The 253,240-nt window shown below is 49.3% G+C and overlaps 5 protein-coding genes and 1 long non-coding RNA gene across 14 annotated transcripts; 3 read left to right on the forward strand and 3 right to left on the reverse strand.

Annotated features, from left to right (window-relative positions):
* Window positions 1-54,957: 54,957 nt before the first annotated feature.
* Window positions 54,958-59,831, reverse strand: LOC109248774 (uncharacterized). The gene is made up of 3 exons (XR_002072250.2): window positions 59,414-59,831; window positions 57,420-57,546; window positions 54,958-56,462 (listed from the first exon to the last, which is right to left on the reverse strand). It is a non-coding gene; the product is annotated as an uncharacterized LOC109248774 (long non-coding RNA).
* On the forward strand, window positions 57,014-66,226 carry XIRP1 (xin actin binding repeat containing 1). 2 transcript variants are annotated; one of them, XM_019418755.2, is made up of 3 exons: window positions 57,014-57,148; window positions 60,064-63,388; window positions 63,804-63,916. In XM_019418755.2, the coding sequence occupies exons 2-3, from the start codon at window positions 60,065-60,067 to the stop codon at window positions 63,810-63,812; spliced, it is 3,333 nt and encodes a 1,110-aa protein (XP_019274300.2). In that variant the 5' UTR covers window positions 57,014-57,148; window position 60,064; the 3' UTR covers window positions 63,813-63,916. The 2 variants fall into 2 exon arrangements, with proteins under 2 accessions (XP_019274300.2, XP_053759939.1); XM_053903964.1 differs by having other exon boundaries at window positions 57,015-57,148; window positions 60,064-66,226.
* A 19,992-nt stretch (window positions 66,227-86,218) lies between these two features.
* CSRNP1 (cysteine and serine rich nuclear protein 1) lies at window positions 86,219-99,895 on the forward strand. Of its 5 annotated transcripts, none has more exons than XM_053903965.1 (5): window positions 86,219-86,241; window positions 93,769-94,019; window positions 96,551-96,810; window positions 97,322-97,636; window positions 97,720-99,895. In XM_053903965.1, the coding sequence occupies exons 1-5, from the start codon at window positions 86,231-86,233 to the stop codon at window positions 98,698-98,700; spliced, it is 1,818 nt and encodes a 605-aa protein (XP_053759940.1). In that variant the 5' UTR covers window positions 86,219-86,230; the 3' UTR covers window positions 98,701-99,895. The 5 variants fall into 5 exon arrangements, with proteins under 5 accessions (XP_053759940.1, XP_053759943.1, XP_053759942.1 ...); XM_053903968.1 differs by lacking the exon at window positions 86,219-86,241 and adding an exon at window positions 87,276-87,430; XM_053903967.1 differs by lacking the exon at window positions 86,219-86,241 and adding an exon at window positions 91,222-91,561.
* Window positions 99,896-101,477: 1,582 nt separating this feature from the next.
* On the reverse strand, window positions 101,478-137,545 carry TTC21A (tetratricopeptide repeat domain 21A). Of its 2 annotated transcripts, none has more exons than XM_053903970.1 (29): window positions 137,351-137,545; window positions 135,915-136,024; window positions 135,270-135,380; window positions 134,459-134,625; window positions 132,975-133,097; window positions 131,064-131,221; window positions 126,505-126,589; window positions 124,323-124,421; window positions 123,169-123,361; window positions 119,423-119,520; window positions 119,055-119,255; window positions 118,154-118,283; window positions 116,247-116,404; window positions 115,804-116,019; window positions 111,095-111,333; window positions 110,229-110,301; window positions 110,019-110,129; window positions 109,509-109,647; window positions 109,214-109,317; window positions 107,806-107,994; window positions 106,795-106,905; window positions 106,013-106,094; window positions 105,051-105,201; window positions 104,640-104,801; window positions 104,259-104,451; window positions 103,951-104,175; window positions 103,403-103,523; window positions 103,221-103,288; window positions 101,478-103,117 (listed from the first exon to the last, which is right to left on the reverse strand). In XM_053903970.1, exons 3-29 carry the CDS (start codon window positions 135,307-135,309, stop codon window positions 103,040-103,042), a joined length of 3,714 nt encoding a protein of 1,237 aa, XP_053759945.1. In that variant the 5' UTR covers window positions 135,310-135,380; window positions 135,915-136,024; window positions 137,351-137,545; the 3' UTR covers window positions 101,478-103,039. The 2 variants fall into 2 exon arrangements, with proteins under 2 accessions (XP_053759945.1, XP_053759944.1); XM_053903969.1 differs by having other exon boundaries at window positions 135,915-136,044; window positions 137,351-137,542.
* A 16-nt stretch (window positions 137,546-137,561) lies between these two features.
* GORASP1 (golgi reassembly stacking protein 1) lies at window positions 137,562-147,469 on the forward strand. The gene is given in 10 exon segments (XM_053903972.1): window positions 137,562-137,716; window positions 141,639-141,719; window positions 142,286-142,489; window positions 143,729-143,815; window positions 143,965-144,095; window positions 144,325-144,413; window positions 144,416-144,489; window positions 145,245-145,395; window positions 145,868-146,020; window positions 146,257-147,469. Coding segments are annotated over 10 exon segments (1,296 nt in total). The 5' UTR covers window positions 137,562-137,653; the 3' UTR covers window positions 146,520-147,469.
* A 911-nt stretch (window positions 147,470-148,380) lies between these two features.
* On the reverse strand, window positions 148,381-191,352 carry WDR48 (WD repeat domain 48). 3 transcript variants are annotated; one of them, XM_053903971.1, is made up of 20 exons: window positions 191,279-191,352; window positions 179,857-179,997; window positions 176,427-176,505; window positions 175,664-175,746; window positions 175,421-175,550; window positions 175,226-175,339; window positions 173,379-173,467; window positions 172,905-173,006; window positions 168,288-168,512; window positions 165,908-165,982; window positions 164,705-164,807; window positions 163,071-163,168; window positions 161,826-161,933; window positions 161,417-161,513; window positions 158,251-158,346; window positions 155,932-156,037; window positions 154,724-154,811; window positions 152,341-152,417; window positions 151,010-151,202; window positions 148,381-150,374 (listed from the first exon to the last, which is right to left on the reverse strand). In XM_053903971.1, the coding sequence occupies exons 1-20, from the start codon at window positions 191,324-191,326 to the stop codon at window positions 150,279-150,281; spliced, it is 2,148 nt and encodes a 715-aa protein (XP_053759946.1). In that variant the 5' UTR covers window positions 191,327-191,352; the 3' UTR covers window positions 148,381-150,278. The 3 variants fall into 3 exon arrangements, with proteins under 3 accessions (XP_053759946.1, XP_019274291.1, XP_019274289.1); XM_019418746.2 differs by lacking the exon at window positions 175,226-175,339; XM_019418744.2 differs by lacking the exon at window positions 175,226-175,339 and having other exon boundaries at window positions 161,360-161,513.
* Window positions 191,353-253,240: the final 61,888 nt, after the last annotated feature.

Below are 253,240 nucleotides of genomic sequence, written 5' to 3' on the forward strand. Positions count from 1 at the left end.
CTCCTCCCCGGGGCCACTCCAATCGGAGGCCACCGCCTGAGGGAGGACACGGGGCTCGCCTTCACAGGGGGCCCTTTTCTCTGTGTCATCTCTACAAAAGCCCCCCCCCCAGCCCTGATTGGTGGTCTTGCCCCACCCCCCCAACCCATCACCACTGCCATACTGTGGCTCCTGGGGCCGTGCATCCAGGGGTGAGTGGGGCAGAGACAGAGCCCCGGGTTGGGCACACACGTGTGTCTGCTTACACGCGCGCGCACACACACACACACGCACACACCCCTTCCAGGGACGGCAAAGCGGGGCAAGTTGGTACAAGGTAGTGCCGGTGGCTTTACAACCTGGAGGTGGGATTTTCTGTGTGCAGAGGAGGAAGAAGGCAGCCCCGTGAGAACCCAGGGGACCACTGAGGAGCTTGCAGCCAGCTGATGGCTTCAAAGAGCAGTGATCCTGGGGGCTCAGGAGGTCCTGTTGACAGACCGTCCAGCCGCCCTCACAGTCCGGACGAGCCAAGCAAGCACGCCCGCCCAAAAGACCTGCTCCCGGTGGGGGCCTGATGTCTCGGGAGACGCACCCTCCCTCTTCCGTTGCTGCCCCCCTTGTCCACTCATCGCTTCGCATCCCAGCTTCTGTTGCTTCCCTTTCTTCCAGGTCCTTCCAGCACCGACTCCAAGAAGAGCAGGACGTCCCTTCACCAAGGCGGACACAAGTTTGAATCTCAGCTGAGGCGGGACCTGTCGTCCGAGCCCTCCCAGGACCCAGACAGGAGCCGTTCGCCGGCCAGCAGGAAGCTGTCTTTTTGGGGTGACTGGCGTGTAGCTAAGGGAGCTGCTTCTGTGCAGAGGTATTTGCACCCGGCAACGCAAAAGAAGGAGAAGCAGGAGGCATCGGCCCCAGCCCTTCCCGGGAACTTTGCCAGACCCTTTGGGGAGCAAGACCGTCTCCCCGGATCCACGTGGAAGCCAGCAAGCCCGCAGCAGCTTGGGGGCTCCAGGGTGCACCGCACCCAGCTCCCAGGAGACACGGATGCCAGGCAAACGGGGGGTGCCGTCAAACACATACACTTGTCCCTGACAAGTGACCCGTGAGCTGCCCCTGTGACTCCAGAAAGGCACAGGGAGAGGCCATCCCCACCCAGGGGAGCCCCGGGCCCCAGACCACTGAGGGGTGGTGCTCACTGGGCCTCATATGCACCCTGGGGCGTCTGGGCCACAAGAACCACGTGACTCAGACTCAGTGCTCACCCGCGAACTTGTCTCAGACTCGGTTGCCCCAGGTGTGAAAGGGCACCAAGAGCAGATGACGGGCAAGTTCGAGTCTCAGCGTGGCCAAGTACTGGCCGCAAAACTCGAAGCGATTCACCGTATCTCTCTGTGCCTGGGTTTTCCAATAGATGTAACAATCGTTCCTAGTTGGGGTTTCTGCCACTTCAGGCCATCAGAGAGGCAGAGCCGGCCGGGGAGGGGCTGAGACGCACAGAGACACGTGCGGGGAAGTGGGGAGGCATGGGGAGCTTGGGGATTCCTTAGACCACCATGTAGATGTGTCCCCTGCTGGGCAGAGGGAGGACAGCTTGGACAAGGCCGCTGGGGTGTCAGGAGCCCAAGTCGCCACCAGAGGAGTCCCACGGCTCCCCAGGGTGGATCTGCCCCGGTGTTCCTACCACATTCATCCCTGGACAGGGTGCCACTCGGGGCCCGGCGGCCCGTTGCACCCCCAACCGTCGGAGGCCTGAGGGGGGTCTGGGGACGCCTTCCCACAGCACCGCCATCATGAGATTGTAAGGATTTGCTTTGTTCTGGCAGAAGGCGCTCAGCGTAGAGTTGGATCAGGCCTCCACAGCTGTCCCCAACCTCCAGCCCTCTGGGCCCCCTTTCCTTTTCCTTCTCCCTTTCTCTTTAAAGTCCCTTCCCAGGGACACCTGGGTGGCTCGGTCAGTTATGCGTCCGACTCTTGGTTTCGGCTCAGGTCATGATCTCCCGGTTTCATGACACTGAGTCCCGCGCTGGTCTCTGTGCTGACCGCATGGAGCCTGCTTGGGGTTCTGTCTCTCTCCCCCTCTCTCTGCCCTTCCTGTGCTCTCTAAATAAATAAATAAATAAGTAAATAAATAAATAAATAAATAAATGAAGTCCTTTCCCAGGTCTGCCCTCCAGCCACAATCCCCAGCCAGAAAGGCGGGCCACAGAGGGGCAGCGGGTGAGGAACCGCAGGAAGGGCTTGGGGCGGGCTAGTGAGAGGAGAGGAGGGTAGCACCTGCTGTCCCACATGCCCCCTCCTCCCCATGCACAGTGTGGTCCCAGCCGGAGGCCTCCTCGGGAACCGCGGGCCTGCTTCCTGCTTGCGGGCTGAGCTCCTGGGTCTCTCAGCCGGAGAGGCCCGGCCCTCACAGCTCAGACCCTCCGCTGAAGAGGGAGGGGAGCTGGGAGCCTTCCGTACCCTCGCTCTCCTGCTGGCGTGGCGCAGTTCTATTTTACTGCCCACTGCCTGCCGGCCACTAGTGCGAGGACATTGATGTCCACTGCCAGGAGGAAGCCGAGGAGGCCCACACTTCTCCTTTGGGGTATGAGTTGCAAAACTTCTCTTCAATCCCCAGCATTCGAAATCCTGTTTCTGCTTTCACAGCCATGTGCAAAATCCAAATAGTGTCTGTCTAAAAATCGACAGAAGGAGCTCCGACTTATCTGGAAAGGAATCCAAGGCCCTAGGAAGAGTCCTCTATTCCAGCTGGGACGCCTCTGGGTTTGATGGGACAGGAGAGGTGCCAGGAGGCCCTCTGCAGGATGACTCCCTCTCTTGTGTTTGCAAGTCAAGGAACCTGGCCAGGGTGCGGTAGTCTGGGAATCACGCACACCCAAAAGGGTGGCCTCGTGCCGTCCAGGGAAAGGCCAACATCCCAGGACAAACTGACTCACAGGAAGGAAGTATCTTTTGTGAGTGTGTGCCACACAGAGGCACCGAGCTAGGGAACCATGCCAAGGGCGCCTGCAGCCTCCAAAGCCCCTGGCCTGATTGTCACCCAACCACAGGGCAGCTCCCAAAGCCTGAGAACTCAGTCCCTCCGAGTCAGTCCCACCATTGCCCACCTGCAACAGGTAAGGAAGTTTGGGGTACAGCTTCAAGGTGACAAGATCAAGTGCATGATCTTCCCCTGAGCTCATGCTTCCATCCCCTGAGAACATCTGTGCCTGGTTCCTGCCCCGGCCCCCACGAGAGAGCCTCTCTGGCCGAGCTGATTGGAAGCCCTGCTCCCAGTGGAAGAGTGTGTGGCAATGCAGAGTAAGCATTCAGATTTCCAGGAAGAGGACGTTCAGGCACATATCTTCAGCGGAAAGGCTGGCCTCCTAGAACTTTCTAGCCAACCCACCTGCCACCCAGAACTGAATGTGATGGACTTTTACGTCATTCCACATCAAGGATCTCCCATTTCGTGGATTGGGGTTGGATGCCCGAAAGGCTGTATTGCAGGGACCTCGCCTGGAATGGCCCAGTCGTGAGGGTGACCTCTGTGCTCGATCTGGTGCACGTTCTGCCTGAAGGTGTTAAAGGTTATGCACCTGGACTGGCCCCTCCTCAAAGCCAAGCCACCAGCCGGTTGCCTTTTACCATGACTCTTCTCCCCAAAGCCATATCTGGAAGGCTTTATGGTGTCAGGGTGACAGGCAGGACCTCCAGAGGGACACAGCCTGGTGCGAATCCCAGCTGGGAGAATTTGAGCCAGCTTTTAACACATTTGGACCCAGTTTCGTCCTCTAAAATGAGAATGACAGCAACAGCTTACCTCAGAGTGTTGTAAGAAATTTTTTTAGTGTTTATTGTTTATTTCTGAAAGACAGAGATAGAGAGCCAGTGGGGGAGGGGCAGAGAGAGAGGGAGAGAGAATCCCAAGCAGGCTCCGCGCTGCCAGCACAGAGCCCGATGCAGGGTTCGAACCCACGAACCGTGAGATCGTGACCTGAGCCGAAACCAACAGTCGGTCGCACATCCGACTGAGTCACCAAGGCTGTAAGAATTTGTGGGGAATAAGCTTAGGAATCCCCCGGGGTTACACCAATGGGTTAAGAAGACACAAAGAAATACAAAGTCAATAAAATGTTCACACCCGAGTTTGGGTAAACCAGATTGGCACTCCAAGAATAGGGGGGTGCAAAGACACCCCGAGAATAGGGAGGCACAAAGGTGCCAAGAATAGGGAGGTAAAAAGGCACCCAAAATAGGGAGGGGGTGCTGAACCCCCAAAAATAGAGGCAAAGGCCTGAAATAGAAATGGCACAAAGGTGCCCAATACACAGGAATAACAAGATTAGATATTCAGGGTGAAAACACCCCAAATTTAGTCCTATAGCAGAAAGCTGTTTTCATGGGAGAATAGGGCCAGGTTAGGTAAATTGGTGGATTGGACTTTGGACGGCTGGGCTGCAGGCAAAGCAGCCCGGAGCGGAGATGGTTAACAAAAGAAAAGGTGCCTTATTAACCCTGAGGTTATTCCCCTGTCTGTCTCATCCCCTAGGCTGGCAAAGATAAACAGGCACGGCGCCTCCTGTCTGCTGTTAACAACCATCTACCCATCTGCCCGGCGCGTGGATTTTGTCTTATATTGACCCAAATCCCAAACACGGTACATCTTCAAAGCCCCCCTTTCCCCCTCACACCCACAAGTTGATGTTCCCAGTTTCTTTGTCTCTGTACACGCCCATCACGTTTGCAAGCCTTCTGATCTGAATAAATACCGGGCGAGGACCCTTATTCGGGGCTCTTGTCTTTTCCCGGACATTAGCCATCGCTCGCTTCAGTCCTGCGTCCGCTCTTTTGCTAGACAAGAGAGAACTTTAGACTCAGAGTCTATGACAAGAATGAAATGAACATTTGTGAAGTTTTCAGGCCCGGGCCTGGCACGTAGCTAACGTCTCCTGAATACCCTCTATGGTGTTGATGGTTATCTTTCTTGGACATGCCCCGCTAGCAGAAAGTGGCCTCGCTGGGATTCGAACGTAGGACCATCTTTTAGTTTAGAAAACTCCATTCCTTAAGGTTCAAAACTAAACAGCAGGAACTGAAAGGAGAGGCCACCTGCTGTCTCTGCTAACGGCCATGTAACCAGAGGTTTTTAAGTCACTGTGGCTTTTCCCTTACAGCCCAGCGTTGCCTGGGCCTCCCATGGGCTAAAAGCACTCAGCTCTCCTCCTCTCGGACAGAAATCATCATTCTAACCATGAGAATGGGAAGAGAATGTCAGAGGCACTCTGGGGAGACTCACTTCAAATTTTTTCATCTTTAGATTTCAAAAAAATTAAACCAGCCATTTTAAGCAGCCTGAAAACGGACTTCTAGAATATTTAACCAGATTAAGGATTAAGATTAAGAAAGGTGGGTTTTCTTTTGGGATGAGCACTGGGTGTTGTATGGAAACCAATCTGACAATAAATTTCATATATTGAAAAAAAAAAAAAAGAAAGGTGGGGATTTTTTTGTTCCCACTTTCCCCAACTTTTTACTTGGAAAAATTTGAAAGCTGAGAAGTCAACGAGTAATTATAACAAACACCATATAAACTTTATCTGGATTCACCAATTTTAATAATCTTCTACATTTGTTTGATCTCTTTTTATGGAGACATGCACACACAGAGAAAAAGAATACATTACAGACATCTTGATATTGAACTCCTAATTATGTCAGCATATATCTTCTAAGAGGAAGGACTCCTCCCACATAACCACAAAACCATTTTCACACCCAAGAAAAGTAACATAGCTTCAATAATTTAATTTAATATACAATATATAATAATATAGTCCATATTCAAATTTTCTCCAATTTCCCCCAAATTTTCTTTTACAGCTTTTTTTAGAAATCCAAAATCCAATCGAAATTCAGCATTATATTTCTGGTTGATGGTCATGTTTCTAGTCATTGTTAATCTAAGGCAGGAGTTGACAAACTTTTTTGTGAGGGGCCAGATAAGTATCTGTTTCAACTATTCACCTCAGCTCTTTGTAGCACAAAAGCAGCCATAGATTGATTATATGTACACAAATGGGTATCGATGTGTCCCAATAAAACTTTACTTACAAAGATAGGATGTGGGCCAGAGTTTGTCAAACCCTCATCTAAGACATTCCTCCCATCTTTTTTGTCAATAAAGACATTGATATTTTTGATGAATCTAAGCCTGTTGTCTTGTAGAATATCCCATGAACTAAGTTTGTCTGATTGTTTCTTCACGATTAGATAAGGTTAGAACGCTGGGCAGAAATCTAAGACAGATAAAACTGTGGACACCACACCAGGAGGCACACGAGGTCAATTTCTCCCATTATTGGGAAGATTAAGTTTGATCTCTTAGTGAAAGTGGCGTCTGTCCGATCTCTCCATTATAAAGGCACTTTTTCCCTCTTTGTAATTAAAAAGTAATTAAATTGAAGTAATTAAAAAGTGAGGAGAACCTTTAGAACCATGTGAATATTCTGTCTCAAAACTTTTCACCAAATCCTTTTAACATGGATGGTCCAGCCATTGATAATCCTTGCCTGGATCAACGATTCCATTGAAATTTGCAAAATTGTAATTTGCTAGTTCTAACGTTCCTCTACCTTTGCTTTCTGGCCTTGTAGTGGATGCGGTGGTTTGTTTTACTGGTTCCCCCTTCAGGACTGGGTGGCTCAGGGCTCTCTGCTAAGACCCTCCCCAAGAATCACCCACACTGGAAAGAAACTGCCTTCTCCAAGGTTAGTGCTGCTCCTTGAGGACGATCCTCATCTCTGATAATGCAGTGGGAGGGAATACAAAAGGTGCAAGCCCCTTGCCCCAACTTAGGACAACTCGGATGAGTCATCCCAACTCCAGAGCTCCCTACTGAAAACAGCTCCTGCTCAGCTGTGAAGACCTCACAGTTTACATCCCCAATCTGTCCAGTCCTGCTTTCCTATCTCCCAGCATGTTGATCCTGGAAGCCTTTCTGCACCCAAGTCTCCGTCCTCCAGTCTGAAAATACAAAATCCACCTTCCTGAAGGCATATTCGATCTGAAAAAAGAGGAATACTCATGCAGGGACTAATTAGAACGCCAATGCCAGCTTTAGTCTTAAGAGCATTTATAAAACTTTGTGAAATTGAGTGTGGCTTGTTCTACTCAAGGAGCAAAGAGACAGACGAGAAACTGATAACTTGCCCAGGACAGTCTAAGAGGATAATGACCCTAAAGCTAGATCCCCAAAGGACTGCATCCGTAGTAAAACCATGACTAATAGGGACATTAACTCTTAACCCAAGAAAGTGAAAGTCTTGATCCTTAGTGTGGAACAGAGAAAGGAACTATCTCCCTTATAATTTTTTAACCACATGCCATTACCTCACATGAAATTGAAGACCTGATTTACTCTTTCCCAGTGGTCAGCAAAACCTCAGATAATAACTTAATTTAAAGTGGTTTTGGAGGGGCACCTTGGTGGTTCAGTCAGCTGAGCATCTGACTTTTGGTTTCGGCTCAGGTCATGATCCCAGGGTCGTAGGATTGAGCCCCATGTCGGGCTTTGCACTGAGCATAGAGTCTGCTTAAGATTCTCTCTCTGTCCCTCTGCCCCTCCTCTGCTCGTGTTCTCTCTCTCTCTCTCTCTCTCTCTCTCTAAAATAAATGAAATGAAAAAAAAAATTAACTAAAAATTCGAAGGACAAGGTTAGCAGTAGAATAAATACAACTAAAGAGAGGATTAGAAAAGTAGAAGATAGAACTTAACCAAAATGCATGCCACAGAGACACAGAGCTTGAAAACATTAAGGAGAGATTTAAGAAAATAAGGATAATAAGATCATTTGAAACACTGGTTTGTGACTGAGGCTCACTTCTGCAGACCCCACTTACTTAAAGAAGGAGGGGCGCCTGGGTGGCTCAGTCGGTTAAGCGTCTTAGGCTCAGGTCATGATCTCACGGTTCGTGGGTTCGAGCCCCACGTCGGCCTCTAGGCTGGCAGCTCAGAGCCTGGAGCCTGCTTCAGATTCTGTGTCTCCTCTCTCTGTCTCTCCCCCAGTTTTTTTGTGTGCTCTCTCTCTCTCTCTCAGTAACAAATAAATAAACTTAAAAAAAAAATTTAAAAAGGAGAGTGCAAGAGGGATGAAACTTACTCTCCAGCCTCATCTGAAAGAGTAATACATTGTACAATTTTAAGCAGTGCGACCTGGTGTTTCATGTTTTTGTGCCTTTGCACGTGCCATCCTGTATGCCCAGAATTTTCCCCAGTTCTTATCTACCTAGTACACTTGCACTTATGCTAGAAGACCCAACTCAATGTTACCTTTCTCTGGGAAGTCTTCCCTGAAGGACAGATTGATGCCACTAATATACCTTTTCATGACTCTGTCTTTGAACTTATTGTACTATTTTGCAATAATTTGTTCACTTGGCCCAGATTGTGCCCATACAAAGGCAGAATATATTGCCCATACAAAGGTAATATATATTTTATTGATTTATACCAGTACTTAACAAGAACAGCAAATCTTTGTTGAAAGAATAAATGCCTGAATGGATCTTTAACGCATTAAGGGAAAATAACTGTCAACTATTTCTAAACCTAGATAAAAATATATTTCAAAATTTGGGTGGAAAAATTATGTTCAAAGAATTAAAAGAAAATTTGTTTTTAATGAATGAACCAATAAGGAATACCAACAGAGAAATAGAAACTACAAAAACAGAGACATGGATATTCTAAAATTGAAAATTACAGTGGGGAGCTGGGTGGCTCAGTTGGTTGAGTGTCTGACTCTTGATTTTGGCTCAGGTCATGATCTCACAGTTTGTGGAATTGAACCCTGTGTCAGGCTCTGCATTGACAGCTGGAGCCTGCCTGGGACTCTCTCTCTCTCTCTCTCTCTCTCTCTCTCTCTCTGTCCTGCCCCTGCTCTCTCTCTCTCTCAAAATAAATAAATAAACATTTTAAGAAAAGAGTATGAAAATTACAATAACTGAATTCTTAAAATTCATTTGATGACATTAACAGCAGGTTGGAGGTATCAGAAGAAAAAAACAGTGACTTTGAAGGCAAACCAATCGAAATTATCCAATCTGAGAGAGGAGAAGAAAATAACGAGGAAAAATGAGAGACTTCAGCAACCTATGTAATCTTATCAAATTGTTTAACATATATGTAAGTGGGCTCCAAATTAGTAAAGAGGGGTAACTGGGTGATTAAAAATTCAATCTAGAAAAAGGCAAAGAAAAAATAACAAGAAACATAACAGATATAAAAAATCTAAAAGCTTAAAATATGTTAACAAACATTAGTCAAAATGCCAGTAATTGTAATAAACCTTGTTTGGGGACACATACCTAAGTGGTTAAAAAAAAAAAAAAAAGAATAAAGCCAAACAAAGGAATGATTCATATAGAATTCAGGATGCCATTGCCTCTGGAATCAGAGCATACACAGGGGCTTCTGACATAAGGTAACATTTCCTCTCTCAGCCTGGGTAATGACCCCCCAGGTGTTCCTTGTACTGTCTTTCATAAACTCGAATATGTCTTTGTATACTCTTCTGCATGTAAGGTATGTTTCACAATTTTTAAAAGATCTTAAATTTTTTTTTTCTAAAATCAGCTCTGCACTCTTCTCCTTTCCTATCAGCCCAGGGATGTCTGAGTGAGAAAAAAAAAACGGGGGTGGGGGGACCACTCTTGTTCCTTTTTGTTTGTGTTTCTCCCCAAGACCTACGACAACATGGAAGTCTTTACCAAAAGGCACAGCTACGCCCTCTGGGGTTCCCAAGGTCAGGGCCAGGATCAATGGAGGAGGTTACCAGAAATCAACTCTCCAAACAACGTTTGTCACACGGGCAATAAAGACTTATGGAAGAAAATCTGGAACATTCCAGAAAGCTATAAAAAAGATCACCCTTGAGGCCACTTTCCAGAGATAAATATTTTACGGAGGTTTATTAACTATTACATACTTTCTTCTTGGTCATTTCATTTATGTGTTCAGCAAATACTTATTGTACATGCTCTGTGAGTCAAAACACAGTGGAAGGCCCTGGGGGTACAGTAATGAACAGGACAAGGTCACTTCCGTCATCACAGCTGACAAGCAGACAGATGACACATGTGAGCACCGAGACACCTAACCTGGCCTCGGAACAGAAGAGATCCATATAGCCTTCCCAAGAGAAGGGGACAACTAACCTGAGCAGCAAAAGGTACAAATAAGTTTTCTGAGGTGAAGATATGATGGAAGAGTGCCCCAGGTAAGAGAAACCGTTTGCATCGAGCTCTGGAGGAAAGAAGAAAGAAGAAATCAAGAAAAGAAACAGATCGGTGTACCTGGAAAGCAGATGGAGAGGGTGAGAGTTGGGGACAGCACCGGGCAAGGGGTTAGTGGCTTAGACAGACTTGGAAGGCAAGACCTTGGAAGAGGTCTTAGAGGACTCTGTAAGCCACAGTGAAGAAATGGGACTGCATCAGACAGGTAGCATGGGGCAACTAAAAAAGTTTAAGCGAGGTGATGATGCGAGAGTTAGAAAGATAACTCCGGCTGAAGGGCAGAGAGATAAGGAGCATATAAGGAAAGGGGCACGTTTGGAGATGATGATGATATTGTCTTGTGTATTTTGTGGCTATCTTCCCAGGAATTATTCCCCCTCCTCCTCTGTTTTATTTATTTATTTTTTTTATGTTTATTTATTTCTGAGACAGAGAGAGACAGAGCATGAACGGGCGAGGGGCAGAGAGAGAGGGAGACACAGAATCAGAAGCAGGCTCCAGGCTCTGAGCTGTCAGCACAGAGCCCGACGCGGGGCTCGAACTCACGGACCGCGAGATCATGACCTGAGCCGAAGTCGGACGCTTAACCGACTGAGCCACCCAGGCACCCCCAGATAGTCCTTTTAAAGACTAGGAATTTCCCAGCCACCTCTGCCTCCAAACACCTTTGTCCAAGCTATCCACATATCCCACCTAGAGGGGCTCTGTCAGCTTGGGACACTGCCATTGTCCCATTCATCTTGGCTCCCTGATGGTCTCTAGATGATTGTTACTTAGAGGGTAATAAACAAGGACAGCATGACAGAGAGGACAGGATGGAAGGATCAGAGAAGTAAAGGTACCCGCTTCTACTCATACCTTGGTCTTGTCTCAACAATACTTTTTTCTTTTCTTTTCTTTTCTTTTCTTTTCTTTTCTTTTCTTTTCTTTCCTTTCCTTTCCTTTCCTTTCCTTTTCTTTTCTTCTTCCTTTTCTTTTCTTTTCATTCTGAAGTAGACTTCACACCCTGAGATCAAGACCTGAGCTGAGATCAAGAGTGGGACGCTTAACCAACTGAGCCACCCAGCTGCCCCTCAACAATACTTACTTCTGATAGAATGCCATGAACACCAAATGAGTTAAATTAGGTTAGGTGAGAGCATGCATTAGCTTGAGACTTGTATTAGTCAGAATTCTCCATAGAAACAGGATCACTAGAATGTACATATTAGACATTAAATGGGTTTAATTTTTTTTAATTTTTTTTTCAATGTTTACTTATTTTTGAAAGACAGAGAGAGACAGAGTGTGAGTAGGGAAGGGGCAGAGAGAGAGGGAGACACAGAATCTGAAGCAGGATCCAGGCTCTGAGCCGTCAGCACAGAGCCCGATGCGGGGCTCCAACCCATGAACCGCGAGATCATGACCTGGGCCGAAGTCGGACGCCCAACCGACTGAGCCACCCAGGCGCCCCTATCCCATGGGTTTTATATGAGAGAGAGATTTATTTTAGGAACTGGCAAGTCTGAAATCTGCAGGGCAGTCCGGAGACAAAATTCTTTTTTCTCAGGGAACCTTAGTCTGCTCTCTTAAAGCCTTGAACTGATTGGATGAGGCCCACCTACATTTGGAGGGTAATCTGCTTTATTCAAAGTCTACTGGTTTACATGTTAATAACATGCAAAAAAAAAAAAATACCTCCCTTGGGCAACATCTAGCCCACCACCGTCAAAATGTTTTCTAATAATCTGCCAGCGGAAAGCTCCATTAGCTTCTTCCTCAATTTTGCTGAAAACACAAAAGACACCTCTTATCTGCCTCCCCTCTACAGACAGGAAGAAATTACAAAATCTCTCATACTCTTCCTTAACCCCTCAAGATGGTTATGGATTTTTATAAACAGATCCTTGCCTTCTACTCTCCTCCCAAGATCTGTCTTGAGACATCTGTGGTGCAAACAAGGTGATGTTATTAAAGCGGAGGACAGGACCCGTGGGCAGAAAGAGCTGCATTCTAAGTGTGGGGGGTGACCGTTTATATACTGGGGGGTTCGGGGAGATAAAGTCGAGAGGAAGTTTCTTAAAGAAGACTCACAAGATACTGGAGGCCTAGCTATTGTCAAGCTGAGGTCATTTTTCCCTCTGGCAAAGCATTAGCATTAAGACAGTCGGGAGTTCCTAGTGATTAAACTATTGATAAGATTTGATTAGATTGCCTTTTTTTTTTTTTGTAACCTACTAAGATATTTGTAAACTGATGGAGACTCAGGTCTTGTAAGACTGTGATGTCTATGAGTTAACCATTTGTTTTCTGTTCTTTCCTTCCCTCTTGGGCAGCCAGGAGTGCCTGAGGAACATCACACATGTCCCATTTGGTGGGGGGTGGGGGGGCAGCTTGTAGGGTGTCAGCTTGCCCTATGCTCCCTCATCACGATGACCCCTGTCCTCACTCCTTACCAGCCCTTGCTTTCCTTTCTGGGGTGAGCAACGTCTTTAATGCCCTGAGTCTACACGCCTGTAGTTGTCTGCTGAGAACATCCTTCCATGTTCCTGTTCTCTAATGCATTGGTCCCTGTGGGTGACTTTTTTCCTCAGTTATGGAACTTCACCCAGAAAGGTCCGGCCGCGGCCACGAGCTGAGCCGCAGCTCCAGTCCTTGCAGCCAGGAGGACACCTCACCCAGCCAGCCACAGCCACCCGGGAGGGGAGGGCACACAGCAACTCTGAAGTGTCCCCCCCCCAAGACCCGCCCCTGGCCATGGGGTGTGTTCTTCTCACTTCTCGGCTGAAGGAGACACCCACGAGTTGCTGGGGTCTTGGGAGGCACACAGCTCTTGGCAGGAAATAGAACCGCTCCCTTCTGCATGGGTCACGCTCCTGCCCCGAGACAAAGGCAAACCCAGAACGCAGGTGTCCCCCTCCTTGCAGGCGCTGCTCTGCCCATTCTCCAAATCCTGGATCACAGTTCCCAGCCTCCACCTGTGAACGGCCCTCCGTGGAGGAGAAAAAGCACTTGTCTTACGTAATCGTGCATACGCCTCCCACACAGTTTGACCGAGGCCTGGAGGCACAGCTAGCGAAAGGCTCTGTCCCAGTGACTCCGCCATCTGTGGGGGAAAACCAGCGCGACAAATGGCCTGATTACACCTGGTGTGGTGATGCTTGACGACGACGAAGCGGCAGAAGACAAGCGGACAGGCGGACAGGCGGACAGTGTGGGACAAGTGTGACACTTCTGAGGGCCCAAGAACAAAGGAAAAGGGAAAAACAAATGGTTAACCGATAGAGATCGCAGTAGTCCCGCAGGCCCCGAGTCTCCATCACCCCTCCAGGGCGGATGTGGGAAACAAAGGCAGATAGAACTAAGTTTCCTTATAACCTGCCGCTCGTTGGCAAATACGTGAGGCCCGCAGAGTAAAACGTTTCTCCAGGAACTCCTTACTGTCTGAATGCTAATGCTTTGCTAGAAGGGAAACCACCTTAGCTTGACCATAGCTAGGCCTGCAATGTCCTAGCAGTCTTCTTTAGCGTAGGACAATCTCACTGGAAACTTCCCCTGGACTTTACCTCCCCCCGACTCCGTAATATAAAACCAGTCTCTCCTCATGGGCCCCAGGTTGCCCTTCCCGCCCCCGGGTCCCGTCCCCACGCTTCAATAAAATCACCTTTTTGCAACGAAGACGTCTTCGAGGATTCTTTCAGGGCCGTCGGCTCCGGACCCCACCAACCCCACTATCATCCGCAAAAACCTCATCCCTGTTTACGTCGGAGTGAGCACAGGAGACCAGGCTTCCGGCCTCTCTGGGAAGGAGGCTGCAGAGCAGGAGGGAAAGAGGCACTGACCTTCAGGAGCTGGACCCTAGAGCTAAATTCAAGGCTGAATGGAAGTTGGGAAGGGAAATAAAGTGAGCATCTGAGCCCAGGGGAACGGGTTGTGCACAGTGGAAGGCTCTTGGCCTCTCCTATTGGCGAGGGTGGGAGGACAGAGGGTTAGGAAGGGATCCTGCACGGGACAACACCAAGAAGAATTAACAGAGGGGATAAGATGAATCCAAGTGGGCACAGGAGACAGAGTTTAGCGTAAGGACTAAAAATTATACGAGCCGGGGGATTATCAACCTCGTGTGAATCTTTTTCAGCTGATTTAAAAAAAAAACAAAAAAAAAACAGGCTGCACTCCCAGCACGGGGCTTGAACTCACAACCCCGAGATCAAGAGTCACACGTTCTACTAACTGAGCCAGCCTGGCGTCCCACAACCACATAGGAATCTTTTTGAGGAATCGTGGCGGCAGATCAACCCAAGTAGGGATAGATACCCAAAGCTTAAAGATAACAGGGTAGAATGCAGAAAAGGAAGATCTTTCCTCCTTCTTGCCCTTCCCTTCCCCCTCCACCGCCACCCAAAGGGGTGGGGCCTGTCAAAGGCTGTGTCGATTTCCAAAGAAGGAAAAGGAGTCTGATGGCTTGCGATTTTTAGGAAGCATCATGACCCAGGAGAGGAAGGGATCCGGGCAGTTTGGGGAGAGGATTTGGAAGGACCTTGGAAGGTAGGGCGAAAGTGATAGTGGGAAAACAGGTGAGGTGGGACCATCTACACCAGCCAAAGACACTTATTGGTCCACATGGTGATCATGAAGATCTGAGCAGTGAGGACCAGGAGAAATCAAACCAGGAGACGATTCCCACAACACACGGTTTCCATTCTATTGCTGGGGATCTGGAATAAAAACAAATAAACACCCGTGGTCCTCTGCACGTGTTCTCCAGGCAGAGACAGAAAAGCAGCCCATCCACACACACCTCACAATCTCCTGGCTCCAGCCCGCACTCCGGTACAGTTCAGTGCACCACCGACGTCCCTGCTCTCCCCACTATACCTGCTTCACCACCTTCTAGAAGCGAGCAACTTTTGGGGCGCCTGGGTGGCTCCGTCGGTTAAGCGTCCAACTTCAGCTCAGGTCACGATCTCTCAGTTCGTGAGTTCGAGCCCCGCGTCGGGCTCTGTGCTGACGGCTCAGAGCCTGGAGCCTGCTTCGGATTCTGTGTCTCCCTCTCTCTCTGCCCCTCCCCCCGCTCACGCCCTGTCTCCGTCTCAAAAATAAACGTTAAAAAAATTTTTTTTAGAAGTGAGCAACTTTTTCAGCGGTTGTCCACTGGATGTTTCAAAGTGCCTCCACTGTGTCCAGCAAGTGCTGAGGTTACACGGATGAAGCAGACACAGTCCACTTCCTAATGGGACAGACATTCGACAGCGGACAGAAAAGTATGGCAATAAGGAGAGAATCACCCACCCACGGAACAGAGAAGAGCCAAGTGGTCCACAAGGAAGGTACATCAGGTCTGGGACTGCTGCACAGAAAAGGAGGTCTTCTTCCTGTTTCTGGAACAGGACAAACTCACTTCAGACTGGTGGTGCCTCTCTTCCCCCAGAGTGGACCGCTTTCCCCCCAGATTTTATCTGGTTCATTCCCTGGCTTCATACAAGTCTGTGCTCAACGATCATCTGCTGAGAGAAATGGTCCGTGTAAGATAACATCCTTCACCACCACACTTCCTCCTTTTACCTTCTTGTATTATTCTTCCGCAGACCCAGCTACCTGCACAGGTGCCTGTGTTCTCTGCCTTCACATTTCTTACTCGATGAACTGTCCATGCTCCCCTTTGAGGCTAACCCTTGTGTACTAGGTGTCATGCCTCCCCCCTCCTCCAGGATACCTTACCAGCAATTATCCCCTCATTCCCTATGTCATTCATGGTTTCTCTACCGTTCCCACCACCATGCAGACATGTTGGTATTATTTCAAGTCTCAAGAAGATTTTTTAACCCCCCCTGAAACCCTCCCATTTCTAGGAAGATGGAGTAGACATACATTTATCTATGCTTTCCGCTAAGTACGATTAAAAAATCCCATTATATATAAGACAAATACAAGAAACTCTAAACGGCAAAAGAATAAGGCAGACTGCTTAGAGACCTCGGGGCCCAAGGGACGACATGGTGGTGAGTTCCCTAGGTTTGTTTTTTGCCTCGTATATCCTCACCAAGAGCTGAAAACACGGAAAACTCAAAATACCACTGGGCACGGACACGAAACCAAAACAACGCCAAGACAAGGCCCCTTTGTCTAACCTAAGGACCGGGAAAGAGGCAGCCTCACAAGACAGACACTTGTAAGTAATAACCACTCTACTCTAAGGCCACACCACAGAAAACACTCAGGCTCCACCAATACTCATGTCAGCCAATGGTGGGGGCACCCAGACTTTGACCTACCCTCCAACCCCCACACTGGGTGGTGTTAGCGGAGACCAAGTGGGAGCTGGACTGCTGCCCCCACCGAGAAGTAACCAGGCACCCCTCCCTTTCCCTACTGGGGCGGTATTGGTGGAGGTCTACTGGGGAGGCAGGACTTTGGCCATCGCTGGGCGATAATGAGGCTGCCACTCGCTGCGGTGTCACCAGAGTTCATGTAGGGAACAGTAACAAGGCCCTCCCACCCCCTGTGGCCAAAGAAATATCAGCGGAGGCCCGATGGGAGTCCGAACGCAACACACACGGCAAACGCAACGAAAGGTTTCCCTCCTTCGCTGCCAACAAAGGCCAACAAAGGTGCCAACAAAGGCCAAGTAGGGAGTCTGGACTTTCTGCCTCCGCGAGCTATAACACCACCCCTTCCCTTGCTTGTATGGTAGCAAGCGGAAGCTAGCTGAAATTGAAGGTTTAAATAGAGTCTCATAACATAGTACCCCAAATGTTCAGATTTCAATAAAAGATCATCTACCATATCAAACCCCGAAAGTCTCCAGCTAAATCAAAAGACGGTCAATAGCGCAACACCAAGACGTCAAGGATGAATTCTCGAACAAAGATGTTGAAGCCACTGTTATAAAAGGGCTGCAACAAGCGATTGCAAATGCGCTTGAAACAAATGAAGAAAAAAAAAAATAGAAGTTCTCAGCCAGGAAATATAAAGTCTTGGTAATTAAAAAGAACAAAATGGAAATTTTCCAACTGGAAAACATAATAACCAAAATTTAAAACAAAACAAAACAAAACAAAAACAAAACAGGGGCGCCAGGGTAGCTCAGTCAGTTGAGCATTTGACTCTTGATTTCAGTGCAGGTCATGATCCCGGGGTCGTGGGATCAAGCCCCACCCACATCAGGCTCTGTGCTGAGCATAGAGCCTGCTTAAGAATCTCTCTCACTCTCCCACTGCCTCTCTCTCCTGCTTGTTCTCTCTCTTTCTCTCTCTGAAATATAAATAAATAAATAAATAAACAGTGGATGAGCTCAGCATCAGAACGGAGTAAACAAAGTAAAGAATTCATGAACTTAACAATAGGACAATAGAGAGAAAATAGACAGAAAAAAAAAAAAAAAGACACTCAGGGACATGCAAGAGTAGAAGAGATCTAACGTTCACATCATCAAAGCCCTGGAAGGAAAGAAGAAAGACGGCCAGCCTGAAAAAGCACTTGAAGAAATAATGGCCCAAGACATAAACCTACAGAGTCAAGAAGCTGAGAAAACCCCAAATGGGAAAGAAAGCCCGAAGAAATTCACACCAAGACACAATAGTCACACTTCTGAAAACTCAAAACAAAGATAGGGTCTTGAAAAGGCAAAAGAAAGGTGACAATTCACAGATAAGAGCAAAAACAATTCAGCTGACAACAGATTTCTCATCAGAGACGGAAAGTCAGAAGGAAAACGCTGAAAGGAAAGAACGTTTGATTCAGAATCCTATGCCACTGAAAACATTATCCTTCTGAAATGAAGAGGAAATCAAGACATTGTCCAAGGAAGATAAACCTAAGAGAACATGTTGCCTGCAGACCTACCCTCAAGGACATTCTCGAAACAGAAAAGAAACAAGAAAAAAAGGAACTTGGGAGCAACAGCCGGACGGAAGAATGTGGTAAACAAAAATACGGGTAAATACGCTTTGCCTATCCTCTTGAGTTTTCTCTTTTTTGTGTCTTCTTGAGTTTTCTAAGTTATGTTTGCTAATAAAAACAAAATTATAACACCCCCCCCATGTGGTTCTCACTGTGTATGGAAGAAATATTTAAATGGGGGATAAAAAGGAAGGCAAAGTTGTCCCCTGTCACTCAAGCTGGTAAAATGTCATCAGTGCACTGTGATAAGTGACATATATATAAGGTAACACCAAAAGCTATTCCTAAAAAAGCTATTCAGAAAGATAACCTCAAAAACATTATAGATAAATCAAAATTGATTTCTAGAAAATGCTCAAACAACCCACAGGAAGACAGTAAAAAAAAAAAAAAAAAAAAAAAAAAAAAGCAGAAACAGAGAGAGAGAGAGAACAAGAGCTACAATAGCGGACCTAAGTCCTGACACATCAATAATTACATCAAATGAAGACAATCTAAATACATGAATTAAAATATAGAAATTGCAGGGGGATTTAAAAGCATACCTGAACGATATGCTACCTAGAAGAAACACACTTCATTTTTTTTAAGTTTACTTATTTATTTAGTGAGAGAGAGAGAGAACAGCACATGTGGGGGAGGGGCAGAGAGAGAGGAGGAGGGAGAGAGAGAGAATCCCAAGCAGGGTCCGCACCCACAGGGCAGAGCCCAGTGCGGGGCTCGAACCCACAAACCATGAGATCATGACCTGAGCCGAAGTCAGACACTTAACCTAGTGAGTCACCCAGGTGCCCCAAGAATTGCACTAACCAAATATAACCTAGGTGTCACATCTTCTGGAAACATTAACTCAGAATGGATCTCAAACCTAAATGTAAAACATAAAGCTGTAAAATAGTCAGAAAAAAAAAATATCTTCAGGATCAAGGGCTAGGCAAAGAGTTCTCAGACTTGACACCAAAAGTATAATCCATAAAGTAAAAAAATCAATATGCTGGGCATTATCAAATTATCAAATCTTGGCTCTGCAAAAGACTGCAAAGAGAATACGAAGTCAAGCCACAACAAAATCCAATGAGCTATTGATACAAGCAAGAAGCAGGATGTATCTCCGGAGAATTGTGCAGAGTGGAAAAAAAGCCAATCCCCAAAGGTCACATCGCTCCACGATTCCATTCATTTAACCTTCTTGAAATGACAAAATGGTAGAAATGGACTGGGGCGCCTGGGTGGCTCAGTCAGTTGAGCGCCGACTTCGGCTCAGGTCATGATCTCGTGGTCCGTGAGTTCGAGCCCCGCATCGGGCCCCTGTGCTGACAGCTCAGAGCCCGGAGCCTGTTTCAGATTCTGTGTCTCCCTCTCTCTGACCCTCCCCCATTCATGCTCTGTCTCTCTCTGTCTCAAAAATAAATAAACGTTAAAAAAAAAAAAATTAAAAAAAAAAAAAAGGATAACAGATTGGTGGTTGCCAGAGGTTAAGGATGGGGTAAGGCTCTTAAAGGCAACGCCGGGGATCTTCGTGGTGGTGAAAATGCTTTGTATCCTGAGGGTGGGCCAATGGCGACCATCTGGTGGAGATACTGTTCCCCGGGAGGTAAGATGTTACCATTAGGGGAAACTGGGGAAAGGGTACGTAGAGTCTTTCTGTGTTGTTCTTCACGACTGCATGTCAATCTGCTATTATCTCCAAAGAAAAGCTTTAATCAAAAAATAAAAAACATTGGGGCATCTGGGCGGCTCAGTAGGTTAGACGTCTGACTCTTGATCTCGGCTCAGGTCTTGATGTCAGGGTCGTGAGTTCAAGCCCTGCGTTGGGCTTCACGCTGGGCGTGAAGCGTACTGAAAATAAAATAATACGAAATAAAGTAATATTAAACTGACAGAAAAAATGATAAAGCATTAATTTTAAAAACACCTCTTCACACCACTTCCCCTTCCATACTACAACCCATCTCTAAAGCCCAAAGAACAGAGGGGGAGGGGACCAAGGGAGGTACACAGCCACGTAGGGAGGTCCTGGCGACTGAAGCCACTAAGGACCCAGGAGCAGAAAAGGGACCCCAGACTCGAACCTGGGATTCAGACAGATCCCTGTCTCACAGGAAGATGGAAACCCAATTACCTTGTGTTCTCCTTCTTTAAATAATAATAATAATAATAATAATAATAAAACAAATAAATGTTTTCTTTCCTGTTTCCTGACTCCATATTCTCTCCTTCCATCTCTCTTAAACGCACTCCAGGCAAACTTTTGCCCACATGGTTTCGCCAATATCACTCTGGCCAAGGTCATTTACTCCCCCCTTCAAGCTTCTTCTAGCCGCTCTAGGAATTAAATCACCACGAGTCTGATGAACAGGAAAAAAGAACAAAGTAGAACTGTGTGCACATGGAGGCCCAGTCATGAAATTGAGACCCCAAGAAATGACCCAGGCAGGCAGCTTTTATACTTTTCAGACAAAGAAACATGAGTGTAGAGAGGAATCGACAGGACACAGAAAACTTCTGTTTGGAAGTTTTAATTCTCGGGGGATTTTGAGGACAATCTGGGCTGGGGTAATAAATTAGTAAAAGTAACAAGGTTTGTTTCCATGGGCTTCTTCAGTCCTAAATTCTCTGTCTCTGATGATGAGCATGTCTCTCCACCTGCTGGTGAAGGGAGGGTACCTTTCACTCAGGAGATTTATTGACAAAACCGGGGTCAGGGTGTTCTTCCTGCACTTGCCGTTTCTTAAGTAGCTTTAATTCAAAATAGTCAATATGTAAAGATGGTCCATCTTGGGGTGGCCTGCCCTGGGCCCCCACAGGAGAGTTTGATAATAAATATAATAATAATAAACTGATGTAACATGGTACAAACAGCGGATACTCATTAGGTATGTCGCAGTGAGGCAGAGTAGTTGAGGTATTTCCGTACATCTGCCCTAAGGCTAAGTGCCCCCTAGCTTCCCCGACTCTTTCCAGGAACACCACCTGCCCCCAGCTCCTTGTGATCCTAGGGAGTTGATATGCAGCCCAGCAGGGGTCTCTAGGATCTATACGCTCAATCCCACACTCTGTATTTCTATACCTATAGTGTGGGTCGTTAAATATTTCGAATATCATCCCTGCTAGGAAGGTGGTAAGTGCCATAGAAGTGAAAAATAGAGCAAGGCAATGGGGTAAGAACTGTGATTGTTTACAAACGTTTGTTTATTTTGAGAGAGAGAGCGGAAGAGGGGGAGAGATTGAATCCCAAGCAGGCTCCACGCTGTCAGCGCAGAGCCCGACGTGGGGGCTTGATCCCAGGGACCGCGAGATCATGACCGGAGCCAAGACCAAAAGTCAGCTGCTTAACTGACTGAGCCACTCGGGTGCCCCAAGAACTGTGATTTTTAATTGAATGGTGGGAGGAAATCTCATCAATTTGAGAAGAGATCTGAAGGGAGGAAGGGAATGAGCCTTGCAGTTATCTGGGAGAAAAGCAGTCTAGGTACTGGAACGGCAAAGGAAGAAGGTAAAAGCAGAGAGGTAGTGGGGTACCAGATCCTAGTGGACCCTGTAGGTCATCGTCAGGGCCTTGAAACGGACTCTTCTGGGTGAGATGGGAGCCCTTGGAGAGTGCTTGGCAGAGGCAGGACGTGATCATAGATATAGATATGGATGTAGGCGTGGATGAGTTTAATGAGACAGAATTTATATACCGTATCACTGACTCAGTAAAGGGCACGGCTCACCGCTTCACAGGATATTCAGACTTGTGCAGCCATCACCACAGTGGGCTTTAGAACCCCTTCATCACCCCCCAAAAGCAAACCTTTCCCTTCAGATGTCACCCCCTAATCTTTTCACCACCCCTCACCCCAGACCTTAGGAACACCAATCTACTTTCTGTGTCTGTATATTTTCTTGTTCGGGACATTTCATATAAACGGGATCGCATAATATGTGCTCTTGTGTGACTGGTTTCCTTCACTTGCAGCGTAATGTTACGAGATTTATCCATGTTACAGCACGCGTCAGTCCTTCATTCCTTTGTAGGGCCAAATAATATTTCATTGCCTATGTATACTACACCTCGTTTATCCATTCATCTGTTATGGAGTTCACAGTTGTTTTCCACTTTTCGGCTATGATGCGTAATGGTGCTAGGAACACTCGTATGCAAGTTTTTACTTGGGCTCATGATTTTATTTCTCTTTGGTGTATACCTGGGAGCGGAATTGCTGGGTCAAATGGTAACCATGTTTAACTTTCTATGAAACCGCCAGACTATTTCCTAAAGTGGCTGCGTTTTACACACCCACCGGCAATGGAGGACGGTTGTTTCTTCACATTCTTGCTAACACTTCTTATTTTTAAAAAGTTTATTATTTATTTGAGAGAGAGAGAGAGAGAGAGAACGGGGGATGGGCAGAGAGAGAGGGAGAGAGAGTCCCAAGCAGGATCCACGCTGTCAGAGCAGAGGACGATATGGGGCTTGAACCCACGAACCATGAGATCACGACCCGAGCTGAAACCAAGAGCTAGATGCTCCACTGACTGAGCCACCCAAGCATCTCCTTCACCTATTTTTTAATTGGGCCATCTGTTTTTGTCTTGAGTTGTAAGTGTGATTTATATATCCTAGATTTGCAAATATTTTCTCCCATTCTGTGGATTGTCTTTTGGCTTTCTGGATAGTGTCATTTGAAGCACAGAAGTTTTTAATTTTGAAAGCGCAATTTATCTATCTTTTTCTTTCGTGGCTGATGCCTGTGGTGTCATAGCAAAGAATATGTTGCCAAATTCAAGGTCATGAAGATTTACAACTATGTTTTTAAAGAATTTTGCCTTTTTTTTTTTTTTTTTTTTTTTTTACTAAAGATTTCTGTGGAGAGGAACACCTATGAGTCTTAAACCAATTTTGGGAAGACTTGTCTTGGCAAGCAATAAAAAAAAAAACAGTTTTACCTTTTACACGTAAGTCTTTAATTCATTTTGATTTAATTTCTGTGCATGGTGCAAGGTAGAGGTCCTGGCTTCATTCCTTGACATGAGGCTATCCAGTTGTCCCAATACCGTACCGTTTGTGGAAAAGACTATTCCTTCCTCATTGAATGATCTTGGCATCCTTAATCAATGAACCTTAAGATACATGGATTTATTTCTGAATTCCCACTTCTCTTCCATATAGATCCTTCTGCCAGTCCCACATTGTCTTGATTAATGTTCCTTTGTCATTAGTTTTGAAATGGGAAAGCGAGAGTCCTCCAACTTTTTCTTTTTCAAGATTGTTTTAGTTATTCTAGGTCTCTTGAATTTGCACATGAACTTTAGGATCAATTGTCAATTTGCGCAAAGAAGCCAGTTGGGATCTTGACAGGGATTGCACTAAATCTATAGATGAATTTGGGGCATATTATGATCTTAATACTATTCAGTCTTCTGAATTATGAACATGGGATGTTTTCCACTTATGTTGATCTTCTGTATTTCTTTCAACTATGCTTTGTAGTTTTTCAGATTATAAATTTTCCATTTCCTCTGTTATATTTATTCCTAAGTGTTTACTTCTTGTTCATGCTACTATAACTGAAATTATTTTCTTAATTTCATCTTTGGATTGTTCACTACAAGTGCACAGAAATGCAATTGATTTTATAGCTGATCTAATTTTGGTGAACTCATTAATTAGTTCTCATAGTTTTTTAGTGGATTTCTCAGGATTTTCTAAATATAAGATCACGTCATCTGCAAATAGAGATCGTTTCGTTTCCTTTTCGATCTGAATGCCTTGTATTTCATCTCCTTGTCTGATTTATATTTTAACAAATCACTCCAGCTGCCCCGTTGGGAATACGCCACTTTAGGATGACAGAAGAGCAGAAGTCCAGGTGGGAAAAGATTGTGCGTGGGACCAGGTGGGAGCACAAGAGCGTCACAAAGTGGTTCGGGGCATTTCTCTTTTGTTCCTCTCTCTCTTATTTCTCTTATTTCTTGTCTTACGGACCATCTTGGTGATTTTTTTGTCTCAACCAACAACAAAGCCAGCACTAACTTTCTTAAAATCCTCCAGTGGTAAGACCCTTAGTAAGCAGTTCTGCATGAAGGAAGCAGACACCAGACAGGAGACAAGAGAAACCATAACTCACCAGGTTCCATTTTTGCAAGAACAGAGTCTACAAGACTGGTTGGACTGAAAGCCTATTTTTATGAAAGAGGGAACAGAGAAGCATCCATCCCCAGGTCTCAGAAATACTGCAACCCTCAGCAACCTGCTAAATATAGCCCAAGCCAGGAACTCTGTACCCAGATCTGGGGGGCCCTCCATACTCTGAGTACAGAGGATAATTCAGGCTTCTCCAGTGAGCAGCCATCCAAAAGATCAGATTCTTCATGTTGGGGAAACCAGTTTGACCTGTCTTCCTCAGGAACTTCTCCTTGGAGGTAACAATGCAGGAAAATTCTCCATAAGTCCCCCTCACTGAAACCCTTCGAACCAGATATGCTTGATCTGTCCCTCCTGGGAAGCAGGACCCTAAGAGTTTTAATCGGGGCTAGGCCTAGGGTGAGGCCAGGAGGCACCTGGGGCCCTGGCATGACTCTGAGAGTGAGGACCTCCTTAAATTGCACATCCTGGGTGTTTTGCTTGCCCTACTCCAGTGCCAACCCTAGTTCTCATACCAGCTCTGCCACTGACAGACCACGTGGACCAGGACAAATCCCTTGACCTCTCTGGGCCTCAGTTTACTCATCTAAGGAGCTGAAATGCTGAACTGAAATCAGTGTTTCTCGATAATGATCCACGAACCCAAATCGATCCTTAATTTTCAGATTCACAAGACCTTTACCAAATGGCCTCACTTCTTAAAATCTATAAATTGATTTTAAAACACACACACACACGCCTTCCTTATGAGAACCTAATGTATGACTATGCTCAGTGTCCTTCATATGACTAATCCTTCTTAAAGAAACTGCTTCATATTATCTACAGCCCTGTAGGGGTGTCCCCGGGAAACTAGTCTAACAATATGAGCATTGTAGAGACCCCATAGTCAATAATGGTGTGCAGTCCAGTGGCCAATTCAGACAGATTGAGGTTGGTGGCCATAGGGCACAGGTACAAGAAGAAGAAGCTGCTTGTAAGGAGGAGGAGACAGACAGAAACAATGATGAGTAAGTCCTGTGGCCTGTGAAAGATGAGAAACTGCTTGGCTCTTGAAAGATAGAGAGGATCCTCAGTTCCTGACTTTCTAGTTCTGGTGCCAGCATGATTCATGAGCTGTCCTTGCATTCTCGAGTCAAGTCCTTACACAAACCGCAGCCAGAGGAGTTGTGATTAAAGCAGAGGAAAGGACACACTCTTCAACAATATGATTGATTGCTCTGTTTTGGAAAAGATTCCTGCCTCATACTGTAAAGAAAAAATTCCAGAAGAATTAAAAAATAATGTTAAAAAGGAGAACTTTAAAAAAGCATGTTCTCAAACAAACCCATCTATATGCTGCGTACAAGAGACTTATTTTAGCCCTAAAGGCACAGGCAGAGTGAAAGTAAGGGGGAGAAATACTTATCATGCAAATGGGTGTTGAAAAAAAAAAAAAAAAACCAGAGAGGGGGCACGTGGGTGGCTCAGTTGGTTAAGCGTCTGACTTCGGCTCAGGTCATGATCTCACAGCTCGTGAGTTCAAGTCCCATGTCGGGCTCTGTGCTGACAGCTCAGAGCCTGGAGCCTGCTTTGGATTCTGTGTCTCCCTCTCTCTGCCCCTCCCCTGCTCACATTCTGTCTCTCTCTCTCTCTGTCTGTCTCTATCTCTCAAAAATAAACAGTAAAAAAAAAATTTTTTTTTTACAAAGCCAGAGTAACAATACTTGTGTCAGACAAACTTGACTTTAAACCAAAGATTGTAACATGAGAAGAAGGGCACTATATCATAATAATGAGGACAATCCAATAAGATCTACCAACTGTAAATATTTATGCATGCCTCCCCCAAAAGTTGATGTACCCAACATGGAAGCATCCAAATATATAAAACAATTAATAACAAACATCAAGGAACTCATTATTAATAATATAAAAATAGCAGGGGACTTTAACACCCCACTCACAACAATGGACAAATCATCTAACAGAAAATCAACAAGGAAACAATGGCTTTGAATGACACACTGGACCAGATGGACTTAACAGATATATTCAGAATATCCTAAAGCAGCAAAATTCACATTCTTTTCAGATGCACATGAACATTCTCCAAAATAGATCATGTACTGGGTCACAAATCAAGCCTCAACAAATACAAAAAGAGTGAGATCATACCCTGCATGTTTTCTGGCCACAACGCTATGAAACTAGAAGTCAACCACAAGAAAAAAATTTGGAAAGGCCACAAATACATGGATGCTAAACAACATGCTACTAAAAAATAAATGGCTCAATCAGGTAATCAAAAAAATTAAAAAATACATAGAAACAAATTAAAATGAAAACCCAGTGGTCCAAAACCTTTGGGATGTAGCAAAAGCGGTTGTAAGAGGGAAGTTTGTAGCAATATAGGTCTACCTCAAGAAGCAAGAAAAATCGCAAATAAACAGCCTAGCTTTACATGGAAAGGAGTTAGAAAAAGAAAAACAAATGAAGCCTGAAGCTGGAAGAAGGAAGGAAATAATGAATATTAGAGCAGAAATAAATGATATAAAAACTAAAAAATCAGTAGAACACATCAATGAAACCAGGAGCTGGTTCTTTAAAAAAATTGATAAAATTGACAACCCCCTAGCCAGACTTATCAAAAAGAAAAAAGAAAGGACCCAAATAAATAGAATCACAAATGAGAGAGGAGAAAGAACAACCAACACTACAGAAATGCAAAGAACCTGGAAGAAATGGATGAATTCCTAGAAACATAGAAACTACCAAAACTGAAAAAGGAAAATAGAAAACTTGAACAGACTGATACCCAGCAAAGAAACTGAATCAGTAATCAAAAATCTCCTAACACAGGCATCTGTGTGCCTCAGTCAGTTGAGTGTCTGACTCTTGACTTTGGCTCAGGCAGGTCATGATCCCAGGATCATGGGATCAAGCGCTGAGCCCACACACAAGGCATAACCTGCTTAAGATTCTCTCGCTCTCTCTCCCTCTCTCTCCCCTGCCTCTCTCCCCAACTCATGCTCTCTCTCACTCTCTCTAAAATAAAATTTTTAAAAATCTCCCAAAAAACGAAAATTCACAGGTGAAGTCTACCAAACATTTAGAGAAGAGCAAATACCTATTCTTCTCAAACTTTCAAAAAATAGAAATGGGAAGAAAACTCCCAAATTCATTCTCTGAGGCCAGCATTACCTTGATAACAAAACTAGACAAAGACTCCAATAAAAAAGGGAACTATAGGCCAATATCCCTGATAAACATGGATGCAAGAATTGTCAATAAAATACTAGCAAATCAAACCCAACAGTATATTAAAAGAATCACCCACCAAAGTCAAGTGGGATTTATTCCCGGGTTGCAAGGGTGCTTCAATATTTGCAAATCAATCAACACAATACACCACATTAGTAAAAGAAAGGATAAGAACCATATGATCCTTTCAATAGATGCAGAAAAAGCTTTTGACAAAGTACAACATCCAATCGTGATGAAAACCCTCAGCCAAGTAAGGTTAGAGGGAACATACGTCAACATCATAAAAAAGGCCATTTATGAAAAAACCCGCAGCTAATATCATCTTCAGTGGGGAAATGGTGAGGAGAAAAACAGGGATGGCCACCCTCACCACGGTTATTTAACACAGAATTGGAAGTCCTAGCCTCAGCAGACAACAAAAAGAAATAAAAGGCATCCAAATTGGCAAGAAAGAAGTCAAACTTTCATTATTTTTGGACGACACAATACCCTATGTAGAAAACTTGAAAGGCCCCACCAAAAAATTGCTAGAATTGAGACACGGAGTTGCAGGGTACGAAATCAATGTACAGAAATCTGTTGCATTTCTATACACCAATAATGAAGCAGCAGAAAGAGAAATCAAGAAATCGATCCCATTTACAACGACACCGAAACCCATAAGATACCTAGGAATAAACCTAACCAAAGAGGTAAAAGATCTGTACTCTGAAAACTTTAAAACATCAATGAAAGAAATTGAGGATGATGCAAAGAAATGGAAAAACATTCCATGCTCACGGATTGGGGGAACATATACTGTCAAATTGTCCATACTCCCCAAAGCAATCTACACATTTGATGCAATCCCTATCGAAACACCGCCAACATTTTTCACAGAGCTAGAACAAACAATCCTAAAAATGTATATTCCTTCCTTTCCTCCTTTCTATATAATTTAGTCTTCTCTTCCTTTCCCTTCCTTCTCCTTCTGTTGAGGTGATATTGACCACAGAGGTAGCAGCAGAGGGGCTTGGGAGCCAAGGAGGTGACCAACGTGGTAGAGATATTACTTACAAAGAGACTAAGTATATAAATAACCATATTGAAGAAAGTGAGAGACAGCTTCCTTGCTGATAGAGAAAAGATTTGCAGATAAGGAAAGGAGAAAGGCTAAAAATGATCTTGAGGTATTCGATTAGAATTGGAGATACCAATGCAAACTCATGGGCCTTTAAGATGATAGATAGATAGATAGATATAGAAATACTTATAGTGGTGTGTAAGGTACACACACAGGTATGTGTATATGCCTATATGTTCCCACTCTGTACACTGAGAAGGCCTATAATTGATGATTTCCTAGAATCATAAGCATCCAAGTATCCGGATTTCAGTTTCCAAATACTCTTCACTCCAGGACTTCTTGGAGAAACAGTGGATTCCAAGTCTTAGGTGGGGAATTCATAAGATGAGCTTGGAAAACTTTCTTGTGAGAAAGAAAAGAGTAACTAAAAAAAAAAAATATGGATACATATCCAAAGGACATAGAAGCTGATTCTGATGAGGCTCCCTTGCTGTCCAAATCTGGAATGATTTGATATAAAAATAATGATACCGATGAATTAAATCCATTGAATAAAATAAGAATCCACGATCCTACACTGATATAAATAAGCGAAGGAAAAGGGAAATCTCTTCCTTATAGTAGAATTGACAACTGATAAGTGCAGTAGAAATGATGGTAACAGAAAATGGCCACTTGACAACCGCCGACCACATGGGTGATTAATTCAGGCAAGAACCATCAATGGGTATCAATCAAATGAATGGAGGTTTAGTGAGATGAGGATATTGGCATAGTTTGAGAGTATCTTTTCACAAAGTATTTCTCAATCACAAAGAGGGAAACGATGATGCAATGTGGAGAAACCTAGCAGACACCAAACTGACCAGGGGATCAAGATTAATGTCGCCAGCGATAGACCAGGTCAATGTCAGGAGCCTCCTGATGTGATGCAGTGGGAAGGGAACGGCATCACTTCTGTATATTCCTCCCAAGAATGCATGTCTGAGTCCTGTCCTGAGGAGACCAGGTCGAGCTACATCCTGCAGATTGAAAGGCTGGTAGTCTTTAAAAGTGCAAGTTTGTGAGGACAGGGAGAGAAAACAGGAACCGTTCTAGATTGAAGAAGACAAAGGCATGTGATTATCAAGTGAAAAGCATGAACCAAACAGGAAAGAGACAGTGTTGAATAGTGGGTGAAATCTGAATGGTCCTTGAATAGGAGGTCAGTGTTGTCTCAATGCTGATTTCTGATTTCCTGAGTTGGGGGGTTGTGTGTCCTTGGTTTGGGAAGAGGTGCCCTGAAGATTCTGGGAGTTCAGGGCATTGTGTTACAAAGATATATATTTTTATAACTTCTATGTTTTGTATTTGAAATAATATGTAAGCGAATTATACGTGTATGACATTCATTTATCATGAGTATCCCCAAAGACAGATTATGTAATTTTGTCTTTCAGTCCTACTATAATTTTTTTTTTCAATTTAACAAATATTTCTAATTACCTAGAAATCTTACTTACGACTTTTCCCATAACCATCTGTCTTGTTTTACAAACAGAATATGTTCTCAATTCTTCCTTCAGTTCTGGACAGTGCCAATGGCCACAGGCCACAAGTACCTGACTATCAGCTTGCTCAAAATGGAACTCTCCATCTTTGGTTTTAAGCCTGTGGATCCCGCAGTCTCAGAGGCCACTGAAAACAACCGCCTTCTCTCTGAGTGGTGTGGGAAGCCACTGAAAGGTTTTGAGAAGAGAAGTGAGACGACAAAACTTGCTTCTCAGAAGAATCACCCTATATACATTGAGAATAGACTATAGGGATGCCATGGAAGAAGCAGAGCCCAGGTAGAAGTAGAATGAAAAATTATCCTGGCTTGCCCTGGGGCTGAGGGGGTTTCTTGAGACTGAACTTGCAATGAGAAAATCAGAAAAGTACCCGACAAACTAGAACGAAGTGGTTATTCTAGTTAAGATGTTATTCTAGAAGGTCCAGGTGTGAAATTATTGTAATATGGCCCAGGGGGAGGAGATTACAAGACGTCAGGTTCTGGATATAAAATGGGTTATAGTATATAATGCATAATGCATGAGATGTGTTATGTGAGAAGAGAGGATTCTCATGTTCTTAGGTAGAGTACTAGGAGACCTGATTACCATTTTCTTCTAGAGGAGGGGGGACTATGGGAGGAGCCATTTGGGAGGAGAGACGATGAGATCGGGAGCTCAGTGTTGGACTTGCTAAGCATGAGGTGTCTATTTGACATCTTAAAGCATATGTTAAATAGGCAGTTAAACGCACAAGTCTTGAGATTAGAGAAGTTAGGGCTGTAGATATTATATATAAATGGTCTTTACAAAGAAGTTCAAGGAGCTCCTGGGTGGCTCAGTTGGTTAAGTCTCCAACTTCAGCTCAGGTCATGATCTCACAGTTTGTGAGTTCAAGCCCCACATTGGGCTCTGTGCTGACAGCCCAGAGCCTGGAGCCTGCTTCAGATTCTGGGTCGCCCTCTCTTTCTGCCCCTCCCCTGTTCATGCCCTGTCTCTCAAAAATAAATAAATGTTAAAAAAAAAAAAAAAAAAGGAAGAAGAAGAAGAAGTTAATGAAGAGTGTAGATAAGAGTTCAAGGACTTAGCCCTGGAGATTCCAATATTAAGAGAGGATAAACCAGCAACAGAGAGAGAGGAGGTTCTGCCAGTGAGGTCGGAGGTCAACTGGGAGAATGGGGAGTGCTGGAAGCCAAGTGAAGACAGTGTTCAAAGGAGTGATTGCCTGAGCCCAACGTCAGATGGGACCTGAAGATCAACCAATGGATTTAGTTATAAGGACACCATTGTTGGGGCACCTGGGTGGCTCAGTTGGTTAAACATCTGACTCTTGGTTTCAGCTCAGGACATGATCTTGCGGTCTGTGAGTTGGAGCCCCGCGTCAAGCTTCCAGCTGACAGTGTGGAGCCTGCTTGGGATTCTCTCTCTCTCTCTCTCTCTCTCTCCCTCTCTGCCCTTCCCCTTCTCATGCCCCCCCCTTCTCAAAATAACTAAATAAACTTTAAAAATAAGTGTAAGGACACCACTGTTGATCTCAACAAGATTGATTTTGGTAGAATGATGGGGGCAAAATCTTTGATTAAAGAGGGAATGGGAGATAAGGAATCAGAGGCAACTAGTTTAGACAAGTTTTTCGAGTTTCCCTGCAAAGGGAGGATGAAAGAAAGGCAGTAGCTAGACGGGGGTTGCGGAGGATCGTTTGTTGTGTTTTAATATGTGGAAACACCTGCATGTTTGCATGCTGATGGGAATGATACCGTAGAGAGAGAGAAACGAGGAGGCAGGAGAGAGGGAGACAGTGGTGAATCTACGTCCCTACGATGGAAAGAGGGGATGGGATCTAGGGCATGGGGAAGCAGCTGGGCTCAACTGAGAGCAGGGACAATTACTCCATAGTAAGAGAAAGGCAGAAGGCAGGCACCGGACCAGGTATTTGGGTAGATGTGGTGTTGGGAGTTCATGGGAATTCTCTCCTGACTCTTCTAATTCTTAGGGAAATCAAGGTAATCATTTGCGGATGAGGATTTGGGAAGCCACACTGGAGGTCTGAAAAGAGAGGTAAAGTTATAAAATCATTGTCTAGAGGAAGAAAGTGAATAGAATAAGGAAAAGAAGGACAGTTACTGAATCGCACACTGGGCCACTTGAGCTTTGGGTAGTCATGAACTCAGGGAGCAGACAGCAGTTTAAGATTTCTGGTTCCCTGAATTATATCTGTTTTTTGTTTTTGTTTTCTGTTTGGTTCATCTTGGTCCTTCATGAGTTTGTTGATTTTACAGAGATGTCTGGCAGCTGGTGGTTACCCACTCATGGCTGGAATGAAGGGCTAGGTTAAATCACGTAGGTAGCTGGAGATACAGTCTTCATCAGATGGAAAGACCCTCCAAGTGCTGAATAGACCAAATGGAAGACCCACAACCAGACACAGATGGTCAGGTTTCAGAACTAGGAATTCAGACGCAATCTAAAAAGCTTCTGGAATGAAACTATATATTGTAACAGCAGTACATGTCACCTGCAAAGGACTATCAGACTCATCAGTAAGCTTGGGACCTAGAAGCCAAACCCCAAACCTTCAAAATTCTAGAATTCTAGACCCAGCTCAACTAACAACACAACGTGAGGGTAGCATAAACACACCTGTCATAGTACTCGGGATGTATGCCAACAAAATAAGGGAATAAACAAAGCAAGAAAAGGGCAAGAAATAATGAATCCATCTCAGGAGAGAGATGAAAGGAAATTCTAGGAGAGAGGTTTACTTTTAATTACCCCTGGTTGAATACTTTACCTTAGATTTGAACATCTGCCTTGTGCATTGATCATTCTTACAACTGTTAAAAAACAGAAGAAATAATAGACCCAAAGGTAGAGTCATTTGCCCTCAGGACAACAAACCAAGACTTAATTGTAGTTTCAACCTCTCCCAGCAGTGGAATTTTAAACCAATCAGTCTGGCATTTCCTGGTTAGCATTAGTGAGGTCATCTGCCAGGTAAGACCTCTGCCTTCCTCTAAGGGAGGCTAACCCTGCCTGAAATAATCCTTTTTTTCTTTTTCTTTCGCTAGTAACCTCCTTGTCTTGCCCTTCTTCCCAGAAAAGCCTTGCACTTTGTACAGCTCCTGGGAGAGCTTATTTATCAGGTGGGATACTGCTGTATTCTTGGATTGTTGGATAAAGCTGATGAGGTCTCAGGGTTACTCAGTTGAATTTTTTTTTTTCAGGGGAGAAAGTGATTTAATACCCACCAAACCCCCACCCTCAAGTAATCACATTCTGTGCTTTCACTGTTCCTTCCGATTCTGAATCCTTCGGGTTTTTTTCCTCTTATGAGAGGAATGTTAAAGTGGACTTCATTCAGGTCATTAAACATAAAAAACAAAAAAAAAGTTGGCCAAGGGCTCATTACTTGTTTGCCTTACTTTTTTATGTGTTTTATTTTGAGAGAGAGAGAGAGAACATTGAGCGTGACCTCAAGGCAGAGCTCGAACCCATGATCCGTGAGATCACGACCTGAGCCAAAGTCAGACACGTAACCGACTGAGCCCCCCAGGCGCTGTCTTACATTTTTACTGCCACGAAACTGTCCATATTTCCATGCGCCCCTTAAAACATACACTCACTGCCACTTCGAAAGTGAAGGATATAAACAAGGATCTATCACCTGATGCAGTGAACAGATTCTGCGAAGTGCCTTCTTGTTTTCCGGCTTGAAGTTTATCACATTTGGACCTCTGACGTTCCCCTCTCCTAGATTATAGCAAAGATCTGCTTATGTAGTTTATTTTTAAAATGTGCCATTGCCTATGCATCCAGAAGACTTTTAAAAACAGAACCGTAGAAAACATTTAATGTATCGGGCCTCTGGGGGACACGGGATGTACCACTGGCGTATTCCAACCGAACCATTAATTGCCTCATCAGCATGAACTGGTTTGTGTTCGTGACACTGCTGAGGAATCAGCTGTTGAGAAATGAGTTCCTTTCGTGTATCTACAAAAGCTTTCTTCGCTCCCTTAACTTTTTCATCATTCACAGTGTTTATCTTCTCCAGATGTCTGGTAACTGGCTTGGCTTTGCTTTTAGTCTTAGAGGGTTTTTCGTCTGGCTATATGAAATGCATCCTTCACTTCTGCCCTCTTCGCTTGTTCTCGGCCATTGTCTTCCATACCCTCAAGCAGCAATTCAAGCTCCGGGTGACCCTGAATTTTTCTTTGACAGATCTGATAACAGCGACAAGATCTGAGGGGGACTTCCGGCAGAGTTTGGGGGTCACTGAGAAACACAGACATGGGCCCCCTCAAGGCCTTTGAGTTCGCCATCTTTCTCGCCATTTCTGAGGGTCGTGGTGGGTAAGCTCCTCTCAGTTCTGAGCTCTGCCATCCACGTCAAGGTCCCGATGGAACTGGCTTTCCCTTGCAGGGCACATTGAGCTGGCAGAGGGTTCTTCCCTGTGCCAAGGGAGTGGGCACACAACTCTGCCCAGAACCAAGCTCCTAGCCTTTCAGATCTCAATCCCCAGGTTTCTGAGTGGAAAATTCCAGCGCTCGCCAATTAAGAATTGTTTGAGGTTCTGGTGGGAGTTAGTCTGGGTCCAACTGAAGAACCGGACTGGGTCCAGCAGGAGCCCTCAGGTGAATAAAACTTGTTTAAGTGGGGTTCCTTATATCTGAAGACTTAAGCGTGCGTGCCATCCTCTGACACTTGGGCTTACTTTGTGTTCGGGAACTACAGTCCCAGAAGCTGCAGTTATCTGGCAAAATGGCAAAATTTTACTAAAAGGAATGTAGTGTTGCAGCGGCCATGATGGGCTACATTCCAGTTAAACACGATCGCTCATTGAAGAAACGCACAAGGTGATCCCACGTTGAATAAACCAAATGGGATAGCTACTTTAACTGGTCCGCAGAAACTTGGCTTGAAGATCCCAAAATAACTTCACTAAAAGACTCATTATAGAAGGCTAATGACAAAGATGCAAGAGGTACCTAAAACGCAAGGTGCTGGGACTGGTGTGGTTCCTACTGCCCCCCAGGCCCTCCCTGAGTGCTCACATGTTACTAATTCTCTGTCTGAACTGCCTTCCTCCGCCCCTCCCATTACCTTTTCAAGAGATTAGACCGATACCTTTTCAAGTAAAATTGCCCAACATCACTGTCAAACCCGCCCAGGTATCATCATCATTCTTTGGTCAGAGACTGAACTCCAGGGCCAAGGTTACAGAATTTGCTCTACCTACGGAGGAAACTCAAAAGATTTTGCTCCCGGGGCGCCTGGGTGGCTCAGTCGGTTAAGCGACCGGCTCTCGATTTCCGCTCAGGTTATGATCTCACAGTTCGCGAGTTCAGGCCCCCCCATTGGGCTCCGTGCTGACAGCATGGAGCCTGCTTGGGATTCTGTCTCTCCTTCTCAGCCCCTGCACTTGCTCATGCTGTCTCTCTCTCTCAAAATAAATAAATAAACTTAAAAAAAAAAAAAGTTTTTTGCTCTCTCTCTCAAGATAAATAAATAAACATTTTAAAAAGAATGTGAGGGTGGGGGGCTGCCTGGGTGGCTCAGGTGGTAGAGTGACCGGCTCCTGATCTCGGCTCAGGTCTCGATCTCACGGTTCATGGGTTCAAGCCCCGCATCGGGGTCTGTGCTAACAGTGTGGAGCCTGCTTGGGATTCTCTCTCCCTCTCTCTGTCCCTCCCTTGCTTTTGCCACCCCCCCTCAAAATAAATAAGTAAATATTTAAAAAAAAAACAGTTTTTTGAAAAGTTTAGAGTCGTTATCCAGTCCCGTGGCCCCGGGCTGCCAGATCTTTGTCAGCTTGTGCACTTGGTGGCAGGAGCTGGGGAGAAGCAGATGGCAAAACCCCAGGAGTGATTAATGAGAGATCCTCAACCAGAAAGGGCCGGCCAAATAGAAACTGAAGTTTTACAAGCCATTCCTAGAGGCTTTCCTGCTCACCGCGATTGGTCTATTACACAAACATGCAGACAAAATAAAGATAAATCTGTGGCAGATTTTAAAGCTCGTTCGGGAGGCCTTTTTCTACGGCGTTTGGGGTTCCGTGCAATAAATAAACTCACCCGGCCTGCCCTAGCCGCTCTTCCTGTAAATGGATTATCTCCTAAAATCAGTGGCTGCAAATAAGGTGGGAAATCACTGCCTGAGTTCATGACCACCACAGCTGAGCGTTTTGAAAGGACCCTGAGCAAGATCACAAGCAAAAATCCACCAATAGCTACAGCAGCATCAAGGCCAAAATCTCGAAATAATACCTGGGGCCTCCCCCGTTGCCTCTACCCCACCCCCCACCCCACCCTGCTCCCCTGCCAGCCAGGGGTCCATCATCAGAAAAAAATGCTGGTCCAAAGAATAATGCCTCAGCTACAAGACAATGACTGGGGTTCTGGAAAAGAGACTGTCCTCGAAGGTCCTCTGTAAATTCTTCTCAAATGTGCTCACGTCTACCTTCAAAGGAAGGACCCCGTATGTGCTTCACCCACAGTTGACCGGCTCTGAGGGGATCCCCGGGAAACTATTACCAATGACTCCCCTAAACAGCCGAGGGGAACCTAAAATTAAAATTAATGGGCTGCCTTGTCAAATTCTTTTTTTTTTTTTAATTTTTTTTTTAACGTTTATTTATTTTTGAGACAGAGAGAGACAGAGCATGAACGGGGGAGGGTCAGAGAGAGGGAGGCACAGAATCGGAAACAGGCTCCAGGCTCTGAGCCGTCAGCACAGAGCCTGACGCGGGGCTCGAACTCACGGACCGCGAGATCATGACCGGAGCCAAAGTCAGACGCTTAACCGACTGAGCCACCCAGGTGCCCCTGCCTTGTCAAATTCTACTGAGCTATGCTTTCTAATTTAAACCCCGCCCTTATAAAACAACAAATCCCTCAGAGTGAAAAGGAAGTTTCCATGGTGGGGGTATCTCACAAAGTTCAGAGAGATTTTTGTATCACAACCAGTACAAATGGCTCTGGGACCTTTCACTCCACTGCGGTGCAGTCCCGGTCCCCAGGCAGAGATCTTCTGTCTAAATTAAAAGGGCTAATGTGTTTTGCCTCCCATGGAGACCTCGCCTTATAATTCCTGACCAATTTGAACCTGATCTTTTATGTTCCTCACGGTCTGTCCTTGACACAGAAGAGGAAGAATTCCAACAAAACTCCCCTAATTTAATTGAGGTGCCCAAAAATCTGTGACCTATCTCTTCTTCTTCTTTTTTTTTTTTGTTGTTGTTGTTTACATGTTTATTTATTTTTGAGAGACAGAGAGAGAGAGAGACAGAGTGTAAGCAGGGAAGGGGCAGACAGAGAGGGAGACAGAATCCGAAGCAGGCTCCAGGCTCTGAGCTGTTAGCACAGAGCCCAACGCGGGCCTCGAACCCACAAAAAGTGAGATCATGGCCTGAGCCAGAGTCGGACGCTTAACCGACTGAGCCACCCAGGCGCCCCCCAGAATTACATTTTCATGAGACAGATTAACAAGAGAAAAAAAGCCCAGAGTTTTATTATACGCCCACGGAGGCCCAGTAATGAATTTGAGACCCAAAGAAATAACTAAGGCAGACAGTTTTCACACATTTTAGACAAAGAGACAATAAACTTGTGAGGAATTGACAGGATAAAGAAAACAGGTGTTTGGCTGTTAGTTAGTAGGGAATTCCAAGCAGAAGTTAGGCTGAGGTAGTAGGTTAAGAAAAAAAAGTAACAAGATTTGTTTCTACAGTTTTCTTAGCTTTCAAGTTCCCGTCTCTGAGGATAAGGATGCCTTTTTACTTAGCACAGGGAGGGTAATTTTTACATAAGAGACTTGTTTCCTGCTTTTCAGAGGACAGAGGAGGGTCTGAGTGTTCTTGCACCGGCTGTTTCTTAAGTAACTTTTATTTTAAATAATCCATATGCCAGGGGCACCTGGGTGGCTCAGTCGGTTAAGCGTCTGACTTCGGCTCAGGTCATGATCTCACACTTCGTGGGTTCAAGACCTGCATTGGGCTCTCTGCTGTCAGCACAGAGCCCCCTTTGGATCCTCTGTCCCCCTCTCTCTCTCTCTGCCCATCCACTACTGGCTCGCTCTCTCTCTCTCTCTTTCTCAAAACAAATAATACAGAAACTTTAAAAAAGAAATTAAAATTATCCATGTGCCAAAGTGGCACATTTTAGGACAGCCTGATGTAGACCCCTACAAGTTCAAGATTTAAGTACTCCCTCTTGCTGTGGTCAGTTACCAAAGAGGCATCCATAAAAGATTCCATGTATTGCTGCAACTGTTAGTTGAAAAAGGACATAAAGTCTCTAGGGAAAAATTACAATTATTTCTAGACATGGCTTGTTACCTGGGTCATAGTCTAAGCCAGCTGTCTTTAAAAAGTATCAAAGTAATCCAGGAATTTTCTAGACCGACCACAAAGTCACAGCTTCGTAGATTCCTAGGCCTGGCTGGATCCTGTAGACTGTGGGGTTCTGTTTTTTCTATCAACTGCTGTACTCTATGAACTTACTAAAACGTCCATCCCTGAACCCCTTCCTTGCGAAGATAAACATGAGCAGGCTTTTTAAAAAAATTTTTTTAATCTTTATTTATTTTTGAGACAGAGAGAGACAGAGTACGAGCAGGGGAGAAACACAGAGAGAGGGAGACACAGAATTCAAAGCAGGTTCCAGGCTCCGAGCTGTCAGCACAGAGCCCGACGCGGGGCTCGAACTCACGAAACTGTGAGATCATGACCGGAGCAGAAATTGGACACTTAACCGACTGAGCCACCCAGGTGCCCCCATGAGCAGGCTTTTAAAAGGCTAAAACAAGCGTGTCTGGGTGGTGTAGTCGGTTGAGTGTCCAACTCTGGATCTCAGCTCAGGTCATGATCTCAGAGTTTGTGAGTTCGAGCCCCACATCAGGTTCTGTAGTGATGGTGTGGAGCCTGTGTGGGATTCTGTTTCTCCTTCTCTCTGCCCCTCCCCAACTTGTGCGGGTGCATGCTCTCTCTCAATAAATAAATAAACTTTTAAAAAAGCAAATAAAATAAAATAAAATAAAATAAAATAAAATAAAATAAAATAAAATAAAATGAAAGGTTACAATAAGCTTTGCAAGCACCACCTGCTTTTGAGCTACCGAAGGGTTCAAAACCTTTTCCTTTCCTTGTGCACGAAAGGGACGGTCACGCCCTGAACCTTAGCCAACGACATTTATTTGCAAACTTCACACACGGTCTGAAGTCTTCAAAGTTAAGAAGTGGGCCACAAGGACACCATCTTCTCGCTCTTGTTCTCTTACGTTCTGAAGCTGCTGTCCTCACAATTGAGGCTCATCTAGAAGGACGAAACCTGAGCACCAGGAAAACGCCCGGGCTGACTTTTCTGCAAAAGCACGAGCTACACACTCTTGTAAAGCTTGTGGCACATGTGCAGGAAGTCCATTCTGCTTCCGCAGAAAAATGACCCCTCTTTCCCAGACTCTCGCCACCCCGATGTCCTTGTAACATGGCAACAGTCCTCTCCGGAACCAGAGAAATTAAGTTGGGGAAACAGCAGCTGCATGTTAGATGAACGGTCAGGGCTTTGGGAGACCCAAGGTGGCTGCGTGGTTCTTCCCGGCTCCCTGGGAAGACCCCGTTTTTTTCGTTTTTGCATTTATTCGCCCCCTGTAGTGCATTTAAGACGACTCAACGTAGGCATACGCATCGGTGGGGACACTTCTACACAATGGCAGACATGGTCTATCGGCAATGTCTGGCCTGTCAGGTCCATGAGTCTGGAAAAAACTGTTTTTTGTCTCCAGGGGCCACAGACCTTTTCCCACTGAACCCCTGCAGCCAGACCCCATTCACTCGCCACTCAGCGTGGGTTATCGATACGTTCTTGTTACTGTCTGTTGTTTTCCCGACGGCTTGAAGACTTCCTCTGCCCTCACGCTGGCAGAAAAGCCGTTGGAGGATGAGGTTCCCACCTGGGGTGTACCTTTGCCAACCTGAAAGCAAAGAGCCACCGTCAGAGGCAAATGAGTGCTTCTTTGGGATCAAAGAATTGAAGTTCAAGAGGCACAGATTCCGGCAAATATCAGAAAAGTGTGCCATCTGTGGGATAAAAGCAACCGGTCAGCAAGTGTCTGACTCTTGCTTTCAGACCGGGTTGTGATCTTACGGTTCATGCGTGAGTTCGAGCTTTTCATCAGGCTCCTCCTCACTGACAGCGTGGAGCCTGCTTGGGATTCTCTCTCCCTCTTTCTCTCTGCCCCTCCCCCGCCCACTCATGTACTCTCTCTCTCTCATTCTCTCTCTCAAGAATAAGTAAATAAACTTAAAAAAAGAGAGAGACAGAGAGAGCCAGCTGCAGCGAATTCTTATGCAACATGTCTCTGAAGGCAAGGGAAATAAAAGCAAAAATGAACTATTGGGACCTCATCAAGATAAAAAGCTTCTGCACCGCAAAGGAAACAATCAGCAGAACTAAAAGGCAATCGACGGAATGGGAAAAGATACTCACAAACGACATCTCAGATAAAGGGTTAGTATCCCAAATCTATAAAGAACTTTCCAAACTCAACACCTGAAAGGCAAATAATCCAGTGAAGAAATGGGCAGAAGACATGGATAGAAACTTCCAAAGACATCCAGATGGCCAACAGACACGTGAAAAGATGCTCAACGTCACTCATCATCAGGGAAATACAAATCCAAACCACCATGAGATACCACCTCATGCCAGTCAGAGTGGCTAAAATGAACAAATCAGGAGATTATAGATGCTGGCGAGGATGTGGAGAAACGGGAACCCTCTTGCACTGTTGGTGGGAATGCAAACTGGTGCAGCCGCTCTGGAAAACAGTGTGGAGGTTCTTCAAAAAGTTAAAAATCGAATTACTCTACGACCCAGCAATAGCACTGCTAGGAATTTACCCAAGAGATACGGGAGTGCTGAGGCATAGGGGCACATGTCCCCTATGTTTATAGCAGCACCTTCAACAACAGCCAAATGATGGAAAGAGCCTAAATGTCCATCAACCGACGAATGGATAAAGAAGATATGGCTTATATATGCAATGGAATACTACTTGGCAATGAGAAAGAATGAAAGCCTGCCGTTTGCAACAACCTGGATGGAACTGGAGGGTACTACGCTAAGTGAAATAAATCAGTCAGAGAAAGACAGAGATCGTATGTTTTCACTCATATGTGGAATTTGAGAAAGTTAACAGAAGACCATGGGGGAAGGGAAGGGGAAAAATGCAGTTTCAAACGGAGAGGGAGGCAAACCATAAGAGATTCTTAAGCACAGAGAACAAACTGAGGGTTGATTGGGGGGTGGGGGTGGAGAGGGGAAAGTGGGTGATGGGCATTAAGGAGGGCACCTGTGGGGATGAGCACTGGGTGTTGTATGGAAGCAATGAACCACGGGAATCTACTCCTCAAGCCAAGAGCACACTTTACACGCTGTATGTTAGCCAACTTGACAATAAGCAATTAAAACAATTAAGAAATAAAGATATTATTTTAGCTCTAAAAAAATAAAATAACATAAAATAACATAACATAACATAACGTAACATAAAATAGAGAGAAAATGAAATTGTCAGTTGGTACTAACACATCGATGGGCTGTTAATTAGTATTTGTTAATTAGTATTAACAAATGAAAACGTTCTCAGCCTGCATTAGTTAGCGAGTCTGCGCTCAGAAAGTCCAAACCCAGGTTTCGTGATCGGGATGCCCGTTGCCCTGTTGACTTCTCAAACAATTGCTTGTAAAACAGTTGCCGCTCTGCCCTGTCCAAAGATTTCGGCCCAGTTTAAACAGACAGGAAAGGCGGTCTCTCCGTAATGGTCCCTCTGGCTCTGTTCTAAAATGGTTCCGGTCATGTCCATTTTTCACACCTTCCACCATCTCCAGTAACCAAGACGCCCATTCACAAGGCAAATCATACGAGCCTTAAGCACAGCTTTGCAAACGTCTTGGAATTATCACCATCCCTGTCACCCTCAGTCATCAGGCAAATGTCAAGGGAACAAATATGATCCTTGCACTTAAAATTTCTAAACTCACCAAAGCTGCTGGATGCCTCTGGCCTAAGATACTGCCTTTGTGCTTGCTGATTATTTCAGGCATGTTTACTTGTGATAGGAATCAATACCCGCAAGAGACCATTTCACTTCCATAAGTCCAAACGTCTTTCTAAAACCCCCCTCAGGTTTGATAATTTGCTAGAAGAATTCACTGAACGTTGTTATGGTTATGGTTTATTACAGGGAAAGGACACAGGGAAAGTCAGTCTAGAGAAGGGATGCATGGGGCAGAGGCCACACATGAAGCTTCTGGTTGTCCTCTCCTGTGGAGCCACAGGCAATGGCCTTCTCTCCTACCAGCCACAGACCGTGACAATACGCATAGGCTAATGCCCACCAGGGAAGTCACCCTAGCCTTTGGTGTCCAGAGTACTTATTGGAGCTTGGTCCCACACCACACAGGTTGCTGGCCTTCGGTCCCCGGCCCTTTCCAGATGTCAGCTAATACTGTAGACTCCAGTTCCTCTGGAGGTCGGAGCTGACAGCATGGCCCAAAGCCACCACCATAAGTCATATTGTCAGATTGTCCCTTGTCCAAAGCTCCCAGGCAAACAAAGACATTTCTACAGGCAGGACATCCTGGGGGACTGGAGATCCCTCCTAGGAGCTGAGGCAAAGGCCAGACCTCTCTTTGGGTGAGGTTACTCCTTCACTACGCACCTTACAGAGACCAGTGAGTGACTTTTCAGTGTGACCTTCCCTGTGACGTCTGCCCCAACACCCGCACCATCAGGCGTAAACTCTATTTTATCTGTTATGTTCATCTGCTGATTTTATCTGGTTGCTTATGGTTTCTACTCTCCATGAGGAATGTGAGCCTAATTCTCTCTGCTTTATTCACCCCCGTGTCATCTGCACCATCCAACACCAGAAGCACCAGAATAGTGGCTTGCCCACAGTGAGCCGTGCAATGAGCGTGAAATACACACTGAATTTTCAAGTCTTCATATTACAAAGAATGTAACATACCTCACTGATAATTTGTCATATTGGTTATATGTTGAAATGGTATTTGGGACATATTGGGTTGTATAAAATGTATCATTGCAGGGCGCCTGGGTGGCTCAGTCAGTTAAGCGTCCGACTTCGGCTCAGGTCATGATCTCACGGTCCGTGAGTTCGAGCCCCGCATCGGGCTCTGTGCCGATGGCTCGGACCCTGGAGCCTGCTTCAGATTCTGTGTCTCCCTCTCTCTCTGCCCCTCCCCTGCTCATGCTCTGTCTCTCTCTGTCTCAAAAATAAACGTTTAAAAAAATTTTTTTAAAAATGTATCATTGAAATTTATTTTGCCTGTTCCTGTTTTATAAACTCATTTAATGTGGCTACTAGAAAATTTAACATTACATATGTGGCTCAAATTTGAGGCTTGCAATATATATCAGCACTGAACTCGAAGAGATGTGAGCAAACTTTTTCTGTAAACGATCAAATAGTATTTTAGGCTTCGTGGGCCAGATGGTCTCTGTTCACCCCTGCTGTTGTAGCATGAAAGCAGCCATAGACAATACTGAAACAAATAGGTATGGCTGCGTTCCAATAAAACTTTATTTATAAAAACAAACAGCGTCACAATCTGGCCTACGGGCACAGTTTGTGAACCCCTGGTCTAGAGCACTGTTTAGCCCAGAGTAAATGTTCAGTAAATATTGAGCAAATGAATAGAAAGGAGGCTAATATGACAGAGCCTGGTGAGCCAAAGGGAGCCTGGTAAGCTCATGAGGAAGGTAATTAGTGGCCAGAGAATGTAGGGCCTACTGCACATGAATTTCATTGCATGCCACTGGAGGGTTTTAAGCAGGATAGTGATAAAATCTGAAAGCTGGCATAAAAGGTCACTGAGGGCCCCTGGGGGCTCAGTCAGTTAAGCGTCCGACTTCGGCTCAGGTCATTGTCTCACGGTTCTCGGGTCCGAGCCCCACATCAGGCTCTGTGCTAACTTTGTGTAGCCTGCTCAGGATACTCTCTTTCCCTCTCTCTCTGCCCCTCCCTCACTTGCACACATGCTCTCTCTCTCTCTCTCTCAAAATAAATAAATACACTTAAAATAATAACAATAAAAGGTCACTGGGATAGACGGCATCCGGACCTGCCCCCTTCACCCCTGCCAAAACTCATTCACCCAGCTGCTGAGAAGGTTGACCTGAGCTGAGCTGAAAGCCCTCAGGGGACTCTCTCTTTCCAAGGATTGCCTGGGGCTGGGAAAAACTACCTTGCCCAAGGCTGCACCCCCTTCCTGGAGTCAACGTACATGCAACACCACCGATGAAAGAACGTGAAAAGCTGGGCCCCCGCGCAGACAACACGGAAGGGCTACCCCAGCTTCAAACCTCTGCAGGATTGACAGCCGTGAGCCTTGTGCTGGCTGCATTGCAATTTGATGGTCTCCCCCCCGCCGCCCCTCCCAAGGAGTCTATCTCTTCCCATCCTTTCCCCACACCTCTTGGGCTCGTGGGCGCTCTCCAGAAGGCTTCCTGTATGCACATCTGCATCTCAGAGTCTGAGCCCCTGGGGAACCTGACTTGTAACAGATCATGCTGGGAGCAGCCTGAGAAAGCAAACGTGAAATGGGACTTTGGTGCTGCTTACCTTGCTGGTTGTAGGTACAGATGGCCCCTGAGGAGCTGTGGCAGTGCAATTGTCTGAACGGTCCCGGGGGCTGAGCTGCTGGATGGTGGATGGAGGGAGGGGATCTCCTGATGGGTGTGGAGTATTAGGCCTTTAGAGGTCCGGAGTAGTAACTCTAGCAACTATAATGCGATGGAAATTGATCCTGGCGGGAGCCTCTAAAGCGTGCCAAGGGTGAAAGCCAGAAGGTCTCCTTGGCAGACCTTGGGCTCTCATCTCCTGCATCCAGAGGGCAGAAAAGGCTCTAGAATAGTTTCCTATTGCTGGCTTAGAACAACACAAATTTACTCTTCTCCAGTTCTGAAGCTCAGAAGTCTGAAGAGAGTCTTTGGGGCTAGAATCAAGGTACCGTTGGGGCTTGTTCCTTCCACAGGCTCCGGAGGGAAGAATCCATTCCCTTGCCTTGTCTGCTTCTCAAGGTCACTGTGTATTCTTTGGCTTACGGCCCCACCCCTCCTGCCTTCAGAGCCCATCCGTCCAGCTTCTGCTTCTGTGCCCACATCTCCTTTTTCTGACTTGCAGCCTCTTCCCTTTCTTGTGATTAGATTGGGCCCATTGAAGTAATCCAGGATAGGGACGCCTGGGTGGCTCAGTCGGTTAAGCGTCTGACTTGGGTTCAGGTAATGGTCTCGCGGTTCATGAGTTCAAGTCCTGCATCGGACTCTCTGCTGTGAGCCCAGAGCCCGCTCAGGATCCTCTGTCTCCCTCTCTCTCTTCTTCTCCCCCGCTTGCATACACTCACTCTCTCTCTCTCTCAAAAGTAAATAAGCTTTTAAATAAATAAATAATCCAGGATAATCTCCCCATCTCAGAATCCTTAATATGCTCACATCTACAATGTCCCCCTTGCCACATAAGGTAACACATTCACAGGTTCCAGAGATTAGGAGGTGGACCATTATTCAGCCCACCACAAGGTTGGATGAGGGCGTGTGAGCAAAGAAAGGGTCAAGAATGATCTCAAGGTTTTGGAGTCTGAGCAACTGGAAGGATGAGTGGCTATAACCAGAGATGGAGAAGACAAGGAGCTGAGAGATTCGGCCAGACCTTCTTTGGAAGTGGAATCTTGCCACTTCTCCCGAAGGCTTCCTTGTGTTCAAAGATAATTTTGCGGGGGAGGGCGCCCGGGTGGCTCAGTCGGTTGAGCGTCCAACTTCAGTTCGGGTCATGGTCTCACAGTTTGTGAGTTCGGGCCCCACGTCGGGCTTTGTCCGAGCCCGCTTTAGATCCTCTGTCCCCTCCCCGCCCCCCACTCGTCCGCGCGCTCTCTCAAAAATAAATGAGCATTTTTATAAAAAGATAATTTTCAGGACACGGTAAGGTCTCATGACTCATGCAGCTGTCACAAATGAACACGTGTTGAAGGATGTTATTTTATTCGTGACGGAACCCAAGCAGACGGTATGACTGATTCAAAGGAAAACTCCAAACGGCACAAATTTACCAGGAGTGAAGGAAGTCCGACATGAATTACAAAAGGAACGAAAGGCGGGGAGGAAGTGGATTAAAATCACTACCAGCCAGGGCAGCAGTTATGTATCAGTAACTCACCTGTTAGGAAGGGTTTCAAGGTCGCTCCAACACAATGAACAGGGCTAGAATTTAGTGGCCCAGAAAGGCGTGTCGTTGGTGGTGCATAATTGTCTGTGAGATACATTCCCCCCTCCACATCTGATCCCTCTCTCAGAACTCAACAGGCAATTCCCAGGGAGGGCGGGTTAAGTTTCCGGCAGGAGGGGAATGGGGAGGTAGGCTCGAGGTCAGCGGGCAAAGATCTAACAAAGAACGGCTCAAAGAAACACAATAGTTGCACATTGTAACACAAACCTTTTGTGCTGTATTTCTCACGAACTTCTTAACTGGCTGCTCTTTGTTTACAGAGAAACTTCAGGGACTGAATATCTGGGTCCCCGCCCCAAATTCCTAGGCGAAAGCCCCACCCTCCCAGCCCGATGGCGTTTGGAGAGTAATTAGGGTTGGATGAGGTCATGAGAGTGGGGCCCCCGTTGACAGGATTAGTGTCCTTTTAAGAAGAGGAAGAGAGATTAGGACTCTCCTTACACACCACCCCCCCCCCCCCCAACTGCCATGTGGGGACCCAGCAAGCTAGTAAGAGGTCCTCACCAAAGAACCAAATCTGCAGGTATCTTGATTTTGGACGTCTCAGCCTCCAGAACTGTGATGGAAAAAAAAAAAAAAAAAAAAAGTCCTGTTCTCTAAGCCATCCATCCAGCCCATGGCATTTTGTCATGCCTGACTAATATAGAAGCTATTGCTTTTTTTTTTTTTTTTTGGTCCAGTCACTTTGTAATCAGCCACCTGGTGACATTCTACATTCCACACAAGTGCAATTAGACCAGACTGAACAAAAACAAACTTAATGCATCCACTCTCCTGGCCATGATCGCTTTGGAACCAAGAGCGCATTCCTTTTACGCAGCTGCTCCCGGGCAGCCCGACTGCCCTTCCTTGGCTGCGGCTAAACTGGAGGTACCATGGTTTCTATAAATAAGTACTAAATTTACCAGAATAATCTCTCATATGCTCTCTTTTCCTTCGTCTCTTCTAAGCCAGTTACCACGCATGAGCGGGAGAGAAGGAGTGAACTCTGCTGTGCAGGAACTTCGGCAGAGCAGAAGATACAACCCAGCACCGGACAGAAAATCTTAGACGCCCATCCCTACGTTTGCTGTCAAGAGTAGAATGTGTCGGGACAAAAACAATTTTCTGCTGGCAGAGGGTCAGTGCTGGGGCCTGTGCATTAACTAACAACAAGCAGATTAAGAGGAGAGAAGACATGGGGGCACCTGGATGGCTCAGAAGGTTCACCGTCTGACTTCGGCTCAGGTCATGGTCTCGTGGTTCATGAGTTCGAGCCCCGCATCAGGCTCTGTGCTGACAGCTCGGAGCCTGGAGCCTGCTTCGGATTCCGTGTCTCCCTCTCTCTCTCTGCCCCTCCCCCACATGTACTCTGTCTCTCTGTCTCTCAAAAATAAATAAATGTCAAAAAAAAAAGTTTTTTAAATCATCTTGATGCCATGGAGGTGCATTTTGAATGCCTCCAGATGCAAAACCGTTCACGTAACAAGACTTTTTCAAAGGGCATTTCCTAGCTCAGAGATTTTAGTCAAAGCTCCATAGGTAAGAAAAACGCAGCCAAGAGCCCCGTCCCTCCCCCACCCCCAGTCTGAAATGAAGTCCGAGACTTACAGAAAGTTGGCGACCAAATTGGCTTTTCACCTTTAGCCCGACACGTGCCACCAGGCAGAGGCTTGGGACTGGAAGTTAAACTGGAAAGAGGGTTTCTTGAAGCAAGACTTGTCCCTCCTCCTACCCTGGGTCCGATAGGGGGCCTTCAAGAGGGCGGCCGGGAGAACCCGGTCCCTGGGCTGCGTGCAAGCCCACTCAGGAGGACGTGCGTGCAGATGCAAAGAAGGGGTAAGCACTTGTCTTGAGGTCACGTCGCCCTGTTGAGGGAATGACCCACCCATGGGTGGTGTCTCCAGTGCACCCACAGGGCAGTCCGCAAGAGGAAGGGCCAGCATTTGGGCATCCGACGCTCCCGGGGGGCACCCCCAACGCTTTTCTTCTCCCTCCGTCTCCTTCCCGCACCGTGAGCCTGGAGTGACAGTGGTTGGGTAAAGGGTAAAGAGCACTGAGTCCGGAGAAGAAAGAGAAATAACTCACCACCGATCCCTCCCTGACTTCCCCACCTGAGTTTCTAAGCCGAGTCGGGACAGTCTTCCATAGTGCCGCCTTGCTCGCCTCCCTGCCGCCCCCCACATCTGCCCAGTTTGCCTTTGGTGTTCTGACCCCTCCAGGGTCCACGTTCAAGGGAAAAGGGCAGGAGAGAGATTGCTGTTCTGGTACTTTCCTAAAGCATTGATTCCTGAGCTTGGCAGATGTTCAAGGCCGGCTCTTTCTATCACGGGGTGTTTTGAAGGTTCTTTGGGGACTCCCCGAAACTCGACACCTCCTGCAGTTACTGACACGTGGATGTACTTGTCAGCTTGCTCTGGATAATTCCCATTTAGCCACTGGACCTAGAAGTTTACCCCACAAATATTCTCTCTTTGGGGTTCCCACTGGGCTCCTGGCAGCCCCCTTGGGTCAGCCATTCGAAGAGGTCTTTCTCCATCTCAAGGTACCCGGGACCCCGCTATTCTCAATCACCCCAGCCTCTTTTCTAGGTCCATCCGCCTGAGAGCAGACTTTTCTGCCGGGGCCCGCATGGCGAGGCCTGGGGAGTGGCCGTGGAGAGGGGAGTTTATGGAGGCCATGTGGGCCTGCAGTCTGGGGTGTCCTCACACAGCCACAGTCCCCTCGTGGTGCAGGACAGAACAGGGACAGGAGGCGAGGAAGGGTGAGGCCAGGGTCCGTTTATCTTGCTCCTGAGGCAAACGTTAGGGGAGGCGAGGGAGTGGAGGAGGCTGAGGTGTGCCGGGCAGCTCAGCAGGCAGAACCGGCAGGCCCTCCCAGCCTGAGTGGGAGAGAGCTTTGTGCGTCCTGAGGGCAGGCAAGGGAGGGAGGGAGAGAGCGCTGTGGGGCGGGGTTGGGGACACCCGTGGGGCTGCTTCACTCAGAGCCTTGGGAGGCCTGGCCGGCCTCCGTCTCATCCCAGGCGCAGAGGGAAGCCTTGCGGCGGTCTGAGCACGGGGACAGACCCCTCCCTTGCCGCTCTGTGACTGGGGGTGAGGGCACCAGAAGCAGGCACTCGAGGGAGAGTCGAGAGGCTAGTGTGGGAACGAACGGTGGGAAGTGGTGGCCTGGGCTGGAGCGAGGTCACCCCGGGACCGCCCCGGACCTGCCCCAGCTTCCTGCATGTTCTCAACAGCCACTCTGTCACCGGAGAGTCGCAATAACTCTGAGGAAAGGGAGGTTAGCCCTACACATTCTATACTTGGAGATGAGGTCAAAAGGTCCGGTGCCTGGAGCCAGATAACCTCGTCCTGCTTCAAGTTTTTAGCCAGTGGATTCTAGAGCTTTGGTGTGGTCCATTTGCCTGGCTGGACAGGAACTGTCACCACAGCACAGATCACTCCTGTCCTGTTTACCCTATATCCCCCACCCCGCCCCTTCCCTCCGCTCGCACTTGTCCTCTCTCTCTCTCTCTCAAAAATGAATAAACATTTTGGCAAAAGGAAAGAAAAGTCATAGAGTGTCCTTCCGCTAGCCTGGATGCAAGAGGATGGCATATAACTCCTTTCTAGCAGTCGGAGAAGAGTCAAAGTCTGATAAGGGAGACGTGGTGGGGCTGGGAGATATTAGAGTAGCGTCTTTGGAAAATGTGTTCAATGTGTCCCACGCACAAGCAAGGGACTTTTGGTACCTTTTGTTCAAGGAGGAAGGGATATATGTCACACTCTAGAAAGGTTGCCCTGTAACTTGCAGAAGATAAAGCTTTGAAGTTTTTTGAGGGTTGAGATAAGGCTTTGAAGTCAGAGGGTGAATTGATAGCTATGATGATAAATCACTTGTGTGTTTTATCTGCCTCATGTAGCCTCCATGAGGGGAGAGAGAGAGAAAATCTCCAGTGCTTGGCCAAGAGCTCAGCAAGCACCTAGCAGCAGGGCAAAGCATTCTCGCAGATTAAATCAATGAGATGATAAAATGCAGTCTTCCGAGAGAGACGATGTGTCACTTGGTGAGGTGCTGCCACCTTCTGGGCACTGGAGGCATTGCCGGCCATTTCCAAAGCTCCGGTTGTCCACCTGCCTTTGGAACTCTGCGCCTCTCTTGCCAGAGGTGTTTTCCTGACCCCGATTGGGTTTTTAACGACAACCCTGACTCCTATATTGGCTCCTACTTGACCAGCGAGAATTGGGAGGACCAGAGGACTTATGGGCCAGAAGCATTTGTCCCGGGTGCTTTCACGTGGCTTGGCTCGCGGCGGCTACTGGCCAACGTCCTCAAGGGCATCCTTGGTGAATCCGGCAGCCCCTTCCGGCTCCTTTCCTTACTCCTGGGAGCACCGAACACCGTTGCTCTCTTCCTTCCTTGAAATGCGTTTCTCCCTCAGCATCTTCCAAGACCAACTCCTCTCCTGGTTTCTGTCCTGCCTCCCTGGCTGCTGCCTCACTCTGCAGCGTCTCCCAGGTCTGTCCCCGAGCCTGCTGCTCCTCGCAGAGCCCTGGGGGAGCACTCCTGCATCCCCTCTGCACACAAATGGCTGCCAGGTCTCCTGTCACCAGCCCAGAGGTCCGGATCCCACTACCTGGCCCCTGAAGACCGGCTCTGCCCTCATCGTGTCCGAAGTCAGCCGGTCCCCCCTGTCTCCCTTTCACCCTGGCCTCCCCCCTGACTCCCATCGCCTCCCCGCTGCCCCCAGGCGGGACAGCTGTTGACCGCCCCTGAGGACCCTTCTCCTCACGGCCAAGTACACCGAACGGTTGTCGCTTTGCCTAGACGGCACACTTTTTAGCTCACTCAGGCACCTTTAAGTTCTTTCACATTTCGTCTGTTTTACTTCCTGAGCACCACGCTGACGCAGCCCCTTTGTCCCCTCTTCTCTGCCACCGCCAAAATCTCCGTCACTTGGAACTTGGGCTGCTGGGACCAGCTCTCATCACCCGCCTCCTGTGATCCAAACTGTCCCTTGAAATAGACCCTTCGCAATGGGGCCCAACCTCCTTGGCTGACACTCACCCCTTGGCCCACGCCCACCCCCCAAGACCACGCTCCGTTCCGCCATCCACCCTGCCCTCAACTCACACGGCACATATCACGCCCATCCACACCTGTGTCTGTGCCCGCTCTCTTCCCTCTGCCCGGAAGCCCTTCCCTCACCAGCCCATCCCCACTGTACAGACAGGAAAACTGAGGCTCAGAGAGCTGATACGACCTGTCCAAGGCTGCAGAGCTGGCAAGTGTGGAGCTGGGGTTCCAGAGGTGGGCTTTCTGAACCCACTCCTTCACTGCTCCGCGGAGCCCCGGCTCTCCCGCAAGCCTCCAGGTCCCCACGTGTGATTTGGGGGGTGATGAAAGACTGGGCTCTTCCTGCTGTGACTTCCCCTAGCCGGGATTTCTGGAGGCTGAGATGCTCTGAGGCTCCCTGCTGACCTGGGCTGTACTGAGCACAACTTCCTAGGACCCCCCCCCCCCCCCCCAGCCAGCCACACGGTGGAGAATGCTTAAGCCAGCCTCTGGGCAGACCCGGTGCCTGTTCCAGGTAGGCAGGCGTGGCCTCCTGCCCTCCCTCAAGTGCTCCAGTTTGCCCTCGATTACTTTTCTATTCCTGTGAGGCCAAATATCGCAAACTTTGTAGGATAAGTGACACCCTTTATTAGCTTACAGTTCTGTAGCCAAAACAGAAGTCCGGCACGGCAGAGTTGAGCTCTCTGCTCGGGGAATCGCAAGGCTGGAACGAGGCTGAGCCTCGCCTGGACACTGAAGAAAACTCCTCTTCCAAGTTCATTCAAGATGGTGACAGAATTCGGCTCCCATAATTACTGGACTGAGGTCCCCATCTCCTTGCTGTCGGCCAGGAGGCTCTCTCAGTTCTTTAAGGCACCACATTCCTTCTCAGATGGTCCCTCCATTTGCAAGTCGGGGAAGGTGTGTCAAATGTCCCCTTGCCTGCAGCCAGCTGAAGAAAACTTTCTGCGAAGAAGAGCCTTCCCTGATTAGGTCAGGCCCACCCAGATGCTCTCTTTATCATGATCTTAAGATCAACTGACTTGGGACTTTAATCACACATGCAAAATCCTTCACAGCAGTGGTTAGAGTAGTGTGTAATGAATCACCCGGGGACAGGAATCTTGGGGGGCCATATTTATTATTTAATGTTTATTTTTGACACCCAGAGAGAGCATGCATGAGTGGGGAGAGGGGTAGGGGCAAAGAAAGAGGGGAAGAGAGGATCTGAAGTGGGCTCCACGCTGACAGCGGAGAGCCCCATGCAGGGCTCGAACCCACAAAGTGTGAGATCATGACCTGAGCCGAAGTCGGATGCTTCACCGACTGAGCCACCCAGGCTCACCATTCCATCGTTAGAATTCTGCGAACTAAGGGACGCCTGGGTGGCTCAGTCGGTGAAGCATCCGACTTCGGCTCAGGTCACGATCTCACAGCTCATGAGTTCGAGCCCCGCGTCCGGCTCTGTGCTGACAGCTCAGAGCCTGGAGCCTGCTTCGGATTCTGTGTCTCTGTCTCTCTGTCCCTCCCCCCTCTCATGCTGCCTCTCTCTGTCTCTCAAAAATAAATAAACGTTAAGGAATTCTGCCAACTATATCCTATAAGACCTGCTCAAATTAATCTGTACTCAGCAGAGTTAGAAGGTGCCCAAATGGGTTATACTTGACCCCATGATTTCGGGGCCTCCATTAACAACACCCCTCTCTCCACCCTGGGCTCAGATTTTCCCAGCTCCCTGACTACACGTAGGCCATATCTTGTCCAAAGTCAGCCTGTCCCCTCCCCTGCCCTGTCCCCCATTCACCCTGGCCTCCCCCTGACTCCCATCGCCTACCCGCTGCCCCAAGCCGGACAGCTGTTGACCGCCCCTGAGGACCCTTCTCCTCACGGCCAAGTACACCGTGCTATTCCCCACTAACTTAGTCAGCTCAGGCCGCCAGAACAAAATACCACAGACTGAGTGGCTTACAGAACAGAAATTAATTTTGTCACAGTTCTGGAGGCTGGGCATCCAAGATCCAGGCAATGGCCAGTTTGGTTTCTCCTGAGGCCTCTCTCCATGGCTTGCTTGCAGATGGCCATTTTCTCACTGTGCCCTCACCGGGCCTTTCCTCTGTGCTCATGCATTTCTGGTGTCTCTTTCTCTTCTTACAGAGGACACTAGTCCTACTGGATCAGGACCCTGCCCGTTTGGCCTCATTTTACCTCAGTTACTTCTTTAAAGGTCCTGTCTCCAAATACGGTCACATTCTGAGGTCTGGGGGTTAAGGCTTCAGTAATGAATCTGAGGGGGACATAATTCAGCTTCTAACACCCCCCATCTCTTCCCGTCAAGTGCCTCCTTATTTGGGGGAGTCGGTTCATAGGCCGCCTCCTCCGTGAAGCCACCTGGGTACTCCCACTTGGAGTTTGCTTCTCCCTCCCTGGGCCCCTCAACACCAAGCTGGTACCTCTGCCCTCACCGGGTCCATTTCCCACCGCACTGTGGGTCCCACGACAGGTTCCGCGGCCAACGAGCTGCTGCATCCTGGGAATGGTCCGGAACGAAGATCCCGAACTAAGACGCTAGGGTGCAGAGAACCGAGGGACCGTTCGGAGGTCATATAAATAGGAAGCGACAAGCAGGCGATTTGATCCCAGCTGTGTGACACCAGATCCCACGCTCCCCAGACCACGCTCTGCTGCCTCTCACGCGGTAGCCGCATTCCTAGGGCAGGAGGGTGGCGACTCGCCCCTCAAGTCGGCCCTCCCTTGGGGCTGACCCCAGAGCAGAAAACCCCCATTCTGGGTTCTGACGGTTTTATCAAGAGGCTGAGCGGACCTGTCTCCTGAAGGTCTGGAACAGCCAGCCTGGGCTGCTTGGAGCCGTCCCTTGCACCACTGCGTGCTTCCCAGCTAGAGGGAGGCCACGGCCGCCAGCCGGTGCCTGGAAAGGCATTCGTCTTCAGACAGGGAGGACACACTGGGATCTGGGATCCGGAGAAGCTGGGGTGACAGGGAGCCAGGGGAAAGCTCAATGAGCTTACTCATTTATTGAGTTTCTAGTGTGCCAGGCACTGCTCTAAATGCACTGTGTGTGTGTGTGTGTGTGTGCGTGTGTGTGCGTGAGAGAGAGAAATGTGTATATTCTTCACAGCAACGCTTGGAGGCCTGCACGATGATTATCCCCACCTTGTAAATGACGACACTGAGGAACAGAAGGAGCAAGTAACTCGCCAAGGTCACACAGCTGGTGGGTGTCACGGGCAGGATTCGAACTCAGGCAGTCTGCCTTGTAATCATTCCTGGACGCCGCCCCTCCTGAAACTTGCCCCAAGTCGGCCACCAGCCACTCATCTGAGCCCTGCCACCGCGTGCCAGCTCTGCAGGGAGACCATGAACTTCCGACCAATCCCGCTTGGAGGGAGGGGCTGACGGAGGAGCAGCGGGGGCCCCGGAAGGAGGGACTGGCCCCTGAAAACAAGAGCCTGCCCTCTCCACCCTCCCCGCGAGGGCCCCTCCCCCTTGTGACGAAGATCAGTTAATCAGCACAGACATTCAACCTCCGTGTATTTATTTATTTCCAGCCTCATTCCCAGGATGGTTGGAGGAAGCCGCGCAGTGTGGCCACCAAAGATGCTCTGATAAATCGTGCCTTGATGGCCTTGTAATCGACACCTGATGATGTGGCTCAGTGGGATCATTACACATAGGGTGACCAGCTTGTGATGGTGTTCTTGGAGCCTCCCAGCTTTAAAACTGAAAGTTCTTGGGGTGCCTGGGTGGCTCAGTCAGTTAAGCGTCTGCCTTCAACTCAGGTCATGATCTTGTGGTTCGTGAGGTTGAGCCCTGCATCGGGCTGTCTGCTGTCAGCACAGAGCCTGCTTCAGATCCTCTGTCCCCCCTCTCTCTGCCCTTCCCCCCTTGTGTGCACACACTCTCTCTCTCTCTCTCAAAAATAAACATTTTTTAAAAAAGTAAATAAAATAAAACTGAAAGTCCTTTATTCTGGGAACCTCTCAGAGACAGACCCTCATTACACAGGACGCAGCGCACAAAGTCTCCTTGCTAGACTATGGATGTAGCTCGGAGCTTCCTAACAGCCAAGGCAAAGAGGGAAACACGCCCTGTTATGAGATTTTCAGTGTCAGTAGCAGTGCAAAAGAACTTTCCACAAGGACGTGTCCAGTATGTTTCTACGGAGCACTCAAAATCTGGCTCGCGTGTTGGAGTAACTGCATTTTTAATTTTACTTCATTTCACTCCATTTAAACATAAGAATCCCCCATGGCTAGTGGTGACTACATTGAAAAGCACGGTGTATTTGATAAGAACAAACCAGAGGCTCAGGAAAAGCCTGGGGAGCAGGCAGAGGGGTAGAAAAGGACAGGGGAAGCCAAAAGAGGGAGTGGATGTAAGAGAAGGGGTCCCCAGATGCCCCTCTCTCTGCCCCCAGGTTAGTGCAGCATGACTCACGCTGACTCAGTGGAAAAAGTGAGCAGTGCCTGGATCGCTCCCTGGCACCAGGGGGCATCCAGGATGTCAGAAGGAAGACCTTTTCTGCCAGGTAACAGAATGCACCTGCACGGCCTTAGACCCAGAGCCTGGGCAAAAGGCTCCCTTCATGTGTGCTCTGGATGGTCCCCCTGACACCCCTCACCTTCCTGGTCTAAATGTCAGGGTCTCCGGAGCCTGCTAAGCACCTTGGGTTCTGGGAGGCCAAGAAGAGGGAGGCATGACACGCCACCCCCCACCCCCACCCCCTCACCCCGCTCCAGTCTGTCTGTGACTGGGAAGCTGATGACTCCAGGGTCAGAAATAACCCCACAGTCAGCTCGCCGCGTGCAACCCCTCCCTTTCCCCTCCGTTCCCAGAAAGTCTGGGCCCTGAGTCAGAGGGAAGAGCCCAAAAGTAAACAAGGACCCAGATAATCTGCTATGAAAACCACAGAACCATCCCGCGGAATTCTTTGATAATTCAGGGACCCAGGGAAAAGTCGAAGCCTGGAAATTCAGATGTCTTTCCCCCAATCCAGCTGCACTCGGGACTGTGTAGACGGGTGCTGTGGGGCAGGAAGAGGAAGGAGAAGAGAGAGGAGATCCTTGGCACCGAGGGAATGGGGGAGAAGGAGAGCTGGGCTGACCCCTAGAAGTGTCCAGGCCAGGAGCAGAGGAGGAGAGGGCACAGGCCTGCCCGCAGGAGGCCTCCAGTCCCCTGCACAGTGGACACACACACATCAGCAATGGTCAGAGGCCAGTGTGGAGAAGGGGTGGGGGGGGGGGCAGCACATGGGATTAGGGGCCATCCAGGTGTCAGATGCCCCTCTTTATTCATTCCCTCAAAATAGTCTGGGACACCTGCACCCCACCCCAGAGCTGAGTCACTGACCCCAGTCCTCAGATGCAATTTGAATGAATGAAGCTGTCCCTACTCTTCTTCCCCTCCCAGCAGAAAGGACATGTAACTGATTCCCTGGGATGGAAGGGGAACTTCCACAAGCCCTAAAAATAACTAAGCCACTTCATACTCTGAACTTAGCCTCTCCCCCACCCCGCCCCCGCCCCCACCTGGCCCACCCCATCGCCAGCAAGATAAAGGCAGCGGCTAGGGCTGGCAGAGGACAGAGACCCGAGCCAGGGCAGTGAGACGGCATCAAACGAGGCCAGCAGAACAGGACAGGCCGTGAACAAGAAGCCGGACGGGAAAGACAGACCCCCAAGCACCCCCTCAGCCAAGTGGGATCTTCAGGTGAGTCTTTTCCCTGTCTCTCCATGGCAGGCTGGCTCTCTGGGCTGGGATCCCCTCTGGGATGGCTCTCAGGGTAGTGTATATCAGGGGTAGCTCTGGGCAGAGGAAGGAGGTCGTAGGTGAATTGGGGGGGGGGGGGAGATAGGGGGTCCTGATATAAAGATTCCAAAAGATTCCATGAGGAAATTAAAGGAGAATTAGCATGAGCCCCATGGCCCATCTCAGAGTGGCTGCCACAGGCCTGAGTCCCACAGAAGAGACAGGTTCTTACCAGTCTGGCATAATCCAGAAAGGCTTTCAGGAGGAGGTGGCCTGGAGTTGCGATTTTTAAAACACAGGTATGGAGCTCCTCAGGCTTCAGGGTTTCCTCTCAGGGGAGCCCCAGGCAGGCCCAAAGTCTGGAGGAAGGAGGGACCCAAGAGAGATGAGAGGACATGGGGGCTGGAGGGTAGGAAGTCGGCCCAATTCCGCCTAGTGAGGACAAACCCCATGCCCAGCTGTTGTGGGCGAAAGTCTTGGCATATCTGGCACCAGAATATCTTCCCAGGGCTGGCTTGAGCCCAGCTCCCCACATATCATGGCCTAAAGCCTGGGGTGGGAGGCCGACTTTGCCCCAGGCCATGGTCTTGCCCAGTAGGAAAGCCCTTGGGACAGATCTGGGGACACAAGGTGGGGAGACCAAATCTGAGCCTTCCCAGATGTTGAGGCCTGTGGAGGCGGCTGAGTCAAGGACAAGCAGACCTGGGAGAAAAGGTGGGGTCACCCTGAGAGGCTGGCCCAGCCCTAGGAGGCCAGGCTCTAGGGTTCAGGTCTGACCCTAAGTCTGATAGTCCGGTTCTGATTCCATCCACACCCCACGCCTGTCCCTGCCCCTTAGAAACTTAAGCCCCAGGAGTTTCAGTCCAGGCAGGGGCAGGGGTGAGAGGGCCAGGGGTCAGAAAACCTGCTTCAGATCTTGCCCTATGGAGCCCCTTGGAACAGCTCCTTCCTGTCTTCGGGCCTCAGTTTCTCCACCTAAACAATGAGGGGGTTAGGTTCCTTGACCTCTGAGTGTCCTTAGTTCTGACATCCCTGGACTGATGATTCTAACAATTTGAACCATAGCGGAGATTCTGCAGATTCCTGGGGTCGGCAGTGGGGCGGAATTGGTGACCTATACGTGCCATCTGCTCAGGCCGCACTGGTAGTGACAGGACAGGGAGGCATGGGTGGCCTTTTTTCCCATCAGAACTCAGAAACAAAAGGAACCACCCGGAGCGTGCCCTGAGACTCCGGCTACAGGTTTTGTTCGACGTTTCCCTCCTCGGGGCTCTGATGTCTGGTGGGCATGCCGGATGGCTACCTCAGGAGGAGGGTGACAGGCGGGTCTCAGGCCACCACGTCTTCTGAGGCAGCCACGAAGAGGATGTCCTGCCCCCCACCCGCTGCCTGTGTCCTTGCCCCTCCCCCCACCCCCAGGCCCCAGCCCTGGTCGTCCTGCAGGCCAGGGGCCTGATATCCGCTCAGGAGGAGGGGGCAGGATCAGGGAGCCCCGGGCAGAGAAGATGAGGTGGGTGACGGACCCCAGGGGCCCAGTGGCGAGCCTGAGCCTCCCGCCAGAGCCCAGGGCCATGCCGAGGCCAGGACCTCCGCTATATTTAGCACGAGTGTGGAGCTGAGCAGTGGGTCAGGGGCAGCGGGAGGGGGGACGTGCTTCTCATTCTTTCCCTACTGGCCTCTGAGGACTGTCAGTCCACCTGTCACAAGACAGATAAGACACACAGAGGACAGAGACCAGAGAAGGGCTGGAGGGGTGGGAGGCCGTGGGGAGGTGGGGGGGGGGGGCGCTAGGGGGAAGCAGTGCCTTGGGGGAAGCTGACTGATGTGAAAGGGGGAGAAAAAGAAGTACAGGAGTTTGGGGCCCGCTGTGTGCAGCTGGGCAAGAGTCTGTGTGAGCAAGGGCAGGCTGTCTCTGCAGTAAGCCCTCAGTCTGCTGCCCTCCCTCCCTGTGGGTGTCACCCCCATGCTCTCCTAAGGGTGCCTGCGGGGGAACAGAGGGACCACAGCCAGGAAGACAGCTTCGCGCCCCCTCCCCTCCTATTTCTTGGGAGCTAGGCCCCCAAAAGGGTCTAGGAGCACCGAACTCATTAGCAAAGCTCTGACTGTCTCTATGCCTCACTTTCCTCGTCTTTAATTGTGAGTGGCTGGGCTAGAAGACCCTCGAGATTGAGGTCCCCCTAAGCTCAGACCTTCTGAGTCTCGGGGTATGGCACAGAAAGCCCTTACCTGGGATTCAGGATCTGGCCCTGCGGAACCGTGAGGTATCTGGTGAACACCTGCGCCTCACGGAGCCCCCCCGGCCGCTTCTGCTGTAGCACAGGCCCCAGGCCCCAGGTGGGGCCTGGAAGGGCCGAGAGTGAATGGAGAGCCAAGAGGTTAAAGGCTGGGCAGGGCTCCCGTGAGAGTGGCGACTGCGCCCTCTGGTGTTGCGAAAGGGAATTTCTTCTCCCTGGGAAGGAGTCCCCAGTTTAGGGACCTGCCTGCCTCTCCCGGACTGGGACCCTGTAGGTCATGACGGATTCACCTGGCCGCTCACGCGGGGAAAAACGGACTAGGGTAAAGGAAGGCGAGGAGGGGGCGTGTCCAGTTTGCATCCCTTACAGGGCTACAGGACAGAGTTTCACGGCCACTAGGGCCCCGCCTGCTTCCTAGCAACCCGGGTAATTCTGGGAAAGCAGAAGCTTTGCCCGAAGTTCAAGCCTTGTCACACGCCAGCCGTGCAGGGGGTGGGGCGATACCCCGGTGAGGTCTGGAGAGGAGGGGGGGGGGTCCCTAAACACAGGTCAACGCAGGACTGCTCTGCCCCTTGGCCCCGCCCACTGTGACTTCTCCCAGCCCCCGGCCCTTTCCTCATCTCTGCCCCTTCTCCTCCGAAGGATGGTCAAAGCCCAGACGCAGGCAGCCCCCACGCCGGCCACTCCGATGGCAGCTGCAGAAGACCTGCCCCTCCCCGCACCCCCGGGCCCGGAGGATCTGCCGCCACCGCCCCCCAAGGAGTCCTTCTCCAAGTTCCACCAGCAGAGGCAAGCCAGCGAGCTCCGCCGCCTGTACAGGCACATCCACCCTGAGCTCCGCAAGAATCTGGCCGAGGCTGTGGCTGAGGACCTGGCCGAGGTCCTGGACTCTGAGGTGCCCACCGAGGGTGATGTCCAGTGTATGCGCTGGATCTTCGAGAACTGGCGGCTGGACGCCATTGGGGACCGTGAGAGGCCGCCTGCCAGGGAGCCCGTGTCGGGCGGGGACGTCCAGGGTACCTCCCGCAAATTTGAGGAAGGCTCCTTTGCCAACAGCACAGACCAGGAGCCTGCAGGACCCCCGCCATCCGGAGGGGACGTTCGTGCGGCCCGCCGGCTGTTTGAGACAAAGCCGCTGGATGAGCTGACCGGCCAGGCCGAGGCGCCGGAGGCCCCGGTGAGGGAGCCCGAAGCCAGCGGGGATGTCCAGGGTACCAGGATGCTCTTTGAGACGCGGCCGCTGGACCGCCTGGGCTCCCGCCCCTCCATCCAGGAGCAGAGCCCCCTGGAGCTGCGCTCAGAGATCCAGGAGCTGAAGGGCGATGTGAAAAAGACAGTGAAGCTGTTCCAGACAGAGCCGCTGTGTGCCATCCAGGACGCAGAGGGTGCCATCCACGAGGTCAAGGCTGCGTGCCGGGAGGAGATCCAAAGCAACGCGGTGAGGTCTGCCCGCTGGCTCTTCGAAACGCAGCCTCTGGACGCCATCAACAGGGACCCCAGCCAGGTGCGGGTAATCCGGGGGATCTCCCTGGAGGAGGGGGCCCGGCCTGACGTCAGCGCAACCCGCTGGATCTTTGAGACACAACCCCTGGACGCCATTCGGGAGATCTTGGTGGACGAGAAAGACTTCCAGCCATCCCCAGACCTTATGCCTCCTGGTCCAGACGTCCAGCAACAGAAGCATTTGTTTGAGACCCGAGCATTAGACACTCTCAAGGGGGACGAGGAGTCTGGGGCACGGCCCCCACCCAAAGAGGAAGTAGTCCCTGGCGATGTCCGCTCTACCCTGTGGCTATTTGAGATGAAGCCCCTGGACACTCCCAGAGACAAGGTCCAAGTGGGTCACCTGCAGCGAGTGGGTCCCCGGGAGCAGGAGGGGCTCACGTCTGAGCATCTATGCGGTGATGGCTCCTCGGCTCTGTCCCTCTCTCAGAGTGCTCCCCAGAGGGATGGGGTGAAGGGGGACGTGAAGGCCTTCAAGAACCTTTTTGAGACCCTTCCCCTGGACAGCATTGGGCAAGGTGAGCCTTCGGCCCATGGGAATGTGAGCAGAGCCGAAGGAATGGATTCTGCTGGGCAGTCCCAGGACATAGGGTCCCCGGTGTATGCCATGCAGGATGGCAAAGGCCACCTCCATGCCCTGACCTCTGTCAGCAGAGAGCAGATAGTTGGAGGCGACGTGCAGGGCTACAGGTGGATGTTTGAGACACAGCCCCTGGACCAGCTAGGCAGAAGCCCCAGTACCGTGGACGTGGTGCGGGGTATCACCCGGCAGGAAGTGGTGGCCGGAGATGTAGGCACGGCCCGGTGGCTCTTTGAGACCCAGCCCCTGGAGGTCATCCACCAGCGGGAACGGGAAGAACGCCAGGAAGAAGAAGGAAAGGGTCAGGCAGGTCCCCAGCCTGAGGCACTCCCAAAAGGTGATGTGCGGACCATCCGGTGGTTGTTTGAGACCTGCCCGATGAGTGAGTTGGCAGAGAAGCAGGGGTCAGAGGTCACAGACCCCACAACGGAGGCCGAGGCTCGGTCCTGCACCTGGATGTTTGCACCCCAACCCCTGGACAGGCCAGAAGGCTCCAGGGAGCGGCACCTGCAGGTCAGCCAGATGCAGGCTGGGGCCGGACAGACAGACAGGCATGTCTTTGAAACGGAGCCTCTGCAGGCCTCGGGCCGTCCCTGTGGAAGAGGGCCTGTGCGCTACTGCAGCCGCGTGGAGATCCCTTCGGGGCAAGTGTCTCGGCAGAAGGAGGTCTTCCAGGCCCTGGAGGCAGGCAAGGGGGAAGACCAGGGGCCCAGAGTACTCCCCGAGCCCATCCCTGTGGGCTCTGTGCACAAGTTCACCTGGCTCTTTGAGAACTGTCCCATGGGCTCCCTGGCGGCCGAGAGCGTCCGAGGGGGCAACCTCCGGGAGGAGCAGCCCACGGGCCCCTCAGGCAACAAGGCGCTGGAGAGGCAGGAGACTGCGGCTGAGGGCACCCTGAAGGCTTTGCACACTGTGCCTGGCATCCTGCACCATGGAGGCATCCTCATGGAGGCCCGGGGGCCAGGGGAGCTCTGCCTGGCCAGGTACGTGCTCCCAGGCCCAGGGCAGGGGGCACCCCACGTACGGAAGGAGGAGCTGGTGTCTGGCGAGCTTCCCAGGATTGTTCGCCAGGTGCTGCGCCGGCCAGATGTGGACCAGCAGGGGCTGCTCGTTCAGGAGGACCTGGCGGGCCGGCTGCATCTGAAGCCACTGAGGCTGCCAGCTCCGGGCGGCAGCGGGGATGTCAAAGACGTGGATCCCGAGTTCCAGCAGCTGCTGGCTTGTGGCCTGGGGGCCTCAGTCTCGAGGACCGGGCTGGTGATGCAGGAGACTGAGCAGGGGCTGGTCTCGCTGACCGCCTACTCCCTGCAGCCCCGGCTGACCGGCAGGGCCCCTGAGAGGGGCAGCGTGCAGCTGCTGGCCAGCTGCATCGACAAAGGAGACCTAAGCGGCCTGCACAGTCTGCGGTGGGAACCACCAGCTGATCCAGGTTCCGTGCCCCCCAGCGAGGGGACCCAGAAGCTGCCCCCAGCTGAGAACATCATCCATGTGCCCCCTCTGGACCCCAGCATGGCGATGGGGCATCTGAGAGGCCCGGGGAAGGCAGTCCCTCTGGCTGGGGAAGGGAAGCGGGAAGACAGCCACAGTGGACACAAAGGGATAGCAGCTGTGGGAGAGTCGGAAGCAACCACAGCTAGGCCTCTGGGGCCTGGGGCCCCAGACCTCCGGGCCGCCATGCAAAATCTGCAGCTGGCCACCGCCGAGGCCCAAAGCCTGCACCAGCACGTTCTGAGCAAGCACAAGCAAGCCTCCACCCCTGGAGCCACCTCCGCACCCTGTCAGGATGGTCAGCGGCAGGCATCGGCTGCGGCCACCGTGGCTGCCCAGAGCAACGCTGGGCCTAAGGCTGGAGGTGACCCCAGGATCCCAGCAGCCCCCAGAAAGGTCAGTGGGGAACAGGAAGCACTGCCCGGAGGGCTGCCGGGGGGGTGGGTGACTATTCAGGATGGCGTCTACACTGCTCACCCCGTGAGGACATTTGACCCATCAAGGGGTGTCCAGCCTTCCGAAAGAGAGCTCCCACAGAGGGGCAGGGACGCTGCCCCCTCGGCCCAGGCTCCAAGCCCACTCCAGGAAGGGCCAAGGCAGAGTCGGGGGCCTGGGTGGGAGGAGCCTGGGGGCTGCACACAGACGGCCTGGGGATCTCCAGAGAAGGCAACGGCAAGAGTCGGCCCAGGAGGCCTCCAAGCTGCAAAGGTTGCCTCTTCAGCCCACCACACTCTGGCCTCTGGGCCTCGGCCTGCAGGTGCCAGCCTGCACTCCCATAATGCCTCTGTTCCTCCTCCTCCTCTTCTCTCAGCTGCTGTGACAGGACCCGACTTCGCAGCCCAAGCCCGCCGCGATGAGGACTGTATCCAGCAGGACTCCGAGGCCCTGCGGGCCCCCCTTCTCCACTCCCACAGCAGCCCTGCCAGCCAGAGAAGCCATGGGGACGCACAGACAAAGACCCCAAACCCGGAGCCCAAAACGCCCCCGAGGAAGAAACCTCAGCTGCCTCCCAAACCCGCACACCTAAGCCAGATCCCCCCTCCCCAGTGGCTGCCCAAGCCCTCAGCTCTGTCTCCCAGCTCCTCCAGAGAAGCCAGGCAAGGAGACTACAAGCCAGGTGAGAGAGACGCAGCCATCGGCGGGCCAGCCCACGTCCCCACCGCCGCCAGCCAGGGATGCACGCGTCCGGCTGGAGGCTCCAGAGAACAGAGCCGGCCCAGCCCCCAACATGGCCCCGGCGCCACGGCTTCCAGATCCACCAAGAGCCAGGCTGCAGGCAGCAACGCCCAGAGCGCTGAGCCCCGCAAGCTCTCAGCTCTCCACGGTCACCCCACCTCCCCGCTGCAGGGTCCCAGCCCCGCAGGAGAGAGGCCCGAGGCAGATTCCCAGCAAGGGGCCTCTGAGAACGCGGGGCTTCTGCAGGGAAGCCAGCAAGAGCTCCAGGGTCTCCTGAGCCAGGTGCAAGCCCTGGAGAAGGAGGCGGCGAGCAGTGTGGACGTGCGGGCGCTGAGGAGGCTCTTTGAAACCGTGCCCCAGCTGGGAGTGGCTCCTCAGGCTCGTGCTGCCCCCCAAAAGCCTGAGGCCTCAGTGGTGCAGGCCTTTGGGGAACTGACAAAGGTCGGCACAGAGGTGGCCCGGCTGAGGGAACAGACCCTGGCCAGGCTGCTGGACATTGAGGAGGCTATACACAAGGCCTTGAGCTCCATGTCTGGCCTCCAGCCTGAGACAAACACCAAGGGCCGGTCGCAAGGACCCCTGGAGGACCACGGTGCCCGCGAGATCGGTAACATGGACAGGAGGAAAGCCGGACCTAACTGCTCAGGCCGGGAGGTCAGAGGGCAGACTGCAGTCAAGAACCAAACCCAGGATGCATGCCCAAACCCAGATGCTCTGGACTCTGAGGTCCAGAGTCAGGCCAAGGTCAGAAATCACGCAGAGGCCGGGGGTCAATCAGCCCCAATGGTTCCTTCCACCAGGAGGCCAGAGACATTGAGAGAAGACTCGGGCCTCCCTGGGGTTTTCCCTTCCAGCCGAGATTCATCTTGCTCCCCGACCTTCATCTCCACTGAGTCAGCCACAAGGAAGCTTCCAGAGGCTCCCAGCCCCAGGGCCACTCACCTGGCACAGGATGTGGGCCAGGCCCAGCTCCACCAGAAGGGTTTCCAAGACAAGGCTGGAAAGAAGGAGGTCACCCCGTGCTCTGGGCAGCCGGAGCCCGCCCCTGCCTCCTTAGGAAGCTCCCTGCCCGCTGGGCAGAGAAGAATTCTGGAGCTGCAGACTGGACCGGGCGGCCCCCAGTGCTATGGAGCCACAAGAACGGCTACCCAGCAGTACGAAGGGGTGGACCAGTGCAGGAACCCGGCCCTCCAGCCCTCCACCAGGGTCACGGAGGAGGCAGAGCTGCCCAGGGCCCCAGGACCCCACCTCGAGCTCCACGCTTCCCCCTTGCTCAGGCAGTTTCTGCACAGCCCAGCCAGGCTCAGCGGGGGCCTGGCAGAGGCTGGCAGGGTGCGTGCTCCCTGCGGCCACTCCCAGCCCGAAGCCCAGTGAGCCCCTGAGCCTCTACCATAGCCTCCGACCCGCACTGGGGGGCTTCCCTCCGGGGCCCCAGGACCGAGGCGGGTGCCGACCTCCTTGCACACCTGAGGCAGGACCGAGAAGAAAGGGCATCTTCGGAGACCTGTGGGAGGTTTCCGTTTCCTCCGCTCCATCAGTAGGCCCAATTCTTGCAAAGGGAAGAAAGGTTGGGAAGAGGCCCGCCAAGCGGCACGGACATGGGAGTGGCACGGGGGCCGGTCGCTGCTTCTGGAGGACGGAACATGGACAGACGCACCTGCTTCTCCCACAGGCCCGCCCGTCCGCATGAGTCTGCAGGCCTGACGCAGAGCCCCTGAGTGATCCTCCCCCCTCGGCCGTTCTTTCTTTTATTATGAGCCAAAATGTTCTCAGCCCTCTGCTCCTTGATTCTTGGAGAAGACAGGGCCAGCTGGGCAACAGGACCGGTTGCTGTTCAGGACTGGCCTGAGGGCTCCAGAAGGGCCCTGTTGCAGCCCTCTCGTCACTATCTCCCTCATTCAGCGTCTCATCCCGGCAGCCCAAAGATCACACACAAGAGGCTCAGCAATCAGCCGTGTCCGTAAAACCAAATGTACTGCCTCTCTGCCCCCACCACCCTTCACTCTGTACCCCAGACGGAAACGATACAGTCAGAATAAACGCAAGTTTTATTCTGTCGCCTGCGTGCGTCCATCTGACGGGTTTGCGCGTCTGGCCCAGAGTCTGGGTTCCCGCCGTGGGGGGAAAGCAGCCACGACCTCCGCATGCCCCATTTTCCTGGCAACAGCAGGGTTGGAAGGCTCTGAAAAGCCACCCCTTCTTCCACCATCTTGGCTGGGAAACAGAGGCCCCGCACACTTGCTCCCCTCCCCCCTTCCCCAGCCCATACATACACTGCTTCCCCTCTACCTCTGGTCTTTCTCGGACATCATCCTCGAGTGGAATCTGACCAGAATCCTGCTCCAGAGTGGGAAAGCAGCCCGGTCAGGCCTGGGAAGGAGGGAGGGTCTCACCGCAGGAGAACTCTAGTGGCCAAGATGGCTGGGCCCTCTCCCCTGCTCAGACCAGGTGCTGTGTGCAGAGCAGGGGCTCCTGGGAAGGGGAGTGCCTGGAGATTGGCCTGGAAAACCAGAATGACTTAGTGCAGGGCCCTTGGCACTCTTTCAAAAAGTACCGGGCGCCTGTTGCCCTCAGGTGAGGTCTTATGGGGTCATGCTCACAGGGAACTGACCCTGTAGAATGAGGAGACAGACCATGAATAGACAGGAAAAACCAGATCAGGAGTAAGGGCAATGCACCTGACTAGGCCACTCTCCCACTCTAGGGGAGGAGTCTTAAAATATGGTGATGTGACAATAACAGGTGATTGCCTTAGAGGACGTGGCCAAGGTAAACCTCTCTAAGGGGGAAAAACTCACCTGGGATCTAAATAACAAAGAGTCACATATGTGAAAATCCAGGGGCGGTGCACGCTAGGCAGAGGGAAGAGCACACACAAAAATCCAGAGATGGGGATAAGTTTAGTTCCTGAATTTCCTGGATACCCCTCCGTCCACCCGCCTCCCCCTACATCCTGCCCCCCACAAGGTTATGTGGGAACTTGTCCACACGTTGCTTCAGTTGAGCAGGTAGGCTCTTAGCCTCCCGCCAGCCCTGGATTCAGCCCTCTACACCTGTCACAGCTCCGGTATTACCTGCTCTTCTCATATGGTGAGTTCCCCTGGGGCAGCAGAGCTCTGAACCGGAAAGAGCCGGTCCCGTGGAAGACAGCGGTGTGTGGGAGCAATTAAGATAGCAGATCTACCCACTTGGGACTAAAATCTACATCCCTCTGGGTTCCTGGCCACATGTCCCTCTCCTCTGCCCTCTGTGCAGTCTCACTTGATGACAGCAGCTTACAGCAGGACCGTTCTCATTTTTCTCATCTGAAAAGTGGGTGTGATTACGGTACCTCGTCTTGTGACGATGAAGCAAATTATTATGTGTACAGGGCTTGGAGCTATGCCTAGCGTCTTGGAACTCAAAGATGTCCATTTGTAGTGTTATTGGTAACCATTAGTTTCAATGTATCTTTCTCAGCTCCAGGTGGAGGGCTGTCTTGTTCATCTCAGTATCACTGCTGCTTATCAAAAGTGCATAGAAGGCACGCTGTAGATGTCAAACAAGTGATGCAAAGACGAATGAAATGATGAAGTGAAGTCAGTGATTCGCCCAGCTAACATTTATCGAGCCCCTGCTTCGTGCCAGGTTCCATTCAGGATGCTGAGAATAGAGATGAACAAGGCAGAATTTATCCCTGACTTCATGGAACTTGGGCTTAAAGAGGGAAGACAATATATTAGAAGGAGATAATATCAGAAGAAGATAATGTCAGATATTGTGAAGGAAATAAAAACAAGGTCAGCCCACGAGAAGAGGAATGGCTGTTACTTTAGCTTGGGTGGTCAAGGGCAAGCATCTCTGCGGAGATAACCTTAATGACTTTGGAGCCGGGCCCAACGACTGGAGGTGGCAGCCTAAGGGGACGGGCGGGTGGGCGGTGAGCACGCCTGCGGCAGCGGGCACCTAGGAGAGTAGCGGCCTCTCGGCGAGGCCTCGCCCGCCCCGAGCCCGGCACACCTGCCGCCACACCTGCCGCCGAGCCCGAGGCTCCGCCTCTCCTCCTGGCCGGAGTGGGCGGGGCTAGAGGTGGGGCGGGACCGGAGGCCGAACGCGCGCAACCCAGAACCCGCCCCCGGAGCGGGGCGGGGCAGGCTGGGGGGCGGGGCGTCTTCCCACCCGCCGTCGCCAAGGTGATGATGACGTCACCCGGGCCGCCGGGTTCGGGACGTTCCGGCGGCCGCCGCCGTTGCCCGGAAACGCCGGGCAGGCGCGCAGCCAGAGGCCGGCTCCTCGCGGCAGACGCTGGACGCCAGGACGCGCCGTCCCGGCCGGCCCTCGCTCGGAGCCTCCCTCCGGGATTCCTGGCGGGTGCGGGTTCCGGTCCTCACCCAAGTCGCGGCCCCACCCGGGGCCGACCTGCGGGGCAGGGCGCCTCCTCCCTTCTCGTCACTGCCCTTCGCTGCCAGCACCCTGCCTTGGGCCACCTCATTTCCCCCTTTCCCGAGCCACTGCCGTAGTCCGCCAGGTGGTCCTCCTTGCTTCCCCCTGTCTGTCCTAACAATCTGTCATCCACCCGGAAGCCAAAACTCTTGAGAGTTTACCAGACAGAGTCGCTTTCCTGTAAATACCCTCCAGTGGCTTCCCAGCTCATCCAGTCTTAAATCTAAGTCTTCTCTGCCTTTAGGACCAAAATGACTGCCTCTCTGTCTTCCTGTCCCAACTCCTTTACCCCCACTCTCCTCCTTACCCACAGCTCCCTAGTTACAGGGCCTTCTTGACCTTCACAGAATCCTTACAAAACTGATTCCTGCCTCAGGGCCTTTGCACTTGCTGCACCCTCTGCCTTGAAGTCTCTTCTTTCAGCTCTTTAGTGGCTGGGCTCCTTCTCACTCAGATCGCATTCAGATGTTTCTCCAGAAAGGCCTTCTTGATCTAGCCCTCTCCTGCCCATTGCCCCTGCCCCGCCATCTAAAGAGGCCTTCCAAAAAGTTACCATGCTATTTTATGTTTGCATGAAGACCTGTCGATATGAAATCATCTTGCTCACGTATTCGCTTATTGTCAGTGTTCTCAATACTATTCCTGCATAGCAAGTCACCTCAACCTTAGTGGTTTAAACAACCATTTTGTAATACTCGTGAATCGGACAGAACACAGTGCGGATGGCTTGTCTCTGTACCGTGACGTATGGGCCGTCAGTTGAGAAGACTCGAAGGCTGGGGTAATTTAATAGCGAGTGCCTGGAAACATCTGAAAACTCATCCACTCGTGTCTGGCCGTTGACGCTGGCCATCGGCTGGGATGGCAGCCGGAACACATTTGCACGGCCTCTCCGTGTGGCCTGGGCTTCCTCCTGGCATGGCAGTCTCGGGGTAATTGGACTTTCTACATTTCACCTCAAGGCTCCAGAGGCATGCTTCCCAACTTAACAAGGCAGAAGCTGCATCACCTTGCGTGACCCAGCTTTGGAAATCACACGAAATCAACTCTGCTACATTTTGTTGGTTACAAATGAGTCACAAGTCTGCTTAGACTGAATGCAAGGCGTATTAGATACCGCCTTTTAATGAGGAAGAGGCAAAGTTCTAGAAGAACTTGTGGCCATTTTTGGAAGGTGCTATTTCCACATGGAGTTTTCCCCCACTGGAATATCATCTCCATGACAAACCACTTCTCATTTATTGTTGCAACCCCTGTGCCTGCCAGAATTGTACAAAAGCACTTTGTAGCTCCCTGATCCATGTTCCAGAGTGAATTAAATGAAGGTTTATCTTTCAAGGAGTCATTGGAGCCCAGATCTTCTTCCTGAAAGTGTATTTCCTGACCCAGCCCTTCCTTTTGGCCTGGTCTGCTGTGGAGGAAGCCCACAGCAGTTTGCACTGGAAGATGGGAGTCAAGTACAGTTGTTTGTTTCTTTGGGGGGGGGGGGGGGGTTGGTTATTGGAGATTGAGGAAGCCACATGAAGTTCTAGAAATGTTCTCCTGGAGAAGGTGTTGAAACCTCAGTCTGATTTTTCTCATTGTAAACTCTGGAAATGCCCAGGTGAGGACTGCAGTTTTGTCCTCTGGGCCACAGGGAGCAAGAAAGTGACCCAATGGAAATAGAGCTTTGGAGAGGTGCCTGGGGCAACAGAGAGGGGGCTGGAATGCCTCCTGGGAGCGATTGCAGAGATCTGGGCCAGAGGTGACACTGAAGCCACCCACTAGCCTCTAATGGTATGCACATTCTCCCTGCTTTGTTAGTGGTGAAGGACTTTCCTTCTGATCTTCCTGCAGTCCTGAGGCACGAACAGTTTCTCATCTTTATTTTCTTCTTTTACATGAGAATCAGCCCAGGCTTCTCCCTGCCCCACCCCCAAACATCAATCTGCTGGCTTCCCGAATCTCTCTTCTCCCGCCCTGCCATCTCCACTGTGGCTAAGACTGGGATGTCCTACTGCGGGAATAGCCAGCCCGGTGTCCTACCCAACTCCACTGCCACCTCCAAACCCGAGTCCTCGAGTCCAGCCCTGCCGTCCTGATCAGGGCTGATCAGCCGTCCGCTGAGGAGCGGACTCCTCACCAGATCTCCCATAAAATTCACATTCCTTAAGGTCATTCAAGGCTCTTCCTGTACAGCTGCTACCTGTGTTTATATCCTTTCTCCATCCGCTCCCCCACTGATATTCTGTCCAGGCTGTGTCACACAGCCCTGGTTGGGCCAGAGGCAGCTTACCCAGTGCACACAGCAGGCAGGGGGTCTGGGGCCCACAATAACGTTTAGGGACCCGTGAAAATGTTTTCACTTCTAAAATCAGATGGGAAACAAAGGACCGTTTTTTTGTTCTCTTTTGTTTATTTTTATTTTATTTTCTAATGTGTGTTTATTTTTGAGAGAGACAGAATGCGAGTGGGTTAGGGGCAGAGAGAGAGGGAGACACAGAATCCAGAGCCCGATGGCGGGGGGGGGGGGGGGGGGGGGGGGGGAGGGGGGGGGTGACGGTTGGCTTGAACCCACAAACGGTGACATATGACCCGAGCCCAAGTCGGATGCTTTTTAGGTGGAAGAAATGATCTCAATACTTAACATCACCGGATTCGTCTTTATACCACCACGGTTGTAAAATCTATTTTTAAATACTTATTTTATGGAGGAAGACTCAGCTCTGAGGCCACCTCTTCGAGGAAGGAAAAGCCATCAAGAGTGTCCCTCTTTGACCTCTCAACCTTACGCAGTTTTGTAGCTTGGAAAACCCGAGTGTAGCCTTTCGGTTTAGTGCATCTGTCTGCCGTTAGCACCTGCAAGTCAATGGCCACCCCATCCCCGGCCTCTCCTCCTTGGTACCTGCTCCCGGCCTGTAGCGGACCTGACTCAGAGGCTCAGACTGGGAGCCCCCGGGAGTGGCGATCGGGGCTGGGGTCCGCGTCCGGGGGAGGGCGCGCGCGGGTGCCGGGCTGCCGGCCGCGGGGACGGGGGCGGGGACTCGGCCACACGCCCCTGCCCGCCCCGCCCGTCCCTGATCGGAAGAAGGAAGCTGCCTCCGCGGGTCCCTCTCTTCTTCCCCAAAAGCTCGGCGCTCCTCCTTCCGTCGCGCCCCCTTCCTCCCGCCCTCGCGCCTCCCCCGTTAGATTTCGTACGAAAAAGGGCTGCGGAGAATTCCCAGAAGGTCCCGGATGTGAAGTCACCGGCGTGAGGTCACCGAGCCCGGTTCCAGGAATCAGAAGCTTGGGGGCTGGGGCGGGAAGGAAGCGCCGAAAACCCGGGAGCGAGCGGAGCCGGGGGCGCCGTGGGCGGGGCGCCTGGCTCGGCGGGTCCCACGCCGGCCTGCAGCCGACCCCCGGGGAGGTGCCCCGGGAAAGAGTGCTTCGCTGCTCCCTCGGGCGTAGGAATGCCGGCGAGACAGCAGTGTCCCGGGGTGGCAAGCAAGAGCAGAAAGGCTGATACTGCCTGAGATCAGAGCGGGTGGGGGAACAGGAGCGATACCCGCTGTTGGGGGAGGGGGCGGGGGGGGGGGGGTGGCGGTGTAGGTGGGGGGCGGGGCGCACGGGCACCGGCTGGGCCTTCCCGGATGGGGGAGCAACTCGACCAGATGAGCCGAACTTTATTTATTTTTTTAATTTTTGCTTTTTTTCAATATGTGAAATTTATTGGCAAATGGGCCTCCAATGAGCAGAATTTTAAAGGGAGCAACCTTTAACGTAAGAATGGCACGCGTAGGGATTTACTTGTCCTGCGGACTTGCTCGCAGAGATAAATGCTGAAGGCGGCTTTGGCTGCACGGCTTGCTGAGAGACCAGACGCGCCTGGGAGAGTCAGGCGTACCCGCAACCTACAAGCTTGAAGTTCCCATTTACCAGGGCGGGGGAGCCTGGGAGGAGCCAGGCTTTCGGGTGAGCCCGGGGAGGGATCAATGGCCTGAGCTGCTTGAGTGGGTCAGGAGTTCAGGGATGATAGAACTCCCAGAAGTTACTTGGAATCTGTAGCAGAGATGTTTCCAGAGGGAGACAGCTGGAGCACTTGGAGGGAGAGATTTGAGGAGGGTTTAACAAAAGGGCCCTTTACAGGAGGGTGGCAGAGTGTGGGGAAACCACCAGGACAAAGTACGACCCCTGGACGGGTACAGTGGGGACGTGACCATCCGTAGGTATGAGGGAGAAATGGGGAGGGTTGCCGGTACCTGGAGACAGAGTTCAATGGAGGGGACAGTATCCAGACGTAGGTGATTTCCTCCAAGGAAGGGGGTTTATTTTGGGGATACTCGTTTGGAGGCTGCACCCTGCCAGGAGTGGAGAACTTCGCGGAGGAGCGTAGGTAGTCCCTGGCAACGCTACACGGAAAACATACATCCTGACCTCACTCTCCTCCCTCTGAACTCATGTCTGTGTTGGCCAGTGGTCAAACCCCATGGAAAGGCAGACAGTTCATTCCCCGGGCGCAGAGCTGGGAGGAGAAGGGTGGAGAGAGGGTCTGGGGCAGCAAACGGGAAGCACAGAACCGGGCCCTGGGGTCCGTGGTGAGCACCGCTGGGCAAGGCCGTGGCTGGAGAAGGGGCTGCTTAGGGACAAAGGTTGCTGCCCCTGAGCCTTCTGACATGTAGAGATTGAGAGAGAAAATAGAACAGGAAAGGACCGTCCAAAGCTACATTGATTGAGACAGGGGAACCAAGAAGGCCATGCTCCTGGCCAAGTGGCACCAGTGTGTCACCAGAAAGAGGAAGGGAGAGAGTCCAGGAGCTGGGACATGCTCCCCAGGGGTCAAGTAGAATGAGGGGGTATATATGTGTGGGGTGTGTGTGTGTGTGTGTGTGTGAATAATGTACACAGACTGCTTCTAGAAAAAGACAAAAAGAAAAAGCCCTGTTAATACTGCCTCTAGTAGAGACCCAAGGTAGGCAGAGACAATGAGGCCCAGCTTTTTATTTTCTTCCATTTTGGATATTTTTAACAAAGTACATGTATGGCTTCTATCAAAGGGAAGGAAATACAATTTTATTTTATTTTTTTAAACAATCTCTCATGGCAGGAGAGAGATAATTTTACAGAAAGAGCAGATCCACAGTTCTCCAATAAACTGGAAGATGGTCTTGGGGTAGCCTTGGGATTTGAAGAGAACTGACCTGGCGTCTGGGAGGGTGTTATTGGAAGGATCCCCTCCCTGTCAGTCCAGCCACCACCTTTGGGAGCAGGGACCTCGGAAATGTGTTTGAACTATGTTCTGTTGGTGCTGTCGTCCCCTCAGTTACTTGCCCTAACCCCGCTCTGCACAATCCAAGACTTCAGGAGAACTTAATCCTTCCCGTTCTAGTGTCTTTTTAATAATTGTACATGTCATGCTTTAAGTATTTTCAATCTTGTAGGTTAAAAATAAACGAATAAATAAATAAATCCCCTGCCTTGGAAGGAGCCACACGAGCTTGGATGTTGTTGTTTTGGAACTGAGTGATGCCTCATCATTCTCCCTCTGCTGAAGCTGGGCTTGGATAAGGTAGTTCTTCCCGGCACAGCACAGAATCCTGGGGATTAGAAGCATCCCCTGCCCCCCCAGCCCCAGTTCAGAATCAGCTCCGAGTGGATATTACTTCAGGATTGGGCATTGATTCTGATTCCCATCGCAGATCCTGAGGACAGGGACCCAGTTAAGGGTCCCAGCGGAACCAGCCCTGAAGAGCCTTAGGCCAACTTCAGGAAGCTTCTCCTAGCACTTGGAGGGGTGTCTATGGGAGGGGTGACTAGAATAGTGCCTGGCACATGGTTTGGTAAACAGCATGCATGACTGCCCAAATGGACTTTTCCACAGCTCTACCTACAAGAAGACTCCCCTGCCCATCGCTCACCACAATCTCTGTTATCTCAGAACATGGTTCCCGGTGTCGGCAGCCTCCAATCAAGGTTGCTGCCCGGCGTGTGCCCATCTCTTCCCAGCTTCGTGCGCAGTGCCAGTAGCTTGAAATCAGCCGTGGTGAGGGGCACCTGGGTGGCTCAGTCGGTTAAAGCGGCCGACTTCGGCTCAGGTCACGATCTCGCGGTCCGTGAGTTCGAGCCCCGCGTCGGGCTCTGTGCTGACAGCTCAGAGCCTGGAGCCTGTTTCAGATTCTGTGTCTCCCTCTCTCTCTGACCCTCCCCCGTTCATGCTCTGTCTCTCTCTGTCTCAAAAATAAATAAACGTTAAAAATTAAAAAAAAAAAAAAAAGAAATCAGCCGTGGTGGGAGAATTTACACCATGAACGTTGGCAAACACTGCAAATCATGGTTCCTCCCCACCCCCAACTGACTGTCAAACATTAACCAGCACACTACTGCCTCCGGTCTCGTCTCTGCCACTTACCAGCTCTATGACTCAGACAAGTCACATAATCACTCTGAGCTTCAGTTTGCCACAGTGTGGAGATCCCATGGTGTCTACCTAATGATTCGTCTGGAGGATTAAATGCGATTATAGTTCTGTAACGTGTTTAGCGCCATATTTGGCTTCTAGTAAAATACACAGTACACTTGAGTATAGTTCCAGTGCTCTATTGCTGCATAACAAACCACCCGCAAAATGTAGCGGCTTCATACACATTTATTTTGCCCATGAATCTGTAATATGGCCAGGACTTAGTAAAGATCACCCCTAACTGGAGAAGCGTAAAGGCTGGGATCATCGGAAGCCATGTTCACTCAGACACCTGCCATGTAAGCTGGCTGCCAGGGCCCTTAGCTGTGGCTCTTGCTCAGAACACCCACGAATGACTTCTCCACGTAATCCAGGCTTCCTCGCGGACCAGACGGTGGCTGGGTTTCGAGGGTGAATGTCCCAGGAAACAGCCAGGGAGCAGCTCTATTCTAACTTAACCTTGGAAATCACCCAGGATCACTTCTTCCACATTGTATTCATGAGAAGCAAGTCACTAAGGCTGGCCCATATTTAAGGGGAGAGGAATGAGATTCCTCCTTTTGATAAGAAGAGCGTGAAAGAATTTATGGGCATGTTTTTAAACCATCACGACTGTTATTATCGTGGCCCTTGGGATACTTTAGTTTCTCGTAAGTGAATTATCCCACTTCTTAGCCTATGAGCTGTCTGCAGGAGGACAGGGATCCTTTGGATTCATTAAGATCCCTCTCCCTCACTGCTCCCCAAGTGAACCTAGGGCCCTGTTTGCTGCAGAGTTCAGTAAATGTTATAGAAGTGAATTTCTTCTTACAGGACATGGCCCTGGACATTTGTACTTCACTGGATGACACCCTGTTGGTCCCATAGAAACCGAGGTGAGGGACCTGGGCAGGGCACAGCCAGGAGGCCAGGACCACGACCCCAACAGCCTCTACTCATCCTGGGGTTGTGGGTGACCATGAGGGTAAGTTCATGGCCTAAACAAACTCCCTTACGAGCCTGCTCTGAAGACGGGTTGGCAAATCACTGTCTGGGAGTCAGATCATGGGCTCGTGATATAATTTCTGTCTTGGCCTTAGATGTCCCAGTCTGTCAGATGGAAATAAGAAAAGGTCTGAGGGTTGGGCATTTGGAATAGATGATCATATTATTTATAACGTTGGGCTAGAATCCAATTTCTTCTGGAAATGGTTGACAAGGTTGCAAGCCTCTCTAAGAAAAAAAAAAAAAAAAAAAAAAAAAAAAAGCCGAGAGAAATCTCCTCCCTTGTGCTAGGGACATGAATCCATCTCAAAGTGTCTTTGAAATCCACAAAGCTGGGATCCCAGAGAGAAGTAAGTGTGTGTGTGTGTGTGTGTGTGTGTGTGTGTGTGATATTTGGGGAGGACTTTTTCAGGAAAGACCCAGGAAAGAGAGACTCAGACGAACCTCCATTTCAACGGTGGGGGCAGACAACAAGCTGGGAGGGGACGTGGAGGTGCAGACCGGCCAGTGCCAGCCCCTCAGCTGCCCTTTCCCTTATCCCTCGAGGTCCCTGTGTGCCACGTCTGGGTCAGGAGTTCTGGTCAGACCTTCCAAGACGACCCCTAAGGACATCGGGGCCTCTTACTGGGACTGCCTCCAACACAGGGAATTGGGCTGCCTGTGACCATAGAATGACCGACCCTAGGCTCATCAGGTGCCCCAGCTCAGTCACTTGTAAAAGCAGCAGAGTCGTCTGGAGAAGACTTTCCTAAAGTGGGGTTCATGAATCTCATGGCCAGCAGGGATGATATTTCAGAGGAAAAAAAAAAAAACTGCCTTGGGCCCATTTCCCCCAGAAGCAGACCCTGAGACAAAGATTTGAGTAGAAGTTTTTCACTTGGGAATGATCCCAGTGATCCTAGTGGAGAGGTGGAGAGAAGGGGAGGTGGGGAGGGGGAAGGAAACCGACACGGGGTGTGTTGATGAGTGTTTGCCCCCGCGGGCAAGTGTGTCTCAGTCCCCCTGGGGCCTCTGGGATGTTGTGTACAAAAAACACGCCCCAGAGAGCCTCACCGTGGCCCGCTCTGCTTAAGGGCTGCATCTGGGGCACTGGCTCCCTGGCACCACCAGCCTGCCCTGTGTGCCAGCTGAGCGTGGTCCTGTGGCCGGAGAAACGCCCCAGGTTGAGCATCGGGACACAAGCGGGGCATGGCAGGATCTGCCAGACACAGAAGCAATTTTGTTTATGTACATTTCATAAGGTACGTAACGATTTCCATAGAAACCCATTACCTTGTGATCATTATCATGGTTTTGTAGGTACACTTGTGCCTCCAGAACGTAGTTGGCCAGTTCAGCTCAGCTCGTGTGTGGCAGAGAGAGGGGGCCATTAACTGTAGTTCAACTTGCTAAGATATTTTCAACTGCTCTCGTGTTATTGTTTCCATCTCTCCTATTTCCATTTTATTGTCACTATCGTGAGGTAGTGTGGCCCCCAGTCATAAAGATGGATCCGTAGTTCAAAAGAGGTTCATTAAAGCAAAGTTGTGGTACTGAAAATGGTGACAAACATGCTACAATATAAAATGTGAGCATATATACCAGGGTAGGTGAGTGTGTAGAAGGAGATGATTTTACACAAGTAGAAAAAAAAAAAAAAGAGTGAATCAGAAAGACCGACGTGGGAATGGAGATCTGAAAATAGAATTTTGTTAGCTGATAATGCATTTCCTCCAGTCCCAGAGGCATCGTCTATTATGAAACTTTGTCAAATACTGGCCTGAGGCCCACTGAGACTTTTGCATCATCTTCGCATCAGGCCCTGTAAGCTAGTTAGAAAACCAATCAAGTCTTTCCAGAATATGGGTAGAATAATCATGTGTGCGTGACAATTATGCATTTTGTCACCAAGGATGGAGAAAAGATCAAAACCAGAGAAGCACCACCGTTAAAGTCGTGTAATTTGCAGTGAAAACCCACACAATGCAAACCACGGCTTGCAAATGGAGCCCTAGGCTACTGGGGGAAAGCAGAGCAAACTCTTGGCAAAATTACTTGATCAAACAACACTTCCGGATGTCACACGAAATCAATAGCACATAGTGTGAGAGAGCAATTTCTGTCCTGAGTGAGTGCTGGCAGACAATGGGCTTTATTGTTGAATGAAACCACTTGTGGTAAGGCTTGTTCATTGTTGATCCAGAATGTATTCCACCCCTACTTTCTTGATAGCAGATTCCTGACTTTGGTCCATTGCACCAACGTCTCCAATCTCCGGCAATTAATTACAAGTAGTCTCACTCACTCACGGGCAGCCCATTTCCCACTTTCCCAGTCTCCCCAGCTGCTATAAGGGACCATGAAACACTGTCCTGGCCAGTGAAATATAATGGAAAGTGTGCTGAGGCTACATCTATGAAAGTTTTGTTTTGTTTGTTTGTTTGTTTGTTTGTTTGTTTGTTTTGAGGGTGGAGGGGCATAGAGAGAAGGAGAAAGAATCCCAAGCAGGCTCCATGCTGTTAACACAGAGCCCAACTCAGGACTCAGTCTCAGGAACGGTGAGATCATGACCTGAGCCAAAATCAAGAGTAGGATGCTTAACCGACTGAGCCACCCTGGGGGCTGCAAGGTTGTTTTGTTTTGTTTTGTTTTTTAATAAAATGGACATACGTGCTGGTACCCCTCTTCTCCTTCTTCCCAACTTTTCTTTTTTTATGTTTATTTATTCATTTTTGAGAGAGAGAGAGAGAGAGAGAGAGAATGAGCAGGGGAGGGGCAGAAAGAGAATACCAAGCAGGCTCTGTGCTGTCCGTGCAGAGCCAGATGTGGGGCTCAATCTCATGGTTGGGTTCATGAGATCATGACCTGAGCCGAGATTCAGAGTCGAAATCCAGAGTGCCAGGTTTAACCGACTGAGCCTCCCAGGGGCCGCCCCCCCCCCCCTTCCCAACTTAACCATGGTCATGATGCCTGGTGCTGGGGCAGCCATCTTGCACATACGAAGCACCCAGCACAAGGTAAAGGCTGAGAGAATTCTAGAGACATCAGCACTGACATTATTGAACGTCAGTGATTGCCTCCTTCCAGCCTTCTTGTTACAGTGCAGAAGTAAACTCCTCTATGTTCAAAGCCATTGTGGCTTGGATTCTCTAGTCCTGGCCATTGAAGGCATTTCCGGTGGGTGAACCACTGAGGTGTGAGCTCTCCACACAGTTTCAGAAAACACGTGAGGGAAACGTGTACCTGATGACTTTTTGCGCGATTTACCACAGAATCCCTTCACCAGGTGAGCTGAATGCGCTTCTGGTTTCCAGGGGGGCTCAGCTTCCCCAGCAGGAAAAGGAGAGGCTAGAGAATGAGATCAAGGCATTGGGTCCCCGGGTTCCCTGCCTGCCTGTGAGTCTCCCGGCCTTAGATGTGCTCTTAGCGTGGGGGTGGGCCAGTTCTCTCTACTCAGTTCTCTCCTTCCCGGTGACCATCCCCCTTTCCCTTCGGGCCCCTGGGCGGTAACAGCGGCTGCCACCTGATTGCAACATCCCCTGAGGTGCTCCTACACCTACCTGTTGGTAAACAGTCCTTGTAAACAAGCTTTCCTAAAATCATCCTACTCCAAGCATGCCTTTCTCTGTCGGTAGGCCGGCTGATCCACCGGCATCAATCCACAGATTTGAAAGAAAGCGCGCGCACACGCGCGCACGCACACACGCACACAACTTGCATCAGATCAGCGGCCACAGACCACCGCATTCACAAAGGCCAGCTGTCGGGCAACAGGCTGGCTCCTGACCTCGGTATGTGTGAAAACAAGTAGCCGGAAGAGTCAGGCACTCAATTCACGGCCTCTCTGACTGTGTCTCTTAAAATACTGCGCAGAGAAATGGGCGACAAGTAAAAGACAGCGTCGGACAAAGTGTGCCGGCTTGTTGGGGAAAGACAGCCACGTGAGGTGCTGAAATAGGAAGGGACATACAGCATCGCTTTGTGGCACGGGCGGTTCCTGGCTGTCCGTGGCTAGCTCACGCAGCGACTCAGCCGCCTGTTCAGTATCTTGATTACCCTGAACCTTTGGCTTCAGGGCGAGACTACAACCATTTTTCATGTTGAGGATAAGATATCAAGAATTTGAAGACAGAACTGTGGTGCCAAGGCTCAGCCTTTGAGAATATAACCCTTTCCCTACATTTGAAGATTTTCCTTCTCTTGGCAGAGAAATAAATCAATAGAACGGCAACCACTAGACAAATTAGAAACAGACTATAAACTTTCAAATCATCAGACGAAAATACAAACACATGGGCGCACACACATGCATATCAAAGAAAACAAAAAAACACACATAGTAAAACAAAAAACAGAGGAAGCATTAAAATAGAAAACATAACAGCGATAAGATGACAGAATTAAGACTGATATGTCAGTTACATCAACCGATGTAAATAGGATAAACCCATCCTTATAATAGGAAAAAGATTCTCACATCGAATCATAGAACAATCTCCCAATGTATGTTGTATAGAAGAGATGCATCTGTACCAAAGTAACTTAGAAAACTTAAAAATGTAATATAAACTAAGTTATACAGGAAAACACTGAGCTGAAGCTTCAACGACCATCAGTCAGGGTTAAATTAAAAATGAAAACGTTAAATGAGACAAAAGGAGAGAGAGCAGTATCCAACATTAAGAGTCTAGTTTTTAGAATTCCCCATGTACCGAATAGCGTAGCATCAAAATCAAGAATAAGATATGACAGTTAAGAATAACAATACACAGATAATGCAGGTATAAACTGAATGAAGCACAAGACGACATTTTAAAAATGACCCCATCAGCTCATGACCTATCAAGAAAACAAATGGTGAGAAGGAATGTGGGAATCTGAATAGTGATTAAACATGATTGAATTTGAGAGGCAAAAAACCCTTAAAATCCTTGCAAATACAAATCAGCTATATCTCATATGAATCATTCATCATATCCAAGTAAGTTGATCCTAGTAATGCAAATAGTTCAATAATATTAGGGAATCCCTAATAAAATAGACCATATTAATAGATCATAGGAGAACTAAATAATAATTCAATAGATGCCAAAAAGACATTTGACAGATATTCCACATCTATCCTTGCTTAAAACAAACAAAACCATAACTGACCAGTAAAATTATGTATAAACGGCATGATTGAAAATCACAGGGGCACCTGGGTGGCTCAGTCGGTTAAGCGTCAGACTTTGACTCAGGTAGTGATCTCACCGTCGGTGAGTTCAAGCCCCCCGTCGGGCTCTGTGCTGACAGCTCTGAGCCTGGAGCCTGCTTTGGATTCTGTGTCTCCCTCTCTCTCTGCCCCTTCCAGGGTCTCTCACTGTCTCTGTCTCTCAAAAATAAATAAACGTTAAAACATCTTTAAAAATAAATAAATTCCAAATGGATAAAGGATTTATATCTTTAAGCTAGACCATAAAACTCTAGAGGAAAGAACAGGTGAATTTATAATATTAGGACAGGAAACACAATAGGATCCCTAATGTAAGTACTTAAGAAATTTGACTTTATAAAAATGTTACACTTCTTTATGGTAAAACATACTATAATCCAAGGTAGAAAACAAAGCAGGAATGAGTACATCATGAGTGACAGGCAAAAGGGCTCATCCCCTTAATCCTCAAAGACTTAACCGTATACGAAATACGTGATGAATATAAACCGGCAGTTTGGAGAGAAACACAAGTGGCTTATGAAAGTCTCAACTTCACTCATAACTAGAGAAATGCTAATTAAAACAGTAAGGCATCTTCTTTGTTCTCCCTATCAGATTGGCAGAGATCACTAAGTTTGATCACACCCAGTGCCAGAGAGAGTGTTGGGAAACACGCTCCCTTGGATACCCTTGAGAGTGAAATTGGGGCAACTTTGGGGGAGGGTGATTTGGTAATATCTGTCAAAATCCTTTGCCCCAGAATTCAGCTGTTCAGATTTTTTTTTTTTTCAAAATGTTTTTCATATTTATTTATTTATTTATTTCGAGGAGAGAGAGCGTGAGCAGGGGAGGGGCAGAGAGAGGGAGAGAGGGAGAATCCCATGCGGGCTCTTGCGTGGAGCCCTACGTAGGGCTCGATCCCGCCGACCCGACTGACTGAGCCACCCGGGTGCCCCTCAACTGCTCAGGTTTTCAATCCGCAGATTTCCATTCAGAAACCTTCCAGTTTGGACAAACAAGTGTTCAAGACCTTACTCGAAGACGGTCCCCTTTCCTGGGCTGGCTTCCCGAGGCCTTAGCACAGTGGGTCCCAAATCCACTTTGGGCATCAGAATCCACTGGAGGGCTTGTGGGAGGCAGGTCGCTGGGCCCCACCGCTAGAGTTCCTGACCTAGTGGGTCTGGGGAGAACCCAAGAATCTGCATTTCTAACAAGTTTTGGGTGATGCTGATGCTGCTGGTCTGGGGGCCACCACCCCTTTAGCTTGTTGTGGGGACTCGGGTGGGTAGAGGGATGGGGACCTGGGGTGGGGGGGGGGGGTGAGTTCCTTTGAGGGAAGGAGGATGAAGCAAGGAGGAGAAGAGCAGGACTCCCCAACCCAGGACTGCGTAGAGGAGCAAGTGATGGAGTGAGCTGCCCAGAGAGGGACGTTTGAGCCACCTAAGGAGATAGGACCTTAGTCCTTGTTCCCTGCCTCACAAAGACTTCTCCCATACCCCGCCCCAACTCGGCTATTCTCCATAAATCCATAGGCCTGGGTAAGGAGCATGTTAGCTGTGAGCAGACAACAAGGATTGCGAATCAGAGAGCCAGGCCGCCCTGGACAGGGAAAGGCACCCCCATTCCTCACACTAGCCTTGGAGGTGGTGACGTTGCGGTGGCATACCGGAGGGTATCCCGGCTGAGGGAGGGAGGTAGAAAGTGCTCCTGGGGACTCAGCTGCTTTGATTTGATTTTGAAAACTAACATCTTTTCAAAATATGGTGCTGGGAAAACTGGATATTCACATGCAAAAGGGTGACGTCAGACTCGGACCTCACACCATATATACAAACTAACTCTAAGCGGATCAAAGCCCTAAACACAAGACCGAATACTATAAAACTCTTAGAAGCCAAACGACACGAAGCTCCTTGCACCTGAGAATCAAGGTAGAGGAAAATTCTTACCCGTCTAAGAAATCTAAACAGCTGAACCTGACCTGGGAGCCCCAGGTATCCCTCACTGGTCAGGAGGCAGACTGACTTCCTGGTGGAAGGCTGAGAACAAGGGCATCCTTTTCACAATCGTTGCGCCCCCCACCCTTCTTTCATCAAGGTAAAACAGTGACGTGAACAAATCTGAAGTGTAGAAGTTGAGTTTTTACATATGTATGTACCTGTCCAACCAGGGCCCAGATCAGGATCCAGAACATCTCCAGCATCCTAGATGCCTCTCTCTTTTTTTTCAAAGTTTATTTATTTGAGAGAGAGAGAGAGAGAACGCGTGAGTGCAAGTGGGGGAGGGGCAGAGAGAGAGACGGAGAGACAGAATCCCAAGCAGGCTCTGCACTGTCAGCACGGAGCCCGACGTGGGGCTTGAACCCATGAACTGTGAGATCATGACCTGAGCCGAAGTCGACACTGAACCAACCGACTGAGCCACCCAGGCGCCCCCGCAGAAGCCTCCCTTATGGCCCTTCCCCATCAATACCCTCTAAGGTAATGTTCTCTATCCCTGTTTAGTTCTACTGCTTCAACGTCATAGAAATAAATGGAATTATATTTATTGCTCTTTTCTCCTTGGCTTCTTTCAGTCAATACAATATTTGAAAGACTCACCCTGTCATCTCATGGGGCGAGGGTTTGTTCTTTTTCATTGCTGTGTAACATTCCATTGCAAGATAAATCACACTTTGTTTCCATTCATCCATTGGACAGCTGGGTTTGTTTCCAGTTCTAGGTTGTTAGGGATACAGTTGCTATACAATTTTTGTAAGCGTCTTTTGGTGGACACAAGCACTTTGTTTCAAACCCTCCTGGGTATACACTGAGAAATGGAGTTGGAGTTACCTATGCTCAGCCGATTTTCCTGCCACACGATTTTCCTGCCACACGATTTTCCAAAGTGATTACATAAATTCACCCTCCCACCCCAAATGCATGATAGGTCTGCCTCATTCATGACAGATCTTGGCATTATTCTTTTTTTAATTTTTCTGATGGGACCATTCCTGTATAACTTTGAAAAATATTTATTTAAAACTAGTAATAATTTTTTTATTTACCTAAAATGGGTGGTCCAGGGATGCTGAATGTTTGAGAAAATTTTTGGACTCAATTGTTAAGTATTCAGAAATTCCCCAAGGATGTGTGGGCGTGTTTCTGCCTATGTATGTGCCACAGTCACAGACGATTTGCTCCAGACCCCACCCTCCTTGCCTTGGAACAGACCCGGCACTTCCCCGTGAACAGGAAGAGCTTAGTTGGGATCCCAGAGGGAGATGTTTCCCATCACCAACAACATCTGGGGAACATCTGGAGAGCCCATCCCAGGACAGGGAGACACTTTGCTGGAGAAAACACATCACTTATTGGATTATTTTTGTTTTCCTATATTTTCTCTTATTCTCTTCCTTTCCTGCCCCCCCCCCCCCCCCCCCCCACCAAGCCCCATTACCCACTGGGTCCCCTGCTCTAAGTCCCCACTCCAGCCCTTGCCAACTCCCTGCCCTGGCCTCTGTCTCATCTGGTTTCCCCAATACACAGCCCAGCAGGATGCCAACCTGGGCAGCCTGAGAGACCCCCTATTAACTCCAGTGTTCAATCCTGCCCAGTTGATCAGCAGGCAGTGTCTTCTAGAAAATTAACTCAAGGAATGTTGAAGCTGGTGCAGTTCTCTGGTCCAATGCCTCCATTTTACAAGTTGGAAGACTGAAGTTAAGAGAGAGAGGGAGAGAGAGAGAGAGAGAGAGAGAGAGCGAGAGAACTAGAACTCCACTCCACTGTAGGTCATCATAGAAACCCCCTTTTCTCCTGGGGACCTGACCAAGGGAAGGGATTAGAGGCAGGAAGGAGGCGGCAATGGAAAAAAGGATTCTTTGGAACCAAAAAGGTCTGCAAGCAGCAGCCACAGGGAGGACAGGGCTGACTGTCTGAGGGGGTGGTGGTGGGTGGGTGGCCACCTGCCATCATACCCTAAGGGCTGAGTCACCTCTAACAACTGACACCCAGCTCTGTAGCCTTTAAACTCCCTCCTGAGCTGTCTCAGCCACACCCATGGCTTCCTTACACCGCTGTATGCTGATGACCCTTCTGTCTCCACTTCCAGCCCAGCACTCCCCTAGAGCGCCAAGTGCACGTTTACTAGGTAAACTTATTCAGCTGGTTCTTACCGAGCACCGAGGAGAGTGAGACACAGCCCCCGCCCTCCCACGACTCCTAGAAAACACAAGGAAACCCACAAGTAAAACACAACTGAGTGCAAGGTAAGGGCAGGCTGGAGAGGAGCATCCTTGGAAGTCTGAATCAGGATGAGGAGGACACAGACCAAAAACTGATCACTGACAACCTGGGCTGGAGTGATCATCGAGAGTGTGGGTGGGAGCGCAGGGATAAGGCTGGGAGAAACTTAACGAGACTTAGAACAGAATACCTCCTGTGTGAATTAAAACTACACGCATCCGTACCAATATTAGGTGTAGAAGGTGTAAAAGGCCACGTACACAGATTAGAGATGCCGAAATGGAGGAGCAGGGAAGGGAGTGGGGGGTGGGACCATGAAGAGACAGAGGCCAGGCTGCGAAGGTGGGCACAGGCCAGGTTATCTGGCCTTTGTAGGCCCCACAGAGTCGCGACTTCATCTTGAGGACACTGGGAAGCCACCGGAAGCTTGGTACCAGCGGTCCAGATACCTAGCGCACACAGGCGCACACTCAATGCATGCAGGAAGGACCAGGGCTGTAGGAAGCTTCCTTCAACCTGCTTTCCTCCCATTTTTCTTCCCCGGAAAGGTACAGGGCAGGTAGACCCCTTCTCGCCCGCTCTACATAAGCACCTGTGGCTCAAGAAGGACCTCCGCCATCATCTCCACCCCAGAGCCGTCCAGGCAGGAGAGGTCACCCCCACCCCCCACCTGGAGGAAGGTAGAAAGGAATCCCGAGGGTTGGGCTAGTCAGAGACAGCATTCATCTAGGACAGTCGGAGAAAAACCCAGAATGCAGCGGGAGCGGGACTGGAAAGGGGGAGGGTCAAGCTCCCACGAAGGCTCCCTGGAGGAGGCAGTGCAAGCCGAGACCTTAAAGGCGATGAGATTCTGGTAAGCGGCGGCGAGAAGGCAGAAAGGCATTCCAGGCGGGAGGAACGCCCTGTAGCAAAGGTGTGAAGGTAGAAACGCTCAAGGGACACGGGTGGTGGGTAAGGTTTGATCTGAGGTTGGGACGAAGGGTAGAGGATGGTCTCCCGGCCAGGACTCGCTGCGGGGACATGCACACACTTTTCCCTGTGCAGTGATACAGGGAGAGTTGGCCCCTAGTCAGGGAAGGCCTTGGCGGGAGCAGAGAAGGCAGTGGGCCATGTTAAGTGGCTAGGGTCTGGCTCAGAAGAAATCCTTCTTCTTCTTCTTCTTTTTTTTTTTTTTTCCTTAGGGAGGGATGGGATTGCGGGGCGCGGGGTGGGGGGCGAGGGAAGTTGTATCCAGGACCCCCGCCCCGGGTCAGTACATCTGCAGGGTCTCTGGCCCCGGGGCCGAGGTGAAGGTCACGCCCACCGATTACCTCCTCCCCTCCCCCTCCCGGCCCAGGTTAGTCTCCAGTCACAGTTTACTTTTCCGGCGCATCTTGGCGGGGGGGGGGGGGGGGGGGGGGGTAAGGAGGGGGCAGAGGAAGGACGTTTAGATTGGACGATAGCAACTGGCTCAGGCAGGGTTGGGGTCAAGGCCTGGAAGGAGGCCTCGGCTCCGCCGCCGTCGCCGGGCGGCCTCCCGGACGCTCCGCGCCGCTCCGGGCCTCAGTCTACCCATCCGCGAACGGGGGCCGCGTGGCGAGGTGGGGATCCTCGCGACCCGGCTCCGCCGACCGGGCGCGTCGGCGGCCTCGGGAAACCGCGGGAGGGGGACGGGCGAGGGCGGCGGAGGGCCGAGGGCGCGGGGCGGTCGCGGCGGCCGCGCGGGGTCAGAGTCCGCAGGGAGGCCCCGCGGCCGCCGCGCCGGGCTCCGGGCGGGGGGGAGGCGGCGCCTCCGGGGCGGGGCTGCCGGGCGGCCTGGCGGGAGGCCGGGCGTGCGTCAGCGCTGCGAGCCCCGGAGTTTTCCACTGACGAGGAGGGCGGAGCGGCGGGCGGGGCCGGGCGCAGCCAGTCTCCCGCCGCCGCCGCCGCCGCCGGACGCTCAGAGAGAGGGGCGGCCGGGCCGACTGCGGCTCGGCGGAGCGCGCACGGGGTCGCGGCACCGGGGGCGTCCCCGGCCGGGACGCGGGTCGCATCGGTGCCCTTGGCGAGCGTCCGGATCGCAGGTGAGCACCGAGCAGCTGCGGGCCCGGCTGTCCGGGACGTCGGGGAGGGGGCGTCCCGCGCGGGGCGGGTGGGGGGGGGGTGCTGCGCCCCTCCGGTCCCTGCCACTTGTCCCCCCGCCTCCCCGAGCGGGCACCGGGGCGGGGGGACGGCCCGGCCCGGCCCCTGACTGCGCGCCCGGCCGGCGTCCGGGGCGAGGAGGCGGGGAGGCGAGAGTGGCAGGTTTTCCGCTCCCCTCCCCCGCGCCACCGAGGGTACCCCGAGAAGTCGCGGCGCCCCGAGCTCAGTGCGGGTGACGGCCGAGCCCAGGTTGGCGCGGGCGGCTGGGTGACGGGGTGCGCGCGTCCACGGGAGAGTTTCCTTTTGACCCAGTTGCCTGAGAACTTTTCAGAAGTTCCTCGCGTGGCCGGAGCAGGTGACATTTGTCGCCTTCCTCCTCGGGCTCCCCCCGGGGGCGGGCGCCAGGGCTGCGGCGCGTGCCGTGCCCGGCGCCCCCGGCCAGCAGGGGTCAGGGAGGGAGTGGAGGGAAGAGCCAGAAGGAGTGAGGCTCTGTGAGTCACGGACCCCGGAGGGTGGGAGGGCGGAGGGAGGGAGGGAGGAGGGATTGTGTCGTGCGCTCACCTGTTTGTCAGTCACCGTCACACGCGGAGGCCACCGCTGTGAGTCACGGGCGCAGCCCCGCCGGACACCCGCGGGCACACGTAGCCTCTCTCCCACGCACTTCTCGGCTCCCCTGCACGTACTTCCCCCAGGTCCTCAGTTTCCCCGCCCCGGGGGCCCCTCCGCAGGCACGCACCTTTGGACGCCCTCGCCACAGCAGCCGGCACACGCTTAGGCACTCCTGCTCCCTGGCACAATCACACTCGTAGCCCCCACTCCTGACACCGGAGGGACCCTCCCCAGCTCCGCGGCCCACGGCCCACCCCACACCTCCACGCCGATGGCTCACAGCCCTCTGGATGGGGCCTCCGCCGCTGGCCCCCCATCCTTGACATCACTGCCCTCTTCCACCTCCACATCCAGAGGTTACCGAGTCTATTCCCCTTTCTCCTGTGCCCTCCCTGTCCTGTCATCTCTCACCTAGCCCTGGCACCGGCCCAGCAGGTCACACCCCCTCCAGTCGGCGACTGAGCCATCTTTTTAAAATGCAAATCTGGTATATTGTCAACTCCCTCCTTAAACCCTGCTGAGGCTTCCAGTGCCCTGGGGCTAAAGCCTGTCCCGGCAGCCGCGGCTCCAGAAACCTGTCGCAGGATGCCCCTCCCCCCCCCCTCGGCTGTGCCCCCCTCTGGAGTTCTTTCTACTTCCTTTCCTCCCAGAGACTGTTTTTACCCTCAGCTTTGCCCCTCCTGCCCCACATCGCCTCAGACCTGCGTTCCCAGCGCTCACCACCGTTTTGTAACTACACAGTCCTTGCCACTGAATTCAAAAGCTGGGAGAGTGCAGCCAGTGTAGGTCTTGCTGTCCCTGTGTGCCCGAGTGCCTGACACTGCGCCTGGCATCTTATAGGAGCTCAATAAATGTTTGTTGAATGAATGAATGAACGAATGAATGAGAACGAAGGAGGCCCTGCTCAGGTGTCAGGTACAATTTCCCTTCTGCAGGAGCAGTTGCCTTCTGTAGCCAGCAAACATTTGGCACCTACCCAGTGCCAGGCTCTGGAGGCCAAGGCTGAGGAACCGTGCCCTCCCCGCCCCCCCCCCCGCCCGGATCACTTTCAGAGGGATGGGGGGGGAGGGGTGTGCTAAGGCTTCCCTTCTGCCCTCTTTGTGCTGCCCAGGTTGTTTTCCTAGCCAATCCCAGTGAGGGCCAGAGGGACTCAGGGGTGCCCTCCCCTTGTCCCAGGAAGTAGCTCCTGAGAGTCTGGGGTCGTGTGCCCCCAGGTGTTGGGGGTACTGGCCTGACCAAGGCCTGGGGCTCTGAGGTTAAAGGACATAATTCTTCAGATTCCCAGAGGAGGATAGGGCCAGCCCAAGGTGCCCTCTCCCCAATACCAGCTGTGGTCGGGGGTTGGGGCACTGGGACTAACGAGTGGCACAGAGAAGTTGATGAGACTTCCCAGAGGCCCTGAGATATCCCCCTGACCCCCAACGAGCCTTTGTTTGCCTGCTGCCCAGGCTGAGGCGGCCTTCCCTGGGTTCACATAGTGTGGCCTGAATGTGTAGATAGTTGTGGGTAGTAGAGTGGGGAAGTGTCACCCCTTCGTCCTGAGCTGTCAACTCCTGTGTGTGGTGACAGGAGGGTGGCCTGATTCTCAGGGCCCAGGCAGATCCCGGAAGAAGCCTGGCTGTCTTTGATTCAGAGCCTGCCTCTGGGGCTCCTGGGGGTGTGGTGTTTCTGTCTGAGCCAGCTCCTGGGAATCGCTTCTCCTTCCCCCGGGACCCTAGGATGGGGGCTGTGTTCACCCTGGGAACAGTGCCATGGTTGGGATCTTGATTCCTGGGTAGCTGCTGAGGGCCCCTCCCCCCTCCTCTGACTCACTGTCTGACACTTTTCTTGGACTCTTTCACTATCTTTCATTCCTTTCTCTGACTTGGCCTGTCCTTGTCTCTGGCTGTCTTCTTGTCTCATCTCCTGCCTCTGGATTCCCAGGTGGGACAGGGAGGCACTGAGATCCAAGGGCTGTCCCCTCTCCCTCCACCCCAGGGGAGCGTCAGGGACTTTGCGGGTGTGCAGATCCTGGGGGGGGAGGGTCACCCCTAGAATGGACAGTGTGGCGGGAGCTTATCTGTGTCCCTGTTTCCCCGTCTGCAGCCTTGGAGCCTCTAACCCCCTCACCTTGAGTTCCCATTCTGTAGACAAGCCTGAGGCAGAACCAGGGTGTCAGGCTTAAACCTGCTTCCTTGATATCTATTTGTTTACTTCTGGAGAACAGGGAGCCTCCTGAGATGCCTGTTTGGCACCTGTCTGCAGCCAATGCTTTTTAACTCCCAGAACCACTCCCTTCTGTGGCTCAAACCCTCTGGTGCAGGCTGGGGAGTGGGCATGGCACCCCCCGCCCCCCTCCCCGCCCCGACTGACTGTGACAGGACCAGGAGATCACTCTGAGCAGTCACCCCTCAGAGGTCCACCTCTGCTAGAGGTGCCTTCTCTATGCCAGGCTGTTCTAGGCATGGGCACAGTAATGGCCAGGCAGAGAGGCCGTCAGCCTGGTGTGAGGGAGGGGCAGTGAGACCGTGGCGAGACCGTGAGAGAAGGGCCTGAATAGGGGAATCCCAGGGCCCGTGGGAGCCCAGAGAGGCATATAGTCAGGAGTGAGGGGTGGAGGTTTCAGGGAGGCCCTCTTGGAAATGACTATTAAAGGAGAGCGAGGCTGGGTTCCAGCTTGTGCAAAGGCCAGGAGGCGGGCAGGTCATGGCAATTAGGGAAACTGCAAGTTCAGCTGGAATATAGTGAGGGGAGGGTGGGGAAGCAGGAGCCAAGCCTGCCTCAGCCTCTCGTGGAATTCTAGGCTTGATCCTAAGGGCCAGCTTTCCTCAGCATGGGGGTGGCAGGGAGCCATGTGGTTTAGGAAGACCACTCTGGCTGCAGGGGGGTGACAGGAGCAGAGGCAGGGGACATTGGGCAGTAGCAGTGGGGACAGAGGCATAAGGGTAATAAACTTTTAAAGGTGAAGGAGACATACATAAAATGCATAAAGCCTATGAATCCCACGTGTACAGTTAGGTGAATTTTTAGTTTTAGACATTCATGGGACCCCCAGCTAGGTCAGCACAGAATGTTTCGAGAGGATGCCACCCCCCTCCCCCCGGTGAGATTTCTGCTATCCCTCGCCCCCCCCCCCCCCCCCCCATTCTGACTTGTACCATTACTGATTGGGTTTGCCTTTCCTTGAACTTCATTCCCGTGTATTCTTGTGTCTGGCTCCTTTCATTCCACATGACATCATTGAGATTCACATGTGTGTATCGAGGAGCTCGTTTTTCTCACAGTTCGGAATGACATATTCACTAAGCACTTACTGCCGCTCTAAGAACTTGGCATGCATGGATTCACGTAAACCTCCCAACCCTAGGAGGTTTGAAGGCCAAGAACCGGAGAAACGGAGAGCCTGAGGACCTTGACTGGGGTCACGCGATCAAGTAATAGCCAAGCCAGGGTTCAGATGCAGGCAGTGTGGTTCTGGAGCCAAGGTTCTTAACACTGTGCCGATGGCCCCCCCAGCGCCGTGTCTGTGCCTAGCCTTGCGTGCGCGAAGTGAGCTAGTGTGCGCTTGGAGGGCTGGGCGCCTGGATGTGGCCGGAGGGAGCGGGAGGAAGGAGTGGAGGGAGGACGGCTGCAGGTTTCTGGCTTGAGTAACTGGGTGGGTGGCAGTGCCGTTACTAAGATAGGGAACACAGGAAGAGGAACAGATGGCATGGGGGGTGGGGAACAGAGACAAGGGGTTCGATTTGGGGCCTATGGAATTCTATGTTTCTAAGGGACGGCCAGGCACAGATAAAAAGCGGGCATTTGGTTTTGGCGGGGGGTGGGCCTGGGGCTTGGGCATGTGATTAGGCATTCGGCACCCTGTGGACAGCATCTGGGGTTTGGGAAAGGATGGGGTCTCCCAGCGGGGCCGGTAGGGGCAGGCTGTGTGGGTATGCTCTGTCTGTGTGTGTTTCTGTGTGTGTCTGGGGGCTGCACGTGTATGTATGTGTGTGCCTGGCTCCGGGTCATGAGTTTCCCCATCTCCTGGGAGAGCCTGCAGGTCAGCTGGGAGCTGCGTTGTTTTTGTTTGTGGTTTTGCAGGGGGTGGGGTGGGGGGGGGGCGCCCAGCCTGAGAAACTCCCCGCTGAGAAGCCCCCGGAAGCACCTGTGCGTTCTCTTCCCCTGGCCCAGTGTGAACGAAAGGTTAGCAAGGAGGGGGGTTTCTCTTGCTTGTCTCATGCCTGCGGGGAGAGGCTGCCCCGGGGACGAATTTTATCCGGCAAGTCCGACCGCCGACCCCCTAGGTCTGGGATCCAGACACTTTGTGGTAGGCTCGGCAAAAGGGGACAGGGGCCTTTCGAAAGGACACCTGAGTAGGGGAGATCGGCAGCCTTCTGGTTGGTTTTTCCTGTTCTCATTTCCTGTGATGGCAGTGGGGGAGGGGCTCCCCAGCACTGGGGCCTCTGCATCGTTTCCCCTTCCTCCTGGTGACCTCCTGGGGCCCAGGCCTGAGCACTGTAGGACACAGACAAGGTACAAGGTAGCCCAGCCCTCAGGACTGAGTCCTTTGGGGACTGCCAAGGGTGGCCGAGGCATTTAGGGGAAGGAGCCCCAAGTCCAGTCCCCTTACCCGAGGCCAGCCAGGCTGTGGGAGGCTCTGTGGTTGAGACCCTCCAAAGGGGAAGACACAGTAAGCTCTGTGTCCTGACGTGGCCCATGTCACCAAGCTACAAACAGGAGAGAGTGGAACATCTTGACCGGTCAGTTTCACTAAGAGTTGTGTGTGTGGTTGGTTGGTGGGTTGGTTTGTTTGTTTGTTTCAAGGGGAAACAAACAATCTCCATAGGAAGTTAAGCCAAACAAACGGGGTTAGATATTGGAGGAGAGACACCATGTAGATGGGTTTTTAAAAGCAAAACAGGAGTTGTTAGAGAAACACGAAGCACGGCCAGGCCTGGAGACAGGGGACTTCGGTGGGGCGGGGGTTTCTGAGGGAAAGTCTGAGCAGCTCTGTCACAGGAGAGGAGGGGCTCTGGAAAGTCCTGTGTCTGGGAATCGGGGCCAGTGTCAAAGCCAGCCTGTTTCCCGGAGTGCCCTGGTCAACCTGGCCCCGGAGAGGGAGAGGGAGAGGGAGTCTGTGTGTGTGTGTGCAGGGTGGTGTGTCGGTGGGTGTGCAGGGGCAGCCGGTGGTGGTGGTGGAGGAGGAGGAGGAGGAGGAGGAGGAGGAGGAGGAGGAGGAGGAAGCAAAGCCACCATACAGGGCTGTGCGGGCTGTGGCAGACGGCCTCACACACACAAAGGCACACAGATGCGAGCCGTGTGAATCAGCCAGCCAGTGAGTCAGCCCCCAGGATTCCTGTCGGGGAATGAGCGAGGCCGGGCTGAGGTCTGCCGGTCCATCTGTCGGTCTGGTGTATGCATGTGTGTAGGTGGGTCGTGGGAGGTAGTGGGGAAGGTGCCTGGTGGTGTCCTGGGAAGGCGTTTGGGCAGCGGTGGTGGGAGTCTGCAAGCGCCAGGAGGAGGCCTTGGCCCTCAGCGCCTGCGCTGGTGGAAGGAAGCCTCCTGGAGCCGGGCCCCCGGGCCCCCTGCACACAGAGTCGAGGGGGCGGCCCGGGACACCTCGGAGGGCAAGGGGAGCGGGGATCGTGGCCGGGCGCCCCACCGCCTGCCCTCAGGCCTGCCGCTGAGAGCGCTCTCCTTTCCGTTCCAGGCCATCCGTGCCCAAAGCCCAGAGTACCCCCAGTGCCACCATGACTGGGCCGCTAAAGAGGAAGTTTGACCAGCTGGATGAGGACTCCTCCTCGCTCTGCTCCTCTTCCTCCTCCTTGTCCTCGGGCCGCCGTTCTGGCTCCTGCTCCCCGAGCTCTTCCGTCTCCCTGGCCTGGGACTCAGATGAGGAGAGCCCCTGGGATCAGATACCCCTGCCTGACCGTGACTTCTGTGGCCCCCGGAGTTTCACCCGTGAGTCTCCCCCCGCCCCCCTTCCCGGGAACCACCACACCCCTTCGTCCTTCCTGAAGATGAAATTGGGAGGCCCACCTTGTCCCCCGACAGAGCCATTCTGGCCCCTGGAGGTCATGTCCCCGTGGCTTTGGCTCCCCACCTTGTCCACTTCCCGTAATACGGTGGTTACTCAGGAATGCCCTCTGTCCAGAGGCACCGGCCCGGCTAGATTCACCTTTGACCTTGGGACTCCCTGCTTAGAAGTCCTGCCGGGCAGGACGGAGCTCCTCACTGTGGCCCTCGGGCCCTCCGGCTGCAGCTCCTCCCTTCTGTTCCAGTTTCGTTTCTCCAGCTTGCACACCCTGTCCTACCTACGGAGCCACCGGAGTCCCACGCCCCACACTTCTGCACTGTGGGGCCTGTCAGGCCGGTCCCTCTCCTGTCAGAATGCTGTTTGGCTTTGCCTGAACATAGTGGAAAGGTTTCTTTCCCCCAGTTATTTTTCAAGCTGGCATAATTTTGATTTCGAACTGACAAAGCCCTAAAGCAGTATTCCTCAACCTTGTTTTCCATTATTATTGCCCCCAACCCTAAGGAGCCTTTTTAGACATATTTTTCTTTCTTTTTTAATTTCTTTTTGTTTTGTATATATTTTTTTCATTTTATTTATTTATTTATTTTATTATTATTTTTTTTAACATTTTTACATGTTTTTATTTATTTTTGAGACAGAGAGAGGCAGAGCATGAGCAGGGGAGGGGCAGGGAGAGAGGGAGACACAGAATCTGAAACAGGCTCCAGGCTCTGTCAGCACAGAGCCCGACTCGGGGCTTGAACTCACAGGGTGTGAGATCATGACCTGAGCTGAAGTCGGACGCTTAACCGACTGAGCCACCCAGCTGCCCCTCATTTTATTTATTTTTTTAGAGAGAGAGAGAGCAGGGGAGAGGGACAGAGGGGGAAAGAGAGAACCTGAAGCAGGCTCCGCGTTCCACGAGGAGCCCAACGCGGAGCTCGATCTCATGACCATGAGATCATGATCTGAGCTGAAATCAAGAGTCAGACACTCAACCCACTGAGCCACCCAGGCAGCCCTAGACATAGTTTTCCTAATTATGACATTCCTGCCATGACATTTTAATACCTCAGATATGGTGTCTTTGTTTATGTACTTGTTGTACATCTTTATATTATACTAGAAAAAGAGTATGATCTGTAGCACATAGAATCTAACAGTATGTTGACTAAACTCCTGTAGGTTTATTGGAAATACAAGAATGGCTTAATATTATAAATATCATAAAATATAAAATACTATAAAATCCGGTTTTATACTTTTATAGTTTACTATAAAATATCGGAGCCACTGTAGATGTTGAAGGACATTTGATAAAAATGTCATGTTCCTTCTGGATAAGACCCTTGATAAAGTAGCAATAAATGGATGCTACCTTACATGATTAAAAAATATGTGTCTCAACCCAAAAAGCTGGCATTCTGATTAATGAGGAAATATTAGAAGCAGTCCAACTAAAGAGAAATGGGGACTGTCTGTCACCACTGGTAGTTAGCATTGTTCAGTAAGTCCTCGCCAGTTAGCAGAGAGGATGAGAATTCTATATATTGGATTGAGACAGACAAAATAATATATTGCGTGGAAATACATGAAATTGCCAGTATTCAACTGCTTTATGGTTCTGCCTATGGTTCAGCCTAATAAAAAGGAACGGTATACCAATATGTGTACAGAAGATACCAAATACGTAGCTTACTACCCAGTATACAATCCATAATTTAGAAAGGTAATCCCAAATAATAGCCTTTCTAAGTGTGCTCCAAAATGCAGAAGCTATAAAGGAAAAGATCAATATATTTTTAATTATGTAGCCTTAGAAGTTATTTTATAAAATGCCTTGGACAAAAATAAAAGACTAAAGGGGCGCGAGGGTGGCTCAGTCGGTCAAGCATCCCACTTCAGCTCAGGTCGTGATTCCCGGAGTCCGGCTCTGTGCTGATAGCTCAGAGCCTGGAGCTTGCTTCGGATTGTGTCGCCCTCTCTCTCTCTCTGCGCCCCTCCCCCTCTCATGCTCTGTTTCCCTCCGACTCTCAAAATGAATAAACATTTTCTTTTAAATAAATAAATAAATATTAAAAGGCTAAAATATTTGCACAGATAGGCTAGATGATTACTGTCTCTAATGTCATATATAAAGAGCTCCTGCAAATCAATACAAAACTACAGAAAACTGCATTAGGAACCTATAAATGGCTAATAAAGATGGGAAAGATGCTTAATGTCACCAAATGCTCTCATTTGGACTGGTAAATAACAGTAAGCCCATGGTGACCTAGGAGTGGCGTTCAAATGTACCAGCTCTCATCCCAGCCGGGCTGGCTCCATTTCTCCAGATCCGTTCGGATCCATTGCTTTCTTTGGGCTAGGAGATCGGAGGGGGAGTGTGAGGAGAGGCAGCTCGCCATCTTCCTGGAGGTTAAGCCGACCCTCATGGAGAACTAATGCCCTGCCCCTTCCCTCCCTGCCTTTCCAGCGCTGTCCATCCTGAAGAGGGCGCCCCGGAAGCGCCCAGGCCGCGTTGCCTTCGATGGCATCACCGTCTTCTACTTTCCTCGGTGTCAGGGCTTCACCAGCGTGCCCAGCCGCGGTGGCTGCACTCTGGGTATGGCCCCCCGCCACAGCGCCTGCCGCCGCTTCTCCTTGGCCGAGTTTGCACAGGAGCAAGCCCGGGCTCGGCGGGAGAAACTGCGCCTGCGCTTGAAGGAGGAGAAGCTGGAAGCCCTGCGATGGAAGGTAGGGAGACCCGCGCCTGGGCCAGCTTCTCAAGTCCTGGCCGTGAGGGGGCGGGGCCTCCGGGGTGGGAGCCCGGGTGCTCATTATATATTTGGGGAAAGAGGCCCCTGGGGCCAGTGTTGCTCGGCCAGGGCCTGTCGCCTGCGTTATCTGCAGAGTGGGGTGTGGGAGGGCCTGCTTGCTGCAGGGGTTGGGGGCACGGCGCCGGGAGCTGTCTGGGGGCGGGGGGCGCCAGGAGCATTGCAGGGAGGGCGGGAATCTGGAGTTGATGTGACCCTGGGGGTCATTGTGTCTGGCCGGTTGATGGTTGGGTGGGTTTGTCCATGGACTGGGGAATGACAGGAACGGGAAATCTCTGCAAATGCCCGGAAGGCAGTGTTCTTGGCCTCCCAGCTCACTGTGGTATCTATGGTGCCCGACCCAGAGCGCTTGTCGGGTGACCGATGGCCGTGGGTGGGGGCAGAGACCCCCGTCTGTCCCTCACATCCCTCCTCTCTCCCATTGGATACAGCTCACGGAGGCTGGCGTACCCGAGACGGAGGCCGGCCTGCCACTCACAGTGGACGCGATCGATGATGCCTCCGTGGAGGAGGACTTGGCTGTGGCCGTGGCCGGTGGCCGGTTGGAGGAAATGACCTTCCTACAGCCCTATCCGGCCCGGCGCCGGCGGGCTCTGCTGCGGGCTGCCGGAGTGCGGAGGATCGATCGCGAGGAGAAGCGGGAGCTGCAGGCCGTGCGCCAGTCCCGCGAGGACTGTGGCTGTCGCTGTGACCGGGTCTGTGACCCCGAGACCTGCAGCTGCAGCCTGGCGGGCATCAAGTGCCAGGTGTGGGCCGGGGAGGGAGGCCCGAGCGCAGGGGCTTGTCTGGGCTCGGCGGGACCCTGTCTCACGCTCTGCTCTCTCTGCAGATGGACCACACCGCGTTCCCCTGCGGCTGCTGCCGGGAGGGTTGTGCGAACCCCAAGGGCCGCGTGGAATTTAATCAGGCACGGGTGCAGACCCATTTCATCCACACGCTCACCCGCCTGCAGCTGGAGCAGGGGGCTGAGAGCCTGGGGGAGCTGGAGGCTCCTGCTCAGGGCGGCCCAGCCAGCCCCGGTGAGCAGGCGCTGGCTCCCACTTTCCCGCCGGCCAAGCCCCCCGCGAGCAGCGAGCTGGGAGACGACAGCTGTAGCAGTGACATGACCGACTCCTCCACAGCTTCAGGCTCGAGCGAGGCCCCCAGCGGCCCCACCCGCCCAGCCCTGCCCGGCCCCGGCTTCCAGCCTGACATGGATGATGACAGCCTGGCCCGGGTCCTGAGTTTCAGTGACTCGGACCTGGGAGGAGAGGAGGAGGAGGAGGAGGAAGGGGGAGTGGGGACCCTCGACAACCTCAGCTGCTTCCACCCAGCTGACATCTTTGGGACTGGTGACCCCGGTGGCCCAGCCAGCTGGACCCACAGCTATTCCAGCTCCAGCCTCACGTCAGGCATCCTGGATGAAAATGCCAACCTGGATGCCAGCTTCTTCCTAAACGGTGGCCTTGAAGGGTTGGGAGAAGGCAGCCTCCCGGGCACCTCGGTGCCGCCCAGCTCGGACGCTGGCCAGAGCAACTCCGTGGACCTCAGCTTGTCTTCCTGCGACTCCTTCGAGCTGCTCCAGGCCCTGCCAGACTACAGTCTGGGGCCTCACTACACCTCTCGGACGGTGTCCGACAGCCTGGACAACCTCGAGGCACCCTACTTCCCCTTGCCTGCCTTCTCTCCGCCTGGGGACGCCGGCTCTTGCTTCCTGGAGTCCGTCATGGGCTTGCCTGACTCAGCCGCCGAGGCCCTGGCTCCCTTCATAGACAGCCAGTTGCTTGAGGACACCGCCCCGGCGTCTCTGGTGGAGCCTGTGCCCGTGTAAGGCCCCGGGGTACCTTGTCACGGCCCCAAGAGCCCTGTTGCTGCTTTGTTGTAATTTGGGGGCTCCCTGAGGCCTGTAGGTAAGGGTCTCCCGTTGGCTGGCTCGCCCGTGCGGGCACTCCTGATTTTTGTGCAACACTCTGGATTGATTTATTTATTTTTGTAAGTTTCTGTGCCGAAGAGAGGGCGGGGAGGGGGCCTTCCCTTTCCGCCACCCTGCTCCCCCGCCCCCCAAGCCCACACAGTCTCTCCTTCCACTTCCACGGTGTGCGTGCCAGGAACAGGAGGACGTAAGCCTTCCCTGGAGCTTCGCAGACCCCTTTTCGGTCTCGTATGATGTTCCTTAGCCCAAAGACAGCAAGACAGGGCAGCAGTCAGCCACTTCTTACGGCTTCTCCTGCCATCCTGAGCCCCAGAGCCATGGGTGGCTGCGTTCTCTGGACTGTAAAGACTATAATTTATTTCCATAATTTATTTGGAGACTAGGAGGTGTAGGCCTCTCCCCTCTGGCTGGCGGGCAATGCTGGGGTTGGGGTGGGACACAGACCCCCGTGAGTCCCTTTTGCCTTGTAGTCCTATATCCCTGCCCTTCCTGGGCTTTGGTATAAACCAGGTGTGGATTTGGGCCCTGTGGTCTGCTGTGGCAGCTGCCTGGCCCCGGGTGGCTGAGGACAGCGTCCAGGCAGGGGGCTGGGTGGGGCTGACCAACCGTGACCAAAACCTGCCCCACACGGCCTCCTCTTTTTCCTGTCCTCTGCCATATCTTCCTCCTCCCCAAAGGTCACAGCCTTCATTCTGGGCCCATCAATGTAGAAGGGAAGCAGGAAGCCCCAGCGAGGGCAAGGGGCTAGCCTCGGGGCCCGCAGCACGCCCCTGACCACTATCTCAGGGCTTTCTGGGCACCGCATGCCAGCCTGGGCCGCCTGCCCATGCCCTGAGGCCACCTGGCTGGGGTGAGGGGCGGCCCCTTGTGGCTTTTATGCCGTTCGTTTGCTGATGTTAAGTTTTGCATCCTAATTTCTATATCGTCCCTGAGTGTTAGAGCTATATAATTTATTCATCTTTCTCCATGTCTGTGCCAAGAAGCCCAGGCTGTGGGCCTGCCTTCTTGCCTAGGAGGCCTTACCAGCCCGCGTGCTTGTGGGAACACCTTGTACCTGAGCTTACAGGTACCAATAAAGAGGCTCTATTTTTAACACCCGTGGTTTGCGTTTGTGGGACCTGGAGATGGGGGGCGGGGGGATCTACCCTCAGGAGGTGCTGGGGAGGGAGGGGGAGGCGGGCCCTGCAGGGCAGCGTGGACGCCGAGCCTCTGCTGGGGTAGGGGTGGAGACACCACATAGTGGGCCTCCTTCCGCGCAGGCCAGTCATGGCCAAGTGGGAGGCTGGCCGGGCAGGGCAGGCCGAGCAGTTTTCTCTTTGCGTCAACCCGTCTCTCCCCAGTGGTCACCTGGGGTGGTGGGAGCAGCGGGGCAGTCTTCTGAGACAGGGCTATCTGCCCGGGGTTTTTCCCACTCGGTCACGTGGAGCTGGGGCCTGGCTCCGAGGGTGAAGTAACCACCCCCCCACGCCCTCCCCCTTTAGGGGCAGACAGTGGGATGTAGCTGGTAGAGGCCTCCTGTGGGGCCCAGCGGCTGGGGTCCCCGGGGACTTGAGCCCCGGAAGCTGCGGGACCTCCTGGGACCTCCTCCTCCTGCACCAGCCGGACCCGTCTGACCTGTCCCCGGCCTAGGCCAGAGGAGCAGGCCTCGCCCTGCCCTGGGGAGTCCCAAGTGTGGGGCCTGAGGAGGAGCAAGGTCGACCTCCCCCTTAGGAATAATGGCTTATCCGAGTGCTGGGAGGGAGGAGGACCCAACAAGGACAGCAGATTTGGGTCTCCCTTTTCTCGCTCTAATCGTCTGCCTTTCGGCCTGGGCTGGGCTCCCCTTTATTTCATCTCTGCGGCTTATGGGGTAAGAGCATGGACCCTGAGTGCCAGGTTCACATCCCAGCTCTGCTACTACCTAGCAAGGTGACCTATGCAAATCACTTCCTTTCTACGACTGCAGTGTCTTGCTGTCCCCAGTGCTGTGCAAATAATAACACTACTTGCCTCATAAAAGCTTTTTCAGTTCACGCATACACAGCACTTAGGAGAGTGCCAGGAGCGTGCAAGCCTTGTGTGCATGTTTGTGACTTCCGTTCTGTTTTCGTATTGCTGCCTCTATGTTTTATCCTCTCTCTCTCTCTCTCTTTTTTGTTTTTTTGCCAGTTCTGTCACTCTTTGGGTATCTGTCTCTTGCCTCTGGACATGCATGGATGTGACCGTGTGGCCATATTGTCAGTGGCCGTGAGAGGACCCAGAGCTTGGAGCCTGGCCCGTGGTGTGCAGCCTGTTCCTGTAACCAGTGTAGCCAGGGACAGCCGGGACTTAGGCTCCTCGGGGTGGAGTATCCCCATACGGTCAGCGATGCTGCCTCCCCTCTCACTGGTCCCTGGGAGCCCTTTTGCAGAGATTGTGTCAGCATGGATGCTTCAAAATCTGGGTCTCTCCAAGGGCTCTGAGGCCCTGCTCTGACAAGCCTGGGGGTCCAGGTGGCAGGTTCCTGCAGCCCCACCCCGTCCCTGGCTGGAACCCCCACAGGTTCCTGCCCCATGGATACGGCCCATGGCTGGACTGGACCTGCCCACTTCCCCTCTAGGGCAACAGGATCACTTCCTGGCTTTCTTTTCTTTTCTTTTCTTTCTTTCTTTCTTTCTTTCTTTCTTTTTTTTTTTGATAAATGAAGACAACTTAGGTTTTACAGCAACAAAAACGTGATTAATGTACAATCCATGACAGCATCATTCTCCAGACGGGCAAACCTGTCTCTCAACAACCCACCCCCAAGAAACCGGATTGTAACGCAGATGCCAGGAAAAGGGACTGGTTTCCCAAAGGAAGGATGCTAAGTAACCTGGGGAAAGCGTTCCAGGTCATTGACTCAGACCAAGAGGCCGTGCACCCGATCAGCAGGATGTTATAGAAACAAGGTCCCGCTGTCACGAAGGATAACTGTCTGTTCTACAAGGGACCCCTACCGGTTCAGTTTCCAAGCTGTAGTCACTGGACGACAACTCATAAAAACTGTACCACAGCTGCGTCCTCGCACTCACGCTAAGTGCGTATTTTACTTTACATCAATTGTATCCATGTGCTTAAAAGTTAGAACCATTGTAACAGCACTCATGAGTTCACGAGTTCATCGTGTTTTCCTCTAATAGAGAATATATAATATAGAGGAATGATGTTTTAACACATAGTTATTCAGCTTCAGCTATCTGCTGTATATCAGTGGCAGGGATTTGTATCATGGTTTGGGAACACAGATCTAGTCTAATTTCCTGCCACGGAGGGGAACACGGAGGCCCAAAGAGTAGAAAGTCTTGGGAAGGTCACGCTCCGGGCTTCCAGTTCAGAGGTCCTTCCCCTGAGGCCTGACTGGCCCATTCTTGCCGTCATGAAACACAGAAGAGAGGTGTTGGGAGCTCCAGCCAAAAGTGACCGCCGTCACCCTCTTGCCAGGTACAAGTAATACAAGTCATCTAACTAGAGACACTGCTTTTGTCCCCAGAGGTGGCGAACGGGTTTCTGGAGGATTATGTTTGTTGGTCAGTGTCTTTTACAAAATCTTAAGTGAGAACTATTTTTTCCTGGGCTGTATTTCCCCGTACCAGGCATGGGGAATCACATTTGTCCCAAACCAGAGAGGACCAGCCGAGGCCAGCCAAGGACTTGATGAGGAATCAGAATGTATGGACAGAGTGAGCCAATGAGCCTCAGAACCTGCAGGACGATGGCGTCCCTCGCACAGAACCTCAGCTACGGGGCCTTCTGAGCCGGCTCTCCTATCTGTGCCACTGCCGGGAAGGGTGTGCGGGCGGCAGGACAGGGGCGAGCAGTCACTTCTTGAGCTCGGGGGCTCTGGGGACCAGACGGGAGAGGGGAGGCACTGACATAACCATATTAAAATCGCTGTGGGGATTTTTTAAAAAATCACCTCTTTGCTGCCTCACAGAGTCTGGAATAAAAACGGAGCCCAACAGAAGGTGCCCAATGAGCCCGGCATAAACTAGCTTGGTTGATGCCCTTTTCTCCTCTGAGCAAAACTGCTTCTTGTGCCTGAAAAACACAAAGCTTTGGGATGCCCCTTAGATCAGACGAGGCACGAGCCAAAGAAACCACACACCATACAGTCACGGGAAGAATACGTCATTTTCGAATCTTCTCTCCACTGACCCACTTCCAACTCCTGCTTCTGTAGAAGTGAAATGTCTGTAGGTTGATGGCTTCTCCCCGCCCTGGCTCCCACTGACCACAGCTAGGGCCTCAGAGACCCTTGGGCCTTTTCCAAAATTTCTTCTCTGATTTGGGGGTAGTTAGGATGCTCTCCGAGGACCTGGGAACAGAGGGAGAAAGGGTGTGCGGCATCAGGCCCCTGCCTGTCACCAAGCCCCCTCGCCCCTCCTCCTGGTGCCTCCCAGCCGCTGATGGTGGCTTACCGTGTGACAGACTTCAATGGCCTCCACAAATCTCTTATCCTTCAAGTAGTTGAAAGCGAGTTTGAAGCCTGTCCAGGGGCAGAGGAAACACACGGTGGCACCTTGACCACCCAAGAGCCAGGGTGGTGGTCCTCCCGCCCAGCTTCCTCCTCACCCGCATGGGCCCTGGCTGGTGGCCTTACCCACGGCCGGGCTGGCGTGATGACTGTACTTCCAGGCCAGCTCGTAGTTGGCGGCTGCGTCTTTGTAGGCCTGCTCCTTCTCCATGATGAAGCCCATGTACTCATAGGCCCTGAAGCAGGACTGCAGGGAAAGCCAAACCGGATCCCAGCACAGGGTGGAACCGGCGGTGGGGGGAGGGGACACGGGGCGGGGGGCGGGGCAAGGGAGGGTGGGGAGCCGCATTAACGCCCACCTCTCACCGACTCCAGCAGCACCCCCACCTTTGCTGGGGAGGGGTCACCTGTGCGCCCCTTCTAGGATACCCCTATGCTTGCATGGCCCCTTTCTCCACAGCGCTCTGCGCTGACCTGCAGGCCCCTGGACCTCATGAACCCTTCCCATCTCTCTTCACCATCCCGCATTCCCCTCTCCCAGCTCCCCGACTCTGCGCGCCTCCTCTCGCCTCGCCCCGGCCCTTGCATCTCCTCTGCCCCCACGCCCCGCGCGCCCCTCCCGGCCGCCTGGACGGGGCGTCCCCGCTTCCCCGAAGGCAGCGCGCCCCCCCTGCCTTGTTGTATTGCACGCAGCGCCGCAGCAGCTCCGAGGCCAGGTCGAACTTGCCGCCCTGGCAGTAAACGTCAGCCAGTAGGAGCCAGCTCTTCTCCAGGTCCTCGGCCTCGTCCGGCGTCCACGGGGCCTTGGCCAGACGCTTCAGCTGCGTGCGCGCCTTGGGGACCTGCTTCAGCAGCGCGTGGGCCTGCGCCGTGGCCAGCAGGGCGGGGACGCTGTCCTTCTGCACACGGGTGGGAAGCGGGCGTCGGCGCGCTGGGCCCCCCCAGCCCGGCCCCTCGCGGCCCACCCAGCGAGCCGGCCCACCTCGGCCTGTGCCATCGCGATGAAGGTGCCCAGCGCCGCCTCCACGTTGGCCTTGTCCCTGGTGGCCAGCAGGCAGAGGCTCTGCAGCAGCCGCAGCTGGGTCTGGCCCCAGTCCGAGCGCGGGTAGAAATCGCGCAGCAGCTTCTCGGCGGTGCGCACGGCGTGCTGCTCGAGGGCCTTCCTGTCGGTGGAGCTGCGGGCGTCCGACGTGAGAGTGGCAGGCTGGCAGGCCGCCTGCGGGCCCACGGCCCACGGGCCCTCGCGTGGTCTCTACCCTGCCACGTGGCTCTCCCCGCTTTTCCCAGGGGCCCGGCCCCTGCACCCCGCCTCCCCTCCCCCCCCCCCCCCCCCCCCAAGCCCTGAGGTCAGCCGGGCCCCTACTTGCTCTGGGCCACCAGGTTCTTGAAAACCTCTCCGCCCACGACCTCGTTGTCCGGGTTCAGGCAGATCTGCACCATGTAGTAGGTGGCACTCTGGCCCCAAGTGCTGTCCTTGCGCGCCTTGTTTAGGAACTTCAGTGCTTTGTTGGGCTGCCCTATGCGCCTGTAGTGGAAGTGAGACACAGATACCAAGAACCAGAGAGGGAAACTGAGGTCCGGGGAGTGCAGGGACACACGGGGCGCCACTCCCGGAGTCTGCAAGGAGCGGGGCTGGGTGGCTGGTCTCCCAAACGCCTGCCCCACAAGTCAGTCGAATTTCTGCTTCCCCAGTGCTGAGCAGAAGCCCAGCTTGCCTGCCAGGAAGGGCCCCCTGCAGGGAACTGCCCGACGACGCGCCCACTCCCCAGCTCACCAGCAGTAGATGCCTCTGCAGTAGTTGAAACCTGGCTCCAAAGGAGCACGGCTGGACAACCTCTTGACCAATTCGAAGAAGACAGGGGCATCCTCAAGTCTGCCGCTTCTCCATAGCAGGTCAATTAGTTTATTCCATGCCAGAAAGTTGTCTGCAATAGGAGAGAAGATGCCAGGCTGTGAAAACCAACGGCCAAGTCCGATTGGGCGCTGTGGCCTGGCATGGAGAAGTGAGGGGCCCGGCAGACACTGCCTATTTGGGCTGAGCGGGGACCTCCCAGCAGCTTCAATGTCTCCCCTGGTCTCCAAAGCTGAGCAAAGAATAATCGTCACACTGAAAAGTAGCAGCTAGAGCTTACACGGTACGTTAAGCATTAAGGGCTTTACCTACACACACCGAGGTAGCTATTTTTCCCTTTCCACTGAGACACACAAGTTTTCGGCCAAAAGTCACACAGCTGGTAAGTGGAAGACCGTGAGTTAGACGTAGGCAGTCTGGCTCCAGGACCCCGCGCTCCTAAGGGCCGCAGTCTGCTGGGCCTCGGGGCAGAGTTGGCTGTGGGCCCGCAGGGGCTGTCGTCTGAGCCTCAGGTGTGGCGGGAATTTAGCTACCTAACAGGGAGAGTTTCCAGCCACCTCCAGGTGGCTGTCACCTCAGAAGGGGGCTATGTCCAGTCCAGTGGCCGTGATTTGGAGACAGACAGGCTGTCCTGGGTCCAGGGCCAAGCACTGCCCTGCCTGAGACCAGGAACTGGCCCCTCGGACTCGGGAAGGGCCAGCACGTTCCATCGGTGCTTTATCAGTTTCCTGTCTCTCTGGGAACAATCAGAGAGGAAGGGGCTTCCTCTGCCCAGTCAGGAAGGAGGGGAGGCGGCCCACCCTTGTGGGGGAGAGCAGCCCTTGCTTGGTGGGAACTGACGCAGGCCATCTCAGTGGGCAGTCTTGATGTGGGCAGTTCGTTACCTGGTGCTTTCTCCAGGACTTGGTGGTAGAGATTGACGGCAGCTTCGTGTTTCTGTTTTCGAAACATCAGGTCAGCCATCATCTGTCAGAAAACACACAATGCTCCGGGACTCCTGACAGTTCGCCTGGCTGTGGTGGGGAGGCTGGGTGGGCGTGGGGGTAAGCAGAGAAGGTGGACAAGGACGTCCAAGGTCGCCTCTCTGGGCCCTGGGAGGAGCGGCCACAGGAGGAGCCCAGAAGACAGGGCCTGCTTGGGGTGGGAGGAGTGCGGGGGTGAGGTCACAGGTGGGAAGGTAAGCCCAGGGGTAGACACCAGTGGGTCCCTTTGACAGCCAGCAGAGCCGGACCCTCCACCCATGTCCGAGAACTGCCAGCTGCAGGCAGTGGAGGCAGAATGAGGACTCCCCACTCCTGTGGGGCGGCCCTGGCGGTGGTCTGGGTGTTAGGGAGAGAAGTCAGACTGGAGAGGCCTTTTCCCACATATTTCTTCTTTAAATCCAGGAACCTGTCCACCCTTGCCTTCACCCACTGTGGGTGTGGTTTCCCCTGGAGCCTATCAGCCTCCCCGCCTCCCCTTGGATTGGCCCGGGAGGCTGATGTTGCCCCGGCTGCCGGCCCACCCCTACCACGTGAAGGGCATCAGGCCCAGTGCTCAGTCCCCTCTGCCTGGTGGCCCCTGGGGGTGGGTCAGCCAAGCATCGGAGTTATGGGGCCGGGAAGCAGCCCTCGCGCGGTGGCGGGGACCCTGGGGAGGGCGGGGGGGAGGTCCTGTGGCCCCATACCACTGAGGCCATCTCGTGGCTCCTCTCCGTCTGCAGGAGATCGGCACAGTGCTGCTCACACAAGTCCAGGTGGCCCTGCAGCAGGTAGAGGCGGGCCAGCTCCAGCAACACCTGGGACGAGGCCGGATGTGATCAACCAGGGAGCATCATGGGAAAACTCGGGCTGGTGTCTCACTCTCGCCTAATCCATTTTTATTAGTTCCACCTTCAACATATGTCCCCGGCTCCCCCTTCTCCCCCAATCATACCACGTGTTTTACTAACCAACCTCTGAAACTAGGGGCCTGGGCAACTCGTCCTCCTCCTTTGGCTTGGACCTAGCCCCCTCTGGGCAGCCCTCTGTGGTAGCCTCTGGGCCAGGCACCCGTCTTCTGAGTTCCCGCAGTGTGCAGACCCACATGCAGGCAGTGGAACTAAAAATGTGCTCATCTGTCCCTCTGCCTGAGGCAGTCTGTGGGCAGGGACCCTGTCCTGCCCCCCGTGGCCCCCCGGGCCTAGCACCGTGCCTGGCGCGTATGATACGTCTCTTAAATGAGTGCGTGTTGAGCGAATGAATGGCTGTCACTAAGCTCTTCACCGGTTCTCCTAGTGTGGACTCCAACCACCACTGCCTCATCTGGGCCACGCCCCCCTCACGACTCTAAACCTCCTTGGAAGCTTAGTCTGGCTTCGTGCCCAAAGACCCCTGGCAGCCATGGCTGTCACTGTGCCCCCGCCTCCAAGGGGGACCTGAAAATGCCAGACTAACATGACTTTTGGGAGCCTCTTCCCCGCTCTACCCCGCACAAGGAGCTGTCCGAAGTGAGGTCTCCCAGTCTTGGTCCAAGGGCTGATGGCTGAGGGCCCTGGGGTCAGCCAGAGCAGGCTCCCCACACCAGGGCTCCCGGGCCCCTTGACCTGCAGCTCCTCAGGGAGGCACAGGGAAGGACCCGGCCTCTGCCCCTAGTCAGGGGACTCCGCAAGGCAGCAGGGCCCAAGAGAAGGAGCAGCCTCTGGCTTTGAGGACCCCACCTTATTGTCATCAGGCGAGTAGAAGAGGGCATCCTTATAAAACCGTACTGCCTTGGCAAACTCCTTCTCTGCCAGGTGGTGCTCCCCAAACTGGACACAGATGGAGGCTGCCAGTTGTTTCTGGGAGGGGATCATTTCTGGTTGCTCCAGTGCAACATGCTTCAGGATCTGAGACTGGAGGTCCATGGCCTTGGGAAACCAGTAAACTCGGGATCAGAATCCCGGGGCCTGATGTGCCAGATCTCAGGCCAATTCACAGAAAGAATCCCTACTCTCGTTTCTGGGTCAGCAGATTATCAGAAAGGGCATCTCAAGTGCCCTTGAGCAAATCTGGGTCACTCTGGGCAGGCAAGGCCCCTGGCTGAGTACTCAGGAGGCAAGCTGCCTCTGCCCCTGGGGCAGGAACGGAAGCAAAGGCACTCAAACAAAACACTCTGTTGTGCCTGTACTTGTTTACCTGTTTCCATCACGCCTTGATACTTACCGTGTCTAATTTGCTCTGGCCCTCCTACGGGCTAGAAGAAGCACACAGTAGGTACGCAGGGCAGGCTGCGTTTTGATGGATGCATTTGCTCTGAACGTTGCCCTGCTGGGAACTTGGGGCAGCCTCCACAAATATCCACAACATAAAATGATCGAGTAACCAGGGAGCATCGGGACAAGAAGAATTGATGATGCCGGGGTTAAGTCTTGGGAAGTGGGCACAAATCAGCACTCGGCTTTCTAAGGGCCAAACGGGAGTGGGAATCCAGTGGGAAACAAGGGAATAAATCGTCTCAAGCCGTCAGAGTGGGCTTTCCTGGTACAAGGGCAGAAGGCATCTCGGGAACAAGAAGCTAGCCACACCCTTGTGGAGAAAGAGCGAGGGAGGTGGGATAGGAATGGCCAGGAACTGTCCCACTGGGGCAGCCCAGGGGAGAAAAGAGCTTAGGTTGGGACAGGCCAGACCGGGTTCAAATGTCAGCTCCCCCATTTACTGGCAGTCTGACTTTGGGCACATTTCTTAACCTCTTGGAGCCTTATCTGTGAAATAGGAATGTCACAGTGCATATCTCAAAGGGCTACTGTGAGAATTAATAAGAAAGCAAAAAGCCCAGTACAGAACCCACCATAGAGGATTCAGTGCCCGGGAGCTGCTCGCATTGTCCATTATTATCCCACGGGCATCCCTGCCTACTCCCTGCTTTCTCCGACCCAGCCCAGCCGGGCTTGGGGCACTCCGGGGCACCATCAACAAAGAGCACAGGTCGGGGAATAAATGGAAGGCCGAGGTCAGAGGTGTGACCCAGGTCCTCTTTTGAGTGCCAGCCCTGGAGCCTTCCAGACCTGCAGTCCTATCCTTCCTTTTATAGCTCCCACCAGGAAATGGCCAATAAAGAGCTTGAGTCTATTGTCTAATGTCGATTACCTTGTTCAAAGTTCCCATCACGTCTTCTTTTTTATGACTCTTGTAAACCTTTGCCAGCAAAAGCAAGCACTTGACATTGTTCATCATGGATGGGAGGTCTTTGGCTGCAAAGAGTAGAAACTACTCCGATTTGAGTAGAAACTCAAATCAGTGTTCTCTGGTGCCTGGGAAGCCAGGGATGGGGGAGGTAGGGGACTGGGCTCAGGACCCCAGCTAGCGCCCATCCCCATTCCGCAGGAAGAGACTGCAGGGCGGGGGCAGTAGGCTAGGGAAGTGACTTTGAAAGGGGCCTCACCAAAGTCGTGTTCCAGTGCCTGTTTCAAAACTTTTTCTGCTTTGTTGAACTTCTTTAACTTCAGGAGCAGTTCAGCGAGATCACAGCACAGAAAGTCCTGTCCATTGATCTTCTGTGCAGCCTCATAATAATTAATTGCCTTTGGGCAAACAGAAAATATTGGCCTCGGGGTCTGGTTCTACCTTGAGTGCCTCAAACCATGTTCTCCTCGGCGGCCACCACACCTGTGTGTCCCTCCAGAACACAGAAGCCTGCGATGAGAAGGCCCTCCCAGCTGGCAGAGGGCTCAGGCTCGGCGTGTGTGTGTGTGTGTGTGTGTGTGTGTGTGTGTGTGTGTGGATGGCTTCTGAATTCTCCCCTAGCCAGCTCCCCTCCCCCACCCACTTCAACAGGGAGCTACGGTGGGAACGCAGCCACTCCCTTCCCATCCAGAAACTTCCACTCATGCACCCCCCTCCCTCTTCCCTGCTGGGCTGGCCCACACCTCTCCCCACCCCAGCCTGGCCTGACCTTGGTGTACTGGTGGGTCTTCACATAGGCTTGCCCGATCCTGCTGACCAGCGATGCATCATGGGGGTTCTTTCTATAGGCCTCGTCATAAGCCTCCAGGGCCTTCTCAGGCTGGTGGGGAAAGCATCCAAAGGTCTCGGTCTCTCTTCTCTCCCGCTGGAGACATGAGACTGGGGGGCCACTTGGCAAGGCCACGAGGCTTTCACTCACCTCCTGAATGTTCATGAAAGCATCCCCCAGTAGCAGGCTGGTGTGGGGGCCAGGCAGTTGTTCACAGAGCTCCCTGCAAAAGTAACCAAAGACTTAGCTTGAACCTATGCACTCTTTGTGTTTCTGAATTCATCTCCAACTCTTCTTTCCCACTCATTCATTCATTCATTCACCTAATACTTACTGAAAGCCCACTGTGCACGAGGCACTGTGCTAGCTACCTTAGTCCAAGCTCTGCTTATCTGTTATCTGGACCATGCCAGAACGTCTACCCTTTCTTCTGGCCTCCAGTCCTAACCCTCTAGGCCCCATCTGCATAAGCAGGCATCCTGCTCTTTCTAAAACTCCAGTGTGGCCGCGTCACCCCACCCCACTGTTTATTAGTGTCCCACCGCTCTTGGCTTTGCCTCCCCCCGCCCCCGCCCCCCAGCGCTGCCTCCCACCTGGATTGCCTAGATAGAGTTCCGCTTGAGGGAGGGGCTGGGAAGGTCAAATCATAAAGACAGCTCTCCACCCTCCTGCACCTCACCGTGGCCACATCGAGTCACTGGACATTTCTTCAAGGACGGGCAGAGTCAGGGGCCAGGGCAAAAGTGCATACCCGTGGTTCCCACCAGAATGTGGGCCATTCGGGGGAGGCCAAGCAGGATGGATTCAATTCTGTATCTTCAGAACTCAGCAGTGAGCCGGCCTGGCTAAGCTATCACGCTCAAATGCGGACCCATGGGAAATTCTGTACTTGCATTGCATCTAACACACTTGGAGGGTGCAGACTGGAGACCCAGGTTGAGGAAACACAACCTGGAGAAGCCACTCCCTAAAACACCACCGGGAAGGAGGCTGTCAGGGCGCTGCCTGGGGCTTACCGGTAGCAGCCGATGTAGAGGCAGATGTCTTTGCGGGTCTGCAGGTAGATGTTGGCCATCTTCTCCTTGGCTTCCACGTAGAAGGGCTGCTTGGGTGTGATGTTCCTCAGCATGCTCAGGGCCACGTCCACGTTCCCACTGCTCAGGGCCAGGTCCACGTTGGCAATGGCGATGCGGATCTCCTCCGGTGTGCCCCTGAACTCGTTGATGGCGTCCTGCATGACCTTGGTGGCCTCATGCTAGAGCATGGGAACCCAACAGACCTCCGTTAGCTGTCACCCACCACGGGTGACCTGAAAACACTTGAAATCTCTTGGAGGCGACTTAAAGGGATCCCTCTTCCCACTCCTGCCCCCAGAGAGAAATGAAATATGGAGACAGCCAGGAGCAGCCTTGCTCCACGGAAGGCGAGGGGAGGATGGCTCACATCCACCTGCAGAGAGGCTCCAGTGGCAGAAAGAAGAGAGGTCCCTTCAGTGTCCACCACCACTCTTCCTGGGGGCAGGGGAAAGGTGCCTGGCTAGCTGGGGGTACAGAAACCCTCGACTGTTCCTTAGCACCTCTACATCTGTTGGCAATTCCTTCTTGTGGGAGACCGATGGATGCATCTCCTTGTAATTTCCTGCTTTCGGTCAAAAGTATTTTAATGTTATTGTATTTGGCACGTTAACGGTCTGTTTCAATTATTTCCTCATTATATTCATGCCCTTGGTTATGTTAACAAAGTTGCTTTCTTTCCCCATTTTGGTACTTTCGGACTGGGATTCAGCCTTACCAGACATTTCTTCCTCAATCTCTGCTTTCTTTTTGTTTGCTTGGTATATTTGTATCATCTTTTTCCTCTCATCCTGGGCCCTTTGGTGTTTGAAGTATAGAGAGTAAGGGTTCTCTCTGTTGCTAGTTTTAACCACTCTGATGCCTCTTTTATTTAAGAGGTACATTTATTTCATTTACAATTTTGTTACCACAGATACGTTCTTGGGTTTTCTGGCAACAGAAAAGTTTCTGTTTTCATTTTTTAAAAAATATTTATTTTTTGAGAGAGAGAGAGAGAGAGGCAGCATGAGCAGGGGAGGGGCAGAGAGAGAAGGAGACACAGAATCCCAAGCAGGCTCCAGGCTCCGAGCTGTCAGCACAGAGCCCGACGCAAGGCTCAAACTCACAAACTGGAAGATCATGACCTGAGCTGAAGTTGGATGCTTAACCGACTGAGCCCCCCAGGCGCCCGTTTTCATTTTTACATGCTGTTGTGTTCGGCTTTATTTCTGCCTTTATGACCTGCTTGGTCCTTTCTTTTCTTCTTAACTCTTGATTAATGTGGTGGAGATCGCCTCTTAAATTCTACCAAGAGTCATCTTTCTATTAAGAAATGTCTTGTGTACATTTTTTCCCCACACTCTATAAAGTGGAAACAATTAGCATGCTTATAATAATGCCACCTTCTCCCTGAATTTTTTTATAGGATGTTATTGTTATTTCGATTTTAATAACTTTTATTTTAAGAACTTAGCAATTATACTGGCTTTGGGTCAAAATTACTGTAATTATTTCAATGCAATTAGATTTATTTAGATTAGTTCTATGTGTCCTTTTACACCTCACATTTTTTCCCACTTATAAAAACTTCATTTTCTTTTGTGTTTTAGTTGTCTGGATTATATCGGCACGTAGGTTGTTCAAAAAAAAAAAGTTTAATTCATACCATAATTCTTGAGTTATTTAATTTTTGTGTTATTCAATTTTTTTATACTGGGGGACATCCTTTCCCCCTCAACACTTTGTAAATATTGTCTGTGGTCTTCCTGAATTCAGTATTGTTGAGTAAAAGTCTGAGGCTTGGTTGATTTTTTTTTTTTTTCCTCACAGTGGGTAATCTGCTGCCTACCCAGATGCTTGTTGGAACCTTCAATCACCTTGTTTTTGGTTTTGTTTTTAAGTGTTTGTTTATTTTTGAGAGAAAGAGAGTGAGTGGGGGAGGTATAGAGAGTGGGAGGACAGGGGATCTGAAGTGAGCTCTGTGCTGACAGCAGAGAACCAGAGGTGGGGCTCGAACTCGCGAACCGTGAGATCACGACCTGAGCTGAAGTTGGACGCTCAACTGACTGAGCCACCCAGGCGCCCCCAGTGACCGTTAATCCTTGGTTCCCATGACTCCATTAGGATATTAGTATTAGGATTTTTTAAATATTTATTTACTTATTTATTTATCTGTTTATTTATTTATTTAAAAGTAATGTCCACACCCAACGTGGGGCTCTCCCCTGCTCCATTTCTTCTCTCTTCTGCAGGAACGTTTATTTTGCCTTGGTTGGATATGTGTGGTCTCTCTCTTTCTTACCCGTCATCCCCTCACATCACTTCAATGATTTTCTCACCCCTTTCCTGCATCAGAGAGCTTCAGCAAGGGTTCAGCCACTTTCTGTTTTGTCTCGTGGGACTATAATTTTCTAACGGCATCACTGTTTTCTATGCTTACTTGCTTTAATTCTGCCAGCTGAACACCTCTGGGGATCTCTGGTGCTCTGCTTTGAGCTGGTTTTACAAGATTCCATGTTTCCATTTTCATCAAATGTAGACAAGTTCTCTTAGAAGTACTTCTTCTTAGGGACGCCTGGGTGGCTCAGCTGGTTGAGTGCCCGACTCTTGATTTCAGCTCAGGTCATGATCTCAGGGTTGGTGAGTTCGAGCCCCGTGTTGGGCTCAGTGCTGGCAGTGTGGAGCCTGCTTGGGGTTCTCTCTCTCTCCCTCTCTCTTCCTCTCTCTCCACCCGTCCCCTGCTCACATGCTCTCTTTCACACTTGATCTTAGCCAAAAGGCCAAGAAGCGATCACATGCTCTCTTTCAAAATAAATAAACTTTTAAAAAAGTATCTCTTCCATTTTTTATAGAACTCTTTCTCCCCAAGTGTAATCTTCACTTGTCTTTTGCTTGTGATTTTGTTTCCTCTCCCCTCTTTCCTCCCTTCCTTCCTTCCCTCCCACCCTTTCTTCTTTCCTTCCCTTCTTCTCCTCCCTCCATCACCTCTGTCCTTCCTTGTAATCACCATATTGGACCCCTTCCTCAAATGGGACTGGTCCCCCCTAACCTGGCCCTTTGCCCAGGATCTAGGCTGGGGACGGACAGGGTCTAGCACAGCTGCCCTAGGCTCACATTTCCCCTGAGCTTTCTGTGGGTCTTCCTTTTGGGGGTGGGCTTAATGAGAAGCTGGGGTCAGGACAGAACCCCTGGCTCACTGTGAAGGCCCCAGTCTGCAGATCTGTCATCTAAGCAAAGCACGCGGCAGAACTCTTTTTCAGGTTATTTCCCTCCTTACTTTCCTCGGGCCACGTCTCCTAGAAAGGAGCCCGGACAGAGACAAGCAAGGAGGCCATCTGACCAGGGAGTTCTTGCTCAGTGGCCCTGCCCTTCCACGGGCTGGACCCGAGTCCCTCTAGGAATGCCCCTGCTTCTCCCCGCTTGAGCACATCTCCAGTTCAGAAGGTTTCAAGCAAAGGCAGGAACCTCGGGCCCCGCCTCACTGCACCCTGCTTTCTCTCTTGCCCACCGATGGTAAGTTCCAAAAGGACCTTGCTAGCTTCTCTCCTCTATCCCCAGCTGCCAGATGGTGCCTGGCAGCTAGCTGGCCCTCAATCAATAGCTGAATCGACTGACTGAATCGACTGTGCTGGGATGTGGCCGTTCCCTAGGTTTGCTCTAGGTGGACATTCCTTTTCCACTTTTAATTCCTGTGCTCCTTTTGGCAGATTTAAAGGAGGAAAGGACAACAAACAGGCTTCCACATCCCCACCTCTACCCAGAAGGCGGTTTTCTTTTTTAATGTTTATTTTTGAGAGACAGAGAGAGAGAGTGAGGGAGACAGAGGGTGCATGGGGGGAGGGGAGAGAGAGAGGGAGACAGAATCTGAGCCGGCAGCACAGAGCCCTATACGGGGCTCGAACTCACGAACTGTGAGATCATGACCTGAGCGGAGGTCAGAGGCCCAACCGACTGAGCCAACCAGGCGCCCCCCAGAAGGCAGTTTTTAACTTTAAGGAGAAAAGGGCCTCGCGAGCTGTTCCTTCTCTATGGCAGCCAGATGCCCCCGTACTGGCAGATTAGAGATGGTCCTGGAACTCTGCCGACCCTCTCCGCTGAGCAGGTGAGTGAGTGAGGACAGCGAGGCCGTGGGAGCCTGTGGAGTCAGCTCTACCCCCACCCCCCACCCCGTGTTCCCCCGCTGCTCCTTCACACCAGCATAGGACGCTCAGGTGCTTCCTGTCTTTGCCAAGCCAGACCTGCCAAGGCCCCAGGGCTGCCTCATACAGTTGAGCAAATTATATACCACAAAACTCCCAAGGGGACACAGTTCGTAAAGACTGTGGTGTGATTATGGCGTCTACCGGGGCTGTGCCTTACCCAATCTGCACAACCACCCGTGGCTGTCCTGATGGGCCTGTGTGCTCTGCCTCTGTGAGATCCTCATGGGGACAGTGAGGCAGGCAGGCAGGGGACAGATCAGGTGGGGCTCAGTAGGCTTTGGACGTTATCTAGAGGGCACTGGGAGCCATCGAGGCCTTTGGGCGGGGGGGTAAGATATGCTCCAAAATGAATAAAGGCTCGAATAATAGAACGAATAAACATCAGCCAGAACCAAAGAGCCTGGTTCCCAGGCTTACTCCGGACCTCCAACATGCCCCAGTCCCCAGGGACGAGAGCGTGGTATTTCTTACCAGCTCCCCATTCATGCGGAGGGCGTCTGCCAGTTCCAGTAAGAGGGATGCCCGCTCACTGGGCTGCATGGAGGGCCCGCGGAGTTTCTTGCCTTCTTCCGTCTTCCGAGTTGGTAATTTTATGATCATTTTCAGCGTCCTTATGGCTTCTGGATAGTCCCCACACTTGTTGAGGGCCCTGGCCTTGACCAAGTGGTAGAGGGGGTGGTCTCGGACCTAGAGGAGCAGAGTGGAGTGTGGGGCCCCGGTTCACGGCTGCTGCTCAAGGCACCCGGACCGGAGAAGGCCGCGGAAGCCCACCGAGCCTGCCCTGGCCTTTGGCCCGCAGAAGGGTCTGAGGGATGCCGGGAGCTCCTGGGGCCTCTCCCAGGGCAAGTGGGGGCTGTTGGCCAGCTGGGCTTGGGGAGGCGGGGGCGGGGCGACTGGGCACAGAGGACCCCCACCTGGAAGTTGTGGCTGACGCCCAGCTCTAAGCAGTGGGAGCACATGGCAAAATTGCCCTGCGCCAGGTAGATGTGGGACATGAGGAGGTGGGCGTCCACGGAGGTGGGGTCCAGCTCCAGGCAACGCTGCAGGGTGCTCTGGGCATTCTCTAACTCTCCTAGAAACGATAAACAGACCTCTACATCCAGGGGTCCCTGGGGGACTCCCAGGACCCAGTATGTAGAGGCAGAACGAATTTTGTGTGTTCCGTTACCCAGAAATACCCGAGTTGGCCATTTCACCCAGTTCTGTTCTGTTTCACTCAGAGGTCTCTTCTTGAAATTACAACTATCCAGACAAAAGCCTGGAAACTCAGACTGTGGGGCAACCCTCGAGGAGATGGCTAAGGCACGTCACTGCTCTGTCCAGAAGCTCCGGGGGACGCTTGAGTCTCGAGTCCCACACCTCAGAGCAGAACGGAACCTAACAATAACAGCAACTGTAATAGCCCCGTCTTACGAAGCACTTGCTTTATGCAAAGCACTTTTGGAAAGTCAGGGTTACTTTCCTGCCGGTTAGTTAGTTAGTTAGTTAGTTAATACCAGCCCTGCAAGATGGGCGGTATTGTCTGTGTCTTTTTGAGGTAGGACTGGAACCCAGTTACATAAGTAACTCAGCTTACGAGGGACAAAGTCAGCATTTAGACCCAGGGCCATCAGCTCCTGAGGCTGAGCTCTGCCTGCCTTGGCGCTCAGGGGCTGAGGGCTCTCCCCGCAGCCAGACTGGCCCACAGCCGGCAGCAGTGCAAGCCCAGGGGTGGGGTGCAGTGAGCTGGTAGGAGAGTCCCCCTCTTTCTCCATCCAGGTCCCTCAACAGCTCCCGCTCAGGGCCCATAACTTGGCGGGGAGGGGAGCAGCTGCTTCTGGGTCCCAAACTCCCTGCTCCTTCCTTGTGCGCTGCTGCAGAAATGCGAAGATGTCACTATGGCAACCTAAGCAGCTAGAGACCTTGCTTTGGCCCTTAACTTGCTTGTTGCCAGCTGCCCGCACCCCTGGGGGAGTGTTCCTGCCCTTGCCTTGTACCCAGGAGCCCCTGAAGCTTGTGGGTAAACCTGGAAACCCAGATGACAACGGGGAGGCCCACGGATGAAGACAGGGTCGGGGGAGGGGGTGTCTCTGCACGGTGTGACCCACGCGAGGCCGTGCCAGAAGCCAGACACATGCCATGGCATTTGGGATCCTTTGGAAGCCCCCAGCGCACCAGAGATCAGCCTGCCTTCCAGGCAGACTGGGGTGCAAGGCCACAGGTGGAGAGTCCTCAGAGGGGACAGCAAGGTTCCCACGGACGCGTCTCCCCTTTCCCTCTCTCTCCAGGACCTGGGTCTCGAGACAGGAGAAGCCGGAAGGACATTGCTCTGGCCACCCTGAGGCTCTGAGAGCCGAATGCTACAGGGTCCCACCTCCCCGTGATGCCCTCCTGCCCACCTTTTAATAACTGCGACCCTGCCAGTTCCCATCCCCTCCCCTGCTTTGGTTTCCTCCACGGAATTCCTGTGTCCTAACAAACAAGGCCGCGTGCTTCTCTGTTCTGCGTATCGTCCATTTCCCCTTACTAGAATGCAGACCTCATGAGGGCATTTCTGCCTATCCTGAGGACCGGGTGGATCCCGGTATCGGAGCAGCCCCTGTGCGGAACTGAAGTTCAGCCACTTCGGCCGCGGTACCCCGCTCAGAGCGAGGAAGCCTCCAGTAGCCGGGCGGGTGGGAGAGACCCCTGCTGGTGAGGGAAGTCAGGCCGGTTTCTGGGGAGTGGAGGCCAGGGATGTGGCCGGGCCTGGTGAGGGGGTGTGGGTCTGTGTACACCGCCCGAGGCAGGGGGCTGCGACCCCCGGGGCGGTGGCTGAACGGATGAACAGACGCGGGCTCACCTGAGAGGTACTTGACCTGAGCCATCACATACAGGGGGTCGATGAGAGCTGGCGCCGCTTTGACGACAGGACTCAGGATCACAGCGACTTGTTGGAGAAGCGGAGACACGATCTGGCCCGGCGACCGGGGCTGTAGGAACACGGGGCCTGGCTGGACGGTTTGCCCCGTTCCAGAGAGACTCCTAAAGCTCTCAGGAAACACTCTCTCAGTGGAGGAATTTTACTTTCTTCCTCGTGTTTCTTATCCAGTCGGTGCCTTCTAGTGCTACCACACAAGCTGCAGAGAACGGGGACTTTGTTTCGCTGACGGTTGTGTCCCCAGTCCCGACCACGGCGTCCGGCACACGGTGGTGCACTTAATAGATATTTGTGGAATGACTCATTACGTGGCACTGGGGGGGGCATTACGATAGCAAGGTAAGATCCTTGCCCACGGAGAATCTTGACTGGCTGGGCAAATAGGCAAACGAGTAAAGCAGGCAAAGAAGTAAAGACTAAAAGACTTCTTAGAAGACTTGTGGGGAAAAAGGGAGCTGGTTATTGTCTAGGATAAAGGCAGAGGCGTGGAGCGGTGCCCTGTTCCCGCGAGTGTGGTCTGTGGGTCAGCAGCAGCGGGATTCCCCTGGGGGCTGTGCTGACAGCTCAGAGCCCGGAGCCTGCTTCAGATTCTGTGTGTGTGTGTGTGTGTGTGTGTGTGTGTGTGTGTGTCTGCTCCTCCCCTGCACACGCTCTGTCTCTCTCGGTCTCTTGAAAATCAACATTAAAAAAAAAAAATTGAAAAGCAATGGGTCCCCGAACTTCAGGGGCTCAGAGCCGCCTGCTGACCGGGCCAGACGAGGTCTTTGCCTCCGTCCAGGCCTATGTTCCAGACCCCCGCCGTGCAGATGGGACTTCCTCTAACCTGCTTGGGGCAGAAGAACAAGTACTCCCTGGCGATGCAGACCAGGAAGAGGGGGTCCAGCTTTTCGAAGTACTCGGAGCCCAGGGGGAGGCCCTGCATGCCGGCAAAGTGCAGCCCCGCAGCCTCCTTCAGGAGCCAGGTGGCCTCCTGCTCCCCCTTGTGCTTTCTGGACGCCAGAAGGGCCTGGAGGAAAACCAGCACCTGGGGGAGGCAAGCCCAGGTCTCGGCACCAACGCCAGCCGGGCCGTGGGGAGGCGAGCGCAAAGCAGGAGTCCGGGCCGTGTTGGCTGCTGGGTGCCGGAAACTGGGGCGAGGGGAGGGCCGGGGACACAAGCCTGGAGCGGCCCGCGTCCCCAGGGAGCTCTGACCTCAGACTTCCCGAGAGACTGCTGCACCTCCTTCATAAATTCCAGCTGCTGTTCAGCCTCCTCCAGGTGGCCGTCCAAGATCTGGCACCAGATGATCCCTGGGAACGGGGCAGAACAAGCGTGAGGAGCCAGCTCGGACCCGGAGCCAGCAGGCCCGCGGGCCAAGAGCAGGGATGAGACAGCGGAAGGACGGGCGGCTGTGCAGGGGGCCTTTCCCAACATCTCCGCAAATGTAAAGAGCGATGCTCGCTCCTGGTAAAGAATTCGAGGCACGAGGCAGGCAGGGAAGCATATCCCTAGCTCGTGCTCTGCCTTTAACCATGCACCGTGGCTGGGACATTTTATTTAACCACTGCCCCGTTGAAGGACACCTCATTTCGCATCCAGTTTGCTTTCGATGCTTAAATGCTCCCGTGCCACGGTAAACATATTTCCGCGTTCTAATTCCTGCAGTCGAGTTGACTGGTCAAAGGGCGTGTATATCTAAAATGCTGATAGATAAGGCCAACTTGTCCTCCGGAGATGTTTGAATTAGGGTTACTGCCAAGAATTTGAAAGTCGCCTTTCCCCACAACCTCGATGACGTGCTTCACTCTTTGCCAGTGAAAACGTGAAAAACAACTCATTTTAGTTCCTTTTTTTTTACCAAGAGGGGAAAGGAGCATTTTTCCATACATTTAATGCCCCTTTCCTTTCTCCTGTGAATCTCCTGTACCTAGCTTTAGCCTGATTCTTTTTTTTTTTTTAATTTTTATTTATTTCTGAGAGACAGAGACAGAGCATGAGCGGGGGAGGGAAGAAGGAGAGAGAGAGAAGGAGACACAGAATCTGAAACAGGCTCCAGGCTCTGAGCTGTCAGCACAGAGCCCGATGCGGGGCTCGAACCCACGAACCGTGAGATCATGACCCGAGCCAAAGTCAGACGCTTAACCGGCTGAGCCACCCAGGCACCCCTAGCCTGATTTTATTTTAGGGCGATTTGTTTTCTCTTCATAAATATTGAGATTATTAACCCTTTATAGCAAACATTTTCTACCAGTTTGCCATTCACCTTTTAACTATTTTTCACTGTCTTTTGCCATCCATTAGTTTTAAAGTTTTACATAGATCAGTAAAATATTTTCTTTTAGGGCTTCTGAGTTTCCTCCAGGGAACCCAAGTCCAACTGAACTTTTATGTTTCAATGTTTAATTCATCTGGAGCTTTTAAATTAAAAAAACATTTTTAAAATAATTTTTACCCCTGATGTGGGGCTTGAACTCACGACCTCAAGATTAATAGTCACGTGCTTTACCAACTGAGCCAGCCAGGCGCCCCTGAAGTTTACTTCTGAATATGGCGTGAGCTGGGAACTTCCCTTTACGTTTTTCATACTGGATAGCCAGATGTCCAACCATGAATTGTTGAAACCTACCGCCATATTGGTTTGAAATGTCACTTTATTTGTAAGACCTGTTTCTGTTCTGTTTGTCGCCTTGTTTACTCCAGCATTGACCTGGAGCTGACTTACCTACTGGTGTTCTGTAATGTGTTTTGAGTTTGGGAAGACAAATCCTTCTACTCCTACTACTATAAAAGAGGAATCTCTTTTATAGATATTTCTTGGTCATTTTGGTGTATTTATTCCTGACTGTCTTCCTAATGAACATCTTGGTTTTTCACTTATATGCATCCCACTATTTGGCTCATCTATGGAGTTAATTTACTTTGCAATCGTATTTGTAATTTTCAGTAACTTTTTCGTTCTCTACAGTCTTTGCCATAGTAGCCTCTTCTTTACTTATTGACTGACATTGTAGCCTCTGAAAACCCTGGTGTTTTAGTGGGGGGTGGCGAAGTCTTTTCTGTATCTGGCTTTAAACTTGGCTCCTCAGAGGGCCTTGGCTTTGCATGGTCCACTTGGCCCCTCTTTCAAACTGTTAGCAGATTTACTAACGGACTAGACTGATGAGTATTAGCAGCTGAGGCAGATTTCCCAAATTGTTAAGGTCACTGTTTTTCTGGGCACTGGACTTCCCTTCTGGCTGACTGGTGAGGGGGCTCCCCTGAATGAGGAAGTGGGGAAGGACTGAGCTGGGTGGGGGCTGTCCTAGGGGGTGTGGCCTGTGTGTGGAGCAAGTCTTTTTGTCCTTCATGTCCCTGGTGGTGGTGGGAAACAGGGGCTCTGCTCTGCTCCCTCCTGGCCCACCGCCTTGAAAGGTCTCCTTGATTCCGTTCTCTGGTCCCCCTGGCATCTCGCTGACTGCCCCGTGGCTTGTGTAGCTCCCAGCCTCCAGCGACCATGAGCTTGGTTTTTTTTTTTTTTGCTTTTTTTTAATGTTTATTTTTTTATTTTGAGAAAGAGAGAGTGAGAAAGAGAGGCGAGAGAGGGAGAGAGAGAATGCCCAGCAGGCACTGGGAGCGCAAAGCCCGACATGGGGCTCAATCTCACAAAGCGTGAGATCATGACCTGAGCCGAAACCGAGTCAGACACTCAACCGACTGAGTCACCCAGGCGCCTCTTGTTATTTGTCAACTTTTGTTTTTCTTGGAGCTCTTTGGGAGAAAACGGGTCTACTCGTTTCTTTAGCTGCCCCGTCTGTGTACCGTGTTGGCATACGGCTTTCCAGAGTGGCTTGCCATTTCCTTACTTTTGATGCTATCTGTTTTATATCCTCTAGAAATGTGACGTTCTCAAAGTTTCTGGTCCACCAAAGGCAGCTTTCTCTGTTTCTAGGGCTGCGTTATCTTTTCAAAACGTCTTCCAGGATTTTATGGGTTTGGAAGTGGAGGAAGATGCATGGGCTCACGAGTCAGCTGACGTGGTGAACAACCTCTCAGATAACCGTGCTGTGCTGCCGAAGAGCCTGGACCATAGAGAGAAGTGGCTGGACCCAAAAGACACGGCTCCTGAGAGCTGGGGCAAGGAGCCAGCCTGCCTTGAGCCTGGGACCACACAGTTTCCTCAACCAAAATTAAATTGCTGGTTCAGAGTTCACCAGACGCCGTAGATTTGAAGGCTTAAAAACAAAATGTGTAAAATGAAAGTTGGGGTCTGGGAAATTTACTGACGTCTCTCTAGAGCGGGGTGGGCAGGCCTCTGGACAGACAGGGAAGTAAAACTCTCAAAACTATTGCTCTGGTGGCCTCTCAGCTCAGGGCCTGCAGAGGGAGAGTCTAGGGGCTTTGGGTTGGGGTGCTTCCGGACTGGGACCCTCTCCAACACTGGCCTTGCCGGGCCTGAGAAGAGGCAGGGCCCCCGAGCGGAAGGGGCAGGCTGCTGGTCCTCCAGGGGGTCACAGTGTGGACATCGGAGGTCTGACGCAGATCTGAGTGGCCGCGGCCACACTCTGACAGTTCCTGTGTCTCTTACATCTATGCTTACTGATTCATGGGTGACTCAGTTGGTTGAGTGCCTAACTCTTGATTTCGGCCCAGGTCATGACCCCAGGGTTGTGGGATCGAGCCCCATATGTGGAGCCTGCTTGAGATTCCCTCACTCCCTCTGCCCCTCCCCCACTCACACACACACACACACACACACACACACACACACATACACACACACACACTCTCTCTCTCTCTCTCTCTCTCTCTCAAACAGACACCAATTCATGGAAAGGCACCCCATCATACAATGTACTCCAAAACTCACACACCCTCTAGGGAAGATGCTTCCCAGCGCCTCTCTTCTGGACCCACGGAGGCTACCTTGCGACCTGCCTTCCCGCACCCCCCACCCCCTCCCTTGCCCGGACCGCATAGACCTGTCAAGGCAGCCACACTGCTCTCGTCCAATTTCATGGCCTCCGAGTACCACAGAGATGCCTCCTTCACTTGGTCCTGTAGGATGAAGAGATAGCCCAGCTCTGTGGCCACGTGGGCGTAGGCGGCTGTGGCCACGAACGTGTGCTCAATGAAGCCACACACCAGCTGCAGAATCGCCTGGTGCCTTCCACACTGCAAGGAACGGACACGTGGGAATAGGGAGACCCGTCAGCCCAGCCTGTCCGAGCAAGGCCGTGTCAGAAATGGGGGCTACTTTGGCAGTCCCGTTTCGGGTGCTTAGGAGAGACTAAGAGGGGCCCATGACCCACATAGCCAGGGCTGTGCACTTGTCCAGCTTCCAAAGCCTCCCACTGGCCACATCTGTGGAATTTGCTCCAGGCAGGGGCCCTCCAAAGGGCCCACCTCCTGTCTGAGTCGCCAAGAAGTTTTTCAAAAACTGAAGGGGGGGCAGAGCTCTTTGTGCCCTGTCGGTGGGACGTGGCCCCGAGGGCAGCCATGTTCCCGGCCGTGTGTGGAGAACGAGCACAGAGAAGCAGACACAGGTGTGTGTCCCTGAGGGAGGGATGGTGTCCCAGTGGCATTCAACCGCACGGTTCTGGTTCCTGAGGCCCCACAGCCACCCCGGATTTTGCAGCAACTCCTTCTAGTCAATCTGCTTTGGGGCTGAAGGGTCTGACAGAGACAGACTGTTTGGCGACCTGGTCTGTTTGCACCTGCCTGATGGCAGAGGGGGTGCGGGCAGGCCTGACTTTCCAGGTCACTTCCCCAGAGGGACAATATGGCAGTTGGGTGCCCTGGCGCCCCGAGCTAGAGGCAGGCATAGCTCTGCCGTGTAACAGCCACAACACTGCTCTCTTCCCCCAAATAGGGAGCCTCCTACTCTGAAAGCACTGTCAGACCCAATGGCTCTGATCTTTACAGCGTCCCTGAGCGACACCTGGGCCAAGGAAACGGAGTGTATGAGACACAGGTGTTGTTCAGAGGCGGGTAGGGGCCGCTAGGTATGGGCCATCGGCCTGAGAGGCCAAGTTGGAGCCAAAGAGGGGAGGGCAGGGTCCCCGGGGGGCTCCCAGGGGGGCCATAGGGCTCCCCTTAGGAACACCGGCCAGAAGCACGATTTCAGAAACCTTACCAGCCTGCTAACCACAAGGATTTTTTTAAGATGGAGGTTTGGATTCTGGGGCTCTCTTGTCTCCAGTGCCTTAATCAGGTTTCTAACATGATTGGCAGCCTGTGGGGACAAAACAGACAACATCAGAGGCAATATATAAAGTGGAACTTGGGCAGAGGTTCACAACCCCGCTGTCCCTTAGCACCCCCTGGGAGATCTTAAAACACCCATGCCCAGAGGCCAGCCCGAGAGATTTGGGTTCAACTGGACTGGGGTGGGCCCAGGCACCAGTATGATTTCAAAGCCCCGTAGCGGAACTTTCAGGAGCTTATGCACCCAAGAGCTGGCAGTGCCCCTTTGTTCATGGATTTGCGAAGAGAAGTTGCCCTTTCGGACCCACCCGGCCAGAGCCAGAAGCCAGCTGTCATGGTGCCCACACAGCGGCTGACCAGGCCGGCGGCACATCACCTGGGCTGGCCCAAGAGCAGATGGTCATGGCGAGTCCCTGGCCTCGAGCCTCTGCTCCGTGGTGACATGAGTCACCACACTGGTGCCCCCTTGTCATTCCAGTGAACCCTCTCAAAGGCCCTGGAAGTCAATAGAGCTGTCTGAATTGTCCAGTGCAGCAGACAGAGGGTCAGAAAGGTTAGGTAATTTGCTTGAGGTCACTCAGCCAGCCGGGTGACTGACTCCAAAGCCTTTGTCCTTTCCGGTTGACTCCTCTGTCCATTCCCTACCGGGGAGCGAGGAGCGGGGAGTTCTTAGTTCCCGGTCGCAAAGAAGTGTCAGGAGTGGAACCCCGGATGGGGCAGGTCTACTCTGCTCAGTCAGTGCAAAGCAAGCTTAGCACTGAGCAGCCTGGGCCGGGGAGAGGTGGGGGGTGAAGGACGGGCATTCAGACAACTCTGCCCCTAGGATTAGCCCTTAGGCCCCGGGAAGGCCTGCCCAAGGCTCCTGGGTTGCATGAAGTTGAAGACAGGCCCATCTGTTCTCTGGTTCCTACCCCGCGATGATGCTGGGGCCTCTTTGGAGGGTTCCTTCTAAACATGGACTGTACCCCCTGTCTCACCCCACCGCACAAAACCCACAATCTCAGAGCTGCGCAGAAGGAACCGGAAGCTTCTTCTTCCTATCATGACCCCTTAGCGACTCCTGATTTGCCACGCTTTTCACAGAAGCAGTGTACTTACTCAAAAGGCAATGTTATGGGGTGAGAATGCAAACTCTTCTCAAAGATAAAAACCTATCTTGGTATTGAGGTTTCATGAAGAACTGTTTCTGTGTTTGGGGGCTGTTTTGGGTTTCTGTGGAACACTACAGGGCTTAGGAGCAAGTTTGGGGCTAGGCTCCACCTGGCCAATACCTGCTTTTTCTGCAGACCTACATCATTGGAAACGCCTAATAGAGTATATGCGTGGTTTCCTTTATTCACAGAACTATGTGTTCGACAAGACATCTATCTGCTAAAACTCTGCGAAAGACCTAACAAATTTAAAAAAATCTTAGGTAGTGGAGTATCCCAACAATCTGTACAATTCTAGGGTGTGCTGGTTTAGGGGTGAATATGATTTGGACTCATTCACATTCAGAGGCTGTTTGAAATTGAGAACGAGGCAGATGTACCTACTCTGACCCCAAACATGGCCCTAAAGTACAAAAATTGGATCCCAAAGATTACAGGTGGGGAATTTTTGAGGTATGTCCATATTCAAGTGGAGATCAAAGATGCCCAACAGAAAGAACTCTGGGTTATTTTGAAGATTAGATTTGGACTCAGGGGGAACTATGGTGATTGGCAGTGGAAGGAATCACATGTGAAAATCCTTACATACACATTTATTGACTTAAATTTTTTTTTAAAAAAATGGCATTTCGTGACATCAGGCACTGTTCCAAGCTCTGCCGTTTGTCATCCCGTTTAATCCTTATAACAACCTCACAAAGTGGTGGGAATTTTCTCCACTTTATGAGTGAGGATCCCAAGGCTTATCCAGGTGAACCCGAACCACAGTCAACTTCACTGCCGACCCAGAGAGCAAACCAGAGGACTTCCCCTTGACAGGGAGTAGGAGGGAGGGAGGGAGGGAAGGAGCTGAGATCCAGGGAGCACCCTCCAAGACCCTGGGGATGAGGGCACTAAGAGGGCTTCCTCTCAGGCTGTGCGTGTTTCAAGGTCTGACTCCTGAGTCTTGAAAGAACTTACTATGGTTATGTTTCCTTCTCTTGCAAGTTCATGCACAGCTAGGATTTGGCAGGCGTCAATATTGCTTTCGTCTTTTTCTAGGATTCTGAAATAGGAAGAGGAGCCCCATCAATCGAGAGTATTCACAGGCAAGGCCAGGGTGATGTGGCAGCCACTTCTGATTGCCTTGTATTATCCATTCTACCCTTCTCCTTCTAATAACAGAACTCCCAGGGCAGCACCTGGGTGGCTCAGTACGTGAAGTGTCTGACTCTTGATTTCAGCTCAGATCTTTTTTTTTTTTTTTTTTTTAATAGGCTCCACCCCCAGCGTGGAGGGAGACCAGGGCTTGAACTCATGATCCTGAGATCACGATCTGAGCTAACTCTGGAAAACAGTGTGGAGGCTCCTCAAAAAATTCAAAATAGATCTACCCCATGACCCAGCAATAGCACTGCTAGGAATTTACCCAAGGGATACGGGAGTGCTGAAGCAGCACTCTCAACAATAGCCAAATGATGGAAAGAGCCTAAATGTCCATCAACTGACGAATGGATAAAGAAGATGTGGTTTATATATACAATGGAATACTACTTGGCAATGAGAAAGAATGAAATCCTGCCATCTGCAGCAACGTGGATGGAACTGGAAGGTATTATGCTGATAAGTCAGTCAGAGAAGGACAGATATCATGTTTACACTCATATGTGGATCTTGAGAAACTTAACAGAAGACCATGGGGGAGGGGAAGGGGAAAAAAAAACAGGGAGGGAGGCAAACCACAAGAGACTCTTAAATACAGAGAACAAACTGAGGGTGGATGGCAGGGGGGAGAGAGGGGAGAGTGGGTGATGTACATTGAGGAGGGCGCTTGTTGGGATGAGCACTGGGTGTTGTTTGTAAGCCAATTTGACGATCAATTATATTCATAAAAAAAAAAAAAAAGATCTGAGCTGAGATCAAGAGTCAGATGCTTAACCAGTGAGCCACCCAGGTGTCACTTCAGCTCAGGTCTTGAGCTCAGGGCTGTGAGTTCATGCCCTGTGTTGGGCTCCGTGCTTGGCGAGGAGCCTACTTCAAACAAACAAACAAACAAACAAACAAACAAACAAACTAGAACTCCCCACTTGGCTGGGTACTTGCTACCCAGGATAAACACTACATCTCCTAGCCTCCCCCTGCAGCTTAGGTGTGGCCCTGTGACTAAGTTCTGGCCGACAGGATGTGAATGCAAGTGTCCCATGTGACGTCTAGCTGTATCCTCACAGCATATGCCTTCCATTTCTTCTCTTTCCTCCTTCCTACTGGCTGACATGTGGGCCATGTGAGCCGCATCCTAGGTAGAGTGGCAAGAAAGAAGGGGGGTGGGACCCTCCAGAGTGAAGTTGCTGCCCCTGTCCCGGGCAACCACCCGAACTTTTACCTGACAGAGGAATAACCTTTCACGTTATTTAAGTCATGTGTCTGGGGTGTCTTTGTGACAGAGGCCATTCATATTGCAGCGAACACAGGCGTGATTATCGTACCATGGTCCTGGGGTGGCAGAGAGGTGCTTGGGGGGCAATGCGTGGCTGTCAGATGGAAAGGGAACCTCGCTTTCCATCATGTGTTTCATTGTGAACATGTGATTTCTGGTCATACGTACTGTGGGGTTTTCGATGTTCTGTTTCTTTATAGGAAACTTCATATATTTTTCAGCCTGGTCAGGGATGGCCTTCTGCTTAATAGAGGGTTACTTTAGGGGCGCCTGGGTGGTTAAGTGTCCAACTTCAGCTCAGGTCACGATCTCACAGGTCGTGAGTTCGAGCCCTGCGTCGGGCTCTGTGCTGACAGCTCAGAGCCTGGAACCTGCTTCTGATTCTGTGTCTCCCTCTCTCTCTGCCCCTCCCCCACTCACACACACACACACACACACACACACACACACACACACACACACTCTCTCTCTCTCTCTCTCTCAAATAAACATTAGAAAAAAGAGTGTTACTCTAATGAACACACAAAATTCTAACATGATTAGTTAGGCACAGTTAACATTCAAACAGTTCTAACCATTCATGGTGATTCTGAAGGTACTAACCAAAAACATTTGGATATTTAGAAAAACTTAAAATTAAAAAAAAATTTATTTATTTAGAAAATTTTTTTTTTAATGTTTATTTATTTTTGACAGAGAGAGACAGAGAACGAGCAGGGGAGGAACAGAGAGAGAGGGAGACACAGAACCCGAAGCAGGCTCCAGGCTCTGACCTCTAAGCACGGAGCCTGACGCGGGGCTCGAACCCACGAGCCGTGAGATCATGACCTGAACCCAAGTCAGTTGCCTAACCGACTGAGCCACCCAGGCTCTCCTAAAAAATTTTATTTTAAAGAGAGAGAGAACCGACAGGGGAAGGGCAGAGGGAGAGAGAGAGAGAGAGAGAGAGAGAGAGAGAGAGGGAGAGAATCCCAAGCAAGCTCAATGCTCAGCACAAAGCTGGTCTCGATCCCATGACCCTGAGATCATGACCTGAGCGAGATCAAGAGTCAGATGCTCAACCGCCTGAGCCATCCAGATGTCTTCCTCCAAAAAACTTTTAAATAACTTATGGACTAAAGAAGAATCAGAGTGGATATTAGAAAATTCTTAGAGCCAAAATGATCCTGAAAATATATGCATCCAAATGTGTAGATACTGCTAAAAATGATGCCTTGAGGGACATCCACAGACTTACACACTGATATTCTAAAAGAAGATTGAGAATGGATCAGCCAGGCATCCAGCTCAAGAGCTGAACAGCCCTTGATCCAACAAGAGCAGAACAGCCCCAAAGGAAGAAGTCGCTGGAAATCCTAAAGAGCAGACATTAATGAAGTAGAAAACAGAGATGCGGTAGAGACCATTAACAAAACTCAAAGCTGCATCTTTAGAAAGACCAATAAGGCGACTCAGTCGGTTACGCGTCTGATTTTGGCTCAAGTCATGAACTCATGGTTCTTGAGTTCGAGCCCCACATCGGGAGCCTGAAGCCTGCTTCAGATTCTGTGTCTCCCCCCATCTCTCTCTGTGTCTCTCTCTCTCTTTCTCCATGTCTCCCTCTCTCCCTGTCTCCCCTGCTCCTGTTCGGTCTCTCTTAAAAAAAAGCATTAAAAAAAAAGCTTTTGAAAAGACTAATAAAAGAAACAACTTATTCTAATGTTGAAGAAGGAAAACAAGAGGACAGGGAAAAATAAATAATATTAGGGATGGAAAGAGAAACACACATAGAGGGGGGCAGAGATTTAAAAAAAAAAAAAAAACAATGGGGGCTAGGCGCCCGGCTGGCTCAGTGTGAAAAGCATGAGACTCTTGATCTTGGGGTGGTGAGTTCAAGCCCCACGTTGGGCATACAGATTACTTAAACCAACAAACAAACTTAAAAAGATAAGTTCTGTGAGCACCACTACCTGGGAAAACCTCCAGGAGGGCAGGCATCGGGTGTGGGCCTCAGCCCTTTGGCACTAAACACCGGGGCAGGGGGGCCGGGCGAGGGAGGTGGTGCACACTGAGGTTGTGGCTTTCGGCCAGGTGTCCCCAGGTATCCCGCTGGCCGAAGGCCAGGCCTCCAGAGCAAGCTCTTGAGCCAGCTCCCGCCAAGGACACTGGCCAGGTATCAGCCAGGCCCACACAGGCACTGCACGTGGGGGCCCCCGCGGGCCGAGCCGGCAGGATTCCCGTTCATTTGTGACCGGCCGCCTCTCTCAGAGACGTAGATATCAGTGAAGATCATCAGAGAAATTACCGTCCGTCCACAGAGGGGCAAGGGGTCTGCTTGCGATTTGTTTTGTTCTTGAACTGTGTGGGGTGTATTACCGCAATTCAGTAACGCTTCACAGTGATAACTTGGGATTGCTCAGGAAAAAAAACAAAATTAGCCTGCGACTCTCTTTGGGGGAGAACATTTAGAATTACTTAATAGGAATAGTTGAGGCGCTAAGAGTTTAAAGAGAGAGGCTTCAGTTTATCTAGAAAATCCCAGCCTCAGAAAACCTTCCATCAGACAACCCTTCCCCTGAAGTGGTCTTGTTTTCTATCGACGAAGACAGCGCTCCCAGGTCACCCTGACGAGGTGCCTGGCTTCCACATGGCCCAGGGACTCTCTAGAGCTGGCCGTCTGGCTGACGTGTCCAGCCTCAGCTAAGTCACTGGGGACCTCTCCCCCTGAAGCTTTTATCACAGTATATCATACCCATAGTTGAAAACAATTAAATAGTGCAGCGGTCCCTTTACTCCCCCCTGCCCTCCTCTCCTTAGAGACAACTAACTGCTTGTCGTCCCATAACCTGGCTGCTTTGGGTTCTTTGGGTCGTTCCCTCCAGCGCCCTCCTACACGATCGGCTCGTGCCTCTAGATAATGCCCATTTCTCTGTGTCCATCAGACCGCATCCTCCCTGCCCTCCCCGTGTGATCGCATCACTATTCATACCTCCGCTGTCAACAATAGTCACTTTTTTGTCTTGTTCCGTCAAATACATGGCGTCTCCTAGCTCCCCAGCTCGTACGATGGGACCCTATCGGCGCCCTCGGCTGGCAAAGAAAGGAAGCGACCCCCGCCCCTCACCTGTGTCCTGTTTCTACCGCCTGCTCCCAGTCCTGCCGAGCCAAGAACAGCCGCATCTTTAGGACGAGGGCGGGCAGGAAGCTCCCCGAGATGCCGGTGATCTGGTTCACCACCTCCAGGGCCTCTGAGTAGTTCTGCTGCAGCATGAAGTATGTCGCCTGTTGAAAGCCCAAGAGAAGAGTCTCCATCAGTGCCCACGAAGAGAGGGGGCGGTGTCAGTGTCTCTGCCAGGACAGGAGCAGAGCCTGACACGTGGGTACCGTAGGCCCCCTCGAAGCCCCTGGGGAAGCAGTCAGCGCTCAGAGCGACAAATCAGGGTCCACAGCAATCTTGGGCTCCTGGACAGGCAAGGCAGGGGCTCCAGGGAGACGGGTGAGCCCCGAGCGGGCGTGGGATCCAGCAGGGCCACGCGAGGGGACCCACTAGAGGGAGGCCCGGGGGTGCCGGACACTTCTGAGTTCCACCAACAGCCCACTCGTTTCCCATTCGCTTTCTTTTTTAAATCTTTTTTTTTTTTTTTTTAACGTTTTATTTATTTTTGAGACAGAGAGAGACAGAGCATGAACGGGGAAGGGGCAGAGAGAGAGGGAGACACAGAATCAGAAGCAGGCTCCAGGCTCTGAGCTGTCAGCACAGAGCCCGACGCGGGGCTCGAACTCACAGACCGCGAGATCGTGACCTGAGCTGAAGTCGGACGCTTAACCGACTGAGCCACCCAGGTGCCCCAATCTTTTTTTTTTTTAATGTTTATTTTTGAGAGAGAGAGTGTGTGAAATGAGGGAGGGCCAGAGAGAGGGGGACAGAGGATCTGCACTGACAGCGGAGGGCCCCGTGCGGGGCTCGGAGTCACGAACTGCAAGATCATGACCTGAGCCGAAGTCAGATGCTGAACCCCGTTCGCTTTCTTCAAGCTTATCGCTGAAAAGCGCTCACCCAGGCCCAGGGGCGGCTAGTGTTTGCGGGTAACCCCCTTAAAAAGCGTTTTGTTTTTCTCTGTCAGGGCCCCCTGGGCCAGAGTTTGGCTTCTGCGGGCCAGTGCCAGCCACCAGGTTCTCCTGAGTGAGGCACGACATGTGCCTGAGGGGCAGAGGGCACTGCTCCCAAAGGACTTGAAACTGGGCTCTGAGGGGAGCTTTTGTTAGACCTTCGGCAACCCGCCCTTCCACGACTTATTAAGAACAAGAGGAGGACTGTTCTAGATGAAGGTTTATGCATACATGTGCTCACTGCAGCCCTTTCTTTTTTTTTAATGTTTATTTACTTTTGAGAGAGAGAAAGAGAGAGAGAGACAGTGTGAATCGGGGAGGAGCAGAGAGAGAGGGAGACACCGAATCCGAAGCAGGCTCCAGGTTCTGAGCTGTCAGCACAGAGCCCAACGTGGGGCTCGAACCCATGAACCGTGAGATCCTGAGTCGGACGCTTAACCGACTGAGCCACCCAGGGACCCCACTGCAGCACTCTTTCTAAATGTAAACTGAAGACGATCTCAGGGTCCAAACAACAGGAGATTGGGGTGACAAATTACATTCGGCCCAGGCGACAGGGAACTGGCTTGATGGAGATGTTCAAGGTGACATTTACATATGGTGGAATCTTACGTGAAGAAAAGGGAACCAAATGACAGGAGGCCCTGTGATTACAGCTGTATTAAACATATTAAAGATGTCAATATTAAACACACTAAACAATGCTATCTCCTGCCCTGCAGAGGTGCTCAGTGGGAACCCTTTCAGGACCAGGAGAACTGGCAGACCGAGTGGACCCTGACTGTCTCTGGGCCCCCGCTCCTCATCGGCCAGGAGAGGGCCTGGAGACAGAGCGTCTGGCCCGAAGTCCCCTGGTGGATCTTTGGCTCCAATGGCCCAGGCAGAGACGACCCCCCGCCCCGCCTCCGTTTCCCCCGCTGCCCACCTTTCCCATCAGCCCCAGCACATCTTTGGCGTCCTGCATTCCTTGTTCCAGGTACTTGATGGATTTCTTCACGATGTGGGGCTTGTCTGAGGTGAGGTCCACCCAGCCTCTGAGCACATAACCCTGGGATCAGAACAAGACAGAAGATGAAGTCCTTGGCCGCGCAGAGCCTCTTGTCCGACCCCTGTCACTCTCCACCCCCAGGCCCTGCCAGGCACACCTACTTGCAGACTCCAGGGCGGCCCTGCTCTCTCTCACTGTCAGGACTTCGCTCCGATTGCTCCTTCCCAGCCCAGCCCTCCTGACCAAAGCCCCCTCACCCGGTCAATTACCACTGGTCTCTAAAGCTCAGCCTGGGAGGGCCCTCCTGTCAGAAGCCTTCCGTGACCTTCCAGGCTGGGCTTGGGCCCTTCCCTGGACCCCTGTGGCTCTGCTACCCCTACTGACACACTCCCACCCGTCTTGTCATTGGCTGTCTACTCAACACTGGGATCAGGGGGCCACCACTCCAGCCCTCTCCATGTCCTAGCCCAGCGCAGGGCCCGGCCTGCATGGAGGCAGGAACGAGCAGGGGCCATTGTGAGCTCGGGGGCCTTGCCAGTTCTGCTCCAGCCTTCATCCAGTCTCTGCTGGATAGGCAGCCGGGCCTGGGAGGTGAGGTCCGAGGTGTAGTTGGACCACATTGCCCTGAAGCATCCCTCTGCCCTGGACCAGGGTTTCTCACTCTTTACCGTTACTCTCCTCCTAAGGAGCCTTTCCAGACATTTTCCCGAATCGTTTCCCCTCCCTCCAAGACATTTTAATATCACAGATATATTATCTGTTTATGTAGTGTGTAAATCTGTGTTTTATACTTTTTTTTTTTTTGCCCCCGCCCCTCTGTGTGTTATATAGTAAGATTTTTTTCACCCCCTCCTCCGGGAACCAATTTTCACCCCTTTGGGGGGGGGGGGTGACATCACCCCTGCTGTGGTGGTGACTAGACTGAGCCTAGATTGAGGCTTCAAACTCTACCCTTAGTACAGGTCCCCCACGTGTGAGATCCACAGCATGTGAGATACAATATGCGATCCACTGTATGGGCTGCCGCTGACGGCCAGCCGACCCCTGCAAGAAGGCAAGGTAGGCCCACGGTGGAGACCGCTCATCTAGTTTGCCAAAAGAACCAGGAAATCTGGCCTTTTAGGTAAAAACCTTTTGGTTTCTCAATGTCAGCAACTCATCCGAGATTTTAAAAATATACAGCACAGGCTACGGAACACCTGTCTGCAGATCAGACTCCGGACGCGTGCCAGCGTGTACTCGGCTGAACCCTGAGACAACGTGGGCGGGGGCCCCCGGGAGACCCAGGGTCTCGTCCGTGCCCAGGTGCGGCCCTCTCCCAGTCCCCGGGGTGCCCCAGGGGGAGTAACGGTCACCCCAGGCTGATGTGTTTGGATGCTGCTTTCTGCAGCTGCTGCCCTCATGATGCCGGAGGCAGGTACCTCTCTGGGGCTGCTGGAAACTTTCAGCGTGCGGTCGATGTACTCCTTGGCCTTGTCACGGTGGCCCACGAGCCAGAGGAAGAGACCGGCATAGTACAGGGCAGTTCCGCTGGCTGTCTTGCGGATTTCCTTCAGGCTGTTCTCGAGCTCCTGAACGGCTTCTCGATCTGTGAATCCGAGAGGAGGGGGAGGGCAAGGCAGAGTAAGCAGGGCGGCCTGGCCCCGCAGCAGGAGGCACTGAGGGCTCGGGGACCTCTCTGGCCTCTCTGAGCCTCCTCTAACACGCGGGAGACTCCAAGGAGCCCAGGCGCTGGAAACCCCAGGAGCCGCCCACGCCCGCACTTGGCTTTGCTGGCTGAGATTTATCTTTTCTCCTCTGTGCCTGGCAGCTTGCTGAGCAGACAGACCAAACCGAATCGCCTACCTCAGGCCCACAGTCCATCCACATCGTGGTTCGTAGCGTCTTGGAATCTTTCCCTGCCTCTAGAGAGGTGGACATTAGGGGTGGGACTATTTACACCAACTCGATTTGCCCTCATCAAGATCTTGGCGAAGGAAAGAGGGTGTCTTCCCAACCCTTGGGAGCTGGAAGGAGGACCCCTCCCGCTGTCACCCTCTCTGCGCATGGCTCCCGCTCAGTCGGGCCTGGGCACGGGTCTTCCTTGAGGCCCCTGGGGGAGGGAACGGAAGTCCCGCCTCACTGGCCAACAGCATGTGCTGTCATCGGGGCACGTATCTCCTGCGGCGGCCCTTGGGGGCTGCACCCCTGGAGCGGGGCGGTCTCTGCCCCGCTGGGCACGGCCGCACTCACCGACAGCTGCACAGCACTTGTGAGCATAAATGAGGGCCATGATGGAACACAGGGACACGTCTGGGTGGTTCCGGATGCTCTCCAGGTTGCTGATGGCATCCTGGATGCGCTCTGCAAAGAAGAGCCCACGTGGTTACGTTCTGGGGCTCCAGGCCCAGAGGGCAGGACGCTCTGCGGCAGACATGTGGGAACCCGTCGCGGAGCTGACCCAAGCCTTGGCACCACCTGGCTCCAGCCAGAATCATTGGGCTAACTGGTCCCAAACGTCCCCAGTGGCCCAAGTTCCCTGAAGGGGCTGTTGGTACCAGGGTCCAGGCTGCAAGGGGCGGCTGGAGGGCTTGGAGCTCAGATGTACCTGTGAGTCCTCGCAGGCTGGGACTTCGGGCTGGGGGCCATTTCTGAAGAACGGCCTCAGGGCATGCCCACCCAGCTGCCCAAGAGCCACAAATTACACGTATCCCCCTGCGCCCAAACTAGATACGGATCACACAGCCATCTGCGGATTAACCTGGGAGTCTAGCTACTGAGCGTAAGACCTCTTCCGTGGGAACGTGACTGGGGTGGAGGCAGGCATCCAGGCCGAGCCAGAGCGACAGTGCTGGGCTGGTGCCTGAGGTCAGGAGGCCGACACTGCCCAGTCCTTACCTTCTCTGAGGATCCCATAGGTTTTAAAGAACTGCAGTACGGGGTCGTTGCTGAATTTGTCCAGGCCCAAGGCCGCAGCCTGCTGCACGTGGTGGAAATACCGTTCCTGGCTGTAGTAAATGATCCCAGCCTGTGGGGAGGAAGTCACGGTTGCAACAGCCCCAGTCCCTTCTCTGTCTCGGTTCTGGCCCACTTTCTCCCCCGCTCCCTGCTCCTCCTCTGTTCCGGAAAAGGAAGAGAGAAAGGACATTCAGGCCTCATTCAGTTCTTCCCCAGCCCCAAGAGCAACTCCATGCCATTCCCTAGGAAGGAGACTGGAGGTGTTTGTGAATTATCCACAGATTATGGGTCAACGTGACGGAGAATTCAACTGAGGCTTTGTCTCAGGAAGGGAATAAGGGGAAAGAGAGAGGACAAATGATAGGAATGGTGACGCCACTCGTGAGAGTTGTAAGTTATTGTGGGTGAATCGCCTGTTGGGAACTGTATCTAGGGCTTTCCATCCATTATCCTATGCATTATTCTCTCCATAGCCTTCACAGTTAAAGAAGCTAAAGCCCATGCACAGTGTGGCTTCACAAAGGTCATGCAGTAAGACGGGCTGAGATTTCAAAGTGAAGTCTCACTTCCCCTAAAGGTTGTGGGTACGGGGGTTGGGGAGAGATGTGGTTGGGTTGTAAACAGCCTCGTGGGCCATTTGAAAGAGCTCAGACATCATCCTCAGGGTAATAGGAAGCAGCTAGAATGGGTTTAAGCGGGAGGAGGGATGTGTTCATATGTGTGTGTGGGGGTGTGTCCGCGGAGGGATGAGCAGTGGCTCTGGTGCAGGGACTGCTCGTGAAGAGAGGTGAAGCAGAGAACTATGTGGGGTGGGGGTGGGGGTGGGGGTGGGGGTGGGGGTGGGGGTGGGGGGACTGTTCCAGGTGCCTGGGGAGGGACGGTGGTGATTCTGGATTAGGAGATAAAAAGCAGTGGGTGATGCCAGGAGACATGTGGGAGCTGACATTTCCTGCTGATTAAAAAGGACCTGAGATGGGTTACAGTTAAGGCTGCAGGATCAAACAGCGGTGCCATATCTGAGATGGGGGACGCAGAAGAGGCAGAGGCAGGGGAGAGGGAGATGATGGCAAGATGACAGAGATGGGTTCAGGATACTTTGGTTTGGGGGAACTCGAGGACAGGATTGGGTGGGGATACCGATTTGGGGCTTAGGGTGCACAGGGAACACCAGAGAAAAAAAGATGCGCTCGCCAGGAACAGTGAGGCCAGAGGGGGCCAGGCCCTTCGTTAGCGGCCGGCGCGGGGAGCGAAAGGCGGGTAAAAGGCGAAGCAGGAAGGGTCGGAGAGGTGGCAGGAGAGCAGCCGGGCGCGAGGGTCTCGGGGCCAGAGGCGGAGAGTCCCGAAGGGCAAGGCAGGGCAGCGCTCTGGCCACGCACCATAAGGGAGGAGTCGCTGGTGCTCATCTCCGGCGCCCGCGGCTCCGAGCCCGGCTCAGGGGGCGTCGCGCTGAGCCGGATTCCCGAGTCAGGGTCCTGGGCACGCCTCTCGCGGCCGGAAGTTGGAAGAGCGCGTCCCTGGAAGCGGAGGGGGCGGGCCGGTTGCCTAGGGCGTCAGAATCTGGGGTGGGAGGGGCAGGCGCCCACGTGACAAGGCGCGGGCAATCGAGCGCCGAGACGGCCGGTGCGCGCTGGTGGCGCCGGGCCGGGCCGCTGGGTGGGCGCCGCCGCCGGGCCGCCGCCATGGGCCTGGGCGCCAGCGCCGAGCAGCCCGCGGGCGGTGCCGAGGGCTTCCACCTGCACGGGGTGAGTCGCCCCCGCGGCGCCGGTGACCTTGGCTGGGCGCCCGCACGGAAGCGACGGGACGCTTATCGGCGGCCCGAGGTCGGCAGCGGCGGGGTCTCGGCCCCCGAGGGGCCGCCGGGTGGTGTCGGTGGGGGCGGGGGCGGGATGTGCCTCCTTCCCGGTGGGAGCCTCCTGCGGGAGGCGGCGCCGCGGCCCTCCGGCCCCCGGCCTGTCTGCGGCCGCGGTCGGCCCGGCGCCGGCCCCGGCCCCGAGTGCCAGCCAAGCAGGAAGCGGGAGCGTTTCCTGGTCCCGGAGTGGCACTTCGCCCGGATGAAGATTGCACCAGGTTCAGCCGGGAGGCACTTGTGCACTTAGGTCCTATTTGCGGTCGCCTCCGGGCTGGGCCTGGGGAGAGAGCCAGCGACACTGAGACGCTAGCTCGCCGCCCTCGGGTCCAGGGAGTCGCTGGGTGGCCGAGAGGACGCCGACTGCCAGGGAGCCGGCCGGCCCGCGCGCCGCCGTCATGGGGTCGACAGGCCTCGGGTCGGGGGCTCGAGGGGCAGCGCGAACCAGCCAGGGAGAGCGGGAGCGGGAGAGCCGGGAGAATGGCGCAGAGGGCACGGGGAGAGCGCTGGCAGCAGGGGAGGGACCTCGGGTGAAACCCGCGGAGAGGCGCGACCGAGAAAGTCGTCTTGGTGCTGCGACCAGGAGGTCTGGACTGGCAGTTCTGGGCAAAGTGAAGACGGAGTGGGGTTCCTCGAGTCTGAAGAGGAGGAGAGGGGCCAGCAGCCAGATGGAGAGTTGGGGTGACAATGTGTACCCTGGAGAAGGAGGGCTGTGACAGGTGAGAGGGGCAGGAGGGTCTCTGACCCCAGAGCGCAGTGGGTACCGTGCTTTCCCTTGGGCACCGTGGACAGATGCAAGGCTGAGTGTAGGCAGGGCGTGTCTGTATCGTTTTTGGGAGGCTCTGTTAACAACCGCAAGTGGGGGAGGGCTAGAGGAGGGTTTTCCTAAAAGGAAAGCCAGGCGGGCTTCAGGATTCTGCCTGGGTGATGGGCTTTCTCCGGTTGGCATCACGGTGAGGCCCCTGACAGAAAAGGTGGACGTTGGGATGCATCCAGGAGAGTTTTGCAACAGGTTGATGGAAAGGGAAGGACCTGAGGATTTGGCAAGAGGGAGGGGTGGGGCGATGGGGGCAGTGAAGACAGGAGGGGCCTGCTGGAGAGGGCAGAGTGGAGAGGTCAAAGGACTGGAGGTCTTCCATGCCCCCAAACGGACATTTGTTTTTTAAAAATTTTTTTTTTAACGTTTTTTATTTATTTTTGGGACAGAGAGAGACAGAGCATGAACGGGGGAGGGGCAGTGAGAGAGGGAGACACAGAATCGGAAACAGGCTCCAGGCTTCGAGCCATCAGCCCAGAGCCCGACGCGGGGCTCGAACTCACGGACCGCGAGATCGTGACCTGGCTGAAGTCGGACGCTCAACCGACTGCGCCACCCAGGCGCCCCCCCCAAACGGACATTTGTAAGCACCTGCTCTGGCAGGCGGAGTTCTGGGTCCGAACAGGGGACAGAACAGACGTTGTCCCTGTTCTCATGGAGCTTACATTTGGTTGCTGGCCCTGAGAGGAGGCAGGCACAGACGAAATAGATCTCCACGGTAAGTGGAGATCGCTGCTGGGGTGGAGGGTAAAGCAGAGGAAGTGACAGATGGGTCATCAAAGCACCTCGGAAGGAAGGAGTGGGCAGTACGGATACTTGGTGGAAGAAAGAGCCTTCTGGGCAGAGGGAGGCCCTGAGGTGGGCTGGGCTTGTTGTGTTGAGGAAGTGCATGGACGGGGCGGCCCCTGTAAGGAGGGCAGCGGTAAAGGACGAGGCCGGATTACATTGGGCCTGGCATGTTGTCCTGAAGGTCTAGGATTTTATTCTGCCCTGTGGAGCCATCGGGACGTTTTACGTGGAGGTGTGACATTTCCTGCTGACCTCTTTTTTCTAATGTTTATTTATTTGTGTGTGTGAGAGAGAGAGGGAGACAGAGGATCCGAAGTGGGCTCTGATCCCTACGTGGGGCTCGAACTCGCAAACCGTGAGATCACGACCTGAGCCAAAGTCAGATGCTTACCCGGCTGGGCCACCCAGGCTCCCTTTACTAACGTTTTTTTAAAAATGGAGGACGCGTGTGCCGCCCTCTGTCAATATTGGCGTCCTCACCGTGTGCCAGGCACGTTGGAGAAGACCCTGCCCTCGGCGAGCTTAGAGCCACGGAGGGTTCCCAGGCACTGGTTGTTACAGGATGGTGGAACAGAGCTGGCTCTGGGTTGCATTTCCTGGGGCTTCCCCTCTTCTGTGAGTCGGTAGAGTTTAAGGGTTAAATGCAAGGTAGAGCAGGTGTCACAGTCCCCTGGCCTGGAGCCTGTCCTCAGCAAGGGTAAGCTGACGTCACCGTTAGTTACATTAGGGCCCCTGCTGGGGGACACAGTGGAAAGTGTTACAAAAGCACACCCGGTGGGGCTGTGGGGTGGGGGTGATGAGAGCCCCCCCCCCCAGGGAGAGTGGGACTGAGGGCAGCGCTTGCTGCTGGAGTGGGGGTGCAGGAGTGGGGGTGCTGCGGCAGCGGCATAGATTATTGGCATAGATTATTAGTCCCGTAGAGCCACAGTGGGTGATGGCGGAGCCCAGGGCGAAGGCAGTGGAGTACAGCCAGAGGACGAGGTCACGGCCGAGGCTGAGTAGAGGTGCAGGAGGCAGCTGGGAGAGGGGCCAGCTGGGATTGGAGTCGCTTCCTGAGCTCACTGTCATGGGAAACCATGGCAGCTTTGGGAGGTGGTGAGCAGGGGCCCGGCTGGTGGTGTCACAGCCAGGAGGGGTTCCTAATTCCAGGGCCGCATTAGCTTTGATCCAGGGGCTCGGTGTGAGCTCTCCTTCAGCTGGGGGGATCCAAGACTCTAGGGGCTGGTGGGTAGTCGAAGCCACAGGGCCTTTCCATTGTGGAGGCCAGAGGAGCCCAGTGTCCTCTGGGCTGATGCCTGACCAGCAGGACATCAAGTGCTCACAGCCAAAGGCCTGAGGGTGTGGGTGCGGGGTGGGGGGGCACCGCAGGGTCCAGCCCCGGGTATAAAGCCTGCATTGTTTGAGCAAGGCTCTGTAAATGGGGCCTTTGAGATGGATTTCTACCCCAGCTGGGAGGCCTGGTTGTTGTGTGTATGGAGCCTGCGGTGAGTCCCGGGAGTACAGGGCAGGCCCCCCCCCCCCCCCCCCCCCCCCCCCGGGCTAGGAGTGGCTCCTGGCGGATCTGTGTTCCGTGCTGTGGGGACTAGGCTGTGAGGCCGGGATCTGGCTCTGCTCACTGGGCCCCCTGCTCAGGCTCATCCCTTGGGGCAGTCCCTCCAGTCTGCTTCCCTCAGCCACACTCCTCAGCAGCTGCCACGCCTCCCCGGCTGGTCATGGGTCCGTCACCACAGGGTCCGGGGCCCTCTGGGATCTGGCCACAGGCTGCCTTCCCCCTCTTTCTGAGCACAACCCTGGTTCCGTCCTGGGACCCTCCCTTCCTGTCCACATCTAAACCTCTCTGGTAAACTCTCCGGCTTCCCAGTCTCCTAAGCCTCCCCCCAGGCCTGTGCCACCCTGTGTCTCTGTGGCCTTCTAGAAGCCCCCAGGGCTGCCCTGAGCTCTCCTAGGAGGCCTGTCCGGAAGCATGCTGTGCGGATCATGATCAGACAAGAGCCATTTCCTAAAGAGGAAAATTTGTGCCCCGGAAGGCGGCAAGAGAGGATTGAGTTACCTCGACCGTGCCCATGTGTGGCCTGCCTGGAACAGTTCGTGCAGTGCACGTGTCCCTGCTGGGACACGGATCCGTGATGTGTGGCCTCTGAAATTGGGGGCCGGGGCTTTCTGGGAGGGGCACGGGGTTGGGATGGTGACGGTGGCCTCTACCGTGGGACAGGTACAGGAGAACTCCCCAGCCCAGCAGGCAGGCCTGGAGCCCTACTTTGACTTCATCATCACCATCGGGCACTCGAGGCTGGTGAGGCTCCCCCATGCGACGTCTGTCTGCCTTGCTTGTGTGTGTGTGTGTGTGTGTGTGTGTGTGTGTGTCTGTGTCTCCTGTCCCACGGCAGACCCCATCCTGTTCTGCCTCCCTTTTCTTCTGGAGGGAGGCCCAACCCACTCTCCTTCTCCAGGCCTCTACTTAGCCTCACTGGGGCTCTCCCAGGGCTCTGCTCCTAAGCTTTCCGGGAGGAGGCCGGGGGGGGGGGGGCTCTTGGAGCTACCTTTCGGGGCCTGAGAGGTGTGAAGGCTCTGGCTGAGGGGCTCCTCGCAGAGGGGCAACCCTGCCACGCTCTGGACCACTTTGTTGTGTTCCCCAGGGGGCTGAGGGAGGCAGGTTTAGTGGTGCCTAGGGGCACCCTGTGGGGGCTGCAGGGGTCGCCGGCCCAGAGCCCGCCGTGGCCCATGCCCTCGCCGGGTCCTGCCAGGGCCGCTGGCCTCCAGGCCCTTCCTCATCTCAGACCCAGACCGGTCCGAGGGGCCCCGACCCGGGGGTGGGGGTGGGGGGGTGGGGCCCCGGCGTCAGCCCCACTGCCCCTGCAGAACAAGGAGAACGACACGCTCAAGGCCCTGCTGAAGGCCAACGTGGAGAAGCCCGTGAAGCTGGAGGTGTTCAATATGAAGACCATGAAGGTGCGCGAGGTGGAGGTGGTGCCCAGCAACATGTGGGGCGGCCAGGGCCTGCTGGGAGCCAGCGTGCGCTTCTGCAGCTTCCGCAGGGCCAGCGAGCACGTGTGGCATGTGCTGGTGAGTGGGCCCAGGGTGGGCGTGCGGGGGAGGTGGTGCCCGCGCGCAGGGGGAGGCGGGGGCGGGGGGAAGGGCAGGGGGTGGGGGTCGGGGGCAACCGGGAGAGGCCAGCAGCCAGTGCTTCTCTGTTAGAGGAGTCCCGGAGGTCAGCTCCTCGTCACCCCCGCTTGTGAGCCGGGTGACTCTGGGCACGTTCTTACCCCCGAAACCTTGGTTTCTCGTTCTGAGAGGCGGGGTACCGTCTCCTGGAGGGGTGGTCGTGCTGCCAGAAGGCGGCCACCCTTTATAGCATCTCTGCCGGGATTTCGTCTTTGCTGGCAGGTCCCCTGCTTTAGGCCCCCTCGGGCCTTGGCTTGCTGCCTGGGGGGCTGGGTCTTGACGAATCTCAGCGACTGAGCTGTCACAGGTGCTGCTGTTAAAGGTCTGTTCGCAGACACACACGTGCGTTCCCTGGTGGTGCCCACGTCCTTGAAGGAGTCCTGCAGCTTGGTGGGCGGAGGGCTTCCTGAGCTGGCAGTGGACTGATCCGATTTGTGGCCTCCACTGTCGCTTACTGGCTTCTCGTGGGAGGCTTCTCCGTCTTTCAGCCTCCCTGGGTTGGTCCAGGAGCGCAGTGGGGGTGACGATGCGGTAATCCCTTTGCACTTCCCCCGGGGGCGACTGGGAGATTGGGAATAGTAGAGTTCCCACCCCCCGCCCCCCCAGGGAGCAAACAATCCTCGGACCCAGTCCTGCTCACTGCCTCCGCCTCCAGCCCCTCCGCAGGGGTCTCCAGCCGCAGGCCCGCCGCAGGAACCACACAGTTGGCACTTAGGACGGGCCCGACGTGTGGTTTTCATTCTTCGTGTGTGTTCTGTTTTTAATCTTCTCAGCAGCCCTGAGGTTGTCCATGGGGAAGTACTGTGTATCCTACTTTTAACTGTGGGGAAACTGATGCTAAGGGGTTAAGTATTTGTCCACAGTCGCTGGCTCGGGGTTGGTGGAGTCAGGAGTTAACCCAGGTCAGATCGCAGAGCTCAGGGCCGGTGAGCGGCGCCTCGGTGCTGCCCTCTGCTGGACAGCCTGCGGAAATTAGGGGGTGCAGTAGGAGGGTCTGGGCTTGAGGTCCTGCAGGGCCTGGGGACAGAGGACAGAAGTCCCACTGAGTACCTGGAGAGGCAGGCCCCTCCAACCTCCCCGCTCCCCCCCCCCCCCCCCAGCTCCAGGAGCAAGACAGGCAGTTGGTGCTTGTTTCCGCAGGAAGTGGAACCCTCTTCACCCGCTTCCCTTGCCGGCCTGCGCCCCTACACAGACTATGTGGTTGGCTCAGACCAGATCCTCCAGGAGGTGAGCAGGATTTGGCTTGCCCTCCCCGGGTCCCTGAAGGCTGTCGCCGCCGGTGTGGAGATGGGTGCTGGCTGCGGGGTGGGCCTCGTTTTGTTGGGGCCTCCGATGCCTGTGCCGGGAGCAGGGCTCAGGCGCCGGCTTTGTCGTAGTCCGAGGACTTCTTTACACTCATCGAGTCCCACGAGGGGAAGCCCTTGAAGCTGATGGTTTACAACTGCGAGTCGGACTCCTGCCGGGAGGTGACTGTAACTCCCAACGCAGCCTGGGGTGGAGAGGGCAGGTACTTGCTCAGTGGGAGGGCTGCGGGGCGGGACCTGGCCGCTGGCCGCGGACCAGAATCACACAGGGGGGGTGTGGAGGCTGGGCTCTGGGTGCAGAGGTGCTGAGGATGAACACGGGGCCGGGAGGCGCCCTTTTCGCTCTTCCACTGCCAGTCGTGGGTGGGGTTGGCGGATCTAGGACCGACTAGGGGACCACCCCTCGGATTGACTGTTTCTGGACTTCGGCAGTCTGGGGTGTGGCATCGGCTACGGGTATCTGCACCGGATCCCAACCCAGCCCTCCAGCCACCACAAGAAGCCGCCTGGTGCCCCCGCCACCTGGACCCACCCCCCCAGGACTCTCCTGCCCCTCCTCGCCCAGAGACCGGCTCCAGGCAGGGTGACTACATGGAGGTGCGTGGGGGGGCATCTGCCAGTGGGGGGGGCCTTCCTGTGGGCAGAGGGGCCTGCCATCTGGGAAAAGAGGACTCTGGCGTCGCCGGGGGCCCGTTTGTGGAGCTCTGGGGAGGACCTTTTGCTTCTGGGACCTAGTGGAAGCGGATGGTCCCGTCCTGGGACAGTGAAGCCCACTTGGGTTCTCCTGCCACTTGGGTCTGCAGGTGAGAGTAACGGCAAGGCACTAGTTGTCATTTTCATTTGAAACTGAGGCTCGGAGGTGGGCATAGCCTCGTCCTGTGCCTCGGTCAGTCTGGTAACGTCGGGTCAGAGGCCAGGCTCGCGGAACCCGGGCTGGGCAGGTGTCTGGCCGAGTCCGTAGGAGAGCGCCGGACCTGCCTTCTCGGCTGTTGGAAGAGGCACCTGAGTGCCTCTGGGGCACCGGGCTGGTGCCTGGGGTCTGTACCGGGGGCGCATGCAAGGATCGCTCCCCAGGCACGCTGGAGTTCAGGGAGGGCCTTCTCTTCTGGCGGGTCATGGGAGGACCCGGCCGGGTGGACACCGGGGTTCCTGTCAGCGCTGCGGGAGAGGCCACGCCAGGCCCCTTGTGCCCAACTTCAGATCACCTGGACGGGGAGGGGGCAGGTCATCGAGGCTGTCTGCGCCTTCAAGCGGAGCGCTGACCCCCTGGCAAGCGTGGGCCGGGGGTTAGGGTGGACTGTGGGACCTGAAATGCCCCCGCCCTGTTCCCTCCTCGTCCCTGGCCGCCGCAGGCCCTGCTGCAGGCACCCGGCTCCTCTTTGGAGGAACAGCTTTCTGAGCCTGGGAGTCCCAGCCGTGGTGCTCCAGACCTTGGGGGACTCGCACGTCCCATGGAGACTCCTCTTCAGCCTCCGCCTCCAGTGCAGCGAGTCATGGACCCAGGTAGCGAGCGGGCCCCCGGACGGCAGGCTCGGGGGCCTGCCACCCCTCGGTGCTGGAGTGGGCGTCGGGTTTAGGGCGAGGCTTTCGCCCAAGTGCCAAAACCTTCCCCGGACCTGTCGTCCTGTGGCATATATGTCCTATGTCGTGTATGTGAGGATGGTTGCAGGTGAGCCAGTGCCGCGTGCAGATGGGGGGACGGCAGAAGGGAAGTGGCCTGCTCAAGGTCACGTGGCACCCTGGGGACAGAGCAGGCGGGGTCTGGGCTCCCTGCCACAGTGCTATTCCCCTGAGGCCCAAACGCGGACTCCTTTCTTTCCTCAGCGGTAGGCAGTGGGGACCGCTTGGGGGTTGGGTGGGGGCGCCCCCACGGGCTGAGGACATTGCAGGTTTAGGCCGGGCCAGGTGCCCCAGGGTACTGGCCTTCCAGTGGTCGGGGTTTGGTGCTGGGAAACACTCGCGCCCCTTCCTCTAGGCTTCCTGGACGTGTCGGGTATCTCCCTGTTGGACAGCAGCAATGCCAGCGTGTGGCCCAGCCTGCCGTCTCCCACGGAGCCGACCCCCACAGCCGTGACAGCCGCAGGGCCCGAGGACGTCTGCTCCAGCAGCGGTTGTCACGAGCGGGGCGGTGAGTGGCCGACGCCCGCGGAAGCTCTCCGGGAAGGACCCTGGGCTGTTGGGAAGGCTGCCCCGAGTTTCTCAGCTGGGAGGGAGGCTGGCTTTGGGGTGACACAGAGCCTCATCGAGGCATTTGTACACCGGAGCCCCCCTTCCCCATCACCGCCTGGGCTGGGGGCTGGGGGTCAGAGGAGTGGCTGGCCCCGGGTCCCGCAGGCCTCCTGAGCCCCACCCTGTGTGTTTCAGGTGAGGCCACGTGGTCGGGGTCAGAGTTTGAGGTCTCCTTCCCGGACAGCCCAGGCCCCCAGGCCCAGCCAGACCACCTGCCTCAGCTAACCCTTCCCGACAGCCTCACCTTTACGGCCTCACCGGAAGACGGGCTGTCTGCTGAGCTGCTCGAAGCACAGGCCGAGGAGGAGCCGGCGAGCACAGAGAGCCCGGACTCGGAGGCGGAGGCTGAGGGGGCGGCTGGCCAGGCCCGGCTCTCTACCCCAGAAATAACGCCCTAGGCTGGGACGAGGCCCGGTGGCATTTCACGAGGCCTCGGTGTGGGGCAGCAGCTCGGGCCGTGCCGCGCGGCCCGGCCTCCGGCCCGGTGTGTCCGGCTTCCTAGGCTGCAGCCCCCAGTGACGCGCAGGGACTTCGGCAGGCCAGGGCTCTTGTGTCCGCTCAGACCCTACTGGTCTCGAAGAGATGACACGTCGGCCTTAATTCTGCCCGACGGTCCTGGCTTTGAGGAATCGGGCACTTGAGAGTCTCAAACGAGTCCATTTGGGGCGGTAGGAGGCTGGGAGTAGCACCCAGGTTAAGTTCTGCAGGAGCTGGGGTGGGAGAGGAAAGGACTCTGCTGCTTGGGTGGGACAAAGCGAGTGGGTAGTAAGGGGAGGCCGTGGGCCTTGGCATCTTTAGGCCACGTACCCTTAAGTCCGGCGCTTCTCCTGCTCCGGTCGCTCTGGCTGTCCGGGAGGCCACAGCATCCAGGCGGGGTCAGGGGTGCAGATGGGAGTGGAGGAGGAAGGGACGGGTGTGGAGTGTTTGCCTGACACTTCGCGGGGCTGGCCTTGACTCGGCCTGCACAGCTCAGCTGGCCCTGCGTGTACTAGAAGGCAGCCCCGTGCCTTGGGGACCCCTGGAGCCGCAATCACGGTCTCTTCTGTCACGTGCCCTCCTCTCCATGCTACACTGCACAGGCGGTTCAGGCTGACATACGCCAGTCTCAGCTGGAGGAGAGAAGCCGTGAACGTGTCCACCTCTCCTGGGAGAGGAGGGGTGGAGACTCTGGGCCCTGCAGCAGAGACTCCCTTGATTTTGGATCATGACGTTTCTTCTTCCCCGGGGCCGCCGCCCCTCAGACCCGGTGGTGCCTCCTGTCAGCTCCCAAACTTCTACAACCATCTCTTTTAAATACACAAGGCTTTGTCAGCCCCAGCGGTGAATAAAAATGACAAATTTAAGTTCACCATCCTAAGCAGACTCTTTCAAAGCGGGTCCTGACCGGACCTCTTTAGACACTGCTCCCGCTCCACGGGGTAAGGGGGGGGGGGGCCTGGACGAGAGTGGGTAAGGGCCGCTCCGTTCTTCCCCACAGTTCGGGAGGAGGCTGCTCCCTCCACCTCCAGGTGCCCCGAGAGGCTAACACGAGGCCAGGTTTTCTGCTCTACTTGGCTCCTGCAGGCAGGGAGGGCTCCATCCAGGAAGGGCCCCTCCCCTCCACGGAAGTGCTTCCTGACTTGGCTTCAGTCCCTCCCCTCCCTACTTGCTGATCGCCACTTGGGCTGCCTCTGGCCTTGTCTTCTAGCTGCCACCCAGCGGGAGGTGCCACCTTTGCTGCTTGATGTGTAACGTCTGCACTTAACGGGGCCCAGATTTCTGTTAGGCCCAAGGCCCACGGGACGGGGACTCTCTGCTCTGGGCGGCACAGGTCAAGTATACGGAGGGAGGGCCCCCGGTTAGCGAACACTTCAACTTCCTGGCACTGTGACAGCACTGAAAGCAAGCCCTTGTCAAACCTACCGGAGCAGCCGATACGCTGCAGAACGGAGACACCAGCGCCGGGGCTTGGTTCTTGGATGGTCTGGGAGCCCAGCGTCTGTCCGCCTGCGGGAATCCGGGCAGCGGAACAGCATCACCGCGGGACCGTTCTGAGAGCAGCTTCCCTGAGCTGCAGCCCGGGAGTCTGGCCCAAAGCGCCCTTCCCTTCAGAGCTGTGGCTCTTCCCTCCCTTTTACGCACTCCCCTCCTGAAACTGGGTGATAAAATGGGCGTTGATGCTGATTATTGTCAGGATAAACACGGAACCGGAAGTTTCTCTGTAATCTGCTACGAAGGAAAGTGACAAGTGAAAGAAATAAATGTGTACTACACTTTAAATATTTTAACTAAAGCCTTTATTCTATACAACCGTGAAATACAGATTTTTACCCTTTTGGCGTTGCAGGCTGTCAAATTTTCTGGAAGCTATTACTGGTTTGACTGGAAGGAAAAAAAGAAGTAGAAGCATGCCGAGGGTCAGATGGATGACAGGAAGGGGGTGCAGCCGCCCCTCAAGCCTCGGCACACAGGGCAAAACGGCCCAGCAAAACCCGTTCTGTGGCACAAGGGCCCCTCCCGCAGACACAGCTGAGGGCTGGTAAATGAGCTGTGGGGTTTTTTGGTTGTTGTGTTTTCGTCATTAATTCACAACTATTGCTAAAAAAATGTGCACCAAAAGTGCACCGTTGTATCCAACAGATAGAAAGGACTTTAAAAAAAGAAGCCGGTGGCTCTGTGCGTGAGGGGGAAAGACTCCTTGGGAACGTGGCACCTCTTTGCTGACTTCTTCAAAGTGCTGGAGGCAGTGACCTGTCCACTTTCCAAAGGAGCCTGACCGGCGGTGAGGGAGCCCTTTCTCTACAGTCGTGCAGGCAAGGGAATCTCAAATGGTCAGGTCTGGCCCCGGGCCCGTCGGCTGCCTCCAGCCGAGCCTGGGAAGAGGACGGGGAGGAAGAAAGACCTTCCCCGCCCTCCCCGGCCCCTGCTGCCGTGGGGACTGACCGCACACGAGAGGGGCTGGCGACCGGACCCGAATAAACTGCCCTCCGAAGGCACTTGTGCTTCTGGCTTCATACAGGAGGCTTGTCTTAAGTAGTTTTATGGGGCGGGCCATTGTTCTGTGCTGAATACAAATGACCTTGGGGAGGATCCAAAGTATTTCTTCTTGCCAAAAGTTGAAGTGTTTATCCCCAATAAGTTATATTCTGTACAAGACTCAAAGGATTCTAGGAAAGCTTCAGATCGTTAGAAAGAACAGTGAAGAGAACTGTGGGTGCAGGTACCGCACCACCGCCCTGCCTATGAAACTCCGGAGGAACAAGTATGTATACTCCCAGGACAGGACACCAGGCGTTTTAGGTCGCGTGTAAATGAAGCTACTGTTCCATCATGGTCTTGGGCTTTGATGGCATCACACTGTTCACCCAGAGCGAGAGCCTGTGGCGTCGCCTGGCTTTTGCCCATAAACAAAACGGGGCACCGTGAGGAGGAGTGAAAGAGCCGCACCTCCCTGCGGCCCACGGCACCGCGGGGCACCGCGGGGCGCACTCCAGTGTGGCAGTCCGAGGGCTGCGGTCCGGCACCCGGAATCTCTCCAGGCCTTCCTAAAAGAACGCATCTGAGATGCAGGGTTAAAACAAGCCCAGGAAGGAGAATTTATTTTGAGGTGGGCTGGCTCCTGAATTGTACAACAGCAAATGCCTATTAAAAATAACTGTCGTAAGTGTGAGAACATTTGTGGTGTTTGTTTTTAATGACCAACTTGGAAAAAGCCTTCATAGGTGCTGCGTGGATGGAATGTACTCTCTTAGAAAAGCTACAGAGCGTGTGGGTTTGAAGTTGAAACACAGTGACAGAGGTGGCTCTACCGATGTGTCTCTAACAAGTGCTAACAGACAAAGGTAAGGTCCTTTGAAACAAAAGGAGGAAGCCGAGTCTGTGCTGGCCTGTCGTCCGTTCTCTGTACATCTTGCAAGACACAGTCCTCTTCGGGGGCGGGGGGGGGGGGTGTCCTGCTCTCGCTCTCTGCCTCCCTGGGGACAGCTTAATCTACACATGGAGACTGGTTTCTATATTACATCTCGATTAGTCGCTTCAACAGAAAGAGAATCTCGGTCCATACCAAATCGGCCGCTAGAAGTCTTGCTCCCATTGGGGCCCAGCGGGATTCCTAGGACTACTCTCGGGGCCACGGAGGAAGGTCAGGAAATGCATACCCAGGAGCGCCTGCCCGCCCTTCACGTGGACTTCTGGCGGTAATGGAGGGTGAGGTCGCCCCCGCTCTTCCAGATGAAGTGCTTCACCGTCCGGAGGTCCATGTTTGGATCCAAAACCTGAGCGGCAAAAAAACAGGTCACAAAAAGTGTCAGAGCCTCTACTGCGTGATACCTAAGACCTTTATTGTGAACTCAGACTCTCAGCAGGCCATCCAGCTCGTCCCCACCTGCCGGCCTGCTCGTGCTGACACAGCCGCTGTGACGCGGACACAAACCGGGCCCCGAGAGACGCGCAGCTTGTGCGGCTGGGACAGAAATCCCAACTCCAGCCGCTCCTCTGAGGAAATGCCTCGAGTGCACCTTCACTTCAAACAGCTCCCCCGGGGCGCCGCCCACCTCCGCTGCACGTCTCCACCCAGCACGGCAGGTGCTGCTCTGCGCACCGAGGCCAGCGGGTGTCTTTCTCTGGTCGGGGAAAGAAACGGCCACCGGCACATTCACATTTACTGTCTCTGTGTCCTTTTGCGGAGAACCTCCCCGGGGTAAATGGGAGCTTCAGGGTGGGCCGAAGAGCCCCTTCGGAAGGGGCCTCACCAGTAGGTGGGAGAGACCCAGCACTCCCTCCTCACAGTCTCCTTAAAAGCAGAAGCACCCCCAAAGGCCACAGACGTGGGAAGCGTAATCATACGACACCTGACTTTCTGAGCATCAGCGCTAGAGAGAATGGGGCCGCGGTCCTCGCGTGCACTTACCTGGTCCTGGCACAAAAGTTCGATTTTCTCCTCTGCCAACACAGCAATATCCTCCTCTTTTTCCTGTTCTCCTGGCTTTTCATTGTTAGAAGAGCTAGTGGTTTGCGACTCATTATCCAAGTTGATGATTTTCTCGTAAACGTGTTCCATTACCTTCCGGACTTGGAGCATGTCACTGGCGGAGAGTCTGTCTCTGCAAAAAAAAAAAAAAAAAAAAAAAAGGCAAGGGCAGAGTGTGATGTCAGGCAATCGCCGGACGTTGTCTTACATGCTCTTTGGTGTCCCCGTTTGGTAAAGATAAAGCAAACCGCAGAAGCATAAACCAATAAATGTTTTCAGTCACTGCCTTCACCTATTTTAGAATTGCCAACATATTCTCTATAGTGTCCTCCTAAGACACAGACAGCGGGTAACTGAGATTAAATACACGTTAAGACTTACACATACATAAAGAACAGCCTTCCGGGTTTTATTCCCTTAAAGACTTTCCTAGCACAGCAGCAGACTGAATGCTCCTGGGAGGGAAGGCAGCCCCCGGTGATCACCCACAAGCCCAACAGCCAGCCGGGTATCTCCAGATGGATGTCCTGCAGGAACCTCAAACTCTCCGTGTCCAAAACTACATTCATCAGCTTCCTCACTCCCAAACCTATTTCTGTATCACTGACGTCAGGTTGCCAACCCAAGCAGCTCAGGCTCAAACTCTGAAAGCCATCTTGAACGTCAGTCATTACAAGCGGTGTCTAGGACTTGCTTTAAAATAATCCGGGGTGTGTGTGTGTGTGTGTGTGTGTGTGTGGGAGGGAGGGGAGACAGAGAAGAAGGAAAGTGTTCAGACATGTGTCAATAACCCTGAAGCTGTTTGACAGGATAACGGGGTTCATTCTAATCTCCTTTTCGTTATGTCTGGAAATTTCCCTAACAAAAGGTTTTTAAGTCTTGTTGAATACCTCTCTTTTGAAACTCTATCCATCCTTACATGTCCAGCTCAAATTCCATGTCCTTCAAGAAGCCTTTCCAGAAAGCTCCAGCCCCAAATCCATTTCTCCCTCTCTCCTCATTCCCCAAGTATCTGTGAAAGCAGTCTTTATATACAAACTGTGTCCTAAACTATGCTGTGGCAAGAAACAAAATCCAAGTCTTACTTTTTTGAACTTCTGTGGCCTACCACATAGGTACTTGGTAAAGGGTAAGTTGTGTAAACTTTCAGTATTATGAAACTAGCTTTAGATCTATGACATGTCTCCTTTGCTATAAAAGCAATCATAAAGAATACAAAAATCTCCGGCAATTAATTAGATCTGGCATCACATGATACTACGTTTACTTACTTTTTTAAGGTTTTTGCTCCCGAAGATGCGTGAGGTTGGAGGTAGAAAGGAATTTTGTTGAATTTGGGCATATTTTTCTGAAATATTAAAAGTAAAAAAGGCACAATCATTTCTATTAGCTGATGAGTGAAAATGATGTCAATAAAAAACATGATTTACCAGTTAATAGTCATTTTACAATTCAAATGAACTTTCTATGAAATTTATGGTAAGCTATCTAATCACCTAAGCCGAGTGAAAGTGTATCCAGAAAAGTCTCACGTTCAGTTTCGTGATGAAACGCATACAAGATAAACGATACGTCAGTGGCAATGTGAGACTGCAGTATGGCTCTTCCCAAATAACAATTCAAGGTATTAAAGGGAAACAAATATTACTTGCTGTTTAAAGCAAAATCTCAATTCCACGTTAAAACACTGGGGCTGATACTTAGGGGCCCAGACAGAAAATTCAGTCTCTGGAGAGAACCCCACAGCATCCACTTCTGAGCAAAACCACACACTCTAGGCTGGTGAGGCCCGTCATCCAGCTGGAAGGGTCACTGAGGTCCTCCAACCGTCTCTCCCTCTCACATCAGGTCTGAGGTTTTAATCGAGAGTGGAAACTTCAGCCAAACGCCTAGATGTCTACCATGCGGTAAATCACATACTCAGATGAAGGACAAAATTAACTGGTCAGCTTTTCTCTGCGTATTTCTCCCCTTCAAGCCTCCGTGTCATATCCTGTCTGGGTGTCTCCTCTCAGGAATAAGCCACAGGCTGGACGTCAGCAATGCATCCCAGGTGAGTTTCACACTCAAAGAAAATAGTGCTTATAGGGAGCTCGGACTCACAGCTAAGAGCACAGAATACACATCAGGTGTCACACTCGCTTTAGGTTCTTGGAGGTATATCTGGACAGAAAACACATTTTCTGGAGGTTCTAGAGATTCAATCTCTTTTCATAAGGCTTTAGGAATATATAAAACAGATCAACAGCACATAAGAGAGTCTAGAAACAGACCCATGTGCATATAGAAATTTAGTACCTGATAAAGATAGCATTTCCAATTACTAAGAAAAGGACAGGTTATTCAAAAAAATTGTTTTGGCACACTGGCTATCTGTTAGAGGAAGTTGGCATCCCACCTCACACTAAACAGCACACATTCTCATAAATTACAGGTCTAGACACAAACAATGATCACAGACGTACCAGAGAACAGCCAAGCAAGATGTGACACTCAGAGCCATGAAGATCAATCTGATTACATAAAAATTCAAACTTTTCGCCTGGTAAAAGACACCAACCACGAAAAAGTAATACTTCAACTGAGAGGCACAGATAATAGTCAGAGGGTGACTGTTCAATATGAAGAAGTCCTGCAAATCAGGGAGAAACACAAACTCCCCAACAGAAAAAGGAGTGAAGGATACAGAGGCAATTCACAGGAGAAGCACAAACAGCCAACACGAAAAGATGCCTAACCTCAGTACAGATGGAAGCAAACAAACCGACCCACATTAAAACAAGGATATATTTGCCGTCTTTTAGCAAAGACCGACAGTGTCGTCAGTGTGGAAAAATGGGCACTCATGCACTGTTGGAGCCTCTGTGGGGGCAAATGGGCTGTATCGTAAAATTTAAAACCTGCAGACCCTTGGATCCAGCAAGCCCACTTCTAGGAACTTACCCTAAAAAGTATACAAAGATACACGTACAAGGATGTTGACGGAAGCATTGTTTGTGATCGAGAACACTGGAAACAACCTTAACGTCCCTCAATCGGGGACCAGATAATTAATTATGACACATTTATACAAAGACATACTATGTAATCATTAAAAAGGAATGACCCATATGACGTACAGACATGAAAAACCATCCAAGACATATTTTTAAGCAAAAAATAAAACCAAACCAAGTTGCAGAACAGAATGTATAAGATTTTGTGCAAAATAATGAACTGTGTGTGTGTGTGTGTGTCTGTATCTACACACACACAGAGGCACCTACACACACACCTGGATACTACCTGCTTGTGTATGCACAGAAAAAAGTCCTGAAGGTTGTGCATTAAACGACGAAAAGTTATCGCTCTAGGGAGAAGGACAGGAGTGGATGGAAGAAAGGGATGACTGGGAAAGAGGTGGGAGTTTCCCTTCATTCGTTTATTTTCTTTAATAAGCACATGACATGTTTATAACTCAATCCAACAGAGATATAAACTGACACGACTCATTACCAACTTCTTCCGCAGCCCTGGAGCTGCAGGGAAGCAGAGGGGGATTCCACTTGGAGCCTAGTTTTGACTCGAGTTTAGGACGGCACGGTCTAAAGCTGTTCTTATGCCTTCGTGATCTGGAAAGGACAAAAGGGCGAAGCAGGAGCGAAGGACACTTACATCCACAGTGATGTCAATGACCCATTGTGGCACTGTCTCATTAAGAAGCATCGACTCAGTCTCACCCCCGGAGTCTCGGCAGAGCAGCCTAAACAAAACCCGTCAGGTAGTAAGTGACACAAGCAGCACAAACGACAACCCCCCCCCCCCCCCCCCCCCCCCCCCCCGTCAGCAAACATTAGAGGGAGGGACCCTACGGAGCTCGTTCCGGGCAACCCCCCCTTGACGGCAGCCAGGCGGCCTGACTCAGCCCGCCGGGAGGGAGAGCAGGGCCCCAGACCTCGAGGCCAGGCGCACACTAGCGCCGCTCCTCTGAGTCGGGTGACGACAGGAACCCTGGGTGGAGGCGGAACAGCCCGGAAAGCTCACCTGCCCGGGCGGGGCTCCCGTGCATGGCACAGGGCACCCCCCCCCCCCCTCCGCGCCTGAGAGGGGCGGGGCGGTTTTGGTAATGAGCCTCGGAGGATTCCGAGCTCAAGGGCAACAGAAGCGTTCCTCTCACTTCTGGCCCAGAGGAGACGCTAGTGAGCTCCCCCGTGGCTCCAGCAGGGCCTCGCTGGCAACCTGAGGGGAAGCTACGGCAGCTTCCCCGCGGTGCCTCACGAGGGACCGACCGCCTTGCACCTCAGGCCGGGGCACCACCGAGCACCACGGTTCTCAGGAGCAGCCCAGGCGGTCCTGCAGGGCCCAGCCCGAGGGAAGTGCCCTGCTCTGCTGCTCTGAGCAGGGACATCTGGGGATTCCTGGCCCCCCAGTCACGCTGGCTTAAGTGAGAGAAAGGGAGAGCTTCCTGCAGAAACCACCAGAGGAGCTGCCTGAAAGCAAGGTCCCGACCTGACTTTCACACGAGAGGCTCAGCTCTCAGTTAGGATGGGGCCGACCGGCATCAGACACTGAATTATCGCACGGACAGGGAAAAGCTTCCGAATCACACCCATAAAAGTTAGTGATGAACAACTTATCATGTTTGGACGTGCCTGGCTGGCTCCATCAGTAAAGCGAGCGACTCTTGATCTCGGGGTTGTGAGGCTGAGCCCCATGTTGGAGTGATCACTTTAACAATAAAATCTTTAAAAATAACTAATTAATTGGCTAAAAAAAGTAAAATCTTAAAAAAAAACAAACCCCAGCTTATCATGTTTGAGTCCGTATCTCTTAGCAAACGGGATGCTCTCTTCGGCAGGGTCTCCGACCTTCCTTACCCATACCTGAACAGCGTGCGTCCCCCAGCTTCACCAAAGATCACAGGAGTGTGGGGGGGGACTTGAAAATATCCATTTCCCTTCTGCACTCGGTTCTCCTGCTCCCCATTTACTAGGAAAAGATGCACATGGTGTCAGTATCCAGAGCCAGTGCTCAAATGTAACATTTTGTTTCTACAGGCTTCAAACCGCCAAGCGTTTTAAAGTTCAAAGTCTGAGAAGTCAGCCAGTCAGATAAAGGGACAAAACCAATCAAAGTCAAATTTCCACAAAGAATGAGGACGGCAACTTGGGGTGTACCTCGTGGGAAATGACTGTATACTTTTAGGGAATTTTAATCGAAGACATTAGCATCTGAGATTTGAAATAAAGAGCGAACCATCTCCTTCAGCCACAGGGAAGTCTAGGACAGCCTGTTTACGAATGGCGGTCCGCTGTTGTGCACGTGGGTAGAACGCCGAGATCGGGAAAATTTCTGCGGCCAGAAACAAATTTATGTTTTAACGGCCGCCGTAGCCGATGGCAGAGGTATTAGCGGAAAGTAAAACCCCCAAAGCGGCCCGAATCTCCTTCCTGTTATTCCCTGCAGATTTCATTACCCTGCTTTCTTCGTCACCTTTTGACGAAGTGCGGTTGAGCCCCACTCCAGTGCCGCCTTGTTCACAGAGACACCTCTGGTGAATCTGGAAGCCACGTCACCCTCTGACCCCACAGCACTTTCAGACCCTCTACCACAGCACCCGACACCTCCCTGTGATCTCATAATGCTCTATCTGCTCTATCCAAGGAGCTTTCTGCCCTGCCGGAACGTTAGGTCCGAAAGGATGCGGTCCGTGCTCATTTATCTCTATCAACCCTGCCAGCAGCTCACGACAGGCCTCCGGACGCCTGAGCTGCTCACCGAGGGGCATCTACACGACTCTGGAGAGCCCACGGAGCACGGTGCTGGTGCCGATCACCACGATCACCACACGGGTGGAGCAAGCAGCGGTCTGGCTGCACGGTGGGTGGGCCCCGCCCCCGCCCTTACTACGGCAGTTTGATTTGAGGATGACCCAGATTCCTGCGACTCTTTCCTTACTCCCACAGCCAAAGCCTGGACGCCAGTGCTGCAGACTGTCCTACTAGTTTTTGATCTTGATCGTCTACCTGGGCCTCTAGGGCATTCTAACTGTCACCCTGCAGGTGGAGAGGGACGGGCATGGCTGGGAATGACATGCCCACAGCTACACAGCTGATAAATGCCAGAGCCCACACTGAGACCTGGCTTTTTCCACCCTCTGCTGAAGATCTTTCCGTCGAGTTTCTCTGGCTCAGAGCCCCCTGTACGATTCTGATGGGGAGGGGCGTGCACCAGATGACACAAAACAAAAGCCACCACGGGTGGGGTCGGCGCCCTCTGCGACAGGGATATCAGAAGACTGGCTTGCAGAGAAGCATGCACAAGAGACCTTGCGCACAAGAGATTTAAACTGATTATGGATGAATCAGCCAGAACAAAGGCTCTGGCAGGAGGTCCTGGTCATTACTGGCCACCAGAAGTGGGCGCTCTTCAGCAGAATCTTCAGAGAATTCAGAGAATATTCAACAGAGTGAGCCCTCGGCAGGTAGGACTCAAGGATTCTTCAACTGGCTAATAGGTGACATATGAGCTGTGAGATTGTTTTCTTTTTTTTCTCTTCATTCAATCAAACTGAATCAAAATTACAAACTCGAAACATGTTCTCTTCTACTGCCCAGAGAAAGTTATTGCCACTGTCTGAGGCACACATAACTTTTCAATCCTCAGTGACATTAATTCTTTACAAATACCCATTCGCTTATCCTGACACTTCTGGGTTGAAATTTGATTCTTTGAAACGTTTGGAGCCAAAATCAGGTAGATCATCAGACTAGGTAATGCCTGTGTTTCAGGCCGGCATGAATTATGACCAGGTAAGGACAGAAATGGCTTCCTGATGCAGCTAAGTAGCTAGCTCTGGAGGTGAGTCCAGCAGGGACCACAGATGCTCTGAGGAACAGTCTTCTTTGGAAGAAGACTGCTAAGCTGCTTGCTTTTAAGGAGAAGGTCATTTGGATATATAGGGTTTTTTTTACCCATCTTGAGCAGCTTCACAAATAGTGCTCTTGGAATCTCAAGTCAAGACGGGACGTTCTTTGATACGTGGAAGGGTGATAAATTGGGCACATCACAAGTATTTATTTTGTCACGATTTAGCAAATGCTTCCAAACATTTCTTAAACATCCTTAGAATAACAAACATTCCAAGCATCTTAAACTTCTGAGTAATCTTAAGTCAATTATTTGGATATAAAAACACGAACCATGGTTTACTTCATTTTCTTCTTCATCCATTGGATTCACATGTGTTCTAGGCCAATATTCTAGGAGTGCCTGCAGTAAAAGTCCTCCTAAGTTCACTGCAAAAGAGTTAACATGAAAAGACATGGAAAAGAGAGTTATTAGTTTTCACCTAAAAACAGAGGGAAAGAAATAAAAATTGTTTCCACATATTCGGATGTTACATTCGTAACCGATGCCAACGATGTTTAAAAGACTTTAAAGATTTTGCCAAGTCTATTAAAATTTATCTTAGAATGTTTCAGCAGTGATAATACAGAGCAATTAACTGGTTGTTCTGATAATATGAAGCTATCTGGTTGTTCAGATATAACCATTCTTTTTTTTTTTTTAATGTTTATTTTTGAGAGTGAGAAAGAGCAGGTGAGCAGGGGAGGGGCAGAGGAAGGGAGAGAGAGAATCCCCAGCAGATGCCGTGTTGTCAGAGCAGAGCCCAACGTAGGGCTTGAACCTATGAACAGTGAGATCATGACCTGAGCTGGAGTCGAACACTTAACCAACTGAACCACCTAGGTGCCCCAAATAGGACCATTTTAAAAAAATGAACAAAAACAGAGGCCTGGGTGGCTCAGCTGGTTAAGCGTCTCTTGATTTTGGCTCAGGTCATGATTTCACATGATTTCTCTCTGCTGACAGTGGGGAGCCTGCTTGGGATTCTCTCTCTCTCTCCCCATCCCCCGCTCACACTGTCTCTGTCTCTGAAAATAAATAAATAACTTAAAAAAAATTAAAAATGAACAAAAACGGGAATTACATCCTTTGAAGAACTATTTCCATACAGAGCCACTAAAACTATATTTATGTACATCAGGTATGTCTACATACTACATTCTCAGGAGAATAGCAACCAAAGAGGTAATCAACAAAATGTAATAGACTTTTATACGTTTCTTCTCACACTACACAAGAATTAACTCAAAATAGATTAAAGATTTGACTGTCAGAACCATAAAACTCCTAGAAGAAGGGGTGCCTGGGTGGCTCAGTCCGTCAAGCGTCCAACTTCGGCTCAGCTCATGATCTCGTGGTTGGTGAGCTCGAGCCCCACGTCGGGCTCTGTGCTGAGAGCTCAGAGCCTGGAACCTGCTTCAGATTCTGTGTCTCCCTCTCTCTCTGTTCCTCCCCTGCTCGTGCTCTCTTTCTCTCTCAAGATTAAATAAAAATTTTAAAAACTAAGGAAAAAAAAAAAAAACCCTAGAAGAAAACATAGGCAGCGAGGTCCTGGAGCTTGGTGATGATTTTTTGGATCTGACACCAAAAGCAAAAACAACAAAAGCAAAAGTGAGCTAGTGGGACTACATCAGGCTAACAAGCTCCGCACAGCAAAGGAAACCATCAACAAAATGAAAAGGCAGCCCACGGCATAGGAGAAATCTCTACAAATCATAGATCTGATAAGGGGTTAATACCCAAAATATACAAGGAATTCATACAACTCAACGGCGAAAACAAGCAATCCAATTAAAAAATGGGGAGAAAGGGGCGCCCGGCTGGTTCAGTTGGTGGAGCATGTGACTCCGATCTCAGGGATTGTGAGTTCAAGCCCCACACTGGGTACAGAGATCACTTAAGAATAAAATCTTAAAAAAAAAAAAAAATGGACAGAAGATCTGAATAGACATTTTCCCAAAGAAGACATACAGATGGCCAACAAGTACATGAAAAAAAATGCTCAACATCACTAATCATCGGGGAAATGCAAATCAAAAGCACAACCTCACACACATTAGAATGGCTAGTACCAAAAAGATAAAAGGTAAGTGTTCATGAAAATGGGCGTAAAGGGAACCCTCTTACACTGTGGGTGGGAACATAAACCGGTGCAGCCACTGTGCAAAACAGTGTGCAGTCTCCTCAAGAAATTAAAAATAGTAAATGCCGTATTATCTCGCAATTCCACTTCTGGGTATTTACCAAAGAAAGTGAAAAAACCAACTCAAAAAGATATACACACCCTTGTGTTCACTGCAGCAGTATTTACAGTAGCCAAGATATGGAAACCAAGTGTTCATCGATAGATGAACGGATAAAGAAAAAATGTGGTACGTAGGTACAACGGAATGTTATTCAGCCACAAGAAAGAACACAATCCTGCCATCTGTGATAATTCAGTTGGACCTTGAGGGCTATGTGAAGTAAGACAGAGAAAGAAAATACCAGATGATCTCACATACATGTCGAATCTTAAAAAGAAACAAAAGACAAAATAGACTGGTGGTCGCCAGAGGCAGGGAGCAGTGACGTGAAGCAGATATCAAAAGGTACAAACTTCCAGTTATCACATAAGTAAGTCATGGTGACTACTATTGTGCACATTTGAAAGCTGCTAACAGGGCAGATCTTAGACGTTCTCATCATAAGCAACAACAACAACAACAACAAAAATGTGTAACTATGTACTGTGGTAATGGATATTAACTAGATTTATGATCATTTTGCAATATATACAAATAGTGAATCAGGTTGGACATCTGAAACTAATATAATGTCACATGCCAATTATACCTCAATTAAAAACAAACAAAACAAAGGAAGACACCAGAACTGTTTCCCAGCTTCACTTTTCCTACCCTAACAGATTTCCAGAAAGGATTAGGGGTAGAGAGTGTGCTGTGTGTTTAATTGTTAAAGGTAAACCACAGACTGCGAGAAAAACCCAGGCCCCCACAACATTTATTTATCTTAAAACCAATTTATTCAAAGTTACTTAATTATTTATTTTGAGAGAGAAAGAGAGCCTGAGCTGGGGAGGGGAGAGAGAGGGAGGGAGAAGAGAATCCCAAGCAGGCTCCGTGCTGTCAGCGTGGGGCCCAACACAGGACTCAAACTCACCCACCGTGAGATCACGACCTGAGCCAAAATCGAGAGTCGGACACTTAACCGACTGAGCCACCCAGGCGCCCCAAGACCCCCAAAACATTTAAAACGGTATAGTATTTTCAAATTCCATGAGGGAATATATGTATTTCTTGAAAAGTGATTTAAAAATACCCAAATATTGTTAAAAAAAAAAAAAGGGAGCACATAGCGAAGAAAACCAAAGCAAACCAAACACAAACAAAAAAACCTAACCCAGCACAGATCCACCTTCTCTTTCGAAAGGAGGGAGGGAAGGACACTTAAACGCACGTTTTGGATCTGACCCGTCGGGGCTGCTGAAGCCAGCGTCTTTTGCAGAAACCCAAGCGGCAAAACAATCACTCTCATCCAAAGTAATAGTCAACATCTGTCAAAATAAAAACACTGTTAGCAGCATTCCATCTCAACACATTCTCCAAATATGCCCCTACGTATCTGTACTAAGTGCTAAGCCACAGATTCAGGACCAAAATGTGTTTCATGGGATTCAGTGGAGCTACAGTTTAATTTCCTGGGATACCAAAAGGCGCTTTTTAACTGCATTTGGCAAGTATTAACATGAAAAACTTACTGCGTTCATACTTAAACATAGGACTCCGTACTTAATAATACTTAATTTTGAGCTACATAAGAAACTTTCAACTATTCCAAATTGTACGAATGTCAGTTGCAAACTCACCCCTGTTTTTAAGTCTACTGAGAACCAATTTGGCACATACACCATCTTAAATCTTTTCTTAATTTCATCCTCAAAATCCACTTTGCCCAGATCTTCAACTTTACATGCCTATACAGCAAAAAGAAAGTATGGGAATTATCAATATAAGTGGTGAACTGATTTGATTCCGACTTAGGTACTCAAAATTTTACACATATTCACATGTCTCAATAAAATGGAGTCAAAGAAACATTTCAACAAGGACGTGGCCAAATAGTTGCAGGTAGATGCTTTAAGACAAAAAATATCCGCTATTACACTTTTAAGTTAAAAGAAAAAAAAAACCCAAAACACAAAACGTTCTCTTTTTGGAATTGTCATGTTGGTCATACTGATAAAACACATCATCACACTGACCTGGAAGCAATGTTAAATGAGGCACAGACAATGTTCCAGGAACAAAGAACAGTTACTAAACACCCTAGGAGACCCGGGCAGCTGCTGTGAAGACGAGAGCTACCCTACAGGCAGCCCGGTAAGGTTTCTCTTTCTTGACCCTTCCGATCTCTCCTTCACTGCCCTCGAGTGCTCCCCAGAGGCGTGTCCTGACCTCCGCGGGAGCCCTGGGGCGTTTCCCACCACAGCTCACCTCCATTCGGATCCGTGTCGCGGAATACTCCCTCCACCACCTCGTCACATCCATGTGGCTCTTTCCTGAGGGTCAGCTGTCTTCTCGAAGGCTGACTCTGCTGCCCCTCCTCTATCCCGTGCCTCCCCGATGGCACATGGAGACCACTTATTCCCTCGCCTCCACGTAGAGATGCCTATTTCTCTGAGGCTGCAGGATACTCTACCCCGTTCCCTCATTCCACCGGGCAACCTCTGTGGCCGCTCTCCCTGGGTAGAGGCTGGGGATCCTGCTAACATCCTACAGTCCACAGGACAGATCCCACTCCACCCTGCCTCCCTCGACAGACTTATTTGGCCCAAAATGTCAACAGTGTCAAGGATCAGGAACTGTGATGTATTCTTGTTAAGGCAAGGCAGCATATAGCAGAAAGGTTCCATTCAAATTTTAGGTGCTTAACAAGATGAACTATGGCCTTATCTATTATTTGTATTAAAAAGTACCCCCAAATAAGGTATTATTGCAATCAAATCTTAACTTACACACTTACTATCTTGGTTACTACGTATTTTTTTACAACAAACAATACAGGTGATACATGATCCAATAACTTACGTTTTATACAAAAAGATACTCACCTTCAATACATCCCAATATGCCACATTATTATTGGTATCTTTGGTTAATATATGTCTCTTATCATTAAGAATGTGACACTGAATAATACTAGCACCCCCTAAAGGAAAAAAGAAACCCACACGATTAGCAAAACAATTCTCTATTTAAATTCACAGTATGGCAATAATCACTAACTGGCATGTAACAATATAAATCATAACATCCATCAGAAAGAAGGCGAGTCAAAAGATACATAGATGTTAATATATATACGTATAATTATATCTAAGGCAATTTAAGGCCAAAGAAAAACTGTCTCATCTTAAAAACAGATTATAGCTTTAAAAACTCCCTACTTCGAGGGGCTTCTAGTGGAAAATTGTTAAGGGCAAACCTTAACAATTAAGTTAAGTTTTACCCAGTGGGAAAAGTTCACAATTATTATTATTGTTATTTTTTAATATAATTTTTTGTCAAATTGGTTTCCCTACAACACCCAGTGCTCATCCCAACAGGTGCCCTCCTCGATACCCATCACCCACCCTCCCCTCCCTCCCACCCCCCATCAACCCTCAGTTTGTTCTGTTTTTAAGAGTCTCTTATGCTTTGGCTCTCTCCCACTCTAACCTCTTTTTTTTTTTTTTCCTTCCCCTCCCCCATGGGTTTCTGTTAAGTTTCTCAGGATCCACATAAGAGTGAAACCATATGGTATCTGTGTTTCTCTGTATGGCTTATTTCACTTAGCATCACACTCTCCAGTTCCATCCACGTTGCTACAAAGGGCCATATTTCGTTCTTTCTCATTGCCAAGTAGTATTCCATTGTGTATATAAACCACAATTTCTTTATCCACTCATCAGTTGATGGACATTTAGGCTCTTTCCATCATTTGGCTACTGTTGAAAGGGCTGCTATAAATACCCACTGGGAAAAGTTCAATCGGTGACAGAAAATCTCTGAATCAGTCCCATGGCTAACTTTTGCTTCCTGTCTTCCTTCTCTCTCTGATGCCACCTGCACGGACATCGAACTGCAGACGAAGACACCAGTAAGTACCTTGACCCCACACTCCAGCATTCAAGACAGAGTTGCCGCTTCCAGGGGCAGCACAGAGAATACAAGGATCAGACCTGACTTTTTCTGCCTTGTGCCAAGAGACAACATTCAACTCTCTAGATTTTGCAGAGTGGTTTGGCTTTTCCAACACCATCATTATTCTGATGCTAGGCAAAAAGACTGTACCTCAAGAAAGCCCACTTTTTAAAGTCACTAAATCGCATTTAAAAAAAAAAAAAAAAAACTTACTTTTGAGAGTGAGAAAAAGAGAGAGAGAGAGAGAGAGAGAGAGAGAGAATGAGTGGGGAGGGGGACAGAATATCTGAAGCGGGTTCTGCGCTGACCACAGAGAGCCTGATGCGGAGCTTGAACTCACGGCCTGAGCCGAAGTCAGACATTTAACCGACTGAGCCACCCGGGCACCCCAACACTAAGTAGCATTTAAAAAATATATTTCTTCTATTAAAAATAAACCTATATACTGTGTCTCCTGTTGACAGGAGAATTACATTTAAAGGAAAGTCATCTCCTTTTTGTCTCTTAGTAACTATAATTAACCTTAGTAAAAAGTATCGTACCTTCCACCTTCCCTACTCACCTTTAATAACCTGGTCAGGCTGCGTACAAAGTGGTGTTATAGGATTTGTACAGTCATTGTCATAATCTCCGGAGGCTCTGAAATTATGAATTCCCTTCAAGGTCTAAAGGAACGAAATTCATTTTTTAATCATTTTACGCTTTATAATTTGCCAATCCGTTTCAAGTGGCAAGAAAAACAAAGAACAAGAAAAAACAAAACAGTAAAATCAACCACAAAATATTTAGTGACAAAGTACAATTACCTACCACGATTTAAAAAAAAAAAAAAAAGTATTAAGAAGGGAATGTCAACATTATCTTTTTGGAGAGAAAAATAAGCAATCTTCCAGGTAAAGCTATTGTTGATTTCAAATCGGGACAATGAAATTTAGACAAGATATATAACATTTTTTACCATACCAAGAAAGCCCACTTGACTGGCATATAAACAAATAAATGTAAACACACTCTCTTTTGTTATCCACACATAATCTGATAAGCAAGAAAACTTAAATGTTCTTTAAATAACATTTAAGGATTAGGAGTATTTTTGATGACTTCTCTATGCGTATCCTCTAATTCTATCCCTGTTCTACAAACCAAGAGGGAAAAGGAAATGAATTCGAAAGCACAATTTTCTAATTGTCTTATGCTTAGAAAAACAGAATCCTAGCCAAGTGTCCCTGCCGTGTTGGTACAGGGATTCCCCGCTTTCCAAAAATAAAGTGTTCATATGAAAACTTCCATAAGCCGAAACAGTGTAAAGACAAAGAAGCAATCGCCATTTCATAAAAGCAACGATCGTCTTCCGATTTCTTTTGGTTACAGAAACTGGGTAACACAGAATTTGCAGAAGTGAAGTAGTATAAAGCAAACTTGTGGACAGTGGGGGAAACCTGTACCCAGGCTGCCTTCAAATGCAGTTCTGTGAGGTCAGAAGCTATACTAATATTTTTTGGTTTCACCGGGCAACGGTGCCTATTCTAAGCACAACAAATGTCCATCTTGGCTCCTGACAAAGAAGTCGGAAGCTTCATGTTGACTTTTACCTTAATTTTAGTACAATCCTTAGGATGATTCACAGAGGCTTTCATGTTTTTGCCACTGTTCAAAAGCATGCTGGGCTTTTTCATCTTGAGCATTTGCTACTGGTGTCCGGCAGGTCTGTGATAACAAACCACATGTTTGCACACCTTTGCCAGGTGTATGGAAGCTCACTTACCCATTTATTTACTGTAGACTTAGTCGTCGCGACCCAGATTGCGGGAGGGGGATCAGCTGACCTATCAAGCTCCATCTGAAAACAAAGCACAGAAACATTGCCTTCTTGAGTGCTGACTCTCCTGAGTCGCTGGGACTAGCTATGTATTATTAAATATCGACTCCTGCTGACGGTACCCTGGCATGCGTTAAAAAGCTACGGGGCATGGGGCGCCTGGGTGGCTCAGTCCGTCAAGTGTCTGACCTCGGCTCAGGTCGTGAGCTTATGGTTCGTGGGTTCAAACCTTGTGTTGGGCTCTGTGCTGACAGCTCGGAGCCTGGAGCCTGCTCCAAATTCTGTGTCTCCCTCTCTCTCTGTCCTTCCCCTCCACTCATGCTCTCTCTCGCTCTCAAAAATAAATAATAAACATTGAGGAAAAAAAAAAGCTAGGGATGCACAGGGGCACCTGGGTGGCTCAGTTGGTTGAGTGTCTGACTTGATTTCAGCTCAGGTCGTGGTCCCAGGCTCATGGGAATGAGCCCCGCAGAAGGCTCTGTGCTGAGTGTGGAGCCTGCTTGGGATTCTCTATCTCCCTCTGCCCCTCTCCCCTGCTTGCTCTCAAATAAAAATTTTTTAAAAAGAGGGAGAAAAGCTACGGATGCACAGAATAATGAGGCAGTCTCTTTGCTAAAGGAAGCGTGGCCTCATAAAAGTATAATAGGGGTGACTTCTCATCAAAAACAGTGGCTTAAAGTCTGTGTGATTTTAAATTAATTAATTAATCAGGGGATCCAAACAGGTACAGTCAAAAGGATGACTTACATAATTTTTGTTTTTGCTCTTTTGTTTTTCTGTTCTTTTTTAAGTTTATTTTATTTTTTGAGCGTGCACGCGTGCCCACACAAGGCGGAGGGGAGGGGCAGAGAAAAGGAGAGACAGAATCCCAAGCAGGTTCCATGCCATCAGTGCAGAGCCTGATGTAGGGCTCAAACTCACGAACCATGAGATCGTGACCTGACCCGAGATCAAGAGTTGGATGCTTAACCGACCCGGCGCCCCTATTCTTTCTTAATGATAAAGAAATAGATCTTTCTCTATGAAGATGTTTGTACTAAAAAAACATCCTGAGAATACAGCAAAAGTGAAAAGTATGCAAGTAAGTCCCCCCCCACCTAAGAATAGTACACCTGTGAATAGCTTACTGCGTCTTCTGTATTTTTAAAACAGCACAAGTATAGAAACACATCCCTACACCCATGTACATAGTCTGCACACAAAATCACTCTGTAGTCAGTCAACCACTATTCTTCCCGTGCCAGGAAACGGAAGGTTGGGAGTTGTGGGACAGGCTGGACTCCTCGCAAGAAGGAATCCCCTCAGTTCAGAGTGACGTTTCTTGTAACACACAGTTATGTGGGCACTAAGTCCTTTTAGGCTTCCCTCTCCCCTGGCACTGCAAAACGCCGTGTTTCTCCTCCCTGCCGTCTGCCCCCAGGAGCCTGCTTCCTGCACACAGGCTCTGACTGCCGCAACTCCCTTGCTTCTCTAGGATTACTGGGTGTGTCCCTGGGGGGCACCGCCTATTCTGAAGAGCTGTACTCGGCCAGTCTGTGTGCGCTCATAGGCCACAAGCATCCCCTCAACCGTCTCATTTGACCTCTATTCCTTTGCTTCAGCTCTTCCTCTTATACTGTGGTCTGGGTTTCAGATGTCGCTCAGTTTTGTGGGTATCTGCAGTTTTGTCTCTTGCTTTCCTGATTGTTTTTGGACGATTGTTGTGAAAAGGAAGTCGTGCTGCCTTTATGCCTCCATTTTAAATCTGGAGTTCTCTTCAGTACGGTTTTAACGTGCAATGCTTGAGACGATCAGTGAGGCCGAACGCGCGGTCATGTGATGACAGGCCATTCTGCAGTCCAGGCTTCACTTTTAGCACGTGTCAATATGGACGGCTTCCCAAGTACTCTTTCACCAACACGCCGGACGCTGGTCAGCAATCGGGACTGCTGTGAGGTAGAAACGTCAGGTTTGGAGGATGAACCGGCTCGTTCTCTTCTTCCGAAGCATTCTTCCACATCCTCCCTCGGAGGCAGTGGTCTTTCTGCTTTGCTGTCTGCTCGCGGACACCTGAACCTGTCACATTCCTCCACTTAGGACAGGTTAGCAAAGCCGGGGGAGCTCAGGAGCAACGTGGGGCAATCGCACTGGGATTCGCCAGTGGGAGAGCTACGTGTCCCAAACGTACCCAAAAAGTCACAATCTCTTCTACAGATGACTAATAAAACTTAAAATATCTTTTTTTCACCACCCCACAGCTGTGTGAGTTGTGTTCTAATACAGATTTTGCTGGATTTGGCCAGCACGTGTAACAATGTTAGGCACAAAACTAAAACACAGGACATACCTTGAGAACTGGTGCCTTTTCTTCACAAATTAGTACCCGAATGTCAGGGTTTCTTAGGTCTGTACAGTAAATCTTCCTGTCCCTTCCACCGGAATACACGTGTGTGAAGGCGTCATTGACCTGCAAAGCCCAAACGCCTTCATCATGGACTCGGTACGTCGCTATACATCTCTGTTGGCCAAGGGACCAAAGGCGAATTGTCCCATCAGAACTGCCCGAAAGGCACTGAAAACAGAGAAAGTTAACGTTAGAGAAAGTTCCGGCCAGAAGGTTCCTGCTTTCCTGTGTTCTGCAGCCGGTGTCTGTCCTTGTTGACTCTACACTGTCAAACGCACAGGTCTGACAACCTGTATTTCTGCCTCTGATAAAGACTTCTGATAAGCACGCACCATAGGCTCACACGACCGAAGGCAACAGTACCTGCTCAAACAGGAGGAAAAAAACTGCCTTTGTCCTCTCTTGGCTGGCCACATGCAGAATTAGCATCCCCTGGGAAGTTGTTAAAAATGCAGATTCCTGGGTCCGATTCCAGACTTAATGTGGCAGAAACTATGGTGGGGCCCAGCAATCCATGCTTTGATGGGCTCTCCAGGTCATTCTGGTACTCTAAGGTTGACAAGCTTTGCACTAGGCCAGCAAGCCTATTAGAGCCAGGGGTCACACTCCGTCTCATCCCCCTGCTCATGGCAATGGATTCCTGATGGCCTGCCAGGTCTCTGAGATTCTACTAATAGGAGTCAGAAGCAAATCCTAGTCCCAGGCTTACCACTACTCTCTGTGACCTTGGGTACTTCCCATCTGAGCCTCAAGTTCAATGTCTATTAATATAAAATGGGGACCTCCAGCATTCAGAGTTAACATTAGCAATCCTGACGCTTTCTAAAGGTTCCGGAGCATCAACTGCGTAGAAGTTGCTGGCACACAAATTAGGGCCGAGCACGCTGTGAGTCCGGCAGAAGGAGGCTGAATCAGCCACATGCCTGGTGTTCGCTACCAGTTCCCATGGTGACTTGCCGAAGAGAATAAACCTTACTCCTCTGAGGGAACAAGTGGCCTCGAGGAGAAGCAAGTGCTGGTGCTGGCGTGTGAAATCAAGTAGGCAAAAGCTTAGAGCAGGTAGCCGTGGGCTTAGAGATTTGGGAAGTGTCCGAATAGATGAGGCCTTCAGGAATGCTAAAGATATACTGGGGTGCCCCGTGACCGGAAGGACCCTTCAGAACTCTGGACAAGGTTAACTAAATGAACACGTACCGGGAGACTCCCCCGTAAGTGGCCGGGAGCATCGGTGTTTGAATCACCTGTTCCAACTGGTCTACAAGGCAACCGAGAGACCAGCCAACAAAGAAACTGTCCCAGCTAAGTTACAAGCAGACCTCCAACGTGCGCGCGGGAGGACCGACACAATCTAATGGAGGAAGGGCAAGGAAGGGCTCGCCTTCCACGAAGAGACGCTACTCTGAGGTGGTGAAGCTGTCAGTACAGCTCTGATCCCTCAGATCCTAGGCCGTGTACCTACAGAGAGTAAGTCTGACAACTTGAGGAGGAGGAAACTCCACCCTAAGGTGATGGGCTGGAAGTCCTCAGAACCTGGGCAACTTGCAGTTACTTCTAGACCCAAAGTGTAGAGCTGAAAGCCGATGAGGGGACACAGAGCTGTATCAACCCTGATACGGAAGACAAAATCATCTCTGATGGTAACTGTATCCTAAGACTGCTAAAAAGCAGGCCCCCAAGCAGACAGCGATTGCTTTTAAAGTATAATGTTGGTGACCTTCCTTGTAGTGGTCGGTAGTGTGGTTGAAGGATGTGCCTATTTTATAGGACTTCTAGTGCCTGACAGCTTGCAGGAGCTCGAGTCGTGCACCAAACTATCTCCACCCTTCTGGTAGATACACGTGAAGACCCTGTCATTAGGAGGTAACTCTTGGGACTAGGACAGGAGGCCCTGAATGGTTCTGCTACACCAGACTTAGGGGCACAGAGTCTACAGCCCTGATCGGGGGGGTCTGTGCTCCTGAACGAGAAAGTAGAGGGGCCAGTGGACCAAAGCCAGGCTGCTGTGGACCAACACGAGTGTTTCTGGGATGGTCGCTCACACATAACTCAACTCCCAATAGCAGCCACGTGGGCATGGTAAGCTGGCCAGGAATAGCCCGATGCTTAAAGACCCCTGGACCCATAAGATAAGGCTAAGCAGTACTTAGGTTACCAGGAAAACCCTCTGAGGGACACATAAGGATGTCACTGACTCAAACTAAGATGGCAGACGGTCCCAGCTCCTCAAGCAATTGCCTGAGCAAGTACAAGGGATGAGATGTCCACTGGCTCGGGCCAGTAATGTTGGCACCGATCAAAACAAGCTCAGTGGCGACAGACCTCAAACAGTAAGATTTGCTAAACAATAACAACAACAAAGGAAGAGGATGTCCATGGGATTCACAGGCCTATGATACACACACACACGCACATACATTATTTTTTAATGCTTATTATTTTTGAGAGAGAGGCAGAAAGAGGGAGACAAAGAATCTGAAGCAGACTGCACTGTCAGGGCTGAGCCCAGTGTGGGGCTAGAACCCACGAACTGCAAGATCATGACTCAAACTGAACCACGGAGCCACTCAGGTGACCCTTATATGTATCTTATCACAAGTCCTGACTTACAATGACACCGGAGATCCTGTGTTAGAAGCTTACAGGGCAACTCTGCAGGATACAGTACATACTCTGGTCCGGTAATTGTTAACTATTTCTCTCATATATTACAAGAGTTTGAGAATCAGTATGCCAAGGTTTCTTTCTCCTTCCTCTCTTTTACCCAAACAGCTAGTTAGCATTGCTGTTATGTTGATCAGATTCCCTAATGTTAATATGTTGCGCAGTTGGTGGTTAAATTTACATTTAGCCTCCAGCTGCCAGTAAGGACAATGGATGGAGGGGGAAAGGGGGAAGGAGTCTCTGCCTAATTACGCACCCCGGGGCTGACCCCGGGGCTGACGGCAGCCTTTCAAGCGGTCTGCGTACCGTGGAGCTGACTTCACGTGAAGTGCGTCTGTAACCACGTGCGCTAAATTGCCTTAGGTAAAAGCACACTCCTATCTGTACACACAGGAGACAAAGCAAGGCGTATAGGAGCAAGAGGAGCTTTAGAAAATCTGCCCAGCCCACGGCCCCCTTCTGAAAACCATCTTATCCACATCCCCTGTTTCGGGGCAGTTGCACAAAGACCACGTGACCCAGTCAAATCCCGAACAAAGCCAACAGAACAAGGCAGGGTCAGCCATCCCAAGTGGAGCTCAGTAGCTACACTGCAAAAACAGTGAGGAGCGGACTGACCGGGCTTCTCAGACTCCCATGAAAACGGGGCTGCAGAGGAACTCAAGAACTCTAGAAAATGCCACAGCTTACAGAGAAGAATATACTTACTACTTCTAACCTTACCGACATTATGATCCCCACTTTGCAGATGAGCAAACCAAGGACTAGGAAAGTGAAGTCCTCTCCTCGAGGCCACACAGTAAGTACATTAACACTGGGATGTAGCTCCAAAGACCTCCACGGGCATCGTCTAACTTCTCTTTGCCTGGTTCTGAAGGATGATTTCCTCTCACCTCCGGAGACAAAGGCTTCTCTAATTCACATGGGAGGCAACTTGCATGACGTAATTCCCACAGGAGTGACAGACCGATGGCGCTTCTCACTGTGCCACCTCCCCACTCTGCTTTTCCTAACCCACTCGCAATCAATTCCAGCTAGCTCCGGGCTCCTCCCTGGCCCGTGAGCAAACATGGCTGGGGAGACGGGGACACGGGGCAGAAGTAGGCCCTAACTGGAAACGGTGCTCGGTTTTTGTTTGTATTACCTACATTGATGGAAGATCATTTTCCCACTGCTACAGAACAAATTGAATTGTGATTTATAATCCACAAATTATGTACCCAACAAAGTACTAGGGTACCAGTACATGTTCAAACATTACCAAAATGTTTGTAAGTATTATGTCAGATGTCTAAACTTACAGGCTGTATCTACAGAGTCAAATGACAGGATTTGGCCCAAAGTCAGACCCACTGTTAGGAAATTTTCACTAGCAGAAAGCATTCAATACCAAAACTTCCTTCTGCTTTACACAAAGTAACATTTTAAATTATCTTATCCTAAGGGTGCCTGGGTGGCTCAGTCGGTTAAGCGTCCGACTTGGGCTCGGGTCATGATCTCCTGGTTCGTGGGTTCGGGCCCCGCATCGGGCTCTGTGCTGACAGCTCGGAGCCTGGAGCCTGCTTCGGATTCTGTGTCTCCCTCTCTCTCCACCCCTCGTCCGCTCACACTCTGTGTCTCTCTCTCAAAAATAAACATTAAAAAATAAATAAAAAATAAATTATTTTATCCTATCCCATCGTAACTGCGTATAGTCATTGGCATTAGAGTTATTCTGAGGGAACCTCTTGTTTGGTCTGTATTTAAGTGAGGCAAACAGAATTAATTTCAAAATGTGGATTACTATTAGGTGCAACTGGGGTATTTTAAGGATTGGAAAGTAGACCACTCTTCAGAAGTGTCTGGTGCATGAAATTTGAGACAAGGTCACTAGGTAAACATCCACGTGCAAGTACGTACCTGTGTACCATCCCTGTTCAACAGCAGTGCTTTGACATTGTCTGTGTGCCCTTTCAGCTTCATTAGTTTCGCACATGTTCTTGGATCCCACACCCTTAAAACCTGTGTATTTTAACAAAATGTTACATCAACTGAATACACGCCTGAACCAATTTCAATGACCGAGAGGTCAAATGACAACCATTACACTGTGAAGGAAATACTGTTTTGCCAATGGCCACCGACTGAGGCTCCCAATCTTTTCAAGTAGGAGGAACCCCTTCTAATGTCGAAACGTGAATAGGCCTCCCCCACCCATTCAGCCCACCCCCGTCACCACAAACGACAGTAATTATATAGTTATATTCTTACTTGTTCAAATAAAACCTTTCCCTTAACAAAATCTCTGTCTGTGTATTTAGTAATTATACGGATCGAATTATTTTGGTGTCTCTGTTTTCCGGTGTTAAAATATACCCGTTAGCTCCCCCTTACCTTCTCAGTGGACCCTGATACAATGATTGTTCCCAGTTGATTCATTGCCAGGCTATAAATGGAATCTTTGTTCCCACTTAAAGAAGAGGCTATTAAGGATAAACAAAGCTAAATGTTAACAAAATCATCATCTGTTCAGCAGTTAGCCAGCAAAAATTCAAGTTTAATTATTTGGCTTAGAAAATCTTTGTGAGTGTTCTAAGGAAAAGAAATCTTGCTCTGAGGGAGATCATTCTAAACAACAATACTGTTATCAAAATTTACATCTTGTCTAGATTTGAGACACAAAAGTGCTCAATAAATATTTGCTAAATTGAACTGCACTGCCACTTAAAAACTATCCACATAAGTAATGTATTTTCAAAGATATACTCGTGCCAATAAATATGAACAACATATCCAAACTCACCGTTTTCAAGGAAACACAAACCAAAACAAAAAATATTATTTTCACCTATCAAATCAGATTTTCAATGAGGCAATAATTAATTCTCAAAAAACAGTACAGTGGTACTCTCATACATTACTTGTGGGAGAAGTACAACTTGTTTGGTACAACTCTTGGAAGGATATTAGGCAATGTTTAGTGAGAATCATGTTCATGCTCTACAATTCAGACCTCAGTTTCACTGAATTGAAGGAAGCTACGTATAAACTGTCTATACAGTATCATCCTAATTTTCAATCAAGAATAAATATAGGCAAAAATACTGAGAAGTTACGAGTAAAGGAGTTAATATACGTATTTAGAAAAGTTAACAGGTTATGTGGTAAGTGCTCAGTAACTGTTAGCTGTTAGTACTTCTATAACCATAACTCAGCTCGTGTGATATCCTCTCTAAACGATTCTAAGCAAGATGTATCTGTTGCAGAATCTGTAACCCTAAGCCCGGTCTCTGACCTGGGGACAATCCTGCCTTCTTCTGCTTTGTTCCCTCTTGTTAGTGTTTCTTTGGGGCAGGCCCTACATCTAGAGAGCTAAATAATGTGTCGTGACAGCCCCCAGCAGAGATCGGCTACTGGATCACTACAGTAATGCCCTGGTGAAAAATCAAGGAGATCAAGGGGCGAGTAGTGTTTAGAGCTCTGCATACTTCCTAGGGAAAAGGGTGGGAACGATATTCAAGAAATTACAGACATCAGTCTCCCAACCTGCCCTTCCTGGCACATCCTAGATTATATTAGGCCTGTTTTAGCTATGTCAATGTGAGTATTCCACAGTCATGAAAAGCTGGACCTGTATGCAGAGATCTAGATAGTTCAGGCCTATATCCTGAACACAGACCTGCCAGGCCAGCCTTAGCCACAAATGTGCTCCTAAAAGCCCTCTGACACCTGGCCTAGAGGACGCTAGTGGGCTGGCTCAAGTGTGAGGCTCAGTTTCAAATTTAGACTCCTATGGGTCTGACCTGGTAATCTCAGATGTCTTAGCTGATGAGGCATCTGTGCAATTAGTGTGTTGTGAATGTTTCTGAATTGCCTCTGGAGGCACCCTAGCCTCTCCTGATCTCTTCTGAAATTGGCTGGATTCTTTAGGGTGGCTCTGAAAGGGTCCTGCAAAATCAGTGCAGGGAGCCTTTTCTTTCTTTGTGTACTTTCCATGTTGGCCATTAACTCAAGGGCTCATAGTAACACTTTTAAGAGTCAGAAACTGCCTGTTTTGTCAAGTAATCACCACCTCCATCAACAGTGTCTGCTGAGATTGTGACCCTGGACCAGGCAATGCTACGGGAGGTACAAAGTGGTAATAAGACAGACTCTTTTGCCCTGCAGGAACTTACACTTTAGCTAGGGAGCTAAGACATGCACATGTACAAAATTAGCCAGGTTACACCTGGAGAAGTTACCATTTTTAGACTGCAGTGAGGAACTAGCTCCTTGTTGTTCAATCATACTCTTGGGGGCTAGAACGCTGTAGGTAGAAGCACTCTCAAAATACGAACCACTGTCTCGATGCAAACCTATCAAAGATGTTTCACCAACCATTCTTTATTTATGTCAACTTGAATCACTTCCAAAGAAATTTTCTTCAAACACCTTACTTGTGACAGTGTTGTTTGAGGCAGTCAATGCTGTTAAGGTATTCACATCCCAGAGGAATATCTGTCTGTCCAACCCAGCTGAAGCTACCAGTTCTTTATCCTTGGCATAGGCTAAGGCCTTTACATAATCCTGTAACAGAACACACGCACGATGATCTACTAGATCGGTAAGGAAAGGAGTCACAGAAAGTACTGAGATCTCACCGTTACACTAAAGACGCTGAAAATTGTTTGTCGTTTTACCTTATGTGTCCTTAGTGTTGACATGCAAAATCCCTTATGTGCATTCCACACTTTCACTGTTGTGTCAGAAGAAGCAGATATTACTAGAAGAGGCAAAGAATAAATGAACCCCTTAGTAAGACTTTTCATCATTTTAAGGACTCTTAACAATGTAACGTGCTTTCAAACTGACATTCACAGACACACACGTATACTTGAATATTTACAGTATTTGTAACATTAATTCCAGTACCTGTTCATGTTCACACACACACACATCTAAAAGCTCTTCCTAGAACCTATTTTTGAAACATGTTTTTAAATATGCAGGGCAAAGTTTTTCAATGTTCCAGCTGAAGGCACAACTAATTTGACTGAAAAAAGTTTTCCTAACACAGACTGCAAAACTAAGAAATGGACCTTACCATAATAAGAACAAAAAGAGACATTAATAAGGCTAACAGAAGACTGCATATTGTATGAATCTGTTTACATATATATAGCTTGAATGTAGGCAAAACTAATTTATAGTGTTTAGCAGACAGGAGAGCAGTTATCTTGGGGCATGAGGGAGTGATTGAAAGGGTGGTCCAAGGGGGATTTTGGTAATCTGTACCTGGACACGGGTATTCACCTTACGAAACTTTACTGAGCTGTATTCTCAAGGTGTGTGCTTTTCTGCATGTATGTCAGACTTCAATTAAAAAGGCACATGAAAAATAAAAAAACACACCAAGTTGAGTGAAAAACTCCCAGAAACCCAATAATCTAAAGAAGTACTTACATGTTTTCCCATTACAACAAAGCACAATGTCGTTTACCCAATCGGTATGGTGTTCCATAGATGCTATATATGGATCTTGCTAAAATAAAAAGAAAAATTGTGAGAACGTCACTAGTTTGCATTAGAGGACAAAATCTATATTATAAATTATAGATATGTTTGCATTCTTCAATTAATGTGACCCGTTACTCTCGGGTCGTAAAATTGACAACTGAATTCAGAGTACAATTTCATCAAACAGTTGATGCTTCTGTATTACAGATGTGAATAGAAGTTTTGTTTCAGGAGTTTTATTACTGACGAAAGCCTGGGTTCCTAGGGCAAATGCTTACTTTTTACGCCTCGAGTGAGTGAAGGCAACAAGATCTGGGCTAGGCACCGCACGTGACACAGAGCGCTGCAGGCAGGGGTTTCCTAGGACAGGACGTGAGCAGATCTGCAGGCTGGCGGCGTCTGAATCAGTGGTGGTGAAGGCTCACCACAGACACAGATATGAAAATGAGGCTGATGAAAGCGGAGAGGAGCCCAGCCTAACCCCCTACTGCTATTTTGACTTTCTGAATTAATGTCTTCCTCATGGTATGTACAGTCCTTCAGAAGGCTATAAGAGTATTCCCCATGCTACCATATCAATTCAGTAACTTGAGATTCTTCCACTCCTCTCTCTTGGCTTAATTACCAGGAGTTAAAGAACAGTATTTCATTACATGCTACACACAACACTTCAAGGGGGAAGAGAACAGTTCTCTACAAGTCTATCTGACAAGTGATGCTACTCAGTCTCGTTGTAAAATGAAGACCGGAAAAAAGATGTCTAAGGGCAGGATGGGTAGGTTTTCTAGATTCTTTCAGGCTTAAACTTTTTTTTTTTTTTAAATATGAAATTTATTGTCAAATTGGCTTCCATACAACACCCACGGCTCATCCCAACAGGTGCCCTCCTCAGTACCCATCACCCACCCTCCCCTCCCTCCCACCCCCGATCAACCCTCAGTTCTCAGTTTTTGAGAGTCTCTTATGTTTTGGCTCCCTCCCCCTCTAACTGTTTTTTTTCCTTCCCCTCCCCCCATGGTCTTCTGTTAAGTTTCTCAGGATCCACATAAGAGTGAAAAGATACGGTATCTGTCTTTCTCTCTCTGACTTAATTCACTTAGCGTAACACTCTCCAGTTCCATCCACATTGCTACAAAAGGCCATATTTCATTCTTTCTCATTGCCAAGTAGTATTCCATTGTGTATATAAACCACATCTTCTTTATCCATTCGTCAGTTGATGGACATTTAGGCTCTTTCCATCATTTGGCTATTGTTGAAAGTGCTGCTATAAACATTGGGGTCCAAGTGCCCCCATGCCTCAGCACTCCTGTATCCCTTGGGTAAATTCCTAGCAGTGCTATTGCTGGGTCATAGGGTAGATCTATTTTTAATTTTTTGAGGAACCTCCACACTGTTTTCCAGAGCAGCTGCACCAGTTTGCATTCCCACTAATGATGCAAGAGGGTTCTGGTTTCTCCACATCCTCACCAGCATCTATAGTTTCCTGATTTGTTCATTTGAACCACTCTGGCGTGGGGCGGTATCTGAGTGTGGTTCTGATTTATATTTCCCTGATGAGGAGCGACGTTGAGCATCTTTTCATGTGCCTGTTGGCCATCTGGATGTCTTCTTTAGAGAAGTGTCTATTCATGTTTTCTGCCCATTTCTTCACTGGATTATTTGTTTTTCGGGTGTGGAGTTTGGACTCACATTCAGGTCCTTTATCCATTTTGAGTTTATTTTTGTGATGTAAGAAAGTGGTCCTTTATCCATTTTGAGTTTATTTTGTGATGTAAGAAAGTGGTCTAGTTTCATCCTTCTGCATGTTGCTGTCCAGTTCTCCCAGCACCATTTGTTAAACAGACTGTCTTTTTTCCACTGGATATTCTTTCTTGCTTTGTCAAAGATTAGTTGGCCATACTTTTGTGGGTCTAGTTCTGGGGTTTCTATTCTATTCCATTGGTCTATGTGTCTGTTTTTGTGCCAATACCATGCTGTCTTGATGATGACAGCTTTGTAGTAGAGGCTAAAGTCTGGGATTGTGATGCCTCCTGCTTTGGTCTTCTTCTTCAAAATTACTTTGGCTATTCGGGGTCTTTTGTGGTTCCATACGAATTTTAGGATTGCTTGTTCTAGCTTCGAGAAGAATGCTGGTGCAATTTTGATTGGGATTGCATTGAACGTGTAGATAGCTTTGGGTAGTATTGACAAAACAATATTTATTCTTCCAGGCTTAAACTCTTGTGAATGTTTTCCGTAATTTGCCTGAAATACTGTAAGTTCCGAGAATGGTGACATTCCAATTCAAATGTGAGTTCCAAAAAGCATTTCAAAGTCCTATTTTCTTAGTTTCTATGTTTCTGACACCGGGCCACCACTGTTTCCGTTGGTTACAAAATTCAAAACCCACAGGACCAAAGTCCACTTAAAGAAACATTATCCAGCAACCGTGCAAAGTAGTGGCTCTTTTTCAGACTGCACATCAGAGTTGCAAAGCTTGCTAGAGAGACACGGACTTTTAAAACCACAAGGTCAAGCACCAGGGTTCTGAAGTTAAACTGTGCTCTAATTCTCTGTCACCTACTAGCTATTTAAGCATGGGCTTCTCTGAGCCTATCTTCCCAGCGATGAAAATGAATCATAACAGCTGCCCTGAAGGTTGATGTGAGAGTTAAAACCACAGTGGATAGGAAAGTGCTAAGACTGTCTGGTACATGGCTAGGGGCTCTAAATGCTCCTTCTCCTTCCCTGAATCTTCCTTTCGATGTCATAGACAATACGTGCATTCAAACAAAATACAGGAACAGTTCCTTTCCATCTGACTGGGGATTTGTCTTTACATAGATTTAAGTCCTGTTCCCTGTTTAAGAAAACAGACCTTCAATCTCCCGAAGAAGTGGAACATGTTGTCTTTATATTTTTCTATCGACTTTCTATTAACTAATGAGGCCTATTGATTTTTTGGGGGGTACCCTACTCACTTTTCAATAAAGAAACCAAATGTTTGTTCAAGATTAATTATAAATGTAAAAGCATATTCGACCTTTTTTTTTTTTTTTAAAGCACTGACAAGGGTTGCCAAGAAGCTTTTGGGAAACATACTTAAAACAGAAAAATAAACTGTTGAGAGTAATCCTCCTACCAGACAAATCTCTCTGTTCTTTTGTAGGAGACAGCTCTTATCACACACCTAGTTTATGGAGTCCCCACCTTAGCTAAAACACTTTTGAATACTCTCCTACGGGTGTTTTCTCAGAGGCTTACAGAATTCTGGTTGCAGTGTAGCAAATACCTCACTGCTCAGAGATTAAGTCTGAAACTGTGAAAGGTGCCACTTGGACAGACTACAATTCACTGGGTAAATGTGAAATGTGAAACTCAATCCCTGCCTTACCTTGTGCTGATTGACACTCCATATTCTTATGATGGAGTCTCGACCGGCCGTGAAAAGTCTGTTCAGTGCTGGATCCAGCTGCAGGGCATTGACTCCATTTCGATTGTACTTCTCTACTTCATCTCGAATAACATAGGAAACCTGAGAAATACGTCCAAATTTGCTTTTCATAAAGTTGTAAGACATGCGATAATATGTAGGCTACTCGTGGCCAATCTGAAATTCAAAATCCCTTGTTTCCCAATATAAAACTTATTTTTCAACCCGCTGAGACGCTGAGGAGTGGAGAAGAATGACGCCAGTAACAGCCGAGTCCAGGATAAGCACGAATGAAGCTAACTTCCCGCAACTTCCTAACCAGACTCTTCCCCAGTCTTGTCTCTCGAATCCACTTTCTACAAAGCGGTTGTAAACTGGAACGTGTCTCACCGCTGCTCAAAAACCTCTTCAGTTGCTCACCCTCCTAGACCCGTGATTTGACCCGAACTCCTCTACTGGTCTCCAGTGCCTTCTTCATGTCTCCTGCCACCCATCTTTGCACACTCTGCTCGTGGTTCTTACACACCGTGCCTCCAGACCATCGGTGCCCAGGCCCCTCTGTGTGGAAGCTCTCCTTCCTACTCTGCCGCAGTCTTTACACGTGTTTAGGTGACGCTTCCTCGAAAGGCCTCGTCTGACCTGCCAAACAAAGTGAGGTTTTGTGTTCCTGTAATACACTAACCCCTTCCTTCAGAGTACCTTGCCTTACTTCGCCGCCGTCGGTAACCTGTCTGATCACTGTGAAAACCCAGGAGAATCAACCAAAAGCAATTACAACTAAGAAAAAGGCAGCCAAAAGCGAAATGTTTCTAATCTAATGAAATAACCAGTGAAGACAAAATTGGGGGGGAGGTACTTACAATAGGAACAAGAATGAATACCCAGAAATATATTTTGCAAGGAAGACACATAATCGGCAGGACAAGGTATGTAAAAGAACGACTTGAATAGAGGAGACATGCCGTACGGGAAGATTCAAAATTAGTAATTCTTGCCTAAATTTGTGAATTTAGCCCAACTTTGGTCAGAATCCTGTCAGATTTCTTCCTAGAAGACAAAGTACATACAGTATACTGTCTCTGAGGGAATACCCAGTCATTTTTAAAAATGAAAAGATATTCTTTAGAGATCTTAAGAGGTATTATTGTAAAGCTACTAGAATTACAATGGAGTACCACCACGGGAATATGGAAAAAAGGATCACTAGAATGAAACAACATTTGGAAACATATTTTCCTGTTATAAATTTTTAATTTTTCCTATAAACATAGTATGTCAAATGAATGAGGGCATGAGAAGTCATTTAATAAATTATCTAGGAGCATCTAGTGATTCCACCGGGAATAATTATATCCTTTCTCCAAATCTGAAACCAAAATGAATTTTTATATGAACTAAAGATTGAAATTTAACAATTTAATCATAAAAATACTTTTTAAAAAGACAGGCAAATATTTATAATCTCTAGACAGAGAAGGTTCTGCTAACATGAAAAGCAACAGGGTAATCTTTTCAAAGAAAAAGGCCAACGCGGCTATGACCAAACACAAGTCTATACCTTGCGTGTGTACACAACTGTTCACAACAGCATTATTCACAACAGCCAAAAAGTGGAAACGACTCAAATGTCCACCAACTGACGGATGGAGAGACAAAATGTGGTATATCTGTGCAACGGAGTATTATTCAGCCATAAAAAGCAGGGAAGTATTGACATAGCTTATGGACACAGCCAGAACCTTAAAAACATTATTAGGCTAAGTTAAAGAGACCAGTTACAAAAGGCCACCTATTTTATTCTATTTATACGAAACATCCAGACAGGTAAATCAATCTACAGAGAAAGAAAGCAGATTAGGGTTGCCAGGGGCTTAGAGGAGAGGAAAATGGGGGTGACTACTAACAGGTATGATGTTTCTTTCCGGGGTGATAAAATGTTCTGAACTAGGTGATCAATGCACAGTGTTGGGAGTTTCCAAAAAAGCTCTAAATTGTATACTTTAGCAGGGTGAACTTGTAAATTTTATCTCAATACAGCTGTTATTTAGGAAAAAAAACACCCTGAATGTCAAAAAATAATAGGAGTAAGGTTAAAAGGCAAACATCTCACTGGGAGAATAATGAAACAGATATGAAAAACAAAAGTTCACTCTTGAGAACATACTAAGCATCCTTACAAAACAGTAAGAAAAAGTCAAACTCCTTAACAGAAAGAGGAACAAAGATCACAAAGGGGAAATTTTTAAAAAAGAAAACGGCCAGCAAACGCATAAATAAAGTCACAAAACAGGCCAGGGTTGTATGCACAAAGACAACAAGACTGTTGTTTTTGGCCTAGTCTTTTGGGTACAAGTAATTGTAATAGAAATTTGCAAATGAGCTTAAATTGAAAAAAAGAAAGAGAGAGAGAGAGAGAGAGAATTTAACATAGAGATACAAGGATATCTATCAGAGCCCAAGGGCAAGAAATATATATAGTCGTGACTCATAAGAGACATTTTAAAATAAAATCATGGCACTTCTCTGTTGAAGCCTTCCAAAGATTTTTCACTGCATTGAAAGTCCAAATTCCTCACGTGCTTTGGATCTATCCTGTGCCTTCACACTCACCTCTAACTCCCCCCAGCGTCTTTCATGAGAGTCACCCCAAACTCCTTTCTGTTCCTCCGATACAACAAACTCTTTTACTGTTGACTGTGCCAAGAAGATCCCCTGAGTCTACAACACCCACAGGAATACCGCCCCCCCCCCCCACCCGGCTTTTATCTGCTTTTATCTTGTCTGGCTCACCCTGGCCCTCCATGTCTTAGCAGAAAGGTCACCTCTTCCGAAAGGCATCCCCTGATCTCCTTCGTCACTTACCCTACTTACTTCTCCCGTGGTTCTTACCACACTCCATATTTCCCTTTTTTTCCTTTTATCATTAAGTTTCCTATGCTTTGAGAAAGCCCTTTCAATCTAGAAACTTGTGGCACTTCGGCTCTGAGAAACTTTCTTGTATCAAGTCATTAATAATGATCTTTGCTTCCTTTGCTCCTTCTTAAATTCCCATCAATCAGATGTTGGAACTTTCTTTTTTTTAATTTTTAAAAAATGTCTGTTTTTGAGAGAGAGAGAGAGAGAGAGAGCGAGCAAGCACAGGAGTGGAGGAGGGGCAGAGACAGAGACACAGAATCTGAAGCAGGCTCCAGGCTCCGAGCTGTCAGCACAGAGCCCGACGCGGGGCTCGAACCCACAAACTGCGAGATCATGCCCTGAACTGAAGTTGGACGCTCAACCTACTGAGCCACCCAGGCTCCCCAGATGTTGGAACTTTCAAACTGATCCTTCATCTTTTATTCTATATTATCGACCTTTGCCCTTTTGTTTCCTTTTGTAATACCTCCTTCACTATTTTTTAACTGCTATTATTTTTTTTAGTAAATTTCAGTATGATGGACAAAACAGAGGTGGGATCTTCAAAAAGGAAATGACTTGGTAAATTACGGCACATCCGTCCTAGGTGGTCATTAAAGAATCAACATGAACTATACACACTGCAATGCTCCAAGACCTATTACAGTAAAACCTTGTTGTTAAAGAAAAAAAATACTGGCTGTAGAGATCAGGAAAACAGGATTCAGGTCTTTTAACAAACACGGATGAGGCATCCACCGGTGGCCAGGCTCGATTCTAAATGCTGAGGATCTTGTGAGCAAGCACAAAGTCCGCTTGGAGCTTTCACTCTAGCGGGGGCTGGAGCTAGAGAATATAAGTCACAGCAAGTTAAGTGACATTGGCTGCCCTCCCCCTGCAGGATACAGGCAAGCTGTGCAGGCAGATGAGATGGAAGTAAAAGAAAGAGAAAAGCAGAAGGTACTGGAGACAGAAGCAATGAATGAGCGAACAAAGTCCTGGAAAAACTCATTTAGACAGAGTCAAGAGTACAAGCAAAGGCAGAGAAGATGAAGACTCATATCTTAAAAAAAAAAAAAAAAAAAAAAAAAAAGGGCAAGGCAAGGAGCAGAGGGTACTGTAAGAACTCTGCAAGGAATGGGAAGATAGACCTTCGGTAGGAACTATGCATTTTGGAAGAGACATGTAAAGGGACTGACAGGAAGAAGACTAGGGCAGTGCCCTAGCAGTAAGTACCCAGCCAGACTACACTGTAAGTATTTGTAGCTGGCTCAATAAGTAAGCACTGTTTGATTAACTTGTGGGACCCAAAACAAAGAAATCAGAGTGGGGACGATCCACTAAACTTCATGTGGTAATACCCCTAGAGTATTTGGTAATGTGCCAGAGGGCAGAGGAAACACTATCCTTGATTATTTTACTTCAAGATAATCAGATTCGTTTTCTATCGCTGAGATATACATTACTACACATTTAGTGGTTTCAAACAATTCCCATTTATTATTTCACAGTTCTGAAGGTCAGAAGTCCAGGATGAGCTTGGGTAGGTCCTCCGCTTAGGGTCTCTCAAAAAGTCTAAACTGATTGGTCAAAATTTGATTGGTCTGTTCCTTCTCCGAGGCTCTAGGACAGTTGGCTTCTAAGCTAATTCAAGTTGCAGGCCTGCAGGCCGTTTCCTTGCTGGCGGTCAGCCAGGGGTCCATCCTTGCTCCTAGAGGCTGCTTGCAATCCTTCTCAAACTTTCTACGCGCCCTCTCCTGCAAAAGAGGGACTCTCTCGTGCCTCAAATCTGACTTCTGCGTCCAGTGGGAGAACACTCTCTGTTTTTAAAGGATCACATAATTAAATTGGGCCCGCTGGGATAATCCAGGATAATCCCCCCTTTAAGGTCTGTAACCTTAATTACATCTGCAAAGTCCTTTTTATCATGCAACATAACATATTCACAAATTCCAGGGATTAGGGCATGGGCATTTGCTGGGGGAGGGGGGATTCTGCCTATCACAGTAACAATTTTTTATGTGAAAACAAATATAGACGTATCATGTAATAAGTACAAAATTCACAATCTTTTTAAGAAAAGAAGGGGTGCCTGCCGGCATTTCAGGCTTACAATGGAGGCACTCTGAACTATTACCCTGCACCCCGCCCCCCCCCCCCCCACAGTGTGCATTGACTCACCTCCAGCTGGATGTCTAACAGGCATCTTAATCGTGCCATTGCCCAAACCACCTCCTAACAGTCCTCTCCAAACTAGTTTTTCCCAGTCTTCCTCACTGAGAGGCGTTAACGGCAACTCCATTCTTCCAGTCGCTCGGGCCAAAAACCTTGGTGCCATGGTTAATTCAATTTGTCTCATCTCACATCCTGTCAGCAAGTCTAGTCTTGCAAAATTTAACTACTTCTCACCACCCCGTGTGGAGCCACTATCACACAGCGTCTGGATTTCTTTTTGTTTTCCTGTTCATTTATTCATTCTGAGGGAGAGAGAATCCCAAGCAGGCTCTGCGCTGTGTGCCGGTGCTGCCCCCTCCCCGATGCGGGGCTCGACCCAGCGAACCCGTGAGGTCACAACTGGAGCCCAAATCAAGAGCTGGATGTTTAAGTTTGACCGACTGAGCCACCAAGTCCCTACCCACCCCCACCGGGTTTCTTGAACAGCTCTTGGTCCCCCTGCTCTGCCCCTGCTCTAAATATAGCCGCCAGGCCGGTCCTGTTAAAACACAGATATATCATGTATATTCCTCTACTCCAAATTCGCCAGGGCTTCCCAGCTCGCTCAGTGTAAAGGCCAAAGCCCTCCCTATGACCCGCAGCGCTCCTAAAAGATCTGGCCTGCAACGACCTCTCTGATCTCATCACCTGCTCCTCTTCCCTCACTCATTCCATGCCAGCCACAAAGGCATCTCGAGCACTCCACAAGCAGGCCAGGCACATTCCCACTCGGGACTTCTGCATTTGACGTTCTCCCTGGAATGCTCTCCCAGATGGCAATCTCATTTCCTTCAGCTCCTTACTCAAAAGTCAGCCTCTCAGCAAGGCCTTCTCTGGCCACCACCACTAAAATTTCACTTCCCCCTCCACTGCTCACCACTAACCATTTTTTACATCTGAAACTTATTTCCCCCCACATTATCTTACGGAAATTTCAAACACATATAAAAATCGAAAGAATTACACAGCCAATGTCTGTATACCCACATCTGTTCTACAATGAACACTGTTTATGTTTGCTTTATCTCATACCCATCCAACCATCTGATCTGCTATTTTCAATGCGTTTCAAAATAAGTTGCACATCATCAACATCACTTCCCCCTAAGTACTTCAACGTGTATATCACTGTCTAGACTCCATTATTTATTTATGGCTTTTTTTTTAGTGGTTCCTTTTTTAAGGTAAAATTTACATACAACGAAATGTAGAAATCTTAAGGGTACACAGATACTTCTGACAAACGCATGTATCTGTATAATATAAACCCCTACGAAGACATACAGAACATCATTACCACCCTAGGAAGCTCCCTCCTCTGCTTCCCAACCTCTACGTGCCATTTCTAGGCAATCTAGAGCTCACTTTTTTTCACCATAGATTAGTTTTGTCTGTTCTAAAACAATCCGTAAGTGGAATCACACAGCTCTTTTGTGGAAGGATACTTCCAGCTATCCAGGTTACATCAGGTCAAATTTGGCCAAGAAAAACTGGCCAAGTTTCAGTAATTCTCACATCTGTTTTCCCTGCTCAATCCTGTGGCTGCTTTCACAGCCACATATACAATGGCTGAGTTGAGTGGCTATGACACAGTAATGTGGCCTGCAAAGCCTAAAATACTTACCATCTGATCCCTTAGAGAAAAAGTTTATTGACCTCTGTTCCAGCGGATGCCACAGTGGTACAATTTTTTTTTTTTTTTTTTTTTTTTTTTTTTTTTTTTTTTTTTTTTACTATCCATCCTGTATAAAAAGTAACTCATCTTGGACATCTGGCTAATTTGTAAGGGTCTTTCCTTGAGAAGCCAGGATTTGGATTCACTGTACTTCTTTTAAAAAGTCTCAAAGATTAAACAACCAACCCAAAACTGGGACTCAGACTCAGAAGTAAGGACCCACACTACCTTTGAATAGGTCTGGAATAACTCAATATTTAGCAGAGAAAGAAGGTAAGTACTGATAGAAGAGAACTTGGTTGGTTGCCTCTCCATTCCCCATTTCTGCTCCTAATACTTTCCTTAAGGCAAGCAAATCCTAGAAGAAAAAATGTACAGGAGCTACTTAAGACACTGTAATCTTGGATACTGTGTGAAAGGACATGAGGCTTGGGATGGGACAGCCACCAAGTGGAAAGGCCAAAGCTGGGAGTTTGGGAATCGAAGAGAACTCCTAAGCAGCCCGATGGTCAAGTTTCTTAGGTTAGAGAGTCACAGTGAGCCTGCTGGTTCAAGATTTGCATGAAACTAGGACTACCTCTTGAGTTTTCATTTACATGAGCCAATACATATCTTTTATTATGGGAGCTGGATTAACTTGGATTTGGGGTCATTTCCAAGGAGAAGAGTCCTCCTGTTAATGGAAGGCCGAGTATTTATATGTTTGAACCATCACTGAGTACTATGGCATAGTCAGCATTGTTGTTTCTCCTAAACCAGTAATAGTAGTGACAACCTCACCCCAAGAATTCTGAAGCAAGTGAGGAAAAAGGTCATTGTTGAAGGGAAGATGGAGAGATGGGGGGGGGGGGTAGAGAGAGAGAGGGCGCACGCATATGCGAGCCAACCAAAAGACTCAGGTTTTGGAAAATCGTAACACCAAGGGACCACCAGGGAGTGAAATGACTTGCTTTGATACTTTACCAGGAAAAAAATCTGCATCATATATCTGAATTCACCAATTTGATAGTCTGATAATGTTTTTGCCAATCACAAATCCATCCCTACCCCTCATACTCACTTTCAGGCTTTTTAGAAGTTGAAAATGGTAAGACATGTTCATTCTTCATTATGTCTATAATTAATAAGCAGTATGTTTGGACCCCTCTCTACTGTCTATTTATCAATATTATAAGTCTCAAGGTTCTTTTTGGCCTACAATTTAATCACGAAGCTCAGGGCTACTGCCTCTTGGTACAAGACACAGACAGCCAAGAGGCACAATATATTTATGTAGCCATATATATGTTTTCCAAAATGGAAAGATTTTATGAGAACAAAGAATGTTTTAAAAAGCTCAAAAATATAAAAGTTAATACATATTTTAAAATAAAAGATATCCCATTTCCTGCCTTACCCATAATCACATAATCTAAAACATAGAGATAATCACTGTTAATAGCTTTTCAGACTTTTGAAATACATTATTTCCTTGTGGAAATGGGACTATGTAATGTTGACTTATTTTTTTTTACTTCTGGACACTTTTCCTTTTTAGTAATACAGACTGAACTTGTCTTTTTAACAACTATAGATTAATCCACTACATACTGTACCTAAGTTACCTGCCAAGTGACTACCGATAGACATTTAGATTTTTTTCACAATGACAGCATTCCAAAAATAAACCCGCTAGCACAACCAGAGAAAGATATATGCATATGCGCTTGTTTTTTTAAAATATTTTTAATGTTTATTTTTGAGAGAGACAGACAGACAATGTGAGCAAGGGAGGGGCACAGAAAGAGGGAGACACAGAATCCAAAGCAGGCTCCAGGCTCACAGTTGTCAGCACAGAGCCCAATGTGGTGCTCAAACTCACAAACCACGAGATCATGACCTGAGCCGAAGTCAGACACTTAACCGACTGAACCACCCAGGCGCTCCTGTACTTTTGTAAAACAGACGAGGAATTGCTGGGTCAATGGGAATGTGTATTTAAAATTTTGACAAACAGCAAGACACTAAACAAATATTATGACATTTAGAACAAAAAAAAATCACATAAGTTGGGTACACACGCACAAGGAGGTATAGAACATTGGTTTTCTTTTTTTTTAATTTTTTTAATGTTTATTTACTTTTGAGACAGAGAGAGACAGAGCATGAGCAGGGGAGGGTCAGAGAGAGAGGGAGACACAGAATCTGAAACAGGCTCCGGGCTCCGAGCTGTCAGCACAGAGCCCGACGCGGGGCTCGAACTCACGGACCGTGAGATCATGACCTGGGCTGAAGTCGGACGCTCAACCGACTGAGCCACCCAGGCGCCCCAGAGCATTGGTCTTCAACCAGGGGCAATTTTGCCCTCCAGGGGACATTTGAAAGTATCTAGTCATTTTTGGTCGTTGAAACCGGGAAGATGTTAACATCTAGTAGACAGAAGCCAGGATAATGCAAAACAACCTACAATGCATAGGATAAACCCACCCCCCCCAATAAAGAATCATGCAGCCCAACGTGCCAACAGCACACAGAGTAAAACAAACAAACAAACAAACAAAAACTGGTCTAGGATTATATATCACATGGTCCAAAGTAGCATTCTTTGAAGAGTAGAGGACAATTATCACCTTTACCTTTATATTGTTTTGTGGGGTTCTTTGGCAACAAACAGGCACTAGTTAAAAAAAAAAAAAAAAAAACCACTTCCATAAATAAAAGTTCTCCCTCACGTTGAGATAAAATCAGTCTCTGTAGCTTCTCACATTGGTTCTGTCTCTTGGGGACAAATTCTGAAAGCAGCTAATAAGATTCACGGAAGATTCTCTTCATCAGACTAATCTTAGCTCTTCTGAATGCTCTTCGTAGGAAATAGTTTTAGGTTACTTCACCAATCTGATGGCTAGAACTATCAAGAACAACGTACTAAGTGCTGGCCCCCAAACTGTAGTTTTGTACTCTGATCAGCAAAGAATGGAATTATCTCCCTCGTTAAACATGTGATGGCTCACATTCAGCTTATTAAAACATTCAGTTTTTCCATACACACTGTGGTGAATTTACATTTCCTCATCTTGCACTTTTATATTGCTTTTTAATTTTTTAAATGCTTATTTTTGAGAGAAAGACAGAGAGAGAGAGAGAGAGAGAGTGAGTGAGCAAGCGGGGGTGGGGGCAGAAAATCCAAAACAGGCTCTGTGCTAACAGCAGAGAGCCTGATGGAGGGCTCAAATCCATGAACTGTGAGATCATGGCCTGAGCTGAAGTCAGACACTTAACTGACTGAGCCACCCAGGCACCCTTATATTGCTTTTTAAATTTAAATACAAGAAAATGAGGTGGCTGATTAACTCTCCTTTATTTACTACCTTATGGTGTACCACTCCAGTGTCTAGAATACGATTAAGACAATTTTGAGTTGCATTTTAGTCAGAAGCAGTCATTCTCACCCACCTGGCTTGGATGCTGGGGTTATATAATCCCATTACTGGTGCACTTAAAAATCACCTAACAGGGTGAGTAGTTGTAGATTCTAACTCAGGACCCTGCATTGATCAATGAGATCAATAAAACAAGTAAACTGCCCAGAAGACTATGGCCTACAGCCAGTAACGGTTACCTTACTGAAGATAAGGGGTTTTTTGTTTGTTTGTTTGTTTGTTTTTACCTATTACATACTCGATTTCAACCTGTAGATCTACATACGCAGTGTCCCATATTACTTATTCCTATACTGGCTCAATTCTTTGCACATCTTTGGGACTAAACTAAGTGCTCAGGAAATGTTTAATGAGTAAGTACACAAACCTTCACTCCTACATACAATCCACCTGCAGGCAAACACCTGTAATAGGGCTTTTACTCCTCGCACCGTTTAAAATAATAGGTAGCAATAACTCTTAAACGTACCCAAAATAAAAGTGGATTCACGAAGGCATAAAGCACACACCGAAGGGTTGGATAACTCTACGCTTCGAGAATAAATTACAGAAACAGGAAAGAAAGATTCGAGGATGCACGAGATGAAAAAAATTCATAAAAATGATCGTTTCCCCACTAACACTGGCACACTCCCACGTCGTTTCCACCTCACAAGGGACAAAGCTTCCGGGGGGAGGAGGAGGGTCGGGAAGGCAGGGGGCTCCCGAGCAGAATCCTCCGCAGAAACCCCGCAGGACCGTGGGCGCCCCGCTGCCCCGCCACGCCCCCGCACAAGCCCACTCCGTGGCCGCCCGCCGGGGAATTGCCCGGAGGCCTCTGCTCAGACGCGGCTAGGGCAGAGCGCTTTGAAGAAAAGCAAGGGAAGGGGGAGGCAGGTGGGCGGGGAACGAGCCCATCCAGATCCCGCAAGCCCACAAGAGAGCTGCAGACCCGCAACCCTGGGCTCCGGACCGCGCACCCGAGGGTCCTGGGACCCGGCCAGGCGGGCCCAGCCAGCCGCCCCCCGCCCCTTCCTCAAGCCGTTAACGCCGCGGCCCCACCCCTCGCCGCTGGCTGCGCCCCGTCCCGCTCGCCCCAAGACGCTACCCTGGCCGACCGCGGCCCGAGGCAGCTGCTCGTTGGAGGTGGGCCCGGGGCCGCAGGCCGCGTCCGGGAGGTCGAGGAGCGGGGCTCCCATACCTGCACTTTCCTCCGCCCTGCCGTGTTCTGCCGGTGATGGGCCGCCATCTTGCATGTTGACACTCCTACGTCACTTCCGGAAGTGTCTGGGACCGGGCGGATGTCCCGCCTCTTCCCCTTTAGCCAAGGGCAGGTGGTGGAGCCGAAGTTGGCCTGGCCTCGTGCTCACCTGATGCTGTGTGTCCATGTGGCCGGCGGCTCTCTGGTGAGGTAGAAGCACCTAAAAACCGTTGTGTGGTATCGTGGTGGCGGAAAGAGCGCCGCTTTCTGAGCCGAAGGAGCAGTCCGACTCCAGCTCCGTGGCCTTAAACCATGGCTTGCGCTGCCCTCCGTTCGGGATGCCTCCTCCAGAGGTCCAAGCAGGCGAAACGAAAACGCTGAAAGAATTAATGCTGGACATGGGAGGCTTGGACAGACCTCTCCCCTCTCTGCCCCAGCTTTCCTAGGCCGCCAAAGGAACCTACCGATTTGCCACAAAGTACCTGAAATTGTAGAATTATTAAATTGGTTTCGAGGGGTGGGGAGAAATAGAAGGTTCCGAAAGAAGTGGCCCGTATCTTCAGGAGGAGCAAAATTTCTATTTAAATAAGAGATAAAAGGGTGTTATTAGAAGGCGAACATTAAAATTGGTCCTGGAGACAACTTTTCTAAGTTAACAAATCTTGAAGGAGTTGAGGCTCACTCTTGTATCTGCTTTAAGGCATCTCTTACACTAGGATGGTTAGATCTGGATGAAAGTTTGCCTTGAGGACGCTTTCCTGACACTAATTATAGGTGCTGAAGAGCGCCAGGCTCTTCCTTGTGAAAGTGAATTCTTTAGAACGGCACTGTCCCATACAGCATCTGCTAGCTACATGTGGCTACTGAGTACTTGAAATTAGCAACTTCAAACAGATAGGCTGAAACTAAACTACCTGCCAGATTTCAAAGAAAGGGTAAAGAAAAAAATAAAATATTTCATTAATAATTTTAATATAGATCTCACGTTGAAATGATGTCTTGGAAATACTGGTAAAATAAAATAGATTATTTCTCTCTTTTTTTAAATTTTTTAAATGTTTGTTTATTTTTGAGAGAGAGAGAGAGAGAAAGCGCAAGCAGGGGAGGGGCAGAGAGAGGGGGAGACAGAACGCAAAGCAGGCTCCAGGCTCTGATTTGTCAGCACAGAGCCCTATGTGGGGCTCAAACCCGCGAACCGCGAGATCATGAACCACTAGATCATAACCTGAGCCAAAGTCAGATGCTTAATCGACTGAGCCACCCAGGCGCCCATAGGTTATTTCTTTTTACTTTGTATAATGTGGCTATTAGTATATTTGAAGTTACATACATATCTCACGTATTTCTGTTGCATAGTGCCAGTATAGAATGATGCTTTAGAAAGTTCTTGTCTAGACAAATGCCTTTTTAAGTTAATAAATGTGGATTAGAAGAGTAGAAACTGATATCAGAAAGCTTCTTAAAACTTGCAGTGGTAACGTGTGGTTTTTTTTTAAGTTTATTTATTTTGAGAGAGAGAGCATGAACAGGGGAAGAGTAGACAAAGGGAGAGAGAGAATCCCAGGCAGGCCCCACACTTTCAGTGCAGAGCCTGGCACGAGGCTCCAACTCATGAACCACGAGATCATGACCTTAGCCAAAACCAAGAGACCCTCAACGAACTGAACCACCCAGGCACCCCTAGCAGTGATAACTTGTAGATAAGTTACCATTACTGCATTTTATTATGACACATTCACTCCTTTATTAATGTGTTCATCCAACAAAATATTATTTAGCATCTGTTAACTGCCAGGCACTATATTAGGTGCTGGGCATCTAGTGGTGAGTGCACATAATCATAGTACTTAGAACCCCAGGGTAGGGCAGGATTTAATTAAACACATAAGTGAATATGGAATAAGTACAATGCAGAAAAATGGTTATAAGACAGGAAAGAACCCTTGAGTCAGGATCTGAGGATAGACTTAATTTGGCAAGGAGAGGAAACAGTGTGAGCAAAGGTCTTATGGCAGGAGGGAGCATGGAACATTCCAAGAATTGAGGACCAGTGCTCAGCGTACAGAGAACAAGGAGAAAGACAGGCAGAGGCCATACCCAGAAAATGCCAGTTGTGTACCCATGAAGTGCCAGGCATTGTGCAGGCTTGTTGCCCTGCACAATACGGTGGTGCCTGCCAGAAATGGTTTGTTAGATTGCAGCGGTCCTACTTTGGTCCTGAAGGACAGTGAAGTCACGATGTCCTTTTAATGTGCAGAATATCCAACAGTATTGGGGCACCTGGGTGGCTCAGCTGGATAAGCAGCCGACTGTTGATTCCAGCTCAGGTCGTGATCTCACAGTTTGTAGATTCAAGCCCTGCATTGGGCTCTGTGCTGATACAGTGGATGGAGTCTGCCTCGGATTCTGTCTGTCTGTCTCTCTGTCTGTCCCTCCCTGCGTGCACTCTTTCTCTCTCTCAAAAATAAATAGAACAAACAGGAAGAAAAGTTAAAAAAAAAAAAAAAGAGGAAGAAGAAAAGAATATCCAGCAATACGTCTTGAAGTTCACTTTGCCTAAAAGGAGAGATGGCCTTGGGTAATAATAATTGATGGCGCAAGGCTAATTATTTGGCCAGTTGGTCAAGGACATTGGAAAGAGCAAGACTGGAGAACTGGTGACAAGGAAGATTTGGGATGGGCTATGCCGATGGACCTAGCAAAATGAAACTTCTGCTCTGTGGAGGAAGCTCAGCCTCCTTTTCCAGGCTCAGCACTGGCTCCGTGGAATCATGAATGAAACAGAAAGGATAACAGGACTGGAGCTCTGCCTAGGACCACCACGCACTGTCGGGCGTTCAGGTTGCCAGCAACGATGACCAGTTCTGAGTTGGTGAGATAGCCCCTTCTCCGGGAGGATCAACCAACCACTTGGAGGCAAGTCATTTCCTTTGGCCCTACCCAGTCATTGAGAGAGAGAGGAGTTATGTCCTCTCTGCAATATACTTACCCTACATTTCCATTTGTTTCCCTGCTTGCTGTGCTGGTATAAACACCACCATCTGGGGATTGAATGAATGCTTTACATACAATCATTGTGTCTGATGCCATATAGCTTCTGACCAGGAAACTCACTCTGTAATGAAAGAAATAGCACACTGGGCTATTGCCCATAGAATTCATTGGTCTAATGGCACTGTCTGTCCCCAGGAAGCACATGTCTTACTGAAGATGTTAGCTATGGTGCTTTCTTGGAGATAGCCCTTTTTGCAGCATATGCTTTGAACTTAGTGTCCAATATTTGGTACTTTTCCTTCATGTTCTTGCTGTCTATTGCTGTATAACTGTCCCAAAACGTAGTGGTTTAAAACAACTACAACATTTACTTTGCTTACAAATCCATAATTTATGCAGGGCTCGTGAGGACAGCTTATCTCTGTTTCACTTTCCACTTAATGCCGGCTGGGGCAGCCAAAAAGTTGGGGGCTGAAATCATCTAAAGCCTCCCTCTTTCACATGTCTGGGGACTGATGCTGAATCTGTGGCCAGAACATCTACTCATGGCCTTTCCACAGTGCTGTTTGGTTCCTCACAACATAGTATCTGGGTTCCAAGGGCAAGCATCCCCAGAGAGAGAAATGTGGGTGGAAACTGTAATGTCTTTTCTAAACTAACAGTGGAAGCCCAATAACTTTTTTAAAGTTTATTTTGAAACAGCAAGAATGAGGGAAGGGCAGAGAGAGAGGGAGAGAGAGAGAGAATCCTAAGCAGGCTCTTCACTGTTAGCACAGAACCCCATATGGGGCTCCATCTCATGAACTGTGGGACCGTGACCTGAGCTGAAACCAAGAGTTGGACGCTTAACCCTCTGAGCCACCCAGGCGCCCTGTGGATATGTTTTAAAACTATCAGGCTTCCATAGGCAAAATTAATGGATTTAGGAACAAAGGGATGTTATGGAACTTAAATTTTTTTGAACTTCCATTCTCTGAGATTCTGGTTTGGAGGTTTTGCTCGTTTGAAGGGTTTGTTACCAAAGAAAGGAATTCTTCCAACAAAGGCTGAGCAGTGGTTCCACTGATTTGGGGGTAAGACTGCCATCTAACCATGTTGCACGCCTTGTGACACTGGAGAGGCAAGAGAAGGAAAAGGAGAAGAACAAGGTTATGGTATTAGCTGGAGTGAGTCACCCTGATCGTCGAGCAGATAGTTCTATCAGACACACGGATCCCTTAGCAATGAAGGTACTGGCTGAAAGTAAAGGGAACTCAGAATGGCTTGTGGAGAAAGGGAGTCACTAAGGTGGTGAAGTCCTCATGATCAGCGGAAGCAGCGAGAGCTGGCATCCATACTTGTATCTCCTTTCTTGAAGAGTATCACGTACACTTTTATGTGTTTTAATTTTTATTTTATTTCTTTGCCCTCTTCTCCACTGTTATGTGTGCTATTGTTGGTAAACTTCATTATTTATTTAGCCTACACATTACAAAGGAATGGATATCAACCAGAGGTTCTGGACTTAGACATGGACAGATGGATGTGGCAACTGATGAAACATTGGCTGACTTTCTTGGAGAGTTATTGAGTGAAGTGCGCCTTTGATTGTATGAAGGATATTTGCAACATTTTAAGTAGCACCTTTTTTGAAGTATAAGCATTGAAAGCAGAGGTTGTATCAGTGTTGGGCAGCCAAAGAGATGACTTTGAGTTAGACATTTGTGTGGTGTTATTTTCTGCCGTTTACCATTTGAGTTCTTTTTCTGTGTTTGGGGAATCCCCACTGTGTTTCTTGGTGGTGATGAGCATTGCTTACAGAAAGTGAGAAAGACGGTTACTCGCTTTTTCTAGCCTTCTTAACAGTGAGAGTGTATGCATGTGACCTCGGCTTGATCAATCAGATGACATCTTGACTTCAACTTTATGAGAAACTCTGAGCCAACACATTCACAAAAATGCTCCCAAATTCCTGATTTATAGAAACTGTGTGAGATAATGTTTCTTGTTTTAGGTACCTTCCTTGTGGGAGAATTTGTTATGCAGCAATGGATAGCTGATACATCCTCCCTTCTCTATAAGGAGGGGATGCATCACAGTACCTACACAGCTGTGCAGAGATATTCTCATCATCAGTCTCCGCAATCACTATTTCATTCTTTGTCTTGTCTTGTGTAACTGCCAGGAGGCTTATCCTGGAAGAATTCCTTCAACAATCTCTTAGCATTTCTGGCATGGGCAGATTAGCAACTTTATTCAAAATGTAAGAAAGGCTTGACAACTATTATATTGTTCTCAGATTTTGAGATCTCTGCCTAGGGTCATAGGCAACATGAAAACTTTGCCATCCTGCAAGAAAAATCCTCACACATATTAAGTAAAAATGCAGTAAATGTAAAAAGTAAATTAGAGTTCTAGAAGGTTTCTACATCCAAATAAACCAGATATGTTCTTTCTAAATCTCTCTGGTGGTTGATCCTGCCAGTTACTTGAGCAAGTTAACTAACTTCTCTCTTCAGTTTCCGTATCTGTAAAATAGAATAACAAGGGTATCTATCTCATATGGTTCTTATGAAGGCAAGTGAAATAATCTATGGTAACATATACCTGGTATGTAGGAAATATTCAGTACATTTTAGGTATCATTTTTAATCATCACCTTGTTCAGGAAGCATTGCCAAAGTGCTGTATTTTCCAAGGGTAGATTGTCTCATAAGTTTTATGTAATGTAGGCTCTATCACTTTTTAAAGTTTTCAGACCAACTCGAAATTTCATATCTTTTATTCTTGCCTTCTCTCTTGTTCTCAACAGACTAGAAAAAGATTTGTGAGATGATAAGGTGTTTTTAAAGCGTGAGCGCCCTCATGCTTAAATCCCTGTTTTTTTGGCTCCATGATCAATCCATTTATTGAACAAAGTGAAGGTAAACAGATATGTCTTTGTATCATACTTCCGACTTGCCATCTGGCCATCACTAGGGGGAGACATGAATGTTGTCTTGTTTTTTGTTTTAATTATTTAAGAGGAATTACTATGTTTTTTTAATGTTTATTTTTAATTTTTAATGCTTATTTATCTTTGAGAGAGATAGAGAGACAGAGTGCGAGCAGGGGAGGGCAGAGGGAGAGGGAGACACAGAATCCAAAGCAGGGTCCAGGCTCTGAGCTGTCAGCACAGAACCTGACACGGGGCTCGAACCCGTGAACCGTAAGATCATGACCTGAGCTGAAGGCAGATGCTCAACCGACTGAGCCACCCAGGTGCCCCTATTTATTTATTTTTGAGAGAGAGAGAGAGAGAGAGACAGAGAAAATGAGCCAGGGAGGGGCAGAGAGAGAGGGAGAGAAAGAATCCCAAGCAGGCTCTGCACTGTCAGCACAGAGCCAGACATGGGGCTTGAACCCATGAACTGTGTGATCATGACCTGAGCAGAAATCAAGAATCAGATGGTCAACTGACTGAAGCCCCTCAGGTGCCCTGAAGAATTAATATGTTTTTGAAAATTTGTTTACAAACATGAAACCATATAGAGCCTTGGTTTGCAACTACTGCTGTCCTAATGCATTAATTTGGATATTTGAAAGATGAATTTTAAAAAGTATAAAATTTTCAGCCTCACATGGAAGTGCGAAATAAGCTTTTTAATGTAAGCCTGTCATGACATCAGTCAGAAATGTGGGGAAATTGAGAAGCTGCATAAATTTTCCTGTAACTCTTCAATGATTCTCTACTAAGAAGAGTTTGATATATAACAGACATCATAACATCATAACTACATTATAATATCATAACATTATAACATCATAACTATGTAAGTATGCATAAGTAAGTCAATTTTATATAAGTAAATACAGAGACTCAGAATGCGTAAGATGTTTATGTCAAAAATTGTGCTATTTTATGCTTTGTCAGTAACTCCTCAGGTTTAAATGCAGTCTTCGAACGTATGATACTAAGTGACTCATCACTCAACAGTTCGCTTATTTCTGAACACACTGGGAAAAAATAGCCTTTGGTTCTTTTTATTACTTTTTGTCTATATTTTCTACATGCCAATATTAGAAATATACACCAGTCTTGCGCTCCAAAAATGTTTCCACCTCCTTCCAACCTCCCACTGGAGGGCAGTAGAGAACCATCCAGACCATCACTGATTTTGGACCTCCCTGGCTCTAATGTGACAAATTAAATCTTAAAATGCCTAATACTTATTTCCTTCTGCTAAAATGTCATAATCAAAGTATCTTTTCAGGAAATCAATATGCTTCCATAAAAAAAGCCATAATTTATTGTAAAAATAAAAGAAAATAGAGCAAAAGTTTTGCATTTATAAGCATATACTAAGTGGAAAAAATTAAAACTACATGACAAATGTGCTTTGTTTGCGGTGGGATTTTTGTAGCTGACTGGCTGAAACTTCCCAAAATGCTAGTCCTAAAAAGTACGTTGGATGTGAATCTTGCTCCACAAACTCTGCTATAGCACATTAGATTATTAAAATTATATCAACCATAATTTTGAGCACCCAGCCAGCCAAAATGATGGCGAAGTCTACGTAAGTCATTTCTTAGACTCCCCTAGTCACCCTGATCCAAGTAAATCACTCATAGATTTCAGGAGTTCTATGTAGGGAGGCACAGTAGTCCCCGGCCACAGTGGTTAGGTCTGCGATGCCCAGTGCCCTTTGAAAGTAGCCAGGCTTCTAGCTTCTTCCTGCACAGGAAATGGGATTTTTTTTGTTATAGCTGGAAATCCCAGTGCCTTGGTCCCTGTTTCCCTGAGATCACTAGCCATCATTGATCAGGTTCTGTCACTGTTAGGAGGAAAATTTTTCCTTTACCCTTCAAGGTTCTCTTGGCTGGCCTAAGAATTAAGTTGACATGAGGCAGAATCACAGGAAAAAAAAAATTAATTTAATTACATACATAGGGGGACTCCATAAGAATATGAAACCCACAGGCAGTCAGGAAATTGAGGCTTATCCAGAGCTAAGGAGAAAGGGCCAGGGGTCTGGGGCTTCAAAAGGAAGATAATTCCCAGGAAGACAAAAGAGATAAACGTTTGGTAAACAAATGTGTGTTGGGCCATCCAGAAACAATGGGACATAAAGAAGAGTTTTGTACTGTAGTTGTTTATGGTGATTGCTCCCTTCCTGGAGCAGGTCCTCTGTCTAAATTCTTTTAGGCAGTCAGTGGGAAGGTCAAAGTTTCTTCCTCAGCCTTTTGTTTCTTAAAAATAACCAGCCTAAAATAATCCACAGGCCAAAGAGAAACATTTTGGGGAGGCAAATTTTGCATCCCTTACAGTCAGTCACCAACCTGGATGCTTTCAACAGTGGTCGCAGGTTGTTACCCCTTGCAGAACCTTTCCTGATTTCATTGACTTCTCTGCCTTCCAAAGAGAATGGATTTTTTTCCCCTACTCACCCTTTCCCACCTAGATTCATAGTTTAACCTCTTCAGTGATCCCCGGCTTTCACTAAAGGCAAAACCAGAGGTAGTCTTTAGGCATAAGGCCTACTAAGCACTGGGGACTGGCAACCATCAGCAGAAGGTGGGGAAGGAAGGAAAATTGCAGCAAAACCAAAATACAGTCTAATGTCTTCACAAATTATCCCCACAGAAGCTGGAACTGAAGAGCATTCTCTGCCTAGTAATCTCCCACTGGAAACCACAGGCATTCTTCATGCCTCTAAGCACCTTCCAACTGCATTCAAAATCAGGGCTGTGAGTCTGGAAATCTTTCTTTGCTAATTTGTTGTACATGAATGCCTGTAGAAGCCTTTGAATGGTAAATGCTGTGGGAGGGGCAGTTTCCATGGTGACTTTTCAGCGCACCCTTTTCCTTGCACTTCAATTAGATCTTCATTGCTGAGCTGCTGTGAATGAGAAGGTAAGGACTCGGTCACATCTGGGGGGCAGGAGGCTGCATCTAGACGCAGCCTTTCTAGATGCAGATACATTGTGAACCCGCTGAGTTGTACTATGCTTGCCTGGTCCCGTCTCTACACGGTTGCCCCAGCCCCATTGTGGGAAAAGCTGTTTGCAACACCCACGACAAAAGGTCAATTTCCTTAACATCCGAACAAGTTAATGTGAACAATACCAAAACAATAGGGAAAAATGGGCAAAGGACATAAATAGCTCCCAGAGAAAGAAAATTGATGGCTTACATTATATGAAAATACGCCAATCTAATTCATAATGAAAGAGATATGTACTTAATTAGATAAAGATTCCATTTTTTACCTACCACCCTGGAAAAGATCTTAAGGTTTGATAATGTGCTGTGTTCAGAGAATATGAAAAACCATCATTTTATACACTCTTAGTGGGTGGATAAATTGGTATAATTTCTTTGGAGAATGATTTAGTCCTTCTTCTAGAAAGACATCCTACAAGTGTAATTACATTTGACTTAAAAACACAAGTAAAATCATATTTATCGGAGCCTTGTTGAAGCAAATGATGAATAGATTAAATGAGTTACTGATAAATCAGACAGTTACTCAGACAGAGACAAAAATAAAGTTAGGTTTTCCTCACACCCCATGAGTTGTGTGTTCAGCCTATTGGCTAAACACTGTTAAAGGATAATTCTCAAAAAAAAAAAAAAAAAAAGTAAAATCATGACTGTCATGCAGATATAAAATGAACACGTGTTCCAGATTTTATTTTGCTCATAACGAAGGAACTAGGCAGATGTCATAACTGGCTCAAAGGAGAAGTCAGAGAAGGACAAATTCATGTGGAGCAAAGGAGTGTTGAAATGAATGTGCAAAATGTGGGTTTTCCACAGGTGGGGGAGCTTGTCCCTGCACCTGCCAGCATTGATTTGCATGTGGGTAGACAGGACTTACTTTGCATTGTTATCTGTGATTTACAGAGTTGTAAAATAGCTCTCAGAAGCAGAATCAGTTAGGCTGCAGGGTGTGCTGTGGTGCACGGTTTCCACGGTAGCTATTTTCTGTACGAGCTTTAAGTGACTTAAGTGATAAATGCGAGGAGTCTGATAGAGTGTAAAACACTGGAGGCCCAATTATATTCCAAAAAGGACACTGAAGTATGGGCACATGTATATATGCACATACACATCGACTGTTCCTCTACGGAGACAGAAGAAATCGGTGATTGTGGCTGACACTCAGGAGAGGGATTGAAAGTTGGGAATGTGAAGCGAAAGAGGAATCTGTTTTTCACCGTCCGCCTTTATATATTGCTTCATTTTTTTCCTTTACATTTGCCATGAGTACGTATTATTTTTCCAAGGCAATCTTTTGTAAACCTCCGTGTGACAAATAATAGAGCAATAACACGTATAAATCAAGCATCACAGGAAGTACACGGAGAAATGCATAGAAATGTAATAGGGGAGGGGAGTCCTTAACAAACCTCTTTCAGGCTTTGATTGTCGATCAGACAAAAAATAGATAAAGCAACGAAAAGCAGCTTTCTGCACGGATTGTATATTAAGACCAATTAGGGAGCTTCTTTGGAAAAGTTGTTTTATTTCAAACCTATGCAGAAGCAGACAGACCGGCCTAATGCACCCAGGGGACCCACCACCCACCTTTCACGGTTTTACCAATTCATGGCCAGCTAATTCTCCCTCCACTTTCCCTCTTTGCATACTATATTGAAGCAATCCCAGGAATCATATGCTTTCATATATGAACATTTTCTCTAGCAAGTATCTCTAAAATGTAAGGAATCTTGTAAAAAACATAGCCACAATACCATTATCACTTTTTTAAATAAAAAAATCACAAGCACAGTATTCTTATCACACCTGAAAAATAAACGGCAACTCTTTAACTTCATCAAGGATTCAGTGTTAAAATCTCTAATTGTTTTATGAATGTCATTAAAAAAGCCAGTTTCGTTTGAATTAGGACCTGAATAAGGTCCACACATTTTGATTAGTTGACGCATCTCTCAAGTCTTTTATTGTAATCTAAGCATTATCTGGGGGGCTTCTAGAAACTGTTGTTGTCCAGGCTCCATCCTGACAGTGTTGAATTTTACCTGAGCCCAGTGCTCTGGAAAACAGTGACAGTCAAGGCACGCACACGCACAGAATCTCTTTTGTGTTCTGGAAAAGGCTTACTACAAAGAACCATCATTTCCCATATGACTTAGGTAAGTCTCATGCATGCTGCCTTGTTTACCTATTACAGGGCTAGGCACAGACCCTCTCAGTTCCCAGCCATAGATGATTAGCTGACCCGCTTGTTCCCGCTGACCAATCAGAACAAAATCCTTGTTAACCAAACTTTGGTAAAGAGTCTCTTCAAGTCTCTGAGCTTTGCCCCACCCCTAGCCTGAGCCAGCACGTAACTCCTCCTTAATAGCCTCTCCTCAGGGTTTACATTCTCTGATCTACTGTCCCATTAGGTCACCCTTTCACCCCACTTCCCCACATCTAGTTCCTTCCAGGCTTGTTTATTCTTCTCCATAAAGGCGGAATTCTTCTTGCCTAACACTCGAGATCTTATGGTCAGAGCTTCTCCCTGCAGCACCAGTCCCTCCCAGCTCCTTCTCATTAGTCCTTTCCAGGAGTCTCTCCTTACTAAATCTGGATTTGTTTTTTTATTTGACAATTCCCAGAAATTTTGATATATTTATCTCCCATTGATTATAATATGAAATGAGATTTGAGAACCACTGCTTAACAGATGTCAACCACGCAATTATGAGGATAATCTAATACATATATATCTGTGTTTGTGTTCCTCTAGAAAACAGGTTCTGAGGCGAGGTCTTGTGCAGATGGTTTATTTAGGAGGTAATCTCAGGAAGCACAAGAGAGAGAGCAGGATGGAGGAGAACCCCATCCAGGATGCACAACGAGCAGGTTTCACCTATGGGTAACTGAAACTTAGTTCCTTTGGGGGACTCTTGGAAGAACATGTAGAATGTATGTTAGATTTGACCTCTCCAGGGACAGCAAAGCTGGAGTATTTATCATATTTATCCGCTTTCTCCTGTCCTTCACTGGTTGAGCAGTTGTCTCTGAGCGTTTTAAGTCCCAAACTTTGCTGGGCACTTTCAAGCAGAGAAGCAGAAATGTATAGGTTTTTGAGGGGACCATCAGCACATTGTCCCCTGCAGCTTCAGGCAAAGTCCGAGGGGTATGGAACCGGAATCAAGAGCGTGTGCTACTGTGTTGAACTTTATACCTACAGAGAATACCCCTTTTCACTTCTGGCAAGTGCCAATCGAATGGCAAAAGTTGGCCACAAAGAATTCCCTATAAATTCCCACAAACAGACATTTGAACTAAGATTTGTTGGACACTTACTATGTGCTAAAGGATTTACGTGGATTATCTTCATTTAATTCTCAGGGCAACACCTGCAATAGGTATGATTATTATCTCAGTTTTACAAATGAAGAAATTGAGCCTCAGGTTAAATACTCTGCCCAAGGTCATACAACCAGGAAAGACAGAGCAGGGATTTAAATCCCAGCCTCCTGACTCCAGAAAACAGTGTTAACCGTTCCGCGGTATGCTTCCACATAGCATTTAATCATAATGTGGGAAAACTACAGATTAATAATAACAATGCTATAACGATCCAACGATAAATACTCCTATCGTTTGGGGATTAAAAAAATTTCTCTATAGAGAAAATGAAAACGCCAATAAGAAAAACCCTATATGGCCAAATAGATGAGTTCTGGTTATAGCTGTGATGAAAAGGAATATCATTATAAGTAAGAGTGACATTATATGAATTAAGCATTCTGCTCAAAAGGTTAGGAAAAGAATAAATCAGCATTGGATAATGTAAGTAAGGAATTAATAAAAATAACAATAGAGAGGACTTCCAATTCAGCTCAAGATGGAGTAACCGGAATTAGATGTACCCTCCTGCCTGGATAATCAAAAAGCAGACAAAACGTATGAAACAGGTTTTCAAGACACTCTATCAGGCAACAAAGGACAGTGATCCCTGATGGGAAACGAGGTGAGCCCCACCTTGAGAGAGTTTCCAGGCCTTGGTGGAAGAAGGGGAACCCAGGCAGAGCCCAGCAGACTCCTTGAGGAGGAAGGAACTCGGAGTCTGGAGGAGAAGAAGAAAGCTGGAGTTTTCAGGATGGGCTACGAAACAGGAGAAAACTGCACATTGGGAGAAACCCAGAGACATGTAGAGTGTTCTCACGTCTTCAGCAGAATACTGGTCAGTGAGTGCATGTAGAGAAATAACCTGTGGACAGGGAAAGCAGCACCCAAAAGTATGAGAGGTAGCAATGTACAGTGGTCACACAGAGCCAGGAATGGTGCCTCTTCCCACCAGCCAGACTGGGAAACCTCAAGACGCACAGGGCACTGGGTAAGGTACACACAACAGTCTTAACCTCCATACTGGGAAACAATCAGCCCTAGAATGAGCACTGTGGAAGTCCCACCCAACAAATCATCAAACCAAGACCAAAGGATCAAACGCTTTCCAAGTTATTTAGTAGTGGCCCAGAACGAAGCTCAGAAATATTTATTGGAAGACAAATTGTCCATACATAACAAGTGAATTTTATAATATCTGCTATCCAATATATAACTGTCAGGCAATGCAAAGAAGTAGGAAATATGACCCATGACGAAGGGACAAATTATTCAGTTGAAACCACCCAGAATGGACACAGATATAAGAATTAGTAGACAAGGATATAAAGTTATAACCATATACATATGTTCAAAAAGTTACGTAGAGACATGAAAGATGTTTTAAAAAACACTCAAATAGAGCTTTCAGAGATGAAAATTAATAAGTGAGCTGTGGGACAACTTCAAGTACCCTAATATAAATATAGTTGGAGTCTCCAGGGCGGGGGGGGGGGGGACAAAAAAAATTAAGTAAATAATGATTGAAAATTTCCCAAACTTGAGGGAAACTATACCCATATACATATGAAACTTCACAAATATTCAAGCACAATAAAGTTGAAGAAAACAACATTGGCACCCATCATAATTGATGAGGGAGCGTAAGGCAAGCTGACACCCCCACACCCCCCCCTCCACTCCCAGTAGGGATATGTGTGACATTCCTCAGGCACTCCTGGCTGCCCAAGAATAAAGGAAAGGGGAAAATAAATGGTTAACTGAGAGATCACGGTTCTGCAGGACATGAGTTTCCATCAGTTTACAAATGTACAAATGTCTTAGCAAATTATAAGAAAAAGGCAATCTTATCAATAGCCTAATCTCCAGAAACCCATAGACTCAGTTTCCTGGAGCCCCCTCCCCTCCATAGTGATGGGGAACAAAGACAAGAAGGAAATGGCAGGTAAAATTAAATTTCTCTGTAACCTGCAGTCCGTTGACAAATACTTGAGGCAAATACAGAGAGAACATTTCTCCGGGAACCCCCTACTGTCCTAACGTTAATGCCTTACTTAAGGGAAAACAATCTTAGCTTGACAATAGCAAGGCCTCTGGTGTCTTAGGAGTCCTCATTAGCATATGAAAGTCCTTTTGGAGGCCTCCCTTTTGCTTGCCTCTACCTCAAATCCATGGTATATAATCAGTTGCTCTTCACAACCCCAGCGCTGCTCTTTCAGCCCATGGGTAGGGTCCCTGTACTTTAATAATGTCTTTTTGCCTCAAAAACATCTCAAGAATTCTTTCTTGGCCATCAGCTCCGGACCCCTACTACTCCAAAACCCTGTCAATAATCAAATGGCTTAAAAGCAGTGATAAAGAGAGAATCTTGAAAACAACTAGAGAAAAAAGGCATTCTACATATGGAGGAACAAGGGTAAGGATGAGTTCAGATTTCTTGTTGGAAATAATGCAAGTGAGAAGATAATAGAGCAATAGCTTTAAGCGCTAAAAGAAAAAAAACCCATCAACCTAGAATTCTATACTCAATAAAATATCTTTCAAAAATGAAGGTGAGGGGCACCTGGGTGGCTCAGTCGGTTGAGCGTCCGACTTTGGCTCAGGTCATGATCTCGCGGTCTGTGACTTCAAGCTCTGTGTCGGGCTCTGTGCTGACAGCTTGGAGCCTGGAGCCTGCTTCGGATGCTGTGTCTCCCTCTCTCTCTGCCCCTCCCCACTCATGCTGTGTCTCTTAAAAAAATTTTTTTTAAATAAAAAAAGAAGGTGAAATAAGGTGAAAGGTTTTTAGACTTAACGAAGGTGGAAAGAATTAGTCACTACTACATCACACACAAGAAGAAATATTAAAGGATGTCCTTCAGGCAGGAGGAAAATGATGCCACATAGAAATCTGGATCTATACAATGAAATACACAGCAACGGTTCCATTGATGTGGAGGCATTTCTATACAATGGAGATAGATAAGAATTTGTCTGGAATTGGGATTCATTAAGGTGCTTCCTAATACCTGCAAATTCAATAGGAAAGGTCAGTCAGTATAGGGGAAAAGGATAATAGCAACCCCAAAAGGCAGGATGATTAAGAATGAAAGTTGGCTGGGGCGCCTGGGTGGCTCAGTCGGTTAAGTGGCCGACTTCGGCTCAGGTCATGATCTCGCGGTCCGTGAGTTCGAGCCCCGCGTCGGGCTCTGTGCTGACAGCTCAGAGCCTGGAGCCTGTTTCAGATTCTGTGTCTCCCTCTCTCTGACCCTCCTCCGTTCATGTTCTGTCTCTCTCTGTCTCAAAAATAAATAAACGTTAAAAAAAAAATTAAAAAAAAAAAAGAATGAAGGTTGGGGTCACCTTACTAGGTAAAGAATTCAAGCAGCCAAGGTTCTGAATGAAGTCAAGGGCAACATGGAATGTGTAGAGGGAGAAGGATATGATAAATAATCAGCTATGGCCTTGTGATCAGTTATGAAGTTGAGAACTAAGGCTGCTCTATTATGTGTATTTTAATGAGTGATTTCAACACCCCCTTCCTTTCCCTGTGGTTTTGCATAAAGAGTTTTGGCAATGCTTGGGGAGGGTGGGGCTCAGTTGGTTAAGCATCTGATTCTTAATTTCAGCTCAGGTCATGATCCCAAGGTCATGGGATCGAGCCCTGCATCAGGCTCCATGCTGAGCATGGAGCCTGCTTAAGATTCTCTCTCTCTCTCTCTCTCTCTCTCTCTCCACCCCACCCCCCCGCTTTCTCTCTCTAAAAAAACGTGTTTATAATTTTATAATTATAAACTTTATAGGCAACCAGGTTATGAGGCATCACACTCAGGCCCGATGGTGCTGCATATCCCTTGGAGATCCTAGACTTGATATGCACAACCTGGTAGATGGAACTGTGTTCCCTCTTGTTGGGGAGAGGGTGAGAGCACCTTCATTTGTAGGATACATCTTCTGCCTGGCCTAATCTCCAGAAACCCATAGGCTCACAACCCTTTGTGTTGTGTTGGTTCCAGCCGATTCATAGTGATGCTATTGGCTGGGAATGCCTGAAGCGCTTGCCCAGACCTATTTTATTGTTAGCAAGACCCCACAGACAGTTCCCCACCAGGGCCAGCATTGTGGCTGGATTAGTCCTTGAGATTCTTCTTATTTTTTAATTATTTTTTAATGTTTATTTATTTTTAAGAGAGAGAGAGATTGAGAGAGAGAGAGAATGCAAACAGGGGAGAGGCAGAGAGAGGGGAGACACAGAATCCGAAGCAGGCTGCAGGCTCCAGGCTCTGAGCTGTCAGCACAGAGCCCAACCCAGGGTTCAAACTCACAAACCTCGAGGTCATGACCTGGGCTGAAGTCAGATACTTAACCGACTGAGCCACCCAGGTGCCCCTTGTGATTCTTATCATAATTATAGGATGCATTTCAGCAAGAAATGATCAGAGAACTTTGAGGAACAGGATTTATTACTCACAAGTGCTGGAGGGCCATATAGTGAGGTCTAGGGTAAAGGGAAAAGAGGGAGGGAAGGAAAGAAAGAGGGAGAGAGAGAAAAAGAGAGGGAGAGAGAGGACCTAGGGCTCTCCCTTTATTAGGGTTCAAGGGTGGGTTGTCTGGGGTTTCATTGGCTAATTTAACACTGAAGAGTGGGAATTAATTAGGGCATGGGACAAGAGAATCAGGGTCATTTGAGTGGTCAGTTGTCTAGGTTACCCAGTGCTCTCTGAAAGCGGAAACTTCATGGGTAGTGGTGGCTCGATTCCTTATCTGGTTGTTTTGCTAGTAGCTGTGTCACACAGCCGGTAAAATGTTTATTCAAGATGGATGTCTTTGAAAGTGGATGCCTCAGCAATCGAAAGCTTAACGCCAGGCACATACACTGCAGTTTTATGTTAGGTAGGAGCATGAAGTTGTTTCAGAGGGTTAAGCATGGGTAGAAAGATGGGAACAAATGCTGAGTAGCAAAAGGGGTGGACTGTGCTGATGTGGCTCTTGTCGATGCCTCACCCGGCCCCTTCCCTGATTGATGGAGGCTTGCCTGCCGCCCGCCACACTTTCCAGACCCTCATGTCTGCTGGCTTCTGGTCGCGTTTGGCACCACTGGGAACCCGGAAAGAAAAGAAAGGAGGAAGCCAGGGAATTTCTTTGTCTTCTTCTCTGTTCTGGGCATCATCTCTGGCGGGGGGCCACGTCTCCTCCATAGAACAGCTATGACATGTATACGCTTTTATGTCTGTGAAAGTGTGCGTGTGTGTGTGTGTGTGTGTGTGTGCGCGCGCTTTTAAAATGTGCCTTTGAAATGTGTCGCTGGGTCACTGGTTGCTAGAGCTGCTAAGGAAAAAGATTGGAAGACACTCTTAATGATGCAGTCTGTTAAAGGTGGTTTTCTCTAAGTGGTAGCATTATTGATGACTTTTCTTCATTTGGTTATTTTTAAAAAAGAAAAAACAGTATGCCCCCTCTCACCTCCGTTAATACTCTTTGATGAATAGTGCAAACCGTCACCTGGTATTTATTTTCATGCACACCTAATTGCAGCTAATCAAGCATTTACCTTGCATTTACAGGCTCTTGCTACAGGTACATTTTTAGCTATCCTCAGTAAAGAAACATAATTGCAGTAGAAACCATAGAAATGAACATAAGAAAAAGGAAGAGTATCATCACTTATTACTTAAGCATAATTCCTTTTTTTCTAGCCACAGAGATCAGGAAGAGAAAACAGCATCTTAAATAGAATTTACCAAGCAGAGAAGCTGTTGACAAGGAGCTCAGATAAAAACACCATGGCATTTGCATGTAATGAAACTGTATCCACAACGCCAATTTTATTCGATGAATAGAATTATGGATTATTTAATTGGCAAATCTTGAAGCCCGAATCAAATGCTATTTTCTTCTCCAAAATGTTTTCATTTCTGTGTTAAAGATAAAAGAGTTTCCTTGTTCAGATCAATCTGACCTGCCTTTGCTGTCCAGAATGTTACTGGTAGAGCATACAATAGGTTTTTAGACTTAATTGTAATCTTAGTGACCATCAAGTGCAGCCCTCTAATTTAATAGGAAATTGAGACCAAGTGACTTGGTCAGGCGAGTACGTGGCAAAGCCAGGACCACAAACCACCCTCTTGATTCTACCTTCACTGCTTCCCATAAATATTAGCGGCTCTCAAATAGTGGTTTGTCTTCAAACCACACCTACCCTCCTCAGCATTCTGACTCTTGCGATTCTCTTATGTTCCCTTCCCCAGTTGAAAACCAGCATGTTATAATCTCCCACCTCTCAATTCAGAATTTAAAATCCCAAATTTACTATGTTATCTCTTGGCTTTCTACTGTGGGAGATGTGGAGTTAGCGCTCTTTTGCCTACCGTCCTTTTAGCCCCCTGGTCCTGCCCCCAGCCCCCCAACATAGTTATGCCATACTTTTTTTTTTTAAGTTTATTTATTTGAGAGATACAGAGACAGCACAAGTGGGAGAGGGGCAGAGAGAGGGAGACAGAGTATCCCAAGCAAGCTCTGTGCTGCTAGCACAGAGCCCGATATGGGGCTTGAACTCATGAAACCACGAGATCATGACCTGAGCCAAAACCAACAGTCGGCCGCTTAACTGACCGAGCCACCCAGGTGCCCCAGTTATGCCATACTTTTGATTAGACAATATCAGTTTACATTAATATGTCTATGTAAATAAATGCTTTCCTCAGCCGAGCCATGCAGTATGCTATGGATACCTTCCTTTTCTATTTGATTTTCTCTTTTCTCTGGAGTTTACAGTTGTTCGTTTGCCTAGGTCTACTTAACGCTAATGCAGTCCATACACTCCACTAGCTGTCTAAATTAGTAGTTCTCAACCTTTTTGGTCTCATAATATTATGAAGGATCCCAAAGAGTTTTTGTTTATGTAGGTCATATCCACTGACATGTGCCATATTGGAAATCAACACCGAAAAAAATATTTATAGATACATTTAAAAGAATTAGTAAATCTATTTCATGTAAACATAAATAATATTTTTAATGAAATATAACTATATTTTCCAAATCAAAATACATTTAATAAGAAGAGTGGTATTATTTTATGTATTTTCAAGTATCTTTAATGTTGGGCTTTTCAGTGGACATCTGGCTTGTCATTTCTACTTCTGCATTCAATCTGTTGTATGTATGTTGTATGTTAAGTAGTCTCTGGAAAACTCTACTGTATGCCCATGTGGAAAGAGTTTGACCTTGCAAATTCCCCGACGGGATCTTGAGGACCTCCTACAGTCACTGGACCTCATTTTGAGAATTATTGGTTTAAATATGTTCAGATGCAACAGGTGTTTCTGGATCCTCTGAGTTCTCCAGTATGGCCTGGTTTCCCTCTATGTCAAGTGCTTAGCTATTATCCCGGGATCCCCCTTCACCTGTCTCCAAAGGAAACATCCTTTGTTTCATATATCCCAAGGCTTCCTCTTTCTGGTTTTGGTGGAGTATATCCTGCAGTAGCTTTCTTTAAAATGATGCATGGGAAACACATTTTCATAGACCTTGCATGTCCAAAAATATTCTACCTTCATACTCCATTGGAATTTGGCTGAATTTATAATGATTGGAAATTATCTTTCCATCATTATTTTGAATGCATTACTCCATCATCTTTTCTTTTAGCTTCCCACGTTGTCGCTGATGAGTCAAAAGCCATTGTGATTCCTGATCCTGGTATTTTATCCTCAGGGAATTTTTAGTACTTTCTCTTTGTTCCCCCTGTTCTGAAGTTTCACAGTGATATATCTTGGTGTGAGCCCACTGGAGTTTCCTGAGTGGTAGGAGTGAGAGGAACATCTTTTGTTATTTATAACAAATCCATTTCAAGCATACCTGAGTTTATGTTAATGAAGTGACTCCAAGGTTGGGGGCTGGTTGCCAGAGGAACCAACCCTGTGATTGGAGGGTTGGAACTTTTAGCTTTACCCCCTGACTTCTGGGGTGTCAGGAGTTGGGGAAAGGGAGGGGAAGGCTATGAATGGAGTTAGTCGCCAGTGACCAATTTTTAATTAATCATGCCTACATAATGAAACCTTCATAAAAACCCTAAAAGAAAGGGTTTGGAGAGCTTCTTGGTTGGTGAAGCTGAGAGGGTGGTGCACCTCAAACTCCATGATAACAGAAGCTCCTGTGCTTGGGACCCTTCTGGACCTTGCCCAATGTACCTCTTCATCTGGCTTTTTATCTGTATGCTTTATAATATATCAGTGATATTAAGTAAAGTGTTTCCCTGAGTTTGTGAGCCATTATTGAACCTGAGGAGAGAGTTGTAGGAACCTCCATTTTGTAACCAAATCAGACAGAAGGATAGGTAACCTGAAGACCTATGACCTGTGATAGGTATGACTGGTTGAATCATTGGCCATTAGTGACTGACTTAACCTCCAGTCCCTGTCCTCTATCTGCAGGTCAGGTGGTGGGACTGCTAGATCCAACCCTCTAGTCACATGGTTGGTGCTCCCTGGCAACCATCCCCCATCCTGAGTCTATCTAGGGACTTTACAAAAATTATGTCATTAACATGAACTCAGGTGTGGTTGAAAGGGGCTTGTTATGAGTGACAAAATCTTTACCGCTTTGGAGCCGTTTTAGGAAGCAAGGACAAAAGACCAAATATTATAGCAAAAGATGTTCCCATCACTCTTTATCCTTCAGGATGTTTTAGGGGCTCTGTTCCAGGAATGAGACAAAGACCAAAAGTACATATTTATTACATATTACAATCTCATAAGAATATACACAGGTCTGTCTACCACTGTTCTGGAGGGAAGAGCACTGGGCATCTTAGCACTCAGCAAGTAAACATTCAATCTTCCTAATTTCAAAATGGTGCCTGTAGCAGACATTGTTAGTTCACCTAGAGCCCCTCAAATCTTTCTAAAGTTTTTAACATACTTTATTTTTTATTTTTTTAAACTTTTTTAAATGTTTTTATTTATTTTTGAGACAGAGAGAGACAGTGCATGAGCAGGGGAGGGGCAGAGAGAGAGAGGGAGACACAGAATCTGAAGCAGGCTCCAGGCTCCGGGCTATCAGCCCGATGCGGGGCTTGAACTCACGGACAGTGAGATCATGACCTGAGCCGAAGTCGGACGCTTAACCGACTGAGCCACCCAGGAGCCCCTATACTTTATTTTTTTTTAATGTTTATGTATTTATTTTGAGAGAGGGAGAGAGCACGAGCATGAGCGGGGGAGGGGCACAGAGAGTTGGAGAGAGAGAATCCCAAGCAGGCTCCACACTGTCAACACAGAGCCTGACATGGGGCTCAATCCCACAAACCATGAGACCATGACCTGTGCTGAAATCAAGAGTTAGACGCTTAACTGAGTCACCAGGGTGCCCCTGTACTTTATTGTTTAGATCAATTTTATGTTCACAGCAAAATCAAGTAGAAGGTACAGATATTTCCCCAAATACCTTCTACTGCCACACATTCATACTCTCCCCAACTATCAACACCCCAAACCAAAGTGGTACACTTGTTACAGTCAATGAATCTACATTGACACATCAGTATCAACCAAAGTCCATAGTTAACGTTAGGTTTCACTCTTGATATTGTACATTCTATGGGCTTTGACAAATGTATAATGTCATGTATCCACCACTGTAGTGTTATATCAAATAGCTTCAATGCCTTAGAAGTATTCTGTGCTAGACCTATCCGCCCCTCCCTGACCCCTAACCCCTGACATCACTGATCTTTTTACTGTCCTCATAGTTTTGCTTTTTCCAGAATATCATATTGTTGGAATCATACCACATATAGCCTTTTCACATTGGCTTCTTGCATTCAGTAGTATGCATTTAAGGTTCCTCTCTTTTCATATCATGATAGCTCATTTCTTTTCAGTACTAAATAATATTCCATTTCTGGATGTACCATAATTGATTTATCCATTCACTGACTAAAGGACCTCTCATTTGCTTCCAAGTTTTCATGATCCCTTTTGCCTCTGTGCTTTTGCTCATATGAATCATTCCAAATGGTGAAACTCAGCTCTCTTTTTACTTCATAAACATATTCCATTCACACAAAACATCTTTGAGTAAAGAGAATTTATTATAGCACTGATCATGGGGCGTATTATGGGCAAAATAAACTTACAAGTTCATGCTTTCATAGTCTTTGTATTTCACTTAAACTTCTTTATGCCTTATTGCTTAAGAATCATTGGTGAGATTTTGAAACTTACTATAAGCTACAGTGATCTAAACATTGTGGTACCAGCATAAGGATAACCATGTAGATGAATGGAATAGAATTGAAAGTTCACAAATAAACTCATATGTCTCTGGTCAATTGATTTTTAATAAGGATGCAAAAACCATTCATTGGGAACAGAATAGCCTTTTCAACAAATGGTGTTGGGACAACTGGATAGCCACATGCCAAAGAATGAAGTTGGACCCCTTACCTTACACCATATACAAAAATTAAAATGGAACAAAGACCTAGATGTGAGGCCTGAAACTATAAACCTCTGAGAAGCTAATGTAGGTATAAACCTTCATGACCTTGGGTTAGGCAATTGTTTCTTAAATATGACACCAAAAACATAAGCAACAAAAGGAAAAAATAGACAAATTGGACTTCATCAAAATTAAAACTTTTGTGCCCCAAAAGATATTATCGAGAAAGTGAAAAGACAACTCACAGAATGGGGGAAATATTTGCAAATTATAGGATCTGATAAGGACCTCATATCTAGAACATAGAAAGAATTCTTACATCTGAGCAACAAAGAGACAACCCAATAGAAATAGATATTTCTTCTAAGAACATATACATGTAGGGGAGGAAAAGTAGTTTTCCTGTACTCTTCTAGGTTCTTGGCTGAGATCCCTTATAATAAAAAGATTAACAAGAGAAAACATATTTAATTACATGTGTATGTACAGGAGCCCCACAAAGATATGGGATAAAGAAGTGACCAAAGTAGGAAGCATTTTACCTTTTAGACAAGGAAACAATAAATTTCTGAGGAATTGACTAGTAAAGGGGTTTGGACTAAGGGTAGTAAAATGGAGAAGAAGTAACAAGTTTTAAGGATCCTTTTTGGCCTTAAATTCCCTGTCTCTAGTGATAAGGATGCTTCCTTTCATAGGGGAGATTTATCTCCTGCTTTCAGAAGGACAAAGACAGGTCAGAGTATCTGTCTTGTGCTTGGTGTTTCTCAAGTTTAATTCAAAATAATCAGTATGCCAAATGGCAAAGCTTGAGGTGATATATTCTGAGCCACTGCGTACAAATAGCCAACAAGCACATGAAAAGATGCTCAATATCACTAGTCATTAAAGAAATGCAAACCAAAATCATAATAAGATACCACTTCATACTCACTAGGGTGGCTATATCTAGTGTGAAACATGGCGAATATACTAAAAACCACTGATTGTCCACTTTAAGAGGACTTAAATGGTGAATTGTATGTTACATGAATTTTACCCCATTTGAAAACACTGACTTCAGGAGACTGATGAAACCTTGGGCTGTTTGACACAATCACAGGATTCATTCATTTAATAAATATTGAGCGAGTGTTTTCCATGTGCTAGGTAGTGGAACACCTGCTAATAAAATTAAATCATGACAGCTATACTCAAAAAGCTTGAGTCTAGAGGAGGAGATGGAATATTAAACAATTAGGTTGCATGTGGTTAAGTGTTGTCAACAGAACTGACTAAAACTTGTTTGAAGCACAGAGGAAAGGGAGAACAACCTTGGGAAAGTTGAGAAAGTCTTTGTAGAGGGGATATTTGAGCTTGATCTTGAAGAACAGTTTGCCGATTGGACCAGTAGTATAAAGAATGTGTGCAAAGTCAGATATGAAAGAATGAGCCATATTCCAAGAATGGATTTCCCTGTTACTGTGCAAGCCTTGAAGGCTTGTGGAGCCACACCCAACACAGTCCAGAGCAAACCAGACCCAAAACCAGAATCTCTCAACAGTCTCCCATTAGGAGGAAGGGGTTTTAAGCCTTGCCAGACCTCCTCAGTGGGACTCCTCAGCCCTGACTAGGCCTAAGCAAATCTACACAAACCATAGACTGCAATGCATTGCCCCCTAGAGTCCTTTATATTGTCCACAACAGTAAAATTGGAAATGACGCTTACTTTCAATAGGTGGCAGTGTTCACAAAGCAGATACTTGTGTCTTCTTCTCCCCCAGGATTTTGGCTGTAGGTGTTGACCATAGCCTTAGGGCTTCACCATGCAGGGTCTGGAAGCCAGAGCCTGGAGGGACCCTAGTCAGCCTCTCAGCCAGCATCACTTACATCAGAGCTGACCACCTTCACCCGTGGTGGACTCCTCACATTTCTCCCAGAGGCGTCCTTTCACCCAGAAACTGCAGTGCTAATTCCTGTTTTTGAGTGCAAAGGAACGACATTATCAGAGTGTTTGTTATCGGAGTACCCATAATTACCAGTTGGGAGGCAACCTCCCAACATGAAATGTTCACTGACAGACAAATCCCTTAAAGCCAGTCCCCCATCACATCTCCTTGTGGCTTAACGCTGACAATCTACTCCCACCCAACCTTGATGTCAGATGTTTTCACTGTGATTACTACTGTGTCAAACAATTGCAGAGTGAAATTGCCAGTCTCGCCAAAGACGTAGGATTTCGCTAAGATAATGGAAGTGTTGGTGGAGGATTGATTCAGTAATTATTACAAAGTCTCCAAGAAATGAGGGTCTGGCAGAGTTTATCTGGTTACAACTGAAAAAAAGAAACTCAACAATGATGATGACATAATGGAGGTTTCAGAAGGGGATGAAGAGAAATTCAAAAATTAGGAGCAGCCCTGGGGAAAAGTCATGAAGCCCTCGACTATTTGCAAAATTTACTTTCTTTAAAACCTCACTGTGAAGTTCCAGTGAGAAATGATGAATGTTGTATTTTGCTGTCTTACAATTTCTTTTTTTCAGAAAAAAAGCATGCCCCAAACAAGCCTGGATTCATTTTTCTGTTCCACGAATTAGTCCATTGCAGTCATAATCAAAATGTGGTTAAATATAAAATAAATTTACTTTCATCATTTTTAGTTCTTTTTGAGATAAATCTCTAATCCGCATTCCCATTTACCCCCTCTGTTTGCTATAAAATGTTGCTTTCCATTTAAGTGGATTCACTTAAAGTGACCTTTTGCCAGGACCAATTATCCTCAAAAACCTTTTTTTTTTTTTCCTAAGGAACTCCTTAATTCTACCCTGTGAGAGCCTATAGGGCCCACTAGGCGTGAGAGCATTTTAGATGTGCTCTGTGTTTGGTTAGTGGAAATTGCAGACTCTCTGGGCTTTGTGAGGAATTCAGCTGCTGATATAGCTGGCTGTCCATCCTTCCTTTAATGGGGCAGCCACATTTCTTTTCTTTTCTTTTTTTTTTTTACTTTTCTTTTTTTCACATTTATTTATTTTTGAGAGGCGGAGACAGAGCAAAAGTGGGGGAGGGGCAGAGAGAGAAGGAGACACAGAATCAGAATCAGGCTCCAAGCTCTGAGCTGTCCGCACAAGGCCTGACGTGGGGCTCGAACTCACAAGCCGTGATATCATGACCTGAGCTGAAGTGGGACGCTCAACCAACTGAGCCACCCAGGCACCCCTGGTGCAGCCACATTTCTTAAAAAGTGATACATGTAAATAAAATATTTATCAAGTGAGTCAATTCTAAGGGAGGGGGGAAGTCCATACTTAAAAAACAGAGAATCCCCATGTTATACTAGGAGCAAAGAATTCCTCCTTTTTTGGAAGAGAAATGTTTTGAAAATTCTTCCCCTCCCTATCCCTAATTTATAGATATTTAATGTATTTATTTTTTAAACTGTGTGACCAGGGTGAAAGCGGGGAGGTCAGTTATCTGCAATAACCAAAGCAGGAAATGATGGTCACTTAAACCGAGGTAGAGGCAAAGAAAGTGTTCAGAACTGATTCGCTTTGAAGGTAGATCCAACATGTATTTTGGTACATTGGATGTGTGATGCAAGAGAAGCAAAGAATGATTCTAAGTTTCTTGGCTACTGGAAGGACTGAGTTTCCATCAGCTGATGAGGGAAGACTGTTTCAAGCGTTAAGAAAATCTTAGCCGTTTAGCTTTGGATATGCGAAATTTGAGATGTCTGTTAGTCATCCCCGTGGAGATAGTAAATAAGCAGTTGAAAATAGAGTTTAGAGATTAGGGAGTGGTGTAGGCTGGAGATATAAACTGACTGTCACCAGCAGATAGATGATAATTAAAGCCACATTGATCGAGGAGGTTGCCAGGGGTAGTAAAGAAGACAAGGGGCCCAGGATGGAGTCCCTGGGCACTAACATGTAAAGGTGTTGGGAAAACTAGCAGGACCCGAACTGAAGACTGAGAAGGAGCTGCCAGAGGAGAACCAAGGGAGTATGGTGACCTGGAAACAAAGGGAAGAAAGTATATATAAAAGGAGAGAATGGCCAACTTTATCACATGTCACTAAATGGCTGAAAGCTAGTCATTGAGTTTAACAACTTGGGATGCAGCGGTGACTTTGGCCTGAGAGGTTTTGTCATGGGGATCGAGGCAAAAGCCTGACTGGAATGGGATTCAGAAAAGGCAGGAGGAAAAGAACAGGAGACTGAAAGAAGAGACAACACTTTGGGGAGGTTTAGAGCAAAAGGAAGTAGAGAATTGGGGCAGAAACTGGCAGGGGAAGTGGAGTCAAGAGAAGGTTTTGACTTATTTTTTGGTGTGGGGGAAATATCAGCATGTTTGCAAGCTGGTAGGGATGATTCCTTAAAGTGGGAAACATTTGGGGTACAGGAAAGAGAGGGGAGAAATGATGAAATTGTGGCTCTAAATTTATAAGAGGGGGATAAGACAGGTGTGCAAGTAGAGGGGCTGGCTTTAGATGGGTCGCAGAGAGTCCATCCAAAGTAATAGGGAGTGTGTTGGTTAGCTTTTGTGGCCTAACAAACCACCCCGAAGCTTAATGCATTAGTGGATCAGTGGGGTGGTTCTTCCCGTCTGGGCTGGCTTGAATGGTCTTTCCCGGGCTTGCTGTGGGTCAGCTGGTGGGTTGGCTAGAAGTTGGGTGATCCAGATCATCATTTGGAACTCACGCATCGCTCATCTATCTGGCAGTTGGCTGTCAACCGGAGTGTGTCGGTGGTTTTCCACGTGGCCGCCACTCTGCTGGGAGGCTCACTTGAACTTGTTGACGTGGTAGTCTCAGATTTCCAGGGGAAGGCAGACCCCAGTGTGCAAATATTTCTCAAGCCTCTATTTGCATCACACCGACTAATGTCCTCCTGGCTAAAGTGATTCAAACGTTAGAGAAATACATTCTATCTCCTGATAGAAGAAGCTGCATAAGTACATTCCAACGGGACATGGATTCAGGGAGGGGAAGAGTTTGTGGCCGTTTTTGCAATTTGCGACAGGACAGAAGGCAGTGAATATGAATGCAGATCCCAGTAGGTAAATGGATATAATTGTGGGATTCTGGGGAATTCTCTTCTGAGTGCTTCGGTTTCCTTAAGTTAAGGTCTCAGGTTCGAAGCTCACACCAGGCTGATGTTGATTTATTCATTTACAATGAACAACAAAACTGCTTAGAGAACTAGGTCTTTATGGCACCTTTCTAGAGTCCTCCTTTAGGGGACTGTTTCATGGAAGCCACCCAACCATGAAGCCTGGGATTCCTACAAAAGGGACTAACTGGGTAATTGATGACTGATGTCATGGAACTTAACAGCGAGATGCACCCATCCTTGAAAAGGACAGATTGAAATATCCCATCTACTAGGCATCCCCCACTCTGGATAATGCTATACGGGTGCCTCTGGACTCTGCTTTTTGAGTATATTTTCTCTGTGGACCAGCCCCTTTATCTACCTACTCTCTACTGCATATGTTATTAATGAGGCTGTGGTGGACTTCTGTTCTTGCTGTTGTGGTCCTGGGACCATTTTGACTTTTCTAATATATGTTATCCCAACCTTTACCTGAATCTTTACCAGTTTAACTACCAGTGTTCTGAGAGGTATTTCCACTTGGATTTTTCTTTCTTTGAATGTATAGATTTTTTTCAGACCTCTGTTTCTTCTGGATTTACAGTGTCTCCCTGTAATTTTATGAAATGTCATTCAGTGACTAGAAGCTTCTATTGGCCTGGTTTTATGATCAGTGCATACTTTGATTCTTGTAGTGAACCTAATCCTTCTCTTGGTTAGTATAAAAGTATTTGATTGGGAACTAATAATTTTAGAAGGAGGAGAAGGAGCCAAGGTCAGTTTTATGGACTGAATGTTAATGTTCCTATTCCGCCCTGTATGCCCAAATTAGTATATTGAAGCCCTGACCCCCAGTATGATAGTATTAAGAGGTGGGGCCTTTGGGAAGTAATTAGGTTTAGATGAAGTCATGAGGTGAGACCCTCATGATGGGATTAGCGCCCTTATAAGAGGAGACCAGAGCTCACGCTCCATGCTCTCTCTCTTCACCGCGTGAAGACCTAGCAAGAAGGTGACCATCTGTAAACCACCATCTGGTGGGCTCTCACCACACACTGAATCTCTCAGCACCTTGATCTTGCACTTCCCCATCTCCAGGACTGTGAGAAATATTTGTTGTTCAAGCCACCTAGTTATGGTATTTGTTGAAGCCTGAGATGACCAAGAAAAGCAGCATAACTTTGGGACGCCTAAATATGATGTAACTTGGCTGAGAAAAGGCGAGACATGATTTTTGGCTCAGTGCCTCTAAGTGGCAATGGAGATTCATTTTTGGTAGGGCTCCATTTTTGTGGTTTCTCGTAGACTTGATCCTGGATTCTTGAATGAGTAGGACTCCAAGGAGTACCCCCAGTCTGGGGTCTGTTGCCCCTCTCAAGGCCCTTTAGAAAGCCTCCTTCTGCTCTCATGGGCACCCCAAAGAAGTCCAGGTGGATACCCAAACACTTGGGAGTCAGTCACTCCAAACAACCAACCAGCCACAGCTGATCTGTGACAGAGAAGTGCCTTGGAAAAATCGAATTTTCCTTTTCTCCTCTCACTGCAACCCATTCTCTGGGTCTCAGTGGGCCAAGTGCAGCATTAACCACTGCTCCTAAAAATCAGCCAACTCTACCTGTCTTTGAAAATCAAGAAAATGCACTGGATTAGAGTCGGGCCCCATCTGGGCAGTACGATGCTTGGCGAGGCACTTAACCTGTCTGTGCATTGGTTTCCTAATCTCTAAAATAGTGCCATGCCACTCTAATGAGGTTGCTGTAAGAGTCAAGTGAGATTAAACGTGTGAAAGAATATTAGCTTGACAGAATAACTGTAAGGGCATTTTTACTATTTAAAATAAGTAGACGGTAAGGGTATGAGTCATTTATATAATATGCGCGAGCAGGAGAGAGGTGATGGGGAGTTGACTGTCAATGGGGAAACGAGATCAGCCGAAGGGATGCAGGTCGTCTGTAAAGACATAACAGAAGTCAGCAGTTATATTTAGCAAAACTATAGGCCTCGGGGTGAGCGGTGTGTTGTCTATTAACGTTTTGAGGCATGAAAGCACAGCATTCATGAGGGGGAGCTGTATGGATGATTTGGCCGTGACCCATCCTGGATAGATTGAAATCTGGGTCTTTACCCTGAAATTAACTTTGACAGATCAATTCATCAGGCCTTCAGTGAAATGTCTCACTGATAGAGGACGCACAGAATGGAAAGGATGTGTTGGTCTCTGTTCCTGTGCTCCAGGATCGTGGGGAGAATAGAGTTGTGAGACAACTGGGAATTATTTGCAATCTAAACCACGAACTGAAAATTCGACTGCTTATCAGGGCCCAGCAGGTGATGTGGCTGAGGAAGGACACCAGTTATAAGAGAAAGAAATGCATAGATACCATATCGATGGCATTTAGACTTAATAAGAAAATATAAGGGGTGGTAAAGACAGAGGCAAACAGCATGGGTCCTGTTGAACGGGCCAGGAACCTCAGCTCAGCTCCCAAGTTGCCCAGCGAGAATGAAGGCCTATGGTTGCCAGGTCTTCTGGTTTGGTCAAAAGAGATAAGAAATCCAGATGTTTATATGGAATTTCTGAATTTTTGTAGGTTCTCAATTAATTAAAAAAATTATAAAACATGGGTCTGTAGCTCTCTTTGGGATCTTTGCAAACATGTAGTGGTGAGTGGAAAGCTGGGGGGACTCCTAGAGAAAGGAGTGGTGGGGGTAAGCTTGGCATCCTGGGACCGAAGGATGGGCCCTCTGCATGGCAGGAGGGCGGGTCCCCAGCTCGCTCTGGGGAGGACAGGATACAGAGGCTCATGGTCCCTGGCTACTCCCGTAGCCCAAGGGCTGGCTCTGGCTTGATCTGTTTTCCCCCTCTTGACATTCCCTTAAGGGAATGGTGGGGGCAGGTGGAGGAGAGTCTTTCCTTTGTTCATTTTTAACCAAACAATATAGAATTGTAAAAGTGACACCAGACAAAAATTTCTCACATTTGGAAAGTACAAAGTAAAAAGTAAGAGCTCCTCTTCCTTCCCCCCCACTCGCTTCCATTTCCACTCCTAAGAGGTAATCACTGATAACATGTTTTTGTGTGTATCGTTCTAGAAATTTGCTAAGCATATAAAGCCATACGCATGCTTCCTTTTTTCCCCAGGAGTCAGAGGAAAGATGTGATTGGCCACTGAATGAAGAGCGCAGCCCCACCTCTGTGCCTTTCACCTGTAGGGTCTCCTCCTTTCCCTGTCCCCTCACCTCTTTGTATTAATGCCTTGAATGGCGGCACCATGTAGTGGTAAAGGACAGATTCCCGAGTCAGACTTTCTGGCTGCACATCCGCTCTACCGTTTGCTAACTCTGATTCTAGCTGAGTTACTCAACATTTTCGTGCCATGGTTTTCTCATCTGTAAAAGGGGATTAAAAGCAGAATCCACCTCAAAGGGTTGTTATGAGGAATAAAATATGCTAAAGTGTATAAAGGGCTTGGGGCAGGATTTGGCACAAAGCAAATGGTGTATAAGTGGGCGCCTGGGTGGTTCAGTCGGTTGAGCGTCCCACTTGGGCTCAGGTCATGACCTCACAGTTCGTGAGTTCGACCCAGAGTCGCGCGTCGGGCTCTGTGCTGACGGCTCGGAGCCTGGAGCCTGCTTCCCATTCTGTGTCTTCCTCTCTCTCTGCCCTTCCCCCCTCCTCCTCCCTGTCTCTCTCGCTCTCTCAAAAATAAATAAAACATTAAAATGGGTGCATTAAAAAAATAAATACATGTTTACTCTTCTTCTTCTTCTTCTCAAAAGCCTAGCACTTGTTTCCTCCTTACTAGGAAACCTTCTTCAATTAGCCCTAATCCCTGCTCCCCTCCAGTTTACCTCTTTTAGTGCTAATCATGCCCCTTAATTTGGCACCCAATTATACTGCCTCATATTGTCCCACCGTCTGTCATATGTGCATGTGTCCTGCTGACTGTCAAGGCAGGGGCCACGCCTCTTCTTTGTGTCTCTGTAAAGGCACCGCTTGAACAGAGTTGGGGCAGGAACACAGGTGCCTCCATATCTCTGTCCTGCTCTGTCCCCTGTCACAGAGATCAGTGAGCTGCAGCAGGGACCTGGGACCCAGCTGCCCCTCTTTTCCAGGGCTTGGGGTGAGAGGAAAATGGAGGGCTTCTCTTGTTTTGAGCTGCTCTTTATATGCCCCAGAAGGTGCCCTGCCAAAATTTAGAGCAAACAGTTTTAGAAACTCTTCCCTCACACCAGGGCCCTCAGGGCGGCACTGCTCGGCACTTCTCCTGTCCCCAGGGAGCTTCTGAGATCATCTCAGTAAAACTTTAATGCCTGGAAGTCAATTAGAGCGGAGAATTCTCTTGTAATCAAAGGAGGCAATGCTTTTATTGGAAAGGTGCAAACTAGAGGGGAATGATGGCAGCTGCGAGAGGCTCTCGAGTTAATGGCTTGGGCTGGGAACGTTGTTGGGACCAAGTCAAGCTGTATCTCCCAGGCCTCAAGGCGAGGGGGGCTGTGGAGTGGGCAGGACGGGAAACGGATGGTAGGTGGCCTCCGTGATACCCTTAGAGTGAATAGGTTTATGCCTTCACTCTCCTGGACCCTCCCTCACCCCCCACCAGATCCACAAAGTGAAAATCACACCCCATCTGTCATTTGTAGAAGAGGAACTGAAGTTCAGAGACCTTAATACAGCACTGGATGTGAAACTCTAGCTTGTCCACTTCTTTCCAGAAAGCAAACCTGGCTGGAGCAAGGAGTGTGAATGAGGAGCGGGGAAGAAGCCTTGCTTCTTCTAAGCACATCTTCCAGAAGCACCTGCTTGTTGTCTATTAAGAGAAAACTGTTAGAAGAAGTCATGTGAAATTTATGACTTGAACCTCAGCGGACAGATGTACGGCCTGTCTACGTCTGTTCTGGTTACCGGGGCATTACAGGTCACCCCAGAACTAATGGTCTCGCAACAACCATTTCATTATGTTCACAGATTGTGTGGCTCAGGGATTCAGACAGGGCAACAGTGAGGCTGGTGTCTTCTTTCTGCGGCATCTGCTGGGAAGACTTACCCACGAGGGTCACTTGACAGCTGGGGCTAGAATCTTCTAAGGGTCCACCTGGGTGGATGTCCAGAGTTGCTTATCAATGGCTGGCAGTTGATGTTGGCTATCATGGGGCTCAGCTGGTGCTATTGAGTAGAGCCCCACGTGTGGCCCCTGTAGCATGGCAGTCTCAAAGTACTTGGTACCCTTACACGGGGGCTGGCTTTCCCCAAAGTGAGCCTCCCAGGAGCACTTGACAGACCTTTTTTGACCTAGCATCACTTCTGACCCATTCTATTGATTGAGGCAGTCATAAGGGTGCTCAGACTCAAAGGAAGGAACAGAGATACCCCACCACTCAATAATGCCAAAGAACACACAGCCATCGTTTTTAAAAACCACCATTGTCTTATTCCTTTATGTCGTTGTTGCTTTATTTATTTATTTTTTTATGACCCCTCTAATTCCTAATTACTTTAGAAACTGTGGCCGGAGTCAGCAGGTGCTGAAATCCTGCCTTTGCTTTGCCACTTCCTAGTTGTGTGACCTTGGACAATTTACCTAACCCATCCAAATTTCCATTTTCTCATTTACAAAATCATGTACTATAAAACAAACAAACTTTTAGATATCTTTTGTCACGTATAAAATGTCTTTAAAAGGTAGCTGTCCTAAAAAAGATCTGAAAAGGGTTTTTGGAAAGGATTGGCATGTCCCCAAATTTGTGTATGATTCTTGTCAGGCAAAAGCTTGGTAACAATGGAGAAATGGGTAGAGGGCCTTGAGAGCAACGGTGGGGAAAATGGAGCAGAGCTGGACAGAGGTGAGAGGCACGTGTGGGATCACTGGAGACAGAAAGAGACTGGAAGGTGATCCAAGAGGGTAAGTGTGGGCTATAGGGCTGCCACTGCTGCCCCAAAATAGGAAGAACGTTGTAAGGAGGAGGGAGGGGATGGTCCAGAAACTTTGATGATGGAGACCACAGGATATGTGGAGGCCAGGGAGGGGGGCAGATGAAATTGCTTAGGCTCAGAGAGTACAAGATGGATAATAAGTAGAGGAAGGAAGCATATTTCTCCTTCAGGGTCCTGTGTGGCCCAGCCCAGGGCTGGAGGGGGCACACAGGGAGACTGGCAGGATGAATGTCAATGGCAGGCATCAAAGCTATGGACTCAGGGGAAGGGACAGGTGGGCAGGGCCGGCTTGGTGTGTGCGCAGCCTTGTGCAGCCACACAGAGCCCTGCACTTCGAAGGGCCTTGCACTTGGTTTAATGCTCTGCTGTCACCATTTTGAAATTCTTAATAATGTATGAACAAGGAACCTCACGGTTCCATTTGCACGGGGCGCTGCAAATGATAAACTTGGTCCTGTAGGCAGGGCAGCCTGACTGTTGCCTTCAGGCTTAATCAGAGGCTCAGCTGCAGAATTTGTGCCTAGGTCCCTCATGGGATAGCAAAGTGAACGTATGTGCTTCTGTGGATGGAGGCTGGAGATGGGCACAGGGTGGGAAAATGTCCTGCCACTGGCGAAGACGGATGGGTAGGAGGCACGGTCCTTTGTTAAGAGAACTCTTCCTTAAGGCCAGTCCTGGGGCAAGACAGGACCTGGGCCCGCCGAGGGAGCCGACCTGGGTGTTCACAGAGCCCGGTCTTTGCATTTTTAAGGTAAGACTCAGTAAATCCGATCAGTTAGCATTTATGGACGTGTCAGTGCCCAGGCTGAGTTTGATAGTGTTCACAAGTTGACCATTTCCGAGCTGAGGTTACAACCCTTCAGATCACAGGGGTGGATAGCTTCCTCCTTCCTGTGCTGCCTGCTCTTAGGAGCCAACTCTTGGTCTCAGAGTGTCTCAGGGAGATTAATACCTTCCTCAGTATTCGACCCACATTCCTTGGTGGAGTCTCTGAGAAGTTCCGGGCACTGGGAGAGATCCTGTCACCTGGATCACCTGTGGCAGAAGGCATAAACCAGGGATATGGGTCCCAGGCATAGCCAGACCTGTAAGGTAACAGTGACTCCTGTAAAAGAAGAGAGGGGTGTGTGTTTGTAGGGTGGGGATGCTTGATTCTCAACACTGACCACTAGCCTTAGTCGATTTCTTTTATATCTTCAGCTCCAGGTTTCCTCTTCCTTCAGCAGATACGGTCACCTCCCTGTATGATGATTCATTAACTCTTGTGGGCCCCTCCGTGTGTTCTGAACCCCAAGCAGGAATCCACAAGCCTTTCGACAAATAGGGCTTTGTGTCTCTCTAGCCCAGCTCGCCTCTTAACGGAACATCGCGCCCCACTCAAGTCCACTTTTACACGTCTGGAATCACTCCCGTTTTCTCATTTGTACCTCTAAAATCTGCTCTAATCCTATTCTCCAGGTCCCTTTTGCCAGGTGGGCCCCTCAACACCCTGACTGCTCTGTCTGCATTGTGTTCTAGCATCAGTGTGGACGGTGTGGGAGCCAGTCACCAAGATGGCTCCTAGTAAGTTCTGCCCCCTGGGCTCATGCCCCTCTCACACTGAATAGGGCTGACCTGTGGGAATAACAGAGTATGACTGCTGAGGCTAGGTCATAAGAGGTCTTACATCACTTGCCCGGAGTAAGGCAGCTGTCGTGTTGTAAGGACACTAAGGAGATTGGAGAGAGGTCTAGGTAGTGAGTAACGGAAGTTGCCTACCGATGGCCAAGCACATCCCGCCGGCCAGTGAGTGAGCCGCTTGCAAAGCACATCCTCCGACCCCAAAGAGGACTTACAGGGGCTGCAGCCCCAGTCAACAGCTTGCTTGCAGCCTCATGAAAGAGCCTGAGTCAGAAGCACCCAGCTGGCCACTCCTGAATTCTGTGGCCACTCACAGAAACAGTGAGATAGTGACAGTTTATTGTTGCTGTAAGCCACTAAATTTTGTGGTCATTGTTATGGAGCTAGATGACGAATACAATGACAAGCCTCTCTCTCCCATGGTTTCCACCATCCCAGCAGATGGCAACTCCGTCCACTCTGTGGTTCAGTCCAAAATCCAAGAGTAAAACTGGATTCTTTTCTTCCCCTCCCACCCCACATCAACACGTTTTTTTAAGGCACCTTTTCCTTAAAACCTTATCACAAGTATGTCCACTCTTCCCCACCTCCACTACCCTGACTTGCACCCAAGCCACAGTCACCTCCTGAAATAGTGTGTGTTTGTGGACTCCTGAAATAGTGTCCTCACTGGCCTTTCTGTTTCTACCCTTGTCTTCCATGGGAAGTTCTCAAGACAACCAGCCAGAAAGATGTTTGGTTTTTAAATCAGAATAGGTCACTCTGTTCAAGCCCTTTAGGGGCTCTTACCATATCATAAAACCACAACCCCTCACTGCAGCCTAGAGACGCTTCAGGATACAGCTCCTGCCTAGCTCTCTGCCCTCGACTCCTTCCACTCGCTTGTTCACTTACTTGGCTCTAGCCACACTGACCTCCTTGCTACTCCTTGATGATGTTCCCACCTCAAGGTCTTTGCATTTACTGTTGCCTTCCTAGAATGCTCCTTCCCAACCCCTTGCCTGCCTTGTTCACACACTTTGTTGAAGGATCATCAGAAATTTTGCCTCCTTAGAAAGGCCTTTCTTGACAACTCTATATAAACAGCTCCCTTTCCCCATCTATTCTCTTTCCCTCACAGGTGAGGTATCATATTGAAGCCAAGGTTCTTGAGTTGCAAGCAACAGAAACCAACTCTTTCCTATTTAAGCTGAAATAGCAATCATGAGAAGCCAGGGGGAGCAGAATTTGATGGAAGGCAGTGTTGAAGGGCCAGGAAGGAGCAGGCGTTGGGCAGCTCTGAACAGGTGGTTTCTGAATAGAGCACCTGCCCCAGGGCAGGGGCCTCAGATGAAGAATGAGTAAACCCAACTGGAGAAATGTGGTTAGAGAGAGCTCCTAGTGAAAAGGACCATATGACCAAGGTCATAGAGCAAGACTGCTCCAGGATTCCTCCTTTGGTCTGGTGGTTGAGGTTGGGGAATGGTGACTGCTCTGGAAACCTTCCCAAAGCGATTGGACTAAAAGGAATTAGAAATGTGATGAGCAGGATTTCATTTTACCCCATTCTAGTCCTGGGAACAAACCAGTGAACTGACCTTGACCTGCACCAGAGGACCATTTAGAAAGAGAGTAATGGAAGAAGCACACAGACTTGAAGGATTTATAATGTGTAAGCTCATCTCTAAGTAGGTTCGGTTTCTAACTTCCTGGTGGGTGAAACCCAAAACAAGCTAGCTTAAGCAGAAAAATGTTTTTGCTTTTGTTTTTTTTTTAATAGAGATAGATCATTGTTTTATGAACCCGCAGTTCTCTTATGATGGCCAAAGGACTGGGACCAGAGTTTTTGGCAACCTATAGGGGTTCTTACTGTGCTTCTCACAGCCTCCGTATGAGGTAGGGACTATTATTAATTCATAGTTGAGGAAAGCCGACGCATAGAGAGGTTGAATAACTTGCCTTAGTGTCACATCTTGTCTTGCCTCTAGGATAGGAGGGTCCTCATTCGTCCTGGCACAGTGCCTGGGGGTTTCAGAATGTCCTTGTTCTTTCCTCTACTACTTTCTTTCCCCATTCAAATGAGACTCAAGCTTCTGGCTCAGGGGTAGGCAGGCTGCAGAGGACCCAGTGTCCATTGAAACACCACTTTACAGGGCAGCGTAGTGCCCGCCCTCTGTCCCCAGTGCCTGCTACCTTGGAGTCCTTGAATGGGGGGGCCCAACACCCAGCACCCTCTGTCTGAGGCCTGAGTGTTGAGAAATGAGCGGCCTGATCACTCTGGGCGGGGTGACGCAGAGCAAAGAACACCAACTCTCAGGAGTAGAGGGCGGGATCATCGAGACCTTGAACCCAGGAGCCACAAGCCCACCTGCTGCAAGAACCATCCAGGCACCATAAAGAAAATAAACAGTATGATAGGAGTGTGATGGTGTGGCTGATGGTCTCACTTAAAAAAGCCCAGCTTCTACTGGCTTTTTTCTGCTATGTTGGACTGGTGCCCAACATTGTCAGGCTTCCTGATTTGTTTTTCAGAGAAATCAGAAATTTTCTTCTCGTACCTCATGAGATCGTTGTGACAATTAAACGAAATAACTGCATACAAGGTGCTTGGAACGTGCATCTGCCATCTGGAGGGAACCAAGTGTTGGTTGCTATTATTATTACAGCACTTCACAGATGTAGAAGCCAAGGCCCAGAATGGGGCCCCCCAAGATTACGATCAACAGGTAGATGTTACATGACAGCCCAGGCTCCCGACCCTGGGCCAGGGCCCTCCTTCCCGGCTTCCCCCTCCTGCCGTCACCCCTTTCCTAAGCCATCAACCACCTTTATTATGTAGCACGACACATTTCAGGTAACCACATAATGCTTTGCTGTTGTAGCTCTCACGCAGTATTTCTGCTGATTGCCTACTTTCACAGAAATCTCCTTCCCTTAATAAACGAAACCGTTCTTTCGGCTTATTCCGGCAGAACCGTCCATAGGGTTCTTTTATTTATGTCCCTTTAGGTTCACGCAGGAGTAGCGACTTGAAAGTAGCTCCCCACCCTGCTTCATTAGCTCTGTGGGGCTGTATTCTATAAACTCAGACTTTTCCATTTAAGTCAGGGGCTCACCTACTGTTTCACCAGGGCCCATTAAACCATTAGGAACAGCGATGCTTAGCGGGCCAGGACGATCTGTGCACTTTGCTGGGAGTAAAGCTCATTTCCTCTTGCTCTGTGGAAAATGCCCTTTATACTCATTAAAAGTTCCAGGAATTCTGCATCCTGGGCTGCTTCAGGTGTGATCCCAACAGACCAGGTGTCAGGGCTACTGTTTCCTCCTCAGTTTTTTGGTCCTTCATCACAGCTCTAAATAGGGCCTGACGTTGACCCCAGTCCCTACGTTTGTCTTATACCCGTTCCCATAATTCTGAGTCAGTCGTGTCTCACTTTGCACTCTGTGTCAGATTCATCCCACTCATTGGAAAGTCTGAAAGTCTGAGGTTGAGTGAGGTCACTCCCCATCCCTCGCATGTTTTGAACTGGAATGTTCCTGTTGTTTGACCTGTAGCTAGCCTCATCTTTGCCCTAGGATGGCCACTCTGGCACTTGAACCTCAAAAGCCTGCCATAAGTCGGATGGCCTGCTGCCCTTTCCCAAGACCGTGGATAAGGGTGCAGAAAGAGAGACTCGAGACTGATCCCTAAAGACAGCCCCATAGGGGCGCCTGGGTGGCTCATCGGTTAAGCGTCCGACTTCGGCTCAGGTCATGATCTCACAGTCTGTGAGTTCGAGCCCCACGTCAGGCTCTGTGCTGACAGCTCAGAGCCTGGAGCCTGTTTCAGATTCTGTGTCTCCCTCTCTCTCTGCTCCTCCCCTGTTCATGCTCTGTCTCTCTCTGTCTCAAAAATAAATAAACGTTAAAAAAAATTAAAAAAAAAAAAAAAAAAGACAGCCCCATTGGGCTGGGGCTGGGGCGGGGGCACTGGCTGCCCTTGGTTTTCAGTTCTCCTCAGCAGACAGAGCTCTGATTCATACTGGAGCCGACTTGAAGCCATTTTCCAGGTCTCTTTTTTTCTGAACCACTTCTTGGAAATATAATTAAGGTGCAAGGCGAGACAGTTGCACCCTTGCATTTGTCCCTCAGGTCAGGAAGTGACATCCCTGGGTACTAAGAATTTGGCTAATAGATGGGAAGCCCAATGCCAGAGAAGGCTTGTAAACCCATGGGTGATTTGAGATTCCGGTTTTTCCGAATGACGAAGATAAGGAGCCACATCAAATAAACTGTAGCCTTAGAAACGGTGACATGGTAATGACAGACATGTACCCACAGAGAGGGTAGACGAAGGTAGATGGGAGAAAAGCAACGTCAAGGTTTATTCAGCTGCAGCCTAGGGAGGGAGGCACGGCGTCTGGCATTCTTGAGTCCCTCACTCTGGGTTTTAGGCACGCCAGTTCTCCACTACATCGAACATCCCAGGCCCTGTGTAGTCTTGGTTATGAAACAAACAAAAATATGTCTACAACTGTCTGGTCCCCTCCGGCTCACTTCCACCCAGTGAGTGAACTTCTGGGTACTAATTTGGCTTCCCTGGAATCCTGATGCTGGGAAGAGGCTGCCCAGGATAGCAGTCACAACTGTTTTATTAATAAATGAAATGCTCCTCATGCAGCAAAGCTCAGGGCCAAAATCCGCGTCTGGCCTGACTCTACCGTGAGCTCTTCCCTGCTGGACACCAGCACCTACTGGAAACTCGAAAAGCCCCCAGATCTCTCCTGGGCTCAGATGCCCTCGCAGCCCGGTTACAGTTAGAGCAGCCTCTCACGCATTTCTCCTCGTCATCCTGCCTTTCCAGTGGCATTCAGTTTACGATCTGTTATGGATCCTGGTACGGACTTGGAGAGTCCACGGGTAGGGACGTGCCTGAGTCCCTGCAGGGAGATCGCCGTGCCACGGCTGCGTGCGGTGGTTCCGGGACTTTTGCTGTGCTGCTCGCCCATTAACTTCCCTCCCCGGAAAGATGTTTTAAAACCCACTTTGCCCCTGGAAATGAGCCCCTTCTTTCTCCCATTCTTCACAGAGGCTGGATGTGAGGTTGGGGCCGCGCTGAAGAGGGCCTTACATGTTTGCCGGGGGGTTTTGAGGACATCTTGGGGACTGAGGGTTTTTCAGCTAAGAGACAGTCTGCTCATCTATGAATTTTTGACTGTGTGGCGAATCGGTTGAAGAAGACAGGGACCGGAGGGGCGTGTTATGATGGTCCAGGTGCCAGAGGATGAGGGCACGCATTAGAGGTCGGCAGTGGAGACGGGGAGATCCAGAAGCTTCAGAGGACCACCCTGCAGGCTTGTCAGGCAAATCCACGCCTCACCGTCCAATCAGAGACGCAGAAGCTGAGCAGGGAACAGACGACTTCCCTGCTACACCCACAAGGAATTGCAGGACTTTACTACTTGCTATCTCCAAAATCCAGGAATCGTTCATTCGTTCAGCAAGTCATTCGTTCAGCAAATACCATTAAGTGCCTATGCTTGATTCTGGAAATGCAGTGGTGAGCAAAACCAACAGCGTGCATACCCCTGGTGGAATTTACATGAGCCGGCGGGAAAGACCGATGTTAGCGGACAAACGGAAAAGTGTGGTGGATGGGGCGCCTCGGTGGCTCAGTCGGTTTGAGTGTCCGACTTGGGCTCGGGTCGTGATCTCACGGGTAGTGAGGTCGGGCTCTGTGCTCACAGCTCAGAGCCTGGAGCCTGTTTTGGATTCCGTGTCTCCCTGTCTCTCTGCCCCTCCCCTGCTCATGCTTTGTCGCTCTCTGTCTCTCAGAAATGAACAAACATTAAAAAAAATTTAAAAAGAGAAAAGAAAAGAAAAGTGTTGCTGGCAGAAATGCTGAGGAGAGACCAGCAGTGCTCTGAGACCTGAGAGTAGGGGGATTCAGTTCACTCAGGGAGGTCTGGGAAGGTTTTCCCAGGGAAATATTTTACACTGGTATCTGGAAGGTCGGAAGGAATTTTTTTCATAGCTTCTTTTAAGCTTATTGAGAGAGAGAGAGAGAGAGAGAGAGAGCGAGCTTGTGCAAAGTGGGGGAGGGGCAGAGAGAGTGGGAGAGAGAATCCCAAGCAGGTTTAGCCCTGTCAGCACAGAGCCTGACGCAGGGCTCAATCTCACCAACCATGAGATCATGGCCTGAGCCGAAATCAAGAGTCGGACGCTTAGCTGATTGTATCACCCAGGTGCCCCAAGGCCTGAAGGAGTTTAAAAGTAAGCTAAGAGAGTGGGGAAGAGTGTTCTGAGTGGGGGAACAGCACGTGCAAATACCCTGTGGCTTCAGGAGGCATGGCAAGCACTGAGAACAGAAAGCAAACTGTTGTGACCAGAGTGGAAAGGGCAGGGGAAGAATGAAGGGATTCAAGGCTGGAGGGGCAGGCGAGGCCTAATGGTACCTTCCTGGTATTGTTATTCAGGATTACTTTCTATCTATGGCAAGTGTTGTTAGTTTTTAATGGATAGTAGTAACATTCAGATTTTCTCAGAAGAACAAATTTAAGACTAAAATTTGGCTTGATTTAAATAAAAATAGTAAGTTAATAGTTAGGTGGTAAACAGAAATGGCAAACATTGCAAACGCAGCTCAGAGACCATACTTGTGGAATTGAGGAAACAGACCTGGTTCGAAATTCTGGCCCCTCCACCACTAGCTCTGTGACCTTGGCTCTGAGTAGCAGTTTTCTTGTCTGTAAAATAAGCATGGTAATACCCGCTTCATGAGGGTGCTTGTGACAAGTAATGAGGTATTGTAGAAGGTTCTAGCGGTGCTTGGCACATCCCAGGTAATCAGAGAATGTTCGTCTCAGGAGAAGAGAATTTTCTGGAAGCATCAAGGATGGTGACATTGGTGGAGAGAGGATGAGGGTTGTTTGACTATGCAAATATTCCCGTTTGGAGGTGATACAAATCTGACACAGGATGGTAGAAACAAGAGGAACGTCTGGAGAGAAAGTAATATTTGAGTTACACCTTTTTTTTTTTGTAATTTTTTTTTTTAACGTTTATTTATTTTTGAGACAGAGAGAGACAGAGCATGAACGGGGGAGGGGCAAAGAGAGAGGGAGACACAGAATCGGAAGCAGGCTCCAGGCTCCAAGCCATCAGCACAGAGCCCGACGCGGGGCTCGAACCCACGGACCGCGAGATCGTGACCTGAGCCGAAGTCGGACGCTTAACCGACTGAGCCACCCAGGCGCCCCTGAGTTACACCTTTAAGAAAATGGCCCATCTGCCTATTAACCAGTATGTAGGGAGAAAAAGCATGCATTCCAAGTGGAAATTACAGAGTGACCTAAAGTGCAGGGATAGGAACTCATAGGCATGTTTGGGGGCAATGGAGATGGTCCAGTTCTAGTCACAGCATGAAATGAGTCAAGAAGCGTCAGTGAGGGTAGGACCACCGTGCACAGCTTTAGCTGCAGGGTGGACAGTTGTAGCAAAGCAAGACAGAGCAAAAAATAAAATAAAAAAACAGTGGTAACAGCTGACATTTGTCGAGTGCTTATGATGTGTCAGGCAATGTTTGAAAGGCTTTTCAAACACCAAGTGTTCCTTCTCCTATCAGCCTCATGCCTCATGTGACTTATTGTTTTCTGTAATTCACAGAGGAGGAAACTGAGGCACAGAGGGCTTAAGTGACGTGTTCAAGGTTGTGCAACTCTAATTCAGTAGCTAATGGGCGGGGGTCCTCCAAGCCTTCTGAGCAGCTGTGGTCTCAGGAGTGCTTGTGTGCCGGGCGGATGGAGGGGAAGAGGAACAGAAGCCGAGAAGCGACGGCCAGGGAGGAAACCGCACTCGATCTTGGCCAAGAGGCCGAGAAGCGATGGCCAGGGAAGACACCATGACATTTCGGACAAACTATGAGCGCTGGACTAGCCTGGTGGAAATTCGTTGTGAAGCAGAAACCTACTGTTCCGTTTCGTTTTGTTTGGAGTAATCACTGTGTACTCAGCAACAATAATTTTGTTCATGTCATTTTCTTTTTCCTTTTTTTTTTTTTTTTTTTTTAGCAGAAATGCACGTGGATCCAAATTCACCATAAGACATCTGATTGAGAGGTTTTGAAGGGAGGCTTTCAGAGGGTTTGCTTCTCAACCCTAGTTAGGAACCACTGCTCTCGAATGATCTACACTCTGTGAGCCGTATTGGATATTAGATTATTTCTCCGACCACTTCTAGTTCTGCATGTAGTGATACATCACGACCTTCTGAGGACGAAGGCTCCTCTGAGTTTGGACAGAGGGACGGGAGAAAACTGAGTTGCTCAGAACAAAGACCAGGGAGGATTGGAGACCCTGGTTGCCAGAGGGGTGGGTGGAGGGAGAAGGACTAAGCCAGTGAGGTCACTTGAGGCATGGGACTTTGAGGGGTGACCAAAGAACTGTCCAAACTTTGGTTTGAAAAGGTTTGTATATCTGCAATGTGCAGGCCCTGTCACCATCTCCCAAGACCTTCAGTAATGTCCCCTGCACGCAGAAACGTCTAATGTGGGGTGTGAGTGGATGCTTCGAGTGTGTAAAAAGCGAGAAACAATACTCATATAACTATGGAAACTTGGTTTGTCACGGTATGTGTGTTTTGTTGGTTGACTTTCAGTATTTCTGTTTCCTTATGTTTTAATCATGTCTCAAAACGAGCCTACACCCGGAGTTTTAATTTTAAATCTAATATTACAACATTGTTTGAAACTGGAGAGCCCTGTTCACTTTTACAGTAATTACTGATATACCAAGATACATTTCTACTACGTTATTGTTTTCTTCTTACACTGCACCGTTTTCTCATTTGTTAAGAAAGAAAATCTCCGTTCTTTTTTCTTTTTAAAAAACTTGTGGTAAGATCCACATGACATAAAATTTACCGTCAGCCGTTTTAAGGGTATAGTTCGAGCGTCAAACACATTCTCATGGTCATGAGACCGAATCCCCGGAACTCTTCTCACCTTGCAAAACTGAAACTCTATATCCGTTGAACAACAATCCCCTGTTCTCCCCTCCCTCTAGCCCCTGGCAACCGCCCTTCTACTTTCTGTATGAAGTCAGTACTCGGAGTACCTCATGTAGGTGCAATCTTTTTCCGACTGGCTTATTTCTCCTAGCGGAATGCCCAACAATCTCCTCCTTGTTTTCTTCTTCTTTTTTTTTATTATAATTTTTTTGTCAACTTGTTTAGAAGTTATATACTCTGTATCTATTTCTTTTTCTTTTTTTTTTTTTTTTTAAGTTTTATTTAAGTAGGGGCGCCGGGGTGGCTCAGTCGGTTAAGCGTCCGACTTCGGCTCAGGTCATGATCTCATGGTCCGCGAGTTCGAGCCCCGCGTCGGGCTCTGGGCTGACGGCTCAGAGCCTGGAGCCTGCTTCAGATTCTGTGTCTTCCTCTCTCTCTGCCCCTCCCCCGTTCATGCTCTGTCTCTCTCTGTCTCAAAAATAAATAAACATTAAAAAAAAAAAAATTTAAGTACTCTCTAAGCCCAACATGAGGCTTGAACCCACAACCCCGAATTGCACACCCCTCTGACTGAGCCAGCCAGGCGCCCCTCCGTGTCTATTTCTTAGCAAGTTATTTTAACATGCCTTCGCTAGTTTAAAGTTAATCAACATTTTAATCCTACTGAGTTAGACAATCCAAGGATCTGAGCATGCTTTGATCCTTCTCCCTGTGATCCAGTATTTTATTTCTAGCCTACCTTTCACCCCTCAAATTAAGCATTATTATTAATGTTACTGTTATTATTATTAATTTTTAAAGTCAGTGTTTGTTTAGCTTTACCCACATATTAACATATTTTTACTTGGGGCGCCTGGGTGGCTCAGTTGCTTGAGCGGCCGACTTCGGCTCGGGTCATGATCTCGCGGTCTGTGAGTTCGAGCCCCGCGTCAGGCTCTGTGCTGACAGCTCGGAGCCTGGAGCCTGCTTCGGATTCTGTGTCTCTCTCTCTCTCTCTCTCTCTCTCTCTCTCTGCCCCTCCCCCGCTCATGTTCTGTCTCTCTCTGTCTCAGAAATACACATTAAAAATTTTTTTTAAAAACATATTTTTACTCAATATCGTTTCATGTGTCTCAGACTTTCCATCTGGGAAAATTTTTCTTTAGCTTGAGGGATTGTGGCAGAGTTCCCTCCCTAAGGAGAGGAAACAAACAAAGAAACAAACAACTCAAGGCAACCTGGCTATAGCTTCAGTGACAACAGCCCTCAGGACCTTGTAACATGAGACCACTTGATCAGACTGCATGTTTGTGTGTTACCATATATGGGAGACAAAGAAATAGAAAATGTATATAAAAGAGGCTACGTGGCCTGTGGGGCTCAGTTCTTCAGGTAGGAACCCAACTGAGCCTGAGCTGGCCGGCAGGAAGCTTCCTGGACAGAAAAGTCTTGGTGTCACGACTGTGTGAGAATCCTACTACAGTATATTTTTAGTGAGGATCTTTTGTTGAGAAACCTTTCCTAGTTTTTGTCCAAAATTGTCTGTATTTCACTGTTGTTCTCAAAAGTTAGTTTTGTCAACATGGGATTTCAGGTTTACTTTTTTTTTCTCTCTCCCATTCCATTGGATGTTTTATTCGGTTCCTTCCCGGATTATTTTTTTGCTGTTGAGTTGTTAACCGTCAATTACATCACCATCCGTTGTTACATGATCTGTCTTTTCTCCATGGAAGCTTTTAGAATGTAGTTACTTTGGAGGTTCTGAAATTTTTTTTTTTAATTAAAATTTTTTTCCCTTCTTTGGATTTATTGAGCTCCTTGGACTTAAAGATTGATATTTTCTAACAGTTCTGGGAATTTCTGCCAATTATACTTTGAACATTCTTTTCTTTATTCTATTTTTTCCTTTTGGAACTTCAATATGAACTTATGTTAGGCTTAATCTATCTTCCATATCTCCTAGCCCCTCCTACTGATTTTACATCCTGTGCTGCACTTTGTTCTAATTTCCTTATATTTATCTTCCAGTTTAAAATTTTTCTCTTTATGTGTGTCTAATCTGCTGCTTTACTTGTATATTGCATTTCTAATTGCAGTTAGTAAATGCTTTACTTTCTAGACATTTTTCGTTTCATTTTAAAATTTGCAAAGATCATTATTTACAGTCTCTTGCTCCCTCATATTTTTAAGCTTTTTAAAATCAGTTCCTAAATTTCCTGTCAGATAATTCTACAACCTGAAATCTTTGTGTTGTCTGTTGCTTTGACTGGTTCTTGCTCTTGGTGACTTATTTCCTTCCATGTTTTGTGATTTTGATTGTGAACTGCTGAGTTTTATTAAAACATTATTGTGGGAATTGCTTGAGGCCCTGGATCACAGTGGACTTTCTCCTGAAAGGATTTGTGTTTGCTTCTGCCAGACTCCTTCTGGAGGCAGATTTTATTTCTTGTTTACTGTGCATTGTGGGTGTAAGTGCTTTGAGGCTTCCACCTTATACAGTGGACTGTTCTGACATATCCCACTTTAGATAAGCCCTGGGCTTTCTGTCCTGCCCCACACACTGTGCAGTCGTCTATTGGACACATAAGGTCTCTAAGGCTTGGCAGAGATCCTTTAGGTAAAAGCTGGTTCCAACACTCTTTTCCATCCAAGGGTTTCTGTTTTGTCTTTATCTATAGAGTCCTTCGAGCTTTTTAAATATTTTAATTTTTCATCTTTTAATGTTTTATCCAGTATATTAGTTGTTTCAAATACAAGAAATTTTCAAGGTATCTAACTCTCCATATATATATATATATATATATACACAGACACACATGTATTATATATATATATGTGTATTATATATATACACGTGTATATATGTATATATATACACGTATATATATTGTATATATATACACGTATACACGTATATACATATATATTTTATATATACATGTATTTTATATAATTTTATAATTATAAAATTTTATGTATACATGTAATTTTATCATTATAAAAATAATTATATATATATATATATATTAATTATTTGTTTTCTCCCAGTACTGACTCCTGACTGTAAGGAGAGTCTGTGAACCTCTAATTAATAGTCCTGTGAAAAAGCTTTTTCTCCTGAGATAACATGTATTTACACAAAAGCTTCATGAAAGGAGTACAGCAATTAAAAAGTTTTTCCTGTGATAAAACTGAAGGTTGAGAACAGTCTTTAAACATAAGATTAAATATAAATTTAAGTCCACGTTTAGGAAAAGGGGCAAGGTCTTCAACCTTCTACTTGTGCTATGTCTTATAACCCTTGTTTTTTATTTCTGTAACCATAAAAATGTCTCTTGATAGTATTTGTTAAACTATCTTGTAGATGGGTAGACTTCAACATTTGAATGTCATCTCCCATATCAGGTAACTGTAACTCTCCAAGCCTTGCTAATTAATTGCCATGTAAACATTACTTGTGAAAATCTAGTCTTATAACAGTTCTAAATGTTTTGAAGCCTCTTTCTTTGCTGATGTTGTTATCAGGCTAGCTTTGCCTGCTTCTTCTTCCTTCGGCCACAGGATTGTCAATAAAATCCCACACTCTAACAGATCCTTTGTCTTAAATTAAATGTTAGAGAGATTTTTTTTTTTTTCTGTGCAGCCAGCGAGTTCCATGTCTGTTCTCTCAGCTGAGTGAAGGCAGACGCTGCAGCTTACTTATTTCTGGGTCCCCTTAACCCTCTCCCCCACTAAGCGCTTTATAATTTGGTAGGAACTCAGGATATATATAGGAAATAGAATAGAAACATAAGAAATAACAGTCAAAATCCAAGTTTTTGAACAGAGATTGAATCTGCTGTTGAAGCCACCTGGCTTTCTTTAGGGTGAGAGACATCTGAGTAGGGCCCCGTGGGGCAAGGTTGGTGTTCAGAGCCTGGGGGATCATAAGGTGACCTCCTGCCACTCAGCTCACCCCTCTGATTCTCTCTCCCTTAGGAGACTTGGCTGCAAACAGCTACAGCCGCTGGGGACCAGAGTGTGGGTAAGGGGACCTGGCCACCGCAGGGGGCTAGGGAGTGAGGTTGGCCCCATGCTTGTCACCCCTGCGTGATGGCTTTGCGGTCCTAGAGAACCTGCAAGCCTGAGATTGCTGCCGTCTCCCACCCCGTTCGGCAGGCTCAGCGTTCCCTCCAATTAACTGTGCATAACAACAAGGAGTGAAACCAAGTGATTTAAGCAATAATTTATCATATTCAGTTCACCATTAACAGCCATCTAGTGTTTCCTTTGCCCTTTTAAATGAGTCTTTGTTCTGATGCTCAGCTCTTCTGTGTATTCGAGAAGCTTTTAGTGAGCCTTTCCTTCCCTCCCTCTCCCTCCCTCCCGCCCTCCTCCTGCTTTCCTCGAGCTCTGAAGCACAAGGGTCTTTCTGGAAGCAGCTGAGCCATCCCTCATCTAGCTTCCTTCATCCCATTTAATAGGGAGCTTGAATGCTAATTCATGGGCACCCAGAGAGTGGGGTGCTGAGAGATGCAAGGGAAGAGGACGCAGCCTTTGCCCTGGACCAGCCTTCAAATAGGGTGACGAGGCTCATCCAACAGGGAATGGTCAGAGGAGGAGGGGGGGGGGGGCAGTCAGTGTCAGCAAAGTGCGACCTTGCTATGAGAAAAAGCTCCCTAGAGGAGAGGGCGTCACCTAAGTTCTGAATGTTGGTGTGGATTCCAGGAGGAGGTAGCGGGGAGGGCAGCGTGGGCAGGGGACTGGCAGGAGCACAGGTGTGGCTTTGAATGTGAGCCTCCAGCTGGCACAAGGGAGGTAAGTAAAGGTCAGGGAGGTGAGCCTTAACCAAGCCAGGGCTGCTCAGGGCGGCCCTTTGTCTGCCTGCTTGCTAGTTTGTCTCCTCTTTGGGATCACCTGGCCTGTGAGCCTCCCTTTCTTAGCCTCCTGGTGTTTGGGGGTGTGGGGAGCACACTCTTATAGAAGAAATCAGGTAATGGCCCCAACGAAGTTTTAGGTTTTCTTGGTGTTATTTACTGTCACGTCTCTGTTTGCTGGGTTGTGTGGATGAGTGTCTGTGGTGTGTGTGTGTGTGTGTGTGTGTGTGTGTGTGTGTGTGTGTGTGAATGCATACCTGGGCTCTCAGGGAGCCTCATCAGACACTTGTGTTCTGGACTTGAGCCTGGGGCGATAATTAACAGAATTGGTGCGGCAGGGGCGATGGCTTTGAGTCACTGACGCTGTGAGACCCTCAGCCCCACTACGGGGACTCTGGTAGCAGCCCTGTCCTCACCTTGAGGTCTGCCAGGCCCCTTGATAGTGGAGGATGGGCCCAGGGATGGGGAGGTGGGGAATCCTGGGCCTTCAGAGGGGCTGAGGGAGCACCCAGGAAGGCCCTTCGTCTTGAGCAAGGTCCTAGGCCCCTGGGGACACACAGAAGGTCCCAAGGTCAGGGCCCACCGACCCACTGGGCCGGCCCCTTCTCAGAAGGAAATTCATGCTGGGTGCTGTGGGAGAGTGGTCTCACTGGCCTCGAGGGGCTGAGGTGCTGACAGGTTGGACTGGTCGGGGCACAGATAATTCCAGAGAGTGGAGAGGAGCAGAGGGGAAGAAGCTGCACCCCAGTGGTCTGACTCCCCAGGCATCTAGGAACGTCTACACCCGTACTCGCTTCATGGTGTCATTTAAGACTGAACTGTCTTAAAAACGAGGCCTCAAAAACATGAGGATTTACGGCATCCATTTTGATTTCTAAAGTTAAACGTAAAACCGATGGCAAACAAAATAAGACAGTATTACCTTTAATTCCAAAGTAGGCAATCCAGTGAGGTAAAGACTTGTTTCTTTACCACATTTCTTTTGCAGAGAGCATATTATTTGCTCGAAAGAAATGCTCAGATAAATCGCTTGAGATGGCAGGTGAGACCCGAGGGCATGCGGGTAAAAAAATTGAGGGGGCATCTTTGAAACCGTTATGCTCAAGGCATGGAGAGAAATGTGCCTCATTCTTGAGGGGAAAGATGGCAGGATATTGAAGTGAATACAAAGACTTGAGGGCCCAGGGGGGCTGGGGAAGGCCGAGAGAGATTTCCCCAGAGCCAGAAGCGAGGGACAGCCGGGGTGGGTCCAGGAGACTTTGGAGGGACAGACCTCTGACATCGGTGCTACAGTTAAAAGGCTACGTTCTCTAGATGGCCGCCGATGGCCACCGACGGCCACAGGCTCCAGCCCTCCTAGAGGTCTGGGTCGGGCCACGTTTTACAGCGGTGGCCAGAGGAGCTACTGTGCTGAGGGTTTTAAAGAGACCGAATAGCATCAAGTTTAGGCTTTGACGTGAAGCACTTAACCCGAGGCCAGGGGAGGCAGAGGAGGAACGTTTTCCGGCTTCTCCTGGGACCCCCCTTCTGTGTCTGAACTTGAACCTCAGAAGACCTTGTTTCTCTTCTGTTGCACATGGTGAATTCATTTCCAGATGGCTTTACATTTGCTCCAGAAATACCAACATCCACTTTCTGCCCAGTCAGGGAAAAGCAGAGAAGACGCTGAAATGACAAAACAACGGTGGGGGGGGGTGGGTGAGGGGGGGACATCCTGAGGCAAACCTGCTGAACTGCAGTCCTGAGACCACCTTCAACCCCTAGGGGATTAAGGGCTGCTGGGGAGGGGGTGGGGAGGCAGTTGGGGCAAGACAGCTTCATAGGTAGATGTGTTTCTTCCTGTCACTACAGCTCAACCCCCCCTCCTCTGTCTATTCTCTGAAGGAGAGCTGTGCAGAGGTCTGATGCTGCGTGTTTGTTCAAAGCCTAGACCGTCCCTCTCCTTTACACGCTTGGGGGTGCTGTCCCTTTAAGACTTTTCCTTGCCTGTATTCCTTTCCTTCCCTTCCTCCTCCACACGGGCAAACCACCGAGAAGAATGAAGCCAGGGTAAATTGAGAAAATATTTGAAACCTATTAAGTGTGGCTACAAGTTTATTGCGATTCTTAAGTTAATTATATCCTTTTTGACTTCCAGCCAGTCCCTTCCCTGGGCTTCCTTATAGACTTGGCCACCTATCCCAGCCTCAGGCTGGCGGCATGCCTGTCTGCCTGCCTTGTTTCCCCCCTCCCTCCGTCCTTCGCTCCCTCCCTCTACCTCTTCCCCTCTCCCTCCTACACAAATAAGTTAGCAATACACTGTAGCTACTACTTGCTGGAGATTAAAAGTGGTAGGGGCTGCGGTGGCCATAAAGACTTTGGAGCTTGTGTGTATTTGTATCTATGGGGGTGGGGTGGTAAAGACGCGGTAGCCAGTGGGCGACCACACATGGGAACGCTGACTCTTACCGCAAGGAGCCTGCGTTCATGTCAGCTTGTACTTTGCAGTTCACAAAAGCGGTAGCCCCTGATCAGTTAAGTCTCACAAATGCTGCATACAGCAGGCGTTATCAGTGCCGCTTCTGGACGAAGAAACCAAGATTTAGAGAACGTTGAACAAGAGATCACATGGCTTTTAGGTGGCACAACAAGGCAGGATTCCAGGCCAGGTCTTGTGGTTCCCCAAGAACAATAAAGTTGTTTCTTTGTATACCGTGTAGGACTGTACAGAGAGACGTTCGCACATGTTGCCTCATTTGATCCTTAAAACATGGTGATGTTGGTGCTGTCCCCATTTGGGGTTCTCCAGGAGCTGCTCCCCCTGGATCCATTCGGGTTGGCAGTGGGAGTGGCCAACCTCCAGCACCCTGACCTCTGTTGATCGGTTCAGAGTCAGGCCTCGGAGCCGAATGGGGTCATTCAGATCCTTCCCCAGGGATTTTGCATCCCAGAATGGAAAGGCTCCACATTTAAACGCAGAGGTTAGGATGCCATTTTCTGCCGGGTCAACTAGGATCACAGAAAACTCATGTACAGCAGAAAAGGGAGCACAGGGGCTGGGGAACAGCAACAGGAACAGGAGATGAGGAGAGACAGAGCTTCCTGAGTTTCCTGCTGGACTTCGGCTTTTCCGTCAGGGGCCACAGCCATTCTTCCCTTGGATTCTGTGCGACACCCCTGATCCCTGCCAATAAAATCTCTTTTCTGCTTATACTAAATGCTAGGGTTAGGATTTTGTTAGCTGCAACCCAAAGAGTCCTCACGGTTACATATCAGAAATACGCATCATGTCAGCATGCATATCAGACAGTGGAAGCTCTGTGGACTAAATGTTAAATGCAGGCTCCAGCAATGAACGGTAGGGGTTAGGTGATGGGGCAGTCTTCACTCCTGTGTTGCACGAGACCTCACGAGCTGGACATTGAAGCCTTCGCTCAGTCCCTACCTGCTTGTACGAGCCTTTGGCTGACCGTGTGGCATCGGGGAAGGGAAGAATATATAGGAACCAGCTTTTAGGAGGTCTCTGACTAGAGCGGCTGCTTTTGGTACCCACTGCTACATTTCCTCGGACTACCTCTGATTTCAGCTAAATAGGTCACAGCCAGTTCCCCTGGGTTGGTTTGCTCCCTCCCAAGTTTTCCCGCACACGTTCCGCTCACTTCGGCTGCCCACACCTGCCGTGGCAATCGTCGAACCCTCGGCATTATCCGTGAACATTGTTTATTTGCACGGATGTCTTACTGTCGGTGAGATATCGGTGGTGGTGCACATTAGGGAAACAGAAGACTTGGTGGTTATACATCATCAGAAGCTTACGGCTGTGCCGGCGCCATGCCTGTGACTCCATACAAGTTCAAGTTCAAACTCCCGGGTGGTAGTCAAGTGGTATTCAAGGCCACGCAAAGCCTCCTCCTCTTCTGTATCCTTTTCTGTGTCACCACTTCATCCTCATGGAACAACCTGAGGTTCTCTACACATGTCCTGTCCTTGCCGGCCTGTGTGTCCTTGCTCAGGCTTTTCCTGGAAGGTCCACCCTACCTGCTCTGCATATTGAGTTCTCATTCATCTTCTCAGCCTCAGCTCAAATTCCCACCTCCTCTTGGAAGCCTTCCCAAGGCTCTCTGCTCCCTTCTGTGAAGGCCTCTGTTTGCATCTTGCTTGCAGCTTCTTGAAGCCCTCTGTCTTGTTTTTAGTTCTTTGTACATCTTTCTTTCCCGTGCAGGAGGCTGCATGCTCCTCAAGGACTCAGGTCCTGTTTTGGTATTTCCAGGCGTTCTGCAGTAATAGAGGTTCAATGTCATCTTTGCTAAATAAACAGATGGGTGTGTGGCTGCTGCTAAAGCCGATGATCCCAACTTGGCCACTGATGTCAAAGCTGGTCAGCCTATCAGATGGAAAGACTGAGACTGTCAGGATCTTGCTCCCTGCTAGCACCCAAGGGAGGTGACAGTGCTCCAGGGACACAGCAGACGTGGGGGCGTCCTGCCCATGTGCTGATGTTGGCATCCCCTTATAATGCACACTCAACACAGGGGCTCTGCTCCAGCCTTCAGGTGCACATCCGCTTTTCCCAAGGGCTCCGCAGGAGAGGCGAGTCTGGGGAACGTCCTGAATGCAAACCCCATGCTGCTTCTGTGGCCTGTTACATTTGGAATCATTTGCATTTACCTTGAAGACAGAAGCTAGGATGTTCTCTGAGACTTCAGAGTGGGAAGTCAGAGAATGACTTAATAGCTTAGGAAAATAATATTTGCCAAGAGTTTGTATTTAAAAAAAAGCCAGGGCCTTTTAAGATAATGGATTTAGATGCCTCCCTTAACCTCTTCAGACACACACATTTTTAACCATGTAAAAAAAAATGCTTATTTATTAGCTCTAGGTCCTTTTCTTTTTTTTTTTTTTTAAAGTTTTTAATGTTTATTTATTTTTGAGAGAGAGAGAGAGGGACAGAGAGAGAGCATGAGTGGAGTAGAGGCAGAGAGAGGGAGACACAATCCAAAGCAGGCTCCAGGCTCTGAGCTGTCAGCACAGAGCCCCATGTGGGGCTTGAACTCATGAACTTGGGAGATCATGACCTGAGCTGAAGTCGGATGCTTAACCGACTGAGCCACCCAGGCGCCCCTCTACGTCCTTTTCCTATTCACTGGTCTTCTCTTATTCTGAGAATCGCCCTGAAATCAGACAGAGGTTTAGAATTTCTGATCACTGCTTTAAAAAGTCAGGGCATATACATTGTGCCAAGCCCAGCACTAATCCCATGTCTGTGACTTCAGTGTGGCTGCGTGGGATTTAGGTGTCGAGTCAGTAGGGGGAGAAAAGCAACTAGGCCTTTTCCCTCTTAAAAATGAAGATACTCATATCCGGTGTTTGCACAGTGTTTTTGTAGCTATTATCATATTTGCTTCTTAAGGCTAAGGAGGTTTGAAAGAATGATCCCATTTTATGCGAAGAAAATTAAGGCTCAGGGCAACTGAGTGCTTCATCCAATATCATGCAGCTTTAGCGGTAGAGCTGGGATTTATGCCCAGTTCTTTTGACTAGTGTTCAGTGCCACTTCTGGCAGGACCGAAATCTGCCTGTAATTGCAATCCAACACTCCTTTAAACACCTACTTCCTGCCTCCTGCCCCCGTATAAACATCTTGTATCGTTTATCTCAGCTGGTTGTCAGCTAGCCTCTGGAAGGGGACAGCGGCCGAAAATAGCTTATGGTGCAACACTTCCCAAAGAGATCTAAGTTTTCCCCAAGAATTAATAAAACAAAAGCCGAGTTGGGGGAGTTTGGGGTTGGATGACAGATCATTGTAGCATCGCTTTGGTGGCCAAGGGATGTGCTTGGCGTCCCTTGTGACAACCACCTAGGTAAAGCATGTCTTTTCACAGGTCTGAACCCTCAGTGTTGATGGCCCGAGAGAAAAGAAAGGAGGAGCAGCCGTCTGGGAGCCTTATGAACCATTTCACATCGTGGGCCTTGGCAGGTTCCGGGGGGCAAGAAGCCGGAGCGCCTGGGTCGGGTGGCCTCCAGGCTGAACGGCGTGGCTTTTCAGCTAGACTCTTCGCTGTTCTCTCACCCACTTGGACGAGGCCAAAGAAAAAAAACAACCTGTTTCTTTATTAATGATGCTCTCTGCAGGGTTAGATTAAGCGCTGATTAAAGGCAGATGCTTCCAAAGTATAAATGTAAGTACCATCTCAGTCACTTCTCCGGTTACAGGGTTTCCTACACGATTCTTTAAAATCACTTTGGCTGTGTTCCCATTTGCCTTCCTCAACACTCTCCACCCAGCTTCCGAGCTGCCCCTCCCAGAAGGCCTCCAACTGCCAGGAGCAGAGGCTCAGGCTCTGTGAGACTTGCTCCGTGGAGAGCTTTGAGAGGGGCTGCTGTCCGAAGCCGCCTTCCAAGGCAGGTAAGTCCTCTGGGCCGGTGGCATCCCTGTTCTTCTGGGCTTTCGAGGCTAGACCTGTCACTACAGAACTTGCTCTGTGTTTTCCATCAGGATGGAGTACAGGCCTCTTGTAACCACGTCCTACTCAGATCAGAGTCAGGGACCAGGTACAAGATACACGGCTCGGGTGATGGGGTCCATCGGGTGCTTCTCCTCCATTCAAGTGCTCTGAGAAGACATGGGGCCAGGGGGACAGGAGATGGCTGCCTGGCCTGATAGGTGCTCGCAACACCGGACTTCATGTCAGGAATTGGGTTTTTCTAGAAAAGATGTGCTCAAGTCTTCTATCCCGAGACTGCAATGCAGACCCTCCAAATAGTTTCTGAGTTCCCTGTGGCCAATTAGCTTAATCAGAAATTAATGTGTACTTAAAAAAAAATTTTTTTTCTGAAGAGGTAGTAAGCTCATCAACCTGGGATTGATTTTGGATCGAGATCAATGAAAGCCTATTCATGTTCGTTTGTTTTCTGATCTTCTTGTGGGATCTAGGAAGGAGGAAGGGGCCATTATTTATTTGTAACCTGTGTTAATGGACATGGTTTGTGTGTTACCAGAGTTAAAATCTTATTGTTCAGACCACCACCCAAAACGGACAAAGGGGCGTCTTACAGGGTACGTTACCATCGGGCTGTCTGGCTTGGGTGGATGAGACAGTGTCACGGTGGGGGTGGTGGGGTGCCCGAGGGAGTGACGTGTGAGGCTGTGGCAGTGAGGCTGATGTCCTGGGAAGCACGTCACACAGTGAGGATGTCACAGACCCCACCCAGCCCAGCTGGAAGCTGTGTGGCTTTCTCCTCCTGACTCCCTTCTCTCACCTTCTTGGGTTGTCTTAGCTTGGACTATGAAGAACTAGGCAGGTAGGTGGATTGCACAGTGGTGATTACTTGGGATTGAGATTCTCTGGCACTTCCGTATGTGATCTTAGGCAAGCCTCCCAATTCCTTTATGTCCTCGTGCTTTCTTCTGTAGAATGGAGGCGATATGACAATATCTACCTTGTAGATTTCCTGGGAAGTTAGGAGAGATTATGAGAGATGATCCATCTAAAGCATGTGACCCAGTGCTTGGCCCATAGTGTATAGCTTTTATTAACCACAGTGTTGCATCTCAGGTTGTGTGGACCAGATCCACATCGAAAGGCTTTGGGTTGCAAACCTTTGGTGACTTGCCCAATGACCTCCCCTACTGGTTAGGGTCAAGTGTGAGAGTCGGTTTGTCCTTTCTCCTACTAATAGAGAAAGCTGGAGAGAAACTCTAGCCAAGGAAGGTACAAGGTTAAAACCCCTGCCTCTTAAGAGAAGGCCACAAATAATTCACCTTCATTTCAGACGAACATTTCCTTTCAGAAACCCCTCAAGGTTAATATTTATCTCATGAGATTGTTCTGAGGCTTAAAGGAGATAATGTGTGTTAGCACACTTAAAATTTTACCTGGAACAGGGTAGATGCCATTAAGTGATACCTATCTTTGCAAAAATGTTCGCAATATCCCATTAATTGAAAAGTTCACGAGATAAAATTGCCTATGCATGACAATGCCAGCAGCGTAAATATATGGAAAAAAGACCGCGGAACAGAAATATACCAAAATGTTAAAACTTGCATGTGCTAGGTGGCTTTGGTTTGTGGGCGATCGTTTCCTTTTCTTGTTTTCTAAATTTTATTTAATGGATGATGCCATCAGCCAGAGCCCTGGCAGGAAGCAGATGGCACATTCAAACTGGGCATTTCGAGGATATTTTATTAAAGGGACATTTTTTTTTTTTTTAAAAGGTACAGGCAGAGCTCAGTAACAGCAACCGGTGAGGGTGCAGTTCTCAGGTGTGGTGAGAATGGGGTGCCATTACACCCACATCTGAAGGGGCCGGGGGAGGGAGGTGTTACAGAACCGGAGAGAGCCGTGTGGATGGGCCACCGGGCAGGAGCCGTGGCGCATGGCCGCCACTGGGGAGAGAGCTGGGAAGGAAAACCCTGACCTCACTCTCCACCGTTCTCTGGGTCTCTTGCTGGTGCCTCCCACTGGCCAAATGGAACCAGAAGCCAGAATTCAGGGGCTCCCACTGAGGGGTCCACGTGGATCAGCTGCACAGGCACTGAGCAAGGAGGAGAAGGACAGGGAGAGGCTTGGAGCGCAAACTGCAGATGTGCAGCACAATGAGGTTACTCAACTTTTATAATGACTGGTAGAGTCATAAATAGGGGAAAAAAGCCGTTTGCTACCCTCAGTGTTTTCACACATGCTCACACCTCCCTCCATCCTCCCAGCTCAGTGATTTCCGATTCTTCATAACCACGTTGTCCTCTGGGCTCCCACAGCACCTCGGGTTCCCCGCTAGTGCAGCCGTATTCACTGTGTGGTTTCATCCTCGGTCCCTGACTCACCCAGGTGCCCACCCCCACTGTAAGACCCTTGGGGCCTGGGATGGTGTTTTAAATCATTTTGCATTGCCCGTGCCCAGAGCATGAATGAGCGAGCAATCGGAGTTCAGATCTAACGTCTCTGTAAGGCTTGTAGATTGGACACAAAGCCCGGAGCGACCTGATCTTAACTGCAAGTGAATTCCCTGAGTAATTTAAGCTCTCTGCTTAGGGAATGAAGCTTCAGCCCTGTTTCCCTGGATGGGAGCTTGTTTTTTATCTGGCAAGCGTGGGCCTGTGGGCCTGTGAGCCTGCTGAGGGCCAGTCCTTAGAGGAGCAGGGACAGAGCCCCCTCTGACGGGGAGCCCTCCAGCCGGTCTAGGGCATCCCCTCAGGGAGGTCTGGCAGAGCCTTCTGGGGGGGTGGATGGGGGCTCCTGGTCTCTGTGGTTTCCCTATCACATCATAATTCACACGGCGCTGGCCTCCTGCTTTGGACTTCAACTTGAGACTCTGCTTGCTTCCTTTAGGACTCGAGTTAGTTTAGAGCCTGTCATTGTACCTGATATTGTGACTCTCTGTTTTAAATCCGAGGATGTTTGGAGGCCTGGAAGGATTTTTAGTCTTTTAGCAAATCTGTAAAAGTGACACTTAGGTGTACGTAATTCCAACAACTCAGAAGGAAGAAATGCTGGGAAAGGTATCACATGAAAAATAAAATGCCCCCCCCGCCCCGCCCCCCCCTTGCCTATCTCCTCCGTCCCACTTTGAATCCCTTCAGTGTTTCAGTGTTCTGGTTGTTGTCTGGCTAACTCGAACTGATCCTGTTAATGCTTTTATTTCTTGAGTTATCAAGTTTAAGTAACAGTTATTGAATTGTCCCTGTGCAAGATGAGGAATTTAGTGTACTGACGGTAATCCTTCTCCCGTACCCAGGATTCCTTCAGTTTCTGCTACTTAGCATGTTTTTAATTTGGTCTTGCGCTGGATTACCTGCGTAATTTTCAGGGGTAGACTTATACTTGTATTGCTTGATCCACAGACCTTCTATAGGATGTCTTGATTCTTCAGGTGCTTAGGATGAGGAAACTGTAGCTCTGAGCATCCCTTCATCTTTGCTCTCCAACTCGAGCTTGCGATACAATTTTATAACATTTATGTCATTTGAATTCTATTCTGTAATTGTAATTAATTCTGCTTTATCTATAGGATGATTGTTAAAATAAAAAACTGGTGTATAACTTTTATGATATAATGAATTTGTAGCTTCTAGTCTCTAAAACCAATATTTGGTATCTTATTTGGACCCAAAGAGATGCGAATGGACTCTGATGTCACTGACCTTCTGTTTCATGAAGGAGAATGTCCTAAGTGTCAAGGTCAAGTGGACTTTCTTTCCCTCTTCTGTCAGCTGCTCAGGCCATTTAGTCAGCTTCATACGTAAAATCTGACTTTCTGAAGAGCTGTTGTTTTGATGGAATTTCTAGTTACCTTTCTTTTTTACCTATTAAGAAACCACTTGCTTAATCATTTTCCTTGTGACAGAGAACTTAACTTATACTTGAAAGGTTTTTCTTAGGGCTCTCTGACTTCTAGTTCTTCTTAGATCAATTGCTTTTTAAGCTGATCGTAGTGCAGTTATCCTGGAATTTTTTTTTACTGCACTCTTGGGTTTGGTACACTATGTTTTGGAATTCATGTGCCCACCATTTTTGAGATTCTGTTTTCATTATTTGGAAGCATATACCCAAATAATTTTTTTTTTGTAAAGAATCACTCAGTGTCTGCAAACCTTGCCGTCATATTTGATTATTAGTAAAGCTTGAGAAAGATTGCACTGTAGCCAATTTTTCAACCAATTTTTCCATGCAATGCAGTCTACTTGCTGTATAGAAAAATTCTCAGCATCAAGTATCTGGGGTATAAATTTCACAATGAAGATTTGAATTGTTCCAAATGTTACCAATTATGCATACTGATTTTATTAATTTATTAATTGAGCTAATTTTGCATGCATAGGCTTTATTTCCACAGTCCAATTTTCCTGAGTCTACTTTTATTAAAAATATTTGATTCATCAATGTTTTTCAATTATAAGACAATTTTGCTGTGTGACTTATTTTTTCAGATTTGAGTTGATAATTTTTATAAAGTCCTCTTTTTTATTTTTTTAATTTTTATTTTTTATTTGAGAGAGAGAGAGAGAGAGAGCATGAGTGGGGAAGGGGGGCAGAGGGAGAGGGAAAGAGAATCTTAAGCAGTATGCACCCTCAACACAGAACCCAATGTTGGGCTTCATCTAATGACCGTGAGAACATGACCTGAGCTGAAATCAAGAGTCAAACACTTAACCGACTGAGCCACCCAGGGTCCCCTAAAGTCCTCTTGTTCCTGGGTCAATTTTTGTAGTTTTCAATGGTACCTTTAACATGTGGTTCTTTAGTTATTTCTGTGTCTATAACAAATTTTATTTATTTATTCATTTTTAATTCAAATTCAAGTTAGTTGGCATACAGTGTAGTCTTGGCTTGAGGAGTAGAACCCAGTGATTCATCTCTTACGTGTGACACCCAGTGCTCATCCCAAAAAGTGCCCTCCTTAATGCCCATCACCCATTTAACCCATCCCCCCACCCGCCTCCCCTACAACAACCCTCAGTTTGTTCTCTGTATTTAAGAGGCTCTTATGCTTTGCACCCCTCCCTGTTTTCATCTTATTTTTTTTCCCTTTATGTTCATCTGTTGTTTTCTCAAATTCCACATATGAATGAAATCATATGATATCTGTCTTTCTCTGACTGGCTTATTTTGGTTAGCATAATACACTCTAGTTCCGTCCATGTTGCTGCAAATGTCAAGAATTCATTCTTTTTCATCGCCAAGTGGTATTCCATTGTATATTATATATATATATACCACATCTTCTTTATCCATTCATCAGTTGATGGATGTTTGGACTGTTTCCATATTTTGGCTATTGTCAATAGTGCTGCTATAAACATTGGGGTGCATGTGCCCCTTTGAATCAGCATTTTTGTATCCTTTGGGTAAATTCCTAGTATTACAATTGCTGGTTCGTAGGGTAGCTCTATTTTTAATTTTTTGAGGAACCTCCATGCTTGCATTCCCAACAGCAGTGCAAAAGGTTTCCCCTTTCTCAGCATCCTCGCCAACATCTGTTGTTTCCTGAGTTGTTCATTTTAGCCATTCTGACAAGTGTGAGGTGCTATCTCATTGTGGTTTTGATTTGCATTTCCCTGATGATGAGTGATGTTGGGCATCTTTTCATGCATATATCTATAAAAAATTTTAATGTGTGCAGTTTTTATTTTGTGTTACTTATTTCCATTAAGTCTCTTTTCTGCTAGAACCTAGGTGAAATATGCTTAGGGTCAGAACAACAGGGTCAGAGTGTACAGTTTCTTCTTTAATAGTCTCCTTATTATGGTAGCAGTCCTGTACTGGATTCCTTGCTGTAACTTAGCGTAAGCTTTTGCCATCCAGGGTCTTTCTAGGCTCATCTGTTTTCCAGGATCAACTAGCATCCATAGGCTGTTGACTGCAGAGGACTCCGTCCCTGTCTCAAATGTCTTTCATGAGCTCCAGAACCAAATACAGTAGAGTCTCACATAATCCCACCTTATTTATACAAATTCAATAATATATGTTTATGAGAGAGAAGGAAGTGGAATGGAAGAGAAGAGGATTGGAGGGGTGGGAAGGGAGAGAGAATAATTTAAATTGTGTGGCCAATTCCATCATCCAGGCATATCCATAAAGAGCTTAATGCTGAATGGATGGGACAGAATGCAGTGAATCTAGGTTCCATATGTCATTTCAGTTGACATATGACTCACACTATGGGCATTGCATTACCCTTAGTGTGTTTAAAGACACATATGTTGCCTTTATCATGGCCCTTAAACACAACCTGACCACTCTGTTTGTGGATAACTGAAGGGTGACTGGTTCCGGCACTAGAAGAAAAACTGGCCATGTTGACCTCGTTGACCAGTGAGT

Source organism: Panthera pardus, unplaced genomic scaffold (genome assembly GCF_024362965.1).
Source record: "Panthera pardus isolate Hobbes unplaced genomic scaffold, ASM2436296v1 HiC_scaffold_16, whole genome shotgun sequence".
NCBI classification, from domain to species: Eukaryota; Metazoa; Chordata; class Mammalia; order Carnivora; family Felidae; genus Panthera; species Panthera pardus.

Excerpts from the sequence above, each read along its gene's own strand:
- XIRP1 (XM_053903964.1), top strand. The coding sequence starts at position 60,065 with ATGGTCAAAGCCCAGACGCAGGCAGCCCCCACGCCGGCCACTCCGATG.
- CSRNP1 (XM_053903966.1), top strand. The coding sequence starts at position 92,775 with ATGTCACCAAGCTACAAACAGGAGAGAGTGGAACATCTTGACCG. Across the intron at positions 92,819-93,768 it reads AGAGTGGAACATCTTGACCG|GCCATCCGTGCCCAAAGCCC; the intron begins GTCAGTTTCACT and ends TTTCCGTTCCAG. Across the intron at positions 94,020-96,550 it reads TGGCCCCCGGAGTTTCACCC|CGCTGTCCATCCTGAAGAGG; the intron begins GTGAGTCTCCCC and ends CTGCCTTTCCAG.
- TTC21A (XM_053903969.1), bottom strand. The coding sequence starts at position 137,377 with ATGAGCACCAGCGACTCCTCCCTTATG. Across the intron at positions 124,422-126,504 it reads GAGAAGGAAACATAACCATA|GCTGCCAATCATGTTAGAAA; the intron begins GTAAGTTCTTTC and ends TTGTCCCCACAG. Across the intron at positions 111,334-115,803 it reads TCCGCATGAATGGGGAGCTG|CATGAGGCCACCAAGGTCAT; the intron begins GTAAGAAATACC and ends CCCATGCTCTAG.
- WDR48 (XM_053903971.1), bottom strand. The coding sequence starts at position 191,326 with ATGGCGGCCCATCACCGGCAGAACACGGCAGGGCGGAGGAAAGTGCAG. Across the intron at positions 173,468-175,225 it reads CTCACTGCAGTCTAAAAATG|CCTCTTCTTTAAGTGGGAAC; the intron begins GTAACTTCTCCA and ends TATCCTTAATAG. Across the intron at positions 152,418-154,723 it reads TCATTGACATCACTGTGGAT|AAAAATATGCCCAAATTCAA; the intron begins GTAAGTGTCCTT and ends TTAATATTTCAG.